We start from the raw sequence: 202,917 nt of genomic DNA on the forward strand, positions 1-202,917 counted from the left end.
GCCCACAGACACTCTCTCTCGCACACAGACGCGCACACACACAGCCCGACAGACGGGCAAAAAGTTTCGCAAAAAAAAAAAGCAGGAATTGAGAGAGAGCGTAAGCTTCAAGAGAGCGCGAGAGCGGGAGAAAAATAAGCAGCGCGAGTGGCAGCAGAATTTGCACAACAAAGCGAATGGCGAAAAAACATGATGTTCTCTCTCACAAGCACACACAGGCATGCAAGCTTGCTCTCTCTCTCCCTGCGAAAGATCGCCGTCGTCACTCCGGTGTGTAGGCATAAAATGCGAAGAAAAAAAACCACGAGCAAGTTTTGTCGCGTGTGGAAGCCAAGTATAATTGTGTTCTTTATGCTGTTTTTTTTTTCTGCGCTGTGGAACGCGTTACAATCTTGAATCTTTTGCCATGAAAAAAAAGTAAAAGCTGGACCTGAGACTAAGCCAAACAAAAGGTTCAATTGCTAAGAAATAGGCTAAAGAATGCACAGTTTTGGCCCCATAAAGTAACTGAAAGATACTCTGGCGACGTTCCACAATGCCATCCACACACACACACGCACACACAAACACATTAGGAACACAGAACCAGAGAGGCAGACAAAAGCGAGGAAAAAAATACAACACAAACTTTGGCCGAACATTCCTTCAAAGGGGTTAAAATGAGCGAAAAACAGCAAAGGCATGAACGCCATGCCATGCCATGCCATGCCATGCCCAAGGGCTGTGTGTAAAATGTAGATGCTGTCTGTAAATTTTTGTACAAGGCAAACCGTCGAATCGGTAACTAAAATAAACGCATACAGTTGCAGCAGCAGGGCCGCCACACACAGATACACGGGGCATACACAGATGCCGATACAGATACACGGACACAGCGGACACACGGACAAAACTGCAGAGAGATTGACCGAACTGGACAGTGGGACAGGGACGAGAGCGAGAGCGAGAGAGAGAGGGGCTCAGACAGTTGAGCGATAGTGGGGAGTGGGTAGGGGTTAAGGACAGAGCCAGGGCCGAAACCAGCGCCCACGCGGCGTATCTCTGCGGCCGGAGCCGACTAGTGGGCTCGCCCAATGTTGCTGTTTTTGTCGTCGTCGTCGTTATGGCCATCGTTATCCGGCTTTTTGGTCATGAACTTGTGGGCTTACTCTCCACCAAGCCCCCCCACACACACAGAGTGTATCCACAACGCCTCCCGCTTCCCACATCACACGTCAAGCACCAAGGTAAGCACAGTGCAGGGCTTGCACGTGAACATCTCAAATGCTTTTTCATTCAGTTCTCTCTCTGCTATAGTTAACAAAAAAATAAAAATTAAATAAGAGCAATTCTCTTCAGCACTCTGCTGAGTAGCAGCATTTGCCTTTCAATCGAAACTGTGTGGCGAAAATATGCAGAATTTATTTACTTTGCGCAAAAAGTTAGAGGAGCTCTCAGGTTACACAGAAGAGCCGGTACGAGTTTGGAAATGGAAATGGAAACCCTGAGAAGAAACAGACACAGTGGGTGCTAACAGTAAAACAGCTGAGTAACCTTAGAAGTATCGAGGGAATTTGTGTGCCAATTTACGGATTATTCCAGGAAAATATGAACCGCTAGCCAGGCTTGGAAAGCCAGCTTAGCCCAGCGCTTCTCAGAAACCCGATTGGTGATTTTAAATAAGTTTTTAAAAGTTCCGGTAGAAACAATCGATCTCAAAAAGTGCATCTAAAGCGTACGTGTGCCAAAATTGCAATTTCAATACCTTAAAGCCAGGCTAAAGGAATATTATAGGAGAATATACCATACCAAAAGTCTCTCAACCAGTCTTCATTTGAAAAGAATTGGCAGATATTCTAGATCTCATATCTTTAAGACCGCACAATAAACATGGAATAAAGATCTATAGCTGTCTATTTACTGAAAAGGTGTGTCAACCAGAGGGCTGTCTGGCATCGTTTATCTCTTTAAATTGGTTTGTTAACACTTACTCAAAGGAATTTGTTTTGTGATGTAGCTTCCAGTCGAGTGTCGAGGTATCTCTGGCTTGGTGTATCCAAATGTGTAGAGTATCCAATTGGCGCTGTAGGTGTGTGTGTGTTAGATATTTAATCCGAAAATGTGCTAAGCTATATTTATGGGAATTTCTATATTTATTTAGTTAGTGTGTGTGTGTGTGTGTGTGCTGTTTCTGTTTCTTTTTGCACTATGCAAAGAACTTCACTGGATTCACTTTGGTGCACTTATAATTACAATATCTAGTTCGGTTTGACGTGTGCGCGCTAAAAGATATTTTCACAACACAACTTTCGCGCTAGACCGCCGACACGTTGCGCGATCTGTGATCGCCGGGAGAGTGAGAGTGATGCAGAGTGCAGCGCTAAGGTGCTGCTGCTGTTCTGTGTACAGTAGAGCGCCAGTACGACGACAAGACTGATGATGATGATGATTATGACGACAATGATCAGTCACCGCACTCAGTTCTCTCTCTCTCTTTCACTTTTTGCTAAAGAATGCAGTCGTTCCTTTTCGTCTGCCTGCCTGCAGTAATTGCAATCAGCGTTGCATTCGCCGCCAAACTGATCGCCGACGCGACTCTCTTGTGGCCTTGTTGCTGGGGGCTGCTGCTGCTGCGACGATCGCTGTCTTCTGCCCGCTGCAGCTCGGTGCAGGAAGTGCACGACGAAGCTGCGTCGTCGGCCGGAGAACAAGTTACGAGCTCTCTGCACTCGCGATCGTTTCCCGTTCTGCAATCGGCTGCAGTTGCTCTCTCTCTCTCTCCACTCTACTGCTCTGAGATTTGCAGTGCGTTGCTCTCCCTCTTTTTTTGCTTCTTGCTTTATGCTTTACTGGGGCGTGTACCCCGCTTGTGTGCGAGGGGAGCTTGAGCTTGTGGGGGGAGGGAGGGGGCTTGAGCGAACGTTGCAGTTGGTCCAGAGCCGTGCCGAGTCGTTTCAAAAGCTTTCGAGCTGCACTTTCGCTGGCACTCGATCGGGTTCGCGCGTTACGTAAAGCGTGTTCAGGAGTTGCGTTTAAAGCTTTTGTATGATATGAAGGAGAAGGTGTAGGCACATCACATTGACATTAAATTGCAGCTTCAATTGCAATTGAACTGTTTCGTTACGTTTTGCTTTGGGGCTTAATTTTGATGGAAATTTAATTTAGTTTCAATTTGCTTCGTTGCTTTTGGCTGCTGACTGCGTTTTGGGGTGGTTGACTGAAGACTGGCACCGATCCAATCCCTGGTACAATCCAATCCGAAAGTTGATTTGCAAATGCAGTTTCTCGACTGTAGTGTGTGTGTGTAAACGCAGTCTCCACTTGTGTGTGTGTGTGTGTGTGTTGGTAGCAAAAGTCGTTTGCTCTCACTGGTTAAATATTTAATTATATAACTTTGATTGTTTTTTTGTTGTTTATTTCGTGGGCTTCTTCACTTGATGATCATAGTTTCCACTTGGCACGGAATAGTATTCAATATGCACTTTTAGGTTGAAATTCGTTGTCTTCATTCGATTGCGATTTCGATTTCGATTTCGATGCCTTCTTTGTGTTCAGGTTGTGTTTGCTTGTGTTTGTTCACTTGTTAGAAATTGATAGGTTTTGTATTTAATTTTAATGCATTTCCAGACATGTCGCTGCATTTTCGCGTGATTTTACAGTTTGACACGCTCGCCCATAGACACACTCGTAGCTTATCCGTCAGTTGATTATTAGCCTATGACTGCGTATTAGTATTTATTTACTTTTTATAATTTATTATTTATCAGGGATTATCGTAATTAGAAGCGTCGTTTGCTTGTGATCCTTCTTCTCTCACTGGTGCACTTAATCATATTAGAATATTAGATTATTGGAAAAGATTTACCGCTATTACCGTTATTATTCAATGCAGCAAATAAAGAAAAAACTTAAACAAAAACTGGCAAATGTTTGCTTAAATCTTTAAACACTTATAACAAGAAGTTTTGTGGTAGAGACTGTGACTGTAATAATTTCAAATTTCTATTGTTAGATTTCGATTTCTTTTGCAATTTTTGATGGGGTTGGTCGCTGATGTTGATGATGGTTGAAGGTTGAAGGTTGAAGGTTGATGGTTGCCGGCTCTATTGCTGATGTTAATCCAAAAGTGTGTGAAGACGTTGTATGCGCGGACTCCGTGTTTTAAATCGTTTTCGTTTTTTTGCCAAAAGTAATAATAATTTTCCAAAAATTTGAACTGAATTTGAGTTGAATTTCGGTTGATTTTGTTCTGAACTACTGCTGATGGCCGGTTGCTTTAACCGTTGGTGTAAAAAGTTCCAGATTTGTAATTGCAATATTTTCGCATGGTCGTTTGCGCGTCCGCGATACTTGCGAGTGGAGTGGCGTTGAGATACAGATACAGATACCCGGCTGGGTAGTCACTCAGCCTAGGTCGCAGTCGCAGTCTCTGTCTCTGTCTCAGTCTCAGTTTGTTCTCAGTCACCGTCTCCGTCTCCGTCGTCGCCAGGCTACAGCTACAGCTACAGCCACAAAAAAGCTTGCAGCTACACGCACACAAATGCAAATTACTCTCCAGCACGGAGAGGGAGAGAGAGAGCGCACAACACACACACACACACACACACACGGAGAGAGAGAGCAAGAGCGAAGAGCGAAGAGCCTTCCTTTTTGTTTTGTTTTTCGCATTCGCAGCGGCAGGCAATTGCATTTGTATTGCAACTTCTCTCGCATCTCCACACACACATACAGCAGGGCCAGCTTGTGCATGGGAGAGTCTGCTTTTTGTAGTTCTTCGCCCCAGCAACCACCCAGCCACAGTCACAGTCACAGCCACAGCCTTAGTTGCCTTCCGTCGCCGCTCTCTCGCTCTCGCTCTCTCTCTCTCTCTCTCTCTCTCTGTGGATTCCACTGTCTCTCTTGGATTTTTACACATTTTTTGTCATTCCGATTGACCCCTCCAGAGCCGGGCTGAATGGATGCCACAAGATGCTGAACAAAGTCGCGACCGCCGATGCGTTTTGTCGCCCTCTCACTCTCCGGGGCTCTCTCTCTCTTTCTCTCTATAGTGTGTGTGTGTGTGTGAGGCATGTTTGAGGAACATTTCAATTAAGTGCGATTCTTCTGCTCCCATAGCATAACGCCGGGCAATGGCCAATCCGTTTTTATGATCCACTCGCTTCACTCGACTCTGATTGCCTCCTGCCCCCTGCCTGTGCCGCCCAAGTTTAATTAACTCGGGAGTCACGGACAATGCCGAGCGACAAGTAAAGCGTATCTAGATGCCACCGATAAGATCTATTCTGTTCTCGCTCTCTCTCGTAGAATCGCATTTTGCCAACTCAATTTGCCAGCCAGCAGGTGCGATGACCCTCAACGGGCGATAATGTTGTGCATACATTTGGGAATAGATTTGATTTGAGACGAAGATGGCATTTGGGAACTTCCAAAAGCTGAGCTTATAAATGATAAAAAGCAGTCCTTATGTGCTCCAAAAACTCTACCAAAATCTGAGTTCGTTCTATAAATATTTCTAAGGTCAAGCGTAACTTCAAAGGGATCGAAAGGCTTTGCTTTCCTTCATTTGTAGGGCAGAAAACGAAAGCCAAAACGAAGTGAATGCTGGGCAGGAGAGGCTGAAAGAGAGAACGAAGCGAGGAAACCGCTGGCTGCCGATGAGCATCAGCATCAGGAGCATCATCAAGGAATCGGTGGCATCATCAGCCACGATGGTCCAACATCAGGAGCAGCATCAGCAGCAGCAGCGGCAACCAACAACAATGTCCGTATCTGTGGCGATAACGCAATTTTTATGTTGAATCCTGTTTTTATTCCCACAGTTTTGCGAGGCTTACATCTGACGGGGGACGTGGCGGCCCCGTAGCCACGATGTGGCAGCAGCGGTGGCAGGGGCAATCACGGGCGCATGGTCATCATCAAGGCGATCGCTCTGCCCGCGTCGCTGCCTTGGTCTCAAAATAATAAGATGACATCCAACACTTCTGTGCTGCTGCGGCTGCGGCTGAGACTGAGACTGAGGCAAGGGGCACACAGCAGCTCGTCGCTCGGCAATGGCCTGGCCTGGCCCTCCCCTAGCCTTACCCCCATATGTGCTGCTGCTGCCGTTCCCCTTGCAACCCCCTGCCAAGCTGCTGTCGCCACCGCCGCCGTTGCTGCTGCTGCTGCTGCTGCTGCCAGCCGCAGTCCGTTCCAAATATTTTTATATCAAAAAAATATTCCCATTTTTTTGGCTCGCATAATAAAACTTTTTCTGCATGCTTTTCGTTTCCTTCGAGATGCCAGGAGAAGCAACAACAGCAGCGACGCAGACAGCAGCACTTGGCTGCCACACAAAGGAAGATCACCTCTGACGGCGACGCAAGGACTTGTCTGCATTCAAATGAATGTAGGTAGAGGTACAAGGTACGAGGTACGAGCTACGAGTCCAAGTACTCATCCCCATCCTCGTCCTCGAATGTACCTGAACCTCTCCCCGACTCTCGAGCGGAGGATGGACAATGTCCAGGGGCCGAAACTTATTGAGCTCCGCTGATATTTTCAGCTCTTCTTGTTTCCTTTGCTTTTGTTAACCCTCTCTCTGCACTCTCCCCCCCTGTCGCACTTTTTATTGCTGGTGGTTGCTCGGCGGTCTACTTACTGCTCCTGTTGCTGTACCAACTTTTGATTGTGGAGATCTTTGATGGTTCGAGTGAGTTTAGAAATCTTCTAGGGGGCTATAAGCCGCGTGGGTGCGACCATGGTGAATCTCTGCCCAGAGATAAATCTGAGTGCACCTCTCCTTAAGCCATTTTGGTGCTGGCTCAAGCTGTAAGCATAGTTTTCTCTGAGGTCCTCGCAGGAACACAGGAAGTGGCTGACCAGCCGCAGCGAGCCCACAAAAAGGGAGGAAACTCAATGCGACATTTGCATTGGATGGAACGTTGCTTTTTTATAAGTTGATTTTGATTTGCGTACTTCTTTTTCTCTATCTTTGTATTTAGGTTTTTTGTCGGACTGGTTCGTAGCGTCTAAGTTTTTTTCTTTGCCGATGGTTCCTTTTTTTGCCCGGTGGTTTTTTTGTATGGGTTTTTGGCAAAAGAAAGGCGGTCGCTTGACCATCTCCTGCTCCTTGCCTTGGCCATTGTCTGTGCCGCGGTGTCACCTTCGAGCTGCCAAGGAGCAATAGCCAGAGCAGAGACAAGACACAAAAAGCTAAGCAGAAAAGTACACACCGAGGAAGGAGCAAGCAGTATCCTTTTGTGATATATGAGTAAGTTGTACCTGAAGGATGCGCTGAGCCATTGAGCACACACACGAACACACACACACACACACACACATACAGGGGAGGAGACGGTCATCATTCGAAGCTGGCTGGCTTGGAGTTTATCATTTGATATCGAGCACAGCGTGATTATATTGTGGATGAAATAAAATGGGCAAGGGCTGAGACTGAGGCTGAGGCTGAGGCTGAGGCTAAGGATGAGCCCGATGACCGCACCCGTGGCCTGGACAGACTGTGCACCCCTCGCACACCCAAAAGATCTCTCTCGCAAGAGAGAGGGAGAAAGAGAAAGAGCAGCAGCCCTCGCTGATCGTCTTGGGTCGTGGTCTTTGTCTTTGTCTTATGGCCATGGCTGGTGGGAAAATTTATCTAAATTGTCGATGGCGTTCTGTTTTTTTTTTTTTTTTTTGAATTTGATTCTTTTGCAAAAAGGATTTATCTTTCTTTGAGTTGTTTTTTTTCTGTATTTATTTTTTGTGTCATATTGTGGAATGTTTTGTCGTCACTTTTGGACTGAAAAAAGGATGCAGCAAAAAAAGAGCGATGCGCCAGTCCATAAATTAAGCCCCGGGGCAGGATCAGGAGGGGACACGCAACTGACAGGCGACCCAGGCGATCGATGCGAGGAAGTGGAACAACAAAGCGCTGCCAATTGGATGAAGGTGTTAAAATATAATGCGCCCTTGTGCCGCATCCTGTGGGGTGCGATTTGGCAGCGATTGCCGGGGCAACGCCTAAACCGCTCCAAACTTGAGCTGGCAAACAAACAGAAGGCGGGGAAAGCGCGCCAGTTTTCCCAACAGTTTTCCAATTAGCTGTCAAAAAAAAAAAGAGAGAACGAGCAAACGCGCAGCCACTTGACGCTCAACATGCCTCGGGGGGAGGGATGCAGAGGGAAAATCAACAAACTAAAGCGATGGCTGGGGCGGGGGATTTTTGGGTGTTGCTGGCAATTATTTTTAACGAACTTCTCCCCAAGAGCTTGGTCCTGGGTCAATGTTCGACAGATGCCAAGCGGCGGCAATATCGCGCATACGCCCCGAGTCCGTCCCTCCCTCTCTCTCTCTCTGTGTGGGTCAAAGCGGTCTCAGGCAGCCGGATCGTGATGCAGATTAAGATCCATTGAAAGTAAAACAAGCCACAGCTGACATGTGCGCGAAAAGGGTAGAGGTAGAGGTAGAGGTAGAGGGAGCAACGCATAAATCTGGGCAGTTGCAACAGCAACAGCAAACTGCAATTGCAGCTGCGGTACCGCTGCCCGACATCCACGCAATCAACGCATTAAATCAATTTTAACTTGGCCTACTTTCCGCTGCCATCCATATCCACATCCACATCCACATGGGGCGAGGGGTGCTCGGTTCTCGGTTCTCGTCTGTTCCTAAAACAAAGGCACAACGGCAAACGCGGACCCTTGCCAGCGACTGGCAACAAGAAGTGGCTGACTGCAGCCTGGGAAAGATGCAGGCCAGGACTAGGGCTGGGGAGCTGGAGAGCCCATTGAAATGCAATCTGCGCACAAATGGCGACGATGGCAACCACATTTTTACGGATATTTGTTTGCTTTTTCTGCTGTTCTTGTTCTCTTGTACATGGTTAGAACGTGCGACGCGAAATGAATAAGAAATGCGGTAAATTTCACCTATAGTTCGGGGCATCATCAAAGATGATGTTTTGCCACAAAGATGATCGCAATATCCCTTTTATTTCTCTCTCTGGAACTCTGCCAGACCTTTCAATCGGCAGAGTAATTCGATTGCCAAGCTCTCCTCGGGGCAACATATTACAGGGCTATTTACTTAGCCCATTAATGCTGCAGTTGAAAATGAGAAATATGAAGCGAGCTGCTGACATGGCAAAGGGCTCTAGCCAGGCGCTGCTGCAGTGGCAGGAACCACATGCAGCCGGCAAATATGTGAAACGTGGCGCGAAGAGCATGTGCTCGAGTGCCATGTACTTGCATTTGCATTATGTAAACGCAGCCAGTCGGGGTTGAGGTTGGAATGTGGTTTACATAAGCCAGGACTGGACCTACACCAACAGTCGTAGGACAGCCAGGCTGAAAATGAGAGGAGTGCAAGGAACGGGATACGATGGCATAACTTAGTGAAGAGCAACTGCTGTCAGTCGCTTTATGTAACGATAGACATTTGTGTAATCCAAGCAGAAGACTACGAAGAGCTGCACACGAGTGGAGTGCAACGTCATCTCAGGGTGTAATGCGAGCTACAGAATGGGCCAGGACAGCCAATATAAGCAGCACTTAAATGCTGTAAGCTTCAATCTTGGCAGCATCCCAGGCTAACAGCTCTGGCAACAATTTCTACCTCCCAAAAGACTCATAGAAGGAATGTGCATCATAGAGGGATGGGATTATGGAATAAAATACTTGCAATAAATTAATGAAAATAATCTCACTCACCGGCAAAGTCATGTTGTCTGGACAGAGAGCTGAACATGTCCTGGTTGCAGGGCCGATATGAGCCGCGGGCCAAGTTTTTGGCAGCTGAAAAGATACAAAAAAGAGAATTGCTGTTGTGGGTAATCGATAATAGAAGTTTGTGATTTTCGCAGCTACGGTTGGGGGTCACACCAAACACCAGATAAGAGGGCTTATCACAAAAACGAGCCATAAACAAATGCGAGGAGAACCGCCACCGCCACAGCTCTTGACTCACTCCGAAAGCGTAGAGCCAACTGCAGAGATGGCAACGAAATTCGATTTCTCAGAACTGCAAATCAGCCAGGTGGGCACATCAACTGCATTTTGTTTAACAACTCAAACTATCTGTAATAAATGCACAGCGACTCGGCTTTGGGGGCTTTGGTGCGGTGTACAGCGGTCGCATCCGGAACCAAAAGATCGCCGTGAAAAAGTTTTACGAGGTGATCGAGGAGAGCATAGCACGGGAAATCGCACAACTGGCGAGAGTGGCACATGAGAACATTGTCAAGCTGTTCGGCATGGCCACCTACAACGATGAGACCTACCTGCTGATGGAGTACGTCGAAGGTGGCTCCCTGCACGACTTCCTCTATGGGGCGGTGCGCAGGGAGTACACCGTGCCGGAGGCCACCAATTGGGCGCTTCAGTGCGCAGAGGTATGCATGGGTCTGGGAGTACTCAGGGAGTAACTCTAATTCTGCTCCCCTTAGGCTGTGGCGTATCTTCATGCCATGACCCCAAGGGCAATGCTGCATCGGGATATCAAGCCCCACAACATGCTGCTGACGGGCATCCCGGGCAGGCTGAAGATCTGCGACTTTGGCACTGTGACGGACCTGCACAGCTACATGTCGAATGCCCGCGGGACACCGGCCTACATGGCACCAGAGGTGCGGGGTCTCAGCACAAACAAGGACACAGAATTATTGTTTCCCTTTGCAGGTGATCAAGGGCAGAAGGTACACAGACAAGTGCGATGTGTACAGCTGGGGCGTCATGCTCTGGGAGCTAATGTCCCGCCGGCCGCCCTTCAGTCACATGGAGAATCCCAACCAAGTTGCAGTGATGCTGGCTGCGGGAATGGGTAGGTTTCTGCAGCATCAAATCTCCAGCTACTGCTACTCGTGCTCCTCTTTTGCTCCACAGGCGCTCGTCCCGACATGGATGCTGTGAGATCCGATTGTCCCGAGGCCATCAAGCAGTTGATCAGACGTTGCTGGAGGCAGGAGCCCCTGGAACGATGCTCCATGCAACAGGTTGTCGCGGTTCTCAACGAAATGGGCGTCTCCTCTGATTACAAGGACTTTGTGTATATCCTCGATCAGGACACTGTGGCCGTGGTCACCGTACGCAAAGAGGTAGCCCCCAAAAGGGTTGACTAATCTTTCGGCTAATCTTTCGTTGTACTTCTTGCAGAAACACGGCACGAGCAGGCGTCGTGTTGTTCACATATCCTTCTGGCGTAAGCGCTTTGCGAGCGCAAGGCTGAGCTTTCCCATTGCCGAGCGGGAGGCAGAGCGAGTGGCGAAGCAAACGGAACGGGAGACCATCAGGGCGGCTCGGAATGTCAGCCGGGAGACGGTTCGAGCTGCTGAGGACGCTGGCCACGAAGTCGCCAGAGCGGCTCACGATGCCGAGCGGGAGACAAGACGGGCCGAAAGGGATGCCGAGCGGGAGACTCGGAGACTGAAGGAGGATGCGGAACGCGAGGCACGGAGACTGAAGGAGAATGCCGAGCGGGAGGCGAAACTAGCACTCGAGCAGGCCGCGCAGGAGGCCCGCAGAGTGAAGGAGAATGCCGAGCGAGAGGCTAGACAGGCCAAGGAGAAAATTGCAGCGGAGGCCAAGCGGCTGGCCGACAGAGGCAAGAAGGTCCTGAAGAAGTTTCGCAAATTCTAATGCCCCCGTCCCTATGCTCGTGCTGATTAATATTTCGTTATGCAAATGTGTGGAAAATGATTAATAAAGCTGGCTGCATGCAGAGAGAGAGAGTCCTTTTTGATCTGTGCCCCGAATCCTTTCCCGCAGCGACGCTGTCTCACGCTCGTCGCACCAATGCAGATGCAAATGCAGATGCAGATGCAAGCTGCAGGGGTAGGCCTATGAAAAAGCTTAGACTGCATTCAGGCAGGCTGAATCGAAAGGCAGGGCAGGGCAAGACTTGAGTGAAGAATGACAGCGAGAGAGCGAGGAGTGCCAGCAGTAGGGTCGTGGGGAGGAGTACAGCCTGTACCAAGCGGCGTGCGGTGCATTGCGGCTCCTGGCACAGCGCGACTCCTTTGCATTGTGTTTCCTTTTCTCATACATTTCTATGCATGTGTGTGTGTGTGTTGGTGTGTGTATGTGTGACCGGAAACTGCCATTTAAAGTGCATTTTGGAGAGGAGTCGTAGTCGGAGTCGGAGTCTCTCTCAGGAACGAGCTTCACTTGTGTCCCAAGTGAAAGAAAGAACTTTGCCCCGCTGCCTGCACCTCTCTGTCACGTCTTTGGCCTCTCTCTCTCTCTCTGGCTTTTGGCTTGTCGTTTTGTTTTTATGCTCCTCCTCGTTGTTTGCCAAGCCAACTCCTTTTGTGTCGAGTCCTGCCGCTGTCCCTGCTGTCGCCTTGGAGCCGACACGTGTAATCCAACTCCTTTTAATTACATTCAATACCCCCGGCCACAGTTGTCCGTCCGTCCGTCTGGCAAAGGTGTTGGCAGGCAGTTGCCCCTCTGCCATTTGCTCCTCGCTCTCATTTGTCGCCTCCACTCCACTCCATCTTTAACCTTCTGCCCAAATATCGATTTTCAGTCAGCTTTGGCTCTGGCTCTGGCTCTTACCAATCGCCAGCCGCTGTAAAGGCCAACGAGGTGTTAAAACATTTTGTAAAAGCCAAGACTGTGGCCTGCAATGCATTCAAGTGTCACTAATCGCGATCGGGAGGATCATATTTTGCGGGCGCTGCACTCTCGGCCAAGCTGCAGTTCAGGCAAAAGGCACACCACAAATGATCCACAAGAAGTTGCATGGCTTTATAGGGTATAGATAAGTGCTAGAACTCTGATGAATCGTTACCAAATGTAAGGATTGCAATGGATATTTCTGTGCTCTAATGGATGGTGCATATTTAATCCTTAGGATCGTTGAATATTGATGAAATATAAGCAGTGTTCGGAGAGGCGTATAGGAGAAACTAGGACTTCAAACTCTAGAATTGATTCTGTAACTAAACATCTGCTCCCACATTTAATCCTTAAACATCAAATGAGAACTTTTACATTTTTACGCTTGGCTTGGCCTCAAGACTCGCGCTTTGTGTGTGTGTCGTTCTACTTTACTTGAGCCATTTGGAATTTTTCAGTTGCCAGACAGAGGCAGGCGGCTGGCCTACCAGCGTATTCAGAGGAATAGGTCAGTACGGCCGAGTGAGTGAGTGTTTGGGTGAGTGCATGAGTGCGAGAGTGAATGCATTCTAAGTTTTGAAGTGTGTGTTTCGTGTTGTAATCGGTTTGTGAGTTAAAACAAAAGCAAAATGGGAGCGCGACTGGCTGCTGCCACATACAACACATCTGTGCACATGTAAGTGCCGCATGCATGTACCTTATGTGCACCGCAAGCCGCAACCCCTTTCGCTTTTGCTATCCATAATATGTACTAGCCATAGCCATGCCACACCATGACCAGGCGATGCAGTTGCCTGCTGCCCGAGGTCAATGACAGCGCAGAAGGTCAAGCGAACGCACGGAGTAGTGGGGTTCCCTAGGATGAGGACTATGCCAGGATATCGCTGACATACGACTTCGATTTCGCACGCCGACAAAGTTTGAAGCGAGAAGAGAAGGAGAAGCAACTGCAAGTGATTAATATCCCCCCACAGATGCACGGCAGCTGCTGCCAGAGTATCTCCTAGATAAAAGTTAATTTCTGCTCCTGCAGCAGCAGTCCAGAGTCGAGGGTACAGGCAGCTGATGAAATGTACGCTCAACTTCCGCTGCAAGCTCTTGCTTTTTGGATTTCTGTACTCTGCTGACCAGAGAGTAGGAAATCTTTTGTAATCGTCCGATAACCCCGACGCGACTGCAGAACTTGAAACTCAACCCTTAAGACCACGAGAGGAGAAGCGAGAAGTCTCTGGGGACTGGGGATGCTGGATTGTCGATGCTCGATGCTGGAACAATGCCAGCGCGAATGCAATGCAATTGCATGTCCAGCCTAGCAGGATGCCAGGATGCCAGTCGATGCCAGGCAGGTCCTTGCCGATGGGCAGGGTTCGTTTCATTTTGTTGTTTACGAGTATTTACATATCAAAATGGCATTATAATGCGAATAATGGCGAAGACTGCAATCGCTTGCCTTGTCCCCTGCATTCCCCTACACACACAGAATGAATCCTTTTTTAATCCTTGCATATCTTTTGTGCCATTGAAAATATAGAGAGAGAGAGAGAGAGAGAACGTTGCGATGCAATGACCGGACCAAAGCGGAGACCGACAACTTTCAATTCAAAACGCAAAACGCATAACGAACCGAGCAGCCAGGAGCAGATTTCCATTGTGCAATCCGACTGACAGACAGGAAGCAGGATAGGCCAAAGATGAAATTAATACGCATGAATTACATGCCAGATAAAGCGAAGATGCGACCATGGGAACAACTTTTTTGCCATAAATCCAGAGCGAATATTTGCCGCATGTTTCTGTCCCTCATGGCTAATAAATGGCCAAGCCAAAATCAATTTAATTTAATTTAATTATTATTCCATGTAAATGTCACACAAGAAAACAATTTATGCATTGCTAAAAAATTTATTTAATTACCATTGGAGCAGCAGAATGAACTTCCAACGGCAGACATGGCTAACTGACACCCAAAGTTGGTGTTCAGGATGAGCCAAAGCCTGATTAAAACTCTCCACATACAAATCCAAAACATTTTCCAACTTATTCCCTTTCACATTATGCAAAAGGTGGGGCCTGAAATGTTGCCACCTTGACACAGCTAAAGGTAGGGAGGCATAAGAAAGGGGAAATAGACTGCAATTTGCAGAACTTCTGCCGAAGTGAGGTCCTCGCTGGCCGGCCATTCCGTTTCCGGTCTGGGCTTGGGCCTGGCAACTTTTGCTATTGTCGTAGGTCCTCGATGCCAGGGAGCACAAGTCAGACGAGTCGGACGTCTGGTCTGGCCTGCTCTGGCTAGGCGGCCACTTGCCGTTGAAACCTGCCGTAGGACACGCCATATGCGAAGAAGGACAACAATTGAATTACAAAATTATTTGCTGCTGCTGCTGTCGTCGTCCTCATTGTTGTTGTCCACGTCCACGTTCATGTCCTTTGCTGACTTGAAGAACTAGTTGTGTCTCGACGACACAGGACATTGCTGGGTCTGTGGCAGGGGCTGAAGCTCAAGTGCCACTTGGCTGGGGCAGAGAGAGAGAGAGAGAGAGAGGACATGTTTTCTAGAACGGAAATTAGGTGACAGGACGCGGAGAGCGGACACAAGCTGCTCCTTGGGTCAAACTTTAATTGCTGCTTTGTGGATGTGTCTCTCTGTGTGTTGTCGAGGAAGTTGTTGGCCTGTCAGAGGTTTTTGCGGCTGCACGAAATAAAGTTTCGCTTTGTGGCAAATGAAGATTGATTTGACGGCCAGCCAGCAGAACCAAAAGAGTATTTCCAACTGTATCTCTGGCAAGCGCACAATGGGATGCAATTAACGCTTCTCGGTTTGCCCGATAACACTCGTGGCCCATTGAGAATTCGGTGAGAAGAGCGAAGAGCGAAGAGCGAAGAGAGAGAGAGAGAGCAGTGGCTGTGTAACTGTATCTGTGAGTGGACCGCAGACTGTCTGACTGGGCGGCGCGCGAGAGTCGCGTGTGCAATGCTGCAAAAATGTTCAAATACTCTTCTTTATCTTTTTTTGTTGTTTCTCCGCTTTCTGGTGGCTGATGCTGCTGCTGCTGCTGCTGCTGCTGCTGGTGGTTTGGGTTATCGTCTGGCTGTGGCAATCATAAGAGCCCGAGGAGGAGCAAAGCCCGAACCGCACAAAATGATGCAGAAACTGTGTGCTGTGTGTGGAGTGGGGTGCGGCTGCTGGTGAGGATGACGAAAGCTGAAACGAGCCGAAACGCACGAAGATTCCATCCAAGGTGTATCAAATAAAGGGTAAGGCTGTAAAGCTCTTTAGCGTAGAGTCTGGACTCAGGTTAATTTACTTACAAGGTAATGTCTTCCCCACGGGCAAGTCTCTTTCTATCCCTTTCTAGCGCTCGTCTCTGTGCGCATGGTGAATAAGCGGGCAACGCCACCTTGCAAGCAATTTCACCTTTAACTGCACATTCGAACGTAACCTTACCTTCTTTTCAATATATGCATATACCTTGATTCGCTGCATGAGGATGAGCTGATGAGCTGGTGAGGAGGTGGCTGGCTGGCAAAGGGAACGGCAGAGGCAAAGGCAAGCAACAGCGGCAGCGGCAGCGGCAGGCAGTGACGACGACTTTGTGGATTTTGATTCTGGGTCATTCACCCTTGACAAAAAAAAATGTTTTGCGCTGTGTGTTAGGCCGCTTTTGTGTGTTGCTGTTGCTGTTATTTGCTTTGTTGCTGTGCTTTCATCCCGCTCCGCAGCCGCTTCCTCCAGGTCTCTGCTCTGCACTCCATTCCCGTCTGGATTCTACCATTGCCGCACGTACAGGCATCCACATTTGGACTTTTATTTTTCCCTATTTCACTTTATTCTTGTTGTATTTTTCTCATCATTTCTTTTTGGGAGCCATGCCAAAATGCAATCCAAAGATCAGAGGAGGACCAGCACAGAGCAGACAGAGCTGATTTGCATACATACACGTGGCCGTGTCTGTGTCCATGTCTGTGTCCTGCTGCTGTCCAGCCGCCTGTCTGTTTGCTGCTCTTGTCATTGTCCGGCATTGTCTACGCACACGCTTTTGTTTTATTATATTTGCCCAACAATTTCTGTTTGATTTTGCTTAAATTGTTGCCCTGACCCTCCCCCTCCCCTCCTCTTCGCCGCTGTCTGGCATTCTAAGACTCTTTTTATCTCGTTGCGCTTTTCGTTGTGGTTCATTTTCGGCTGTGATTTGCGCTGCTGCGCTCTTTGGTGTTTTTGAACTTTTGCGTTTATTTAGAAGGCAATTCGCCCGAATGGTTCTCTGGCGTACTGATAAAAATTATCAGAAATAAGTCAGCGCGGCTATTAATAATTTCCTTGAGTGCAAGCATACAACAATTTAATGGAATAAGCAGCCACAAATGTGCCCCGTCCGATGTGGGATTCATTACCGAATATTTCACAGAGCTTCTGCCTTTAACGGTTGTTAAAGCTCCACACACAAATTCAGCTACGTTCCATCTATTCCAAACAAAAAAAAAAACTTCATTTGCACACTCATCCGATGCCATCGCGAATTGTAAAACTTTTAATGCCCTGGCGGCACATTCTCATATGAAAATGTTATCTGCCATGCAAGGCTGCCAAATTCTGCCCAAAACAACACACTCCCTGCTGTGTGTGTGTGTGTGTGTGTGTGTGTGTGTGTGTGTGTGTGTGTGTGTATTTTAGGGCAACATCCAGTAATCCCCCGTAAAACTCTCTCTGGCACAGAGCGAGCCAGAAAGCAATTGCCATGACCAGTTTGGGGATGGGGGAGGGAGAACAACAACAAGAGCGGAATTTATGCAACAATCAATTACGGTAGCCGGCGAAACAAGAGCAAAAAGCGAATGCCCAAAAAACTAAAACAAAGCAACACAGCGACCGAAATAGCTGCAAAATGTGTTGCAAGTTGTTGCAGGCAGTGGCAGTGGCACTGCCAGTTGGAACTCCGTAATTCCCACGTGCAAAATAAAACAGTGTGCGGGAGGCGCGTAGATTTATCTGCATTACGGCTGCCGTTGCCAAAGGATAACCAGAAACACACACAGCACACACACGTACGGAAATGTCAGTCGAAAAACTGGAAATTATGTTTGTGCCAAATTTTAGTTTGTCGGCCAGAAGGAGGATCCCAAAAACCATATCCCCCCCCCCCCCCCCCACCCCACCCTCCCGCTGTAATCCAACTGGCAAAAACAACACACTCGACCCCCGCCGATTGGAACGACAATGGACAACAGAGAGAGAGAGAAAAAGAAAACAAAAGGTAAAGCATAAAACGACAGGTGTAATAAATAACCCAAGCGAAATGGCCAGCCCAGGACTGCGGACTGCGAAACTGCAAACTGCAGAACTGCTGCAATGTAAGTGTAATGGAGAGCGGTGCTCTGAGGGGGACATGGCGGCTCGTCCACTAATTCGTGTCATTTAGCGCAGGTGGCGACAGAGGAAGAGGCACAGAGCAGCAGATTGACACTGGACGATAGCGCCAGGAAATGGCTCTGGCAAACAGCATCATGGCCCCTCGGGCAGGAGCCAGCCGTAACCACAGCCGCACAGTTTGCCAAAATAGGTGCTTTGGGTGCTGACCCGATTCTGTATTAAATTAATCCCCCCCATCTCAGTGTCCTGTGGCGAGAGCGCAGCCCAAATGGACTCTTCAATAATGCAGATGCGAGGAAGGGTCACCAAAGAAATGGTCAATGGGGTGGGGCGGGAAACTGCAACTGGATGTGAATGTAAATACAGTGACAACTCACTTTGGGGCACAACGCAGGTAACAGTAGAGATGTAGGCCCTAGATAATAGATTAAATTTCAACAATTCGTTCATTCTAATGATATACGACCAAGAATTGGCAAAGTTCAAAGTGGATGCATAAGATTGGAAAAGATTTTAAGCAGTTAAACAACAAAATTGCACAACGTACACCAATTTGAATTACAATTCGCGGGAAACTAGAACTAGTTCACTTACATGGCTGGTTCGCTCACATCAGCTCACAGCTTACAACACTTGCAGCACTGTCTGCTACCTATCGATATGTCCCATGGCGTGTTTCAATACGAGGTGCTTTTCCGTCGCACCTGTTGTCGACACCCCCTTATTTACACAATTTTTTGGAGATGTTGTAGAGATTTGATTAATCAATCGGATAGAATTATATGTTTAGCGCTGAGAGTTCTAACTTGCATTAAATTTTAAATCGAATATCAAAATTAATGAATACGGATTTCATCGGTATATTTTGGTATATCTTAAAAGTAAGCTGTAATCTTTTGGTATATTTTTGTGGTATTAAACCATTACCCACTATTACTAATTTGCTTGCGTGCCGCGCCCCAAGAATCTCTTAATTATTGTTTGTTTTAGTTGTTTTTTGTGTTTGTATCAATCAAAAGTGCGTTTAGTTAGCACTAGAAACAGATAGCAGGGCGTGGCAGCACGCGTGGACAGAAAACATAACTAGAATGTTTCCCTCGACGATTTTGGGGCGTAGCTACCTGCTTTTTATGCTGGTACTCGCCGTGGGCGTGTTCGCCCAGCACGAGTGGCAGGCCCGTGACGCCTTTGATGAGATCAAGATCCAGTTCGACAAAGTCAATGCCGACAATTGTCCCATCCAGCACCACTCGGACCTGTTCATGCCCATCGATGCCGTGTCCCATCAGCCGGACATCAAGGAGGTGAATGTGAATCCCGTGTTCCCCAATCGAACGGCGCTGCTGCATCTGCAGAACATGGCGCTGAGTCGCAGCTTCTTCTGGAGCTACATTCTGCAGTCGCGATTCATTCGCCCCGCCATCAACGACACCTACGATCCGGGCATGATGTACTACTTCCTCTCCACGGTGGCTGACGTCTCGGCCAATCCGTCGATCAACGCCTCGGCCGTGTACTTTTCGCCAAACAGCTCGTATTCCTCGTCGTATCGTGGGTTCTTCAACAAGACATTTCCCCGCTTTGGACCGCGAACCTTCCGCCTGGATGACTTCAATGATCCCATTCATCTACAAAAGATTTCCACATGGAACACATTCGACGTGCAGGACTTGGGCGCCCATCATCCGGACTCCATATCGAAGGACTACAGCCACGACCTCTACAAGATAAACGAATGGTACCGCGCCTGGCTGCCGGACAATGTCGAAGGACGGCATGACACAAAGATCACCTACCAGGTGGAGATTCGCTATGCCAACAACACAAACGAAACGTTCACCTTCCACGGCCCGCCTGGCTCCGAAGAGAATCCCGGACCGATTAAGTTCACGCGTCCCTACTTCGACTGTGGCCGCTCGAACAAGTGGCTGGTGGCAGCCGTTGTGCCCATTGCAGATATCTACCCCAGGCACACCCAGTTCCGGCACATCGAATATCCCAAGTGAGTCATCCCAAGAATGCTCTGAGGTTCGACCTAATCTGTCTGGTCTTTCACAGATACACCGCAGTGTCCGTGCTGGAAATGGACTTTGAGCGCATAGACATAAATCAGTGTCCGCTTGGCGAAGGCAACAAGGGGCCGAATCACTTTGCGGACACAGCGAGGTGTAAAAAGGAGACGACAGAGTGTGAGCCCTTGCATGGCTGGGGCTTTAGGCGGGGCGGCTACCAATGTCGCTGTAAGCCGGGCTATCGACTGCCCAACGTCGTGCGCCGACCCTACCTCGGAGAGATTGTGGAGCGGGCCTCGGCAGAACAATACTACAACGAGTATGACTGTCTCAGCATTGGCTGTAAGTGACTCCATCCGTCAGGTCAAGCTTCCCCATTGATAATCGTTCTCTTGCAGGGATACAAAAGCTGCCAATTCAGTGGGATAAGGCGCCCTACCATGTGCGACAAAAGTATTTGGACATGCACTCCGAGTACCGGAACTACACGACAGGCTCGAGGGCTCTGCACTCGGAGCACATAAACATCGATCAAGTATTGAAGTTCATTCATGGCGTCAACTATCGCACGTGCAAAAAGTGAGTGACAGCCAAGTGGGAGGGGTGCCCCCTAACTGATGACTTTCCCTTTCTTGGCAGCTTCCATCCGCAGGATCTCATACTGCGTGGCGATGTCAGCTTTGGCGCCAAGGAGCAGTTCGAGAACGAAGCCAAGATGGCCGTGCGACTGGCCAACTTTATAAGCGCCTTCCTGCAGGTAAGCAGCAGAGCAGCAGAGCAGCAGATCCCTGCAGTCTACATGGAGCGTTGATACAGATTCTTCCCAGCATCATTTCGCCTTCACGCTAAATGAAGAGCAATAATTGATAACCCGACACCTATTAAGAGCCTTCGACGACGGCTCTTGAAAACTTCTCAAGTGTAAATTATAATTTTCCACGCGTATTTCAACTTCCTCGAATTTCCTGCTTTCCTGCAATGCCAGTTTCAGCCTCGAAATTCTCCATGTGTGTGTGGAGTTGCGAGCCGCGCGGCGTGAATTAAATATTCAGTGTCAAACCATTACCAAATGCTAAATTCATTAGTTTGAGCGCAAAGGACACGAAAAACGGGTTCGCCACAAGGCGTCGTCTTCATTAAAGGTCCAACAGCAAGCAGCAAGCAGCAAGCACACAGCAGCCGCAGAAGACAAGAAAGAGGCAGAGTTTCCCTGTATCTCTGGATCTCTCTCTCCCTGTGTCTATATTTGCACAAGTTCTTAGCATTCAAATGCAAAAATCCTCTTCGGTTGTGGGGGAAAAGATTTCCCAAAGACCTCTGCGCCTGTGCTCCCCAAACGCTTACTTACCATGCACATTGGCCATTCGCTTTCTCTTCGGCAGGTATCGGATCCCAATGAGGTCTACTCGGGCAAGCGTGTGGCGGACAAGCCGCTGACCGAGGATCAAATGATCGGCGAGACTCTGGCCATTATGATGGGCGACAGCAAGGTCTGGTCGGCATCAACGCTCTGGGAGCGCAATAAGTTCACCAATCGCACCTACTTTGCACCCTATGCCTACAAAACGGAGCTGAACACACGCAAGTTCAAGGTGGAGGATCTGGCGCGCCTCAACAAAACGCACGATCTGTACACCGAGAGGAAGTACTTTAAGTTCCTCAAGCAGCGCTGGAACACCAACTTTGACGATCTCGAAACCTTCTACATGAAGATCAAGTTGCGGCACAACGAGACAGGTGAATACCAGCAGAAGTACGAGCACTACCCCAACTCGTATAGGGCGGCAAGCATCAAGCATGGCTACTGGACCCAGCCTCAGTTCGACTGCAACGGCTATGTGAAGAAGTGGCTGGTGACCTATGCGGTGCCCTTCTTTGGCTGGGATAGCCTCAAAGTGAAACTGGAATTCAAGTGAGTACCGCCGCAAAAAGGGAACCCATTTGGGTTGGGTTGGGTTGGGGGGTTGTTATTCGTACTTGTTGGGCCGGTCCGCTTGCGTGCCGCTGTCGCGGGCCGTAACCCCTTTTAGGGCTCAGTCCCATTCCCATTCGGAATCCTATTCAAACTCCTATTCTCATGCAAATGCTTTGTTGTAGTTTCTATGATTTGATTGTCTAATTTTCGAGTGTTGACATGGCCTAACTTTTGACTTGTGACTCCCATGAGCACGGGGCATTGTGATGCAAATGTTTGGCAATTAAACTGACTAATTTGTTTGCTCTTCGCAGGGGTGTGGTGGCCGTGTCCATGGACATGCTGCAGCTGGACATCAATCAGTGCCCGGACTGGTACTATGAGCCCAATGCCTACAAGGGCACGCACAAGTGCGACGAGAAGTCATCATATGTGAGAGCAATTTCTGACATTGTATAACCCCCACTAATGGCTCTTATTTCCAGTGCGTTCCGATAATGGGTCGTGGCTATGAGACAGGCGGCTACAAGTGCGAATGCCTGCAGGGCTACGAGTATCCGTTTGAGGATCTGATCACCTACTACGATGGACAGCTGGTGGAGGCCGAATATCAGAATATTGTGGCTGACAAGGAGACGCGCTACGATATGTTCAAGTGTAGATTGGCTGGCGCCTCGGGCCTGCACTCGGCCCTGGGTCTGGTCATTGCGCTCATTGGCCTAACGCTCACCATGCTTTATAGATTTAGATAGGGATCCGCACGCCAAATAACTAACTTTCAGCCAACTTTCGTTCAAGCGAAAAGAATCTCTCACATCAAATCTCTCCACAAAAGACACAAACTACAATGCAAACAGCAATCTCAAAGACACAAAATTGACACCCAAAAACAAAATGAACTGCCAGCCCAGTTCTCCGCAATCCGTTTGCTCTTCTGCTCCTTTTGAACATTGTCATCATTTATCTGCAAGGCGATTAAGTTGTAGACATAATCTATTACAATGAATCTGGTTATTTGTCATTTCTATCAAAAGCGGCAGCAGCAGCAGTAGCAGAGGCAGCAACAGCAGCAGCAGCAGCAGCAGAAAAGCGCAAACAGCCGCGCCTACTGCGCTCAGATTACGGAAGCGTCGTCCTCCGAGTTTGTCGTTGTCGTCGTCGCTGCCTTTGCCATTTCTGCTCTTCTGTGGCCTCTTCGCTAATGTCCGTGAAGTCGCCCAGCTGTGTGCGTGTGTGCGCTCGCTCGCTCAGAGCGCCGATCGCAAACCTGTTAACATCCAAACCCAGTTAGGCCCCGTACCTACACCCCATCGGGGAGGTCCAGGTCCAGCCTGAGGGTTGTTTGTGCCGCACGCACACCTTTTTTCCTTGGCTCTGCCTGGTCCAACGGATGGCACACAAAATATCCAACGCCTGCCGTCGTGTTTTTCTTATATTAAATCGTCGACATTGCGTCCGATGGTCTGCTGGCTGTTTTTTTCTCTTTGCCTGAATTAAATATATGCCGCTGCCGCAGCGTTTTTTGTTTTTTGCGCCTTGATTATCATATGCGCTTGAATTTTATTATCTGTACCCTGAGAACTTTTTCTATGCGCCGCAAGGAACCAGTTTATCAGCCACTTGGTCTCCTGCCAGGGCAAAAAAGAAATCTCCAGCTTTTTTCATTAAAAACTGTATAGCCATAGGTAGCGCTGGACATGGGCATGGGCACAAAAAATAATTTTCACACATTTTTCATAGTCATTTCAGGCCAGCAGCAGCAGCAGTAGCGGTAGCGGTAGCTGCTCTGATCGGTGGGCAGTGACTGTCGCAGCATTTGGGCAACTCCTCCATTTCCAAATGTGCCACAGCGACTGGAGGCTGCCTCCGAGACGAGTGGCGGCTGGCAATGTCCGCTTTTGGTTTTGTTTCTGGGTGTCTTATTACTGTCCCTCGAATTTTCCCATTCCCTCCCATCAATTTGTATAACAATACAAAGTGTAAATTGTGCCTTACAAAAAAAAAAGACAAGAATCTGTATCTGTTTAAGCTCGAATACTTGTAATACCAGCGACTATATCGAATGTCCGTCCAAGAACAAAGTCTGTTTTTGTTTTATGTACCTTAATCTTAAGTGCCTTGAGAGCAGAAAGCAGAGCATTTTTACAAAAGTATCTTATCATTTTTCCATAGTTTAGTGTATAGAATCTTAAGTGTGTCTTGTAACTCAAAAAGGAATGAATCCATCCATATATGCAGAATGTTTAAATATATGATTTTGTAGTGAAATAATGGAGAAAGACAATCGCTTTTCACTTACCAAATGTATTCATTTTGAATGCTCGTTTCCGTTAGTCGAATAACACCGCTTCAACGGTAGAGAAATTCTGTTTTTAAAGTCTTTGCGGATTGACCCAAACGTCACGCATTAAAATTTGAACGATTTTACGATCAAAGTGCACAAATTGAATTTCCAAAAAATAGTTGATGTAATTTTCAACACGAATTGGTTTATCACAAAACAAAAGACAAACAAATAACAAAAGTAGTTGGAACACCAAAATAATTATTTTACGCACGAGCGTCGCAAATTCTCTTCCGATTTCGTTATCTTATAAGTTCGTGATCACCCGACGGCCCTGCCTCGATTGGTTATTGAATCGCGCACTATATCTGGCCAAAATCGGTATATCCTGTCCACGAAATATAAAGAAAATAATTTCCAATTTGGACTTTGATATTAATTTTTCGATCCTTTTAGAATTTTAAAATAATTTTTTGAAGGGGAGATGTAATTTGAATGGTTGATGTTGTATTACTGATGAATTTCCCAGTTGCCACACGGCTTGTCATCGCCCAATAAACTCATAGCCAACTAAGGAACGTTGTCGAAGTGCCTAAAATAATTCAATCAACTATTCCGGTGTTTCTTTTCTTTCAACTATTTATTTCGTGTTCAGTTTTGTGTGTTCTAAATACATCCCAGCTACACCCATTGCCTCTCTGTGTGTGGGCGGGTGGGTAAAAGTAGGGGTATGTGTACGCAGTTGGTTGTCAAACATTTTTAAAAACTATCACAAATCAATTATTGGATGTGGCTACACAACAAAGTACAATACAATATATACGCAGCTCAGATCTGAAGGCCCCAACAAAGGGGTAGAGACTGGGCCACACGATCGCCGGCCACGTTAATACATACAACAGTTTCCTCGTTGGTTCATTGCGGGCGACTCTACAACACTTCGAATTACTAATTACGAACAACACATAAACGTTTAAAAAATACTAATACTTTAATTTGTTTTTTGACTCGACTCGCAATCAGTTCAACCCTAACAAAAATCCAATCCAAAATGCACAGTTGAGTCTAAAACGAAAAACCTTTTGGATATAGTGGCTAGATGAGCTTACAATTAAATGGTTTTTCCTTAGCCAAGTGAATCTCAATTTGTTGTTGGTGAAGTCTATAAACTAATTGCCTTAAGTATCTGGGTTTCTCTTCTTCGCAAAGGTGTGCCATTGCGTGGATCCACTTTAAAACATTTGACTATGCAATTTCAGTTATAATTAACGTATGTTTGTATGTATATAATTGCTAAAAACAATTGGCTTCGATTCCTTACACAATTTCGTAATAATTATGAGTATTAAATAATAATCATTCACGATTATAGTTAACATTTGGGGGCACTTTTGAGCTCTTTTCGGGTGCTCGATTCCTGAAGGCGTGGCGTGGCGTGGCGTGGTTTGTCTTGGTGTGGTTTGGTTGCCTGGATTCTGGATTGACTGTATCTTGTATCTTGTATATGTAGCTGTAACTGTTATATTTGAGCAAAATTGTGTTCCGATTAAACTTTTACATCAACAACAACGACAATAATATGACATCGACATAGTTGTATCTCCTAAAGGTGCAAACATCTATTAAATCCTTAAACACTGAATGATTGTATTTTCTAGTCGTGTGCTTCCTGCTTGATATGCATGAGCTGAGAGTCTCCCTAATCGGTTGGGGCATAGTAGACCACCGTGGACTTTCGACGGAAGCCCAGGTTGAAGAAAGACGTCTCGGACTTCTTTCGCTCATGCTCGTGCTCGTTGCCAAAGTAGGAGAATAGTCGACCCGTGGTCCCGCCGGCAGCCACCGACCGACCAGCGCCATGGACACTGTGACTGCTGCTCTGGCGGTGGATCTTGGTGAGCGAGGTGTGCGAGTGTTGGCGCTGCAGGTGCTGATGGTGGTGCTGTCGGTGGTGCTGCTGATGGGACTGTTGTTGCTGCTGCTGCTGTAAAAGTTGCTGGTGATGCTGTGCGTTGGCGCTGCCATGCAGAAATCCACTGGTTGTTGGCGATAGATCAGTCATCTCACACGGCCAGAGGGTGAACGAAGATGGGACCTTATGTATCCCGTCCGATAGTCGATAATGGTGGGATGCTGACCTATTGAAGTACCGCTCCGAGGGCCGCGACCCCATCTAAACAATCATGTTGTTGGTGTTTTTTGTTTGTTTTTTTAGAAAGAATTGTACATGTTAGTATTGGCTCGGTTTATGGAGTTCTTTGGAGGCAAGTTCTTTTGTATGGCATTAGTTTGATTTAGTTTCTAGGCATTTCTTTTCGTGTTCAACTCTAATGCGCTACATACACTCACATTTACATGAATTAATCATTTGCAAGACTATTTAATTTCGAATTGAGCATCGTGTGTGCACTGCAGATCAGAGAATAGCCACGAGGCGGCTGTCTGCAGTGCACTGACACTCTCGCACAATGGCCTAAGAGATCTAAGACTTTTTACTGATTTTTTACTGATGTTTTGGTTGAAGTTATTTACACAAATTCCTGTATATTGTGTCTTGGTGTAGGTGTAGGTGTAGGTGTACGTGTGTGTGGAGTGTATGTCTGTGTGGGTTTAAGCGGGGTGGTTCGATTTACGAGTGCCACAAATATACTTTTTTGTGCTCTTCCACATACAAGATTTATTTAGATACACTGTCCAACAACAACATAGGCAAAGTGCAAAGGCAAACACTCACAAAGCAATATAAGAATATAACTGAGAAGTGAACAAATGTTTACCACAAATAATTCAATATTTTATGTAGTGACGAGAGGTGACTTGGTGGACTGTGCATGAGTGAGGACAATCGAGTGGGCTACAAAGTTTGAGAAGTTCATAATAGAAAAAAATGATGTAAAAAAAGCATATCTGGAGCTCTCACCGTTGTTCGTTTCATGTGAGCTTCCTCTATGGGGAAACTATTTTACTCTACTAAATGGTAATTGGTACAAAAATTGTTCTCAACAGTCAGACAACGGTTATCAAAAAAGATTGTTGGCGCGATGCGTGGCAGTGGCCGTGGGGTCTAAGCAAAAATGCCCACGGCCCAGTGGCCACCACGATCGACCGCCTCGAGATCTGCGATTCATTCATGCGATTGGCTCAAACCACATAGGGGTTTGTGTTGACCGCATAATACTTTCGCTTGTGTTTATAATGGGATGCATAAATATGCTGCGATCTGTGGAGACCATAGAAAAAGAGAGAGGAGAGAGAGAGAAAGAGAACGCATAATTTGAAGAGGATATTAAAGGAAAAATTACAGCAAAAGGCACAAAAACATAACAGTACAACGAAAACAGAAAACAATGCATTCACGATGATCCATCGATCCCCCCGGCCCCGGCCCCGGCCCCGCCCAGTCGGCGACTAACTCTACGCGTGGGCAACTGTACCTTGCACTTGTCGTAACTTTCATACAAGAGAAATGAAGATTGTGTTGGTACTTACCCCAAGGGCTGGCAAGTGGTGCATTCGAGTACAGGACTTTCTTTGGCTTTTGTTTTTGTTTGGTTTGAAAATCTTTTTACAAAATATAGATGGATAGATTTATATATGTTCTGGTTGCGGTCTTTTTGCTCTGTACATTTTCTGTGACTTGTCCGACTCTTAGCTTATGTGGTGCGTGCGCGTGATGTGCCGCTGCGCATATCTCGTGGACGGTCCGGGGACTATAGCATCTCGTTTACAAAGCGCTGGCCTACCGCTACATGTGTTGTTCGAGTGTATTCATGAATGTGTATTCATGTGTGTGTTTTTTTGTTGGCAGTGTACAATGTACAATTTTTGCAATGACAATTGATCGATTTTTATAGCCGGGTCGGATTCGTTTACATGTTGAGGTGTTCAGTGTTTGAAGAGTTAGGGGAGAGAGAGAGAGAGAGAACAGTTCGAAGAGAATAGAATAGTCGAGTAATCAAAGAGAGAGAGAGAGAGAGAAAGGGAGAGAGAAATAGAGAGAGAGAGAGAGATAGGCAGGTTTGTGGCATAGGTGAAGTAGAAAAACAAGAAGAAAAAAGAAGCAATAGCACAGATTAGCGGTGTTTACTATATACAAATCAGAAATTAGAAATCAGAAAATGTCATTCTACTAGAGAGCTGCTGGTACAGGAGTCTCGGTTGATTTCAGTCTCCAAAATAATTAAACAACAGACAAGAAACCGATCAAAAGAGCTACGTACAGTACTTCGGTGTGTGAGAATTTGCGAGCGAGCGAGTGTGTCTGTCATTTACAGCTCGGGAATGGCAAACGTTGGATGAGGTGAGGGTGAAGTTGCTTCAAAATAGTTGCTGGCAGAGGGTCAGGCCTCGACTTACCTTGGTACGAATCAAAACAGTTTTGAAGGAATTGGCAAATTGAAATCAGCTGGGACTGGCTCTACTGTATTTGATAACTTTTTACTTTACTCTGAATATGGAATATGTTGTAGCTTATGGAGAGGATATTGAAATCATACTGGGATGCGAGAGTAAGAGAGTTAAGTAAGGAGTAAGAAGAATCGATAAACCAACCCTCCCCACAAGCCAAATGAAACCCGAAATACCAAAAGTTCTAGGCAAGGATTAGTTGACTATGGGATACGAAACGAAATCGAAATCGAATTGAAAACAAACTTCGCTTACGGTTGGATTTTGGATAAATGTTGTACAAGTATTATTTAGTATTAGTTCGGGTTTTTATTGGGCTATTATGTATGTTCTATTTCCTATTCGATTTGGCCACCGTGTTGTTGTAGAACAAAAAGAACAAAAGAAACAAAAAAAAGAAAACAAACTCATTTCTCCTCTCAGCCTACTCACGAAACTCACCTCGCGTTGTGACCCAGCATTATGATGCTTCTGCAAAAATACAATTGAAATATCGACACGTTTGTTTATATATATATAAGAAGTAGACAGGTACATAGGTAGGTAGAGTTATAGTAGTAGCATAGAGTAGAATTCGTTCGGCTTGTAGACAGACAGAACACACAGAAAAATGAAAAGAGAAACTCAAGAGAAGTTGAATTTGGAATAAACGAAAAAGCCTCCAATCCGATACGAAACGATGAGAAAACGAAGCTGGGTTTCATAATTTAAACATGCCAATCAGTAACATTTTCGAATGCATTTTTATGTATATCTGTATTTAGGATTTACTTCGTTTTTTAAGGGGTTTTTGTTTGTTTCCTTCTTGCAGTTGGAGGCACCTGAGGGACGACAGGGCAAAGGGAAATTGGAAAACTTGCACTCGAATTGGTCTAACGAGAAACGATAAGGGGAGTACAGCTCGAGTACATTCGTTCATGCTGGTAACATCTGGATAACATCTATAGTTACTTGCGCTCGCCTCACTAAAAGGTGCAGACAGTTTCAGTAACAAAAGAACGAAACAATAATCGGAATGTATTTACAGATACATAAATACATAAATAGTATGTAAATATGTAAATTGGGCCAAGTCAAAAATAAGCGTTTCAGATTAGATCACACAACAATCAGCCAAACATCACCACCAACAGCGGCAGCAGCAGCAGCAGCAGCCAATTCCTCTGGAAAGTTTCTACGTAGAGAGTTGTGTGTGTGTGTGTGTGTGTGTGGGTGTGTTGGAGCGGTGTGTTAGACTGTGTTTGGGTGTACGAACTACTACGATGTGGAATAACCGATCCTCAGCATCAGCAACCAACCACCAGAAAGATATTTTACACAAAGAAACAAAACAAAAGAATGGTTTGGTCTCTGGTCAACTGAGGGATGGCATGTATGGGGAAGCTTCAAATTCAACTATCAAATAGATCAACGACAGTAAATATATATGTATGTAGGTATGGTATGGTGGTGTATAAAGAGTAACAACACCGCCAAAGTAACGTTTAGAACAACAATGAGACGGGATTGTCAACCAATTGCACAACAGCCGAAGAAGTGTCGGTTTAACGGATTATAACGATAACGATATATGCAGATAGATACATACATGATACATGTATGTACTTGGTATGTATAGTATGTATTACAAGGCATATAATATATGTATATGTATATGTATGTAAGTTCGTTGTGTGTACATATAAATAGAGTTACATGGCTAGGAAACATATCTTTCAATTCAACAAGGGTGAGCGCAAAAGTTGGAAGCCAAAGTGTTGGTTTTTTTGTATTGTTTGTCATGTATGTGAGGATTATTATAACTTGTACCCATTACATGTAGCTATAGCATAGAAGTGGTATTCAGTAAAAAATCTGCCAAGTATCTGTCACTTAACAATATCACTAGCGATGGAAGGTTCTTTAATGGTACAAAGAAAGAAAAAAAAACAGATCTTAGGATTGCCTACGGTTCTAGTTTTACTTTATATAACTAATTGTTTGGTTTGGTTTGGTTTTCGGTGTGGGTGTTTTGGGTGCTTGGGGGGTTTGGCTTAGCTTGTGTTTTTGGCCTACCGAATGAGCATAGCGAATTTCGGCTAATTCACAACAACATTGGTAGCGGAGTATGGCTCGAACGCTCTTTCTGCAAGATGTTTGTTTATATAAAATTAAATATATAGAGTTTATGTGAGTACACTGGTAAGTCAACATGGTTTTTGTTTTTGTTTTTGTTTTGAACACAAATCATAATTTCAATTAATGCGTTGATGATTTAATTCTTTGATATTTAATACATTGGCTTTAGTCGTTAGTGTTACGAACTCTTTTAGCAATAAACAAAGACAAAAGAACACTAAATTGAAAGCAACAACGTAGGGAAATGAAGCCAAAGGAAATAAACACTGAACAAATAAATTGTAAAATATATATTTGAACGAAACACGCACGATTCTGTACTCTGACAAAGAAAATTAGCGTATTAATTGCATAACAATTGTAATTTGTAGCAATATTATGATTCATTAGTGAATTCACATTCTCCACTTACCGCAGCAGTCGCGTTATGTAGTCGGGCCAGTTCTCGGGGAACATTACGAGGAAGAACCCAATGCCAATGAGTATGACCCCGGCCAGCTTCATGCCCGCAAAATTAGCACTGTACAGTATGACATCGAGGGCTATGATGGGTGGGAAGTTCAATAAGTTCGGCGGGTCAAAGTGGTTTCAACTCCCCACTTGAGATCTTATTTAGCTACAGTCGGTCAGATCAAACAATGTCGTGTGCCCACCGCTAGCGTTTTTTTTTATAACAATTTGTAGTCACGGAATCTCCTTCAGCAAACCCAAGACCCAAGACCCAAGACCCAAGACCCATTCATGGTACATACCACCAGAAACGGGCACAGCCGTAATCAGACCCAATGTCACAAACATGTTGTACGTTACGGCGGCGCTGAACTGCATCAGAACGTGGAAAACTGCAAGCGGAATTAATTACAACGATAAAAGTTTCAAAAAGGGCAGGGGCAGGGGCAGGTTGGCATACCCAAGAGCAGGAGGCTTGCCGCGAACAGGAGGTTCCAGGGTATGCTCTCCGATGTCAGGCTCTCCGTGCCAGTCAGGTAGAGCGCCAGCACCACTGGCCACAGCAGCAGGGCATTCAGGAAGCCCAGGGCGGTGAAAATGAACGCGATTTGGCCCACAGGCGGATCGCCCATCACCTTGCGGAACATAACCTACAAAAGCGACAGCCGACAGGCGACAGGCGACAGGGCGACATGAGCCCAAGGCACGACACACAATCGGAGTGTGACTTACCCGGAACACGGCATAGCCAGCGCCGGCAAGTGTGGCCAGAACAACGCCGCTCAGCGTACGACTCTCCGTGATGCCGTCCATGTAGGCGAGCAGTGCGATGCCCGTATCGCAGAGAATGATGGCAACAATCTGGGTGGAACGATTGGATAATTATTGAGCGTACCATGGACTTGGGAACTACTCACTCGAACGCCCACGAACTGCTCGTGCAGGATCACCCAAGAGAGCAGATAGACGCAGGCCACATTGGTGGCAAACAGGGCCAGGGCATCCGTGGCATAGAGCACGTTCAGGGAGAGCGTGTACAGATAGGTGGTGACCAGCCACAAAATGCAAAAGGAGAGGCAGCGATTCAGGAAGCGACCTGTGGGAACATCAAGTTAGCTGCAAAGCTGAGCTGGTGCCCCCAGAGAGAGACAAACTCACCGACGGTGAAGCCGCGCTCCCGGAATCCTCTCAGCACATCGCCCAGGACCTCGCTCAGCTTGTCGCACTTGCGCGTGGACACGAGGCCCAGGATGTAGATGGGGAAGAAGAGCAGCGAGAAGTTGGTAAAGAACCAGGCTGCAAAAAACGGCGCACTGAAGTAGACAGGCTGCCGCGGTGGTATATTGAACATCTCGGTGGCGTCCTCGACGTGATGCAGCGACGAGTCGCTGATGGCCATGATTTCCTCCAGCTCGGCGCTCAGCTCGGCCCGGCTCGACGACGTGTCCTGGTCATCGTTCAGCACGTCGTCGTAGGGCGCCCGGTACTTGTACATGTACTTGATGCAGTGCGTGGCGCCCACCCACGAGGCAGTCATCAGGATGGTCACGCACACCCCAAAGTACATCTGCAAGAAGCAAGGGGAGAGAGGTGCTGTGGCAAGTGGAAATGGTAGTTGTGGGGTGTGGTGGACTCACCTTGCGGGCCAGCTCCGAGCAGCAGGACTGCTTGCAGGCTTGCAGTTTTCTGAAGCGCAACTCCGGCTCCTCCCCGTGGCCATTCGGCTGCTGCTGCTGAGAGTCGAGTCCGGTTTGCGTGTCACTCGAGTCGCCGCCGAAGTGCTGTTGTGCATTGTGGCCGCCGGAACCCCCCGTGGGGGTGTCCGCTGGTATAATGATTACCTCATTGGGATCCTGCTGGCTCGATGAGATCGAGTCTTGGTGGGTTATTTGCGGATTGCTCGATGTGAGGACATTGCTAAAGCCGCAGCCGCCTGTCGCTCCTCCTGTGCCCGCTCCAGCTCCAGCTCCTCCCCCTGCTGCTGCTGCTGCTGCTGTTCCTGCCGAGCTGCTGCTGGCTCCCGGCCCTGTCCCCGTCCCAGTCCCAGTCCCACTGTTGTTGTTGTTGTTGTTGTTATTGTTGCTGCTGCTGCTGTAGGGAACATTTGTCGATGAGTCTCCGGTGACTACGACGGCAGGTGTGCGGACCCGTTTCGGATTGAAAATTGCTGGAATTTCGCCGTCACGCGTCATCCTATCATCATTGCCAGACCTCGCTCATGGTTGTGTTCACAGTGGTCCGAGCCAGCTTAAAGATGGAGAAATTCCCAGTCTTAAATTGAAGTTTCGCAATCAATGATTCAGTTCGATTCCAGCCACCGCCATTAGCTAGCGTGCCGGCAGCGATTAAAGATTGAGGGACACGCAAGTGTCCGAAGGAGCAGGCAGCTCATTTCTCGACCCTTTTTACAAGCAAAAGGCGCACCCAAAGCCCACGCAGGTCCAAGCAATTTGCATACCCAAACCCCCCCCCCCCCCCCTCTCTCTCTCTCTTTGTGTTCGTGGAGCTCCCTCCGGGGTACTCGCTGGCCTAGGCAAAAACCAAGGCCAGAGGGAGAGCCAAAGCCAAGTTTTAGTGCTGAATGACCAACGAGCGGCTTGTTCATTAAAGTCCGCTTCGGTACACACTAGGCCACAAAGGGGCAGGGGGGAGTGGGCATGATATATTTGGGGTTGTGGGGGATTCATAACAATGCGAGTTATGAACCCCACGCCCCGTCCCGCCCCTCCCCGCCTTGGCTCAAGCAGGTCAAGCTGCAAGCGCGCTGTCGGAGTGGACAATAAACTGCCAGCCGGATCTGGCCGGGGCAATTTGTAAGCATATTTAGTGCCGAGTGTTAAATCCAGTCGAGGCCCCCCCGCTGCTGCGATCCACTACAGTGTCCTTCGGTGTCCTTCACCTTCAGTGGCTGCTGAGCAGCTTGTGTTTGCCCTCGATAATAGCATTCTAATTGAAACATTAATTATTCAGAGCCAGACGTAGGCGTGGGCGGGCCTGTGCACATGCATATCCGAGAGAGCGAGGGAGCACCCAATGGTGCTGGTGAGACAGCGGGTCGAAGGATTGTAACAATCTAATCGGTATATAATGAGTGTCCTTTTCTCTGGTAATTGACTGGTCTTGTCTTTAGCGTACACTGGGAGCAAAAGTTGAGCAGTTCCTGCATTAGTTCTTGCAAGCTTCTTGGATGAATCTTTCTTATTACAGAATTACATTTAGAGAATTATCTACTGACAGGCAGTCAATTACATTCAATCTTATCGAGAGATTTCGCGTGATTCATGGAGCGTTTTATACTCAGTAAACTTGAGCTAAAGCTGAGTAGTTGGCGATGCGGTTTGCTCAGTTGGATCCCAGCACTTGGACAGACGAGAGAGACAAGCGGAGATCAAAATGTTTATAGCTGGAAAACTTGTTCAACTTTTAGTTGTAGCTTGGCTGGCTGGTGAGTGCAAACACAAATCTATATTCTCTGTAGTTTACGGTAATTTCTAATTGTTCCCCGTAGCTCTGACAGTAGGAGCAGAGTCCCAGTGTGGACGCCTGGAGGAGCGATTGCTCTACACAACAGACGAAAGAACAGAGCCCTCGGAGTATCCCTGGATAGGAGTTCTGCTGCAGAGTACGGGTAAGTGCAACACTCACGCTCTGAGCTCTGATCTCGACACTAACTCCTGTTCTACCTCAGGCAATGGCTACACAAACACAAGATGCACCGTGGTCATAGTGAACCAGCTGCATGTCCTCACCACCGCCACTTGTGTGAAGCGTTTCAAGAACCGCACGGGCAATGTGAGCGCCGTCGTGATGGTGGGCGTGTGGGATGAGAGCCACTCACCGGACGAGGAGTTCGCCTGCAACAACAAGGGCTTCTGCGTGCCGGGGCCCAAGCTGTACAATGTGGCGGAGATCAAGGTGCATCCGGATGCGGATAAGGACACGGGCGACAATGACATGGCCATCCTGCGCCTCGTGGAGCCTCTAGAGTGGACCAACTACATTCAACCCATTTGCATGGAGGGCAACGCGGAGCCAGAGTCGCTGATCAATCGCAACCTGCACTTCACGGGCTTCACCCACACGGACAACGTCAAGGGCAAGGGTCTGGCCATGACGGTGTCCCGTCAGAAGTGCAAGCAACTGACCTCCGCGTCGACCCTGCCCCCCGAGAACCAGCTCTGCGGCTTTCCCGTCAAGCGCACAAAGTTCTACGAGGGCACGGCCCTGATGGACATCAGCGTGGAGCGAAATGTGCCTCACAGTTTCTATTTGGTTGCTCTGCTGGCCAGGGTCATGAGCGTGGGTGCATCCACCACACATATCTATCAGGATTTGAGGCGTGCTCGTCCGTGGATAATGGAGAATACAGCTACAAAGTAGTTCGGAGTTTATAGAACTTGTTTTTGCGTATTTCCCATATGTTTTTTCAATAAATAATCATGGAACTCATACGATGCGGAAACAATGCAATGCATCGTGCTGGGAACTGCCCAGAGACTCGTATCTGGGAACAGGTTTCTAATGCAATCATCTCGGAGAACATTCATTATCATTAGTCAATTGCATTGAACAGAGCCCACCACAGGTGGAACGAATTGTTGATTTGATAGCCAGTAGACTTCTGGGGAAACCCACTAAGATTGCATCAACAAGAGAGCTCAACGTTAGATCTCGGATTTCAGTTGACTTTGAGTCTCGCTCTGCAATGCATTGGGGAATCGCGCTGATCACGCTGCTGCTGGCTTCTGGGACTGGCGCCCTCTCTGCCAAATTGGAGGACACCGAGTGCGGCTACTTCAATGAGGATCAGTTTCTCAAGCAGGGATCCTTTGCCACACCCACGGAGCACCAGTGGCTGGCACGCATCGTCTTCGGCAAAGGTGAGTTTCAGTCGGAGCAGAAAGGAATGAGTTACCCTAGATACAAATGTGACCTTCAGGCTTCGAGGGAAAGATCCAGAACGATGGCTGCCTCGGCGTATTGATTTCCAAGAGGAATGTGCTGGCCCCCGCCCATTGCTTCGTGCAGTACAATGGCGAGGCGGAGGCGTTCTCCGTGCACCTGGGAGTGTGGAACAAGAGCTCGGTTATCAGCCAGCCGACTTGCGACAGGGATGGATTCTGTGTGGTGCCCGCTCAGGAGATAAAGCTGGCCGAGATCGCCATTCATCCCGAGTACGATCCGTTGACGCTGAAGAACAGCCTGGCCGTGCTCACCCTGCAGCGGGATGCCAAGCTGAACCCGAACGTGATGCCCGCCTGCATGCCGCCACCCCAGCTGGTCAATGGGACACTTGTGGGCCAGACATTCATTGTGGCCGGCCTGCGCGTCAAGGAGGCTCTCAAGATGAAGACCTGGGTGAACACCCTGAGTCGTGGCTTCTGCCAGTCCAAGGTCAGCTCCATTGTCACCAGCAGCACCACAGTCTGCGGCTACCAGGCCAAGCCCGATGGCTACTACATCGGAGCACCGCTGGTGGGGATGCAGGTGAAGGGCGACAACACACAGAACTTCTATCTGGTGGGTCTGATGATCGACTGGCGCTGGGAGAACAATCGCATCCTCTCCAGCTTCCTGGCCATACGGCACTACCTTGATTTTATCTACCAAAATGCCAATTCGCTAATTGTACGCTCCTGAGCACCCAATAAACGGCAGAAGCCACAGGTATGGTATTGGCTGGCGTGTTAATTATTCAGCTCGAAGCGCGGCGGCACCACCCGCTGCTCGTGCAACATGCAAATTGTTCGTACACTTATAGCATTTTAATGAGCAGTCACTCAGCAAAGCCCCTGGCACCGCCACCGCCAGTGTAACTGTTGGCTAATGCGAGAAATATGGAAATTTCATCGCTTTTCCGAGCGGACCCCGAATCACTGTGACAATGCTGCTCCTGCCAGCCAGGCAGCCAGGCAGCCAGCCATTCAGACAGACAGCCAAAAGTTTTGCAATTTCCATGAAAAACGGAAACGGAAAACCAAAAGGGGAACTTGGCCGCATGCCAAGACATTGGCCAAAGGAAGAAACAAGTATTCCGGCTGCTGCTGGACTAAGCCATGCACTGTTGTTCGGGTAAACTTTTGGGGTCTTTTGGGGTACACAAAGCACTGGCGTTCCATAAATCTGAGGTACGTATTAAATATTTAGCCACTCGACAGGTGGCTTCGATGTCATTTTCCCAGGCCAGGCCACTAGTGTACCACCCAATACCATTCATTTGGCCATCCCCAAAGACTTGTCAGGCTAATGTAGAGCCATCATTTTGATGGCTTGTCGGAGCATACTTTTGGTCGCTAAATTGCTCTATAGGCAGCAGAGAGAGAGAGAGAGAGAGAGAGAGAGAGAGCGAGCGAAGACGCTCGCATAAAGAATAAAAAGTCACAATAAAATTTAAATTGCCAAGCATAGGACTGGGGGGAATGGGTAAAACGTGACCAGATGACCGACAGAGAGACAGACAGGCAGCCACGGATATACGGTACTTTTTCCTTTGTTGTTTGCGGATGGAGGAATAACGGAATGGAGGAATGCGATTCAAAACAACACAAACAGCTGATTAGCAGAGAGAATGTGCCGCAGCAAGAGAGAGCATGGAATCGCGAAGAGAGGAGGAGCAAGAGACTGACTGGCTCTCCGTGCAGGCGTGGGTGGCGGCGTCGCTCCAAAGTAAACGAGCTTACGAGCGTAAGCTCGTGGGACACGGCCGCCACACAAAAACAAATACACAGCGCGCGCTCGAGGACAACACGCGGTGTGTACGCATTGTGACACTTTTAGTGGTTATGGTCAAGCACAGCACTTGAGCGAGGGCACAACAACGAAAACGAAAGTGACGCCAAAAACTGTTTCCGTCAGACACCTGGTGGGTCGGTTGCGGTTGCGGGTTGCGGGTGCGGGTGCGGGTGCTCTCCTTCGCTCTGCGGCACCCTCCAATAAGCGCACTTGAAAATGGAAAACAAAACGCCCGCCAAGATGTTTCCATTGGGAGAGTGTATGGCTCTGCCTGCGTGTGTGTGTGGACACGTGTGTAGGTGTGTGGATGTGTGCGTGCCTGTGGTTGCCGAGTTTAGGGTTAGCTACTAGGCCTTGAGGTAGCGCACACCTTGACAGTAGCCCGCCCAGGTCGAAAATCTAGTTCGCCCTCCCCCACCACCCAGCTACAGGCTCGTTGTGACGGCTTTGAATTTTTCATTTGGCCAAAAGGCAAGGAAAATTGCTTGGGCGAATCGGTTTATCTTGTAGCGATGGAAACTGTGTGTGTTTCCAGGCTAGGCTGCAGCTGTCGTTTCACATTTGCCGTGTTATGGATGCTCGTTGGCGGGGCGTTTAATGATTTTATATAATTTACTTAAGCACTTAATGTCATTTTCCCACGGCACACACGGGCCACGGCACACACGAGCCACACAAACTTTACGCAATTCTTGACATTCTCTGCTCTGCTCTGTCTTTCTCTGTATCTGTATCCTCACGCTTGCTCTTATGTAAAGATGGAACGGAATGGCGACACTCGGCTCGGTGGCGGAGCCCTTTACTTAATTCAATTAAATGGACACAAAATATGCTCTGTATAAATTTGGAGCAGCAGCACAAAAACAGAATGCTCCACGGATACACAAAAGGCACACAAACACACACACACACACTGGCAGTCGCGCACGCACACAGGCAAGAGACACGTACATACAAATACATGAATAGAAATCACACGGAATCGCTTGCTTAGCTTAGCCCAAAAAAGCAACTGCCACTTAAATGCGCCTCCTCCTGGGCTTGTTTTCCTAGACTTTGGTGGAAACTGTTACAGCCACAGACACAGACACAGCCACAGCCACAGCTCCTTGCTGCTGGCGTTTTCCCAGCCTTCCTCTTTTCTTTTTTGGAGCACGCGCCGCTTTCACTGTCGTATGTCGCGTTGTTGCTGGCCAAGAATCTCAAAGTAGACTGAACCGTTTCCTGGCCAAAAAGCCAGAGCCAAAGCTTTTCCAGCCGAAAGCCCTCTCCGCGGCCGACAGCTCTCTCGTGCACTCTCTCTTTTACTCCTGCTGCAATGCAAAGAAAAACACTTGTTAGGAATTTACTTTGATTTTCCATTTGTGTTTGCTTTGCTTTTGCACGCTTTGGTTTGTTTTGTTTGCCGCTGATATTCAAGCCAGCCTTCCCTTCGTCATGAGACTTCTCATTAAGACCTGTCGGTCCCTTTCGACTATTTCATGAATAAATTTCTTAATTTAAATGAAATTTCTAAATTGTTCTACATATCGAGGCTATAAAACTTGCCTTAATGGAGGCAGCACATGATAAACACCATTTTAAGTTCGCAAAAACTCAGAATTGCATGCCATAAAGTAGAATGGCAACTCAAATGCACCCATAAATACGCTCCTACTCATATTTAGACAGATCATCATATATTCGCGATAAGAAGTTGCTCCCATAAACAGAAATTCATCAGGAGAAAGCATTTCGCGAAAAGACTTGGCATAATTTTCGAAATCTTCGACGACTGACAACATTCCCAGATCAGAGCGAGGCAGGGCAAACGAGTTTCTTAATCACAGAAGATGCCTCGAATGGCATATTAATTGTGTAATCTATAAAAATCTATTAGCATATGTATAGAGAAGGCGAGATTGGCAGCTGCCTCGAAGCCGCGGAGTAAGAATGTTCCTCTTTTCGACACCATCAGAATTGGGTTAGCTAATGTTAATGTCGCCAACACAGCCGCCTTTCTGGGGCTTGGAACAATGCCATTTTCATACCAAAATGGATATTGAATATTGAGAGTTTCGCCAACAGTTCAGTGGACCACCATCAAATAGTCTAATGAGATGCGCTCGAACACAAAACAATGGTCATGACCACTAGGTTTGCGTCTTCGATTTGTCGCAGTGTGCTCGAGACCAGGAAGGGCAACAGACGCAGCCAGAGCTTGGCCTTCACCTAAGGATATTACAGCAACAGTAAACAGCCATGCATTGGCCATTGGTGACAGCTTTGTTGCTCTTTGTAGCATGGAGTTATCCCACACAGATTGAATCAGCCAGGACGCCGGCTTTGGAGCTGCAGCAGATCTTGTCACAGGCACATCATCCAGGCAGAAAAGAGTAGGAAATATCAGCTTAATATAAGATTTACTTATGTACTTATGTTGTACTCTTGTTCCAGTAACTATCAGTATGTCTTGTTGCCGAGTACCCGCGGTGGCTACAGGAGGCGTCAGCTAACTGGCTACGGCAAGGCGAGGTCAACGACGACCACTGAGCGTCCGCTGGTCCGGGTATGGAATAGTTTCATTCGAAGTGTTCAGCCCTCGTTTAGTTTGCGAAACTTGACCAATCCGTTGGCTAACTTCTTCAACGATGGCAGCACCAATATAATTGAGACAACGCCAGTGTTCCTTCAGGCTGTGGATGAGGACCAAGAGCTAAAGCTAGAGGAACCGATTCCAGAGCAGCAGAGCTCCAAGAAACGCAAACGAAAGCGTCGCAAGCAGCTAAAGCGAAGACCCTCTTACGACTCGCAGGAATATGATGATCCGTACGAATATTATGCACCGCCGTTGCCGGCACCGCCAGCTCAGCCAATGTTCTTCTACGACACCAACTCCGGCAGTTACTACGGCGTGCAGCGATTCAGTCCGCAAGATTTTCAGCCAAACTACTACAATGGCTTCGATCCCTCACCGGAGATAGAGCCACAGGAGCAGCCGATTTTGGGTAAAATCAACACCAAAAAGATCACTCTTCTGCGGCCGTTGCCGCTATCATCACCAGAAGTTCAGTCCCCTGTAAGCACAGTCGACGCCAGCGACTCGGCCAATCAAAGCGAAGAAGTGGTCGATGATGATAGCTCGAGCGATAGTACACCACTGGCCGATGCAACTACTCACAGCATTGGCGAAGGCGATAATGACGCCCCGAAACCCGCACCGCTCTCAGAAAGCACGCGCAATGCTCTGGGCACGTACATGCGCGACGATCAGCGCAGTCGCCAGCGGCAACGTCACTCGGAGCGCAACGGTGGCGTCACTACAGTCTCGGAGGCAGGTGCCAAGGTTACGCCTAGGCATAGAAAACGCTACTTTCTCACTGCGCGCCTGGTGCACTGAACCGATATACAAATGTATCTTGAATAAACTCAGTTAGTACTTGATGAGCATGAACGTGTATTTAAAGAATTTGTTGTGTGTGCGTTAGGAATGGATGATATGAAGTTGCCACCGCTGTAAGGAAGACAACAGTCAGAATGTCATTTCTCTAGTTATATATTAGGTGGATAAGTGGTAGTGAGGTAGTCGTTGGACTTACTATACTAACAGATCACAAGAAATTAGCTAGGGTTGATCCGGGGTTGGGCGACACTCAGACGAGCTTCGTGAGACGAGAAGCACTGCCCGCATTGGGGTCCAGCGGCAGCGCAACATGCTCCACGTGCTCCACATTCTGCAAGTAGGCATGCTGTAGCGCATCCTTGGCGGAGATGCGTATGTTGGGGTTATATGCCAGCATCGACTATGCAGAAGAGAAGAATAAAATTATAGATAGCTGCTGGATGCTGATTGGGTGTCGCTCACCATTATAAGATCGTTGGCTTCGTGCTCGCGGATGGGTGCAGGCACATTGCTGGCCTCCCATTTGGGGAAGTTGGGCTTGAAGTCCGGCAGCTGTGTCACACCCGGCCATGTGGCTTCGTCGGGCGTGCTCAAAGTGCGAAAGATTCGATACAGCTGGTCGATCTCGCTGTCTCCGGGAAACAATGAGCGTCGCATAATCTAAGACAGCATATTGATGACTTACTGAATTTATAGAGTTATACGAATGACCTACCATCTCGGCGAAGATGCAGCCCAGGCTCCAGATGTCCACTCCAGTCGAGTAGAACTTGGTGCCCAGCAATATCTCCGGTGCGCGGTACCACAGCGTGACCACCTCGTGGGTGTACGGTCGCATGGGCACATTAAAGGCGCGTGCCAGTCCGAAATCTGCCAACTAAAGCGATGAATTAGCACGGAACTCACAGACTGTAAACCTTGCTTGCTGCCTTACCTTTATTTTGCCCGCCGTGTCTACGAGTAGATTCTGGGGCTTGAGATCGCGATGCAGTATCCGATTGGTGTGACAAAAGCAGAGTGCGTCGAGTATCTGGTACATATAGCTCTGAAAAGACTAAATGCTTTAGCTTAAATGTGACAAAATGCAGCCGAGCGGCGTACTTTAATCAACTGCGGTGTGAAGACATCCTTCTTCTTGTCCATTAGCTTCTTCAGATCCATGTTGAGGTACTCAAATATCATATACAGATTGTTGCCAGAAATGACCACGTCAAACAGCTGCACCACATTCTGATGCCTCAGGTTCTTCAGCAGGGATATCTCCCGGATGGCCGTGGAAGGCACACCTTCCGCCTCTCTGCAAAAAGGAGGAAAAAGTCAGTAAATGTCACGGAATGTATGAGGAACGCTTGCAACTTTGATGCTGAAGGTGTGGCTGGACCACGCAGCCGAATCATGTGGTGCTACGCATTTCGAAATAACAGCGCAGCACGCACATCATCCTGGCGGTGTTGTGCAGCAGGCTCCTGCGAGTTGTTTGACATTCGTCAAGGACATGGCGTGAGCAGCCAGTATGCTCACTGTCCATACACACATGCAAATGTAGTTGCACTGCACCCCGTTTGCCAACTGCTGGTTGCCACAATTCCTGGACTCTAGAAAGGACGCTGGATGCCTGTTCCTGCACTTGATTGTTGATTTACACACCCTTCCAGGCGGATTTTCTTGAGCGCCACATCCTGTCCAGTTAGGTTGCTGCGCGCCTTGTACACAATGCCGTATGTGCCTTCTCCGATCTTCTCAGCTCGTAGGAAGTTATCTAGAACGGTTGTCATCAGTTTAATTTAATCATTCGGAGTTGCACGGACGCCTAAATTGATGGGGAAAAATGGAGGGAAAATATGGTGTTACCATACCTCACAAACATACCGAATAGTTGAAGAAGTAGAAGATGCGTCACTAACAATACCGTATATATAGATGTGTGACGCCGCCGTTGCCGTTTGCGATATGCGTACCCCCGGCATTTGCTACAAAAATATGTGGGTGATCCTATGAATCTCAAAGGCTGGTATCCAGCACCTCAAAAAATTCTAGCCATAAATTTGCTATATATTTCTTTTGTGCGTGGTGTTTTGTAAACATGTGTCCTTTAGTGGCAGTTTGAAATTCAAACTGGAAATAAAAAAGCAACAAAAGGAGCTGGTAGTTGCATTGAGAGTGCATTTGGCATTTGGCAATAATACAAATGGTTTGCCAAACGTCTATTTTTGACAAAAGAGCTCAAATAATAAATTATTTATTTATTTACTTCAGTAAAATGATTTAATTTTCATTAAAGTCATGGGAGACCTTTTTTTTGACTCCGACGATCTATTACTCTCTTTTACGTTTTTGAGCGCACTTGTTTCCTTCACCTCCCCTCCTTCACAAAAGAAATAATTGTCGGCATATAATTCTTGCCTGTCTACTGTTCTCTCAGTCCACACACGCACTTCGCGTATCGATATATCGATAAGAATATGTGGATTTTGTAAACGTTGCTGGATACTCAGAAAACAAAAAGTCGAACCAAATATTTTTGGCTCATGATACCAGCCTTTGAAATAGAGTATCTTAGAGACTTAAAGACTTAAACATATATATTTTCTGTTTTCTTTTTACATATCTTCATCCTGTATCAATTTGTGTTCTCCTGTTCAGAGAGCGTCTTTGGTGCGCCAAACCAAGTTCACATTTTATGGCTCATTATGCCTATATATTTTTTAAGTATATTAGGAATGAATGATGTAAACGGATATAAACTTCTACATACATATATATAATGTATGCCAAAATTGTGTTTTCAATACCCTAAAACGTACCATGAACTCACAGTAGAGATGACCTTCTAGATGTTTAAAAACTATAGTGCTATCGTTACTATCGTTACCGATGGTACCTTTTTGCAGCGATGTGGCAGCGCAATGCAGTTCAGGGATGATTTAAAAAGGTTATGCATTATATTTTTGGTCTCCGTTCGTCAAACAACTCCTTTTTAAATTCAAAATTTTCAGTAAAATATATATTTTTCTTTTCTAATATTCCCTCAAGCATAAACTGAAGTACCAGTTCAAGGCGGACTCATCGTCGTGCGACCAGCCAATTTCGTTTTAGCGATTAAATACCAAAAAAAAAAGGTTTTGTGGGATTATTTATGGATTTAAATATCTTCAGCAAATCAGTCTACTGAAAGATTTGTCCTCGTTTAATTTAGTCAACAAAAGCAAGAACCAGGAGAGAACAAAATTTAATTTAGTTGAATTGAAATATTGCGATCAATTGGCATGAATATTATCCAAAATCCAATTCCTGTATGGGGAAACAAAAATGAACAAGTATGGCGCTGATAGGGATGGATCGTAGCCGCCCACTAAATTGCCAATGAGATAATAATTTTCTGGCAAACCTTTCTCCACACGAACACCTATCAGAGGCGATCCTGGCTGCAGTTCCGCGCCTTTGATGTAGCCGCACAGCTGACTCCGGGTTTCCGGGTATCGAAGCACACAAGACTGCGGATCGCTGACGTGCGCATAAGCCTTGATGCGCCGGCTGCGTGTATTGTTTCCCATCTCATAGCCAATCAGATCCACATTTGCTGCAACAAAGGTCGCTGGTCCGTCCCAGGAGTGCGGCATGCAAATGGGCTGAACAAAGGCAGAGAATGGCACATCGCGATCTAGTCTGACAACAGCTAGATCATCCCCAAGGGTGTTGTTCTTGTAGTCGGGATGCACAATAATCTTTTCAATCTTGAACATTCTGGCATGGCTGCTGGCCTGTGCGCAGTCCGAGGAAGTGTCGAACAGCACCGCATGGGGAGTGTATTCGTAGACTTTGCTGCCTTTGAAACAGCTGGCGGGTGCCAGAACATGCCGGACACTGAGCAGCACGGCAACGCAATGAAAAATGAACGATTCACTCTGGTTCTTGTAGACAAGACGACCCAGCCATGGATGCTCATCCTGCTCGGCGTACGCGTTGTCGTTGTAGAGCTGCCTCTCCTCCAGTCGTCCGCAGGCTCGCTCTCCGCACACTGCCGCAAAAACTGTGAGCTCAGGAGGAAAGAATTGAATTGAGGTCGCCTCCCGCACGAACCTTGGAAGGAAAACTCGCGCAGCACGAATAGAACAAAAACAAATAAATATAAACTCTGTCCCAGCATCTCGTCGACTCAACAAAGACTGCATGGATTCGCACAACACATTCGCAGTCGTCTCTGCAGGCTTTGCTGATTATGATTCATCCAGCCAGAGGGATTTGCATAAGTATTTATGCATAATTCTGCATATTGCTATCTCGTTTGTATTTATTTTCTTGTAACCTTTCACTTGGCGGGATTATAAATTAATTATCTCCTTGATCCACTTCCTGTGCGCTGAAACAAGTGTAAATAGAGTCGGCATGTGACGTTTGCCCTCGGGCAGGCCATGCGCGGAGATGCCCAAAAGCTGCCATGTCTCAGTGCCATTCTCCATGCTCCTGTCCAGCAATGCCGAACCCACCAACATTGGGCTTTCAGACCTTCAAATTTCCGCCGGCAGTAGGCTTGGCTCGTAATTTTACTCGTTCGAAGCCTGTTTTTCCCCTTGGGACCCAGTGTGGTGGTCGCCACATCGAAGCGAGAGGCAGTCAGGGCCACGGCCTGCACCTCCTCCGCCAGAGGCAGGCAGGAAGACAACACAGAATCGTCTCCCAGCTGTAGCACAGCGATATCGTTATCAGAGCGGTCGAAAGTGTATCTCGGATGAATGAAAATCCGCCCGATGTGATGGGTTTCACCTCTGGTCCTGAAGCTGTAGTCTTTTTCGTGCTGCCAGATCACACAGTGCGCCGGCGCCAGTATGTTGCGAGAGGTGATGGCAACGCCGGAGCAGGCTTGGTTCCAAGCCAAAAGTAAGATTCCTGATCACTGTTTGCATTCACACAACCAAATGATTTGCTGCCCAATGCATCTGCAAATAGGAATTGAAAATGAAATAGTTCACAGATGACTCAAGCAAAACTTACTTCCCAGCGTTATGCCAGATAATAAGAGGAAAACAGATGGGAGCATATTGCCGATCCGTTCTCTGCTGCGGCTGGATAACAACTGAAGTGGAAGGCGTTGGATATCAGCTCTAAATGAAATGTTGCAAACGTTTAAAAAACCATTTCGTGCATTTTATGCGATGCATTAAAAGAAAATGTAATTGCCACACCACACACACACACACACAATTGGCATGTGTTTCGAAGCGCTCTGCACTTCTGTGCCAATCCTGTCCCAATTTGTGTTTTACGTGCAATAAAAATGCCATTAAAATGTGGGCCCAGCTCCTGTTCACTCCGGTTCTTGCGTGTTCTGTGAGGAGCTGTGAATGTCTTTGGTGCGCCAACCCAAGTTCACATTTTATGGCTCATTAATCATTTCATGCCACGTTGGTGTTGGTTTGTGCGTAATCACGCTGTTGGACAGCAGCACCCTTCGTGATGGCTTCATGGGAGCCCTTCAGCTGCGGAGTCGGCGGGGGTGCGTTGGCAATTAGCTGTGATTCAATGGCAAACTAAGTCTTTTGCCACCCCGTACCGACTGCACGCAGCAGAATTTACGGCTGCAGCTGTTGGCGCCATTTCCATATTCCTGCGACTCGCTGCTCCGGTTGCTTGCACTCGATAAGGAGTTGCCTCGAAAATATAATTTATTCCAATGCTGATATCTACTTACGTACGGTCTTTGGGCGCCAAGCAAGTGCCGAAAAACTGCACTTACCGAAAAGCAGAAAGCAGAAAGCAGAAAGCAGCGCAGAAAGCAATGGCATAAAGTATCCAATTTCGGGGCAGGCGACAATCCAAAGGTGCGAGCAGCTTTCCTTTTGATTTATGCACTTGGGCGTTGGGTGTGGGGAAACATTGTGTAAATAACCAGAGGAAAGCATTTTCATTCAAACTCAATATGAAGTTTGAAATTTGTTTGTATTCATAAATCAAACTGTCGCAAAATGTCGTTAAATACTGCTGGAACGAGTGCCTCGATGAGAGCATTTAGGAAGAAGCACCGCGGTTCTCCGGCTCTCACTTTGTCTTTGAGTAGCTGCCAAACAGATAGCCAGTTAATCCAGTCATTGAGCGCTGGACCACTCATAATTAATACATATGCAGACATGTTATTAATAATAAATGACAAAAAACAAGCGCATTTCAATTGAATGAACTCGCACAAATATGAATAAAAGATTCATTTGCCGCCGCTGCACATGGGCATGGGATTTATTTATGAGTATTCAGAGTCGGTGCAGCGCGAAATCGACATTACCTAATTGAGTGTAAATGAAATTAATTAATTTGCGCGTTGTTAGCAAACGATTTGCGGTCAATTTAAAGTGCCCAAGTGACAGAATTTTCCCCCGTTCACAGGATTTCGCGAATGGAAAGCGAACTGCCACACGGAATGGCATTAAATGAGGCCAATTGCTGGATAAAAACTTAAACTCGCTCTGCGGACTCTTTCTGCCTTTAATGGCGTTGATCAAATGTCAAAGTTGGTGGAGAAAACAAGGATTTTTCAGCTAACGAGCAGGCGCATGTTCCATCTGCAATAATAACAATGCTGCCAGGATATTGACACAAGAGCTACAGCAACAGCAGCAGTGTGCTGGTCGCAGGTCCTGCCATTGTCAGCAGCAAGACCAAATGGCGGGGCAAAAATGCAACTTGTAATTTGAACAAAAGCAAACCAGTTACAAATGCCGCTTATACGAGAACTCGTGGATGAATGTTCGCTGTGTCCTTCCATGGTATATGAGAGTAGGAGGCAGACCCCACTGTGGTCAACACGTGGGACAGCCACGGAGCAACTGTAAGGACTGCAAGTGTAACATCATGCAGATTAATGTGTGTTCCCTTTTCTCCGACCCATTTCCTTGATTTCCCCACAAATGTAGGGCAATCTTCACTAGAGAGGTTCACTGCTAGTCCAGTTTAATTCCAATTGAGGGCATCTGATTCCATCTCCGCTTGGGCCAAGGTACAATTTGATGTTATCTAGTGAGAGATAAATCCACACTGACTAACACAAAAAGAACTTAAAGCAAGTAGTAATAATTGTTATCTTTTTCCCAAACTTATCTTGTTTTGGGTTATGGTAAAACAGAAATAATGCAAGTCAGTCATGACTCGGCACAACCTGAACTCTGCACTGAGACTTGGCCCTTGGCCTGTAGAAAGTGTTGCTTGGTGGCCATTCGATTGGTTTTACCATTGGCACTTCGCTGCAACTGGTCAACGATCAGCGCGCCGGCATGCAGTCTCAGGAACTCGGTCTTCGCATGCCGTGCCACATGCTCCACCACATCCTGCTCAGTCAATTGCTCACGCGGCTTCTTGACAACAGCGGCAGCAGCTTCGTCCCCATTTGCCTCGGTCCAGATGCCAAAGGCGCAGACATCAGCCACGGCTGGCATTCGGGCGATGAGTTCTTCGAGCTCGTGGGGGTAATACTTGTTGCTCTGGTACTTCAGCAGATCCTTCTTACGATCCACAATGTACAAGAAACCATCATCATCCATATAGCCCAGGTCACCGCTGTGCATCCAGTTGTCTTCGTCGTAGACCTGCTTCGTCGCCTCCGGGCTGCCGTAGTAGCCGGGCCAGTGGTCTCCCGTGTTAACGCAAACCTCACCCACCTCATTGGGTCCCACGGGGCCACCACTTTCGTCGAGAATCTTCACCTTCAAGCCCGATGTCAATCGACCCACGGAAGTGGGCTTCTCGTCGAACTTCCAATTGAGAGCGCAGAAGCAGCCCAACTCTGAGAATCCATAGCCAAAGTTCAGGCAATCCCTGCCCAGGCGCCGGCGAAGTGCCAGCTGTGTTTCCAGCGTGCAGCGGCCACCCGTGTACAGGAAGTACCTCAAGCTCTGCAGATCTGCCACCTCAATGGCCGGACACCCCACAATCGCCGCCACATGCGACGGTGCTTGCATCAGCCAGGTGACCTTGTACTCCTCGATGATGCGCAGAGTGTCGGCAGGATCGAACGCTCTCTCGGAAATGATGCGTTTCGTGCTGAAGACACCCGCGCTGATGGCAGCTGCTGTTCCCGATGCCCAGTCCAGGGTGCTGGCTGCATACTGAACATCGGCAGTGGTCAGCATGCTGCGGGAATAAGCAAATCTGTTAGCTGACATTGGATGGTATTCCTTGGGCAATACTTACTTCATGCCATTGAGCAACTTGCGGCTGTTGGACATTGTGATTGCCTTGGGCGTGCCCGTGGTTCCCGATGAGCTAAGTATAAACATTTGTTGGCTATTCCCTAACTTGAGACGAGCTGGCTGGAAGCCTTTCTCCACCGGTGTCTGCAGCACATCCTGAATGCTGATGGAGTTCGTCGGATGGTTGCGCATTGTCACAATCTTCACATTCAACTTGGCCGTGGCCTCACGCACTTTCTCGTACTCATCGCCGTCGCAGAAGACAATGCGTGGCTTGGTGATGTTGTAGAGCTTTTCGATGATTTCCGGCAGATAGGCAATGTTCAGGGAGTGGGGCGCGATGCCATTGAAGAAGCAGGCATAGGCCACAGCCGAGATATGTGTCGTGTTCCGTGCTATGATGCCCACAACGTCGCTCTGCTCCAGTCCAAGGTTGCGCAAGTAGCTGGCAATGCGCATCGCATTCATTAGTAGCTCTTCCCGCAGGAGGATCGTTTTCTCCGAGTCTGATATCTGCAGAGGGTTGTTAGATCTTGTCTTAGGAGGTGTATGCATCTATTTACTTGCGCTACATCCTTGGGGTGACGTTTCATCTCTTGGAATATCAATTCACCCATGGACAGGTCCTCCCCAAACTGTGGTCTCTGCTCCTCACAGCTCCAGGTTTTTGTCACTGAATCGTAGCCGCCGGTAGTTGCCATGTTGATTCGCCTCTTGCTCGCTCTTAACTCTCCACTTTCTGCCTGTGACAGTCCATTTTATAGACACGTGAGCGTCTTGTGCTTGTGCTTATCACATGCAGAAATGAATAGTTATTGTACACCCAGAAGGTGCCATGACGTTGCCAATTGATGTGCGTTTACATTTCATTCTATTTATTCTATCTCTTAGATTAGCTCTGCCGAGTGATAAACTAAATCATACCTCAAGTAAATTGTGTGTGTGTGTGTGTGCTGAAGATGATTACTTTTGATTTTGCCTATTTGCCCATACCCAGATGCCCAGATGCCCAATCCCCAGATGCCCTAGTCCCCAGTCCGCAGCTAAATTTATCCAACTCCAAACTCAACTTGCCACGCATCAGCGTTTCCCAGGGAACACATACTAGGGTTGTTGGGTGGTGTTTTGGGGGCAAGTTTAAAAGTTGTTCATGCCTGGCATTTGAAATTTTGTTGCGAAATTATACTGCGGCTTGTTTGTTTCGCCCCCTGCTTCGTATGCGTCACGTTGCGTATACGCGCCCCAGGCAGGCCTCCTCACACAGACACAACAGACAAATACTATAGCAACAACAACTACACATAGATACACGCCGAGGAGTAGATAAATAGATGTGTTGCGGGCTGCCTCTACAAATCCGACAGCGTCTTCCGCACATTCTCGTAAATAAGTTTTTGAAAAGGGAAGCGTGTGCGTGTGTGTACAAAAAGGATTGTCACGATAAATGGCCTCACAGTTCACACTAAACATGTGTGTGTGTGTGGAAAATCTATAAAAAGTTATAAAAGTGTCATTAGCGGCAACAATGGGCATGCCGTCAGCATCGTCAGAATCTTAGCGCGTCCTCGCTAAAGCCTTGTAATAATCCCTGTCCTGTAAACTTGTTTTTGCTGCCAGCTTTGCTCCCCCGCTCTCTGCACTAGCAGTGAGTGACGACCGAACAGCAATAATTCATGCAACTACTAGCTAGCAACAGAAAAAAATGTAACATGGCGAAAAGTAAAAGGTTTTCCGTGTACAAATTCGAGAAATGTCATACGCTGCTGAGTACTGGTCTGCTTTGCCATTTATGCCTATCATTTGTTGTTTATCAGTCGTTGATTTGCCTTATTGTGTTGTCTCGTGCATAATTTAATACACAAATGGACCGGAACAGCGCCATCAGGTTTAAGCCAACTGCATGGCCCTGTCAGATTGGTATCTAATTCGTTTCTCCCTTCTTCGATTTTGCTTAGATATTTTCAATAGGTGTCCATCAATTGGTTCGCTTTGCTTTTGCTCTGACTTCAGTCATCTTTTATTGCCAAAGTTTGTTGTGCCCGTCACATTGAGTCAAACAAGTTTACTGGCAGTTGGATCTCACCTCTCTCTGGTCTTAGTTGACTTTGACAAATTTCAGCAAAGTGGATTAATTTGTTCTGTTCTGTACCCGTTGCTGTCCACTCATTAGAGCCACAGACAAGTCCAACTTTCTGGCAACAGATAAGAAAAGTTGGCCCAACTGGAGGGCTTTAATTAAGGCAGCCGGAATCAACAGGTGACTGACTGCCTGGCAGCAGCCCCGGCCCCGGCCCTGGCCCTGCCCCTGGCCCTGGCCCCGGACGTTGACAGCCGACTTTGCCAATTAATGGCTCAGAGACTAGCTTTGGTCGAAGATCCTTAGAGTTAGTGCCGGCCTGCCTGGTTCCCTTAACTTTAACTTTGCCCATAAATCTCCATTTCTAAAGTTCAGCAACGGCTGAAGCAAGCCCCTGGCCCTATTGTTGTAGCGCTGTTGTGTTCCATTCCACTGTGCCTGAGGCCACCACATGCCTGGATTCCTGGATTCCTGGAATCAATCATGCCGTGCCGTCTTTGGATTTTGGATTTTCGCCAGTTGCCAAATGGCAACTTCGCATGAACCACGCCCACTCCATGTCGAGTGCCAGCTTAACGCCCCCACATGAGAAATTATGCGTATTTTTCTTGGCATTAATTCTGTGTGCTCAACAGAGAACAGAAACAATCTCAAGTTCATATTAATAATGGCTGGAAAATGCACTCTTTGTCGCGGTTCACTCAATGGAGCACAGGAGTGTGTCCGTGTGTTGCTCCTGTGTGTGTGTGTGTGTGTGGGCGCATTGCCGAAAGGCAGTTGGGAATTCTTTTAACTTTCACTTTACTTGAATTGATTATTCCCGTCTGCAGAGAAACTCTGTTGGCAACAATCAAAAGTCGCCACTGACAACGGGCAGAGCGTGTGCACGTATTTTGTTTGCTCATTTTAATTCATTTTATTTCATTTGGCTCATTTTCGCCTGACATTTTCTCTTTTTTGGGGGGGAAATTCATTTGCTGTCTTCGCATTTTGGGCTGCATTTTCTGTGCCTCTTTGAGCGATATTGTGGGGAACCTTTTGTTTTATTTATTTACATTTGCCAGGAGATAAGCAGCGCGGAATTTATTTTAGACTCAACCCGCGACAAATGTCAACTTGATGGAGGCTAATTAAATCAGCGACAGTGGCTTAAAGGACTGTTGACTGTCTCGCCTTCCAGGGGTTCACTCTGTAAAAATTAATTCAATTAAATGGAATGGAATGCCTTCAAAAGTTATAAATATCCCCAGAATTCTGTGCATTTGTTGTGCTGCGTGACTAGTTTTTTTTTTGTACCTTTATATCTTTATTTATTCGTTCTTTCTCTCCACTGAGTTAATTGCCCATTTTCAAGCTGATTGATGGGCGCTCTGACTTTTTGTACTTATCTAAAAAATGTTGAATTATTTTCCTTCCACTGGGTGATGCCAGGCAGCCGCTGAAAGTGTTTCGTTAATTAGGAAGCGCGGAAATCTGTCAACTGTGTGTGTGTGTGTGTGTGTGTGGCTGCCACAATGGTCGTTCCTCATGGCAACCATGGCAATCGCAGCGGGACTGCTGCAGATTGAGGCAGCTCCGTCGATGCGGTTGCCATAATGCCCGTAATTACTTTGTTAATGCTCAGCGTATTATGGCAGCAAATTAAATTATGTACGGTGCGAGCACAGAGCGAAACCAGTGACAATGCGCCACACAGCCAGCACCAGCCACAGCCACAGCCCCAGAGCCAGAGCCAGAGCCAGAACCTACATACGGCAGCCCGTACCCAGCTATGAAATATTCAAGATTGTGGCTCACTTTTTAAATTGTTTAAAGGTAAAGGCACCAGTGGTAAAGACCACTTGACTTTTAGCTTGGGGTACTATGCGCAAGACTTTAATTAAATGCGACAGAATCTTTCGCTGAGGGAGTGCAGGGAATGCTCGCAATCAAGCTCACAATTTCCATCATCTTCATCTCATCAGCCTTCCATTCAGACTGCAAATTTTGTATTGCAAATACGCGCACTCGAACTACGATTGGCCAGGCCAAGCGTTGACACAAACTTTGCCACGATTTAGTCAGCAGTTGAGCAATTTTAAATCAAAGTTACAGTTCAGGGCTGCCTGATTACTGGACCACGTTGCTCCCCGGGGAGTCACACGCCTGGGCTTGCCTTTCATTACGTCATGGCTCAGTGTTGGCCACAACACACTCCAATTACGATGCCAATTTACCCGCCTGCCACAATAGATGCTGGGCCAGAGCGGATGTCCCGGGGTGCACGTTTACTCTGCACTGCCGTGGCACGCTCAGATAATTTCATTGTAAAGTTTAAGCAAATGTTTACACGGCAGATGGGAGACAGGCCGAGTGGGGGCCGTGCTCCTCTTGCCGATAATTGAATTAGGGTCTAGGCTCTGGGGACAGCGTCACAAAATTAAAGGCCCCAACAGGTGTTGACTTTTTGGGCTCCCACAAGTCTTTAATAATTTAATGGCTTAATAAAGGGCCAAGCCAGCGCAGTGCCTTTTGATCTGATCCGATCTGATCTGATCTGATCTGATTTGAGTGTGCTAGTCCGTGCCCTTGCCGGTTCGTCTCTAATCGAGTCAGCTGCTTGAGGCTGCTTGGAATTGGCCTGATTGTGCATGGGGCACAAACTCGTCAGTGTCTGCGACTGGGTCTGGGTCGCTAATTTCCTGCATTCAATGGCAGAGCTCTGAGGGCCAGGCCGTCGAGTGGCTGACACTGAATGGAATTAAGACTGCAACTTTAGTCTGTTTAGTCGCTTGTAATTGCGTTTGCTTGTTAACTTGATGCCTCCCTGCTGTTCTTTGAATGCAGCAGCAGCAAATGGCCAACAGCCAAAGCAAAATGCAGCAGAACCACACAGCACTCTCCCTCGGCTAATGACATTTGCTTAGAGAGAGGCTGCCAAAAAGCCTGGACCAAGCAGAACAAAGCCCCACAAAAGCATCCTGAATGCTGTCCAGAAGCACTTCCTTGGAAAAATCTCTGACGCATTCCCGTCTCTTGCTTTAAGGCTTTATAATGGACAACTCATTAAATCCGGGAAAGTCCTTGGTTGTTCTTTGTTGCAGCAAGTGCCAGATGCTTGACTCTGCCTCTTGATTAGGAAGTTGTGAGGTGGGTTTGGCCAGGTCATTGCATTGCAGGTCAACTTCTCATGGAGTGGTTACACTTGTAAGCGGGTTGAATGGATTGATTTAGTTACTGTCCATTAATAAACACACTGCTGCCAGGCAGGTCTACTGACAGTTGCTTTGATTTTGTCAAGTGCAAACGAAGGTCACTCGGGAGTTACAAATCCTTTTGGCAGACTGCGGCTGGCCTTTTGCCTTTTGCCTCCTCGACCACCACTTGACCAACCACAAATCTGATTTATGGCCTTGTCCGAGACACAAGACTCTGACTCTGGCTCTTTAAGCAGCTTTTCAGGGGGCAACATTCAAGCAGCGCAAACAAACGCAGAAATTGCTGCCGCACAAACACACAATTTGGGCTCTGTTGACGAATGCATAATTGAATCTAAAGTATCTCATTTGTCCCATAAACACGTTCCGCTTTTACTTTACTCACCTATCAATAAAAATGGGGAATATGGGGACTCAAATGGTTGACTCCTGTGGGGGGAAAGCCAACGTGCAGGCAGGCGGCAAACAAACAGACCCCAAAAAACAACAATTGAATTTCTGTTTAGTTAAAAGACGCACACACACACACACACAAACACACACACACGCACACTCGTAAATAATGTATAAGGCAATACGTGTAGGAATTGGCATTGATATTGGGGGAATATTAATGCCCGCTTGTGTGCCACAATTGAAAAGGCATTTGACTTGCTGCCTGGACTTATTCCTGCGGTGTTTTGTGCATCAGTTTGAAAGGCTTCCCATTCGATTTATGCATTAGAATTGCTTTATTTGTGTGTTAAATGAATTTCCCCAATTCAATGGAGGCTCAAGAGTGGCCCCGAAATTGCGGTTTGCAGCTAATGATGTTGCGAAGTTACAAATTTGCACCGCCCTGAGGCTTTGTTTGCTTGCCATTGTGTAAGGGGCTTAAGCCTGACTAAAACTCTGCTCTCTGCCATTAAATACACTCTCCACCAACACACACAAACACTCTAAATGTATAATTAACTCAATAACATGATAATTATAACGACAACAGACAGTGGGCGGGAATGTGTGGGCTGGCAACACAGTTTACCCATTAGGAAGGCATGGGAGCAGCAAACGTGACAGGCCCTGAAAAGTTTTAGTTATATTAATAATTTGATTAGTAGTTAACGACCAGAGGCAGACAGGCAGACAGGCAGACAGTGCGTATGTGTAACGCTTCCACATGTGTCGCTTTTCACTTTCAACTCGACACCAGAGCGAGAGCAGGCAAAAGTTCGGCTGCGGATGCGAAAGGTCTCGGAAAGGAAACTTAATTTTCGTGCCGCATTTTTGCATATTTTATTAACCCAAACAGACGGCAGGCGGTGCGATGCGCGATGTGCCCTTCGGATAACCAACCCAATCATAAAAGTTGCCCCACAGCCGACTTCCTTTAATTTTATGCACAAACAAAAGTCCTCAACCCGGGCCAAGTCGGGCAAGGGTTTTCCGCTTTTCTGCTTTGCTTTCTCCCCAGAATATCCTGCTACATAGCTATATATATATATTTAAATTAAATCTTAAATATTGTGTAGATTGCGGAATCAAAGCAGAGCTAGAAGCAGAGCCCCCGACTCGGTTTACACTTGAAGTTTAATCGCCGAGATTTGGCATCCGGCAGGGCAGCCACCGCCAAGTACGCGCGCTTGGGGGATGTTGCTTAAACGGGGACTGGGCCTAGGAGTGTATAAGATAGTCGTTTGATTAGGGGAAGAGAGCCTTCATGGTCCACTTTCCGTCTCTTTTTTGCATTTACGAGAGCCATCAAATGCTTAACACGTGTCCCGTGGGCTCTTGGCTTTAAGGTCTCTCCCTCTGTTAGCTCTTGCCTCGGATGGAGATGCACTCTGATAAGCACTGGCGAACGGACTGTGCACAGTACGCCTCCAGCTCCTCCAGGGCCAGAAGTTGGAGTCGTCTTATCTATTTGCCTGACTGCTCCTGCATGTAAATTGCATTTGGTGCCGAATGGTGCCCCCAAATGAATGTATTTAGGGATTTGCTTTGTTTCATCGACCCTCGTTGACGATTCCGATGAGGCACGATTCCGAACTCATTTGACCGGCAGGCAGAGGCAGTTGATTGACCGACCGACCACCCCCACACACATAAGACACTTCGATCAAAGTGTCATTCCATGTTAATTGCTTGGCTGTTGCGGTTTGTGTGACGCTGGTGCCCGGAAAGTTCAAAGTTCGTAGGCCAAGCGATGTGGAGAATGAAGGAGAATGGCGAAACCTCTCGGGCTAGAACCCTTTTTTGGACAAATTCTGAGAGCGAGAGGACTTTACTTTCACACATATCCGACAGATGTCGAATGTCCTCCACTTTTGCATCCATAGTCCGCTGTCAAGTTGAAGCTTTGTTCCCGTTTCCCGCCCACTCGCTCTCACTTGCTCTTTGCACAAGGGGAACGTTTTTTTTTTTTGTATTTTCAATTTGCGTCTGCCACAATGGGTTATCAAATGACAACGTGCAAAGTGCTCAGCACTGCCACATCCTGCCGGCAGGAGTCCTCCGGCCAAAGGATGCTTGGCGCTGCTCGAGCTCGAGCTCGAGTCTATTCAATTTCAATTGGAGCCTGTTTCAAATCGATTTTTATTATTTTGCATTTACCTCCACCTCCCGCCTAGTCCATCCATCCATCCTTTTTTTTTCAGCGTTCGGTTTGGCGTTTGGCATTGTGGTCGTCGGATCAAGGTGACCGAGGATGGATGGGTCGTTAAATCCAACACAAAATCTAAGCCTGCTGCCTCTGGATAATACGCAGACAAATACTGATTAATCTGAGTCTCTAAGTTCAGATTTGGTGGGGCACAATTGTTCGGTAAATGGTTAGCATTTATTATGGGCGAAAGAGGAAAGCCTTCGGCTAATGACTCCTCGTCTGTGGCTTAGTTTGACGGTCCTCCCACGACTTCTGTGTGGCATCCTGCCTGTCTACCCTTATTTGCCTAACTGACGTTTCAACACGTGTCAGCGGAGAGAGCAGCAGGCAGCGGTTGCTCTCATCATCACTTCTCGTCCCATGCTCCGTTGGAGCTGTCACCATGACTGATACTCGTACAGCATCCAGCATCCCACGGATGCCAGGTTGACGCACTTATTGTTTGACTTTATTTATGGAGCGATATTAGAGGCGTGCTGTCAGTCTATGCTCACGGCTCGTGGCTGGTGGGTTTTGCAATTGCTTTGTCCTGCTGATAAAAGGGTAAAGAGTTGGGTCTCTCTGAGTCTTTTTCTGGCCATAATGTATGTGACATGGGCGTGTTCAATTTGCTTGATAGATGTCTGCCATTGTAGCGGGAGCATCTCGAGCGTGATTTGGTTTTCCGAGAGATAGAAGGGCACAACTGATGTGCCTATTATGGCAGTTTTCCTCGAATCTCATTTGGCAATTTGCAACTTACTCGCATTGCTGACGGAGCAGTATTTCCAGCATTCCCTCCTCAACAAACCGGAAAGGGTTGCTGGCAAAAAGTGCTTTCATTTTCCAGGAAAACTCAGTACTCTACTTAGTCATTTGAGCTGTAAATTCCAAAGTGAAACTTCAATTACGGGCTCGGACACACTACGTCCTGGGTACAAGGACCAGTGCCAAGTCGCAGGAGGAGACTCGAAAGCGAAAACTTTTTGCGTTGGGCGTTTATCGAATTATGATCGATTTTTGCGCTCAATTGAGAACGGGCATGGAACGAGGCGCAACGAGGCGACTCGAGAAATGGCGGCCAATTGCATTAAATTATTAAGCGTTTTAATTGCGAATTTTAATGGACATTTTCCGTAGCAATTGAATTTGCATTGACAATCAATTGGCAGGCACCACCACACCACAGGGGAGCAAGTTCTCCGAGCAGCTGCCAGAATATTCCTTGGCCAAATTGACAAATTTTGACATTTACGCAGGCGAAGGGAAGCCACCAGGCACCAGGCACCAGCCACCAGATGGAATGTGGGAATGTGGGAATGTGTATTACTTGTCTGTTTTTGCTTGTATGTGTATATTGTCCTTCCTGTCTTCCTGTCGTTGCTGCTGAATATGTAATTTGATGAGCGGCAGACGCAACACACAATGCCCCAGCACAGACCGCCGATGCATGTAAATGTATGTATGAGTGCTGCCCCACAGCTTCCGGCTTCTCTGCTCCTTGATAAGCCAAGGAATCCTCCTCGTGTTGGCTTGCCTTAAGTGTCCGTGCACTGCCTGGGGGGTCGGGGCCACACTTCAGTTGGTGTTTGTCTTGTGGTTGGATTAAAACACACACTCTCCCCAGTCCCTGCTTCCATGTCCATGCTGGATTCCAGCACATCAAATCTGACACACGCTCGTGCGCACTTTGCGAAAAGTGTTGAATTTATTGCTCTAACGAACGAATTTTGGCTTTGTTACGACTTTTAATTCCAACCCGGCTTCCATCTGGAGCTGTATTTTCCATACACGGTAATCATGGAGAGCATGGGTAGACTTTGTTTGAGTAAGTGTATGCAAGGAAGGTCCTTGACTGGGTTCTGCTCTGAGTGGATGCAGCATATGTCTGCGCATCTCTCTGGCACGGCACACACATGTTGCTCCGTGGAGCAATTAAAGATGCGAACACAGACTGAGCAGCATTGCTGGCACGTTTTAGTCGCTAACAGGTGACATTTCTAATTCGATCTTAACCGGATTAATTTCATCCTTCCGCCATTAGGGACAACCGGAAGTCGCCACGAGTCAAGTCGGTCTGTCGTCTGCTCGGGCCTTTGTCTTTGGCTCGACTGTGTCCTTGGTGCTTAATAAATTGTTTTCTGCCTTGATTGGCCCAGGGACCCAACAGGTGGCTCACAAAACAAAATGAAACTCTCAGGAAACAGACTGAGAGCGAGGCATGACATCTCTGAGCATCCAGCGTCTAGCATGCGATAAATTTATTCACACGGATGTTTGTCTGTATTCATGTAGCTGCGAGTATAAACAGGTAATCATGACCAGATGCTGTCCGAAATCTCCATGCCATAATGCTGCACTCGAGAGAGGAGTCAGTGCTCGCTGCTGTGGCTCCATTCGACGTTGACATTCGGCTGACTCTGGCAATGACATTGCCACTTGATGCGGCATTGTTCAGGCAACAAGCAGCTGTGTGGCTGTGCTGGAAATTAGGCAATGGTCCTGTCATTTCGGTTTAAGTCTAATCCTGCAGCTCGGACCGAGACCACGAATGCGTGCCGCGTTCGGTGTGCGGTGTGCGGTGTGCAAATGGCCGTGGGTAAATGTAATTTGATTACATGCAAACAAACATAATTTATTGGCCCACTCGTTGGAGTTTGTCAGAGCCACTCAGTCGGGACGTGGTCTGTTCTGCTCATATTTGTTGCGTACTCAACTATGTTTGTGCGATTGATGGCATAACCGTAAATTATGCAACGCAACAGACTGCTGACGATGGCCCAGTGCAGGTCCATGAACGAGGCTGCCAGCGGGTGAGTGCTTTTAATATTCATCTAATGCACTCGACGTGTTTGTTGGCCCAGTGATGGGTCAGCCTGTAGGGTGCCCTACAGTGGCACACATTGTGTATTAGCTTCATTTTTCTTGGCCCTGCTGTTGGTCCTGCTGTTGTTTCCAGCAACTGGCAGCTGCTGCTGCATCTGATGAGCGGCATGCTGCACCCAATGGCACAGAGTGGGTGTGCTAAGTGAGTGCTGCCACCTGCACTTGACTGCTCCGTGGGAGGAGGCTGCTGCCTGCTTAGCATTGTAATCATATCCATTGGATATGCGCAATATTGGATAGCTTCAATGGGACTTGTTTTTATTTGGCTGCTGCTCCCTGCTTATGCAATGACCTGGCTTACCTTTAACAACATTTTTGACAACTGTTGGAGAGAAGTGCAATAATTTGCTTACTTGATTGATTCTTTGATTGCTTTGCCCTGTCAATCGAGTGCCTGCAAGTGTCTCTGGCAGCGTGAGAGCGTGTCTGGCAACGTGCAATGAACCGCCTGGCATGAAAGTAAAGCCCAGAAGGCAGACGTGCACGTGGCGGGAGCACTGGTTGAGGTTGTGGCTTCGCTTTAATGGTGCTAATAAGGCGCTGGTAATTATAATTGAATTGCTTGAAAGCGCGCTCCCTTGCACACTCTGAGTAAGTGGAAGCCTGCTCGTGTTGCCCATTAGATTTTCTTCGTGTGCAATTACAGCGGCAAGGACGAGCGAGACATATAAAAACTGATTTATGCCTCGGTCTGCCGGGGCCTGGAGTGGAGCGCGGAGAGTGGGTTTTGCCACTTCAATTGTCAAAGTCAAACAGTTGCCGGCTATGTGGCTATGCAGTTGAGATTTAATTTGATTACATTGGCCCGGCAGAGCAGGGCAAACATCTTCTGATTGCCTGCATAAGCAATGAGGAAACACAGGCTAGAAGCTGCCTTCAACGGGCTGCGGCTGAGCCAAACCGCCTTGGACCATGGAGCCTACAGCTGACAGCCTCCACGTGTGGCTACCCCTGCTGTGTATTAATACACACACATATTACGCAATTAATAACACGCGCTGAGCGCTCAGCTGGGCGCAAAATGTAACACTTGGTGCGGAGTGTACTCCAACAGAAGAGCCAGCTGCATCCGTGCTAAATTAAGAGCCCCAGCCGCATGCAGCAGCATCTGGTCGGGAGGTCGCTGAAGCTGAAGCTGAAGCTGAAGCTGCGTGCCGTAAATTTATAGCCGCTTGGAAACGCAACTTGCGCAGTCATAAATGGCTGAATGAATGGCCACTGGAGCGGGTTTTCAGGGCAGAACCCGTCCCACTGGGTGGTGCAGAAATCAAGTACGCGGCGGTCCTGCGCCTGCACTTCGCTCCGCCTGTTTGCATCTCTCAAAGTGCTTTCCTTTATGGTCCTGGCAGGAAAAGCAGCAAAAAAGCTCCACTGAAATGTATAAAATTGTGCCAGCTAGGCATTCTTTTCCTTCCTGGCGGCTGCGTCTTCCTGCTGCCTCTGCTGTCTTGTGCGCTCACACGGAAAAGCAGACAAAATGTATCTGTGACAGCGGCAGCAAGAAATCCTGGATAACCAAGCTTAGCCCCAAAACGAAACGAAACGAAACGAGACGAAAGACGACAAACGAATATTTATTACAGGTGTTTGCCTTTGACTGACAGCAGGGAGCTGTGAGAGCGTGCAGAGAGGGAGGTGGGGCTTAGTTCTGGGCACTCGAATGAGAACTCAACTTTAAGATTGAAGCACCTCCCAGGCAGATTCTTTTGTTCGATTGTGGCCGCAAATTGATTTGGCATCATCAAACCGTATTCTCCGTTCGCTCGGTCAGCCCAAGGAAAATTCTTGAAATCCGCTTTGGGCTCGAGCACCCAAACAGAAATTCCAGGAAAATCTGCCGCCACGAGATCTACAAATAACCACCGCAGGGTTTCACTCACATTTAACAAGAAAGTGTAGCCTCGGCCTGTGGCAAGGTGGAATTTAAAGCAGAGCAAGGACCGCGCAGCCACTTCACAGTGCAGGGAAAAATATGCAGAATTGCACTTTTACACTTTACACTTTTCAAGGCACCTTGGCAGAAGCGGGAGCTCGACAGGTGACAGCTAGGAGACAATCAGCTCCCCGCATTTACCCTGTTTCGGTATGCAAATCTGCGTGAAACTTTGCTGCAAGACAATGGGAAGCCCAAGATGTTTTTGCAGAGCATCTGAGATTTATTGCCGCCCGTCCTTACATAAATGTAAATGCTTAGGGTAACCAAAAAAGAGGAACATCATTGCCATTGCCCATCAGGGACGTCAGCTGCTCTGGTGGTCATTCTGATTAGAAGTCGTAACGATTTGCCACTGACAGTTAATGGGGGGCAGGGGGAGAGGGAAGCCTACCCGTGGGTTGAGTTTGGAGGAACTTTTCATGTGCTCGTGATGTGTAATTAATTTTCGGCAACATCTGTTTATCCTAATTAGAGATGAACGCCTCGTGCAGCGGATACATATGCAGGGATTGTGCGGGTGTGGGTGTGCGCCCGAGGCATTTTCTTTTCATTTATCATTATTAGAATTCTGGCAACAAACAAGCCTTCGGGTCAGCAGAGAGATGAAAGAGGGCCAAAATGAGCCGAAATCAAGTGAGTAATAGCTGGAACGGCTCCTGCATGGCAAATTCTCTTAATCAGCGCACCAGCCGAGCACCAGCACAACACCAGCACCACTTCCTCTATAGATGCTCATAATGACTTGGCAATCGAATATTGGCTTATCCTTTTTGCGCTGCTGCAAGCCAAAAACTTAAAAGAAAAAAAAGAGACAAAACTGGGTAAAAGCAATCAACGCATTGCCCGACTAATGGAAAATTGGCTGAAGTGGGACTCGAAGAATCGAAGGGAAAATTCGCCAAATTGAGCTCGAGCCACTTTGTCATAAAATGAAATTGCAAGAAAAATCAACGAATGGGATAATCAGAATAAGGACGGGCCATCCCCCAGCCGCCATCCGCCATCCGCCACCCGCCCGATGGGCCATCAAAAAGGGGCAGGCCGACTCGCTCCTCGTCCATCTGGCTGTGTGTCTGCCTGTCTGAGTGTGTCCTTTTTATGCCGTCCCGTCGTTTGACTTTGAATTTGCCAATTTATTATGCGTGGTTTCTTTTATTCTGGTCTGTGTCTCTCTCCGCCGCCGCGCTGGAGCGAGAGGTTAACAAGCCAAAAACGCAAAAACGACACAAATCAAAGGAAATTTTGTGTTCTGACTCGAGTCGCCTCTGGCTGCAACCGAATGCAGATTAAGGGAATCAAAAGCTTATAATTAATCAGTGCTTCTGCCAGGAAACACGACTGAAGTGCGAGTGAGAGTTTATCGCATGCGATTTCTGTACTCGAATTACGCAAAACAAAACGCATCAAGCGGCGCGAGTGAGTGTCTGTCTGTTGCTGTTGCGTTGCTGCTTTGGCCTATGGTGGAATCGTGTTCTATCGTGCGCTATATTTTCGTGTTCTTTGTTCCGTTTCCACAATGTTCCATTCCTCACGTACACAGGCACAGGCAGGCAGGCCAACGTGGGGGCCAACTGTTGGCGCTGTCTCGCATTCTGGCATTCAGTTGTGAAAATTCTGCCGCGTCGGTTGTGCCAAGGCGCACGAACAGAGTACCGTACCGAAGCGTATCGTACCTTTCCAGGCCGACATTTGCCGACGGCGACGCATGAGCCCTAACGGTTTCCTAACCTTTCCATCCTACGTGACAGTGGGCGTCCATGTGGGTGTGCTGGCGTTGCCGAAGTAAAGTGCGTTGTGCTCGTGGTTCGCTCGTCATAAATGTTCCTCGTGATCGCAGGCAGCAACAGCAGCAGCAGCAGCAGCAGCAGCAGCAACTGAAGAAGAATATTTCCATTTGCACTTTCGACTCTTAGCTTAGGGCAAAATGGATTATCCCTAAACAATAAATATTTATTGGAAGAATATTCCGCAACATGTGTCGTGATGTGGGTGATAAGCGACAGTTGCTGCTGCTGCTGCTGCTGCTGACATTTGAAACTGGCGCTCAATGCAGCTACGTGCTTTCCACAACAACCCAAAAAGCCAACAACAACAATAATTAAATGCTATTATAATATTCGCAAAAAGCGAGACAAGTGTGTTTGTGAGTGCATTCATTATGCACTCGCGAGTGTGAAACGAGCGTGAATGCCTTTTATGTGATTTTATTGTGTTTTCTTCAGTGCAATGCGCCGTGCCGTTAGTTGTGTTCTGTTCGGTTCGGTTCGGTTCGGTTCCTTGTTTGCAAATTGTTTTCCCCTCGTTTCATTTAGTTTCGTAATTTCGCTCATTAGCAAACAATTTGACTTGCTGTCACAGAACAAACAGCATTGACAAACTGCAATTTTCATAATTGTCCCGCTGTCAGAGTGGCCCCACCAAACATATCTGTTTATAGATGCACCCAAAACATGATGTCAGACCAGGCCGAGCCCGCGAGATCAAACTCTTTCGGGCGCTGTCGAGCTGTGACTGTGACTGTGACAGCAAATAATTGTTTCGTTGGCCACAATCTTGCTCAGCACATAAAACATATTTCCATCAAATTCTAGCGTAAATAAACTATTCATTTCGCGTTTCGTGAGCCCAGCTTTGCTACGCTTAATGGAATATTTCAACCGAATGTGGAATAGAACATGGCGAATTAAGGCAAAATGCGTGCAATTATTCAACGCCTGACAACCAATTAATTGGCCAAAGAGTGCGGCAGGCAGCCAGCAGTGAGAACGGGAGAGCCGGAGCAAACACACAGAGCAGCTCGAGGCAACAAGTTAGGCGCAACCGTCGAGCCGGTTAGCGCCTCCCAAGTGCATCAACAAACAGCAAACAGAGCGGCAGTGGCAGTGGCAGTGCCAGGCAGTGGCAGCAGCCACAAAAACTTGACCGATTTTTCAATCAATTCGGCGACGGCCGTGTCGCTAATCTCGCCCAGAGAGCTCCGTTCACAATCGCCATCGAAATCGCGATGATTTATGCAGGTGAGTCTCTCCAAGCTATGTAATTACGCAACGGGGTAGCAAGAGTGCGAGTGCGAGTGCTCTTACGAAATATTATGCAGAAGTTTGCCCCCTGGCAAAGGGAAAAGTTTTGCAAAACATTTTCCACCTGCTTTTCCCCGTAAATGAATGTATTTTTAAGTCTAAGAGTTAAAGCAGCTTTATGGACTTCGGAGTATTTCATATTCACAGAATTTCGTACAGCAGCGCATAGAACTCTTTTTCTTGCTAAAGTTTATGGTGGCCGCTGGCGTCGTTTTGCTATGTAAATGCGTGGAACGGCGACTCGAATCGGATGTGATTGTGGATTTGGCAAGCGAGACTCAGTTAATTGCAAAACCCATATCAACGGCGCAATGTAATTAGCAGTCTAGGACAGGGTAGAGAGGTGTTGGAGTGGGTGAGTCGTGTGGCACTCAAATTGCAAGCGAAAATTACAAAATACAATCGTCAAGTGTTTTTTGTGCATTTGTGCGGTTTTTCTTTGCTGTCTAGAGGCAGAGCCACAGCACGTGCCCGTCCATTTTGGTTACAGACTTTGTTTACACACTTTCAGTGTCCTAATTAACTAAATTGGCTGCCCTGTTGACAATGGAAACCAAAGTGTGACCGGCTGTCGCTGTCCCGCCGCCACTCATTCCGGCCAGAGCATCGTCCTTTCTCCTTTTGTTGTGCCGAGTGTGAAGCTTAACAGACACAATGCGTCGCTGACAGGTGAAACGGGGGCAAACAATGAAAGCGAAGTTGTTTTGACAGGCCACACAAAGGCCGGACCTAAAGGAATATCCAACAATACGGACAGATGGCGGGTTGCTGGCAGTTGAACAGAATTGAGAGAAAAGACAACAACTTGAAGAGTTGTTTTGTTTTTCTAATTTATTGAATTTTAAATTAGTAAAGATGCAAGTGCCGGGCTTTAATTTGGACACATTCCACAGCACTCGCGCCCAAATGCGACTTAAGTCACGATTTTCCGACATTAATTAACCAGCAATAGAGGTGAGTTTTCTCAGTCTAAGTGGAGCTTAAAATGTGCCCTTGAAACCTTTGTTTTTCACCAAGTTCCTAGAGCAGCTCGAACATAATTTTGTGCTGTGTGCAGCTCACTGTGAAGGCATTCAAATTGCTTCCTTGTCCAAAAGAAAGCAGTCCAAAGAGTGGCAACAAAGGCGAGGCTCTGCCTACGTGCATAAGCCACCGAAACCTGAGATTCTTTCGACCCACAAAAGAGCGTCAGCATAGGAATTGTGCAACACCCAAAGCGGGCTCCCAGACGGGGGGAGAGCAAACCCACACACGTACATACATCGAAACGAAACGAAACGAAACGCAACAAACCAGTTGAAATACATTAATGGGGCGGGAATGAAATTGTTTTAGGTGTTTGGCTGCTCGGAGTGTGTTGGCATTAAACTTGGCATTAAATAACAATAACCCAGCAATAAAACGGGTCGGCAGTGGCCAGGGGGGGGGGGGGGAATGCTCACAGAAGAGGGGCAACCCTTTCACTTTCGCTTCACGGGTTTTCTTTTGAATGTGTGCCTGGAGGAGCAGCGCCACTCTTCCCCGCCACTTTCGTGCCACTTTGTCGCTTTCAAAGTTGTCACCTCACAACGCCCGCTTCCACGAGCGGCATATGCGCAAAACAGACAAAGGGCGCCCGGAAACAAAGGAGCCAAAACTTCATTACGTATACGACGCGTGGGCAGAAAAGTTGCCACCGAAAGTCTCGCAAAGAGGTCGCTCTGCCAGCGTGCGATGTCTGCTCAATGTATTTCTGCACACCTTTGGATGCTTCCATGGGGGGAAGAGAAAGATCTCGTAAAAGTTTTGATTGACACGCGGTGGCCTGCAAATGAACAGCTCATTCCGATGCAGCCACAAAGTGGATGCCAAATGAAGCGTGAGGAGACAACGACCAGCGACCAACGACCATTCGAGCATCAGCCATCGGCCAAGAGCCAATGGCAACTGGAACGGAAATGAGTTCCACTGCTCGTGGCGAGCTTAGCTCTTGAAAAATCACCTAATTCATTTAAATAAGCACCAGAATGTCAGAGCCACGGGCAAAGTGAACGGACTCCATTTGCCAAAAAGGACGTTGCCGTCTCAAGAAGTCTGCAGTCGGTCGCCTTGGCTTTTATCTGCAGAGGTCGGATACCAAACGAGGAGGCCGCGAGGAGTCGACAAACTAATTTAAAAATCCACTTGCTAAGCGTTTCCCACCTCCACGGTCCATCCTGGGCCACTCTGGGGACTGAATACTGAGCACTGGTGACTGGGGACTGGGGACTGGCTTCTAGGCTGGAGATATATATATATTTTTTTCACTTCTTGCCTTTTATGATGATTTTGCAGTGCGTGGCAGTTGTAGAGCAAACATTTTAGCCCCCAAGTGTTTAAATATAAAACGGAAATGAGCTTTACTCTGGCTCCTGTCCCTGCCCTGTCTTCCTGCTGGCCCGAAACGTGCCCAATGAACTGGAGCCATGAACCTCCAACATTCTATCATTTCGCTTGACTCAAGTGTCTCCTGCGAGTGTGTGTATCCAGAGTGGAAATGCTAATTAATGACTGAAACTTTCTTTGCCAGACACTTTTGAATTAATTGCTCACCCACACAAGTAATTCCATTTCATTTGCCCTTTTGCTGGGTGAGCGAGAGTCGTCCGATATATTCAAGCGGATTGCCAGACACGAGCCATGTTTGGGATGTGCCTGCACCCCGTTCCCGTTCCCGTTCCCATCCCCATTCCCCTCTCCCTCCGTGGACACGCCCAGGCAAACGTTGAAATTGCATTCCATCAGACGATAATAAAATTGCATTTGCATCGAATGCAAAATAAAAACGCAAATGTATTTGTACAGCTATCCGTTGGATGTGTAAAAGAAAAGCAATTTATGGATTTGATTTCAATTGTTTTGTCATTTTGATTGGCAGCCTGAATGGGCAGCACAACTCATCCATTTGGCAGCTCTGCCAATGTTTTGTGTTGCGCTTAGTCTGTTTTCGAAGTCAAATGTCTCTCTCTCTCTATGGCATTGGGATGTTAAATTCATCATCAATGAACTCTCACCCCCTGCAACCCCGTGTTGGCAATGAGTGGAAAATCGAATTCTTTTTGGTTTCTGTTTCCTGGATGTTTCCGGGTGTGTGTCAGCATGTTGTGCGACTGTAATTAATCTAATTTGCAGCTTGCCTTTCTGGGAAACATCTGGGCTTGTGGCCCAAACTCAGAGCCACAGCCAGAGCAGATCTCTGAATGTGAATGAATGGTGGTCTGTGGCTATTCGTGCATTCATTACAGTGACATTCATTAGTTAATTGATCAGCCGTGGCGAAATGCGAAACCATTCATACATTTTTTCACTCATTTATTCAACCACTTTTTAGCCGAAATTTAAAAAGTGGAAAACATTTTCAGAGCACAAATTATTTCGCACATAAAAACCAGCAAAAAACATGCACACAAATTCTAAAAACTAAACAAAAAAACATGGAAACAAAACATAATACGACACAGACATAACGAATCCAACAGAGGCAGAGGCAGAGTAGCATGAAAGGAAAACTGGGTGTGTGTGTGTGCAAACAGTTGGGGGGAAAAGTGCCCAAAGCGTTTTCACAGTCAATTTTCTACGTAAAGCCAAAGACAAGACAACGCCTGCCATGTGTGTGCCCAGCGAACGGGTTGGCTATGGCTATAGCTGGGTGTTTTGGTGTACATTTTTATATTTTGTTGAGCATGGCACATAAATTCTTTTGTTAGTTCTGGGGAGAAGGCCAAAGGCACGCTCTCTCTTCCTCGCTGCCTTTCGCTGGGCGTGTTTATGTATGAGTATTTGTGTACATTTAGGACAGGAATAAGCATAAAAGCCATTCAAGACAGACACACACACACACTTAAAGTAGTTCTAGGCTGCATGAACCCTTAAAGTGTAGCTCCCCATGCGATCGTACGACTGAAACACTGCCCGAAAGAACTGGCTAATGAATGAAGAAGGATGCACCATCAAGAGGAAATGGCTTCCATGGCTGAAAACCACTCCAAAAATATCGTCTTAAATATTTAAAATCTTAACTCAATTATCCCACTTAGGCTAAGAATAATAATATTTAGCCAGCATAAACTTTTCGTACAGCAAACAACTCGGGTACAGGTGTTTTTTCCTGGCAGCGCTGCCAACACAATAGAAATGAATTGAGGAAAGGAGGAAAAACAAACGCAAACACAAACAAGCACACAAACGAGTGAATGAAAAGCGAGAAGGGGGGAGGGAGCAAGGCAACTACAGCGGAGGCAAATGTAATGGCACTTAAGTGGCCCTGAATCTCAATCCCGATGTTCTTTGCAGTCGAGTGATTTCGCCTTGTTAACAACACAACACAACACAACACAACACAACACAACACACACAACGCACTTGGCCACCTCGTGGATGACGTATACTCGTAGAGGTATAGTTTTTGTTGCTGTGGCAACTGTCGTTCAGGGAATTTCCTTACAGCCATTCAGGGGCTAGGTAATTTATAGAATTTTTGCTTATGCTAATATTTTGGGGTCGAGTAATATTAAATTCATATTTAATGGCCCTTCAAGTGATTTATTTTTGGACAAAAAAGAAACCCTAAATGTATCCCTGGATTCTATTGTTAACTTTTTATCTCTTTGCGGTTCTCGCTTGTGGCTAACAATTCATATTCTTTAATACAATTCAAACTAATTGCATTGTTTCCTCTACGCACAATCCCTCATTACTTATCTAAGCCGCAGAATCCTTTCGACTGGCAGCAGCACTCATGAATTAAGGCCGACATGTCGGTTTGCCCTGTGGCTTGTGGCAGCAAAGAAATGAGAAACTTTTCCAGCATCTAATTAGGTGGAATTGTGTATGCAGTGCATGTACGTCTCGCCCCTCTAATTTGCTGGCAGTCACTCATTTCCGACTAAGGAGCAAAATGGCTGCACATGACATGTCGTCCCCTGTGCAGTTTCCCTCGCTGGAGCTGGAGCTGGAGCTGCAGCCTTTGAGTTCATTTAATTTAGCATATAGCAAATGGCATCTGGGCATGTTCTCTTGCCAGAGTGCAAGCTAATGCGTAGCAAGCAGGAACATTATTATGCAAATGTGTATCAATGCTCTCGTGCTGGGCAGCCATAAGGCAACAAAAACATATTAATAGGTGTCCAGTCTAGATTGTCCTGGGCGTGGCCGATGGCTGATGGCTTTCTAAATGAATAAGAATTAGCCCAAAGGCTGCCAAAGGCAGCGAATTCTGTATGTCATTAAATACAAATTATGGTTATTAGCTGATTTTGGGGGGGCTAGGGGCTGGCAAGCCCTGACAATGATTTGACCTTCTGGGGGCACAGAACGCGCGCCAAAAATTTAAATGACGCATTCGGACTGTGGACTCTGTATTCATAGTCGCTGGCCAGGATGATTTTGGCTATTTCGTGGCACGTGGCCTCATTACAATACGCATTTCCCATTATGAATGCGTGAAAGCGTTGGGACTTATTCAATGTTTGCCGTGTTGACAGGCAGTCTGGCTGGCCACGGTCAAGGAGCTCGCTCAAGTTATTAAACATTGATTACCTATCGATTCAGCCATTGTCTGCCTCTGTGGGCTGTGCCTTGAAATGGAAATGGAAATGAAAAAGTAAAAGGTGCCAGCAAATGCAAATTACGTGTGAAAATGCAATTTCTCATCTCTCCGCAGTTGTGGCCACGCAGTTTGACATTTCATTTTCGGTTCCTGTGCCCTGCCAGCAGCTGGCAAAGCCGATGTCAAGCTGCCTGGAGGACTGACAGGCCGTGAAATGAGCGAAGGGCAAATGAAAAGGGGAATAAATTGGAAGCACAAGAAGGCCTTCCATGCTGCACTGAGCCAGCCTTTCATCAGAATGGAAAATTCCTTAAGGTTTGCCAAAACTTTTAAATGCATTTCCAATGCCAAAGAAAAACTGCCGCTGCTGCTGTCATACTCAATCGAAATCGAGTTATTTGTCAGTTTTATTTATTTTCAGCATAACTTTTCCATTGCATGCAAAACTTTGGGGCTACCTGCGCACAATCCATCTGTGGAAACTTTGCCGTCAGGCAATTAGTAAATTCTGATGGGCTTTTGTCATCTTACAACTGCAACAATTGAGTGGCAAAAACAATTGGATTTATTGATTGTCATCCAAGAGTTGCTGGCAAAACTTGACAAAGTCTCTGAGGAGCTCCCTGACAATTCTAAATTGTATTTTCTATGGGTTTTTGGTGCCAAGTAAGTTGCCTCAACGTGACATATTCGCTGTAAAAAAAACCCAATTCTCTCGAGCAATTGACACACAATCTCTCTCTCTCGTGTTGGAAAATGTATGAAATATTGCGTATACGCCAGGTAATGCTGGTAACAATTTGACAGCTTTACAATCTATTTAGAATCTATATTTGTCAGCCCTTAACTCCATTCTACACCCTCTCTCTCTTGCCCTCTGTCTGGTTGCAGCTTGTTTGCAAAATTCCACCAGAATTCCAGTGCCCATATTTGATATGTGAACCGCGAATCGTGTAAACAATAGAGTAAACATTCCACAAGACGACGATATTGGGTGGCTGTGCTCCGTTTGACTTGACTATTTGGGGGCGTGCATATTGACATTGACCCCTCCCCACACCCAACGGAACCGGAACCGGTGCGGAGTGCCACACAAATTCGCTGTTCTGGATGGAGACAGTGGCCCACGAGACGAGAACGGTTTTGGCTTTGCCTTTGGCCAGCGGCTGTCAGGCCCAACGTCAACCACAACAACATGGCCATAAGGGAACAGCAGCGAACGAACTGCGAATGGTTACAACAAGCCAACAAACTGCTGCTCTTGGTGAGTGATTCAGCAGGGATTGAGGCGCTAACAAGAGTTTCAGCTTATCCAAATTCGATCTGGCTGCTCCTTTGTGTTCCTTTTCCACTTTGTACCTTTTGGACCAGCTGCAATCAATCAACAACAATTTCGAATGCGACTCTATTTGCCCCAAGGAGAGGAGTCGTCGGGCATGGCAAGCATGTCGCGGACAATTAGTCAAGCCTGAGGCTCAACTTGTGCTGTGTGTTAAAAATGTAGTTGGCAACATTTCCTGTTATTATTTCCGCTGCGCGTTTCCGTTGTGGCACTGTGGCACTGTGGCACGCACGTCCTGCACGGCAGAGGGGCGTACCACTAAACTGTGCCCAAGCATCGCGGCAGGAGCAGGGGCGCCAAAAGTTACGCTGACAGTGGGCACGTTCTATGTCTGTCTGTCACAGCTGACAGTTGCACATTTGGCCAATGGAAAATTTGTCCCCCGTGCTACTTGCTGTGTGTCTGTGTGAATGTTGCAATCAACTTTGACATGTTGCCGCGTGTGTGTCTTGTAGATGGTGCAGCAGCATCAGAGGTTTAGTGGAGCTACCGTTGGGCACTGAATAAATCTACATGGCACTTGCGGCACAGACGACTCTGTCACTTTAATGCTACACTGAAAGATGCTCGTAAACTCGTGTTTCGAACTGCGTCTCGTAAAACACACACACAAAATCAGCGAATGGCTATGGGGAAGCGTCGGATAAATGCGAGTGGGTGGAATGGGAGCTGTTAATGGCCCAACTACTTAGCAATGGCAGGCAGCTAAGCCATTAATTCAATTTTAATTATTTTAAGCAATTTACATCATAAATCAGTGATTCAATTGAGCCCAGCAAGGGCCTGGATGGTGTCCTTGAAGGCGACTTCTCAGTTATCACTTCAACAGTTCTCGAAATCCTAATCCAAAGACAAGGCCTGCAAACACACATCGAGAGGCTTCGTTCGGCCTGTCATTTGCATTTGAGTTTGCAGCAATTCGAACTCGTGTTGTAGTCCATAATTGTGTTCGTAGATGGCAAGTGACAATGGCAGGGAAAATGGCAGGTTTTGCTGTGAAACTCCTTCTGCCCAGGCGAGGATAGTTTTCAAATGCTAAAGTTCACTTCTCTGGGCGTTGTCTGCGCTACAGTTTTGGGCGCCATTTGCTCCCAATTATCAGAATGAAATTACAAGTTTTTGCGGGCAACTGTCGACAGGCGAAGTGCAGTTGGGCAGAAATCAGCAAGCCGCAAAATTGTTTTATCTGCGTGTGGGGTCTGTGTATAATGGTCCACTTCCTGCCCGGCTCTTTGGTCGCCGGCGGAAAATGTTGCGTATTTGGCATTTGAATTCTCTTCTGGCTAATTGCTGGAAACCAAAAATGTTGGTCGGAAATGTTTCCTTTTTGATGCAGTTATTGAATTCCCCTTTTTTGACTGCACTCTGCCACAAAATAGATTTAATTCCGGATAATTAATTAAAATGCAGTTTTACTGCTTTCAAACGCGAAAGCCAGATTTCATTTAATCACTCCATTTGTGGCAATTGTTTTGGGTATAAGAACTGATTTGAATTTGCTCTATCTGACTCTGTGTACGCATTATTAACACTCACTCAAATCTGCTGCTGAATGTACGTGTCGCTGGCATAATCCTTTGGTCTTCCTGTTCTCCTTTCTTCTTTGCCTTGTGTAATTTCCCTTGAAATTAAATTTTCAGCAATCCCTTGGGCGCTTTTCCATTTCCGCTCTGCTCGTGTGCAACAAATCAAATGCAGGCTCTCCTCCTTGAAGTTATGCCACTGTACCCCTCTCTGTTCTTGGCCCCTCAAGCACATTTTTGTGCAACAATGCCCAACGCTTTGCCTGTGCTGCTCTCTACTATATAAATATGGGCGATCCTGCCGACATTGCAATTAGGACATGAAGCAAAGTAGTTTTGCGGGCCAATGGCGCACTCTAATGGAAAACCTTAATTATTCTTCGAGCCCTGTCTTCGTTGAGTGGTTGCCCAGTCTCTCTCTCCACCTGTCGACTTTACGTGTTAAGTGTCCATTAGTTGTGTCAATACCATCCACCCTGCTTTTCGTTCTACTCCTGTTCGGTTTTGTGAAATTTCCCAATCAACTTGCACTAAAGCAAACGTTGCCACACATAAACCTCAATGGGAAAGTTTCGATTGAGTGCAACGAAATGTTTTCTAGCTTTAAGCAAAGTCCCAACTTGAACTTGCTTCAAACTTAGCACAGCATAATGCAAAGTCATTTGAAATTTATGCCGCCATAAATATGATTACTGAAAATGTTGTTCAGACGTTTTTTTCAACGCCGTTTGACAATTAAATTTCATCTAAGGAACTCTGTTAACTTTTTAATGCTGAGGTAATTCAATTTAATTTGCTTCAAAGCTGCACCACCTCTCGCTTCGCATACATTAAATGCGCGCCTTTTTTTAATGTCATCGTCAACTAGGCGTATGCGTAATGGGGCAAGAGGCGAAGGCTTGCCGCCACAGTCTGGGAACCGTTGGCACGGCAATACCCTTACCAGGATTCCACATGTCAGCTGGGGAAGGGAATATTTATATATATTTTTCGGTTGTTATTTGTGGGCGGGTAACCGAAGAGTGCTCTTCTCTGAATACTTATGGAATTTACCTTATTGCAGCTGCTCAATCCTTTAAAGAGTATTCACTCAAGTGAAAGCAAGTTCGTGAAAGCCACGCATGGGTTGTGTGTAAAAAGCTTTCACAACTCGCTTTAAATGTCAATTATTTATTACAGTCGGCAACTTAATGCGGGGCCTGCAACTCAATTTGGGCATTTCCCATTATTAGCTGCCACAAAGCGAATTTTCGGCATGCAAATTTTATATGAGAACAGAATGCCATGAACTAGGGAGGGAGTGCCGAGTGCCGAGTGCCTTTCTCCGCCATGGAGCTGTGAGCATGGAGCGTGAATGCCTTTTAAACTTTGTAACCGTGGAACAGCATTTTGGCCCTGCTCGGCCTCGGCTCGACCCATGCATATTGTTTGTCATGTGAGTAATTTATGCGAGTTCAGCACACGCATTCCCTGTCCCTGATTGGCTACCAGTTGGCAGCCACCAGGCCACCAGCCAGCAGGCCCTTCCAAGTGTTGGTAATATTCCGTTCAGGCAACTCTGTGAAATTTCTCTCTGAATGTCAGAGGAAAAGCAACAGCAGGCCAGGCCAGGCCAGGCCCGTCCTTCGCCAGGATAAAATTACTCGTATCGTGTGGAGGTTGCCTTGAACTTAAACTGTAATCAATGCCTTTTCCAGGTCTATGAGTAATTTATAAATCGATGCCGATGCGACTCCGCCACACAGACTGTTTGCTGTCTTTGACTTTTGTGTAGATTGCTTCGTTCGTTCCCATGGCTGTTCGTCCACTGTGTTGTGGTCGCTCGCCACTTATGGTTTCTCCCACCAATCTGCACAACAGATCTACACACAACAAGATTACCCTGCCCGAACAGGTGTTCATTGGCAGAGGCACAGGAGAACGTGGAACGTGCCAAAATGCTCGCACAATCAACAGCCATCGATTGTACTTAGATCGAGCTTACGGAAATGTATACTTTAATCGATTTGTTGCGTGTTCTGAATGTTACCCCAAAAATCGAACCCAGGGGATGGGCAGGGCTGTGTGCGTGCCTGGCAGTCGGCAGCGCCATTAAAGTCAAAAATAATTTCAAATATTGATTAGTGGCCAAATGTGTGGCGCAGCGAGTTGGCTTTATGCCAGTATTGCTTGTTTAGCTGGATTTGTAGTTTATCGAGTAATATCGCATGTTCGACGGCTGCCTCTCACTCTCACTCTCACTCTCAATGGAGAGGCATCGTGGGGAATAACAATTGAAATGCAGCCGCTGGCGATGATGCCGATTCGCATGCCAATTCATTCACAAATTGACTCGACGTGAACACCGAGTACGGTGAGTGGCCGCAATTAATTATGGCAATTAAATTGCAATGCGCCGCTGCCGTCTGAATAGCAAGTGGCTTCGGTTGTGGTGGGGTGGAAAATCCTGGTCAGCTTTGCTCATCTTTCCGGCCGCATTTAATTTTCAATTATTTGCACAGGTCAGCCGCTGGATAACACCCAGAGATGGCTTATGCCGTCTTACAAAACAATTAAGCAAATACGCCAGCGGCCATTACGCCTCCCGCTCCTCTGTAATCTCTTTTCTCTGTAATTTTACATATTTTTCTTTTTCTCTTTATCCATTTTGGTTGATGGAGATTTTCCGATTTTGCCTGCTGGCGCTGGCCCTCACAAAAGTTGAAAATAACATAACAGCGAGCCGCTGGAATCCGATTGCCTTTCCGGCTAATTAGAAGTTCCGCTGCAAGTGCGAGTATCCCAAATGATTGTTCACCAATTTGTATCCGCCGGGTTCGACTCTGCACCCCAGACAATTTTATCGCTCTAAAAATAGGGACAGTCTTTGTGTGTGTGCCGTTTGTCTGTTGGTAATTTAGAGCCCACGCACATTTCGTTCCCTGGGCGGGGTCCTTCATTGTTTCTTTGTTGTGGTATTTATAGGCCAGCTGAGTTCCTTAATAAATTAATTAGGCAAGCGAGGGCCGAAGGCTGCACCTGACAGGTTGTATCTTTATTGTGAGTAACCTTCCTTGGTCTTTGGATTGCAGGTGGTGAACACGGATATACACCGATCACAAAAGTACCGCCATGAATGAGACAGAGTGCGAGGATCTCATTAAATCTGTGAAATGGACGGAACCAGCCAATCTGATCTCCCTGGCCATACTCGAGTTCATCAACGTTCTGGTCATTGGTGGCAACTGCCTTGTGATTGCCGCCGTCTTCTGTTCAAACAAGTTGCGCAGCGTCACCAATTTCTTCATCGTTAATTTGGCTGTGGCCGATCTACTGGTGGGCCTGGCGGTGCTGCCCTTTTCCGCCACCTGGGAGGTGTTCAAGGTGAATATAATATCCAAGGATAAACACATATTTTCCAATGGTTTGTTTCGGCTTGCAGGTCTGGATATTCGGCGATGTTTGGTGTCGCATTTGGCTGGCTGTCGATGTCTGGATGTGCACCGCCTCGATTCTGAATCTTTGTGCCATATCCCTGGATCGCTATGTGGCGGTCACGCGACCCGTCACCTACCCAAGCATCATGTCAACGAAGAAGGCCAAGTCCTTAATCGCCGGCATTTGGGTACTCTCATTTGTTATTTGCTTTCCGCCCCTTGTTGGCTGGAAGGATCAAAAGGTGAGTGCAGACCCAAGGCCCGCCCACAGCTGACCCACAGCTGACCCAATCCGATAAATTAACGAGTGGAACGCGGTTTGTCTCTGCCAAAAAAGTGCGACGGGGTTCGTAAACTGTAAACTGTTTTCAGCACGCCCAATCCTCATAAAGAACAAAGAAAAGACCGCAGCTAGAAGTTTTTCGGGGGCCCCAAACTGTCTGTCATTGACACCATTACGGTTGGAAGTTGTTGCCAAAACCGCAACGACAACGACGACGACAACGACAATGGCAACGACAATGGCAACGACAAGCCCGTGCTAAAGACTGGCTGCAATCTGGCTCATTTGTGCCAAAATTACCGTAAAACAAGACACGAGCTTGTCCCTTTTGTTGGGCTTCCTTCTAATTTCTGACAACATTTTTGGCTGCCACACATGCCTGCCACGGCCATGATAATGATGTCTTTTTCTCATACGTAACAGCAGCAGAGTGTGTCAGAGTCAGAGTCAGAGAAGGAGCACAATTTATGAGCATCCTGTCAGTGGGTAATCAGATCAGCGCAGATAGCCAGCTCCAGTTGATGGCCCTGCCTTTTGGCTCCGTTTATTTTGTGCCCTACATTGTCTTAGGTTAAAGCCCAACGAAGACATTCAGCTGGAAGCTGATGCATGATATAAGGCCTGGCCAGGGCGGACATATCAATCTAGAGGTGTTCGAGCTGCCAGACTCTCACTGGACCTCGGATGGGTGCACATCCGCTGGAAATGTATCCGTTGGGGGATCCGAGTATTCGTGCGACTCAATTCACGGGGCTGCAGCCGCAGCTGAATGCCATTGAATGCAGTTGAATGTGTTGCGTTTTGCATGAATGGCATTATGAATGGTTTGCTTTTGCTGCATGGACCTTTTGGAGCCATCGATTATTACTTACACCCTCTCTCCATTTGCTCAATTCAATTTCGATTCAGCTGCAGCAGGCGGCAAGAAGGAGGGGCAACATGCTTTCACATACGAGTAAGTCCCAGCCCACATTGCCAGCGGCATTCAGTTCGGCTCGGACAGGGGGAGGTTGCCGGTTGGCTTTGTTACAACGCCGAGATGTATGCTACCTTTCGTGTAATATATTTATGCACAACACGTTCCCGAGTATATTTCGCAATATGTAGAGGCCACATCCACGCTTTAAGTTGCATTTTGATTGGGTGAACAGTGTGAACAGAATTTAAATGTGGAAACCCTCTAAGTATCGAGTGTCATAACTGGGCGACCCTTTTCTCGCTCTTTGCAGGCCGTTGAACAGGCGACGTATTCGCGGGGAAACTATACGCTTTTCTATGCCACCACGATGTCAAGCACAGAGGATGGTCAACTAGAGTTAGATAGCATTAAGGAACAGGGCGGAGAGCCGGAGAGCTCCGCCCACATTAGCAAAGGCAATGCCTATAATCCCTACGATCCCGACTTTGCGCCCATCGATGGCTCCGCCGAGATACGGATTGCCGCCATGGCCACGAGCAGCAGCAGCAGCAGCAGCAGCACCACATCATCTCCTAGTCAGTCCAGCACCGAAATGGAATACGATCTGCTGAACGCACCGCCGCAGAACAGAGCCCAGACAACGCCCGGCAGCTGCCCCTGGAAGTGTGAGCTGACGAACGATCGCGGCTACGTGCTGTACTCAGCTCTGGGCTCGTTCTACATACCCATGTTCGTGATGCTGTTCTTCTACTGGCGCATCTACCGGGCCGCCGTGCGCACCACGCGGGCCATCAATCAGGGCTTCAAGACCACGAAGGGTAAGCCAGCAATCACCTGTAGCTAACAGCTCTCATTCTGGACACAGTTTGTTTGAATTGTCATCCACGATTTGTCCTAACTTGTGTGCGTAGCTTAGCCACTCATTTCAATCCATTTACTCGTACTCGTACTCGTACCCGTATGTTCGATAATCTGTCAAATAAGTAACGTAATCACGTAGCTAGTTCATTTTATTCAGCTTAATATCGATTGCTAAACAAAAACAGTTTCCAAAATCTCTCAACGTGTAGACAATAGTGTGACGTCCCCGTTGTCCCCATATTTTATGTTGCCTACCCATAAGAAAACAAAATCAAAATCAAAAGCAAAAAGTGTACAAACTAACACCGAACATAACAGACACAATCACAGACACCATCGTCCTTGTGCCTGCCGAAGGAGTAAGCTTCAGAAATCATAAATCGCCAGAGAAGTAAATAACAATTGTACGTGTACGTGTGTGTGTGTGTGTGTGTAAAAAGTAAACGACTAAATTGACATGGACACATCTACATACCCGTATAAATAACTACACACAGCAGACACCCACACACACACACACACGTACTTGCATTTATTGTCGGCATTTTGTTTTTGTGTTCACAACGTAAATAAACATGATAAATAACATGGAAATAAGCAAAAATATACAAATATATATATGCATATAGCCATAGCCATAGACCCCCGCCCGAAGCAGGAAATCGACCCTTAGAGCCGATTGCCAATATCAGATTAAAACATGTAGATATGTACGTAAGCGGCCCACATAAAAAGGAACCCCAGCAACAATTTTGAAGTCTGTATAAATTGGATTAACTCTGAAGCTCCTGTAAGTGACATGGCTGCCCGCGCTGAAAGCAAGTGAATGTCAATCGAAAATTAACATTGGGCCAAACGCCAAAGTACCTCGTAAAATAATAATATTAGTTTAGTCTCTACCCGTGTAAGTAGGCACGAAACCCAACTTAAATCTGTGAATAATCTCCCGCTTAAGAGCCTTTCAATAGCCACCACAAAGCCCCCACTTGAAGTCATCAAACTGCCATTACTTACACACATCATCCGCTGTCGGGATGGGCACTCATTAAAGTTTCCTGTTCCTTGTCCCCTTGTGGGCAAACTTTAAAGTAATCCCAGCATTATTGTATCAATCAGCTGCTCAAAGGAGAAGTCACGCATCATAATTAGCATTATTTCCGGTGATGAGCAAAAACCAAACAAAAAATCTATGGACATCAAACAAATCGGCTTAGAGGCTGCCGCTGCCGCTGCCTCTGGATTAAATGAAAGAAATTCAGCCATTAGAGCGGGGCCAGGGCTTCTTGGAACACGCATATGTGTATGGTAGATGGCAGACATAAAAGAAACTCGAATTGGTAGACAAGAGCCAGGGTTTTTGTCATTTTGGGCTTCGTTGTTCATCTGACTTCCTCATCGACATAATCCCAGGCAAACATATTCCGTTTGAAGTTGAGGCTGCTGCTGGGGCCACACAGTAAGCTGTCATTAAATGTTTATTTTAATACGAGTATATTGCGCATTTCTTGCACATTACTGGGCCATGGCCGTGTCGGGCACTTTCTTCCGCCTGATCAGCTCATTGGGCACAGCTCTAGTTTATTTCCCCCCTTTAGCTTGCTGGCAAGCCAAGCGCACGCATTTAACGATAATCTGCATAATCTAGAAACAGCCAGCCAGCCAGCCAGCCAGCCAGCCAGGCTAACTAGCCAGCCCCACCCGCTGAGCCGCTGACTTTATCATCAAAATCAATAACCGAGCTTCGTGCAAGTTTTTGGCTGAAAGTCAATGTTCTTCTTAATAGATTTGTGTTCCTGTTACCGAACCCAAAATCCAGAGTTTTTGCCAGAATTGTATGAAAAAAAGCTACAGCTACAGCCGAGATTGAATACATTTTCTTGGCCTGTGTCAAACCTTCTGTTTGCTGCAACTTAAAGAAAGTGTAATTGCAGCTTTGGTATACATTTTCAAGGGTCATTTCTTGAGCACTTCAAAAGCGATGTCCCACATATGGAACCCAAGTTGATCCTCCGAATTTTCTACAAGGCACTGGCTCCATGTGTTTCCTGGCCATTCGTTCTGGCCGCTTTCGACCAAATACTAAAGGAGACTGACTGAGTACGTGCTGCATATAAATACCCGCTTCAAGGGTATACAAATGCATTTCGGGGCCAGCTTCCTGGCTGATGCCAACATGCCTGCTGCTGGCTGCTGGCTAGTGGCTGCTGAGCTGTTTTTGTTTTGCAACTGTCGTGTCGTTAGTTGGCGCCGCTTGGAGCACAGAGCTCACATGGATTTGGCCAACAACAGCACACACCCACAACTCACACAGCCGCACCTCCACTTACTGGCAGAGTCAAAAAAATCAGCGTGTGGCAGGCAGCCTTGAAATATGCTTTGTCTACACACAGTCTCACACACACACGCAGATGGGAAAAAGCTTTGCTAAAGTTGTCTCTGTGTGTGTGTGTGTGTGTGTGTGTGTGTGGGTGGGCCACTTGTCCGCCCCCGTTGCCGGCAGAACGCAACGGAGAAAGTCTAAAAACCTTTCGTGACACAATGCGGGTGTTGCTGATGTTTTTTTCTTGTTTTCTGAGGTGGCTTTTGAAGGTAATCAAGTTTCAAGTTCAGAGACTTGCGCGAGGTTCACGGTGTCGACTGTCGACCACTACAATGTGCTTCCCGATGCCAGAGCCAGGCGGGAGGGGTCGATTGGGTTCTGTTATTGTTAGGGTTTTTAGCTGGCCCTGGCCCTGGCCCTGTGTCAAGAGCAGAACGGAACAAGAGGAACTTTCGTGAGTGCTGCCCGTGGCAGTAGCTGTAGCTGCAGCTCGGCCTGCCTTGACTTGCAGTCGCGGCGAGTCATCGTTCAAAGGTCAAAAGCTTATGACAATCAGACCCCCGCACTCTGGTGCAGATCCACAAGAGGTTTGCCCACTCATTGCTCCATGTTCCATATGAAACTATTCATTAAATGACCTTTAAACAAATGACGAATAATCGTAATGCACTCCCACATCACCTGAATGTTTGTTGACTGAATTATAAATGTCAGATTAATGCCTGAGGGCAATCAAGGGGAAATCGAGACTCCCAGGCATGACCCTGTGGGCGCACAATCCCCTGTGTAGGTGGACTGTGCAGGGACAAACCTGAGTGGAAAACAAAAGTAATATACATTTATTTAAATCAACAACGCCCCAGGATGTGGCACATCCACAGGCCATGGACACGCACACAGGACTGTAGACCGTTTTGCTCGGATTGCGCTTTCATATCCGACTGTATTTACATACATTAGGCTGTAGCTTTCTTCCAACTTCTCTTTTTTACATATTCCTCATGTGTGTATACAAATTGTTTGTTTAACTCTCATTTTTTGGGGGCATATACACATGGAATCAATAGTGTTTCCTTTTTATGTACAGTCGCTCCACATATGCTGGACTTCCTGTTTGCCATCCTGCGCCTGAGCCTTCGTTTGCTCATATTCATGGGCAAACACAATTTTGTTTCAATAAGTTTAATGGGGTTTATGCAAATTGAAATGTTGCACGTTCCGCTTTAAGTGAAGATAATACAAAGAGGGAACTTCTTGAGCCTGAATTTAAAGCTGGCAATCAGTCTGGGAGTTATCAATAAATTTAACAGCTTCTCCTCTTTGCATTCATTATCCACATCATTTCAGTCGAGTTCATTTCGTGTCCCTGTATAATTTGTAGAGCCCTTCCTGCTCGATACCACGACCCACGACTAATAAATAAAATTAGACCAATCAAGCCCTGCCCTCGGGCCCAACAATTATGTAGCCTCGATGCCGACACGTACCAAAGTAGGAAAAACAAATCCCCATTATAAAACGGAACAATATAAATAGACCCAAAGCAAATGAACAAAGTTTTTTAATAGCAATTAATTACTGTGGAAACCACACAAAAGCGAACCCAAATACATTTAATGAATTGCGAATATTTGTATCAAGTTTTTACTCTTACATACACATAGATTTTTGTATAATGGAATGAGACCCGTCCTTTTCGCTATAAATACAACTGCATTGATGAACGTAGAGCAAACCTTATTACATATTTAACATACTCGTACTTACCACTCCAATTAAGTTACGTTTCTCCACCTTAACTCTATTTCAATGTAACAGTTTTGTAGTTAGTTATCCGCTCTCTGTGAAGTCTGTCGGTCTCCAGGCGTGTGTTCAAGCAGAAAAAGAGTGTTTCTTGCATCTAAAATATTTATGCGAATGTCTCTAACTCCATTCACAAATCAACAGCATTTAATTCGTGTTTAATATCTACTCGTCCATGTCCATGTACCATACAAACTGAATGTTTTTACACCCAACACCAACACCAACACCTCTTCCCTCCCCTTCACGTGTGGCTCGTTTCGACTCCCGAAAAAACTCCTCCTCCACTCACTAATTGCAGGCAGTCCCCGTGAGTCGGGGAACAATCGCGTCGATGAGTCGCAGCTGATATTGCGCATACACCGGGGACGTCCTTGCAGCACGCCGCAACGCACTCCGTTCTCCGTGCACTCCATGTCCTCGACTCTGAGTGTGAACAGCAACGGAGGAGGCGGTGGCGGTGGCGGAGATGGCGGAACTGGCGAGGATCATCATCAGGCAGCCTCGCAGCTGGGCACGCCCAAGCGGGCCACCTCGATGCGTGTCAGTCGCCAGCGACCCGAGAAGGTGGCCATCAAGGTGTCCTTCCCCTCGTCCGAGAACGTTCTGGAGTCACAGCGAGCGTCGGGCCAGCAGCAGCCACCACACTCACCCCACTTCACGGTCATCAGCAGCTCCAACGGCCGGCGGGCCTCCTTCAAGACCAGCCTCTTCGACATAGGGGAAACCACCTTCAATCTGGACAGCACGGCCCAGGCGGCCACGGACCTGGAGAGCGGAAATGCGGCTGCCTCGACGGCAGCCAAGAAGCGGGCGGGCAAGCGCAGTGCAAAGTTCCAGGTGAAGCGATTCCGCATGGAGACCAAAGCGGCCAAGACGCTGGCCATCATCGTGGGCGGCTTCATCGTGTGCTGGCTGCCCTTCTTCACGATGTATCTGATACGAGCGTTCTGCGAGAGCTGCATCCAGCCGACGGTCTTCTCGGTGCTCTTCTGGCTGGGCTACTGCAACTCGGCCATCAATCCCGTGATCTATGCGCTCTTCTCCCACGAATTCCGCATCGCCTTCAAGCGCATCGTCTGCCGCTGCGTGTGCACGAGGAGCGGCTTCAGGGCATCGGAGAACTTCCAGATGATCGCCGCACGGGCGCTGATGGCTCCAGCGACATTCCACAAGACCATTTCCGGCTGCTCGGACGATGGCGATGCCGTGGACTTTAGCTGACTAATCGGCAGCTACGAGACGAGTCCGGGTCCGCTGCAGCGCACATCCTCGCTGCCCCAGGACTCCAGCGATGCAGGACTGGGCGACGAGGGTTCTGGCAGCACGCGGCGTATACGTCGCGGCGGCTTCTGCAAGGGACGCGTTCTCTGAACGGGGCAGTGCATTTCCTTTTTTGATACTTTACGACACCAGGCAGCGTCGGATTGAATGTGAGACCCGCCAGCGTCCCACTATACAAATTGTCAGTATTCGCATTCGAACGACGTTGTAACTGTATGGCAATAATTTTCATGTATTTACCTAGACCTAAGGCTATGTTAAAGCTATCTACTTAATGTTAAACAATCTCGTACAGACACATAAGCTGCTCGGAAAGTAATTCAATTCGAATATGAGGCACTTTCGAGTCGACTAGCCGTAAGCCCAGACCCATTATTGTTTTCAGTTCTGTTGTGTACATTTGTTAGGCGCAAGGACAAAACTCTCATCAAGCTGGATACACACAGATACATATAGCAGCTGTGTAAGTCAGCTGCAGTTTCAACAAAGCAAAACGAAATAAAATACAAATAAAGAATACAAAAAGCCAAAAACAAGTGCCGACAAAACGAAATGACCAGCAATTGGCAAATACCAAATATCGGATCAATCAAAGGTAGCCCTTAGGCCCAAGACCCACGACCAAAGGCATTCCCAATTGTCAGAGGCGAAAAGTGAAGCCAACGATTCAACTGGACTGCCCCCTCGGTAGGGAGTCCAGTTGTCAGCCGTTAAGGGACTTGTTATCCCTCCGCAAGCATTTTCACATGAGTGAGTGGCTTCCCTTTTGACCCCATATGGTCTGCTGCTCTTGGACTTCAATGATGCTCTCCATCTTTTGCGCGGGACAGCAACAGCAGAGGTTCAAGAGAGCGGCAGATGGGCCAAGGGCTTTAAAGCCATCGCTTGACAATAAATCAGCTTGTAATTGCTTAAGAGTCAGCCGAGGGCAGGGCAGGAGCGGAGACTATCCCCCGATTATTCATTACTTGTCGCGACTCGAGTACACTTGTAATGAAAATGTATTCAGCAGTTAAACGTGCGTATGAGTAATAAATGCAGAGCGAGCGATGGCGCGGGCATATGGCACAACTGAGAGAGCGTTGATTATGCAAATGTGTGTGTGTGTGTGTGTGTGTTAATGAAATAAAGTTCGCTTTGAAGGCAGCTTAAAGGCGACTACAACTACGACAACATCGTTGAGTGCTTGCTTGTCGCGTTTATGGGAAAACATTTGCATAATTACGCGTTTAATTTGCTAAAGTGCAGGCTGGATGGCTCGATGGCTGACTGGCTCGATGGCTGCCCCTTTTGGCAGAGCGCCAGGCCTGACGCCTGACGTGCGTGCAGGACGTGTCACGTATGGGGGCGTATGAGCGATATTCAATATGGGAAACGCAACACACCTTATGTTAAATTCATGCATACTTAAGTGTCTCCTTGTCTATTCCCAAACAGGCTCGAAGGGCATCGGCTCACGCTTCGAGGAGCAGCGCCTGACACTGCGCATACATCGGGGCAGGGGCTCCAACCAGCACGACTCCATGCACAGCAACGGCAGCACACAGAGCACCACCACCACCCTGGGCACACCCTCGCCGGAGCGGCTGTCCAAATATGCCACGCGTCGCCTGCACCAACACCACGACAAAATAAAGATCTCCGTGTCCTATCCATCCACCGAGAACATCCACGAGCTGACGCACGGCGACTCCGGGCGGGACAGGCGGCCCTCGGGCAACGCGCTCTTCGCCGTGCACTACAATGGAGCGAGTGGCCGCGAGGCCACGGAGTCGCAGCTGTACAGGCAGCAGCATGGAGGTGGCAGCTCCTGCTACCTGCAGGTGGGCAAAGCCCTGCCGGAGCTGTGCAGGCGGCAGAGCAACACCAGCGAATCAGGCGGAGGGTCGGGACACTCTCGTCCGGCCAACAAGAAGATGGGTCGACGCAACATCAAGGCCCAGGTGAAGCGTTTCCGCATGGAGACCAAGGCTGCCAAGACGCTGGCCATTATCGTGGGCATGTTCATCTTCTGCTGGTGCCCGTTCTTCACGATGTACATCATTCGGCCCTTCTGCCAGGACTGCGTCGATCCGCTGCTCTTCTCGGTGCTCTTCTGGCTGGGCTACTGCAATTCGGCGGTGAATCCCATGATCTACGCCCTGTTCTCGAAGGACTTTCGTTTCGCCTTCAAGCGCATCATCTGCCGCTGCTTCTGCTCGCGGCAGAGCGTATCCCTGAAGAGCTCCCGTCGCGGCTCCGACATGTCCGCCATCCGCATCCGGGCACGCACGCCCAGCATCACGCCCAGCGCGGCGGCCCACAGCTTTGGGGACGAGAGCGAGCTGCATCACTCCGAGATGAGCAACGATCCCAGGTGACGTTCGTTTGGGCCCAGCTCAAGCTCGCAGAGCAGCTTGGGTGGGTTACGGAAGACGAGCCTCAAGGTGCCCGTCTACGAGATTTGCCATCCGCTGGTCATGGAAACGGCCTGCTACTCCTACGTGGAGCCCTCTGGGGATGCCTCCAGCTCTGCGGGGAACGGGTCCAAGCGCACCCAGTTGTAGCCACGAGAGATGCTGGCGCTGCGTGGCCTGGGATCTGGTGCGGTTCCACGGCCAGGGCAGCGACCAAGGCGCATGGTTCGCATCGAGTACAGCGATGCGAGGGTCTGAGAGCATGAGAGGAATAGCATGGGTAAATCCATCCCACTAGGTATGCTCCATGAACACACACAACCTCCTTTGACATGAGTTGGGATTAGGATTAGGTTTTGACTTCGGAGGAGCTGTAGTCCGACCCACCACTGTACATAGACATCCCTGTGGACTCCACGTTAGCCTAAGTCTGGCCACAAGCGGCGAAATGTTGTGTAAATATTTGAGCGACATCCTCGCTGTCCTTTGAGAGTTGTACCTTCAAACTTCCGTGTGTAAAAACCAAATTGTTGCTACTGGCAAATAAAACATAACCGTGCTAAAGACGTATCCGCTAAGATGTACTCAAAACAAAAACCTAAACTAAAACATGAATAGTCAAGCGTTAATGTTGTACTCTCAGCTCGAAGAGCTTATTCCGATAAATATCTGTGTGTTGAATGCAATAAACAAGTCCTTGCATACCAAAATAAAATACATAAATGTCCTAGAAACCAATATGCATATAAACAATATACGATTCTCAAGTTAAACAAGTTTTTGTGTGTGCTACAAATAAATGAAGAAAGTTTAATTTATTCGGCAAACTTTGAGTGCGAGTGTCTCTGTCTCTCTGTCGTCCGATTGGGGGCATCGTTTTAATTAAGCGGAAGTACCGGAGCGCCCTGGAGGCAAGAGGTAAGTGCGATACAAGAGTTGCAGCATAAAGAAATTGCTAAGCTGCGCGTAACAAAGGCCAAATTAAAAGCTAAAATGCCTGAGGCACTTTCGCTAACTGAATTAGGGCAGGAAGACAGAGCGAAGGAATGGAATGGAGCCTGGACAATGCGCCCCCACATAAACCAGACTACATGGAATGATTCAGGAAACTAATTTATGCCCGGGCCAGGACTGATACTAACTAACCAGCGTTGATGGTTCTCCCCCAAGGCCTCCTACTCCTCCTGCTCCAACAATTCCGAGAGAAATCCAATTTATTTGCTTCACTTTTCGCTACAAGAAAGTGTTTTATTTGATGGAAATCAATTGATAAAACGCATTAACTGGAAGCTAAAGTTTCGGATTACATGTCCATAAAACTGCTAGACAGCGGAAGTATATATGTATCTGCCAGATATTGTCGATTGTTACCACTTGCTGGTGCTGGGGTGTTGCAGAGTCTCGCCAAGTTGCCTGAAGTACTGCAGCCAAGATTCTCTTTTCGGATTTAATTAATCAAATTGAATTTACCTTTCGATAACAGTTCGAGTTGTTGCAAAAGTGTTATAGGGCCCCAGGTAAGGGCGCCATGGAAAAACAATTTAAACGGCAGGCAGACATTGCCATGGACCTCACATGAATATCTATGCATATACCTGGCAGATTTGCATAAATGTGGCAAAAAGTTTGGGCCAGCGGCAGGAAGTCAGCCGATAATTGGGCTAGCAAATGGAAGTACAAACTGTGTAGATGGCATAAATTACAAAAGTTTTTGATTTCATTATGCCAACCACACATAAACACAAGACAAACAACCAAGACAGTACCCTGGCTGGTCCTAGCTGGTCCTAGCTGGTCCTAGCAGCTAGGCATTTAAGTGCAAAGTTCACATCAGGCATGTCCTGCCGCTCTCCTATCTGGCCAGCTTGGTATCTTTGTTTGCACTCAAAGGTGGTGGATAGACGAGGCCGATACAGAGGCGGATGGTGCCAAAGGCATGCAAATATCCACTGCTTTGTGACAATCGATAGAGCACACGGGGGCCGAGCACAGAGGCACTGGGAGTTGGCTCTGTAATCGATTTGATTGTGTTAACTGAACTTTAACATCACCGTGGATGGCAGTACAAATATCAACAGATGTACAGTCCTGCCCCAAGAACCATTTCCGTTAAAGCTACTCGAAGTTTTGTTTAAAGTTGTTCTACGGCTTGCCCCTTGGGCAGCTTTAAGCTTTGCCGAACAACCAGCAGAAGCAACAAATAAGTCAGCTTGCGAAACTATAAAGCTGATTGACAAATGGAGCGGAAATTAAAACGAGAAGGGACGTGTGAGACGCTTCTTACGCGCCACAACTACATCTGTACCTTAGCGGTTTCGTGTCAAATTTTACATTTTTTCTTCATCTGTCTACAACACTTCTCACGCCAACACGCTCCTTTAGCTCGCCCCCTTTGCTAGAGTCACACACTGCAGAGTCCCCGCAGAGGCAGAGGAACGCGAGAGGCAGAAGCAGAGTGTGAGTGAGAGAATGTGGCAAAAACAAATACAAGCTGCTGGACGGGGTGGGTTTACGCACTGCAAATTAATTATCTGCATTGTGGCCATAATAATGTTTCAATCGGATCCCAATTTGGTGGTCTGATAGCTATGGTCACTCCCACCAGAATCTTCCAAATTGTAAATTTGATAAGTTTTCGCCCTTTTGCGGAGGCGGGGCTAACTTTTGAAATACACTGGTTTCAGTGTCAGCATATAGCAGTCTGGCTGCAAAATTTGGAGGCTCTAGCTCTTATAGTCTCTGAGAACTAGCCGACAAACAAGACGGACAGACAGACGGACAGACAAATATGGTTCAATCGACTTTATGGGGTTGGAAACGTTTCCTTCTGTGCTTTATGCACAAATACAATATACCCTATTTACTCTTCGAGTACCGGGTATAATAAAAGTATTTGCGAGATCCCAGCAGCAACAACCCCACCCTGGGAGTAGATATACGAGCAAGCGGCCAACAAACAATGAACAAGAAAAAAACGTGAAGACAGCTTAGAGAGCTGCAAACTCAGCGAACTGTTTGCACACTTTTCCAACGATGTAACGATGGGCAAAGTTTTCGATTCGAACAGCTCAGACCAGTTCTTGCAATGTATCGAAGTGTTGTCTAAAGGGAATGCTTCAAGGCTCACTTGAGGCTTCCAGCTGGCCTTGTCAAGTGCTTCAGTTGGCCAAGTGGTTATTTAACAGTTTAGGCTAACTTTACGAGACCCGAATTCCGTTCGATCAGCCATAGCCATTGCCACACATGGGACCAACCCACGCATACGCACCCAATTGAGGGTCCTTAACGAGTGTGGCTGGCACAACCACAGACGTACGGTGACAATTTGCGCAGTGCGTTAATTCCATTAATTTACGCCTAATTGTTATGACCGCCCGAAGTGCAATCAAGGGACTGTCCCAGGACTCGCAAGTGTTTTGCTGAACAAAAAAAAACCTTCAGTCGAAAACAACAACAACACGCAGACAGTCGACACCCCCTTGGGGCAAGTGTCCAGCAGTGTGACACGTTTAACGAACGAACCAACGAGACGGCAACGTGGCTGCCATGCCATTTACAGGACCCTTGACGGGTCCTCGCTCTGCGGTGCGGTGCGGTCTCCCTGCTGTCAGCCACCTGCCTGGGCCATTTTGCAGTTCAATAACCCATTTCCTCTCTGGCGTCAAAAAAACAAAAAAAAAAAACAACGAGAAGAAATTGCCACCAAAAGTATTCGAAGTTAGAGTTTGCTGCCCAATCCACAAAAATGGCAAACAATTTGCTTTTATGGCAAAACAAAAAGCCAGGAAAACATGCCAAAGCGTGGATATACTTGAGACAGGCCATTTCGGCCCCATCCTGTCGCCATGGAGGCCCCCAAGGGCCCCACGACTCACAGTCGATTGCCGCCTTGCCTTTTCTCTTTCTTTATTTTTCCCCCGTTCTCCTTTTTTTCTGCTCTGTTGTGGCCTGGATTTGTGTCACTTGATAAGTTGTTTCGTTATTGTTGCTGATAATTTGTTGACGGAAGCATACGCTCTGCTCAATTCAATAACTTATTTTGTCCGATTCAATTATGATCCGAGTCCAGCGCTGACACTGACACTGGATGACCCGGGGCCGCAATTTCATTTCAACGATAAGATCACTTAGCCTGACTTGATTTAGTTCGCATGAATGAGCTCTGAGCTAAATGAAGTGTATTAAAGTTAACTTCAGCCACAAAATAAACCAAAGATAGTCGCAAATAAAATATTGATTTGAATGAATAACATACTTTTAGGCAACATTTTGCACTCTTTCGCTGCAAGTTCATAGAAAAAGTGAATGAAACGGGGTACGAGCATAAATAAAAATTGAAATCAATGCAACACATTGAACATTTAGTGGCCTCCCGAATGACAACAGATGCAGACAACACACGGTCGAAGTTTGGTTTGTGGCCATTATTTGACAGTTTATGGCCAGAAAATGCACAAAGAACTCAATTTCCAGCTGGCCCCTGGTCCTTGTCTATTGTAGGGCCGCGAGTTGCCGATGCACGGATTTATAGCCGCCTCATAAATTGGATTGTTGGACACAGATGGGCTCCAGCTCACCTGGCCAGCACCTTTTGTGCTTTTATGACAGCAATCTCTGAGGGATATTTAAATCCTGCACGTGTGTCGTCCAATGGCAATGGGCTGAAATTAATTTAAATTAATGCCGCACAAACCTTAAATTTACAAAATATTATTGAGAGATCATGGCATTGTGGATATTGAAATGCCTTCCACTGCCACGAACCCAAAAATGACCACAATTTTACTCACATTAGCGCTCTTATTTATTCATTCAGTATCGCACTCGTGCAAGCAGAAAGGAACAGTCCACATTCCAACTACTATAAAATGTCTGCACTCAACTTTAATTGAAATTCAACACGCAACAGTAAAATAATTTCGATGGCTATCAAAAACATTATGCACTGGAAATTGTTTCCTTCACTCTTGCATTTATCTTTCATCTTGGAAAACCGAAATGCAAGGGCCAGCGCTTTATTGATTTTGTGTAAGCGAAAGAGTTTAGTGCTGAGATTCGAGTTATTAAGTTCGGCATAAAAATACTTTGGCTCTGATCTGAAATGCTTAGAAAATCTTTTCCTTTCACGTAGATTAATGTGAAAATCAAACATTTTGTATGAATACAATAAAATTCTGGCTGAAAATCAAATTTATTTACCGAACGGGCTGACGGGTATTCAAATATAGAGCTCAAGTCAGGCAGTGTGTGCCTTTTGAGAATTCGGTCAATTGTCTGGGCGGTGGAAACTCCCACATCCTTAAGCTGACGGCATTCGTTCGCCCTCCCATGGTGCGAGCCAGTCACTCGAATGGTTTTTGAATGCGAAATGACTGAATGGCGGCGCACAGTGTGCTCCGCGGTTCTGCCTAAATGTCAGCACAGCCCTAAGCTGTGGGGATGGGTCCCATTGCCACTGACTGTGGCAAGATAAACAGACTCCCTGTCGCTCGGGTAAGCTGCTGCTGGCTTGGGACCACCGATGGCTGCTGGGGCTGGCATTAAACAGTTGAATGCCACTCAGCGCGGCCGTATCGTTTTCGTTTTTCGAGAGTTTTTTTTTTTTTTTTCTCGCTGCTTCCCCCAAAAAAACGAGAATTGCAATGGGCTCTGGGCCCCGGGCCCTGGGTTCGGTATGCAGTTAAGCAGAGCTCTGACAATTGTTGGCGCTGTAGCAGAACAGCAAAAACTGTGGCAATCTCCCAAGTTGGCAGTTGCGGCTTTTTCTGCTTTTCGACGGCAGCATGACAAGTCGGAAACTATGCCACTGCTTTTTTTTGTGCCCCGGGGGCTGGCAAACGCAAGAGGGTCGAAAGTTGTGCACGGAAAATGAAAATGAAGTTGTTTGCCAAGAGTGGGATTACGTGAAATGACTGTTAATAAGTTTCACTCATAAATCAATTGGCTGCTCCACAAAAGTTCGTAATTACTGGATAGTTTATCAAAGCTCTCCTCTGTCCCAGTTGTAGCGATAGTTTTTACCAGCAACTTTCGAGTGTATTATGTAGTTGCAATTCTTTGGTCAACTCTTTGTTTTACAGCATAATTTGTGCATTGTGCACGGGGAAACTTTCGAAACAATGTGATGGAAGTACTGCCAATTATTTGTGCAGGGTGCTCCTCTGTATATTTTCCTTTGTTCTGAAGTACTGATTGAAAAATCTCTTGGTCTCCCATGGCGCCCAGCCTGTCGGGGGACGAAACCACGAAACCAAAAGCAAACCCCCCAAGCAAAGGCGAATTGGTAAACTTATCACGCAATTAGAGCTCCCTCGCACCTGGATATAATTTATGGACGCGCACAAAAATGTAGGCAGCGCAAAAATTAAAAGCTCACCGAAAGGAAAAACAGAAAAGAAAAAACCATTATGTGAGCGGTGGGGAAATTTGAAAAATTATGTGTACATTCTGTTGCTGGCTGCCTGCTGTCTGCTGCCCGAACTGAAACTTTGCACTTCCGCCCGGGGAGGAACAGCCAATACCTGGGGGGGGCACAACATTTGGGTATGATTAATGCGTTACAATAAAAGATGATTCGTTTTTTTTGTTGTTTCTTTTTTTGTGTTGTTTGTGTGGCTCCCTGTTAACAATATGCCAAGCAGTGTGAAAAGTCAACAACTGACATAGAAAAGCCAAGCAGCATGGCCACCACCCCCGCACGAATCAGCCAGGTGTGGCTTCGGCTTGGGGCCTCCCCAGATGTTTGCTCACAGATACATTTTGTGGCTTACTGTGCTGCATGCAAATTGGCTTTGAGTGCCCCTTGCTTGTGGTCTCGATGATTGGTGTTTGGGCTGCGGCTACGGCTTCGGCTTCGGCTTCGGCATACAGGCATAACAGGCCAGAAATGAAACCGAAACGAAATTGAGCCATTTTGTGTGAATGAGCGAGGCAAATGCGGCAATAAATAACCAGGAAGCCAAAAGTGGATCTTGAGTTGACATCGTCATCGTTCTCCCCCTGGCCACCCATTTATGCATGTCACTTGTGGGCTCTAGTTGACTTTGTTACTGAAATGCCAGCCGAATGCTATTAATACAATGCTTTTAAAACATAAGTGTGAGATGGTTACATTTAAAAGATTGTTTAGTGGTCGAGCCATTTAATTCCTTCTTCTTAAACGTTTAAGCTCGTAGAAAGTACTCAAAAAATGTACGCAATTATGAGCGTGCTCTCTGACAGGCTCTTCGCTCTCGTTCTCGCGATCTCCTCTATGTTCATAAAACAACTATATAAGGAGGTCTCGTCGGAAAAAATTATGGACTAGTGCGAGTGAAACGTGCGACTGAAAGGGCTCTCGCTGTAAGTGTGAGAGCAACGACAATGGAGTGTGCTGATTAATCATTTGAAGGCAATGTGAAAACACTTAATAATTGTTTCATAGTTTAATTTTTAATAGTTTGCTACATAATAGTAGCCTGTGTTCTGAAAAAATAAACATTTAAAAAAATATTGAAAAAACCAACCTTCCGCGTCGACAAGCAAACGTGCACTGAGAATTGGGTAACGCAGCGAGTTACTCTGCCACCGATGAGGCCTCCTTATATAGTTGCTTTATGCTCTATGTTCTGCTCTCTGCTCTCTCGGAATGGTCCGCGTCTGTTTACTGAAGCCAGACTTTTTACATACATACATACGTATGTACATGCATGCACATAAATATATGTATGTAAATAAAGGCAAGCCGTTCAGGGGAAGCTTTCAACTCGAAAAAGAAAAAAAACAGGCAAACAAAAAAATACATATTCTTACAAGGAAGCCAAAAGGAATGGGAACCCAGTAAATTTATGCCTAGTTATCGATGCCAAGGCACAATTTGGCCATCAATGAAATATTAATATAGACCGAAATGTCCTTTTCTGATGCGTAGAAGTTTCTCAATATAAAAAAAGATTCCCATTGAAGCTAGTTTTTGTGGCTGCTTGAACTTTTTGCCCGATGACTCATCGAAAGTACTGCTGAAGCAGTCGGGAAACTTAAGTTGTCGCCATATCAACAGGTTGGGTTTCAGTTCTGTTCCTGTCCCAGTCCCACTCCCACTCCCTGTCCCTTTTCGATGACGAAATCGAGTTTCTTTTGGCATTTGAGTCATCAGTGGAGAGAGAGCGGGACAGCTGGAACCGTAATGGGAGAGGAGCCCCAATAATAATCTGCAATGCTCATAAATGGCGAAACCCTATGAATAGAGCAAATAGATAAAATAGTCTACTGACTCTGGGTGGGTCCCGGTCACGGCCTGGGTCTCTTTCGTTGTCTGCCTCCGCGGCAGACATTTATGCAAATGGGCGACGAGCCGGAGCATCTTTTGCTCTATGAATAGCACAAAAACACACAGAAAACTCCAAGGACAATACATTCAATTATCAAGGACTGCGCCAAGACAAGAAGTAGAAGCAGCAGCAGCGGCAGCTCGTCTGTACTTTTAGTTTTTTCCTTTTGCCTGTCACAGACAGCAGCCGTTTACATAAATGACTTTTGTTCCGGGGCGAAACTGGGACTGCGATGGCGATGCCTCTCCCGATTCCGAGTGCTGCTGAGATTGTGGATTCTGTGGCTGTTAACACCAATTACATAACATGACAAGATGAAGCTGGAACAAGTACTCGGAGCAGCAGCAGCACCGCACAATGCCGCGACAAAAGCGCAGAAGGCTGAGAAAGTGTCGCGTAAGCTTCCATTCCCAGAAATGATGTCCAGGCGTGCCTGTGGGGTTTTCCCCCCGCTTTTCAGCTCAACTTATGAAAACTTCGCTTCCCCCTTTATGCCACTTCCTGCCACACCCTTCCCTGGCTTCCTGGCTGCTCCGTTGGCGTCAATGGTCTGTGCGTAAATTGCACGCCAAAGAGGCGAAATTTCTGCCCGATAAGGGGATTCAGGACTGGAGAAAATAGAGCCCAGACCAGCTGGCGGCAGGCAGGCAGAAGGCCCATAAGTCCCTTAATCTTGGGCTGCAGTACAAGTATTTATGGCATATTCGAGGGATTTCAATCGAAATATCAGGCTTAACACTTGACGTCGCTTAAATTGCCTCACTTTGGTTATGGCAATAGCAGAATCTTAAAGCAAAACCAGGCTCGACTCCACCATTACGAGTGTCGAGTTACGTTTTTCGGGTGTTTGGTCCATTGGTTCCTGGTTAGCTGGATGGCTGGATGGCCCGTGGCGGCGCCAACTGTGCTCGTAAATGTTTTGGTCATTAGCCCATGGCGTGAAAACCAATAAACGCGTCGGGCGCATAGAAATAAAGAAAAAATCGAGGGAAAAACGAGGCAACAAAACACAGCGGAGGCCACTCCGCTCCGCCTGGCGAAAATTGCAATGAAATCAAAAACTACAAAACAAAAACAAATGCCTTTATGATATGGCCATAAACGCCGACCAGCCTGCCTCAACAATGGGCCAATTTGTGGCGCTCAATAAACGTAATAAAAATATTGCAACTTTTATTAAAGCCAACCATTTTTGGCCACATTGTGTGTAAGCTCTTCAGTCACTTGTTTGTCTTTCCCTCGCGGTCAGTGGGGGGTCTTTCGCTTTGCTTTTATGAGTTATTATCACAGCCGTGAGTGTTGGTCAATGTACTTGCGGTTAGATGGCCAACAGCCACGCCCACACTCCGCACCACTGCCACAAAAGAGGAAGAACTGTAATAACAGCTCCTTTGATTTATTGTGAATTTAATGCGGGGTTTTGTCCAGGATGTCTGGTTGTGTGTTCTGCGTGGAGTATTATTATTGATGATTCCGCCTTCTGCTGCTACAGGTGCAAAGGCATTCAAGGTACACCTTGATGAATCCCATTTCAGTGAGCGATTCCGTTGGCTCCTCCATAAATCATAGTCACACAGCCAGAGCGTCTGTCCGTTTCCGTTCACATTTATTTGAAAACCTTCAGCCAATCGCAACAAATATTTAATGAACAAGCAATTCCAATTCATTTCTTTAATTGAATCGAACCGCCACGATGGCTGTAATCCACGTATATGGCAGTTTAATTCAGTTCCGTTCTGGGCCATGCTTTGCACACTCTGAGTCAGAGACTGCACTCGTAGAACTTCGCACATCACACATACGCCCCATTGCCCATTACGCATTCGCCCAGTGGTAATCATTTCTGTAAACTGTTTTCGATCTCCGCCTCGTGCGGTCATCATGCCACATCCCAGCCATCATTCAGGCCACGTAGGGGGAGGGACACACACAAACACAAGTCGTTGTCCCGGAGCTTTTCGCATGCTCATACAAATGGCTGGGCGACGGGGACAGAGACTTGACTTGGCCTGTCTGTCAGGCAGCTAACAAATGGAGGAGCTCCCTCCTCCCAAAGCGGCAGCAGAGAAACTATTTATATGCGGCCCCAGGCTAGCATCGAAGTGTGTGCCATGGATGGAGCCTGAATGGAGCCATTTATGGGCAACATATTCGAGCGCATTGTTTGCATCTGTGGTGCGTCTTCGCGTTGATTAATCGATTAATCGTGTGGCGCCGCACACGAGGCTCGCATATCTGCAGTGCCCGCAAAATGAATCACAGCGAACGAACTGCTGGGCATAATTCCACGTGCCTCACGCGCTCCTAAGTTGACGCACTCCTAATTGGCAGAAACTTTCTTAGGAACGCGTAGACACACACATGCCAGGAGCGACGCACGGCTAGCCAAATAAAACTTGCTTCCCGGCGACTCCTTTCCGGAACGCCATTCCAAGCCACACCCTGCTAGGCCTGCTCCTTCTGCTCCTTCTGCTCCTCCTGTGAATAATGTTGTTGCTTGTGTTGCTAAATGCTAACGATGCCAGGATGCTAGGATGGGGAGTCAAGGGTTGGGGCAGACTGCGCACCGGAACGCGTCACAGGACGATGATGATAATGGCCTCGTTGCCATTACTTTGTTAAGTTTCCCCCTCTGGATGTTGGCTTAATTGATTTAGTTGAAGCTGCGCAGAGTTTAATAGTTTCACATCATTTATAAGGTATCCAGGGAGCCCCAAGGAGCTGTCGTTCACTCTCTCCCTCTCTCCCTCTCTCCATCTCTCTCTCTCTCTCTCTGTCACGCTGTCAGTTCATTTGCTGAGGCATTTAATTTTCGCCAGCACTGTGTTACACATTGCCACGCGCTAACAGGGCAAAACCGGTTGAACAGCATCGCATGCAATCCAGTCCAGCTATTGAGTCAACTTGGTCTGCACCGCCAACGGGTCAGCCTCCCTTTGGAGCTCGGAGTGCCAACTGACGCCTCATCGCCATGAATGGCATCGCTCCACGGCCCGATGTACTTAAAAACCCATTTCAATTATTTATTAGCAGATTAAACATTTAGAAATTTCAAGAATCTGGTCTGGTCTCGATGCTGTGGGTTCGGTCTAGCTGACCGCCACAATGCGCTGCAAGCGGGAAGTTTATGGAGATACGAACATGCACAGAAAGGAAGAGAAATCCACCATTAAAAGTACCCAAGCATGAATCAATGAATCAAATATCCGTTGTAGCCTGGTCCATCCTGTACTTGTAGCAGGACAACTCCCTGTTTTGCACCCCGACTCAATCCCTCAATGACTATCAATCGAACAGCAGGGGAGGCCAAGTTCAGGTGTAATTCCAACTGCGTCTTTTGATCGTCTTTCCAGCTCGTACTTGCTGCTGGCCTCTGGTGCACATTACACACATTAACAATATCATTCTCACTCGTAATTGTTGTTGCTGCAATTAGCGTTGGTAGCACTTGATTTATGCCAGCTGCCAGGCATGCAAAGTGGAGCTGCTTCCATGTATAGACAGTGTCTCCGCTCGGAAGCTCCGAGCAGCCATTGTCATCGTATAAAAGCTGCAGCAGGGCCTGCAAAATTGAGTCAGTCCCACCATAGAAACCGTCTAGCACGGACGCAAAGGGATTTGCCACAATCTGTTCTCTACACTCTGGATAAGATGCGAACGACAGCGGTAAGCTTGATATTGGTTCTACAGAGGGAACAGAAGCATTCATTGAATGGGTTTTACCTCTGAGAAGTTGCTGTTGCTGCTGCTGGGCCTTCTGGCCATTCATTTCGTCGATGAAGGAGCAGCTCATGTTGTGCCCCTGGCTGGTACCTACCTGATCTCTCAGGCAGGACCAGTTCTGTTGCTAGTCCAACCTCCTCCACCGCCACCACCAGAGGATGATGGCTCCTACAAGCCTCCCGGACCCGCAGAAGATGGCTCGTGGCAGCCACAGCCTGGGTTGGAGGGTGAGCCAGAGCCAGAGCTCAGCCAGAGTCAAGATGGAAGCGCCAGCTCAGATGATGGAGGTTCCCTGAGCTCGGACAGTTCTGGATCAGCTGCCGGCGAAGCTGCGGCCGCTGGTGATGCTGCTGCTGCTGGAGGAGGAGCTGGAGGCGCAGGCCAAGCCGGACAGGCTGGCGGTATTCTTGGTGGAGCTGGAGGTGCTGGCGGATCGGGGGGCGATGGCAGCGCAGGAGGCGGTGGTGCTGGAGGCGGCGGCGGTGGAGGAGGAACTCTCACATCCGGTCAGAGCGGAGAGACTGGACAGCCGGGCGCGCCCAGTCCGTCTGGACCACAGCCCGACGGCGAAGACGGCGCCGATGGAGCCGACGGAGCAGATGGTCCTGATGGTTCCAAGGGTGGCAAAGGCGGCAAAGGTGGAAAGGGAGCACGCAATGGCGCTGGCGGAGGTGCCGGCGCAGGAGGCGCCGCAGCCCAACCCGCACCACTGCCGATAGCTCACGCCGTTCTCGTCCCAGCCCCCGTCTGGCCCGATCCGGAGGTGAACTTGATGTAAGTGTAAGAACCTTTGGAAGGCAGGAGCAAGTGCATGATTCATCAATTCTCTACTCTACTCCTTTTACAGCCACGTTATCTAGCTGCAATCCCGACCCCTCTGCCACTTCCCACTTACCTTTTTGATGGCCGATTAAGCATCCAATTAGTCTTAGGTCTAGTCAATGTTTTTGGAACTCACATTTAAGTACCTTAAGCTGAAAGCAAACGAATATTAAAATTCGATTACACAGTGTGGAGGCTTACAGCTTTTCCTTTCAATTTTCAATATTTGTAATCAAGCGCAGGAAAAGGTCAAACGTTGTGACATTTTTCGTGTCCTTCTGCCACAGAACGCGCACCGTGCAAAAAACCAAACAATTTGCTCAAAAAAATGCATAAAATTGGAAGAAATATTTACTTATTCAATGCCTTCTACATGCAACTAACTTTGCAAGGATAAATCCGGTTTCATTTTCGTTTTCTTTTGCTGCTTCAATTTTGGATGCTTGTGCTGCTGCGCGCGTGTTTTGTCATTGTCAGGTGTGAAAAGTTTGTGTAAAAGTATTTTAACACGTGAAGAAAATGGGGAGAAGGAACATTGCTTAAAGCGTTTAAACGCGTCAGAACTTATAGACCTCCAAACAGCAATTCTACTTGACTTCTACATGCCTTACATGGATCTATAAACCAAAAGTGAAGCACGCCTTTTGGCTGAACAAACAAATTACCTCAAGCTAAAGCTTTAGATTTTCCCATAAAAATACGAGCATCTAAAGTTCTCGTCAGGATTTATTTTGGCTGTCAATATAAAATAAAATAAATTGTTTCTAATGAAGAATTGCCCACAAGCATGGCCAAAACCGCACACAGGTGGGTTTTCGTATGCAACGAAAAGTGTGTGTTGAGAGGGAATTTATGGTTTACACGGACATCGACAACGACATCGACATCAAGGCCAATTAAATGTTTTGTTCTGCAAAAGCTTTGACAGCAGAGTGGGCAAATGCAATTAACACATGGCTGTGGCATACCTCCTACACTGGGGATTTCAAAATGCTAATTATGCACGTCAATCAGATGAGATTCTGTTCGTTTTGAACGGTGAAAGCCAGCGCCAAAATATAGCATCGAGTATTACATTGTAGCAGCAGGGAAATTCGCGGAAAGGAGAAAGGTCAAAAGAGGACACATTTCCGTTCACATTTCACCAACGCGTCTTCTATTTTGCCATCCGTGTCATAAATCTAACCCATCGTGAGGACGTGAGTGAGTGCTCTTCCGCTTTGGCTTACTTTGTGCCACAAATTGCGCGAAATGTGCTGAGAATTGAATTGTCCCGTTTGCATTATCTGCCTTGCAACAATGATTCCATCCAAAAATTGTCTCGGGTGTACAATGCATTTGTTAGGTGCTTGATGCCATATCGCAGCTGTGACAAAGCATCCTGGAAAATGAAGTTACCACAAAGTCTGCGCTTTACTTTGGCAGAAAGAAAATAATTTAACTGTCCGCACTTGGGCATATCTCTATCCATACATTGTCTAGTACAAATTGCCAGAGACTCTGTGGATTGCAACACGTATTCAAATCCGATCAATTAGGCCATAAATTAACGCCTCAACCATAAATTAAATTGATGCAAAACAAAATGCACCGCAAAAAGAACGCCCACCACATAAAAGCTAAAAAAATAAAAGCAAAACAAAATAAAGACAGCGGCAAAAGAATGGCAGGGCAGGAAATCGTTTACCAATTTTGTTATTTTAAAGATTGTTGACTAAAAGGCGTTTTGCTGGCTGCCAGATTGGGTTTGGGTTTGGGGTTTGGTGCCCTGACTGGAGGGCCAAATGGCACAATGGCCACGGTTCTGGCCCCCACAGCCATAATGGATTCAGTTTGGCCAACTGCTTGGCATGCAAATGAAATTCTTCAATTCGACTCAAATCGCGGAGTGGGGGAGAAGTGGTATGCCAGGGGTAGCGTGTTGTGCAAATCAACGGCAGAAATTGCAATAATATTATTTGGCAAAAAGAGCTACAACAGCAATGCCGCTGCACATTCACTTTTGACTGGATTCGGACACGCCCAGACACTTGTGGCAAGCAGGGCGGTCGATTGGTCGATTGGTCGATTGGACCACCGGCTACCGTTTGCTGGCTAACATTCTGAGCCACACAATCGCAATTTAAACAATTTCAACTACCGATTTCGGTGGCCTACCTATAATTAAATTAACAGCCGGGTCAGTAACCGCCGTCTTGGCATCCCCTGGCACCTGCTCCCCTGAAGGTCACATTTTAGAGTATTTCCAAAACTGATTCCACTTAGTGTTTCAGTCTGCAGTAAATTCAAATGCCAATGCATGCTTAATTAAATGGCAGGCAGTAAGCGACCGATCCCATGTCCCTGCGGGCCACCATCCAAAATTTACGATGGCCGGGGCCAAGCCTTCTTTGCAGGGGTGCTCGGTGGTTTATGCGTGGAAAATTGAAAATCGCCGGCCACATTTTCACTTTCTGTTGGCAGTGAATGTGACCTTTGCGTGTGAGCCGTGGGTTGTTGTAAATGTTTAATTAGTTGCCGGTAGCCTTCCTACCCACTGCCAAGGCTATTGATTGGGCCAAAGGTTGCACTTGAATTTATGGCCCACAGGCAGGCATTTCATTTCGACTCGACCTTCCATATCCCACAGATGCCACTTCCCAAATGGAGGGGAATCCATGTCAGCCTTGACAAATGTTAAGAAAAAAGAGAAAAACTTGTTGCCCAGCTTCGCCCGATGGCAGCTCCGTTCCCCCCAAGTCCAGTGACACATTCTCCGCATAAGACACACAAATTGCAGACGGCAGAAAAACAAGACTCATACCGCATTGATTGATTGTTTGTTCACTCTCTGTGTCATGCCACATGCCCCGTGCAGCACCACGCTCCAGGCATTCCCCCCACCACTTACACAAATATGTACATACATACATACATACATATATGCCCCCGCCTGTGTGAGTGTATGCAAACTTCAATCGTTGCATTGCAAATATTTATGTTCCTTTCAAACTTCCTTCCTCCCCCCCCCCCTGTCAATGCAGTCAATGCCGACAATGTGTGGTGTGCGAGCAAAGTCGTCGGAGATGGAGATGTGTGCCAGAGCTTAAAACTCCCACAGCAGGGGGAGAAGTGGAATTTCTCAAAGATGAACCAGCCAAAGAAATCACATTGTAAGCAAATTTAACCAAGCACATGCTAGTATTTACCAAGACGAATATGCACCACAAGCTTAAATAAATCCGAATAAGAGTGCACTGCTGAAGTCCCTGCCAGATATTTACTAGAAAAATGCATAAATTGCAGCAAACTAAATCATCACTGCTGTTCGCTATTTACATACTTCACTGTACATTGTTCTGGCATAAGCTTAAGCGCGGCGGCGGCGGCCGTTCTTTCGTCTATCCATCCCACCTTCTTCGTTTCTGCACTTTTCTCGCGCTCTTTCTTTCTTTCGCCTGAGCTTAGCAGCAACCCCAAGCTGCTATTAACCTCTCGCTCTCTCCTAAGTGCCCTGCACCTAACTGTAAAGCGATTTACTTTTTGGAGTAGTGTAAGCTCGGCGATAATTTGCAATAAGAAGAACGGTATTGTCGCACACAAACTCAATCACTTCAAATATCAATAGAGGCAGGCAACTTGTGATCAAATACATTTTTGCAGTTTATTTGTCTGTTTGCAGTTTCGTATAATATATAGATTCATATCTGTTCAGATACATAAAGATTACAACAGTTATTTACAACATACTCATACAGCGTTTCTCAAACGAAATTGTAAGGAAGGAAATATACAGAAAACAGTTTACAAAGGTAAAGACAAATAGAAGAGGAGAACAGGAGAACAGGAGTTAGAAGGGAGAGTAGATTGATAGACTTGTAAGATGTAGGTTGGATACAGTTTAGCTGGGACTCAAGTCAGGCTCGATCGTTGCTTAACGGGCAAGGAAGCCACTTGCAGGTGGTGGCTTCAATCTCCCGTATTTTGCGTTTGTGTGTGTGTGCGTATAGTGGCAACAGAAAGAGACAAAGAATAGATTGGAATGCTGCTAGAGGTTAGTGACAGTTACATTTGCATATGCTAGCTGGCTTCGGTAGTCGGTTAGAGTGAAACGAAGGATGTCAGGCAGAATGTGTAGAGATATGCTCGTCTCGTCATCGTCAATGTCGTTGGCACGAATACAGCGGAAACTCCGGTCTTCCGTTTAGTAGTGATCGTAGTGGCTGTGGTACTGGCCATCGTCCTCGTGGCCACCAGCTGCTCCACCGTAGTAGCCACCATGGGCACCGGCTCCCCCATGACTGGCAGCGGCAACGGCGTTCAGGTGGGCGGCGCGGGCATGCTGCACCTCTGCGGGCTCCACGGGCACACCGTTGTGGATCACCGGAATGTGGATGGGACCGTTGTGCGCGTAGCCGCCGGCATAGCCGCCGTGGCTGCTCTGGCTGGACTCCCAGCGACCGTCGTAGCGTCCGTCATCCCAGGAGCTGTGTCCGCTGCTGCCGTGGGCGGAGGCCTGCGAGAGGGCGGCGAAGTGGGCAGCCTTGGCATGCTGCACCTCGGGTGTGTCGACGGGAACACCGTTGTGGATCACTGGCACATGGTAGTTGCCGTGGGCAATGGGGGCACCGACATGGCCGGAGCGGGCGGCAGCGTGGGCGGCGAAGTGTGCGGCCTTGGCGTGCTGCACCTCAGGAGTCTCGACGGGAGCGCCATGGGCATGCGCCACTTGACCCAGAGCCTTGGCATGGGCGGCATAGTGCTCAGCCTTGGCGGCCTGCACATCGGGGGTGTCGACGGGCACTCCGCCGTGGGTGAGTGGGACATGGGCGGGTGCTCCGTAGGACCATCCTCCACCGTAGATCGAGCGCTTGTACAGGTGATGGCCTCCGGCATTGTGGGCGGCGGCAGCGTGAGCGGCGGCATGAGCGGCCTTGGCGTGCTGCACCTCGGGAGTGTCGACGGGAACGCCGCCGTGAGTCAGCACGGGGATGTGGATGCCATGAGCATAGGGCGCATAGGGCGCATAGGCGGAGTGAGCGTGGGCGGCAGCGTAGACGGGAGCGGCATGAGGAGCCTGGGGCAGGTTGGTGCCTACGGCATTGAAGCCGTGATGGGGATCGGCGGTGTAGGAGACCGACTGCACGTGCCCGTGTCCGTCCACGTAGGAGTATGAGCCACGGGTGGTGCCGTCGTGGGCGCGCGTCTCGTGCTTCTGTGAGTTGGGATCAGCATAGCCGTAGGAGTAGGTATGGCTATGGGGGTCCAGGTGCTGGTACTGTGTGGACACGGCTCCATGCAACGAGGCGGACACCGTCGAGACGAGCAGAGCGGCGGCAATCAACTGTCGAGAGAGGTGAGAGAAGTGTTATGTCATGACTCATGATTGATCTCAGCCAAAGACGTAACTATCGCCACCTGGCGCGACAATAATTACTCTAGATCCCCGCCCTCTTTCCCGTTTCCACTGCCCAAGTGACACACACACAGAGAGAGTGCTCTCCTCTCCAGCTGTTGCTCTGCTAACCTAATTACATGGTTTACGTTTTGCGCTTTCGCTTTCTTTGGCCAACCTCTTGGCAGCCCATCCCAGCCCCACACACGCCCAGCTCTAGCCTCGCCTTTTGGGAGCTCTCAAGCGCAACCGTTTGATTTGATTCCGAGATACTGGTTCAGGCAATTCGTACTCGTAGATGTTACCTCATGCTGCATGCGGGTCGATTATGTATTATGTGTCAGGTGAGAGCAGGTGAGCGGCTCGATATGCAACGGTTTAGCTCGGTGGGGGGCAGATAGCGGACGGAGGGTGGCTAAGCTGTCCGACATGCAACATGTCAACGGCTTATCAGCGGGATTTTGTGCAGCATTTGGATGGCAACTGATGGATTGCCGTGTGGTGGGTTTGCTGTGTGCCTGACATGGCCGAGGTAATTGAAGGATAAACAACGGATGGAGCCCAGGTGGCATTTGATTGAATGTAAAATTCAGAGCTTAAAGCAATGATTGAAAGTGAATTGGATTTCTGTTTGTTTTTGATTTGTTTTAACAGGGAAAAGATCTATTGTCCTGCCAACACATATCCTATACAGTGCCTAACTCTACTTCTGTTTCAGCAGACACTGAACCACTCGCTTATCCTTGGCACGAATTTATCCTTTTCATGGCTTGGCGTTTACATCGGGTACTTACGAATGGCTTCATTTTCGTTTCACAGATGGTTAATCACAAAGTTGAGCTTCGAAAAAAAGGAGTTTTGCAGAGGGACAGGACACACTGGGGGTGAACTACTGCAGGAGAACTACACACGACACGACACTAAGCACTGGGTCGATGGACGCTGGTTGAACCTCCTAGAACCACGACTAGGACTGTTAACGAACTGTGCTGACTGCTGGCTGGCGGCTCTAATATATACCGCCAGAGACTGCAGCCGAAACGAACACTGTGGCCGAGTAACAGGGAGAAAGGAACAGGGGTCGGGGGGGCCGGGCTGAGTCGCCGGCGAATTCGAATGCGCAGCAGCAGCAGCAGCAGCAGCAGCGGCGCAACTGTAACAAAAACAAAAACAAAGACACACAATAAGAGCCGAGCAGAACAATGTGGCAAAAGAGTAATCGAATTACAACGTTAATCGAGGCTTAAAGCGGGTTTTGGCCAAGGCCCGAAGTCTGGTCCAAAGCCGAAGCCGCAGCTGCAGTCGCTGCAGCTACCGCAGCCGCAGAATGTGTATCAATCGAGCAGCAACATGTTGCCCACCATTGTGCATAGGCAACATTTTCAAACAGAGAGAGAGAGAGAGATAGAGAGAGAGTAACCTTCGATCGGTAGCTGCGTTTCCTTGGTTGCGTTTGTCACTGAAGAATGTCTGCCGTGACCTTGCTTTCGACCAAAATTGGCTTCGATTTTCATGGGTACATGCGTGTGTGTGCGTGTGCGTGTGCGTGTGCCTGTTCAGTTACCAATTTTTAATTGCCAGCTTCGGCCTGGCTAAGACATTCCAATTGTGAGTTGTGGCTAAAGCTTTTGGCTGGAACTTCCGCGCACTGAGCAATTAGCAATCATTATTTGGGCACGGGATTTGGACCTGGGAGACGGCTGGCAGCACGATCTTATCGGGGATTTGCCTTTCCAAAACAAAAACTGCCCAGCAGAGCAGAGCAGAGTCGAGCCCCGCCCAAGACCTGCCCGAGTGATCAAATTAAAAAATTCTTATGACCAGCTTACAACATGCCTACGGGGGCCATAACGAAATGTGAGCTGCAAAAAAGTGAGCACAAAATATCGGAAAAATATCCAAAAATGGGCAGACAATTTCTGGGCGTTTGCTTGCCTCTTTAATCATTGAACTGCATCGGAAAACGAAACGAAAAGTTTGCAAATTAAAAATAAACAAAAACAAGAGCACGGCCCGGAGAAGCCAGCGGAAAACAAAAGACGAGGAAAATGGTATTGGCAGCTAGCTAAGCTAGCTGTTGCTGTTTCTGTTGCCACATGTTGCAGCATTTCTTTGCAGTTCTCCAATCTTGATGTTGCACTCACACAGACAATCATTTATGGTTTTGCACAGACATAGACAGAGACACAGAGCCGTAATGAGTGCGCACTCCAACTGGGCTCGATTATTTGCATTCGATAAGCGAATCAGCCATCAGCTTGTGGGTGTGTGTGTGTGTGTGAGTGTTGCATGCGGCACTGTGGCACTGTGGCACACTTCACCACACAGCACTCGTATTCATATCGGCAACTTAATTTGTTTTGCTTCGCCCGACGCCAATTTAATTTGAATAAACCAAATGCAAACTGCTCTTTTGAACTCTCCCCCTCGAGGGCGAGTGTACATACATATATGTACATTTGTACATATTTACATACATTTATGTATGTACCATGATGTGTGTAGAGGCGGGCGATCATTTTGGGGCGTGTTTGACATTTTTACGGCATGCGCAACATTATAAATTATATTCCCGGTCGGTGCCAGTTGTCTGTGTGTTTGTTTTTTTTTCTCGCTTTTTCCCATACATCTCGGCAGCCGACGACAGCAGTGGGCTGGCTCAAGTGCAATCCACACATTTGTGCTGCACTGCAGTGCCGTGCCCCATATCCCAGCTTTCCAGCTCCATTTGCGAGCCGTAATTACGGTTTCCCATGCCTGCGCCACACTCTCCGCTGCGAGTCGCATGAACACAGATCCGAATCTGTGCGAAAATTAACTAATTACATTTTAATAACGTGCATTATGCAATCAGAATCAATTTTGATTAGGAATAATGTAGTTGGTGTGAAAGAACATTGGCGCAGGATTTAAATTTCCATTAAATTCGTACAGAAAATCACTCTGAAATCTGTGTTTATTTATTGCATTATTCAGGGACTTTTTACTTGGAACTTTGAAACGCATTGAAAGCATAGGAAAGAAAATGCAAACAAAGCTCAGCACTTTGGCCCGACTCATTGTTTTTTTAGCACGCTCCGAGCCAGTGCCAAAATGTCTTTCAGCAGAAATATAAATAAATAATAAAAGTGTGCAACAAAATCTGCACACAAGAGCCTTTCCGGAATGCAAGTCTGTAGGGAACTCTGTCTCTGGAGTGGGCGTAGGCCTGGCCCAGAATTTGTTTGGCCTTTGTGGGCTTGTTTGGTTTGCTGTACGAGCTGTGCCATAGAGCATATGCAAATTGAGATGCCAAACCGAATAGATATCGTACATTCGATGAAGGCCTGGTCGGTTTCAGTACCTTGCTTAATTACTGTTATTTGCACTCTCGGACTGGCGGGGCCCATTTGCATCTGCAGCGACCCACACCGCGTGGGGGACAGGTGTCAAGTGCGGAATAGTTTCTGTTTTGATGCACATTGATACTTACACAGGTAAATCATGTTCAATTAATTGCCACCGCTGTTAAACAACATAATTAAGGGGGCGGGGTCATTAGGCAAATGCAGCGTCTGGTCTGCTCTTAGCGATCGCAATTAAAAGTGTAATTTGTATTAAGATCTCTGCAGCAAGACAATAAAATCAAATCCTGCACCACCACCACATGACGCAATTAGCCAGCAGCCAGCCGCCAGCCGCCACTCGCCTCTTGGCCAATCGCAGTTGCAATCGGAATCGGAATCGGAATTAGCATGGCAACACCAGCGTCGAGTCGCTTCGCATCACCGAACGAGCGCACAGTGGGTGGTCAGAATAAAATAATATTCAAAAAAACATTCCACAAATATGAGATCTAAAATTGTTTCCAAATTATATTTCGCAACATTTTGTTTCCTGCGTTCCGTTCGTTTCATTCCATTGTACTGCGCTGGCATTGAAATTCTTTAGACACTTGTTGCTGACCATTCGGGCGGTGTGCCCTGCTTTGCCCAGCGGTGCAGTGAAGCGTTTGAGACTGACTTTGGGCCAGCTGGCGGATGCAATCGGCGCTCGAGAGGGTGCAACTTCCCCTTCCCACTGTTCCGCAATGGTAAATAATATTATTCTTCTTTTTGTTCTTGCACAAAAGTGTTGCATCGAACATTTGTGGTAAATAGAAACTATTTTAATTGCTCGACCAGTGGCTGGCCATTAGACAAATGAGTTTATGGTGCGAGGTGCAAGTGTTTCATGTTTACTGGGTGATCTAGTCTGGGCTGCTAAAGTTTCGTTTTGTTGCTCAATTTCAGCTGCTGCTGGAACACCCTGTCTGGGCATTATCCAAGAATTAATTCAATCTGCTAAGCGCGCAAGAGCTAAAATAAATCATTAAAGTTTATGAATTTAATTGCCTTCAATTATTGCCACAGCAGCAGGCAAGTATCGGTTCGAATCTGATTGAATCACTAACCATAATCAAGCAGTTATAGCCACACGATCGCGGTGCAGTTTATGCTTTTGTTTGGCCTGGGACACAGCTCCTGCCTGCCACTCTCTCGCTCTCTCTCTCTCTCTCTGGCTTTGAGGGGCCAACAATTGAATTCAATCAACAGGGGCCACCCCAACGTGAAATTACGAAAATTATGGCCAAGACGCGAGGGGCCAGCAGCTTGCCACCATATCATTAGGGTGTAGCTGGCGAATGAACGAGGCCAAGGGGTCCACCGAGGGTGGGTCTATCTGTGCCTGTATGTGGCCTGGCATTTGTCACTTTTGCCAACCGAAGCTAATTGGCTGAATGCTGCCCGGGTTAACCCATCAAACCCCACAGCCAGAGAGCTCTGCAGATCTGCGGGCGTTGCCGGCACAAAATTAAATTGCAAATTTCCAAGATCGCTGTGCAAATGGAAAATGATTGATTGGCTACGGGCTGGCCGAATTCGAATTCGATTTCGAATACAAATACGAATCGATGGCAATCGGCCAGGCCTGGGCTGCCCAGCTCCAAGATGTTCGGCGTGGGAGTTGGTTCTCAGGCACTTGGGCTAGTTCAAAACTGGTCAAAATAAACGAGTTTTGGCTCACTTGCAACATCTGGGCAGCCAGCAGCAAGTTGTGGCCGGTTCAACAGCTGCCACCGCACCCCTGCAACGCGCACACCTCCTCCATGCCCTGCCACAAAATGTCACACAATCCACGCATCACACATAGTTGAAGTTTGGGTCCAACCATTTCGATATTTTCATTTGCCAACAACCAAAAACCTGACCCCCCCCAAGCCGCATTCCGCTTTTCCGCGTTCCTAAAACCAGGAACCCCAGGCCATAAAGTGCGCACAAGCGAATGGAGGAAAATTACAGGAGGAGTTGCCACAGGTTCGCCATTCTGCCGCAATATTAAAACTCACAAAAACGAAAAAGAAATAAAGCGCAACACGAAAATCTAAACCTAAAGCCACATGCATAAAAAAAGGCCTTAAAACTGCACAACTGACCACCCAAACAGGCATCGAGTCGTATTGGTACGACTTCACGTAGACAACTGCCCCATTTCGGCCCAGACCCAGTCCGATGGAGCACTACGTGCGGTGTCAGCCGAGAGCAAATAAAGTTGGCCAACAAAGTAAACAACGCCGCCGGAGGATGCTGGAGCGTAACGTGGCATTAAATGTGAACACCATAAAACCTTAGAGAATACGTTACTGCGTTTTTTCTGCTCAGTAAAATGTGTGTGTTTCGGGGTATATGGGATTTATCAGTAAGCAAAGTTCCACGCGAAGTGTGCCATCTCCAGTGCGAGAAATATCCCAGAAAGTGTTCTACCCACTCGCATTTACAATTTTCCAAATGGCATCCCCTAGTCGCCAGATATCCTCCAGCAATCGCACACTTCGTTCGCGTGAAAAGTCATAAAGCGGAGCTCTTCTTTGACAAACGAATGTAACTTAAAGCCCAAAATGCAATCACTTAAAGCCAGCGGTGAGTTGTGAGACGCGACAATAATTGATGACTCCCTTTGTCGTGTGCATAACAATTTTATCACAGCAGGATTAGAGCTTCAGGCTCTGCCAAAAGATTAAGCTTTAATCGTCATATTTCAGTCGAGGCTCACGTATCCATTTGCCAGGCCCTAATTCGGTCCATCAGTGTCATGCGTTTTGTAGTGGGCGTCTCCATTATTCATGAACCACTTATGAAGGTCACGCCAGAGCCGCCCACAAGAAATGATAGTCAAATGGCTGATGGCTGATAGCTGATAGCTGATAGCTGACTGACCCCTGGCATTATCTCGATTTGGCTCCCTCTCTCTCTCTCTCTCTGTGTGTGTGTGTGCCACAGTCTGTGCCAAAGCCCCCAAACCTTAAGCCATCTGTCAAATCGCACGTTTGACAGCCACAGAAACCTTCTCACTTTCAAATCCACGCAGGAATTGGGGGAGGTGTGGGGTGTGGCTGTGCCTGTGCCTGTGCCTGTCAACCGAACAAGCAGCAAAGTAACAAAGGTCACATTTGGTGTCAGAAGAAACAAACTTTTCAATTGATTGATCGGGTCGGTTTCAAGGTTAATTAGATAGGAAAAAGACCTGACATTTCCACGAGTTGCAGCGAATTGGCTGGCTCCTGCTCCGTGCAGGAGTTAGAGGCAAACCATGAAGTCGGTTTAGTGCCACTGAAAGGGATTAAAAACTAATTAGGCGAGCGCGTGAAGCGGAGTGCAAGTCGAGCACAGGTCCAGGCCAAGGCAGAGCCACAAAGCGTGTCAGCAAACCAGAGAGAAAGCGCAGAATTCCATGAGTTTGCCAGAGATAACAGCTGGCAGTGGGAAAGGAGCCTTCTCTCCTTCATCTTATCGCTTGAGGCAGCTGCTAATTGAGCTTCCACGCAGCAAGTTGCACCACTTCATGGCCATTCTGGCACATCCTTTGCTCGTATAATTGCCATTAAAAGATTGCTCAAGTTGCGGCCAACTAATTGCCGTAATCGATTTGCATTTGCATAATCTGCAGCAACAATATAAAAGTTGGCCGTCGGGTAAAGTGTGAAAGTCTGTCAGCAAATCAAATGGAATTAAATTATCAATTGGTCAATCGAGGTGCAACATGTGTTGGCCACTCTAGTGACAAGTGTGGCAAATTGCAGGCAGCCTGCAACACACATCAATTACCCGGCTCGACGGGCGCCTGCGTGGTCGCGCGGGCACACGTTGCGTGTACGCAATCTCAGGGACAGACCTGAAACCAGTTGCAGCCATGCAGTTTAGTCGATAAACGGGAATGTGTGTACGTTGGCAGTGGAAAGTCAATGCCAGGGCTGCCCATTCAATGTCTAGTTGCGTGAGTTTCGAACATGCGTGGCCTCGGACTCGATTGACTTTGGAATGGAAATCTGCGAGTGCAAAGCGAGTCTTTGACCCCCCAGACTGTGGGCATTGGCACTCGTTTTGCTACCTATAATCTATTACCAAATAAATAACTGCTATTCGGGAATGCGCTTGCCGTGCAATAACTAACTTTAATTGGCCGCAAGTCCTTAGCTAAACATTTCTCGTAAGCTCCAAATTAGTTAACCGATCCATTTCCATATCAATTTTCTAAGCCAGGCCTGTTGCAATTAAACCAGCGACAGCCAGCCAGACAGACAGACAGACAGACAGCCAGACTTGGAGTCGGCATGCAAAACAATATGAAGCATATCAAATGCCAGACAGCAGCAGCAGCAACACCTCTGCGCATGCGCAACGCCGCCAAGTCTGAGTCCGACAATGAGGCAGGCGGGTGGCCAGTGCAATGCTGGCGCCGGCAAAAGTGCAAAGTCACGGATGAATGAGCCACTCGCAGGCGGCTGGAACTTTGCTTCAGCGATTCGTTTTAATTGATTTTGGGTTTTGCAGCAGGAACGGTGCTCATAATACGCACCGCTGCCTGCCCCCGCTGGCCACAAGAAGTCAGCGCTTGGCCAACTAATTTCGGCCAAACATGAAGCTGGCCATGTCTGGCGGCCGGGCAGGCCAAAGGAGTTGCCAAATATTTTGTTTGCGGCCATTTTAAGAGTCTCCTAATTGTACAGCTCCGAGAATTCCGCTTGGCCAGCTAGCTACTGATGGGGTTTGCCCAATACCTTTCCCAGAAATATAATATTGAATTATATTTGTATGCATTTTGCGCACAATTTAGAGTCCACATTTTAGACTCAAGTCAGCCTTATGCTGTGCCTTATGCCAGGGTATCAAACGGTTCGTTGTTTGTCGTTTGTAATTCCTTTTTGTTTTGGCTAATATTCAAACCATTTGGATATTGGATCTGTGTTTTCATTTTCACTTCCAATGGTGCGCCCGGTTGCGGACAATTTGCAATACTCCGAGTATTGTGGTTGTTGGTTTGTTATTTTTTTCAGCTGTTTATGCAATCAAAATTCTTGGCGTCCCCGCGGCAAGCAACAGCAAGAGGCAGAGGCAGAGACAGAGAGCTCGAATGGCACTTGTGGGTGCAATTGTAATTATCCTAATTTATGTTGTGTGGTGTTCGCTTTAATGCAGTCTCAGAGCGACTCGGTGACTGCCCGCCCCGACTATCTGCTAGAGTACCCCAGCATCCACTTGGATTCGATTCTAAAATGCCGCACAGATTTATTGCAAATTATCTCACAGCCTGACAATGATCGATAGTACGAAAATTTATGGCCGCCACAGCGGTTTTCCCGCTCCTTTGCCTCTTCCTCTCGCGGTCCCACTTGACTCCCCCGTTCAGGATTCGGGTTCGGTATTTTCTGGCTTTCGGTTTCACTCAAAATGGTGGTTGCAAAAAATAATTAGGCTAATAAATGAGGCCGCAATGCTGGTGGAAGTGCATTAGTAAAATGGAAACGCGGAAAATCTGCATGCATGCGGCGGCAGATTAATTGATTTGCCGGGAAATCAATGCAATTAAAAACAAAAAACATTTGGCATACACTTCATGAATGAATATTCATTGAGAGCAGTGAAAATAATGATTTAAATATATGTTAAGTGCCCAGAACTGGCCCCCAAAAGGGTGGTAAATATTTGCACATGACGCACATGAGGTGCCTAATTAATTAAACATTGACAGGGGAAGAATCAGAGTGCTAAATTATTAAAACCAGCCAATAAAAGGCACTCGCATAGAAAGAATTTATTCGATTTGTTAGACAAACAGCCGCTGGCTACTTTGGCAGCTTTGGAGGGGAGAGGGAGGCAAAAGGTAATCAAAAGCCAGAGCTGAATAAACATGATTGACAATGGAGTGGCGCATATTCAGGTGTGGTCCCCGCCAATAAAACGTAATTGAAATGTTCCTGTCAGCCGGTGAATGGAACACACACGTTACTCGGCGCTGGTGTTGGCCAACATGAGCGTGGACAATAGCCAACTTCATTGATTTATGATCTCTTTAAGGTGGCGGGGGGGGGGATTAAATTAATAACAGAACTTGAGCGCCATATAGAGCAATATATTATATTGGCAATACTTGAATGACATTCGATCGATTAAGTGGAATTACATCTGGGGAATCGAGTAGTTCTCTGGCTATTCACAGATAGATAGCCAGATTCAAACTGCTTCATAATACAGCAGATGCTCCAATCGCTTCGCAGGTGAAGTCGGACCCTAGAGCGACGAGAGCTTTAAGTCCCGTTCGACTTCCCTTCTTCCAGCGTGTGTGACAGCGTGAGTGCCAGCGTGTGGCCAAATACTTTCTTTCTTTCTTTCTTTGCTTCCTTCTTTCGGCGTCTGCCAAAGTCAAGTTCAAGCTGACTGTGGCTTAAACCTCTGGCCTGTCTCTCACTCTGTCGAAGTGCGCGTCCAACCGGTTCGACCAATTGGAAAAGCAAAAAAAAAACACTTAAAGTGCATCACGATGAGTTGCATTCAATGCGGAAAGTAAAACGTGTTTCTGCCGCATTAGCTCAACCTTGAGATGCGGAAATGCGGAAACATCTAAACGAAAGCAGACAGCTGAGTGGTCCATTCGAATTTGGAGTATCTTTTTCGGAGCTTCTCTTCAGTTCATACTCCAACCAACCGTAATTGCAACTGCTTTGTACTCTTTCGTTTCGGATTCGCTTTGTTGAGTAGATTTATTGATTGATTCACGTTTCGTTCGTTTACCTTTCGCAAAAACCTGATGCTGCAATTGAATGTACAGCAATCACAGCTAACATGATCGGTTACTGGGTCACCTGACGATGATTTGGTCTTGAACCGCAGATCAAGTGAACACAAGAGGCAATTGAAATTAGAGTCCATCGAAGCATTGGCTAATTGTATAGTATTGGATAACTCATAAAGCTGCTGCAGGCCATCCCACACACATACATTACATACATACATGCATGCAAATGGGAGCATATACAAATCGATTGCTAAAACAGCTTCTGATTGATAGCTGAAAAAGTTATGGACTGCAGACAGAGAACTGAGCACTGCCGCAAATCGAGAACTGTGTGGATCTTAGTTACAGAAGAATTGGAAAAAAATAATTGATGTCCGCACTAGAAAAGGATTTGGCTCGGCCACTTGCAACTCCGCCCTACGAGTCAAGAACAAATGCCAGTGTTTGTAAGTGCTTGTAGGGAGGCTAACAGCTGTTTATAATTTTGTAATTAATTTTAATAGCTCGGGTGTTATGGTTATTACCATTTTTGCACCACTCACACGTGGAAAGGCTACAATCTCTACTATTTAATGCAGTGTTTAAAGGGAGTTAAAGGGAATTCGTGGGGCGTAAGTGAAACCAAAATTGGTCCTCTATTCTGCGGAGAGGCACGGGCATTTGGTTGAGGTTAGTATTACAAGATTATGCGGGTAATTGGCGACATGCGATGCCATCTCATGTGCCTACAGACCCATACATACGCACCTTCTTCCTGTCCCGTCCCCCTGCCCCCTGGCTCGTTCACGCTTTGCATATGGATTGCCTTGACTTGCCTTGTCATGCTGATGGCTGGAGGGGAAAGCTTGGTCGGTTGGTCAGCACAAGAGATGGCTTTTGTTCACGTTCTGCCTGAATTTGAGCTTCATGAACACTACACACGAAGGTGTAGCTTTGTGTGAGAGAGAGAGAGAGAGAGAGCACGTGTACCTGTGTTATGTAGCCGACCCAGCCGGACGTACCCAGCAGACATGTCTAAACACACAAACGCACTGAAAATCATGTGAATGTTTGCGTGCCGATCTATTCACTGATGTGATATTAAGAATAAATAATTTAGATTTGGCATGCTGCAATCTTCGGTGGGTTAATTAACTTCTGACTTTTAGCCATTTACCAACTCTGACCACCGCTTGTTTAAAATAATGAATTAACAGGACGCTAGTTTGGTTTGTTTTTTTTGTTGACCATATTTAATAGGTAACCCAAGAAGAATTAGTCATGAAAACTAGCTAGTCTTGTGGAGAATTTATTGATGAATCGAATAAAATTATAGTTTCAGCGGCGAGAGTCCTAACTAGCTGGTAATATTAAACAGAATATCAAACTCGAGGAAAATTATTTCCGATTTGGTATATATACGGTATATTTGAAATAGGAGAAAGTATATTTCGGTATATTTTTGAGGGTCAGAGTGTCGCGGCCTGCTTCAAAAAACGATTTAATAAGACGCAAGAAAATATCGACAGCCCCATCATAGAACTGAAGTACCTGGTCATTGCGGACTCATCGACCTTACAATTTCTCGGCAGCGATTAAATACCAAAAAAATAATAATAAGACGTAAAACCACAAACCATTTAGTTTTCATAAATGGTATATATGTTCGGCGAAAAGTAATTTTTCCTATGTAGAAGGGTTAATATTTGAAAAAAATATAAGAAAAGAGTTTACAATTGTTGATTTTTTCAACAACATTAAGGAGTTATAAGTCACAAAAAAGCTTCTTTCCTTTAAAGAATGGGCTAATATTTTAAGAATGAGGCTAATTTGGAGTTCTGAATCGAATCTCACTGATTTACGTCAGGTAAGGCCACTTGGTGGAAGTCTTCGAGATGTCATCATCTTTTGAGGATGCCTTCTATTGCCTTTGAACTTACATATCATTCCAAGATATTAAATCTTATAACATATAATTTGATGAAATTATATAGGTGACCACATTTCAACTCAAACTTCATATTGTTTAATTACCTGTACACCTCTTCTCCAATGCAACTCCTTGCATGCCCTCATCAACAAACATCGATAGCAACACCGAAAATACCCTCAACAAAATATGGACACCTCCATCACTTAATGCAGATTTATCGTCCTCCGGCTTCGCGCGCGATTAGGTTTAAAACTGACCTGTCATGCTGCAATGCCAGCAAAACGTGTGAAACGTGAACAAAATATATAGCTACTTAATTAAACTTAAGCTGTAGATATTCTCCCAAGCGACTCGCAGGCAATCCATAGATTATCGCTGCCAAATTTCCACGCTCAAAGACATGGAAAACCAAACGCTTAACGTATTTAAGTGTGAAGAAGACTTCTCCGATGAAGATGAAAGCATCGGAGAGGACGAAGACTCGCCAGTATTGTCGTACGATGAATTGGAGGATACGAAGTTTGATTTTAGCAGCGGTAAGTTATTAATTACACACAAATATTTCATCACGCAGTGCAATTTAACACATGTAAACCCTACAGAATATGCAAGTGAATCGGATGCCGTCATATTGGTCAGCAGTGAGGAATATGAAGCAAGGAGAGTGGAGTTTGGTCAACATGTGAAGAAGGTCCTCGCTTTGGAGCAGCGCAAACGAGTGCTTGATGAGGTGGCGTCTAGAGCAGGAGCTATTGACATTGAAGATTTGACGAGCATTCAAGGAACATTGCAAAAGGAAAATTATCGTATGATTGCTAAAGGGAAGTTGCTAGACACTCTGCGTGTAGACGAGGAGCAGCGCGGGAGTGCCGAGACCCAAGCGAACGTGAAGCCCGAATGGTCCAAACTGTTCTCGGGTCTGAACCGCCATCGGGACAAAGCTGGCACCACTCCAGCTGAGTTTTACCAGCACAAGGCGAACATTATTTCCAGCCTAAAGGTAAAACGCAATCAATTGAATGATTTCTTCGCAAGTTGTATTATTTGTTCGTACTTCACAGACAATCTACGAGCCAAAAGAGCCCACGCCCAGTGGAGATCAGTTTGCTGAGCAGTCCTCGCTCCTGCTGGTGGGCCTGATGAAGCATCAGAAATGTGGCCTGCGATGGATGCAGTTCCGGGAACGGCAGGAAATTAGCGGTGGCATTCTGGCAGATGACATGGGACTGGGCAAGACTCTGAGCATGATCTCACTGATCTTGTCCTCTCTGGAGAAAAAGAAGCTGAAAATGGAGAAAAGGCAAAAGGCACAAGCGGCGAAATGGATGCCGTTTAAAAAGTTGTACAAGTTTAACATCTTTGAAGACGAATTCTCTGAGGAAGAAGACGAGGAACCTACGCCTCCAAAGCGTCTGTGCCCCGAGTTATCCCAGGCAGAAGAGTTAACCGAATCTGAAGAGGAAGATGACTGTGGTCCCTATCCGCACGCGGGCACTTTAGTGGTCTGCCCCATGAGCGTGATGTGCCAATGGGCCCAGGAAGTGTCCACTAAAGTGGCCCCAAATACCATTAATTTTTTGATCTTTCACGGTGCCTATCGGCAAAACATCTCCTTGGAGATGTTCAGACGCCACGACTTGGTTATAACATCGTACCAGACCGTCGCCTCTGAGGTTGGGAAACTTGGCAACAGTTCCCTTCTGCTGGCCGTCCAGTGGCAGCGTCTAATCCTGGACGAAGCTCACATAATACGAAACACGAAGACCAAATGCTTCAATTCGGTCTACCTGCTGCGCGCACATTGTCGTTGGGCACTGACAGGCACACCCGTGCAGAACCGGGCCATCGATGTGTTTGCCCTGCTGCGCTTCTTGAACGTGCCGCACTTCAATCACCTGAATACGTGGAAGACGATGCTCAACCATGGCAAGCAAGCTCACTTTCGCCTGAGCTTCATCATCAAGCCACTGATGCTGCGTCGCACCAAGCAGCAGCTGCAGGCCTCCGGGGATATGCCAGCACTGCCTGAACTGATGGTCGAGGTGGTACACGTACAGCTCTCGGAGCCTGAAATGGCCGTCTATCAGATCTTGTCGTCGATCTCTCAAAAAATATTCACCCAGTTCCTGATGCAGCGCGAGCGCGGAAACAACGACTTGAATTACTCTTCTTTGCAAGGACAGCCACAATTCATCACAAATCATGTTGAGGAAAAGTACACAAAAATATACGAGCGATTCCTTCGATCGCTGGGATACAATCCCAAAGAAAAGGTAAAGGGAATCGTTATCCTGGTGCTGCTTCTGCGCCTGCGTCAGTTTTGCTGTCATCCCAGTCTTATGGTTAATGTGAGTAGATTATATGAGGCCAGAGGCTGTTGCATTTAACGTTCTTCTTTCTCTAGATGTTTTTGTTCATGGACGCAGCCATGCCACACAGTGATCTGAAGTTAGATCTCAAGCATATTGGCGGCTCGTTGCAGTTGGATGCACTGAAGGAGTTGGAGAATTACGCTGCACGTGACTGCAGCTCCGACGGCGAAGAAAAAAAAGTTGAAATCAAAACGGAAGACCCAATGCAGCCAGTGGAGGAAGATTTCGGGGCCCAGCTAGAAATGGAAACCAACACAGAGGAAGTGAAACCAAAGGAGGAAAATGTTCTCAGTGACTTGGCCGGAGCCATGGAACTTCTAAATATTAACAATCCCATTTTCAATCCCAGTCAGCCGTCGGCCAAACTGAAAGCCGTTATTCAGAGACTGGAGTCAATACTCGAAGAGACAAATGACAAGGTCATTGTCGTGGCCACATGGACCTCTTTTTTATCCATAATTCGTGACTATTTGCATGAGCGGGATTGGAAGACGCTTGATTTTAATGGCCAGCTGAATGCCAAGGAGCGCGAAGAGGTGCTCAGAGAGTTCAATATGGTTCTCAACGACAAGCGGGTGCTGCTGCTCTCCCTCACCGCTGGCGGTGTTGGTCTCAATCTGAATGTGGCTAACCACTTGCTGCTGGTGGACCTGCACTGGAATCCGCAGCTGCAGCGACAGGCGCAGGATCGCATCTACCGCTACGGCCAGCAAAAGCAGACCTTCATTTATCGCTTCATGTGTCGGGACACCATGGAGCAGCGTATCAATGCGTTGCAGGAGTACAAGTTGGAGATTGCCAATGTCGTGCTTCAGCCAGACCAAAGCGCACTATCATCAGCCGGTGGACGTCTGAGTCTGGAGGACTTGAAGAAGTTGTTCTTAAATGGAGTCGAAGCCTAGGCCCAGCAAATCTCGGGTTGAAAATCCGAGTAACTTTTTTGTTTATTTGTTTATTTCTTTTTAAGAAGTTTCGTTTTGAGTTTTCCTTTAACATTCAATGTTATATTTCTAAGATGGTAGGTAGATACACCATCTGTTGTGTATCGCTTCGAACGCGAATTTGATCTACAAATACCCAGAAATTTATAGCAATAATTTTATGCAAAACATGTTCATAACTATCGAATAAATAAGGAGCATCGAAGTGCGATATCCAAAAATCGATAACCGTAATTGTTGAATAATTTTTATCAAAACGAATTTATTTATGTTATTAGAATTCGAATTAGTGGGCAGGTGTGAAAGGGGAGGGTGGGGGGAATGGTGTATGTGGAATGGAAATTAAGCTGAAGGCTCTTAGGGATTGGCAGCCGGTTCCTCACTTCTTCAAGATGGCATTGACGGCGAGGACAACGTTGCGTGCCGAAATGCCAAACATATCGATGAGAACCGCTGGTGGACCCGAGCGTGGTACAGTGGGCACATACAGATGCTTCACCACAAAGTTCCGGTGCTCGGCCAGGGCACTGAGCACAGCCTCTCCCAAGCCTCCTTGCCTGCAAGAGAATTCGTATTCGTATTAGCAAGAGAAGAAGGAAGGGGATGTCGCGTCTACTTACTGGTAGTGATCCTCGACGACAACCACACGGCCACCGCACTGCTTGCCATGCTCCACAATTAGATCCACATCCAGTGGTTTCACGGTGAACGGATCAATGACACGGACTGTGATGCACTCCTTTTCCAGCTGATCGGCGGCGGCCAGGCACTCGTACAAAGTGATGCCAGCTCCGATGAGGAGTACCTCGTCGGAAGGCTTCTGGCGCACCACCTTGCCGCGTCCAATGGTGAAGGGCTCGTCGTTGTTGTAGATCACAGCAGTGTTGGGACGCGAGGTGCGGATAAAGCAGACGCCCTTGGTGTTGGCAGCCAGCTCGACGGCCCGCTCGGTGCTGACAGCGTCGGAGGGATAGAAGATCGTGCTGCCGGGAATGGTGCGGAACATGGCGATGTCCTCGAGTCCCATCTGGGAGGGGCCATCCTCGCCGATGCTGCAGCCACAGTGGGAGCCCACAAAGTTCACATTTGTCTGCGAGATGGCGCCCATGCGGATCTGGTCAAAGGCGCGTGTGAAGAACGTGGCGAAGGTCGAAACAAAGGCCACGGTGCGACGACGGCAGGCGGCACCGACGGCCACACCCACCAGATTCTGTTCGGCAATAAAGCACTCAATGTAACGCTCCGGGAAGACGTTCTTCAGCTTGTCGGAGAAGGTCGAGTTCTTAGTGTCTCCGTCCAGAGCAATCACACGATCGTTGTCAGCTCCGATCTTGGCCAAAGCTGTGCCGTAGGCTAGACGCGTGGCCACCGAGTCTCCCAGCTTGTAGTTGGGTGGAGTGCAGAGCTTTACGTTCGTGATGTCCACCTCGGGTGCCAGGCCGGTCTTGCCCACCTTCTTGGGCGAAAGCTTAACGTCGGGATTGACCATCAGGCCCTGCAAGTGCTTGATCACCTTGTCGGCCTGATCGCCCAGAGGCTTGCCGTGCCAGTTGTCGAGGTTCTCAATGTTGGGGAAGTCCTTGCCCTTGAAGGTCTTGGCAATGATTGCCGTTGGCTTGCTCTTGGTGTTGGCGGCACAGTGGAAGGCCTTGCACAGCTCGTCGATGTCGTGGCCATCGACAACCAGTGCATTGAAGCCGAAGGCCTCGAGCCTGTCTCTGTACACATCCATCTTGTGCTGCAGCGAGGTGGCCTCCGACTGTCCCAGCCTGTTGACATCGAAGATCACGCACAGATTGTCCAGATTGTAGTGTCCGGCAAAGTGCAGCGATTCCCACACTGATCCCTCAGCGGACTCGCCGTCGCCCACAACCACGTAGGTGCGGTAGTCGGCCTTGTCGAGGTTCTTGCCCACATAGGCCATGCCGGCGCCTACGGCAACGCCCTGACCCAGAGATCCGGTACCCACATCAATGAAATTGAGACGAGGTGTGGGATGACCCTCCAGATCGCTGTCGATCTTGCGCAGGTTCTTCAGCTCATCCACGGAGAACAGACCAGCCTCGGCCCAGGCAGCGTATAGAATGGGTGCAGCATGTCCCTTGGACAAGATGAAACGATCGCTGGATGGATCCCGGGGATGCTTAATGTTCAAGCGCAGCTGTTGGAAGAACAGCACGGACATGATCTCGGCCAGCGAGGCGCATGATGTGGGATGTCTGTTGGAAGGGAAAAGATAACAATTATAATTATTTTTATATTTTATTTATAGCACAGAAAAGGACCCAGAATTGTTCTTCAGTAAGGAAATCCAAATGACAGAAACAAATATTTAACAGATAAAGCCACGAACACATACATACATATCATATGTACACGCATAGGTACACAGATAAAGAGAATGGTGAAGTATCTACAAAATGTGCTGAGAGTTGGCAAAAATCCAACCACACAAAAAACGCAACTCTGCAAAAGGGGGGCTCGTCTTACCCACCATTTACTTATATACATAAACACATACATACATACATATATACATTCGTGTATAAATAAATCTTATCGCCAACACAAACAACCTAGACTGATATTTGAGTGAACGTACACATCTGTACCACACCGGTTTCGAGGACCTTGAACTCCATTGGCATCGATCTGGTCTGCCATTAGCATACACCAATCTCAAAAAACAAAACTCTCAAATTACACGCTGCGTTTGCATGTCGTCCGTCCTCTCCGCCTCTCCAGCAAACTCCAAGTACTAATGAAGGTGATCCTGAATGTCGCGTCACTTGGCTTGGCTCTTTTATCAGCAGTTTTCACTGTCTTTCGATCATCATGCGCTAAACACACCGGGCAGGGCATGGGCTGGTCACCTCTAAGAGGGTCTAATCGGTCATATCGTAAGTCATGACGTGACGAACCAACAAAACTCTGGTTATCTTGCCGGCAAAGGTCATATATAGAGCACATCTTATCTCGCAGAAGCCACCAAAGTGGAGTATGAGCAGCAATAAAAGTTTTCATTTATCTGTTTTTGTTAGGTTTATTTGGATTTCATCCCCTTGTCTCTTTTCTCGACAGTGGAGAATGGGAGTTTTCGAACACTAGATTGGAACCTCTGCTTTCAAATGAACATACATACATACGTGAGTACTTGTGTACATACATATATGCATGCGAAAGTGTGTGTTGGGGCGACGCTTTAAAGCAGAAAACGAAAAAAGCGAACAATAACAAAATTACCGAAAAGCAGTAACAGACAGGCAGTAACTTTCAAGGTCGAAAAAGGTCAGTTATAAAAATTAGCAATAAGCACAAATGGGGCTTATCAGCAAGCACACACACACACTCTGCAAAGCATTGCAAAAAATTCGCATATTCGAGAAATTGTATGGAGAAGGGAACGGCGTTCCAGTGACGAAAACACGTGGCTTGCAAGCTCAAGCCTGGCAGGGTCACCTTTGCCGGTCGCGCAACAAGTGCAAGGTGCACAACTTTTGGATTCCATGTTAATATGGTTAAATACACACAAAATGCTAGTGAATGTTTCGACCAGGCATACACTTACCCAGATTTGGAGGCCTGAGTGGAGGTGATGGAATGAATTCGCAGCTTCTGGGCCAAGTCTTTCAAATCCTGAACGGTCTTAGCTTCTGGCTTGTGGTACGACATGTTGCGGATGTTTTTTGTGGGCGACAGAAAACTCGAAAGTGTTTTATTTGTTAAACAAACGCAGAGACTTCTGGCAAACAGGCAAAAAGAACAGTGTCGTGGCGGCGGCGGTGGAGTCAAAACTGAATCGTAGCAGCCGGCGTGTGGAAACGAAGTGCTCTCGCTGCCGCTGCCGCAACTTTTTCTACACTTCCAAAAGCTCAAATTTGCCGAGACTCGCTGAGCTTTGAAGATGCTTGTAGTTTGCGCTGAAACGAGTGTGAATTAATATTATTTAAAAAGAACTTTGAAAAGTGCATGTAGAAACAACAGTTTGCTCTGGTGATAATTACATGCCTGTGTAGTTTCTATGTAGCAAACTTCACGGCAACTACACACAGTTTTGTTTAAACTTTAAACAAATGCAATTAAAGGTGTATTAATGGTGAGTGTCTTACCACTTTTTGCTATACAATTTGCGAAGTTCATGAATAACTTTTTAAAGAATAAACTGGAATTTTGCACAGGCAGTTGTTCAAATAAAGACAAATTTTAACTAATTTTGATATAAAAACCTAAGCAAAGGTAAACAGATAAGTTTCTCTATAATAGTTTATATTTAGCGTGTTCTTTATTCACTTTGCCGAACATTTAAAGATAAAAACATTTGGATTTTCGTATTTCAACTGACCAAATAGGTTTATGTATGCCTTTAAAGTTTGAACCATTGCACAAATGAGTGTAGCAAAGTAGTTAACATTAACAATAGTTACAATCAATTTACACGCTTGTGGCCATCGATGTTCCTGGAGCCAAATCTAACTTAAAGCGAATCTTTGATACCTTAATATGAGCTTACAAAAATAGGCATATGTATGTAAGAAGGTTTACTTATGCATAGTTCGGTAATTTATACTAAATAACTTTATGTTTGTGCACACACATTTGTTGTATTCGTGCTTCGTTCAAGTACATTGAAGGCTGCTTGGAGTGCACGTTGGCGTTGGCAACACATTGATCAGCTCAGCTTTAACATAACATTTATTTATAGTCTTGTACAAGCGGGTCTTTCCATATAAATTATAAACAAAATTGCATTGTAAAACAATTATATAACAAATGCGTTCAATGAGGACGTACAATAATACGCTAAAAACACTAAAGTGCAAACAAAAATTGCACACAGATTACAATTTCTATGGTTACGAAAGCCGCTAACGCCCAACGGCTGCCTACATTTGTCCATTGACTCTTCCTGTGCGTAGTTTTTCAACGCCTCGAGAGGATCAAGTTATTCGGATTGCCTAGGGAATCGTAGTAGAAGAGTGTCTTCTTCTTCATGTGTATAATGGCCATGCACCAATGCATGCCATGGAAGTGTACAGCAAGGCTGCTGATTTGATCAGCAAGGACATCATTGTGGTGCCGGTACACTTCAATGGCATGCATTGGCGCATGGCCATTATACACATGAAGAACCAGACACTCTTCTGCTACGATTCCCTAGGCAATCCGAATAACTAGATGCTCTATGCGTTGAAAAACTACGTACAGGAAGAGTCAATGGACAAATGTAGGCAGCCGTTTGACGTTAGCGGCTTTCGTATCGAAAATATCCGGGAACGGGAAAATGGAATATCACTAGCTAAAAGCATTCAATAATTTTAAAAGCTAATCGGTAACATAAATAAATAAATATAAATTATAATAATACAACATCGATTTGTTGTCTGATGATGTGCTCAGTCCAAAGCGATGCCTTGAATCCAGGCGCTGAGGTCGCTGCCGTCAGACTCCATTATAATCTCATCCGGCTCATCATTCGCCAGCAGAACCTGCGCCGCTGTACGTCCACTCAAGTAAGCCCCGTGCACGGTGGAGTAGAAGCTGGAATGCGTGTGCTCTCCAGCAAACACAATGGCGGGCTGAATAGAGTCACAAATAGAGTCAGATTGGGGTTAAAATGGATGCATGTACTGTGCAGTACCTTCATGGCCTGTGGCGTTGCATACAGCGGTTGGGCCAGGTTCTCAATGTCCTCCTGTGTGGCTCCCACTGGTATGGAGGTATAAGCCCCACCCGTAAATTCCTGCGATTTCCAACTGGTACTACAAATTGCAAGCAAATTTAGCAAAAGTAAATCAACAAAAGAACCTTTTTTGAGCTTACCAAACGCAACGCTTGGGCTTCGGGACATACGGATCTTGCAGGAAGCTCCTCAGGATCTCAGTGCACTTCTCCGCCACAGCCTCGTGCGAGAGCGTCTCCATATACTCGGCCTCGCGCCCAGAGACCCAGCCCAGCAGCAGCGTGTCCGTCATCTTGGCAAAGGAGTAGATTTTCTTGAACCAATTCTTGCTGAGATACGCCTCGCTGGCCAGCTCCTCCTCTGTGGTGGTGTCCATGTCACGCTTGTCATCGTCCCACAGCAGCATCACCTCCGATACGTCCGCACTGAGGAACGGCCTCTCATACTCCAAGTATATCTTGTCCACAGTCCCAAACATGAGATTCTCAATCGACTCCTGCTTGAACTGCGGCAGCTCCGGATCGAACAGGGTCTTGTGCGTGTGCTTGAGCACGCCCAGCGGTATGGTGCATATCACATGGGCGGCATGAAAGACGCGTCCGTCCTCACAGTCCACGCGCACATTGCCCTCGGCATAATCACAATTGCTGCTGGAGTTTGACTCGACGGAAGCTCCTCGCAGTGCTCCGCCAGCCGTGGGTATTTCTGTGACGGTCTTCTCCGAATCATCCGATTCCTCGTTCTCCGAGTGTTCGTCGACGGTATCCAGGCCTGTAAATGTCTTTTTTCGCTTCCAGTGAATCCTCTTCACGGGGCACTTGGTCAAAATGGACTTCTGCGGTATCTGGCCACTCAGCGGCCGTAGTATGGAGCTGTAGCCAGAGGGCAGAACTATGTTGCCGCCCTGAAGCTCAGTGTAGCTGCCTGCAAGGGTAATTTACACGTCAATCTTTGTGGCAAGCAATGAAATCAACTTGATAACCTACCCAGCTCGAGGAGATCCACCTCGTTCATGTTGTTGCAGCCCGTGATGCAGGTCTCTCGCTTCAGCAGGCAGTTGAATATGGATTGCTTGAGACGCTTCTCCTTTGGGTCCTGCACCGAACTCAGAAAAATCTCAATCTCGTAGTTGATGTGCTCGCCCACGCTGTGTATGTCCGGCGGAGGGCTGTACTGGCACAGGAAATACTCGTCGCAGCGCCGTAGAAAGCACACGTAAGCCTCGTAAATCTCCTGCAGTATGCTGAAAGGAACTTGATGCCCATCTTCGGTGGTGGCCACCACTTTGTGGGGCTTTGGTACATTAACCACGCTGACTAGCCCATGCTGCATTGCCAATTCAAATATGGGATTACCCAGTACGCCGTGTATCCAGTTGGCGCCCAGCTCAATCTGTGAGAACATGAGAGAAAATCGAGAGGGTTAGTGAAATGTGGGGGTGTGTCTATGGCGTGGGCTGAACAGCACTCTCCTGGAATGCTCATATCTAATCTAACACACTTTTTGGCCAGTCGTATAACTTCTGCACTCTAAAGTCTAGTTCTAAGCATGCCAATCGATGTACTAGAAAAATGCTCTAGGGTGGGGAACAATAAAAATTCTTCTATAACTACAGCCAGAAATGCTACAACTAGGAGGAAGTAACAGTCGCTAGAAATAGCAACAATGAGATGCGTAAATAGCGGACGGACTGCGCACGGCTTGGAAAAATCCATAATCCATGAGCACAACGGGCAGCAGTTCAGCGACGAGCATTCTCGCTTTCATATTGTAAATGTGTATTCCACATTTGTACTCCATTCTTGAGCTTTCTTGGACTTGTTACATAACTCTACCTTTTGATTATTGCTGAGCGGTATGGACACAATGCGCCCACCCATCCGACCGCGCGCCTCAACTATGAGGAAATCGTCACAGCCGTTTTGCAGTAGATGATTGGCCGCCGAGAGGCCAGCCATTCCTGCCCCAATGATCAGGATCTTTGCATTTGTGCTGACTGCGGAGCTGCTGTTGTTGCTGCTGTTGTTGTTGCCGGGTGCTCCAGGGCCGACAGATGCCGCGAGGTCGGCTAGTCCTTCCTCCGTTGGGGAGGGTGCGGGGGTGGTCGGCTCTGCTTTATCGCCCATTGCTCCTAGGTCTGGTCATCCGTTGTGCATATATGCGGGTCACTTGTTTAGTTGTTCAGCGCGTTATTTAATGTCTTTTTCGATTATTTATGCACATTTTATTTTTTCTGCACTTGTCGTCCGACCCGCGACTGTTTTGACGTTTCTTTGACAGCGGCCGATTTCAATATGGACAGGGAACAGCTGGTCGGGCGAATCGGCGTTCGTTCGGTTTGGTGTACTATTCAGAAACGATATGACATTTGATTTATAACTTTTGTAATAGAGAATTTCAATTGTTTCGTGTTTATTTCAGGAAAATTCAGAAAACAGCTGTTGTACAGTGTGACCCCGGCTGTATTGATATAAATAAAAATATACCGTAAATATAACAAGGAAAAAAAAACAAAGTTAACCCACCTAGGCCCCTCTATTTAAATAGTTGAACAGCGCGAATTAATGTTGTTTATATATTCTTCTTTATAGTCAATACCTTTAGTCTTTATATAAACAAATAAATCACCACGATGTCTTTCACATAGAACACATATGAAAAGGCCAAAGCATGTCAATCTAAGATGTCATTATTAATGTTAGAGAGCAAAACGTAACATTCCATTCCCAATCACGTTCGTTGTTAACCTTTCCAATAAAAGGAAGTCGCGAATGATAGCCAATCTTGTGCAATATTGATTCATCAATCGGATAAAATTCTAGATTTTTCGCTGAGAATCCCAATGAGCTGGTGATTTTAAATAGAATCGCAAAATTAGAAAAATGATCTAAGATTAACGGTATATTTTTAAAATGACAACGTATGTTATTGAGGGGCTTGTGGTACATTTTATCGATAAATCCGCGGCCACACTGGCGACGAGCAGCTATTAATTTTAGTTTATAAAAATAATAAATAAATTACTATTAAAAACATCAGTGTGTGTGTGTGTCGGACATTGGGGGAATACCGCGATATCGCAGTTGGTGACAAGCTTGTGACTAAGTGTCTAATTTCGCTGAACATAACGAAAACTAAGCACCTCGTCCAAGGAGAATAACAAAATAAATAAGTAAAAATTGCTTAATTGTTGGAAATATACTCACTAAATGACAATCTATTAACCCGATGCGCTATGCTAACAAGGATCAGTTGTTAGAAATCCAAAGTTGCACGATGGCGGATGAGTATTGTCTGACAAACTTTATTGATTTTTCGCTGTCTTTGTCGTTGCCACTGAAGCACAATCGAATCAAGGTAACTCATCTGCAATCTCCAATCGCTGTTGCTAAACCTCTTCTATTTACGCAGTACACATGCTTCGACATCTCCGACAGCTACATTATCTTTGGGGCATCCTCCGGCTCCCTCTATCTGTTCAATCGCAACGGAAAGTTTCTGCATCTCATACCGAACAAACATGGAGCCATCACCAACCTGAGCATTTCGGCGAACAACAAGTATGTTGCCTTCTCCACTCAGCGCTCCCTGATCTGCGTGTACGCTGTGAACCTGTCCGCCCAGGCCACGCCGCAGGTGATTGTCACGCATCTGGACCAATCCGTTCAGGTCAGCTGCATCCACTGGACGCAGGACGAGAAGCAGTTCTACTATGGCGACTCCAGGGGACAGGTCAACCTTGTGCTGCTCTCTTCCTTCATTGGCCACAATCTGCTGCTCAACATGACCGTGCACCCACTGCTCTATCTCGACTCGCCCATTGTCCAGATCGACGACTTTGAGTCGCTGCTTTTGGTGTCCAACTGCACCAAATGCATATTGTGCAATACCGAGTACGAGGAGTACAAGCAGGTGACTAATACTTGATCGCAGTCAGCCCAAGTTCCGCTGTAAAACTCTTAATTTGTATCCCTTGTAGATCGGCAACCGTCCTCGGGATGGGGCCTACGGCGCCTGCTTTTTCATCTCGCCACACGAGTCCGTGCAGCCGTCGCGCATTTACTGCGCGCGTCCCGGCACCCGAATCTGGGAGGTGGACTTTGAGGGCGAGGTCATTCAGACGCATCAGTTCAAGGCTGCCCTGGCCACGGCACCCGCCAAGATACAGAAGACCATCAGCGGGGACAACAACGCGGACGAGCTGGACTCCAACGACGAGTTGCTGGACTACCAGCCGCAGCAGTTGCAGTTCGCCAGGGTGCAGCGGCTTAGCCAGGACTTTCTGTTGGCCTTCACCGAGCTGGGACTCTACATCTTCGACGTGCGCAACTCGTCCGTCGTCCTGTGGTGTAACCAGTTCGAGCGGATTGTGGATTGCCGTGTGTGCGGCATGGAGATCTTCGTGTTCACACAGACAGGCTCACTGTACAGCGTGCAGCTGCAGACACTCCAAGGGTATTCCATCTCGCTGGTGCAACAGTCGAAGCTGCTGCAGTGCGCGAATCTGCTGCGGCAGCATGTGAAGTACTTTGCGGACAAGGCCAGGGAGAACTACGAGCTGAAGCTGCTCAACCAGCTGAAGCAGCTGCTGATCGAGAGACAGGAGTACGAGCTGCTGAACGACATTTCGGTGATCTTCGATGCCATAGCCCAGTGCACAGGCAGTGCGCTGGACACCCAAAGCTCTGGCGGCAGTTCAGCCGCCACCGAGCGCAGCGGCAGCATGAGCGGTGGCGGAGTAAGCGCCCCCAAGGGCCCGCCGAAGGGCGTGTATGTCCTGGAGAATGCCTTCTGCGATAATCTAAAGCAACAGCCAAAGTCCGGACACTTCAAGGATGCCCTGCTAACCGTCACCGGCAAGTTTGGGAAGAACATTATCAAATATAAGTTCAACATATTCGCGGAAGAGCAGCAGCAGCAGCTGGTGCGGGAGCTCATACCAGCCAGTGAGCGGTCGCTGCCATTCAAGGACATCAAGGCCCGCTACGAATCGGGCTCGGGCGGCGAGGAGGAGATCGTGAGCCGCTGCAAGCGACCCACGCCGCAAGCGCCCCACATCAGCCCCGAGGAGAAGACCATCTACAATCTCTACCTGATCTGCAAGAGCGCCAAGTTCAGTCGCACACACTGCGTGGAGCGCTATCGGGCCGTCTTCGATGAGTACGCAGCCGGAGAGCTGGTGGCGCTGCTGGGAAAGTTGGCCCAACTGATGGTGGAGCACGGCGATGGGCAGGAACAAGCGGAGCGCAACTGCTACGAGATGTACTTCAACTATTTGAATCCCGAGCTCATCTGGGAGGTGGATGACGGCACACGGGACTACATTGCCAGTGGATTTGTGCTGCTCAATGCGCCGCAGTGCATGGAGATAGTCAGATGCGACCACTGCCAGTTCCCACTGCGATTCGACAACGCCTGCCAGTACCACGAACTCGGCGCCGTTTTGCTGCGCTACTTCTGGTCCCGCAACGAGCAGCTCAAGTGCTTCGATGTGGTCCAAGCCGTTCCCGCGCTGCTCGATGTGCTGGCCAAGTTCTATTTGGCCGAGCAGAATCTCGACAAGGTGCTGCCCATTGTACTCAACTATGGGCAGCCGGAGTTGCTCTTGGACGTGGGCCGACAGCTCAATGTGGCTGCCTGGGCACGCTGCTTCGAGCAGTTTGCGGAGCTGCAGCGTGGACGCCTGGTCTGCGTCAACTGTGAGTGCGTGTCGAGCGTTGAGCAGGATCAGCTGACGCGACATTTCTTTTACACTTGGAACTGCTTCCTTAACATTGCGCTCGACCACCTGACGGCCAGCGACACGTTGGCCCTCATCTTCAAGTGGAGCTCCTACATTCCGAACGATGCCATTGACAGAGAATTCTATTCCAGATGCCTGCTCAAGGGCTAGCTAATCCAAGTTATAGTCCAAGTGGAGCGACGATGCGACCTGCATACGAGATATACTGCACAGGGTTTAGTTGTTATTTACATATAAAAATACATATACATACATACGTATATGTAGCATATATTTACACACAGCTACACTACATACATACTACGTATATAGCATTATATGGCCGTATTTAATGTTCAAGTGTTTCCACTATGTAATCTCAAGCTAGAACAGAAGCTATAGCCAATACCAAAAGCATTTATTCTATATAAACATGTACACATCCATACATACATCCATACATCTATATATAATACATAAATAGGGCTGGCTGGTAAACCATTGGCCCAATATAAAAACAAATTGTCATTTTGTTGGTTAGTGTAAACATTTAGTACGTTTTTTTTTTTGGGACATAACAGATTTGGTGAAATTTTGTATGGGAAATTAGAATGACTTGGTTCGGCACAGAACCCGTAACGGGACTTGTCCACCACTATTATCTGTTTCGAAATCTCGAATGATTTCTGTCAAATAAAGAGAAGATGTTATCTGTGAGAGAACCCTTGACCTGTGCGACGACCATTTGGAAAGCTGGATGAACGTTTAATAAAGTCCAAAATATATTAAAAGTCTTAACAGCACCCCCAATCATTTAAAATATATTCATTCTAGTTTAGAGATATAATTTTGCTTTCGCATGTGCGTTTTGCGTCAAATCTCATAAATAAGAAGGCGTCGTACGCTTTAGAACAATTTCCAACACAACAATTTTTGGCAAAAGTAATACAAAATTAAGTCTGATACACAACCATTCTTTACTCATTCTAAAATAGTCCAACTATCGCCTTCGATACTCGCGCAGTCCGGAAGCGCCAGAACAAAATCATTGCTGTCTCAAGCTGCACGTAATCGGCAAGTTTACCACCTGCAAAACCATCGATATGTCCACAATTCCATCGAAAATTAAATAAACTTTATGTTTTTACGCTTCCGTCATTGAAGCGGACTTGTATTCTGCGATCCTTTTCGTAATTGTAATTGTTATTATTGATGCAATTTGTAAGAATTTATATTGTTTTTTAGACGATATATCGCTGGAAGAAAAAACATCGTTGATTCTGATGGTGCTATGACACTAGTCTATGCTTACTTTTCTGAGAGAGATAGGTAGCATTAGAGACAAAATGCTAAATCTAGACGAGCCTACTGGCGCTCAGTCAAACAACTGAGGCACCACTTGAGATAAACTTATCTTTTCCAAAATACATATCTGCTGGTGCAGGCATTATTAAAAGTATCTTCATATTTGAAACTAGTCAGCTAGCAAGGCCTAATGTCATAGCACCATAGCAATGTTTGGTTGGCACAATTCTAGAACCATCGATATTATCGATAGGGTCATCGATGGTTTTGCAACGCACTAATTCTCTAATTTTCGCCATTGTGTGATTTAGACACGCGTCTGAGCATAAAAAACGCGAAAAGTTTATTTTCAAGCGTAGCACAATTACAAACCGCTTGTAATTGTCGTGGCACAAGCAGGCCATATAAGTTCGAAGTGAATCGATTTAAAACTTGAACAAAGAAACTCTGTGAGAAGTACAGACCTCATTTGAAATTTCACATAAGAACGTAGTAGCTTGTGGAACGTAAGAAGTTGTCGGAAAAACTAATGAAAAACGTATAGACACAAAGTGCAACACAAATACTAAAGAAAGAGAGTTTTCCCATATCTTTTTTTGTCGAAAATAGCAAGTGTGCACCCGAACAAAGCGTAACAACTGCGAAATTTTCCTAAACGGAAAGCAAGAAAAAACAAGCAACTGATTGGAGGATAATATGAGTAATGCTATTAACCAAAATGGCACAGGTCTAGAGCAGCAAGTAAGTAAAGCATATGAAATGTCGTCTGTTGGTTGGTCGAGTGGTGGGGGAATCCTGGGTGAAGTATATATTGTAGGGAAAAAGTATATGTATGTGGTACATATATGTGTATATTGTGTGTTAACTGTGCGTGTGTGTGTGCGAGAGTGTGTATGACGAGGCTCATGCGGTTATTGGACAATGTTCGGCTAAAAACTTATTGATTTCATAACACACAAATGTCTTTGGCTGTCAAGCGTATCGCGCTTTTACAACGGTGAATTGTGTACGTGCACTGGTCTTGTGTGTACATGTGTCCAAGTTCTTCTCGTTATTCACATTTGTAATTTCTTTTGTATAATTTTTGCTCGTTGCCTCCAATCTGACGTGTTTGTGTGTGAAAGTGCCCGTCTTTTGGTGCCTTAGTGTTGGTGTGTGAGCAGCGCCGCAATTCTAAACCAGTGCGTTGCTGTGTGTGTGCGAGTTTCAGTGTTCTTCTCTTTTTCTCTCGCTTGCGCGCACATGTGGAAGCTGAGTGTTGTAAATAGGGTTGTCAGGGGCACATAGTTTGCGAACGGAAAATTTAGAGGGTGATTATCAAATATGTATAATATAACAGCTCACAAATAATTTTTTTTTCTTAAAGAGATGGCTTTCCGCTATACCATATTTTTAATGTTTGTTATATGCGTGTATCTTACCAATTTACAAATGGACGGACACCCTGTTTTTTATTTGTTTTTACAACACGCGTTCCACACTTGCCACTGATTCTCGATCCACACCTGGGCTTATTATTCGCCGCTATGAAACCCCATATCATACCAACACCATGAAGCTTGTCTGAGATTTGTGCATGTGTGTGTTTGTGGGTGGCCCTGTTGTTGTTGTGTTGCTAGGCGGGCGCCCTCTCTGTGTAATGGCAAAGACCGAAAATCGAGGCTTTAAACTAGTTGCGCTTCTCTGTATACGTGCGGGACGCTACACCGTGTGCAGGAGAGTTTGGTGTGTGAGAAAGCAGAAGTAAATCGCACATGTTGCCAGGCGGGTGAAGAGCATAAAGAGAAATGGGATGAGTTAGAGAAAAAAAACTTGTTATGCCATCGGATTGGGTTGCAATTCATTGAACTTGAGGACGTCTATTCTATCTACACATACAAATAAACAACCACTCACGGATTTGGTCGTGTCACGCACGAATTACTTCTCGTTTCAGGTTGCTGGTCTGGACTTGAATGGCGGCTCAGCTGACTACAGCGGCCCCATAACAAGCAAGACTTCCACTAACTCGGTCACCGGTGGTGTTTATGTGCCCCCGCATCTTCGTGGTGGTGGTGGCAACAACAACGCAGCGGAGGTAGACAGCCAGGGCCAAGGCCAGGGCTTCGATTCTAGAGCCGCTAATCCGCGCGCCGACAGCAGGGAACCGCAGCAGAATCGCAGCGGTGAGTATCGCAGAGGCGGAGGCGGCGGTGGTCGTGGCTACAATCGCCAGAGCGGCGAGTACGGAAGTTTTGGCGGCGGAGGACGACGTGGAGGAGGTAGTGGCGGTCGCTTTGAGGACAACTACAACGGTAAGTCTGCAGCTCTAATCTTCCAGCAATTGCTTCTCATCTCATTTGATTCCCCGTTCTGATCCCAGGTGATTTCGATTCGCGTCGTGGAGGCGACTGGAATCGCAGTGGTGGTGGCGGCGGACGAAGCTTCGGTGGGGATCGGCGAGGTCCCTCGTATCGCGGTGGTGGAGGCGGCAGTGGTACCGCCCTTGACGAACAGCCCGATGAGGGCCAACAGCAGCCGCAGCAGCCACGCAATGACCGCTGGCAGGAGCCAGAGCGCCCAAGTGGCTTCGAGGGCGCTGTCGAAGGCGGAGCTCCGGGAGGCGGCGGAAACAGATCGTTTAACAATCGCGGCGAACGCGGAGGCGGCTCTGGCTACAACAGTCGCTGGAAGGAGGGCGGAGGCGGCAACACCGACTACACAAAACTGGGAGCCAGGGACGAGCGCTTGGAGCAGGAGCTGTTCGGCGTTGGCAACACGGGCATCAATTTTGACAAATACGAGGATATACCCGTGGAGGCGACGGGCCAGAATGTTCCACCCAATATCACAACGTTCGATGATGTGCAGCTGACGGAGATCATTCGCAACAACGTGAGCCTTGCGCGTTATGACAAACCGACACCGGTGCAGAAGCACGCCATACCGATCATCATCAGTGGACGTGATCTGATGGCCTGTGCCCAGACCGGCTCCGGCAAGACGGCCGCCTTCCTCGTGCCCATCCTTAACCAGATGTACGAGCACGGTATGTCGGCGCCGCCGCAGAACAATCGACAGTATAGCCGGCGCAAGCAGTATCCGTTGGGTCTGGTGCTGGCACCGACCCGCGAGCTGGCTACCCAGATCTTTGAGGAGGCCAAGAAGTTCGCCTACCGTTCTCGTATGCGTCCGGCCGTACTCTATGGCGGAAATAACACCAGCGAGCAGATGCGCGAGCTGGACCGGGGATGCCATTTGATTGTGGCCACTCCGGGCCGATTGGAGGACATGATTACGCGCGGCAAGGTGGGTCTGGAAAACATTCGCTTCCTGGTGCTGGACGAGGCCGATCGCATGTTGGACATGGGCTTCGAGCCGCAGATTCGTCGCATCGTGGAGCAGCTAAATATGCCACCCACTGGCCAGCGTCAGACGCTTATGTTCTCGGCCACATTCCCAAAGCAGATTCAGGAACTGGCGAGCGATTTTCTCAGCAACTACATTTTCCTCGCCGTGGGCCGCGTGGGCTCCACGTCCGAGAATATTACTCAGACCATTCTCTGGGTCTACGAGCAGGACAAGCGCTCGTATCTGCTCGATCTGCTCTCGTCCATCCGCGATGGACCCGAATACAGCAAGGAACACCTGACGCTCATTTTCGTGGAGACAAAGAAGGGAGCGGACTCGCTGGAGGAGTTCCTCTATCAGTGCAGCCATCCGGTGACCAGCATCCATGGCGACCGCACCCAGAAGGAGCGCGAGGAGGCCTTGCGCTGCTTCCGCTCCGGCGATTGCCCGATTCTGGTGGCCACAGCTGTGGCCGCTCGTGGTCTGGACATTCCACATGTTAAGCATGTCATCAACTTTGATCTGCCCTCGGATGTGGAGGAGTATGTCCATCGCATTGGTCGTACCGGCCGTATGGGCAATCTCGGCGTGGCCACGTCCTTCTTCAACGAAAAGAATCGTAACATTTGCTCGGATTTGCTGGAGCTGCTGATCGAGACAAAGCAGGAGATTCCCAACTTCCTGGAGGATCTGATGAGTTCGGATCGTGGACACGGCGGAGCTAAGCGTCGTGGAGGTCCGGGCGCACGCTACGGCGGCTCTGGCTTTGGCTCTCGCGATTACCGCCAGGGCTCTGGCGGCGGCGGTGGCAGTCGCGGCGGCAGTGGCCCTCCTCCACGCAGCAGTGGCGCAGGAGGCGCCGGCGGAAGCTTCCGCAGCAATGGAAACTCGTATGGTAAGTTTGGGGAGTGGAAAAAGTGGGTTCCGGTTCCTAGATGTTTGCTCACATTTATATTATTTCGCTTCTAGGAGGAAACTCTGGTGGTGGCGGATACTACGGCAGCAGCGGCGGTGGTGGCGGATCCTATGGCGGCTCGTACAGCGGAGGAGGAGGTGCCGCTACCTCGCACTCAGGTAACGGTCCGGATTGGTGGGGGGCTCAATGAGAAAGGCCTCATCCGCAGGGCCAGGGGTACCAACGGGCTGTGTACGCCACGCCGAGGGAGCAGCAGCAGCAGTCGCAGCAGCAACAGCAGTCGCACTCGCATCATAGCAACTTTCGCAATTAACTAAAGAGAAGAGATCAGTTGGTCGTCAGTCGATAGCAGCTATATATTATGTACACACACATACATATATTATATAGGAACAGCAAATGTGAAGAGGATCTGTCTGTGCGCAGCGCAACACACACACAAAAAACAGCAAAACACACACATAAACACACGGACACACAGAAATAAGATCTAGACCATCCTCATATATCATTTATCAGCTATCCCAGCATGTCCAACCACAATCACAACAATAACCCAAACCCAAACCCAATAGAAGCAAAAATAATAAATAGTAAACAAATCAAATAAAAATAAAGTATGTTATTCATGCAACGAGGGAGAGAGAGAGAGAGCGTACACTCAGGCCCATCCATGCCCCAACAACAATTTCTACACACACACACACACACATATTACAAATATGATAAACACCACAATATAAGAAATATTTAAGCAACTGATACAATTTTGAATTTTTGTCCATAAGTTATACTTCTCACACATCATTTCTCTTGGAATTTTCAAATACAAATATATATGAATAAATATATTTATATATACACACACAGACGAGTGTATATGTATGTATACTGTCGATAGCGGATCAAGATGATGAATGAATGCGCAAAACTTGAACTTCAATTGATGATTTTAAACATGAAACGATAAATAGTAATGAAATATATATAGTATATATTAACATATATAAATCGAGATATGCTGTACTATATGAAACGAGAAATCAACACAAAGAAAATATTAAAAAACAAAGTTTGCTAAACATAAATTTAATAATTTAGCAAATGAAAAAAAAAGTCTGATTTTTGTTTGATTTAAAAGATTATATTTCGTACTCTATTGACAATAGAATACAATTAGCTTAATTTTTGGGAAATCTGAAATCGTACAGAAGAGTTAATCAACTCAGTAGGTATAAAATTACTTAATAATCATTTAATTGTCAAAATCAAAGTTTTACACCAATCCATTTGAAGGGTAACAGATAAGTTGGGGGTAGGCAGTTGATTAATTTGAACTGGAGCTGGAAAATTTACAACCGGTACTCACATCATAGGAGGGATATACGCCTAGGGCATATGCGCATAGACTTAGTACACGTATACATTTCCGTTATGTACTTATTTTAAGTGTATTTTGATTTATTTTCGAGCTTCAATTCAAATATAACATGGTGAGTGCTACGGAACTGTGTCCTGAATGGCATCCAAGCTTATTGCTATGGAACTAAAGACTGACGGCTATGAATGGATTACACACGCATTTTAAAGCCTTCAGCTTGGAGTGTTACAACAGCCCACATATGTATGTATGTGGGTGCATGTGTTTGTAAATGTAAGTATTAATGTTTGTGGCAAAAATCCGGCTTTTTGTTACAGATCTACCTCTTGTTCGCGGCTTTGCCCATTTACATTCGTGCTCTGGTATGCATAAATTTAGAACGAATTTCATGGCTGTGAGGTTGGTGACCCTTTGGAGCTTTAGGCAAGAGCTTTGGCCCCCGACTTTTCTTCTACGCAGCAACTAGAATGCACTCTGCATGGATGATCCACACTCGGCTTAGCAAATTGAAAGTGCAATTGGAAGCGTGCGATCCGAAAAGGTTTCGTAAGGCCAAGCGCTCATATGTAGCATTCAGCGGCGAGAGTAAATTTGATTTCTCCTATAGCGAATTCAGGTCTGCCCGACGACGGAAGCAACGATCGTGGTCCCATACACTAATTAGATTAGATTAGACAAACCTGATTAGTGTGCTGTCGCATTGTGGGGGGGATTGGTCGGGGTAGGGAAGGGCCGCGAGCTCGTGCTGTCGATTCTTTGTTTGTCTTCTCAGATAAATTTGTGTAGAGCGTAAAGCTCGAAGCTTGCAGAGAAACGTACTTGCTTTGCGTTGTGGCTAAATTATAGAAAAAAAGGAAGTAGGCGTGACGCAAGTGGAAGCTACCAGCCGCACGACCACACCCGCGCAATCGACTCGGGAGTTGTTCAATTACGGCCTTATTTTGGTGCATTTATTTGCCGAGTTGTTTTGCGGATCAGCTGTGTACATTTCGTGTCTCAATTCGCTTGCGAGACAACATGCAGAAGGCACAACAACGCGGTCTCTGCTGGATGCTGCTTGTGCTGGGGTCCCTGATCCTCACCTTCACGCTGGCCTTCAGTTACTGGATGTTTGTTCCACGGGAGGTGAACTTCTGGTCGCTGATTTCGCATAATTACAGCGGACCAGGACAAAAGGGAATGCTACCGGACATGGTTCCAGCGGGACTCAAGCTGAAGCACGGGCCACCCTTCGTTTACCAGATATTACATTAGTCCAAATACACACAACAGGTTATATGTGCTACATATGTAATCGTATTCTAGTTTAACAATAAATTACATGTACGTTAGAGAATTGGGTGGCTTGGGAAAGCTAACAAGCATCACAAGTGGAGTGGGATGTCAAACGTCTGACTTTTGGTTGAGCGCAGCGTAGCCCACTGGAATCTCTTTCATTTCGGTTTGAAGACAGAGAAATTCCCCACCTATGCACATGATGGTTCCTGTTATGACGTTTAGCAGCCACCAGGAGGCATTCGCGGGGAATGAACGATTGTACCACCAGCAGATTAGCAAATGCAGAACATGGAAGGTACAGCTGCACGGAAGAAGACACAGTTCAAAACAATTACAAGTGCTTGTGCGGAGAATAATCACCTGAAGTCCAGACACAGCTTCGCCCGTCTCACTATGCACCACAAAGCCAGCGAAGCCACAAACGCATTCACGACAAAGGCGCAAATGACCAGCCTGCCGCCCAGGTCGTATATGTGTATTTCCTAGATGGTTGGAGGGAAACAGAATCCATGAAGGTTATGTTAACAGTGAATAGTATTAAAAAAGCATACACGATATTCGAATAAATGGTCCAGAGTGTAGTTGTCGCCAGACAACTTGTTGGCCACAAACACAAGCAGGCCAAGTGTGAAGTACACGCAGAACTGCATCGATATTATTTGGGAGGTCAGCAGCGTGGGATCCCATTGCGTGTTGCGAAAAGTACCGCCTTTCATGATTTTGAAAGTTGACAAATTCGCGGCTGTTCATACGACATACATTTATTTATTTAATAAAATTTCGTTTCAGCTGGCCAAAAACAATAACAGACATCTGACTCAGCTTAGAGATGGGAAAGTAAGCTGTTTAAACTCTGTTTATCGATACATTCAAAGAGTATGTAAGTAAATGGTATCCCTTCAAAGAAAATGTGCACAAACGAAACTTAATTATAACATATTTTCTTAACAAAACGCCATTTTAATCTTTCCGCTCCGCGATTTCTTAACAATATTAACACAAGTGCATACGCTCGATTCTATATCGATTAGGCATCTTTCAACAATTCGATTGGTCACGATCGATTAATCTGTGGGCGATGGAGAATGCTAAGAAATTCGTAAGTTTGTTATATTATGGAAAATAAGATAATGAGGTTTTATTTTTGTCCATCTAGAGTCGAATGCGCTCGCTGGGAATAGTCACGGTAGGGGCCAGCGCCTTGCTGATGGGTATTACGGCGTACAACAACAAGGACCGGTTTTTCCGCACTTTTGTTATGCCGGTCGTGCGTCTGCTGCCGGCAGAGGCCAGCCACAACTTGGCTGTGTTGGCGTGCAAATATCGCGTTTATCCAGTCTCCGACTACCAAGATGACGTCAATTTGAATACCCACTTCTTCGGTCGTCTGCTGAGCAATCCAATTGGCATCGCCGCTGGATTTGACAAGAATGCCGAGGCCATTGCCGGCCTGAAAGATTTAGGCTTTGGCTTTGTTGAGGTAGGCACTGTCACGCCCAACGCCCAGGAGGGAAATCCGAAGCCTCGAGTGTTCCGCCTGTCTGAAGATAAAGCCATCGTAAATCGTTATGGATTTAACAGTGATGGCCACCAAGCTGTTCTCAAGCGACTAAGTGAGACGCGAAAACAGGAGAATTTTAATGCCGTAGTGGGCGTAAACTTGGGACGCAATCGAGATACCATGACACCAGTCTCTGACTACGTGCAGGGAGTCAAGGTCTTTGGTCCCGTGGCGGACTACCTTGTAATCAATGTGAGCAGTCCCAACACGAAAGGGCTTAGGGATATGCAGAGTAAGGCGAAGCTGGCCGAGCTGCTCGAACAAGTGAACGAGGCGCGGTCGGGTCTGGAAAAGAATCGTAATGTCCCGATCTTGCTCAAGCTGTCGCCGGACCTTGAGGTCTCAGACCTGAACGACATAGTGGCCGTCATTAAGCGCAAAAAGAGTCGCGTGGATGGTCTCATTGTGTCCAATACGACAGTGTCGCGGGACAATCTGCAGGACACCAATTGGACCGCTGAGGCGGGCGGACTGAGCGGAGAACCACTCAAAGCGCGCTCCACAGAGATGATTGCCCAGATGTACCAGCTCACCAACGGAAAAATTCCCATAATTGGCGTTGGCGGCATCTCGTCCGGGCAGGACGCGTATCAGAAGATTGAGGCAGGCGCTTCGTACGTCCAAATCTACACTGCTCTGGTCTACGAAGGACCATATCTCGTTGAGCAGATCAAGGACGAGCTCTCGAAACTAATCACCGAAGGGGGACATTCCAATGTACAGGCAGTCGTTGGGACAAAGTCAAAGTCCTACCTACCCAAGTAAAAAACACATTTTTAGGCACTAAGAAGGAAACAATCGAAATATTCGTTTGGTTCTTGTAAACGCAATTAAAACTCTTTAAGACATCTATCACTCAGATTAGTTTATTGACTTTCGTTGGCCCGCTGCACGTTGAGTACCCTGCCCTCGAGGTAGTGGGTGTTCTGGTTGCTGGCGCTGTTGTAGGCATCCCGCTGGCTAAAGACCACGAATCCGTAGTACTTTGACAGTCCCTGCTGCTTGTCGAACACCACTTCAGCATTGGCCACGTGCCCGTAGCGGGAGAAGTAGGTTTTCAGCTCTTTGCTGCTGATGGTCCACGGGAGATTGCCCACGAACAACTTGTATGAGCTACGTGCGAATCCGCTGGACATGATTATGCGATGTTTGTTTATTTTATTTTTTGGTTACAGCTGTGTGACCATATTTGGACGGTTTCGTGTTTGCCATCGGCGCATATCGGTCTTGGTGTTTCCACTATCGATATTGCGGAATAAATCAATGTTTCATCTCTAGCTCTTTTGGTTGGGTATTTATGTAAATTACTTAAAAAGTGCATAAATGTGCACTTTAACCGTAGAAGAAAAAAGTGTTGAGTTGGACCCACAGGAAAACCAAGCGACGGAAGAATATAACGCTTTCTTCGGCCCTTTCAAAGTCTCAGGCGACGTGTTGTATTCGGGGCGCGGCGCCCTCTGAAAAGACCAGCGACAGACGTCCTTTGGCAACAAAGCAATATCAATACTTTTTGTTCTGCCAGTATCCCGAAGCAGCCGTCAGTCACAATGGCCGAGCGACCGAAAAATTTGTTTGCAAGTGAGTATTGCTTGTTTTTCCTGGCTCTGCCCACGCACTCGACATACATACAAGCACCACAATCAGATATATGTGCACATATACATATAAATATGCACGTATGTACATACGCACTCGTATCAGTGCCGCCACTACTGTCGCACATTTGCCCGAAGAGGTGCACTGCAAAGTTGATAAGTTGATAAACTAATAAAGTAAGCACAAAATAAATTTACAAATTACAGCTGGACCCAGTCGCTCGCGCAACCCTCCCGACCAGCTCAGTCTGAACAACCTCAGCATTCGCCATCCGCCCTCGTCCACCTCGTCGACTTCGTCCGGGTCTACATCGTCGGGCTCAAGTTCCTCATCTCAGCATAACAATGTGGCGCTGCGTTTCAGTGCACAGCCCCCGATAGCCACCAGCAGTGTCAGTGGCGCAGTTGCCAGTGCCGGTGCCTGCGGCGGAGGCGGCACAGCGCCGGCTTCAAGCAGCAGCAGCAGCAGCACGGCTACAGACCGGCATCGGGAGCGCATACGCCAGCAGGCCTGCGGCAAGCTACAGTTTGGCGAGGGTGCTGCCAACGCACATCAGTTTACATCAGATGATCTCGAGGATGAGGGCGAGATAGGGCGCGGAGCCTTTGGTGCCGTCAACAAGATGATATTCAAGAAGCTGGACAAGGTTATGGCAGTGAAGCGCATCCGCTCCACTGTCGACGAAAAGGAACAAAAGCAACTGCTCATGGATCTCGAGGTGGTCATGAAGTCCAATGAATGCATCTACATTGTTCAGTTCTATGGAGCGCTCTTCAAGGAGGGCGATTGCTGGATATGCATGGAACTGATGGACACGTCGTTGGACAAATTCTACAAGTACATATTCGAGAAGCAGCAGCGTCACTTGCCAGAGTCTATTCTCGCCAAAATCACGGTTGCCACGGTGAACGCGTTGAACTACTTGAAGGAGGAGCTCAAGATAATACACCGGGACGTGAAGCCCAGCAACATCTTACTGCACCGCAGAGGCGACATCAAGCTGTGTGATTTTGGAATATCGGGACAGCTAGTGGATTCAATAGCCAAGACCAAGGATGCGGGCTGCAGACCCTACATGGCGGTAACGAAACGGCAACTAATCTAAACCAGATCGATTTTTGATAGTTCTTATTTGTCTGTAGCCGGAACGCATCGATCCAGAGCGTGCCAAGGGGTATGATGTGCGGAGCGATGTGTGGTCCTTGGGTATAACTTTGATGGAGGTGGCGACAGGTAACTTCCCATATCGCAAATGGGACTCGGTATTTGAGCAGCTGTGCCAGGTGAGCTGAATGCTTTGAAAGCAAGCACGCTGAGCGATGTTTCTTATGTTCTTTCGTTCCTTAGGTTGTGCAAGGCGAACCGCCGCGACTAATGACCTCATACAATGGCATGGAGTTCTCCAAAGAGTTTGTAGAATTCGTCAACACTTGGTAAGCATTAAAAAAATCAATTTGCATATTAAGTCGCTCTTTATTGTGTCATTTGTTGCAGCCTCATTAAAAAGGAGAGTGACAGGCCGAAGTACAGCCGACTGCTGGAGATGCCCTTCATACGTCGCGGCGAGACGAGCCACACCGATGTGGCTGTGTACGTGGCAGATATCCTCGAGTCAATGGAAAACGATGGCATAACACAGTTCACGGCCAACCAGCAGGCGGAGAGTTAATCACCTCGATGCAAATTAACTAAGATTCAGCAACAAAAACACACAACAAACAAAATGCAAACTAATCACGGAAGAAGAAACATAAAAACATAAGTTGTTGTCTACTCTGTAGCATTCATAGTAAACGTAGCGCGTATCGTATATTGTTTTGAAGACAAAAACAAAACTAAGCTAATGGAAAAGTGTGTAAGCTGAAAGTACATAGAATAGATGTGTGAATCCAATCCGCAAGAGAAAGAAACTATTGTACGGCAATAATTTTTGTATTCGTGCGTTGAAAATGTGTGAAAAAATAAATTCCCAAATTGTAATTGTTTAGAAAAAGGTCAGAAAGTAGAGGCGAAAGCTGGCAACACACATCCCCCCAGAGTAGATGTCCCTTTACGTTCAGCCAGCGAGCATTTTATTTAAATTCGAACTATTCGTTTATCATTCTTGATGGCACATCCGCTGTAAGTGATACATTCTGCGTTATTAAACGAAAAAAACAAAAACCTAAGCAATGAGAACGGTTTGGTAGGAACGAAAGGATAAAATAAACAAAAATCGATGATGGTTCACTACCTATACGAGTATAAGCTAATGGAAACACCAACACGCGACCCAATGCGTGCAATAGAAATAGTTCAACCATACTATTAAATGATGCATTATTTATTGAGTCGATTTTGTAATCCTATTATACATATACTTTTTTTTATTTATTATTTTGCATATGAACATGATTGTGAAAAGCTTTAAATGATTGGCCAGCGGCTTAAATGTTTAAATTTTAGTAGAAATAATTGCAGGAATATGCAAAAAATAATCGCTTAATATATGAAATAATTAGCCAGAACACCAACAAAACACACACACACACACACATCCCCACACCGCTCACACACACACACACACAAACGCTTTTACGCGTAGTATTTAGTTTTAAGCGAAGCAAAATATTTAGCAAAAAGTTACGGCTTCAAGAAGGAAGTCAAGTGAAAATGAAAATAAAACAAATTAAATGTATTGTGCCTAAGTATAGAGGATTGATATGATGAACATTTAACCAGAGAAATACCACATAAATTCCATTAAAGGTCATAAGCCACTTAATAACTAATCAGTATGTGGAACCGCATTGGGTTCCTTAGCCTAGCTTCAGCCCCCCCTCCAAGCCCCCTCTCCACCCAAAAGATAACAACAAAAAAAAAGAGCAATTGCACCGCACCGTCTATGCCCCCGTCTCAAAATCAGTCACAAATCGAACCATGCCAGTGTTTTTTGATTAATATTTTTATGCAAGCGCCAATGTGAAAGCAAAGTTTATTTTGTATAAATATATACGTATATGTATATGTATGTGTATGTGTATGTGTATGTGTACATGCAATACATTATATATTTGCATGAGTTGCCTATACATAGAATAAGATCAACAGAGCCTGCAGGACTTTCTCTTGTGTTTGAAATTCATGTGCAAAACAAAAAACATCTACAACATGCAGCAAAAGGAGTTCAACGGATTAGTATATAAATATAATATATTTATAATAAGTCAATAAGCAGCGACCCTGAGAGTTGCTAATAAATTTGTACAAGAAGAAAATGCTCGAACAGCCGATGCCAATAGCTCTATTGGACTATTGCAATTGGTGTAAATGGATACACTTAGTTCAGTTTTCTATCTCTGAAACACTTGTTCCATTTGCAAGGGCGAGATATCTTATCTGCGAAATGCGAAAAGTTTATAAAGATAACCACGTGCAAGGTGGCAAAGACAGCACGCATTAAGGTGCCATTAGATTGAGTCGAGCCTAGTTAACAACTTGGTATAGTTTAAAACAATTACCTATGTGCACGGGCATAACGTTCTGGCTATATATAACAACAAGTAGATGTAATAATCGTAATGCCAGGAGAACCCACAATCGGAGTCGTCGCGAGTCGTCAATATTGTTGACAATAAAAAGGTGTATAATTTATTTAGAGAGCAGGGCAACCTCGGCTAGGCATAGGGCTAGGGAAGTGTATATAAGGTAGACCTAGACCTACTAAAGAAATATGACTGGCATATATTTATATACTAAAACTATGTAATAACTGCAATCGAGGCAGTAGCTATCAATTCCGAAAGAAACCATATTGAAACAAATTGTAACACAAAACCCCCAACAATTGGCTTCCACTGGTCCCTTAGGATAATGCAGATACAAGCCACAACTTACAACTCTAACTATAAAACTTACCAATGACAAAACTGGAAACGCAACGTCCACAAAAAAATAAATATCGCAAACTTTTTAAACCTAGCTTACACTTAAGAAGGGAGGAGAGTGTGGAGTGAAGTGTCGAATTTTCAAGGGGATCCCACTATATGATCCTGATCCTAAAAATGTAGAACCCATTGGAACACCTGATGAGCAGACATAGCAATTCTTCACTCAACACATAGCGCACTAAGTTTTACTAAGTAGCCCATCAATGTACATACATATGTACATACATTTGTATGTAAAATGTATGTACCATGCCCGCTTGTGTCTCTCTATCTGAACAGAACTAAAATAATACATGGAAACCGGAATCACCGCAGGAGGATTATTAAAGAAAGAAAGAAATTAAATTGTTAAACAAAACTTAATACAAAATTGAAATAAACAAAAACACAACTAAAACAATTTGTAAAAATATTAATAGCGAATAAAAAGCATAATTAAAAAACCAAATGAATGTCTAATGAGTCTTGATGGAGGAGGCTTGGACACGCCTACCTAAATGACGTATGGCCCAATAATTAACCAATTACTAAATCAAAACAAAGTTCAAGAACATCCAACGATATGTCGAGCCTAGTTGGGTGTGCAGTCGCCGGTGGGGGTATATTGATTTTATGAATGTTCTTGTCGCTCGAGTAAGAAATGACAAAATCAAGCTTGAACTCCGCTTGTACTCGCATCAATTTGTGTATCAATTTTTTCACAATAAATACGGTGCATGTTTTGTAGATCAAAAGAGTAAATTCAAACTGGCCCAACAGCTTTTTGTGGCCCAATGCATATTTGTATATTGGACTGGCATAATTTTGCGCGGCACGCGACTCGCATGCGAATGGCTGGCCGAAACGTGGCGGGCATGGAAAGTTCCGCATTAGAGCCACAAATGCGTAATCCCTGTACTCGTACATATAGAAACCTCAATGGGTGCCTGCTCTGGGGTAGCCTAGACTCAGTGTTGAACCGAACGTTGCGCGATAAACAATTAATTTTTGACGCGGATTTGGGGACCGGGAGCCTCAAGTTCAACGACATGCTGCTGGGCACCTGCCTCATTCTGGCCATCTGGTTGCTGCTGGTGTGGACGTACTTCTTGTGGACCCGTCGACGGTACTACAAGGCCGCCTGGCAGCTGAGAGGACCCATTGGCTGGCCCCTCATCGGCATGGGGCTGCAAATGATGAATCCCGAGAGTAAGAGAGAAGCCGAGGAGAAGTCAGTCCGGGCTGGGGCTAACTGTCTTTTGCAGCCTTTCTGCAGTACATGGACGGACTGTCGCACAACTTCAAGGCGCCCTTCGTCTCCTGGATGGGCACCAGCTGCTTCCTCTATGTCAACGACCCACACACCGTGGAGCAAATCTTTAACTCGAATCACTGCACGAACAAGGGACACTTCTATCGCTTCCTGAGTTCAGCGATTGGCGACGGATTGTTCACCTCCAGTGCTCCGCGCTGGCACAAGCATCGTCGCCTCATCAATCCTGCCTTTGGGCGTCAGATCCTGTGCAACTTTTTGCCCATTTTCAATGCCGAGGCGGAGGTTCTGCTGCAGAAGCTTGACCTGGAGGGTGTACAGCAGGGCAAGGAGTTGGAGATATATCAGATCTTGAAGAAGATTGTCCTGGAAGCGGCATGTCGTGAGTAGCACACAAATTTCTGTTGCATCTCATTTTCAAAGTAAATCATTTTGATGCAGAGACAACTATGGGCAGAAAAATGAATTTCCAGCACGACGGCTCCGCAGTTATATTCGAAGCTTACAATGGGTGAGTCATTGCAATGGAATTTATTATTTATTTTGTCATTTAAGTGGTAGTAGACTCCTTGTCTTTGTTTGGATAGACTTTCCACTCTCATGGCATGCTCTCTGGTTTTTTCTTGGCTATTAGCTAATTACAATCTTTGCTGCATCTCGGGCGGAAAGGCCTTTTCTTTGCATTGCGACAAGGTCTACCCTTTGCTGCCTTGACACAGCATCGATAACAATTTTTCCCTTTGAAGATTGACGCAGGTGTGTGTGAAGCGTATGCTGTCGCCTTGGCTCTATCCGGAGTTTGTTTATCGACGCTCGGCGCTTTATGGCCAGCAGAAGAAGGTTGTTGGCGTTCTACTTGGATTTGTGGAGCAGGTAAATTGTTGCCCCATACCGTGCCATTTGTGTAACTTATGATCCATGACCTCGGATAGCTGCTGGCGCCGATTGTCTCGGTTGTGGACATTGTACCACCCAAGGAGCCATTGCAACAGGAGCCGAGAAGTAAATCCAAGTCAATTTTCATCGAACAGGTGAGGGAGCATGTTGAGCGAGGCCAACTGAGCTGGCAGGATGTCAGAGATGAGGCCAATGTCACCATTGCAGCGGTAAGTAAGACAAAGAGGTTATAGATCATGCTTAAAGTGGACCTTGCTTTCAGACCTTCGAGACCACATCGACGGCTCTGTACTTCACCATTCTCTGCCTGGCCATGCATCCGAGTTACCAGGAGAAGCTTCACGAGGAGTTAATGGCGGAGCTGCCGCCCTATGGGGACATATCCCTGGAGCAGCTGGAGCGACTCACCTACACAGAAATGGCCATAAACGAGGCCATGCGGCTCTTCGCACCCGTTCCCATGGTCATTCGCTCCGCAGCGCAGGATTTCCAACTCCGCCGCGATGACAGCGAGTTTCTGATTCCAAGCGGCACACAGATTGGCATCGACATCTACAACATGCAGCGGGACGAGCGGGTGTGGGGACCATTGGCTCGGACATACAATCCGGAAGCGCACTTCGGGCCGGAGGCGCCTGCGCGTCATGCCTTTGCTTTTGTGCCATTTACAAAGGGTCTGCGCATGTGCATCGGCTATCGGTATGCCCAGATGCTGATGAAGCTGCTGCTGGCCAAGATATTTCGCAGCTATCGCATCAGCACAGAGGCCCGGCTGGATCAGCTTCAGGTCAAGGGCAATATATCTCTCAAATTGAGGAATTATCCTCTGTGCCGGGTGAAGCGAAGATAACGAAGGTCCACGCTCCATCCTCCATGCCCACGTTGCACCTCAGCTCGAGTGTCTCGTTGCTGTAATTTTCCAATTAAAAGTGTAATTTTTTGTTGCATTTTCCATGCTGTAAATTGAATTTGTTTCCCTTTTGCTGGGGGTTCGTTAGCTGACGCTTCGCTTCCAGCGTAAATTGCATGCTTGCAAATGGCTATAATGGATTCCAGTTACCTCTTCTGCTGCCACTAGCTCCCCGGTGTACGTTGCGTACACACAACATAATTGATTGAATTCCTTGATGGGAATGCCTCCGAAAGCGGTGCTCAGCATTCTACCCCAAAGTGCCCAGAAATATGCGTAACTTTGTTGGGTGTTTTGGCGCAGTTTGCAGGAGGCAAATTTCAGTGTTTAAATTTGCAGCCATAGCTGTCAGATACAGAAGAGCTTCTTCAAGTAACACTTTAATCAGGAGAAACCATAGGAAGGATGGTGAAAACGAATTAGAAATATTTTCAATACTCTTTTGTAACATGATCCGAAAATCTGATCATTGCTGCAGCTGACAGCTTCATATTTCCCAGATGGTAAATTAAAATCAAAATATGTTTAGGTCCAATTTGCAGCTGCTTCAATTCGCTTGGCAAACTTCCTTACAAGCAGATGTAATTATGAGAATTTTTAATACCTATCAACATTTTTCCCAACTAACTGCAGTAAAGACAGTTTTGGCCGGGCCAACTTATTTATTGGTTCTCATTACCCAATGCAAATGACGAGACTTTTCAAGCTAAACTCCGGGCATATGGTTCCCTTTAAAGTTCATCTGTATGCTAAACGGAACTGAAATGGAAATATATGCAAATCTATTATAATTATAGTAATAATAATAGTCGCATTTGTTCTCTTTCGAGTCTGTCCACCGCAATTTGTATTTGTGTGATTTTCCAACGTTCGACAAAGAAATAGATTGGTATCTCGACAGCCACGCCTTAAGCTTACGTTTTACTTGAGTGTCCCTGGTTGCAAGTTGCCACGGAAAAATACATAATTCAATAGCAGGCAAGTCCTTGCCGCACGAGAATAGTGCAAAAAGTGATTGGGACTCGTTAACGCTTCGAAAAAACAGGGAAAAGCCCTTGCTGCAGATGGTTCCGGTCTGGGATGGCTCTGTAATCACAACATTAATCTAATACGCGTGTTTAGGGGCGGCCAACTTAATAATAGCTTTCGTAGCGCCTTACAATAAGTAATTAAATCATTTACAGCAAATCAAACTGACGGATGAGAAGAGCAAAGGCCACTCCATTCCACTCCTTTTCGACTTTGACTTCGACTCAAGCTCTTAAGCAAATAGTCGCCAAGGCTCTTTGGGTCTCTGGGTTTCTGGTCTGGCTTATTATTAATGAAGAAAAGTTTTGCAAGTTTTCAATTAGTTATGCGCCCGTCCACCGTGGCCCGCCGGCAACGTCCCTCTCGCGCCCTCTCGCGCCCTCTCGCCCGACTGTAGCATAATCAAGACAAACGTTGGCTCATACTAAAATATTTAGTTGGATTTCCCTGGCCAGTCCCATTAATTGACTGGCAACCAGCTATTTGTATAACAGGCCGAGACGTTGAATCCATTCAGGACGGTTACGGCTGATTATGTTGCTCGGCTCCCGGGCTCTCTAACTGAACCCGACAGCCTGCATAATATGATTAATTGAATATCAAGGTAGCAGCCATCTGAATACGAGGAGCAGCAACAGCTTGGGCTTTCAGCTGTGCCGAGTCTAGCTGCTAACCGATGCAGTCAAGGTCTCTACTCTCGGACCTGTGCCAGAGCAGACCGGTGGCTTTCCACAACTGCATTTAAATCAGACTATAATTTGTGTTGCACTTCTATATGATTCTGTTTTGGCATTCACTCCGTCAAGCCACAAAGCAGGTAACACTTGCACTGTGGCTTTTGGGCGTTAATTAGAGTAAAACATTTAGCAAGTCGCCTGCCCGTTTAAACATAGATACTCTCATGAAAACGAGTGTGTCTGCATGTACAGTATGTGGCCAAGGGAAGGAGCTGGCTGGCTAATAAACATCACATTCCTGAAAGCCGGCAGGATGGGAGCAGGAAAACCGCATTAACAAGCAGCTGCTGCAGCACACAGATCCTGGGCGTAATTAAGTTTACTCTCATTTGACGAGACACGAGCCAAGCGGGAACCCAAACACACAAATCTTAGCTGGAAAACCTGGCAAACAAACCACAATATGGGAAAGCCCCGATGCCAGTGCCGACGCTGAGAGGAGCCGACCGCAGGCAGGGAGAAGCCAGACCCAGCCCCAGCCCCAGCCCCAGCCCCAGTGCCAGTGCCAGCCCCAGACCCTATCAATGTTAATGCTAATTGTTATTGTAGTTAAAATTCTGGGCGGTGAGGGCTTGGCGGTGTGTGGAGGAGTCGAAAGTGCCTGTCCGCTTACCTCAAATTGAATTAGACTCATATGTGGTCGTCAGTTGAGACAGTTTGCAACTTCCAAACTCAATTTGGCAGCTCGCAAAGTTTCCTGCACACTGACAAAATAAAAGGAGCTGCAGCTCAGTCGGCCTGACTACTGCGCCGGAATGTTTTTATCAGTGTAGGCTCAATGCTCACTATTTTCGGGTCGCACAACTAAATCACAGTGAAAATATTTCACAAAATTGCATTAAAAACTTTTCTACCATGCACAGCGAAATTGCCGCACAAAACGACAAAAATGAAATACATTTTAGACACTGTTGAGGCATGAGGCGTTAGTTGAAGGGGACATATGTACACGTACTCATGCATAGATGTACATACATATATAATGCATTTTATACGATCAAATTTAACTTCCAGCTCGTCATTATATCTGTGATTATGCGCCCAAATAGTTCTAAAACAGTTCTAATTTCCGTGAAAATAATCAAAATTCAACATTTTCATTGGAACTGTCAGCGTTTATGGCATTATATGAATTATCTTTGTGTAAAACTAACTTGTTAACGAAATCTAAATGATAAAGTTAGTCGTTTGTGTACTAACAACCGGAAGACAACCTGTGGATCTAATGCAACTTTTTGTTGGTAATGTAAGTTCAGTGAATCAGTAGGAGAAGTAATTAAATATACCAATTGAATGAACATATAATAATTTAATTTGGAAATTAAATTAATTTAGTTTATGGATTTGCTGCGTGTTGTTACACTTGTGGTGTAGTTGTAATACCCCAAGTCAGCATTTTTGACTTGTTACATCTCTTATCAGATACCGGACACAACTGAAAGCTTGAAGTAAGTATTCGTATTCGACCGGCCCCTGAGGAGGCGGCCTGCGATCTTAAATGGCCTTGTGCCCTGCTGTGGAAAGTGGAAATGTGTTTCAACTCGACGGCCCTCATACTTTTATGTGAGTGGAGAAAGTTTTGTTGTTTGACAAATTGTTTTGTGCAGCCGCCGGAGGAAATAAAAGACAACATTCAACTGAAAACAAGAAGCGGATCGAGTTGGCACTGGTGGAGATTGGAGATGGAGATAAGAAAGAGAACGAAACAGAATGGAGACGTGATGGGATGGGGAACGAATCGGAATCGGAACTGAAGTAAGAGCTTTAAATCGCGAACAAGAGCAGCGAAAACAACTACAGCTCGTTCCCACTTCCACTCCAGTTACCGCGTCCCGTTAGCGGCGAAACTTTTTGCCACTCGCCCTGCGGCTGCACTGGCGCATAAATTAGCAAACATGAGGCTGGTGGAGCGCGTGACTGTCGGACCTGAGGAGAAGGAGGTGCCTGCCTGGCACCGTGCTACGTCAAATGGCTTCCTGATTGACTATGCTTCAGCCCGTGAGAGCCGGTAGTGGTGGTGGTGGTGCCAACCCTGGGAGAGGGCCTCTTGTCTGGCTGCAGCAAATTAGCGATGTTCATGTGGTCCATTCTCCTCCCTGAGCGCTCCACCCCGCTCCATTCGGACCTTTGCTGGGGAAATAAAAGCACTGACGCTCTGCACCCCCGAAAAATTGGCAAGCGCAATTAATTAAAAAGTTTCCTGCAAACTGCAATCGGACTGAACTCAGCACGGGAAGGCGTTTGTGTGTAGGGAGTGGCCTGGGATGGAATGGGATGGAACGAAATGGTCGTCAGACAAAGCTCTAAAAACATTTTTCCAGCTGTCGAAAAATGCGCTAAATTGTTTTTTTTTTTTGTTTGCTTCCAGTGAATTTAATTAAAATTTGCTCATACTGGTACGCCAGGTGGCTGGGAAAGCATTGGATTACGGGTATGTGTCATGAATAGCCATGAAATGGTACGCTGCCACTCGTAAAATATATATTCTCATAAAACTATAAATGCAGATTAAAGTGAGCCGAGCTGGAACCATACAAATGTCCGATCTGGCCGCAAGGAATAATTTTATGCAATCAATTTATGGATTCACATTTTCCTTTGCCATTCAAATGTTAAAGGTAGAATAAGAGGTATTGTATAAGATTTTCATTTTTCATTAGTGTATGCCACGTGTGACGTCAATTAAAGCAGCCAAATCAGATGCTAAAAATATTCAATGAAGCTTTATCTATGAGAGTAAATTGTACGTCCGTCCATGGCTCAAAGTGTATCTGATTCCGGCAGCTGCGCTGTTTGTATTTGCTTTTTTCTTTGGTAATTTTCATAAAAATTATGCAGATTAAATGTGGCAGCAAAGTTTGCTTAGCCAGGCAAGTGACATTAAACTCCCATAAGGCGCAGCGGCAGCGGCAGCGACAACAAAGATGTCTAAATAATAAAGGGAGCTGGCGCTGTTTTGGGGCGACGCACAAGTTGATTGAATAAATCACAGCAGGTAAATTTTCAGTTGGAACAAGACTCGACATGCGTGAGCACAGACTGACACACACTAAAGAGCTGACTAAAGAGCATACCAAAGATACGAGGTCGAGTGCGAGGACGAGTGTGTCTGCACTTACTTAATGTTACTGACTTTGTATTGCACAGAGCCAGAGCCAGAGCCAGACTACACTCCAGGACAAGGCCCAAGCTCAGCGTTTTGGTGTAAAGTTTTCTCGTTTACAGGCTGGCAACAATTTGGCCAAGGAGCGGACCCAAGTTCATGCCCATTATGGCAACAGTGTGTAAGAATTTCTTGAACCGAAGTGAACCGAATCCCGGGTCCCGAGTCAGCCCAGAGGGAATTAAATTAGTTTGCATTTATATTTGATGTTCGCCCCCCAAAACTTGCACACATTTTTGTACACGAGTAGCACGAGGAGCATTTGAAGCATTCGGTGCGGGTATTCTGTCTGTCTGTCTGTCTAAACCCCTTCGTTGGTATTCCCTCCCCCCCCCCCCCCCTCCCTTGTCAACCTCAATGGCTCTTTAAATATTTTGTTAAATTAATTGCATGTGGCTGTGGTCTAATTAAATGCCTCGCCGGGAATTAGAAGCAAGCGTACAAGAAATTTACATGATCACGACACGCAAACACCAGACCATCCCGGTGTGTTCCGCACGGTGAATGTTGCCACCTGTGAGGTGTGCAAAGTTCACGTGGTAATTAGCATTTTCTATGAGCCACTTCCCAGGCTTAGTTTCATCGAAGGGCACTTGAATGTGTATACACACATTCGCTTTGTGGCATACGTTTTGCAATTCAATAAATGCAAATTTTAATGCAATTATTTCTAAGAATATATTGCCCACATTCGACGGTCAAAGGTTGGCGCATTCAATTAATTTGAATTGCATTCATTGAATTTTTCTATATTGCATGTATAAGCTGCATTCAAGTATCAAGCGAGTCAAAGAGATATTTGTTTTGGGTCAAGTTTGAAAGTATTAAGTTTGCAGTTGGCTGAAACTCGCGAGCTCTTGAAAGGGAAATGTTGTAAATATATGTGGGCTGGCTTTTGCCCCTTTTCCCCTTTTCTCCTTTTCCCTAGACAAAACACCAAAACGAGCAAGGGCGAATTAGCGTCACTGCAAATTCCAAACACTAGAGAAAACGCAAAGAGAAAACGAAGGAGAGCGAATTGAGCGCGAGAGCGGACAACCGATCGGCGAGAGAGGTAAAAGGTTGTGTGCGAGACGAGACGACCAACGACGCAGAAATCTAATTCTTGTACCGTTACACCATGTTTAATCACTTATTAACCTTATTATTAAAGGAATATGTGGGCTGGCTTTTGCCAATTGCGATCCCTAGACAAAACACCAAAACGAGCAAGGGCGAATTAGCGTCACTGCGAATTCCAAACACGAGAGAAAACGAAGGAGAGCGAATTGAGCGCGAGAGCGGACAACCGAATGGCGAGAGAGGTAAAAGGTTGTGTGCGAGACGAGACGACGAACGACGCAGAAATCTAATTCTTGTACCGTTACACCATGTTTAATCACTTATTAACCTTTACTTATAATCAATAAACATAAACCCCCACATATATTTTATACATAATTTATATGCCCGGTGCTCAATGGGGATTGAGGTTGAATACAGGCAGAAGGAGTGTTTGTTAATTTATGTATAGAAATATTGAAGTCTCATTTATGTTTCCAATTTTCACAAAATTCACTCTGTGCCTGTATTGATTTCGATTATATATAAATAAATATGAAGAACTGCGAGTCTGAGTTAGAAATTCAGGTTATACCTTCCTTCCTTTATGCTCTTCCACTTATTGAGAAACTTTAAAGGTTGTCTTTCGCTGGTAATTTGGACAGACAATTAAGCATTTAGTTGGCAACAACAACAGCGAGGACAAAATCATGAAAAATGTTAATTATAAGCCACGCCTCTGCCGGCACCTTTGGCACCAAGGGGAAACTTTTAAAAACTCATTAATGCATACATTTAGGGACCCTTAAATAGGCAGTAGATACGCTCCAGATACGCACTTCGATACCGAGTCCAAGGCTGGACATATGGCGAGTCTTCAGTTCCACGGCAACGTTGATGCGGACACCAGGTACGATGCGTCGCTGGATCCTGCGCGTGAGTCGGAATTGTTCGGCTTGCTGATGTTCCTGCAGCTGGGAATGGGCATGAACCCAGTTCCGAAGTGGCCCAGATGGTGGCCCATTTGGCTGCGGCCTGTGGGCGGGCTGCTGGCCAAGGCCTACTGCTCGATGGTGATCCTGACGTCGCTCCACTTGGGTCTGCTCTTCACCAAGACAACGCTGGACGTGCTGCCAACGGGCGAGCTGCAGCCCATCACGGATGCCCTCACCATGACCATCATATACTTCTTCACGGGCTACGCGAACATCTACTGGTGCGTGCGATCAAAGCGATTGCTGGCCTTCATGGAGCACATCAATGGGGAGTATCGCCATCACTCGCTCGCTGGCGTGACCTTTGTGAGCAGCCACACGGCCCACAGATGGTCCCGCAGCTTCACCTCCACCTGGATCCTGTGCTGCCTGGTGGGTGTGATCACCTGGGGTGTGTCCCCCCTGATGCTGGGCATACGAACTCTTCCTCTGACCTGCTGGTATCCCTTTGATGCCCTCGCCCCAGGCACCTACATGGCGGTGTACGCCACTCAGCTCTTCGGGCAGATTTCGGTTGGTGTCACATTCGGCTTTGGCGGATCCCTGTTTGTCACCCTCTGCCTGCTGCTGCTGGCCCAGTTCGATGTGCTCTACTGCAGCCTGAAGAACTTGGATGCCCACGCCAAGCTGCTCTCTGGCGAGACAATCAGAGGGCTAGGGTGAGTGGACCTCTAACCATCTAGGGATAACTAACTCAGGTGAGTCCTGCTTAGCATTCTGCAACGAGACCTGCTCCAGGGTTCCTCCACACGGGAGCTGAATCAATATGCCTTGCTGCAGGAGCATCCCACGGATCTGCTTAGAATCTCCGCTGGAGCTGGAGCGGGAGCGGGATCCCATCGTCTGGGGCAGGTGAAAGCTTTCCACAGTGCCCTCGTGGAGTGTGTGCGTCTGCATCGCTTCATTCTGTACTGCTGCGCGGAGCTGGAGAACCTATTCAGCCCGTACTGCCTGGTCAAGTCCATGCAGATTACCATCCAGCTTTGCCTGCTGGTGTTCGTGGGTGTGTCCGGCACCCAGGAGTTCCTGCGTATTGTCAATCAGATTCAGTACCTGGCGCTGACCCTCTTCGAGCTGCTGATGTTCACCTATTGCGGCGAGCTGCTCAGTCGGCACAGCGTGCGATCCGGAGAGGCCTTCTGGAGAGGCGGATGGTGGAAGCACGCCCACTGCCTGCGCCAGGATGTTCTCATCTTTCTCGTTAACAGCCGTCGGGCGGTGTATGTGACAGCTGGAAAATTCTACGTGATGGACGTGAATCGCCTGAGATCAGTAAGAAGTAACAGCGACCATCACGTAGCCTTCTGAGTGCCTTCTGCTTTCAGGTTATAACGCAGGCCTTCAGCTTCCTGACTCTGCTCCAGAAGTTGGCCGCCAAGAAGGCCATCACGGAGCCCTAAGCGGGAAGCGTTGCTTCCGCATTTTTCGTATTTATTCTTCACATTAAAACCTTCTCGAGCGAAAGCTACAAAATATTTGCGTTCATTGTTTGCTTAACATTTTGGAACAGCGACAGATGGGCTCCTTTCCCTGCCACTTTCTTCTCCACTGACTGTATATCTGTTTTGCCTTTGGCTTGTCACTGATAAACAGCCCTTTTCTTGGCAAATGCGAAAGGCACCCAGCTCAAATGTATAGGGACAGGCAGCATGAAGATACTCTTTAAGAGCTGGCAGGAACCACTTAGTCCCACAATTGGGGAATTCAAACAAAGACACAAAAGAGAAGTTCAGGAAATAGTTTATGGTAGTTATTCTTTTCTTCTTATTAGCCATTTCTCTAGGTTCAATGTATTAATCATAGTTCTATTCAAATGTTATGTGGCAAACCTCCAGACTTATTGTAATCACCCACTCGAACTGGCACACTTTGACTGTCTACTCGTATCTGTTGTTGGGCCAAGTCCTTGGCATTTCGGAAGACGCCTAAGAGTTGAATTTAATTCTGCGATTGCACGCTGTACGCATACAAACTTATGGCAAAGTTTTCAACTCATTTGCGCTGTGAATTTTTCATTGTGTCACAGACACAGACACAAACACGCACCAGAGCCGAGCACCCACATGGCAAAAAGTTGCCCTCTTTGTGTATGCGTATTTATAGAGACTCATTTGTTTCTGTTTTTGCTGGCATCGCGCTTAGATGATTACCTTTTTGGTCCTGTGTTCTTGGTGCGGTGTTCTTGTATTGTGCGTTTTTTGTGCCTTCGTTTGGCTTTGTTGGCCTGCGGAAATTCCTTTCACTTTCCTACTTCCTACTTCCGCCCCACGCTAACTACCTTTATGCGTGTCTGCTGGGGGCCAACGGCAGCACATTTATATTACTCGTTGATGGTATTTGATAAGCGCAATGCATACTTGAGCCGCCATTCCCCTAGATAAATGACTGGCCATATTTCCCTGCCTGCGCCACAGCCAAGCAGCTTATCGGCCTTCGATGCCCATAATGAAACTTTAGATGGCCAAGACTTGAAGGCTCCCGGGACCAAAGTGCTCAGCGGGAAACGGCAAAAAGAATGCACTCCAAGGGGAAGATGGGCAGTTGCATTTGCTGGCCAGCCAAAGCTCGCAAATGGATGCTTAAGCTTGTCCAATGATCGGAATACAAGTGCCACAATCTGAACATAATCCGCAAATAAATTGAACAGAACGGAAAGAGCGAATAATTGGCATAATAAATATTTATACATATTCGTAATGGTTTGTCCTAGTTCGCAGAGCTAATAAAATGTTGTTCATAAAACTAATTTACGTTTAAAACCGAGAAACAGTTGACTGACTCCGAGCCCATAGCAAGCATGAGCGGGTTGAGCCCTGGTTCCCTGCCTTTGGGCCCACAAATACTTTCTATGTAGAGCCAGCATGCCATTGAGAGGACTTGGCCACAGGCATGGCTGTCAATGCCCCCCAGCTCCACGACCTTTCGGCGAACTTTGAAGTTGTCTCGTGAAATTAAATTAACACAAAGACCGTGTGCCATGTCAACTTTTTCGGCAGTCGGCAGTCGGCAGCTGGCGGTATTTTAATTGAAAGCAATCAATATACATAGGAAGCAACAGCAGACAGCTGCTGAAAACTTTAAAGTGTTTTTTGGCACTGGAGTATGGTTTCCCTTTCAAATGAGTGCCTGATGCTCTGTGCAGGGACATTCGAATTCGATACAGAGTTCGAGCCATGATGAAATGAGGCCCTGATTCGATTCACACCCCAAACCATGGCCATGGCACCTGTGAAAATGTTATACACTCGGCATGGACTGTTTGTCGACAAGGCTTTAATCTAATAAGGCTGTCAAAGGCCATCAAGAACCTGCCGGCAAATTCGATTCTTGGCCTAATATTAAATTTGCATTTGTGAGTTTTGCAATTGGAATTTAATTGCCTTCGGATAGTGCATACGGACACACAACGGAGTCAGAGTCAGAGTCAGTGTCGGAGTCGGAGTCGGAGTCTCCCACAGGGCTTTATGTGTGGCTGAGACTGTCATAGCAATGGCAAGCAGCTCGAAGCAGCAGAACAAAGGACTGACACAGGAACCAAACACAGTGCCACATACAATTTAGCATCAAAGCGATATGTGTCCTGTGTCATGTGTCCTCCATGTGCCTGGGCAGTCGCTGGGTCAGGTGTGTGTGCGCGTGTGTTAATGGCAGCTTTCACCTGCTCGACAATTTGTCAAGCGCATTCAATAGATCGCCCGGGGTGGGGCTGCTCTTTGATTTTCTCCTTATATACTGAGTGTAAAGCTGGCTATTTGATTTCAAGCGGTCTATTTGCTGCTGCCTTCAGTCTGTGTGCTGCTTTCGCCTTAAAGCTGCTTTCAAATGCCAGAGAGCCAGCCAATCGAAATGGCCATAAAATGCGCAACAAGCTGCAGCCAGCAGCAGCATCAGGAACATAAATCAATGCAATCAATGCACACGATTTTCCATTCCCCTGCTCCGATATGCACAGCCAGGGAAATATTTTATACCTGCATTTGTTTGTCCCTCTTGCTGAAAGCCAAGGCCAGTTCCGGGTGTGCTGGTAGCCTACATACCCTTTCTCAGCACAGATATACACATATGTATGGGCTCAGTTCCTTCGTTTATTCTCTTTCTTTTCCATCTCTCTTCACATACGAGTCAATCTTTGGTGTTAAATGGTAATCATTTTCCTTCCATGTCACAGTGTTTTCTCGCTCACAGAATTAATTTCTTTTCCTTTAACAACTTTCTGCTTTGACTCACTCTTTGGGTGCGTTCCGGCAAAACCTCTTCACTTATGACTCAATTCTTTGTTTTACAACAATTACTTGGTTCAAATGCTTACAGGGCATTTCATCGTCGCTTTCACCCTTTCAGGATGTGCTTTATTCCGATATCAAAAGCATTTTAACGCCAACTGCGGCTGTTATTTTCTTTGTTATTTCGCTGATATGTCCGACCAATGAACACACAAATGTGAATGGGTTTCTTTTTTTTTTCAGGTAGGCCCGCGGCCTGCACTTTTGAGTGCCTTTCAGCTGTGTCCCCTCTGTGTGCCTCTGTGTGCGTATGGCGAACCGCTGAAATATTTACCGAAAACAACTATTATACTCTCCTCTCCAGCACGCGACCGCCTTCACTTCTGCACACACTCGTATGGAGATTAAAAGCGCCTGAAAGTGCACTACAGCCGCTGGGATGTTTCCACTTCTGCTGACTGCCCCTGGGGTCGTTGTCGGGGGCGAAAAATTCAAGTTGGCGGCGTTGTCGCTTCGCACAAAAAGCGTTTATTACAGCAACTTTTTGCTCGAGTGGTGGGGACACGGACAGGGTTGGAGCTGGAGCTGGAGTGGCAAAACGGGAATCCATTAAAACGGCCTCCACAATCTACTTCGGGTAGGGGATTCCGTGCTACTTTACGAGCTCTTAAAGCTGCAAATAAAATGAAGAGACGCTGAGTAGTCGCTATTTGGACTCTGATCACATTTTATACGCGGTTCGCGACTTTGTTGGCCCCTTTTTTCCCCTCTCTAGGGAACCCTCTTGAAACACAAATTTACGCGGCATTAGCGGGCACTAGTCTGCCAAGTACCCTGAAATAATTATCATTTAACTTGTGACGTTAATGCACCAGGCCCGAATCCGCTTTGATTGGCTTTGAAGGCGCTCTCAGCGGAGGTTCGTGGGCGGAAGAGGACGACAAAGTTTGTTGTAGTCTTGGATGCCGACATGGACGTGGGCGGTGACATTTCAATTGCAGTTTTATTTACCCACTTTGGAGCTGGGAAAAAATCTATTTTTGTCCTCATTATAATTCTTGAAAGCGAACTGAAAGCAATGGAACCTTAAATGCACGGTGGAGAAGGTCCTTGTTGTTTCTACTTCTGTCCTTGTCGACAATACCATGGCTAGCTTTGAGTGGATTAAAATGTGTGTCTTTAATTAGCTGCTGATATTATTTAAAATATGTTTCCAATTCAAAAATTTGTCACAGTTGCAGCAACATTAAAATTGGTAGAAGACTTCATCTTCGTCAAGGATATCCATTTTATCTCCTGGAATCAAATATCCTGTAAAAGAATATACAATTTTCTTTCAAACTCAATTTGATTTGTGAAGAAAATTGTGTGAGAAAATTTAAAGTGCCAATTCCAATAATGAATAATCGTGCAAAGTACTTTCAAAAAGTTCCCATTTGTCGCACAGTGTAATAAGTGGATAACTAAGTCTGTGTCCTTTGCGTTGATTGTGGCATATGCCGTATGGCAGTGAGCTTGATTGCACTCTCATCATTTTGCTCTGTAAATTGACCCTATCCCAGGGTATGTTCAAAAGGGACATCGTTGCTCGCTCAATGCTTAATTGAGTGGAATTTCACATGGAAGTCAATGCGTGGGTGGGATCCAGACAGAGGCTGACGCCTTCATCAGAGTCCCATTCGATTGCCAGATCCCGTGGGAGTGTCAATTTGTGGCTGCAGCTGTGACAATGGTCTGCTGCTGCTGCGTGGGTGAATGAAACTCCGGCGAACTGTGGTGTAATGCACATTTAATACAAAATCAAAAACAATCGGAATACACTCATATAAATCATAGTACGGCTATAGCTAATATGTTTCACATATATTTATTTATCTACGTTTCAGTGTCTTTGACTTAGTTTAGGAAGGATTTCGCTATGGCTATCATAAAATACACATTTATAAGAAGGGAGTGGGATTGGGATATGTCGCTTTGGGGTCTTCTATGGCTAAACATTTTCTTATCGTTTAAATTCTTTGCAAATTGGAAAATATCGCAACAAGACTTGCTCCAGGGATGTGGAAACCTTAACAGAAATGCTCTGATTTATTACTGCTGCTGGTGTACAGTACAATATTGGGGGAATACGCTCTCTCCATCCGATACATCCATCGACCATTTAATCATATATCACCTCATACAATCTTCACTACAATCTAATCTAGTCTGGACAAGGCTGGATGGGCTCTTCGATTTTGAACACTTAAACATAAACTACACACGAATTAAACACAACTTGTATGCCCTAGGGTGTGTTATTGTGTTATCAGGTGAGAGATATTATGTACAGAGTGATTGACTTGTCTCATAGCTCAGTTTTACATTTACAGAAGTAGATAGAAGCAGAACTCGTAGAGTTTCCTCTGCGGTTGCTGTTCGTTTAATCTAGGACTACTGGTAAAAGCGTTTTGTCACAATGCTCCCCCCTCTTTGACTTATAAATAATATTACCATAGATTAAACATACACAGATCAACGATTCAAACTAGCATTTATCAGACAATACTGAACGACATTTTGCATGCACTTAAAATTAAATTTCCATTTGCTGTCTTTGCTTTAAATTCGTATTTACCTAAAGTTATTGTGAAATACAATACTTACGAGTATTTGATCATTGAATATATTTCTCTCTTGCTTGTGCCAGGAAATTCGTAAGCCTATTTCGAGCCTGCAAATGGGAGCGGGTGCAGTTTTCCATTACGATTTATTGCTAAGAAATTTCATGCCCACTGCTCTTGTGGGGTGTGCAGCTGGTCAGCTCTTTTATGTAAATAGATGTACAGTATATAGCGAGCATATGTGGCAGAAAGCGGACACGGAAGTGTGGAACTGTCTTTGTTGTTTGCCCTGCGGCCTGCCGCTTCCATTAAAGTTCAATGAAGTTCCTTGAGTGACACCAACGAGCCAACGACTGCCAGCCCAACGGGGACCTGCTCCAGCAATGATTCAATGAACTGCAAAAAAGATTTCCGCTGGCGATAAAATTGCTATAAATTTCAAAGTGCCGCCACATGTCTGCTCTCGGCAAGGCAAGGGTGCGGGCAGGAGTAAAAGTAAAAGTTCAGGCGCTGAAAATTTGTCAGCAAAAAAAAAACAATGTACAAATTTTGTGGCGCTGTGAGGTGTCATCGCGACAGGCTCTTTGAGTGGCTGCCACTAATGGCGTCATTACCCGTCATCTTCCCATCACCGGCCTCTGCCTCTGGATGTGCGCCTGCCTCCTTGGGTACTTTGTAGCCGCCTGACGATCTGATGGCGCTTTAAACTTGGGGGAACTGAAAACTTTCATCCCAATGGCTTTTATTATTGCTGTTGTTGCAGCTGTTGTTGCTGCTGTTGTTGCTGCTGTTGTTCTCCTGTTGTTGTTTGATGTCTTTTAAGCATCTGGCTACGGCTATGGCTACCACTCCTCATTCTCAAGCCTCCAGGGTACGGTCAAGCTCTTACGTGACCAGCTGAAATTTTTCATTTGCCCACAGAAATAATACAAAATGAATGAACTTTTCAAATAAAAATAGCAATCTGCCAGGCCAACAGCAAACAACACACGAACAACAAAAGTCACAAACTCCCCTGGATTTGTGTACGTGTCGGGATCCCTAAATGATTTCGTATACAATTTGCGGATAGAACATTTCACATAAATTCACGGCATAATTGCCCATTTCCATCGAACATCAACCTACCGCAGAGAGAGAGTTTTCAGCTGAAGAGAATATTCAATGCAAATACGTACTATATATCCAGTTGGAATGGCACTTGGCCTCATGCTATGCACTTGTGAGTATCTATCCATGGGGGAGAGCTATTCGCCTTGCTCTTGAGCACTCTCTTTGAGTACATTCCGTTCCTCTTGCAAATAATTAATCAACTCAATTCTGTGTTATGTTTCACTTAAAGTTTCTCAGAATTAGGCCTCAAACACGAGGGACAGACGGAGTGTTCTGAGGGTTCCTTTTGCCCCGTTTTACAGCACGCTTTAAGGTCTTTAAGGTGTCCGCAAAGCGAACAGAGAGCGGAGCAGTCCTTTGCCACCAAATACTGCTGCTCCCCGCATACGTATTATTCAGCACAAACTTAATGTTCATGCGATAGGGTTATGTTTGCTATGCTGCTGCCTGCGGGATGCCAAAGTCTCTTGGAATTTGCAATTGATGAAACTATCTTCCTCGCTCCTTACACCGCTGGCCGGACATGTGTCTTCAATGGCATGCAAATTGAATTTGAAATTAATTAGAGCCACATAAGCGCTTAAGCCTCGAGGACATTCAGTCACCCACCACACACACACACACACACACGACTCCGATGTGTACAAGTATGTGCGAAGAATGGGGACAAGTGGGTGTGTGAGAGCGAGCCACACATTGTGTATACGACACGTTGTGCGGTGGGCCGCAGACATAACGTAGTGGGGAAGGCTTTCCCTGGATCTGCGGGCTTATCTGTTGCTGCCCAATGGCCCAGTCCCCTTGAGTCCCCTTTTGAGGACGCCCGCAGGGGCTGCCCGCTGGCCGCGTCGTTGACCTGCGACCCCTGCGCCTTCGGGCGGCTGCAATGCAATGGACTCCTGAAAGTCCACGCTGGGGCATTGCTGGGGCTTCGTCTTGAGTTTGCCCGGCTTGACAGGCGTCTGCTATCTGCTCGGTCTCCAGGCGCTCGTGCTGGAATAGCGGCACAGCAGGACCTTCTTGAAGGCCTGCCGGAAGACCTTGTTGAAGATGGTGTAGAATATGGGATTGACCATGGAGCTGGCATAGCCCAGCCAGGTGACCACATCGAAGACCCAATGGCTGATCCGCTCCTCACACTCGCCGCACACCGTGGGCAGCAGGTTCAGCACGAAGAAGGGCGACCACAGAATGACGAATGTGAAGAACACCACGCCCAGCACCTTGGTGGCCTTCTGCTCCAGCCGTATGATCCTGCCGTGCCGCGACGAGTTCCTCGAGATCACACTGGAGTTCCGGGAGTGGTGAGAGCGCACAGTCTGCTGCCGCTGCAGCATGCAGGGCGAGGATGTGGTCGCCCTAGTCTTTCCACCGCAGTCCGTGCCAGCCTGGTAGTTCATGTTCTGGTGGCTGCGCAGGGTGGCCGAGCGCCGCAGCGGCGTGGATGTGGTGGAGGCTGTGGCCGTCTTGGTCGGGGTCAGCAGCAGTGAGGTTCGCACGCCGCCGAAGCTGCTGCCCCGCCTGCGATGACGACTGGCATCCCAAGTGACCACCGAGGCCGTCTTCGAGATGCTCAGCTTGCGCCTGCCGGGACAGGGAGTGCCCGGAGCGGCTAGGTAGCCGCTGGCATCGCCCTGGACCGTCAGGGAGCTGCTTTGGTTCTGCGCAGAGGCCGAGTGCGGACTCAGGGTTGAGCCACCAGAGGGTGCCGGGACTCCTACTCCTGCTCCACTTGCTGCTGCTGCTGCAGCTGCAGCTGCCCCTGGCCCGGCTATGCCCGCACTCACACTGGAGGTCAGCGCCTTCTTATTGCCGCTGCTGCAGAGGAGCAGTTCCATTTCGCTTGGGGAACTACTCACCGCCGTTGTGGTCGTGGTCACCCGGAAGGCTGATGAAATGATCTTCACCTCGGCCGTCTTCACACAATTCTGCAGCGGTCGATCCCCGAAGTAGGGACACGTGCACACCGAGGGCAGCTGCAGGTAGTCCGACTGGTGGCTTGTGCCTCCCACGTGGCACTGCTTCGCCTGCGGTGGATCCAGCTCCGTGTCCGAGTGACAGCTCTTGCCCTTCGACGTCGATCTCGACTGCTGATCACTGTGCGCCGTGCTGTCATCGTCATCGTCGATGCTCTCCTGCACCGTGGTGTGTCTCGTGTAGAGCGCATTCTTGGGCAAACTGTTGTGCCGCTTGTGGCGCCTCAGTGTCGCTGTTGGTGTGTCCGCATCCTCGTCCGCATCGTCGACGCCTGCGCGCCGCTCCCGTCCTGGAACCGCTGACGAGGCCCGACGACGATTCTTGTACGCTCGCAGACGTTGCGAAAGCTGAGAGAGAGTGCTGCAAGAGTAAAAAGAGTCGTGGAGCTGTCAGATAAGGTATGCCAAAAGGACAAGAACGAAGTGCAAATAGCTTCCCAAGTGGCTCGGACACAGAATCACTTTCAATTTGATGCAGCTGCCAGCAAATAACAGAGAAGTTGCTTAAAAATTGACAGCTAAGCCGATTAGCTGTGCAAATAATCTCCCCTAATTAGCTGGAACGGGCAATCGATTAGAGCTTAAGTTGTGGAAGCTTGTCTCCGATTTCCCTTCGGATCCACTGAAACGTAAAGGAATCAAATTGGTCAGAAACTATTCCTCTGCTGAAAACGGGAAAGAGGGAATTATTCTGCTTAAATCTATCGAATTTCGCCATCATCGCCCGTGGGTTCACTTCCCTTAAAATATATTCCTATACCTGTATTATGCTACATTACATTGAAGCCTTAATATCAGAGAAGGAACAGCAGGAAGAGCTTCTAATACAGAAAACTAAAAGCAAAGATGAGAGAGTATAAGTAAAAGTTAACTTTTAATAGGCATAAGCAATTCTAGTTAATTTTGTACCCTTTCAACCATTGGGACCAATGCAAATGCTTGTCAGAGACAAATGGATTTGAAAGTTGAATCTACCGAGTGGAAAAATCCTTTAAAATATATTTCTTTGCCTAGACTCTGCTGGCTTGTTCTGGCTGAACATGTTAATTAAAAGTGTACCCAGAACCAATTGGCTAAACTCCTTCGGAATGGCACGCAGAAGCCGTAGCCCAACCCGCGCTTTGTGGTCATCGGGGGTCTGCATCCCCCGATCTGGTGTTGCCTCACGCTGGAGCATGAAGAAACATTTTTTCAGGTTTGTTCTTTGTGGTTTCCCGCTGGGATGTTGTTGCCTTTGTTGCTGTTTTGCCACATTCCTGTTCTGAAGGGGGTGCTGTGGCCTGAGCTCATTTTGCATTCATTTTAATAGAGCGCATAAATTTCCACGTTGCCTTTGCGTTGCGGTTCTTGTCTTGCTGGCATGTTGCGCTGAAACTTTATTTGGCAATGGAGGAGACAGGGCAGACAGGAGACGGATACTGGGATGGAGACTAAGGCTGCTAATGAAGGCGTTAGGCAGACACAGGGAACAACGACAGGGACAAGTGCAGGGAATGGCAGCCGCCAAGAAGATGCTGGAGAAGGCTAAGGATGTCAGCTCATTATGCAGCCTTCGCGTTTTTGATTTGTTTGCACAAGACGTGCGCATAAATTGAGATGCGTTGAGACAAGGCTAAGCAAGGACGATGCCTGGGAACTGGGAAATGGGAAATGGGAGACATGGGGCAAGGAGCTGCCCAACTTCTCATTATGCAAGTGAAACAAAGCCGGCTGACGCCAAGTTTTGATATTGTTTCAGCCACAAAGGAATTAAACAGCTGCCAAGCTCATCAAGACGTTGCTGCAGGCTCCCGACGGAGGCTGCCGATGCCAACTTTCACACACACTCAGCTCGAGACCTCGTCTTCAGGCCCCCAAAGTCACTTCCGGCGTTGTCATTGTGTGAAAAAAAAGAGCCGAAATTAGAATCCTGGCAGCTTGAGCAGCCAGAGCAGCCACAGAAACCAAAGCCAACATCATTTGTCAACTTCTTTGCGGCTGTCAGAAGTGCATGAGGCGACAAATTTTCAAACAATTAAGAGGTCCCGCCCGAACCCAACCCAACCAGTGCCCCGACTGCGCCATCGACCTCGTTCTGCTCTGGTCTGGCAAAGCCACTTTGGGCCTCTGGAGCGCACAAAAAGCAAAGCACAAATAAAATCCATTTTATTGATAGCGCAAATTCGTTCAACTGTCAAGCAAACTGGCAAATATGAAGGCACAATACGACGCCTCAGAACCACCAACACGGACGCAAAAAAGCGCCCAGTCAGAATGATTCGTAGTCGCACGTGGGAGAGGAGCCTGCAAAGAGCAGAGGGAAGATTGGGGGCTACATTTGAAGCAAATTTAATGCGCTCAGATGCAAATTTATTGGCACTTGATTCAAGCTACTCTTTTGCTAAGAAATATTCGCTTTTCAAACGTTTCTTGAATGTCTTTTTGGGATTTAAAAACTCAGCTCTAAAGAGCCTTCGTGTGCGCATCTGTTGCTCCCTGCGTACCTTAGATCAACGCATTTGCCTCAAGGAATTTTCTATCATAAGCGATGGCTGCTCTCATTTACACCTCACTGCCCATTCGTTCGATCCATCAGGATATTGCCTGGAACAGCATAAAATGCTTGCTCTCTGCGATTTGAATTTTTTAATTGAATTTCTTCGGCGCATCGCTTAGCCCAGCTATAAGCCAGTCAACTAAAATTAGAAAATTAATGAAAAACACATTAAAGCAAAAGGCCTCAGCCTGGGCTGGGACTGAAGCGAAATCACTTGAGCAGCTCAAATGCCAAATAAAAGTGGAGTCCCGCCCCCTAAGCATCCACAAAGGGAAAACGAGAACGAAAAAACGAAAAAACGAACAAAAAATTAATTATTACGAAAAATTGCACAAGTCAAAAGCGGAAGGACAATAAAAGGCAACGCCGCAAAAAGGAGCACACACAAAACTAAGAAAAGAAAGGAGCAGAAAAAAAAGCAACGAAAACGAGAAGGACTTGAGGTGAGCGACAGCCCTGCCTTTTGGTCAGCACTCACGGACTCGGACTGAAACGGAGTTGGGCCGGGGCCGGGGACTGGGACTGGACTAGGATTGAAAAACAACAAAGACAACCAACCCAGTGGCTAGAAAGGATCACTCGAACAAAACGGTTTGCTGGTAGCAGCTGTGTGTCCTTTTGACAGGTAAGGAGACGGACAAACTCTGTTACATTTTTATACTTTAAGATTGTTTTATATTACAATTTTGATGTGCTTCAAGAACTGTCTCAAAAGCTGTAAAGGGCATCCAAAATACGTTGAGAATCCCATGGCCTGTTGTTTATTTTCATTGCTTTCATTTGTCGCGCCTTTTGCTAGATCCCCTTCCAGGCAATTATAAATTCAAAGGGCTCTCCCACTACTTACCCGTCGCTCTGGTCTCCTCCCAGGCGGCTGCTGGCCAATGAGTTCCGCGTGCTCTCTCGCTCTATTCCCAGGGTTGTGGTTGACAGTCCCAGAATTGTGGTGCCATGCCGACCCTTGGGCGAGGTCTGCTGGTGGTAGGCGCCTCCCTGCAGATGCGACTGCTGATGGGTTGCATAGCGCTGGGGGCTGCTGGGGAACTGCAGGTGGTTTGATATGGAAAATTCGGACTTGGTGGGCGATCCCGTGGTGGATGAGGAGCCCACCGACTCGAGGCCTCTCGAGAGCTTCAGCATCTCGGCTCCGAACTGATGCAAGGCTGTCATTGTGGTCGGCGTGGGTTCTTTGATGCTGTGTGAGGTCACAATAAATGCCATATATTCAGACTGCCAGCAGGGCTGCTGCAGTAGTGCTCACCTGGAGTCGGGCAGCCAGAGCTCATGGTTGTCCAAAGTGCTCAGGTCCGTATCCGTTGAGTTGGCCGAGTGGGCGTGCAGCACGGACGAAGCGTGACCTGGGCCCGGCTTTAGCAGGCGGCGCCAAGTGCAGCGTCGTTCTAGGGGGTGGGAGGGAGGGGAGAGGCAAGAGCACAACATGCACAAAAGTCACAAAATGCGCTAATCAATTCGCACGAGTACACAAACCGAGTCACTACCCAAAGAACAATCTACAAAATCTCGCTACGTGCCTGTGCCCGTGCCCGTGCCGGTGCCAGCCGCTCTTTGCTGCAGGGATTTGGCTTAAAATAAATGCCCAAAAGCCAGCTCCCCGCACACCACACAACCCACACCCCACACACACACACACAGAGGCTCCACTCAAGCGAAGTGCCCTGCCAATGCATGTGATTCCAGCTGCAGGCCGCATCGGGAGTACATTTAATATTCCTATTGCCCCCCTAGTCCGGGCCCAAATACTCGTGGCTGGCCATGGGCCATGGGTGCTTACTGTCCTTTAGGTGCTAACTGATGGGATACAAAATGGAGCTGAAGCAAAGCCATTCAAAGCGTGGACAGGGGTTCCATTGGGAACGCACTTAATAGCGCTGATAATCCCAAAATTCAAAGTGCTGTGTGCTTTAATTTGATTTAACTACGAGCTGGGAGAAATTGCTGAAAATATGAGGCAACAGAAAGTGTCTTTTTGTGGCTGGGAAGTTTGGCATAGGCTCATGAAAGTCATCAATTGAACAGGATGATACGGGAGTAGCCCCCAGGCAACCCACATCAAAAAGTTTGCAGCTTGAAACTTCGAATTGAAAACAAGTCAAGCACCTCTGCAACACCCTCGCACAAGCCATTTAGGAGGGCGCCTCGAAATTAGCTATCTACACACACGAGTACGAGTCCAGTCCATAGACTGGATTTCACTTGTACGAGTGGGTGTGTGGGTGTGTGGGTGTGGCCCTTGTCCTCACCGGTTCAATGTCGATGGCTATGTCGATGCTGTGTGCATTGCTGCGGCTTAGCCCCACTTTGCGTCACACCGCCCCAGTCCGCCTTTTCGGATTCATGGGATACGGATACTGGAAGCATTCACCCACATTCACCCGAGCATTGTTTGTCTACGACACCTTCTCTGCTGCCAGCCCTCTTTCGAGTGGCCTGCAAAGTTCTTGGCATGGCACAACAAAAACCAGAAGCAAAAAAAGTGCAACCAAAAAACGAAATGCAAATTTTAGGCAAACTGAAAATCATATTAAGCCCGAAAACCCTACCACCCTGCTGCTCTTCGTGGCGCTTGCTTTGTAGGCAAAACAAAACAAAAAAAAAAAGGAGGAAAAACGGGTGTTCCAGAAGCTTACCCAAGGCTGGGGCTTGGCCCAGCCAGCCGCTGGCCCAGCCGGGTGTGGCGGCTGCCGTCTGTTGGCCACCGCCCAAGTTCTGGCGCTGGCGGGCCAGCAATCGCACGGTCAGACAATATGTCAGCAGCATCACGCCCAGCGGAATGTAGAAGCAAACAATGGACCCGACGAGCTTGTACACTGGATCCGGTATCTGGCAAGTCCCATTCACCAGCACTGAGGCATGATTCTGGAATCAAATGAAAGAAGGCAGAGAGCAGGAGCAGAGAGAAAAGCGGAGTGAGCACAATGAAAAGTACAAGATGTACAAAAGATTTGCGAGTAATTAGAAACGCGAACATATTCGTGGCACCGTGCAATATTCAAGTAAACATTCTTAATGGATCAAAGGCAAAGTTTAATTACTTTAAAGGCGGGACATTTATTACTCACCTTGGAGTACATCAAGCTCAAAGGCAGACTCATGGCAATGCTCAGAAGCCACACGAAAACAATCTTCAGAGTGACTCTTCGACGCGTTTTGTTCCGGCCAAATCGCATGGGGTAACGCAGCGATAAATAGCGGTCCACGGAGATGGTGCACAGATGCATTATGCTGGCCGTGCAGAAGAGCACATCCAGGCAGATCCAGGTCAAACAGTGCTCGGATCCCAACGGAAAGTATCCTGTGGAGAAAGAGGTTCGCTTTGGGTGGACTTGTGCATATTGTGCCCCTGACTTGTGGCACCATAAAGTGGCTACAATATTCCCCAACTACATATGGGCATACTGGTCTATTGTGCCACCCAGCCAGCAATGCAGTCCAGCTCCAGGGTACCAGCTCCAACTGTCGCCTGGCCATTTTTATTTAATATTGCTTGGTTGGTTTTTTGCAGCTCATATTTTGTTCACTACTCCCCTGCCTCCTCAATTGGATGCTGCCAAATGATATTGCCTGGTGCTTATGCCCCCAGGGGGCTTATGCAACATATTTGTGCCGCCCATGCGAGACGATAGTCGAGGTCCTGCCCCTGGCCAGCTCTGAGGCCGCTGTGGACGTCGTTTTGCGCAGCTGTTGGACGCCATAACTCAGCGAACTCAGCGAACTCAGCTGCCCATGTCTGCCAGTGCCACACATAAAAACACAACTCTTCGGGGCTGAGGCCAGTGAGCTGAATCGAGTGAGTGATACTTAATGTTTCCAAAATCGGGCTAAAGGCTGCTCTTGGCTGGCTCGATGAAAGTATCCAGCAAAAGGGGGACTGAGGGGACTGAGGTTCCGCTGGTCCATCGGTCAAAAATGAGTGTTTCTTCCCTCCCATTTAAGCAGCTCCGAAATTTGTAATAGCTTTGACAAATTGAGTTAATAATGTAATCGAGGACTTAGCCATTTCTCTCAATTTCCATTTTGCCAGCCCACTGCGAACGGTAAGCCTCGGGGCACCAGTATCTGTTGCATGCCACCCACAGAGTTACCAGCCCCTAGCCCCACCCCTCCTCACTAGGATCCATAAAGCTTTGTTTATGGCCAGCCAACGTAGCCCACACCCACAATCGGATTCCATAGGCGCTTAAATTGCAGTAATGATTCCTGTGCCGAAGACCGAAACGAAAATGTTGCAAATGACACGGCCATTGGGCACGGCCTGGCTGAAAAGGGGACGGCCCCAGACCCGATTTGTGTCGTAAGTAAAGTGTCAATAAGATCAATTTGGAGAGCAGGCCGTACGGTTGGGCCTTTAAAAGGGAACCCAACATTGCCATTGAGCAAATTTGTTTAAGCTGGAAGCTGAAAGCTGAAAGCTGAAAGCTGAAAGCCTGGACGGTCCGAAAGCGAAATAGGGGAGCAAGTTAAATTAAATGAAATCTGGCTTTGGCCGGGCCACAACAAAAAAAAGGGAAACTAAAGAACATTTTCTGCAGGAACCTGAGATTCCGCCTTCTGCCGGATGCGCCGGATGCCCTTCCCCCTTTTGCACCGACTCAACGGACAAGCTGAGGTCTGACCGAGGACAAAGCTTTTATTTGTGTGTTTTGCTGTGTTCCCTTTCTTTTTGTGTGTGTTTTTTCGGGCGCTTTTCTTCCTAAAAACATTTCAACTTACAAATGCGAAACAAATTTCAAACAAAAGCGCACAACTTTGCTGTTCCCCGTGCTGGAGTCAGGGTAAATAAATTTGTAGCTGATTTCTTTTGTGTGGATTTCATTTTTGCATGCCCCCTGGTAGTGGGTGTGTGTGGGTGTGTGTGGGTGTGTGTGGGTTGCAAAAGAGTCCTCATAAAAGTAAACTGAAACACAAATAGCCGTGGAGGCTGATGACGAGCAAAGTTGGCGGCAAAATGACTTGGTAAATGAGTTGAAACTTATTTAATTTGTTGCAAGTTTAAGTGGATAGCGAGAGGGATTCTGCTTCTGCCACGCTAATCGTCAGCCTTCCAAATGAAGTGAATGACAAACCAATGTCCAGCCAAGTGGGTCACTGTGAGTGTAACTATTGTCTGACCACTTTCCCCCCTGACAACAGGAACTTTTGTATTAGCCGTGGCCATGCCCAAATATTTGAGCATTTTTCCACGCTGGTGAACTAAAGCAAACAGTTATCGCAAAGCGCCGCAAGCGCTCAAATCGGGTCGGAAAATGGAGCAAAATCGAGGGAACATATGATTTATGAATGGACAGCAGACCCCTTCCCTGTGTGTGTGTAATGTTATCCCTTATGGCTGCCATTGTTGTTGCACGGCATCCTTAAGGCACAGCATCCTTTCATCAATAAGATACATCAACATTTATGTATCTTGACAATGTTTGCCCACTAAATGAGCACAACAAGAAGGGGAAGGTTTGGCCAAAAAGGATTCGTGGTTTTTGTGTGGTTATCTGAATGCTCCATGTGGATTTGCCCCATCAAAAGTGTTCTTAGGCGTACAATTGAATGAAAAGTATTTTATAAATAATACAATTATTAAATAAATAATAGCTCTGACTTATGCTCTAAAGTGACAATTTGTATGACTTTACTGCAGCTCAAAAGCCACCAACATTGCAGTCACATGAAAATGGAAAGAGTTAGTTTTAACTCATACGAAAACTAAGAGTGACATTTACCGATTCAAGAAAAGAATTTTACTCATATAAAAATAAATAAGTATGCATGTATCTTCAGTGTTTATCAATCTCATACAATATTTAATGAACTCAACACCTATCAGTGAATACATAAACATGTGTATAATCCTGGGGCTTTGGAAAATTACAAATAATTTTAAATCAAATATTTGGCAACAGAACAGAAATTCCATGCAAACGCGGGGCGAGAGTTCCTCGTTTTGGCATGGCTTTAAATTCAATTTGTTTTATGATTTGAAATTATTTGGCAAACAAGCAAACAAAATAAACATCGGCATAAATCGCACACCAATCAAAAGTGAAATATCAAATACCTGTCACCAAATAAAACTCACACGAACATTCGAGCATTAAACCACGCATAAATGCGTGCCCAGAAATAACACGAGCACAATCCAAATGATTTGTGTCAATAAAAAGGGCGCGCGGCAATAAAATGCAAATATGAGAAAATAAGAAAATCATTGGGCAAAGGCTCGAAAATTGCTGTGATTATAAAATAAGCCAACCCAAGCCGATTCGCTGCTTGGCGAGGATATTGCTCCAGAAGCCAGCAACAATAACAATTTCCATAGCAAAACTCAGCAATGAAAACGGCACAAAAGTGCGCTTGTGTCGGAGGTTCCTGGCTCCTGGCATATGTCAGCCACAGGCACTTACACTTACAACAGCGATAACAACAGAACAGGGAGGAGTTGATGTCTTCAAGGAATCCTCTTAAGCTAAACAGATACATGGATGCCAGGAGGACACAAATTACATTATTTTCGATCTGCGAAGCCGAATAATCAATCATTTAAAGCGCTTCATTCGCTCTGGAACATCTTTAAATTTTGTATCTAATTGGCCGCACTTTTGTGCCTGCTGTTTATGCCAGTACGATGTGTTCGTGTGTTTGGATTTGACTGCGTGGGTGTACGAGCAACCCGCGGCGCTTGTTGACACGTTGTCACCTCCGCTGTCATCCAAATTTATGGGGTGCAGTGCCAAGGGGACAGAGGGCACTTCGTGCTTTCCTTTTTTTGTGTGCCAGCTGACAGCAGTTTTTGACTTTTAGCCCGTCTGTATGTAAATACGTATCATTTTCATTTGCATTTCTCGCATCCCGCTGACACATGTATTCACATGCTTCCTGCAAATGTTTATTCATACGAATGAATGTATGCAGATATGTTCATTTGTATGAACCTGTGGCCCTCGAGAGATGTGTCGAAAACAGGGTACCAAAGAGTCCATGGCATGACTATTGATTTCAAGTAGTATTTATATGTTTCCGAATATATCCACCAATGAATTTAATACTGGCTTTCCCTTCATGTTTTTTGATTCTTTGAAACTTTCCATTTCGTTGTTAGGGCACACCAAAAGTTCGAACCAGCGTTGAGGGATTTTATGTTGACAAGAAAAATGTTGCTACAAAATATTGTTGCGAAAGTCCAACCAAATGTTGATGCAGCTGTTGCTTCTGTTTGTAACCGATGGATGTTGTTAGCTGCCTTTGTTGCGGGCATTGCTGCTGTTTGCCACTGTGGTCAAATATTTGCGCTGACAGCATGCGAAAAAAAAGTGTTGCCATGGGAAAATCTTCTTCTTTAATGAAAATTTGGACGCAAAAAAAAGGTGATTCTGTTTTGTGTGATTCACACTTTATTTGTGCGCATACATTTGGGCCATGGGAATTAATGTGGCATGGAGTTCATGCAATAGCTGCAAGGGATTTATGAATTAATTTATTTATTATGCATTTATGCACTTCGATTCAAGAACATTGCAATTGTGTGTTTGTGCCATAAAGTTAAACCTTAAAGTTCACTTTTTGTTGTGATTTCATTAAAAGTTAAAAGTTGCAAATGATTTCCATCTATTCCTCTTTACTGCAGACATTGAAGCCCTTTAAGTGCTTTTTCATGGGCTGCAAATGCTGGCCCCAGGTAAGGACTTGGAAAGGACTTGGGGTAGGCTGTGCGGGGGGAAGTTATTAACATGAATATGATGGACACTTCCGCACAACTGGCTGAGCAGCCGGAAGAGGAGTTGGTGCGGTGCAAGGAACTCAAAGAGGAAAATGTGGCGACTACGTGCAACGCCAACACACTCCAGCCATACGTGATAGTTGTGGCCTAGACCGAAAAAGTAGGAATAAAGCAAATGGTGAGGGAGTGGCTTTTGTTAACTTGCTCTATCCGGCTGACGGGTTCATCATCTCCATGATGAGTAAACTGACTAGAGTCAATAGCCGCAGGGCTGGCGCAGATCTGCCAGCCATGCATAAAGTAAACTATTTAATGGGCTTTCGATTTCTATCGTTGTGCCATAAACGCGTTTGCCTCAACAGCCCACAACTGGGAACGGAAATCGAAAGCTGGAGCTCCCTCCACAGGAGGGAGGCCGGGTCGATTAGGGGTGGTTGTTGCTTGCTTTCTTGTCGTCCTCTTCGAAATCATTTTCCTTAAGCAATTTGCCTTGGCAGGAGGCATCTTCATTTTCAGTTTTTACTCTGGCTCTGCCATCCCCCTCTGACTTGTGATTTCGTTTCAAGTTCTCAGTATTCTCAGCAGAGATCTATCCGCACAGGGCCGAGCTCTGAAGGGACAGCTGGTCTGGTAATAATGCAAATGGCTTTGGCTTCCGTGTGACCCACAAGCACATCCTTACTCTCGGCCAGGTGCTTGTGCTCGCCCATGGCTTTGGCCTTTACTTTTCCTTTGTGTGGCAAGTTTTTTTAGTGTCGCCGACACTTTTATATTTAGTGTCTCAGCGAGACACATTTCCCCTGATTTTCTTTTGATGTCGGTCAAGCTCGAGCAAAGGATAGCAAACCAAATGAATCAGAACAGCAGGGAACGAGTGCATTGCATATTTGGTTCGCCTCAGTCCAAAGAGATTTATTGGGCTCATTTGCATTTGAAAAAGGTTTCCCAGCCAGTGTGTGTGTGTGCGTAAATATTGCCTTCCATTGACATCAAATCTATTTATGCAGTCTGCCTTGAAAGAGATTGATAGAAATCTCCTTTCATTCAAGACGAACCGTCGAGTGGCTGCCATTTAAATTACACATTTTTCCAAGGGCTTCCAAGAAAATGGAAAGTGAATACGGAATTTGCAGACAACTGCCAGGAGCGAAGTCTGCTCAATAAGATGTCAATTTAATAATAATACATGCAAAATCTTTACATTACTTGCTGAGCACTTTGACAGACTTCATTTACAGACTAGCATAAATATTTGTTGTAAAATATTTTGGAAACAATTTTATGTTGCTCAAGTCTTAAAGTATGTTGATAAGTAGGAAAATGTAAATAATTTGAAAACCAACGTGAGAAACCTTTCATGGACTTGCTTATGCACAGAAAACTTTCAAAAAACTTATCCCATTTGGGGCCATATCAACTGCTAACCAAACATTCTCCACCGGCAACTTAGTGCCATATAGTTTGCCATATCAAGATGCACCCACACTATGTCCATATGCTGCCTAAGATTATTCGCAGCTCGGCAAAGGCTGTGACTAAGCAAACCTTCAGCACTTTGTTCAGCTTCGCCCCAGAGCCCGCGCCAGTGACAGCTGTCGGCTTAGCAGGGCAGGGAAGCAACAGGGAAGTAACAAAAATAGCAACGAATTCTCATACATAGATGTGTACGTGTCCTCTATGTCCTTTGTCCTTGTGTGAGTCCCAAAGCAAATATGTATAAACTGTTGTTTGCGCAAAAATCGCCTGGTACTTTGGCAAGCTCCGGCAGATAGAGCAGCGGACACGAAATTCAATTAAATTTCCGACAAGTTTTATATAAACACATTTTTTATTTTAATAGATTCCCCGCATTGAATATTTAATATGTATTTTTCTTTTTGCCTTCGCCTTCCCCCCCACAAATCGACAAACAGTTACCATTCCTCGTCAGATCAGACCCAACGGGAGAACCGAAGCCGTGTTGGGACCGACCAACCCCACCTACCGACCGACTGCCGGCGGCACACAGCAAATCCCCAACAGACCCAAGAGTTGCCCTACCGCCTCTAGGTTCCCCTTTATTTTTACACTTCAGCAAATTTGAGGACCATAGTCAGAGAAAAAGAGAGAAATGAAGACAGAAGGAGAGGAAGTGGGAGAGAAATAACAAAAACTTGCATAAAAGGAAGGCAGAGCAAAGAGAGCGAGAGAGAGAGAGAGTTTTGTAATGCTCTTTATGAACTGAATTTGAGGCTAACTTTTTTATTGGATTTGCCGTAAAGCGTTCAAACTGAAACGACTTCTGCATGGAATCTTTGTGAAGAACATAGTTTAGAAAAAAGCAACCATTCCACCATTAAAATACAAGGTCATATGTACATACGTATTGCCATGTCCACCAGACCGAGGGGGGCTGCAGAATGGCACGCGACGCCGCATAACCGACCGAGCCAGCCGGTCACGTACATGCAGTAAAGATATTGTGAAAGTTACGAAACTTTGAATAGTTTGTGAATGTTTATTTAATTGTTTTCCTTTTCGTTCATTCAGGATGTCTAAGAAAAACCACTGTGAGTTGACAAGTCATACAACAATTGATAGGGAAATCCAAGTAATGAATGTACATTTTACATACATATTTACATATTTATATGTATCCTTGGATTTGTTAGTGTTGGTCTCTTGTTGGTCTTCAAGCCTACTTCATTGTTTATTAACGTTGTTATAATTGTTGTGGCTCTTGCTGTCTCGTCAAGTGCTATTGGCCTCACTCCTCGTCGGTCCTCGTACTCGTCCTTGCCCTTGCGCCCTACAACCTCTGCCGTGTTCTGGGTCACCATCTCGGGGCTATAGCCCCACCTCTCTTATTCTTCGTTATATTTACACAGCTTTATTTTTGTATTGTTAACGCTTCGCTGAACGTGAACAGGAGTGCACAGTGGGAGTGGGCGCGCTTCCTTCCTTCCTGCTTTCATTTTTGCCACAACTTTTGCTCCTGCTATTGACAGTGCTCTAATGTGGCATATAAAGTGGCGACTGCTTCGATTTCCCCCACTCATTCAGCATCGTCATTAAGTTGAGCGCTCTATTCTCAGCATTCATTAAACTCCTAACTCTCTCTCGCTCTCTGGAAGTTTACGTAAATTGCTTTGCTTCCGTTGCGTCATTACACGATGCTTTAACGTTTCATTATACTCATTGTTTGTCTATTACGAGACGTTTCTTATGGTTTCCCTCTCGCCCTCGCCCTCTCTCTTTCTTTCTCTCTATTTCTGTCTTTGCGTCTTCTCCCTCATCATCTCTCCTGCTGTTTAGTTCTTCTTGTTTGTGTTCTGGGCACTGCTCCTGCTCCCGGTCCCCGTTCCCGTCCCCGTCCCGTCGGGCCCTGCCTAGAGTGTGTTTGCTCCCCGGCAAAAGTTTTGAAATAGATTACAAAGCACTTGTAATACCTTTCTTTCCTTGCTGTTGTTGTGCATCGCATCGCCAAGTTATTGCAACTTTTCGTAAATAGTTGGCTGGCTCTTCGTGCTCCCCCGAAACTTATTGATGAGCCCCATTCACCATTTCACCTGCAGTTTCCCCAACAGCCACCATTGGTTTCAAATGCCCGTGGCCAATCGTCGAGTTCGTAGATGATGATTGGGATGAACAAACATTGGAATGGCAGAGAGGCCTCAAGAAGTAAACTTAAACTGCTCAAAGGATGAGCTCAATTTGGCGAGGTCGTCAAACTGTTGCCAATCAAGTTATGATGAAACTTTGCAAAAACAAACCCCCAGCAAAAGGGGACCATATCACTTTCAAGGTCATTAGCCGTGCAATCAATATGGGGCGACCTGTCACCAGAGAGTCAGAGAGTCAGAGAGTCGGAGAGCGGCCAGCGGCTGCTGGCAGTTTATTTAGTGTATTTCCCTACCAATTTGAGCAGACAACCGCAACAACACAACATATTACAAACTTTCCCTCTTGATGGACATAAAAGGTTTCGCTCGTTTGCCCCAACATACTTGTGCAGAAGGCATTTTGATCGTCCTTCTCCTCCATGGGCATAATAAAATAAAATTACAAGATGTCGGCGCCAGCAAATCGGGAATGTGGAGCAATGCATGGTCCTGCCCGACACACATATTTCATCTTTATGGGTTTGTTTTCGGTCGCACACACAAACAGAATCGTATTCCTGGGACATTTATGAGAGAGCAGAGCCGGCAGCCAACCCAACCAACGACATTGATAAGTACGAGTACTTCAGCTGCAGATGTTGCCATTGGGCCTCGGGCAGAGTGTCTTATAAATTTGTCGCTCTAGAGTTAATCAAATGGGTAACATTTTGGTTATAGCTGAAAACAAAAGCTAAACATTTCTAGAAGCCAACCATTGAACACATGCAAATAGCTCTAAAGCCAAAAACTATGTATTTTATATTTCACTTATTTATTCCATTATTCTGCTTAAATTTTGACCCAAGCCATATGAATGCCGAGAGAGAGAGAGTGAGCACAAAAGCTCGGACGAGGCTGGTAACATTTTTGTTTGGCTTGGCTTTTCGAGAACTGGGCAAACGCAGCAAGGTCTCAATGGACTGGCGATGTAGAGAAAGCGGAAACGGGCCTGGAAAGTTAGCCGCAAAGTGCTTTGGAGCTATTCTGGTTGAGCTATTTTTTGTGAAAGTGCAACTGGCTCTGCCATTGCACTGCCAGATTTAATATACTTTTACTTTCAGGCGTCATTCCCATCTCAAGAAAACTTTTCGCATAATTTCCACAATGAACACACATGACAGAGACAGCAGCCTCAGCCTCAGCCTCAGCCTCAGTGTGGATGAGAGGCCAAGCCATCCTTTCATTCACGTTCAGCAACTTTTGGCAACTGTTCTGACTCGACTGTAACAGCATGTCTGAGTCCAGGGGACGCCTTCGGAAATGGTAAAAATAGTCTTCTGGTAACATTTCTGCGCAAAAGTAGCAAAACTTTGTCTCTCAATGTCAATTATATTGAGATTTATGCATAATTTGAATTGGCTTTGCTGTCGCGCGTCTAATGCTGCTGGTTCTACCCTCGCTCCATTTGGCTGTGTCATTATAAATTCAAAGCCAGTAGCTAAAAATATATATACATAGGTAAACCTGCCTGGGAATGGCAGCCTTTGGCAAATCGCTTAGACCTTCGGCTTTACTTACTAAATGAAAATATTTTTATCGCAAAAAGTGCCACAAATAGATACATTATTCTTAGATACATCGATCGATCGAATGCAAATCGACTCTAATGGCTGCGCAACGTTCTCTTTTGGCAACGTTTTAATTCAAACAGAAAATGTCTTCCCCCAGCACACACTCAGCAAAGCTGCTGACATGGTCAGTTGGCCAAAAATGAAAATTACATTTAATGCATCCCCAGCACAGCACATAACAAAACCTAACGTTTCCACACCCCAAATCTCACATTGAGTTGGGCCACAGAACTGTTGTTGCTGGTCTGGTTGAGATATCTGCATGGTTCGGCATTTGTGGATGTTTGTATGCTGCTAGATGCTTGTGCCACACTTTTAATGAAAGGCCAAAATGGGCCAAATAAAAAACAAACAATGGAAGGAGTAACACATGGGGCGTGTCCATTTAATTAAATGAAAATAGCAGTGGCTTCTGCCACAATCAAAAGTTCAAGAGCTGAACATGAAACTATGAAAGGAAATACAAAAAATACTCCTACACCATGAACCCCGTGCCACGTATGTTTGAGCTTGTTTCGGCAGTGGCTTGTGGGGCATATAAATATGTATTTATGTACATTTTTATGTACATGTACATATATGTTACAAAATGGTACAATATCCAAGACAGCAAAGTGTGAGTAGAGCTGTTTAAGAGACACTTTTATCAGCCATTTAATGACTGAACTACTGCAGTAATAAAAAAAGTGTAATATAAAATTACATCGGAAATCGCTCCAAAGTTTTGAATAAAGGTATATGTGGAATATGCCTATCTGCTATTTAATATTATGCGAATTAAATATAAAAGCAAAGGTTGCATTAAAATATCCGAAAATCATTTAATACCTCAGTTTATTTGTTGATTTTTATTAATTTGACTTTCAACACTGTTTAAGGAAATTTAAATTGTTAAAGAGCTGCCTCAGCTCTATTTATTGCACAAATATTCTCCCACTGAAGGCCAAAAACAAAATAGCAAGAAAACAAAACCGTCTCCGGGCTGGACAGCCCTGACCGTTTTTAAGTGACAGGATATTAAATGATAGCCAGCGACAACTGCCGCAGCGTGCTGGTGGAAGACAACGAAGACAGCAATAAAGCGCTTAAGAAAATGTTTGGGGAACTCAATTTTGCTCGAGGGAAGCTCAAGGCGTATCAAAGCAGATGCAAATCATCGGATGGGAGGAGGATCGTCCAGGCCGTGAGGTAGCTTGGCAATTTAACGCCACTAATCGAGTGACATGATGGCAATAATTCCAATTTGGGGCACGTCACGTCGTGCGGCGGTCGCGCCCGTTAAATATGTATAAGCGAGCGGGTCGCTTCTGTCTGCGGCATTATACAATATGTACGTACATACATACATACATACATACATATATATGTACATATGTAGATAGGAGAGGAGAGAGGCTAAGCAACTCCGACGTGCCTGGCATGTTGTTCGAGCCTAATGTTATAATTTTTGGCTGCTTTGCTGTCTATAATTATTTATAACTCACGTGCCAAGCAGTTGGAGTGCCGGTGGCAGCGAAGCAATGGGATATTCTTAGGCCGCATTACGCATACGCCGCCCTGTCAAAGGCCAAGAACGTGCAGCCAGGCAGCCTTAGAGGAATTTGTGCGAGGACTGTGGCAAGGTCGCCCCGCTTGTTGACAGTCCTACCTCAAGTAGGAGGACAGCCAGAAAATGGGTCGCTTGTTCTCGCCTGACACTCGACACTCGACCCGAAGCCCGCTCCTCCCATCCCATGCAGCATGTAGAAAACCAGATACAAATGCAATATGATGTTTCATTTGAATTTGTCCAGCGTGGGCGTTGGGCATGGGCGGCGACTAAAAATGAAATATGACGACATTTCTGAATCACTTCTGCTCACCAGTTGTTGTTGCTGCTAGTTATTCGGAGGCCAGAGACTGACCAAAAGTGGTTTGGAGCCACGGCTCGTTAATCAACTCCCGAGCAGAAGCAGAGAGATGGCGACCCAAACTCGGACTCGCTGTCAGTGTCAAAGCTTGATAAATGATGTGGCACGGACTATGCCGAAGGATTTGCATGGATTTATGCAGAGAGTGAAAACTTTAGCAGCCCACGCATGTGACTCCTTTGATTCCGTAATGGCACAAACACTTTCCAAGAGCATTTGTTCGAAATCTCTTTGTCAGCTGACAGCCCGCCATAGAACGGGGACTGCGACAAAGGGTTGCAGTCAGTGCTTCGCCGCCACTGGCGCATAAGAAGGAAATAAAGAAATAAAAGCCACTGCAGAGGCAGAAGCAGAGGCAGAGGCAGAGGCAGAGGCTCTCTTGCGGCAATTTTCACACTCTGCAATGTCAGCGAGGCGTGCACATAAATTACATGCCACTTACTTTGCGCTCTGCGCCTCGCCCTACTCCCACTCAAAGCGCGGGAGCAACAATATGCGGAGTGCACGTACAATGGGAAAGCCAGCGCCCCAGTCCCCTTGCCACACTGAATTAAATATTAAACTGACAATCTCCCGCGAAAAGCGTGGCGACCATTTAAAATGCATTTCTTGATCCATTAGCACTTCCAGTTGAGTACAAATAATACAAATAAACCGCCTCTCCGCCTGCTGCATGCAAACAATCGATGAATGAGTAATTGCAGCCCTTGCACTGTCCCTGCGACCACATTTCATTCTCAAGCTCTCACCTGCACAGCGACAGACAGACAGACAGACAACAGCAATCTCTGTCTGTCCGACCATTTAACAAAAGGGCATTCTCAACTTTCGCCTGTGCCTTAACCTCTCCGGGAAGCTCTGCATTTAAATATGTATCCTTACATGGAGCGTATTCGTCGCACACTAAAGCGACTTAAAGGTACTTATTGGGTTCTTGAATCATTTCCCAAACATTTATTACAATATAAATTATAATTTCACCCACAGATTCCACCTATCAGTGTGGAATTTTCCTCAAAGGACAGAGTAACTTTTCTTCGTTGCCATTTGAGCAGCCCAAGCTGAGTGTTTCGTTTGCGTAAGTCAGTCATTTGGTTAGTCGGTTGTTCTGTTTGTTCTCGAGGCGACTGCCACAAGGGCAAATACATGTATCTTGAGCATATGTCTGTTTCCATCACACGCCCGTGTCCGTGTCTGTGTCCGTGTCCATGTCCATGTCCGTGCCCGTGTCCGTTTCTGTGTCCGGGGCCGAGCCAAGCCTCAATTGTTTTGGCATTGACTGTCAAGGCAATCCATTGAGAGTCTCGGTCTTGGTCTTGCTCTTGGTCTTGGTCTCGGCTTCGTGCTTGAGTTGCATTTCCACCTAGTCCCAGTTCTTGTCTCGCTATATTTTTAGTGTTTACTCTCTCTCTCTCTCTCTCTCTCTCTCTACTCTGTACTCTGCACTGTCTGCCAGCTGTTTATCCATCCCGCTCTTTTGTCAGTTTGCGTCTATACCCTTCCGACTGTTCCCTCTCTGGCCCTCTGTTGTTGCTTCCTTTAGGGTTTAGACTCCTTGGCATTGTCGCTGGCGTTTGTTGCCCCCCCAAAACCTATTTGCAATTTAGACTCGTTATCGATTCAAGTCAAATATTATTAGAGTAATGGCTTTTCCCATTTCTTTCAGTTTCCCTTTTTGCCTGAGTCGCTTGTGGCTGTCGCTATTCCTGTTCCCTGTTCAATTAATCATAGAAAGTGCAATTTAGCTATTCCTTTCCATAACCGTAACAATAGAAGTTCAGTGAATGCATATTTTGAGTGCCTCGCTATTTGATGGACAGACTTGGCAATGGTTGAGCGTTTCCCACCAGCACATTGTAAACGTTGTCGGGCGGTTAAATAATCGTTAATTGGTTCTAGTTGTTGCCCATGATATGGGCTTATATGCCATAAGTTAAAGCATGAAAATATATCCACTAACAATGCGCAAACTGTTGTGCAAAAAGCCACCACATGCGGTGAGCTCCCACCGAGAGCGGGTTTGTGGTTCGGTAAACGTTTGCTCACCCCAGCAGCACCTTTCTGTGTGTTTTAAGCCCATGTCCGGCTTAGGGAGATATTTAAACGAAAGAAGCAGAGCCACAGCCAGTTTTTACAGTTTTAGTTTATGTGCTGGGGCTTTGAGTAGACAGGGTTTAGTGCCGTACCCTAATGAGCTATACAAATTTTTATCCTCCTGGATAGCACTATAATCAATTTTCGTGCTGAATCTTGCTTTCAGGATTTACATACACGTACACGTGTGGGGCAACATACAATTTCTGATGCCCTTTCCACTGGGAAACCCTGCGGCTGCGTTTACGTTCGCCATAAAGTGCTGTACGTTGAGCGCTGGAAACAACGGAAATAGTAAACTCACTGAAACTGAACTGAATTTAATGTTTCCACAACCCGTACAGAGTCAATTGTGCCCTTTAGCTGGGTGCCCCACCAAAAGACTTCCGCTTGATTTACAGCTACATTTGTAAGTAGACACAAAACACTTAACAGCTAAAAGGGACTTTGCATAAGTAATGAGCGAAGGCGAACGTCTTGCGGCTCCTTCGCTCTGGCCCTCGTCTGCATATGGCTGAGGATCCTTGGACCGAAACTAGAGCTAGAGCCAGAGCTAAAACTAAAGCGTTGTCAGCGGTGTTCAGCAGCGCGAAAGATCCCCTGACTTTTCACACATAGCTGCACACACACGCCCTAAGCTCGGTGCCAGGCCTGGGGATAGTGGAATGCTCGTGGAAGGCTCGTGTCAGGCAGAGAGTTGTGCGAGAAGAGACCTCTCCTCTCTCCGTGACAACTTGATTGATGGGTGGGTGTCAAACAGCTGCTGCTGCTGCTGCTGCTGACCGCAAAAACAAAAAAATTACAGGAAAAAACACACACACACACACACACATTTCACTCTGATTGCCAAAAGGGTTCTTCGGCCACGCCCCAGTTCACCTACGTCCTACTCGATAACGGTGCTTTAAACATAAAACAAGGCCAACTTCATTACGCTGTCCTCTTTTCGTGGAAGTAGGCGGGAGGGGGGGGGAGGGTCTCTGCCTTATTTCGGGAGCTGACCAAAAATTAATTGGCTGCTCTGAGCCAGAGGACAGCTGCCATTTTGTGCCTGCCATTTGCTATGCGTAGACATGTCAATTCCCCGTACCGCCGTTTCCCCGTGCTTCTGTGCTTTCAGGTGGCTTAAAGATTTATGATAAATCCAACTAGTGGATGGAGACGGCAAACCTCCGCCGAAAATGGGGATGAGATTCGTGGTTCGGGGTAAGAAAAGTTTATCCAACTTTGGCTTTAACTTTGGCATCGGCATCGGCTCATTGCGGCTCGTTTATCTATGAAATGAATGAATCTGATTGCCAGCGAGCCGAGCGAAATGATAGAAGAGGCCTTCCCAGTTTTCTTTTCGTCTCGATTTCGACTGTATTAAATTGGGAATTCCGTGAGGAGCACAACAATCGGAGTGTTCAAATAGAAAACACACAAAACAATTCCACTATTTTCGGTTGATGTCAGTGCGGGAGGGGGGAAGGGAATGTATATTTGAAAGAGAATTACCAGATGCTATTTCCAGCGAAGCACTTTGCACTAACGAAACCGAAAGCTTTCCAAGTCGGTCCCACTGTACCGTTGTGCGTGTCGCAGCTTATACTCTGGCTTAAGCGCTTAAAATGCTTTTTGACAACAGCAACAACAATGGGAGTGGGAGTGGGAGAGGGAGAGGGAGAGGCAGAGCCGGAGAACCAGCAGCCACAGTAGAATGATAAATTTGCAATGTGGGAAGGGGGAGGCTCATATTTTCGCTCGAGCCACGCGCTGTCTGGCATACCTCCCCTGCCCCCCCTCCCGTGGTCCATCTTGAGTACAGTTCCGCACTTCCGCTCTAAAATATTTCTGTGTGAAATTTCAGCGCCTACTTTATTTTTCCCTTTTTGTTGCTGCCTTTGTAAATCGCAGCTACGCCAATTTGCGCTCAATTAATTTTGATGTTTCTTTCTCTGACTTTTTGGGGCTCTTCCTTCGGTTTTTTATTGGCTCTCTTTATTTGCGGCTCTCCTCTTATTTATCATTTGCGGCGCTGCGTATAATTTATTAAGTTGCAAAACATTTTGCGAGCTTTTCGCCTCTGCTTAAATATTCAGAGCCATTCGCGGGCCGAGTACGCGGCGGCATCTGCCAGTATATTCTGCGCCGTAATTCAATTTTCTGTTTTTTTCCTCTTTTGTGGGCACAGTTTGATGGATATGTATTAATTGGGTTTACAGATATTAATTAACTGGCATTTTATGTAGAGTTTTAAATGAAATTAATTATGCAATAATTATGTTGCACTTATTTTGTAATTTCTTTATCATAATTTACGCATTTTCAACGCGCAAAAAGCACTCTAGCGCGAGCCCATTAATTGAATTTTGCATGCGGTCTGGCATGGGCCTGTGTATTGAGTGTGGAATCAAATGGCAAAGGTGTCGTTGGGTGCAGTCCAGAATCATCTTTATTGAGCGATGCTCTCAAAATGTGCTTTAATTTTTGACAGACTTTTTTCAGTCAGCCACTGACTTTCACATTTCTATTATCAACTTATGCAGTACTGCCGAATGGCAGACTTTTGCCGTTTCCCTGTGAGTTCTTAATCCTTGGGATGTAATGCTCGCTCCTGCTCGCTCGCTACAGAACTCTTGACAACATTCAAATCCTGCTTCCGTTTTTCGACTCTTGCTTTTGGGTTGCAAACGTTGCAGCCTGCAACATTTTTCACACTTGATATAACAGGCAGCCATTGCTTGCACTGGAGGCTTCTCCACTGAAGTCCTTCCTCATCTGCATTGCCAGTCCCAGTCCCAGTCCCAGTCCCAAGCCAAGTATGCGTATGGATATGTGTGGCTGTGAGCATAGGTGTTCCATGTGTCTGTTTGTGTTTGTAATGGCTCCCAAGGCGAACAAACAAAACTGTCATCATCGGAGCTGCAAATTCAGCAGCAGCGGCAGCAGCACCAGCAGAGGAAAAAATCTGCTGCAAGCTGCATCCTTAGCGGAGAGTCGAGTCAAAGCGAAATACTCACGCCCGCGCTCGTTTGCCGTTCCTAATGCAATTTTTACGCTGCACTTGCTCCACGGCTTGCCAAAGCAAAAAACGCTTCCGTTCGGCAAAGTCTTGTCATTGTTTCTGGTCCTGTGTGTGACAGCATTGCGCCAAGTCCGGACGACAAAGGCAGCGCGCTTATTAAATTGTCTGACTGCATAGAACCCACGGCAGCCTCTCCACGCCGTTCTTCTAGACGGTCTCCTTCGACATAATGCAATCGACAGCTGCTGACTGCCACCTGCAGCAGCGCCAGCAGCCACAGCAGATTCATTAAATGCATCCCGTGCTAACCCGAGCTTCTTCTCGCTCTGATTCCCAGACTGAGGTGGCTCACATATTGTGCTGACTTCTGCATGGCAGATTTAGGGATTTCTTTGATTAAACTTGATCACATTCCGCAGTTGATCATTGAAGAATATTTATAATCAAACTTGTAATTGTTATACCCAACAAGAGTTGGAGTGAAACTGTTCTCAAAATTGGTTCACAAATATCATTGAAAGTTCTGCAAAAAATATATAAAACAAATGACCCAGTTTCTCCTCCTCTCCTCTATGAAATTCTCATTTGTAACATGTGTTTAAGTACTTTATGAATCCAAATTGTTATCTACTTTTGCTTGAGGGTTAAACTAAAAAGAAACCCATCGAGAGTTTACTTTCCCAACTCAGATTAACACCCAACTCAGGCCTTTCCTGGTTTAAATGTTATTTATGAGAATTCTTGCACATCACTAATGATGAGCGGCAAGGCACTCACTCACCTTTCACGAGGGTCAGAATACCCAGCGGCATCACCAGCATGGCCACCATCAGATCCGTAATGGCCAGCGACATTAAAAAGTAGTTTGTCACATTCTGCAGACGCCGCTCCCAGGCGATGGCCAGGCACACGAGAATGTTGCCGGCCGCTGTGCCCAGCACGAGCACGAGGGCGAGCAGAGCCCAGTAGTTGTTGGCATCGAAGGGGGAATCAATGGGATTTGGCCCACCGGTGGTGTTGGTGGCATTCCACTGCTGCTGGCTCTGATTGGGCCGCTTCCCGAACGGGCCCTCGTCCTCCCAGAGCAGCAGATTCTGCAGCTGCTCCACACTAGTTTCCGCACTGCTCCAGCCATTTTCGATGCCTCCGCCGCCACCGGTATCGTTGTAGGAACTCAGCGAGGCATACACATCCTCCTCCATGTTCTCAGGCCAGCGCAGCCCAGCGCGGGTTATTAGTCCTTTTGTGTACTCTACTCTGATTGCGGGTCTAGCTGCTGCTGCTGCCGGTGTTGTTGTCGGTGGCAATGCCGCATGCTAATTAGCCCACGCATATGCAACCAAAATGGGGCAAAAAAATCGTTAACGCGCCAATTCGAATTGCAAATGTAAAACGGCGGAAACGACAGCCCCGGAAATGAGTACGGAGCGTGGGCCAACCTGGGCCAAATAGGTGGAACAACGGGAACAGGAACAGGAGTCGTCTGTGCCCTTCGGTGCTTCTCCGGGCTGGCTTAGGGCCCAACGAGTACGAAAATGTCTGCAGCAGGAGCAGCAGCAGCAGCAGCGACAACCAAACGGATATTGGTCGCAAACATTTTATGCCACGAAATTGCCGGAAGTTTGTGCTGTACGGGAGAAACAGAAACAGAAAGAGAAATTGAGAGAATGAGAAAAACTATTTCCATTGCCAATTGGCCATTGAAAGTGAAATTCAAATGGAAAATATTGTGATTGATATTTTTTTAGCGCTGGCAAAAACATTTGCCAGAAAAGCTTCGCCCTATCATACTAGAAATATTCATAAATAAATACACACACACACACACGTAACGTACATACATAGCTATATGAATAATAACTAATTGACGTCCATAAATTATTGACTTGGTTTTGCCCTGCCCACAGTTTTTTGATTCAAACGAATGGCACGACATAATTGCATTTGATTTGCAGAACCCAATCTGGAGACTTTGAATAATCGGAATCGATATTGATAAGCAAACAACAACAAGCAAAAATCAAATCAGTTCTCCCCATGCGATGTCACAAACATTGATAATTAATTGAGACATATTTCACGCTGGGAATCGTAACTTCAGACTCCAGACACAATCACCAGCCCGAGCACAATGGCCAGCCCAGCTCAGGCCAGGCCAGAGCCTGTAACCCGAAACCAACAGCCAGACCACGAAAGTCAGGAAACCGCACAAGCATCGGTTGAATATTATAGCCCAAAAACAGAACTAAATGAAATTCATTTCCAAAAACAAAGGAAACACAATTTATCAGCCGCAAAAGCATAACTGAAGGTGGGGATGGACGGGTACAGCCCACAGGCCACAACAACAGCAACAAGAGAAGCTCAGAAACAATGGCCAAAGCAACATACACTCGGACAGTTGGGAGAGCAAATCGAGCAACTTTTGGCAAAGGACCTCAACTTGACAACACCTTGTTGACTTTCCGAGTGGCCGGCCAGCCCTGTCCAGCCCTGCACAGCTGTCTGCATGTTCTGTCAAATGTTCGAGTGTCAATGTTGCTGTTAATTAATTTTCCCAACTGAGTGACTAACCGACTGACTGACTGACTGACTGATGATGCATGCCACTAGATAAGAGAAGCGGAGCCCTACTCCGGGCTGACCCTTTGCCGGAGTCCAGGCGGTTGCTTGATAAACTGTTTGTTTGCTTGTCCAAGCCGTTGTCGTAGGTGTTGTTGGTCCCCGTGTTACTGCAGCCGGCTAATGACAGCCAAACAGCCACTTCAGTGGTACTCCCAAGTCCCTGCCAGCCATGCCCAGTCCCCACTCCCCAGAAGGTCGAATGCGTGTCGAGAGTGTCTGTGCGGGTGAAGTGTTTAAATTTCCAACTGCCACAGTTATATGTACTCGTAGTCGAGGAACGTGCTGAGTTGCTTGGGCCATCCGGAAGATGATTATGCTGTGAGTCTTGTGAAATTAGAACCCAACAATGGGCACGTCTAAAATAATCAAAGAGCACTCGTAACACATCCACATTCGATTCCAACAATGATTTACATTCTTTACAGCCATAAAGTTTGCTAAACTCTTTCCGCTTAGCCTGCCATTCTTCACTTGGAATCTTCCAAGTTCCACAAACATTTCCCTTTCATTAGGGTAGCAATCGTTCGAATAATTGCTGTAGTGCTCTGGCTGGTACAGAAATAGCATGTCAGCACAATGCGAGCCCAGCCAAGTCAAGCGCAGAGCCCATAATTATTATTTTGTGCCTCCTCGTGCAGACCATTTGGACATGAATTGCACAAAGGCCGTATTCCGTATTCCGTATTCCGTATTTCTGTCCAGGAAGGGCGGTGCTCGAGCTGTGGCTAGCTGGGCTACCTGTCAGGTATCGAATAAAAACCAGCGCACCATTAGTCATATTAATCCCGGTGGAGTCATTAAGTCGTAAAATGGCGAAAGGTAGCAAAGTGGGAGGCAGCAGCAGCGGGCAAGACGGCTTTTCTTTGTCTTCCAACATCATTCATGGATGCGAGTTGTGCGTAAGCTGACTATGTAGGTCAATTTCGGTTGTTGGCCGCTCCGTCAAAGTCAATAAATAAATAAACGACACCAAATTTAAGGTGTCCGGTCGTATACTTAATTTGCCAAATGCACAACAACAAAAATGAAAGAAAATAAAGGTAAAGAAAAGAGCAAAAATATTTCCGAGCACTCTCGTTAGTGGATATACTCGACCTGTCCTCTGGTCTGGACAAAGGTCTAAAAATATGAAAACAATTTTCATTGCAGAATCCCAAATGAGGATATGATCCAATGGCATTATTTCTATAAACTTTAGGACAGAGACCCCGGAGACTGTAGCCGTGCGTGCAGTCAGTCTTCAACCTTCTTCGAACATTTCCATTAACTATTACCAGAGCCAATTCTGTGCCATTTGCCATTTGCCATCTGCCATAGTCAATCGGAGATTGTCCCGGCAAAATAGCAACGTTTAGTTTGGCTCTCTCTCGCTATTTGTGCTGGCATTCAGCTCAATGGTGACTGCAAATCAAGTTGAAATCCCCAATCTGATCAGTATTTCGACTCAACTCAATTCCACTCCAGTCCATGGCCCGGGGGGATAAGTGCAACTAATCGCATGCTCATTGCTCATCCGCCGCCTATCCTTCGGCACATTGCTTATCTGCAGCCCCTCGCACCGCGTAAGCCAGAGCTCTCCATCTTCCCCGCGAATGGGAACGGATACCTGGCTGGGTGCCTGTGGGGCACAACACAATCCGAGCTACAGCAAACGCTGCTCAAATATTTGCTTTAAAATATCTTTCACATGTCAGCGACAAGCGGCCACTGGGGGAAATGGTGGAATGAGAAAACTCGGCGGAGCTGGAAAGGTAACGAAAGGAAAGGAAAGGAAAGCAAATCAAACAGCTAAAGCAGGTGCGGTTGCTCGGCATTTTTATTTGCTCTGGCAGCGCAGGCACGCAATTTGATTTAATTTTTTCTTTGGTATTATTTATTTATGTTTTCTTCTTTTCTTATTTTGCAACGATCAAAACAAAGCAAAGCGCAAACCCAAAACATTTACAGGCCATTGAAGTTTGAATTTTAAGCTCAGCACGGAAATGTTGAGCACGACAATGACATTTGGCCTGTCTTTAGCATGCCCAATCACAATACGTACATTAATGAATATTTAATAGAGGTAGGCTGCTAATCAAATGTTGTAAGGAGACAGCTCGATGTACGAGTGAGTAGTGGAATTATTACAATTGTGCTCTGCGCCACGTCACCATCTACAATCGAGAACGACGCAAATTTCCGGGAAATGCTTTGTCCCGAAAGGCAGAGGAAAAGGAATGCCTCTGCATGCATGTTGTCTACTTTCGGGTGCTGATGTAATGCGTAATATTCTGTTAACTAGACTTTTCCGGGTTTTCCGAAAACAATTCCACTCCGTCAAGCCGCACCCACCGCGCGAGCGGCAGCCAACGATTAATCACAGTTACAGTTCCATGTAGTGGTAGCCGCATTTACCGTACACTTTTTGCTGGCAGAGAAGGAACGCGGGGTGCGGAATGCGGAACGCGGAACGCGGAACTTGGAACATATTTGCATGCAGTCGCGATATTCGGGTATTCGCATAAAGTAACTTTTGTGGTGACAACAGACCACAGGAAGGATAAGCTGATAGTAAGCATTAACCAAACATTAGTTAATTATGACTAAGATTCTGATACATCAATTGGTAATTGGTTTAGCCGTTTAGCCTCATTATTACGCCGCATGTTTGATCCCTAATCTCTCGGGCTGTAGAGCATTCCAGCTGCTGTTTGCCAGTATTCATCCTCTGCTATTTTCATTCAGAGTGCGTTATTAATCGGGCGCTCCATTAATCACACAAACCAACGAATGGGACGACACCCAGTCTCCGCTTTTCCTTGGCTGCCTTGTCATAGCAAGTTGACACTTAAAATGTTAGCTAAATTTACACATGCACTCAGGGCAGAGTCAACACGGAAAACAGCGCAGAAGGGGGATCCAGACAATGCTCTCGAAGCTTCTCCAGGACTGCCTTTCCCCACAGTCATCGGCCGCTGGGCTGAGGCGTGACTGATGGAGGCGGAAACTCTAACACTTATCGTTCATTATTATCTATCTAGCATAGCAGCCATCGCCTCTTTCCACTGCCCCACATGGCCACACACACACACACTTAATTGATTTCTTTACTGTTTTCCTCTTTCTGTGCCAGCACAAGGTTGTGGCTACTGCTGCCACGTACATGTGTGCGCGAGTGTCTCCATGCTGATGGAATAGTTTACACCGCAGAGCACAGAGCAATCTCTAGTCGAGCGCGACACTGGCGACCCTTGAGCTCAACGTGGCTTAGAGCGTGGGCTATAAATTAAATTCTTATGCGTGGGGGCAGGCAATTAAGAAGGACTCCGCCATCAGAGCAGAATGTGTCACAAAGAACCAAAAGGGCGGGCAGATGCGAGATGGAACTCGTGTGGTTGGTCTGACAATTTCATTAGCCCGTCAGAGCATACAGGACCAAGGCGACAGCAGTCGCTGATGCAATTAGTAAGCTGCCTAAACTAATTATCTAAAGCCAGGCTCCGACTCATCGGAACTCTTCCACTGCGCGGAGTGTGCGGGAGCAAAGCTTTAAGAGGCCGGGACTTAAATCGCTGTAAATGTTTGATTGTTTGCACAAAAGGAAAGCGAAAAGCTTTCGCACAACTCCTCCTAGCCACGCCCCTCCATTTGGCCCGCCCACATGAGTTATGTTGGCTCATTTAACGGCCGCCTAATTGCCAGGCAATTACATGGGAAATTGACAATGGCAAAACAATTAGACGGACACTGGGACACTGGGACACTGGAACTGGGGCGTGGTCGACACCCACCCAAAACGCATGAATTAAGATTTAAGGCTGCTGATGAGCCAAAGCCAAAGTCAGGCCCAAAGAAGACATCCAAAGGAAATAAAATAAATTATGGCGAACAAAACACAAAAATCGTCGAATATGCATGGGCAGAGGAAGGAGCAGGAGCGGGGGGCAGCGGCAGCGGCAGTGGCAGACAAAGGCGACAGAGCAGAAAAAAGAAGAGCAGTAGAGCCGGGCATAGGCAACCCAAATCAAATTGAGATTTATGAGCGCACTGATGTGTGCCTAGGTCAGCCATAACACAGCCATTGTTGCTGTCCATCCACATCCACATCCACATCCTCGTCCTCGTCCACAGGCATCTCTGGCTTCCATTTTTCATGTTGTCTTCCATTATTACTGTTCGGCAGGCTTCACACCTGCCGGGCAGCCGCAACGAGAATGTAAAAACACAGCCAGAACCGTAAGGGAAACCTTTTAGGTCACATCACAGGAAGGCGGGACCCAAGCAAAATAATATCAACGCATATAATTTATTATATTGATTTGCCCAGTGACAAAATGAGACAAATTGCTTAAAGTAAAATAAAGGTACGAACAACAGCATGTTCTTGTGTCATTAACATATTCATTTCGAAGGAAGGAAAATGAAATTGCCACTCGAAGCTCTTGAAGCAGGATTGGAAGATACATTCTCCAAAGCTTCGATGGCTCAAAGCTGAACTCTTTTGATTGTATTTTAACGTTTAAATATGTACCGATTGGGCGGTACAGTACTCTGAAAAGCACTCCACATAGATTGGGCATTACCAAGAGCAAATTGGAAGCGAATATGCGCTACAAAAGCTGACCGCACTTGGCCACTTTTCCCGTTTATGGGTTATGGGACACGACGCAATGGATCAAATTTTGATGACACATTTTCCTATTTGCGTGCATCAATTATTTATATATCTCAACGTGGGCCACCGTGCCACAAAGCCAACAACACACGCCACCACACCACACGCTGTACCCTTGCGTCGATTTCGATTTGTGTCATAAATTGGCAGCTGCCGTTTTGAGGCTGCTCGGTTCGGGGGAGCAATAAAAATAAGCGGCCATAAAATTCAATTATGGCCACAACAAGTGCAGACACCCACTCATACTCGTACATCCGATCGGCACTCGTACTGGCATTCGCACGACAAAGTCCGCTCCCGGGCAATCATTGCAATCAATTGTGCATGCAGCAGCAGGAGCCAGGAGTCGGCAGGCACACGCACATCCTTGCCACACAACATGCAACATGTAGCGCTACAATTTGGTTGACTTCAACGGTGAGAAGCAGCCACGAGGCAGCAGGAAGTTTTGCCACACTTTTTGTTACTTTCTAGCTGCGACAACAACAAAGTGCAGTGCAAAGCCACGCATTTACATGTAACTGCCACGCACACAATCACGTACACAGATGCATCTCAATGCGTGTGAGGGGTACTTATGCCACACACAAGAGGCACTCCCAGAGTCATACATTCATGAAATCTGTCGATATGCAACGTTTGTCAAGTGCCCAATGAAGGACACTCCGCATTGTGCATGTTCCCTAGGGACTCCTTTGACTGACAATGATAGAAAAACAATTTTGGGCAAACTGCCAAGGTGTTTCCATACTTTAAGGGCAGATAAACGATCAACAGAAGTTGATGGTTACTTTATGGTATAAAGTTTAGACAATAAATTATAGATGAAGTATGAATAACTGATACAAATTTAGAAGCATTTCTGCTAATACTCCGTTCAAATTTACATATCTGTATGTAAGAGATATTCAATTATCCTCATGTACATTCAGCAAAATCCAATCAACCATCGAGTGTTGTGTTTCCATTCGAAACCGCAAAGTTCAGATCGCCAGAAGGTCTCTTTCTCTATGCGGTGAAATGATGCACTTTTTAAAATGAAATCAAATATTTATTGGCAAATATAGTTGTACAACTAACTGCATTGTTATTTGCTCGGCCGGTTGGCTTGGCCATTTAATTAACTTGGCAGCTCCGCAAATAGCTCGCACTCGACATTCATGTTCATGCATGTTATAAATGCTCTCCATGTGATTTCCCCACGGCGGGGGTGGTCATGGGCAGTGTGCAATCAGGGACAGCTGAGCTGTACAAAACGATAATAATAGATATTTACATACTCGCAAACGGGTTTGCCTACGAGCATTGATAACAATAAAAACCAAAGACAGCCACTAAAACGACAACCAACATTGATAAATGTTATTTGAAACATTTGTACAGAGCTTTTGAGGTGTATCTATAGTTTGTTAGCCAGTCTTTGCAATCTTGTCCTGAAAGTTTGTTGGAAACACACACAAATTAGTTATATTAAGAGCATTTAACTTTGATTTGCTTATGCCACAAATGTTGTATCTTATGGAAATTCTTTTGCAGGGGTTTTGATTAAGTGAATCAACTACATGATTGTGACATGCCTTTAAAAATGAGTTCATTCTGTGCTGTAATCCATTGTCCTTTCTGCCGAACTACACAGGACGCAGCCATTGCGCTAATGAGGCTTTTATTGGCTGCATGTGGGCTTAGCTTAGCACTTGGCCATCAGTTGGGATATCGTTTAATGGCAACACTTTATGGCTTTCTAATGAGCCCCAAATTGTGCGGGCCATAAATCACACCCTATGATGCAGGAAAACCTTCCAAAGAAGGCGAAACTAAACACTTTATTCCCTGACACTGTCGTCCATGCACACATATCCACGCACGTCTGTATGTTTTTTTTATTCGAGCGGAGCTTAACGACAGCTCGGCATCGCCGGCATCGATTCTCTTCTCAGAAATGCCATTAAATCCAATCAATTTTCCGCACACAGCTACAAATTTAAATATTGTTGCTGTGGCCTATGCATACAACAATAACCTGCAAAGAAAAGGTTCAAAAATGGCCAATAAAAAATTAACTAGGGAAAGACATGCGTTGCCTTGACAAGGAAATCGATTCAAAGAGCATTCAAGCACTTAATTGAGAAGATCAGAACTTTAAGTATCCGTATACTGTACTCGAATGTATCTATTACAAATGCAAAGTGTGTGCGATTGTGTGTGGGTTTTGCTCGTTTCGCAGAACTTATTTTGTGCTGTTTGCAATGCATCTACCCACGAGGCAGTCGCAGCCTTTCGATTGTCTGTTTTTGTTCCATTTTCTAGCTAATTAATTTCAGTTTGCGACGCAAAGGCATTCCGTTTTCGCGCTCTGTGTGCAAACTACAAGATGTCTTGAAACATCAACAACTTTGGCCTTTCCTAGATCGTTTTCCGTGTGGCTGAATTGTAGAATTCCATGCATTTTGGCACAAGCAATTCGCAATTAAACTGATGAAAATCATATTTTGAGTCTACTTCATGCAGCTTACAGATTCAAAGACAATCTTTCGCCGAATAAGTTGCCGTTTACCAACATTTCTTGTGCTGGCCAGGAGATGAGTTTCATAAGATGATGCCATAAGATATTGGAGTGAAAAGTAAGTGGGAAAATAAACATTTAAGATGATCATTTAATTCACAATGGCAGATGGCATAAGTAGCTGATGTAGCGCCCGCACATGTACACCCGTATGGGATACCATTCAGCTTTATCCTTGCCATTCCTTCACCTGTGAGGCAACGCATTCCGCGGCAGATCTTCTCTCTTTTACATTCATACATTTTTCAGTGTCTGCGGCATGTCCATGTCCATGTTCCCAGGGGGAGCAGCCAGCCGAAAAGGAGAGAAAAATCTGTCAACGGCACTTTTCACATTCCCCGCCTCCCCGCATCCCCGCACATTCCCCACCACCCCGCTCTGCCGCTTCGGCAAGCTTTCATGCAGCATGTTGTGCTGTTTTATGCCACTAAATATGCCAAAGCTCGCGTAAATTGATTTAAGCGCGGCGACAAGGACGCGGCAACGATGCTTACGAGTATGTGGGCGATAGAAGACATGGTAATGTGGGGAAGTGGGGAAGTGATGCGGCTCCCCCCAGCCATATACCTCCATGGCGGTGGATGCTGCTGGTGGCTGGTGGCTGGTGGCTGGTGGCTGCCAGGATGTGGGCACCTATTACTTTGAGACTGTAGTTGGAGGGTGCCTGCGGCTCTAAGCTAATCATTCCACTGTTGCTTTTGCTGCTTGATGTTTAAATATTTGCATCAACAAATTCCACGAAGCAAAAAAGCAGCTGCGAGTAGCTCGCTATCAAATAGTTGCCTCCCCAAGTATTAAAATAGATGAACAAAAGCTTAACAATAGCGGATATCGTGGGAGCTGGTTCATCACTCAACTTTCTGGAGTAAGCTGTAAGCTCAACTATCAATGACTCTCCGATAATTACCATATTTTCGGCTGCTGCTTAAGCGCGTTTCGCTAACTACTTTGAGTAAGTACATGCCCACGTGATGAAAATTTCATTAGCATATTATTTTCGGTAAACAACAATACGAGTGCGAGCATTGTCAGTGGGCGCCTACCTCAATTGCCAATAAATATAAATAGCCGCGGGCTACGTAACATCAGTTTGCTGGTTGGGTTGGTACATATGTTTGTATTTTAGTTGCCAGTTGATACAAGCCCGCTGGCAGGGTAACGGCTGTAACTGGCCCTAATCAACAACGGACCAGCACAGCGACAAACGTCAAGCAATATTATAATCAGTTTGTCCCTGCGCCAGATCAGGTGCGAAACCGCGGGCCATAAATCTCGAACAAGCGAACGCCAGGTACGCGGCAGAACAGGAAAAGTTGCAAAAACAAAACAAAACGAAAACAAAACAAAAAACCAATTGGCCGTAGTAAGTTTTACTTATTATGGTGGATTTTCCGCACTGCACAGGCCAAAGCCGCAGAGCTTATTACGGGGGATGGGTTGTGCCCTGTAGGTGTAGGATGGGTCCTACGTCACGGTCACATCGAATCGAGTGTAGAATGATTACGCTTGAGGAGTCAGTCGGTCACTGCCGTTTGTCATCTCGGACGTTTGATTATTATTATTAACACGTGACTGAAATGGGGCTAATTCAGGCGAGAATTTAATTAAAAATTCTACCCTTAATAACCAGCAAAAACAGACCGACAGACAGACAGACAGACAGACAGGCAAAGTGCGAGGGAGCAAGAGAGACAGTTGGAGTGGAAATAAAAGTGGAGAATGGAGAACAATGCAAGAGGAACAACAACAACAACAACAAAAAAGACGTGACGTAAACCGTTGATGGCAGTCGCTGCCACTACCTCCGCTACTGTCCTCCGCCTGGACACTGTCCGCATGACATTGCCCATTTTGGTTACGCCTGTAAATTGTTCAATGGTCGTTTACTCCCCGGGCCAGGCATTCCACGGTTTACGAGCTTTTTAATTGTCAGCCACGCACTCTGGCCAGCTCGCAGTCCCATCGTCTTATCTGGGGTAATGGATAAGCCAGAGATTCCTTCGAAGTCTCGCAAATCGCACGGTAGAAAATGTGAACCGTCGAGCTGGGCTTGAAGGATGATGCTGCAATTCCAATGACTTCCAGCGAACCATTAATTGTTTTATTTATTGAACCGCAAACGAGATTTATGAACCGCACGTCATACAACTTAATCCACTGGCCGTTAGCTGGAGACAGTGTTCTGCAGTCGATGAACATTTGAGGTCTTGGAGTTGTGACTTCAATCGATAGCCTTCCAGCGCCTTCGCCGTCGCTCCGAGAACTTTATTGTTATTGAAATATCCAAATAAAACCTAAATTAGGACACAACTTTTAACTCAATTACGAAGTCATTGAAAAAACAAATTGCAAGCACGGACCAACCGACACAAAACAAAAAGAAAGTAAGTAGGAGTACGAGCAGATCGAGCAGAGGATGAGGAAAACGAGAGAGTGCGGAAATTTCGAATTGCATTTGCGGGCCACTCTTCGTACTTTCTCCTTTCGCCCCCCTTGACATGCTATTTTCAACGAGCTCGGCACAGAAAATGAAAATTTTCCTGGCTGTACGGGGAAAATGTGGATTTGCTGCATTTCCTCCATTTTTCGCTGCCTTAGCATTATTATTGTTATTTCGGGGTTTTAGTGTTTGAAGGTTTTAATGGTCTGAAAATATTAGTGCAGGCGCTCTTACCGTTGACATGGCACGGCATAGTGCACTTAAGGATGCAATCTGACTTGTTCGTGGGAAAGGGGCCCTCTGGCATGCGACCTTTTCATACGCCATAGCCGAGAATAAATGTGTGTACATATGTACAAGTTCGATCTTAAATTCAATATATTATTTCTTAAGCCCGAGCTTCTATCGCAGATGGCCGCCGATTCGGTGGAGCTTGCAAAACCCAACCCAAGACAATCCCAGAAACTGACAACTTAAAAGTTGACATGAAGTTGTAGATTGCTCAGCTCTTCCACTTTCAGGTGACATCTCCTCTGTTGGTAAATATGCCATTGGCATGATAGATGAGCACTAAACTCAAGAGAATGCCAACAGATAATTATAGACTTGCATTTAAAATGCTTTTACGATTTACAATTTAGCTAGTGAAAGATTCCAATAAATAAGACAAAAGCTCTTCTGCTATGATCGAGGATGTGAATGGAACATCTAAAACACTTATTTCCTATTCATTTTTTGACAACTCATTTTGGAATTAAACAAGTAGAAAAATATTTAATTATTATCATAAACTTCCTTCTTATACTTCAGCTGTAGACCTTGTGGGCACTAAGTTAAATAAAACATTATCGAATACAAAAGAAAGTCTCCGTTCCCTATGGAACTAGGTAATTTTTTTTGAATAAAAATGTTCATTGTTCTCTTGGTTAAAAAACTGAACTTCCAACCAATATTGGTACACCTTCGAATGGTAGGCAACACGCAGTGCTACTGCCTCGTCATTCCTCGTATATTTAGAATTTGTACTTTTATATTCAATTAA

The 202,917-nt window shown here is 46.6% G+C and overlaps 26 protein-coding genes and 1 long non-coding RNA gene across 61 annotated transcripts in view; 16 read left to right on the forward strand and 11 right to left on the reverse strand.

Moving 5' to 3' along the window:
- The window catches only part of LOC117584943 (heterogeneous nuclear ribonucleoprotein R), a 50,604-nt gene extending 26,254 nt beyond the window's left edge, over positions 1 to 24,350 (reverse strand). For 5 of the 27 annotated variants that reach the window (XR_004573886.1, XM_034274129.1, XM_034274114.1 and 2 more), the window contains exons 1-2: positions 24,164 to 24,345; positions 9,666 to 9,749 (exon numbers count right to left, since the gene is read on the reverse strand). Coding sequence is in view for 24 of the 27 variants with exons in the window: in XM_034274129.1 (XP_034130020.1) it covers positions 9,666 to 9,749; positions 24,164 to 24,176 (97 nt within the window). In the remaining 3 variants the exon portion in view is untranslated. Of the gene's footprint in view, positions 1 to 1,970; positions 3,268 to 9,665; positions 9,750 to 24,163 lie in introns of those variants that run through there. The other 22 variants (XR_004573885.1, XM_034274119.1, XM_034274115.1 and 19 more) reach the window with 12 other exon arrangements.
- On the forward strand, positions 9,910 to 11,661 carry LOC117584946 (putative mitogen-activated protein kinase kinase kinase 7-like). Its single transcript, XM_034274138.1, has 6 exons — positions 9,910 to 9,990; positions 10,049 to 10,345; positions 10,400 to 10,579; positions 10,632 to 10,773; positions 10,836 to 11,047; positions 11,106 to 11,661. The coding sequence occupies exons 1-6, from the start codon at positions 9,949 to 9,951 to the stop codon at positions 11,586 to 11,588; spliced, it is 1,356 nt and encodes a 451-aa protein (XP_034130029.1). The 5' UTR covers positions 9,910 to 9,948; the 3' UTR covers positions 11,589 to 11,661.
- Positions 18,870 to 23,864, forward strand: LOC117584944. Its single transcript, XM_034274132.1, has 7 exons — positions 18,870 to 19,939; positions 19,996 to 20,291; positions 20,348 to 20,528; positions 20,589 to 20,706; positions 21,332 to 21,861; positions 22,179 to 22,296; positions 22,350 to 23,864. The coding sequence occupies exons 1-7, from the start codon at positions 19,026 to 19,028 to the stop codon at positions 22,614 to 22,616; spliced, it is 2,424 nt and encodes an 807-aa protein (XP_034130023.1). The 5' UTR covers positions 18,870 to 19,025; the 3' UTR covers positions 22,617 to 23,864.
- A 428-nt stretch (positions 24,351 to 24,778) lies between the features above and the next one.
- On the reverse strand, positions 24,779 to 39,071 carry LOC117584945. Of its 4 annotated transcripts, none has more exons than XM_034274133.1 (11): positions 38,807 to 39,071; positions 32,761 to 33,370; positions 32,282 to 32,690; positions 32,041 to 32,219; positions 31,856 to 31,984; positions 31,584 to 31,773; positions 31,426 to 31,515; positions 31,086 to 31,215; positions 30,611 to 30,680; positions 28,997 to 29,026; positions 24,779 to 26,321 (listed from the first exon to the last, which is right to left on the reverse strand). In XM_034274133.1, exons 2-11 carry the CDS (start codon positions 33,313 to 33,315, stop codon positions 25,848 to 25,850), a joined length of 2,256 nt encoding a protein of 751 aa, XP_034130024.1. In that variant the 5' UTR covers positions 33,316 to 33,370; positions 38,807 to 39,071; the 3' UTR covers positions 24,779 to 25,847. The 4 variants fall into 4 exon arrangements, with proteins under 4 accessions (XP_034130024.1, XP_034130025.1, XP_034130026.1 ...); XM_034274134.1 differs by having other exon boundaries at positions 38,803 to 39,071; XM_034274135.1 differs by lacking the exons at positions 28,997 to 29,026; positions 38,807 to 39,071 and having other exon boundaries at positions 32,761 to 33,344.
- Positions 34,450 to 35,609, forward strand: LOC117584949 (phenoloxidase-activating factor 1). The gene is made up of 3 exons (XM_034274142.1): positions 34,450 to 34,568; positions 34,632 to 34,751; positions 34,812 to 35,609. The coding sequence occupies exons 1-3, from the start codon at positions 34,517 to 34,519 to the stop codon at positions 35,501 to 35,503; spliced, it is 864 nt and encodes a 287-aa protein (XP_034130033.1). The 5' UTR covers positions 34,450 to 34,516; the 3' UTR covers positions 35,504 to 35,609.
- LOC117584948 (CLIP domain-containing serine protease 2) lies at positions 35,806 to 36,798 on the forward strand. The gene is made up of 2 exons (XM_034274141.1): positions 35,806 to 36,003; positions 36,063 to 36,798. The coding sequence occupies exons 1-2, from the start codon at positions 35,829 to 35,831 to the stop codon at positions 36,761 to 36,763; spliced, it is 876 nt and encodes a 291-aa protein (XP_034130032.1). The 5' UTR covers positions 35,806 to 35,828; the 3' UTR covers positions 36,764 to 36,798.
- Positions 39,072 to 39,967: 896 nt separating the features above from the next.
- On the forward strand, positions 39,968 to 41,234 carry LOC117585386. The gene is made up of 2 exons (XM_034274835.1): positions 39,968 to 40,230; positions 40,292 to 41,234. The coding sequence occupies exons 1-2, from the start codon at positions 40,097 to 40,099 to the stop codon at positions 41,232 to 41,234; spliced, it is 1,077 nt and encodes a 358-aa protein (XP_034130726.1). The 5' UTR covers positions 39,968 to 40,096.
- A 37-nt stretch (positions 41,235 to 41,271) lies between these two features.
- LOC117584947 (cyclin-dependent kinase 2) lies at positions 41,272 to 43,070 on the reverse strand. 3 transcript variants are annotated; one of them, XR_004573887.1, is made up of 7 exons: positions 42,885 to 43,070; positions 42,339 to 42,534; positions 42,172 to 42,282; positions 41,953 to 42,114; positions 41,700 to 41,897; positions 41,434 to 41,637; positions 41,272 to 41,348 (listed from the first exon to the last, which is right to left on the reverse strand). XR_004573887.1 is itself a non-coding variant. In XM_034274140.1 (7 exons), the coding sequence occupies exons 1-6, from the start codon at positions 43,010 to 43,012 to the stop codon at positions 41,488 to 41,490; spliced, it is 945 nt and encodes a 314-aa protein (XP_034130031.1). In that variant the 5' UTR covers positions 43,013 to 43,070; the 3' UTR covers positions 41,272 to 41,348; positions 41,443 to 41,487. The 3 variants fall into 3 exon arrangements, 2 of the variants coding, with proteins under 2 accessions (XP_034130031.1, XP_034130030.1); XM_034274140.1 differs by having other exon boundaries at positions 41,443 to 41,637; XM_034274139.1 differs by lacking the exon at positions 41,272 to 41,348 and having other exon boundaries at positions 41,375 to 41,637.
- A 1,396-nt stretch (positions 43,071 to 44,466) lies between these two features.
- On the reverse strand, positions 44,467 to 45,384 carry LOC117585407 (CLIP domain-containing serine protease 2-like). The gene is made up of 3 exons (XM_034274875.1): positions 45,318 to 45,384; positions 44,626 to 45,255; positions 44,467 to 44,528 (listed from the first exon to the last, which is right to left on the reverse strand). Exons 1-3 carry the CDS (start codon positions 45,382 to 45,384, stop codon positions 44,467 to 44,469), a joined length of 759 nt encoding a protein of 252 aa, XP_034130766.1.
- A 2,983-nt stretch (positions 45,385 to 48,367) lies between these two features.
- Positions 48,368 to 50,115, reverse strand: LOC117585408 (luciferin 4-monooxygenase-like). The gene is made up of 3 exons (XM_034274876.1): positions 49,978 to 50,115; positions 49,416 to 49,927; positions 48,368 to 49,355 (listed from the first exon to the last, which is right to left on the reverse strand). The coding sequence occupies exons 1-3, from the start codon at positions 50,113 to 50,115 to the stop codon at positions 48,368 to 48,370; spliced, it is 1,638 nt and encodes a 545-aa protein (XP_034130767.1).
- Positions 50,116 to 63,742: 13,627 nt separating this feature from the next.
- Positions 63,743 to 71,862, forward strand: LOC117585307. Its single transcript, XR_004573910.1, has 3 exons — positions 63,743 to 63,851; positions 64,725 to 65,150; positions 71,671 to 71,862. It is a non-coding gene; the product is annotated as an uncharacterized LOC117585307 (long non-coding RNA).
- An 87-nt stretch (positions 71,863 to 71,949) lies between these two features.
- On the forward strand, positions 71,950 to 87,084 carry LOC117585306 (octopamine receptor Oamb). Of its 2 annotated transcripts, none has more exons than XM_034274736.1 (5): positions 71,950 to 72,043; positions 76,716 to 77,007; positions 77,066 to 77,302; positions 78,573 to 79,080; positions 85,968 to 87,084. In XM_034274736.1, the coding sequence occupies exons 2-5, from the start codon at positions 76,756 to 76,758 to the stop codon at positions 86,888 to 86,890; spliced, it is 1,920 nt and encodes a 639-aa protein (XP_034130627.1). In that variant the 5' UTR covers positions 71,950 to 72,043; positions 76,716 to 76,755; the 3' UTR covers positions 86,891 to 87,084. The 2 variants fall into 2 exon arrangements, with proteins under 2 accessions (XP_034130627.1, XP_034130626.1); XM_034274735.1 differs by lacking the exon at positions 85,968 to 87,084 and adding an exon at positions 83,548 to 85,063.
- Positions 87,085 to 98,792: 11,708 nt separating this feature from the next.
- LOC117585503 (PE-PGRS family protein PE_PGRS33) lies at positions 98,793 to 99,972 on the forward strand. Its single transcript, XM_034275001.1, has 3 exons — positions 98,793 to 98,901; positions 98,969 to 99,732; positions 99,806 to 99,972. Exons 1-3 carry the CDS (start codon positions 98,887 to 98,889, stop codon positions 99,816 to 99,818), a joined length of 792 nt encoding a protein of 263 aa, XP_034130892.1. The 5' UTR covers positions 98,793 to 98,886; the 3' UTR covers positions 99,819 to 99,972.
- A 3,426-nt stretch (positions 99,973 to 103,398) lies between these two features.
- On the reverse strand, positions 103,399 to 106,137 carry LOC117585413 (histidine-rich protein PFHRP-II). The gene is made up of 2 exons (XM_034274886.1): positions 105,949 to 106,137; positions 103,399 to 105,103 (listed from the first exon to the last, which is right to left on the reverse strand). Exons 1-2 carry the CDS (start codon positions 105,958 to 105,960, stop codon positions 103,964 to 103,966), a joined length of 1,152 nt encoding a protein of 383 aa, XP_034130777.1. The 5' UTR covers positions 105,961 to 106,137; the 3' UTR covers positions 103,399 to 103,963.
- Positions 106,138 to 117,404: 11,267 nt separating this feature from the next.
- On the forward strand, positions 117,405 to 120,647 carry LOC117585675 (transcription termination factor 2). The gene is made up of 4 exons (XM_034275276.1): positions 117,405 to 117,694; positions 117,761 to 118,158; positions 118,220 to 119,506; positions 119,563 to 120,647. Exons 1-4 carry the CDS (start codon positions 117,559 to 117,561, stop codon positions 120,430 to 120,432), a joined length of 2,691 nt encoding a protein of 896 aa, XP_034131167.1. The 5' UTR covers positions 117,405 to 117,558; the 3' UTR covers positions 120,433 to 120,647.
- A 149-nt stretch (positions 120,648 to 120,796) lies between these two features.
- On the reverse strand, positions 120,797 to 124,271 carry LOC117585678 (transketolase-like protein 2). Its single transcript, XM_034275280.1, has 3 exons — positions 124,040 to 124,271; positions 121,092 to 122,690; positions 120,797 to 121,028 (listed from the first exon to the last, which is right to left on the reverse strand). The coding sequence occupies exons 1-3, from the start codon at positions 124,141 to 124,143 to the stop codon at positions 120,851 to 120,853; spliced, it is 1,881 nt and encodes a 626-aa protein (XP_034131171.1). The 5' UTR covers positions 124,144 to 124,271; the 3' UTR covers positions 120,797 to 120,850.
- A 1,482-nt stretch (positions 124,272 to 125,753) lies between these two features.
- On the reverse strand, positions 125,754 to 128,598 carry LOC117585680 (peroxisomal N(1)-acetyl-spermine/spermidine oxidase). 2 transcript variants are annotated; one of them, XM_034275282.1, is made up of 6 exons: positions 128,180 to 128,597; positions 127,987 to 128,146; positions 127,138 to 127,543; positions 126,292 to 127,075; positions 126,110 to 126,230; positions 125,754 to 126,047 (listed from the first exon to the last, which is right to left on the reverse strand). In XM_034275282.1, exons 1-6 carry the CDS (start codon positions 128,275 to 128,277, stop codon positions 125,865 to 125,867), a joined length of 1,752 nt encoding a protein of 583 aa, XP_034131173.1. In that variant the 5' UTR covers positions 128,278 to 128,597; the 3' UTR covers positions 125,754 to 125,864. The 2 variants fall into 2 exon arrangements, with proteins under 2 accessions (XP_034131173.1, XP_034131172.1); XM_034275281.1 differs by having other exon boundaries at positions 127,987 to 128,598.
- A 531-nt stretch (positions 128,599 to 129,129) lies between these two features.
- Positions 129,130 to 132,395, forward strand: LOC117585676 (Hermansky-Pudlak syndrome 5 protein homolog). Its single transcript, XM_034275277.1, has 3 exons — positions 129,130 to 129,508; positions 129,563 to 130,063; positions 130,131 to 132,395. The coding sequence occupies exons 1-3, from the start codon at positions 129,380 to 129,382 to the stop codon at positions 132,042 to 132,044; spliced, it is 2,544 nt and encodes an 847-aa protein (XP_034131168.1). The 5' UTR covers positions 129,130 to 129,379; the 3' UTR covers positions 132,045 to 132,395.
- Positions 132,396 to 133,453: 1,058 nt separating this feature from the next.
- Positions 133,454 to 138,271, forward strand: LOC117585677 (ATP-dependent RNA helicase bel). 2 transcript variants are annotated; one of them, XM_034275279.1, is made up of 5 exons: positions 133,454 to 133,919; positions 135,115 to 135,472; positions 135,541 to 137,313; positions 137,365 to 137,403; positions 137,478 to 138,271. In XM_034275279.1, the coding sequence occupies exons 1-5, from the start codon at positions 133,875 to 133,877 to the stop codon at positions 137,612 to 137,614; spliced, it is 2,352 nt and encodes a 783-aa protein (XP_034131170.1). In that variant the 5' UTR covers positions 133,454 to 133,874; the 3' UTR covers positions 137,615 to 138,271. The 2 variants fall into 2 exon arrangements, with proteins under 2 accessions (XP_034131170.1, XP_034131169.1); XM_034275278.1 differs by having other exon boundaries at positions 133,454 to 133,684; positions 133,788 to 133,919; positions 135,541 to 137,403.
- A 912-nt stretch (positions 138,272 to 139,183) lies between these two features.
- On the forward strand, positions 139,184 to 140,094 carry LOC117584919. Its single transcript, XM_034274065.1, has 2 exons — positions 139,184 to 139,351; positions 139,413 to 140,094. The coding sequence occupies exon 2, from the start codon at positions 139,823 to 139,825 to the stop codon at positions 140,057 to 140,059; it is 237 nt and encodes a 78-aa protein (XP_034129956.1). The 5' UTR covers positions 139,184 to 139,351; positions 139,413 to 139,822; the 3' UTR covers positions 140,060 to 140,094.
- On the reverse strand, positions 140,082 to 140,896 carry LOC117584916 (protein SYS1 homolog). Its single transcript, XM_034274063.1, has 3 exons — positions 140,635 to 140,896; positions 140,444 to 140,565; positions 140,082 to 140,384 (listed from the first exon to the last, which is right to left on the reverse strand). The coding sequence occupies exons 1-3, from the start codon at positions 140,797 to 140,799 to the stop codon at positions 140,189 to 140,191; spliced, it is 483 nt and encodes a 160-aa protein (XP_034129954.1). The 5' UTR covers positions 140,800 to 140,896; the 3' UTR covers positions 140,082 to 140,188.
- Positions 140,897 to 141,025: 129 nt separating this feature from the next.
- LOC117584915 (dihydroorotate dehydrogenase (quinone), mitochondrial) lies at positions 141,026 to 142,496 on the forward strand. The gene is made up of 2 exons (XM_034274062.1): positions 141,026 to 141,182; positions 141,240 to 142,496. The coding sequence occupies exons 1-2, from the start codon at positions 141,162 to 141,164 to the stop codon at positions 142,407 to 142,409; spliced, it is 1,191 nt and encodes a 396-aa protein (XP_034129953.1). The 5' UTR covers positions 141,026 to 141,161; the 3' UTR covers positions 142,410 to 142,496.
- LOC117584918 (SRA stem-loop-interacting RNA-binding protein, mitochondrial) lies at positions 142,479 to 142,848 on the reverse strand. The gene has a single exon (XM_034274064.1). It carries the CDS (start codon positions 142,778 to 142,780, stop codon positions 142,511 to 142,513), a length of 270 nt encoding a protein of 89 aa, XP_034129955.1. The 5' UTR covers positions 142,781 to 142,848; the 3' UTR covers positions 142,479 to 142,510.
- A 50-nt stretch (positions 142,849 to 142,898) lies between these two features.
- On the forward strand, positions 142,899 to 145,917 carry LOC117584914 (dual specificity mitogen-activated protein kinase kinase 4). Its single transcript, XM_034274061.1, has 5 exons — positions 142,899 to 143,222; positions 143,447 to 144,321; positions 144,383 to 144,523; positions 144,588 to 144,673; positions 144,735 to 145,917. Exons 1-5 carry the CDS (start codon positions 143,192 to 143,194, stop codon positions 144,907 to 144,909), a joined length of 1,308 nt encoding a protein of 435 aa, XP_034129952.1. The 5' UTR covers positions 142,899 to 143,191; the 3' UTR covers positions 144,910 to 145,917.
- Positions 145,918 to 148,132: 2,215 nt separating this feature from the next.
- LOC117584976 (probable cytochrome P450 313b1) lies at positions 148,133 to 150,223 on the forward strand. The gene is made up of 6 exons (XM_034274180.1): positions 148,133 to 148,357; positions 148,414 to 148,803; positions 148,863 to 148,932; positions 149,168 to 149,294; positions 149,354 to 149,527; positions 149,581 to 150,223. The coding sequence occupies exons 1-6, from the start codon at positions 148,198 to 148,200 to the stop codon at positions 150,166 to 150,168; spliced, it is 1,509 nt and encodes a 502-aa protein (XP_034130071.1). The 5' UTR covers positions 148,133 to 148,197; the 3' UTR covers positions 150,169 to 150,223.
- A 6,831-nt stretch (positions 150,224 to 157,054) lies between these two features.
- LOC117585410 (putative odorant receptor 85e) lies at positions 157,055 to 158,593 on the forward strand. The gene is given in 2 exon segments (XM_034274882.1): positions 157,055 to 158,465; positions 158,519 to 158,593. Coding segments are annotated over 2 exon segments (1,476 nt in total). The 5' UTR covers positions 157,055 to 157,064.
- A 4,638-nt stretch (positions 158,594 to 163,231) lies between these two features.
- Positions 163,232 to 191,265, reverse strand: LOC117585489. Its single transcript, XM_034274984.1, has 6 exons — positions 190,375 to 191,265; positions 172,725 to 172,957; positions 172,293 to 172,521; positions 170,906 to 171,044; positions 170,492 to 170,839; positions 163,232 to 167,469 (listed from the first exon to the last, which is right to left on the reverse strand). The coding sequence occupies exons 1-6, from the start codon at positions 190,793 to 190,795 to the stop codon at positions 166,098 to 166,100; spliced, it is 2,742 nt and encodes a 913-aa protein (XP_034130875.1). The 5' UTR covers positions 190,796 to 191,265; the 3' UTR covers positions 163,232 to 166,097.
- Positions 191,266 to 202,917: the final 11,652 nt, after the last annotated feature.

This window comes from Drosophila guanche, unplaced genomic scaffold, assembly GCF_900245975.1.
Source record: "Drosophila guanche unplaced genomic scaffold, DGUA_6, whole genome shotgun sequence".
In the NCBI taxonomy this organism is placed as follows: Eukaryota; Metazoa; Arthropoda; class Insecta; order Diptera; family Drosophilidae; genus Drosophila; species Drosophila guanche.

What these genes read in the sequence shown, in the direction of transcription:
- LOC117584944 (XM_034274132.1), top strand. Translation starts at nt 19,026, where the DNA reads ATGTTTCCCTCGACGATTTTGGGGCGTAGCTACCTGCTTTTTATGCTG. An exon ending in CGGCACATCGAATATCCCAA is followed by an intron (nt 19,940 to 19,995) that starts GTGAGTCATCCC and finishes GGTCTTTCACAG; the next exon opens with ATACACCGCAGTGTCCGTGC. An exon ending in TTATAAGCGCCTTCCTGCAG is followed by an intron (nt 20,707 to 21,331) that starts GTAAGCAGCAGA and finishes TCTCTTCGGCAG; the next exon opens with GTATCGGATCCCAATGAGGT.
- LOC117584915 (XM_034274062.1), top strand. Translation starts at nt 141,162, where the DNA reads ATGGAGAATGCTAAGAAATTC. An exon ending in TGGAGAATGCTAAGAAATTC is followed by an intron (nt 141,183 to 141,239) that starts GTAAGTTTGTTA and finishes TTGTCCATCTAG; the next exon opens with AGTCGAATGCGCTCGCTGGG.
- LOC117584949 (XM_034274142.1), top strand. Translation starts at nt 34,517, where the DNA reads ATGTTTATAGCTGGAAAACTTGTTCAACTTTTAGTTGTAGCTTGGCTG. An exon ending in AGTTGTAGCTTGGCTGGCTG is followed by an intron (nt 34,569 to 34,631) that starts GTGAGTGCAAAC and finishes TGTTCCCCGTAG; the next exon opens with CTCTGACAGTAGGAGCAGAG. An exon ending in AGTTCTGCTGCAGAGTACGG is followed by an intron (nt 34,752 to 34,811) that starts GTAAGTGCAACA and finishes GTTCTACCTCAG; the next exon opens with GCAATGGCTACACAAACACA.
- LOC117584976 (XM_034274180.1), top strand. Translation starts at nt 148,198, where the DNA reads ATGCTGCTGGGCACCTGCCTCATTCTGGCCATCTGGTTGCTGCTGGTG. An exon ending in GCAAATGATGAATCCCGAGA is followed by an intron (nt 148,358 to 148,413) that starts GTAAGAGAGAAG and finishes TGTCTTTTGCAG; the next exon opens with CCTTTCTGCAGTACATGGAC. An exon ending in TACTTGGATTTGTGGAGCAG is followed by an intron (nt 149,295 to 149,353) that starts GTAAATTGTTGC and finishes GACCTCGGATAG; the next exon opens with CTGCTGGCGCCGATTGTCTC.
- LOC117584947 (XM_034274140.1), bottom strand. Translation starts at nt 43,012, where the DNA reads ATGACAACCGTTCTAGATAACTTCCTACGAGCTGAGAAGATCGGAGAA. An exon ending in AAGAAAATCCGCCTGGAAGG is followed by an intron (nt 42,535 to 42,884) that starts GTGTGTAAATCA and finishes TCCTTTTTGCAG; the next exon opens with AGAGGCGGAAGGTGTGCCTT. An exon ending in TCACACCGCAGTTGATTAAA is followed by an intron (nt 42,283 to 42,338) that starts GTACGCCGCTCG and finishes TAGTCTTTTCAG; the next exon opens with AGCTATATGTACCAGATACT.
- LOC117585676 (XM_034275277.1), top strand. Translation starts at nt 129,380, where the DNA reads ATGCGCTATGCTAACAAGGATCAGTTGTTAGAAATCCAAAGTTGCACG. An exon ending in TGAAGCACAATCGAATCAAG is followed by an intron (nt 129,509 to 129,562) that starts GTAACTCATCTG and finishes CTATTTACGCAG; the next exon opens with TACACATGCTTCGACATCTC. An exon ending in AGTACGAGGAGTACAAGCAG is followed by an intron (nt 130,064 to 130,130) that starts GTGACTAATACT and finishes TATCCCTTGTAG; the next exon opens with ATCGGCAACCGTCCTCGGGA.
- LOC117585677 (XM_034275278.1), top strand. Translation starts at nt 133,875, where the DNA reads ATGAGTAATGCTATTAACCAAAATGGCACAGGTCTAGAGCAGCAA. An exon ending in CTTTGAGGACAACTACAACG is followed by an intron (nt 135,473 to 135,540) that starts GTAAGTCTGCAG and finishes TTCTGATCCCAG; the next exon opens with GTGATTTCGATTCGCGTCGT. An exon ending in CAGCAATGGAAACTCGTATG is followed by an intron (nt 137,404 to 137,477) that starts GTAAGTTTGGGG and finishes TTTCGCTTCTAG; the next exon opens with GAGGAAACTCTGGTGGTGGC.
- LOC117585489 (XM_034274984.1), bottom strand. Translation starts at nt 190,795, where the DNA reads ATGGAGGAGGATGTGTATGCCTCGCTGAGTTCCTACAACGATACCGGT. An exon ending in TATTCTGACCCTCGTGAAAG is followed by an intron (nt 172,958 to 190,374) that starts GTGAGTGAGTGC and finishes CTTTCTCCACAG; the next exon opens with GATACTTTCCGTTGGGATCC. An exon ending in GGAGGAGACCAGAGCGACGG is followed by an intron (nt 167,470 to 170,491) that starts GTAAGTAGTGGG and finishes TTACTCTTGCAG; the next exon opens with CACTCTCTCTCAGCTTTCGC.
- LOC117585407 (XM_034274875.1), bottom strand. Translation starts at nt 45,384, where the DNA reads ATGCTGGGACAGAGTTTATATTTATTTGTTTTTGTTCTATTCGTGCTG. An exon ending in GCGCGAGTTTTCCTTCCAAG is followed by an intron (nt 45,256 to 45,317) that starts GTTCGTGCGGGA and finishes TTTTTGCGGCAG; the next exon opens with TGTGCGGAGAGCGAGCCTGC. An exon ending in AGGTGTTCGTGTGGAGAAAG is followed by an intron (nt 44,529 to 44,625) that starts GTTTGCCAGAAA and finishes TTCCCCATACAG; the next exon opens with GAATTGGATTTTGGATAATA.
- LOC117584948 (XM_034274141.1), top strand. Translation starts at nt 35,829, where the DNA reads ATGCATTGGGGAATCGCGCTGATCACGCTGCTGCTGGCTTCTGGGACT. An exon ending in ACGCATCGTCTTCGGCAAAG is followed by an intron (nt 36,004 to 36,062) that starts GTGAGTTTCAGT and finishes TGTGACCTTCAG; the next exon opens with GCTTCGAGGGAAAGATCCAG.
- LOC117584945 (XM_034274133.1), bottom strand. Translation starts at nt 33,315, where the DNA reads ATGACGCGTGACGGCGAAATTCCAGCAATTTTCAATCCGAAACGGGTC. An exon ending in AGCAGTTCGTGGGCGTTCGA is followed by an intron (nt 31,985 to 32,040) that starts GTGAGTAGTTCC and finishes CGTTCCACCCAG; the next exon opens with ATTGTTGCCATCATTCTCTG. An exon ending in AAATTCGCTATGCTCATTCG is followed by an intron (nt 29,027 to 30,610) that starts GTAGGCCAAAAA and finishes GTATTTTTGCAG; the next exon opens with AAGCATCATAATGCTGGGTC.
- LOC117585408 (XM_034274876.1), bottom strand. Translation starts at nt 50,115, where the DNA reads ATGGCAACTACCGGCGGCTACGATTCAGTGACAAAAACCTGGAGCTGT. An exon ending in ACCCCAAGGATGTAGCGCAA is followed by an intron (nt 49,928 to 49,977) that starts GTAAATAGATGC and finishes AACCCTCTGCAG; the next exon opens with ATATCAGACTCGGAGAAAAC. An exon ending in AAGTTGCTCAATGGCATGAA is followed by an intron (nt 49,356 to 49,415) that starts GTAAGTATTGCC and finishes TTATTCCCGCAG; the next exon opens with CATGCTGACCACTGCCGATG.
- LOC117585306 (XM_034274736.1), top strand. Translation starts at nt 76,756, where the DNA reads ATGAATGAGACAGAGTGCGAGGATCTCATTAAATCTGTGAAATGGACG. An exon ending in CCACCTGGGAGGTGTTCAAG is followed by an intron (nt 77,008 to 77,065) that starts GTGAATATAATA and finishes TTCGGCTTGCAG; the next exon opens with GTCTGGATATTCGGCGATGT. An exon ending in GGGCTTCAAGACCACGAAGG is followed by an intron (nt 79,081 to 85,967) that starts GTAAGCCAGCAA and finishes ATTCCCAAACAG; the next exon opens with GCTCGAAGGGCATCGGCTCA.
- LOC117585386 (XM_034274835.1), top strand. Translation starts at nt 40,097, where the DNA reads ATGCATTGGCCATTGGTGACAGCTTTGTTGCTCTTTGTAGCATGGAGT. An exon ending in CATCATCCAGGCAGAAAAGA is followed by an intron (nt 40,231 to 40,291) that starts GTAGGAAATATC and finishes CTCTTGTTCCAG; the next exon opens with TAACTATCAGTATGTCTTGT.
- LOC117584946 (XM_034274138.1), top strand. Translation starts at nt 9,949, where the DNA reads ATGGCAACGAAATTCGATTTCTCAGAACTGCAAATCAGCCAG. An exon ending in GGGCGCTTCAGTGCGCAGAG is followed by an intron (nt 10,346 to 10,399) that starts GTATGCATGGGT and finishes TGCTCCCCTTAG; the next exon opens with GCTGTGGCGTATCTTCATGC. An exon ending in TGGTCACCGTACGCAAAGAG is followed by an intron (nt 11,048 to 11,105) that starts GTAGCCCCCAAA and finishes TACTTCTTGCAG; the next exon opens with AAACACGGCACGAGCAGGCG.
- LOC117585680 (XM_034275281.1), bottom strand. Translation starts at nt 128,277, where the DNA reads ATGGGCGATAAAGCAGAGCCGACCACCCCCGCACCCTCCCCAACGGAG. An exon ending in AAGCCCAAGCGTTGCGTTTG is followed by an intron (nt 126,231 to 126,291) that starts GTAAGCTCAAAA and finishes TGCAATTTGTAG; the next exon opens with TACCAGTTGGAAATCGCAGG. An exon ending in CAACGCCACAGGCCATGAAG is followed by an intron (nt 126,048 to 126,109) that starts GTACTGCACAGT and finishes GACTCTATTCAG; the next exon opens with CCCGCCATTGTGTTTGCTGG.
- LOC117585678 (XM_034275280.1), bottom strand. Translation starts at nt 124,143, where the DNA reads ATGTCGTACCACAAGCCAGAAGCTAAGACCGTTCAGGATTTGAAAGAC. An exon ending in ACTCAGGCCTCCAAATCTGG is followed by an intron (nt 122,691 to 124,039) that starts GTAAGTGTATGC and finishes CCCTTCCAACAG; the next exon opens with ACATCCCACATCATGCGCCT. An exon ending in GTCGTCGAGGATCACTACCA is followed by an intron (nt 121,029 to 121,091) that starts GTAAGTAGACGC and finishes ATTCTCTTGCAG; the next exon opens with GCAAGGAGGCTTGGGAGAGG.
- LOC117584919 (XM_034274065.1), top strand. Translation starts at nt 139,823, where the DNA reads ATGCAGAAGGCACAACAACGCGGTCTCTGCTGGATGCTGCTTGTGCTG.
- LOC117584914 (XM_034274061.1), top strand. Translation starts at nt 143,192, where the DNA reads ATGGCCGAGCGACCGAAAAATTTGTTTGCAA. An exon ending in GCTGCAGACCCTACATGGCG is followed by an intron (nt 144,322 to 144,382) that starts GTAACGAAACGG and finishes ATTTGTCTGTAG; the next exon opens with CCGGAACGCATCGATCCAGA. An exon ending in GTAGAATTCGTCAACACTTG is followed by an intron (nt 144,674 to 144,734) that starts GTAAGCATTAAA and finishes CATTTGTTGCAG; the next exon opens with CCTCATTAAAAAGGAGAGTG.
- LOC117584918 (XM_034274064.1), bottom strand. Translation starts at nt 142,780, where the DNA reads ATGTCCAGCGGATTCGCACGTAGCTCATACAAGTTGTTCGTGGGCAAT.
- LOC117584916 (XM_034274063.1), bottom strand. Translation starts at nt 140,799, where the DNA reads ATGAAAGGCGGTACTTTTCGCAACACGCAATGGGATCCCACGCTGCTG. An exon ending in ACCATTTATTCGAATATCGT is followed by an intron (nt 140,566 to 140,634) that starts GTATGCTTTTTT and finishes CCAACCATCTAG; the next exon opens with GAAATACACATATACGACCT. An exon ending in AAGCTGTGTCTGGACTTCAG is followed by an intron (nt 140,385 to 140,443) that starts GTGATTATTCTC and finishes TCTTCCGTGCAG; the next exon opens with CTGTACCTTCCATGTTCTGC.
- LOC117585675 (XM_034275276.1), top strand. Translation starts at nt 117,559, where the DNA reads ATGGAAAACCAAACGCTTAACGTATTTAAGTGTGAAGAAGACTTCTCC. An exon ending in GAAGTTTGATTTTAGCAGCG is followed by an intron (nt 117,695 to 117,760) that starts GTAAGTTATTAA and finishes TAAACCCTACAG; the next exon opens with AATATGCAAGTGAATCGGAT. An exon ending in ATCCCAGTCTTATGGTTAAT is followed by an intron (nt 119,507 to 119,562) that starts GTGAGTAGATTA and finishes TTCTTTCTCTAG; the next exon opens with ATGTTTTTGTTCATGGACGC.